Genomic DNA, 288,358 nt, shown 5'->3' with positions numbered 1-288,358 from the left:
TTGATTAATTAGTCAATTACTTTCAGAATGTCAAACTACTCTGAGTTTTTTTTCTGGTTTCCTACATTAAGCATCTTCTAGTTTTTTAACTTACACTGCCAGATACTTTGAATTTCGGGAATTATCATTGGCTTGTTTCACAATTTTCCGACATTTATAGACAAACAACAAATCAGTTAATAAAGAAAACAGTCTACCAATAATTGACACTGAAAATTAATTAGCTGTGGTATTCATTCAAGCATAGTCCAATGAGAAGTTCTGCCTTGCTGCTTGAATTCACAAAACCAGAACAAGTAAACCAACATGGTTTCACTACCTTTCTATAAGATTATGATCTGCTCCTGTAATGACACAAACTAGCAAATATTTAGACATGTGACAGTATGAAAATCACAAGATAATTCATAGTAAGGCTAAATCATTGGGGGGAAATATCTAATAGCAATTTCTCATTGTAAAGTTTATAGATGGGCAAGTGGAAGAAATAAATCAAAGTGAAACACAGTGTTCGACTCATTATTAAATAGATGCATGTTCTACATAGTAAATGACAACCTTTGGTGATTTGCTCACATGAGTTATTTTTTAGATTCAATTAATTGTTCAGCCCTAACTATTCGAATAAATTAATGATAGCTACTTTCCATATAATTTAGTTAGTTGTGTTATACTAGCCTTGTTATGTTATTATTAAAAAGTCTAAATACAGGTTATAATAAAGGTCTTTTCAGTGTTAGTTTTAGTTCAGCAGTTTTGGCCAGATATAGCTAGATTATCTTAATGCACAGGAGTTCTAAATCATATTCAGATTTACTATCAAGTTGCAAAGATTTTTGGATATCTGTCCATACTTCAGAAATAGTGCTGGCTATCTGAAACAGTTTCTGTCTGTTTTCTTAGCCTCACTAAACACCAGCCAAGATGCTTGAACTGAAAATCAAGCAGCAACAGGTGGCAGTGATGCCCCCTTTAACGGCCCTATTCCCTTAATAACAGCAGTGTCAGTAACTTCACTTTTCAGCTGCAGCTCTAATAACATTCTGTGAACAAGACCTTTAAAGACACACAGCTATTGTTAATTCAGCTTAACGTTATTTGTCAGATAAATGCCCATTTAACGCCGGTGTTTTGAACTGCTCATTAGCAAACGCAGCCGGCTAAATGCTAGCTTACGCCGCAGCTCCCTCTGTTTCGCCTCCAGCTGGTCCGAATCCTCTTCGTCCGAGTCCAACGGTTTCATTGATGTAAAAGCGTTGTTAAATCACACTTTATCACCAACTAAACGTGCTAAGCTACACACAATAACACAACAACAGCCATCATATCGAGCGCGTCGTAACGGTCACCGACTCGCTTAAGGATGTGGCGTTAGTTTTTATTAACAGCGTGTCCCGAAGGCCGTGCTCCAGTTTTCTATCATATAATTACATTAACCGCCTCTCCTTCGCAAACTGGTCGGCGTAGGATATAAAAAGAAGCGCATATGTGCCAACGGCTTACACTTCCGTAAACTCAGGCAAATGCAGGGAGTTGTAGTCCTTTTTGTAGTTTTCTGTATACCTGTATTGACAGCAATTTAAAGCACTAAATTTAATTACAGCATTTAAAATGATGGTAAAATATTATTTTTAAATTAAACTAAGAGTAGTTAAATATGCAGATGAGGGTATTTTACTGGAAATAGCCCAAAAGAGCCTAAAATCCATTATAATAAATCTTTTTGGCAATGTAGACATTCTAAGTATTAATGAATTAATATACAAATTTCCTACATGTCGTGTATTGCTACATCTGGGCTGTAATCCAACTTCATTTCCACTTATAAATAAATAAATAAATATTAATAGTTTATAACACATTATAATATAACTTTAACCAAGAAATAGATTTTTCTTTGCATCTTTTAATATATTTGTCTAATTTCTCATTACTTTTGTGAGGCATTTGCATTTATTTAAATAGATGATGTATGATTGCCAATATAGGCCTAATTTTTTGCAGTTGTAATTATAAAAAAGATGTTTAGAAGTTTAAATTCTATATTTATGCAGACAGCACACTAAGAATTGTTTATTGCTTATGTATATAAATAATACTGTTATTCATAAATATTTTTGCTATACTCATAATTTATTGTCCTTTATAAGCACTATATAAAACATTTAATATTTGGTATCTGAGGCTTAATGCTGTGATAGATAGATAGATAGATAGATAGATAGATAGATAGATAGATAGATAGATAGATAGATAGATAGATAGATAGATGAGTTTTTTATTTTTTAATTTATAGGAAAGCGTTCCTCAAATAAGTGTCACACACAAAGTATTGCTTCCATATTTACAGGACACAATTTTCTGCCCCCTAGTGGTCAAAAACCATTAAGTGCAGTTAAAACATTTCAGCATGAATGAACCTGTTCGTCCATCCATCCACTATCTATACACCGTTTAATTCTCTGTAGGGTTCCAGGGAGTTCCAGCTTACTCTGGGCAAAGGCTGAATAAATACATGTTAAAATTAATATTTCTGCAGAGTTTATGGGAAGTGGATAATTTAAGACATCTCCTTTGCTGTATAGATGTGATAATATTTTAAAAAGTTGGAAACTGTTACTGCAGAGGAGAGTAGGATGCAGATTAACGCGTTACACCTCAAGAAGCAAAGTGAGGAGTCCAGAGGCTGCAGGGTTAATGATAACCTGCTGTCCTATTCATGGTGGTTGGCACTGATGAGCTGTCCTAAGTCACTTTCACTTCTGTTATCATCTTATCATTGCAGTCCAGTGAGTCATCGTTGAGCTCTCCCACATGTACACACATTTTTTTGCACATAAGATCGGATTGCTGATAAAAGGGGAAAAAAAGCAAACGATTGCTGCTCGGATTTCTCAGAACTGTCATAATATCATTAACAGGCCAGTTGCTTCTGTAACTGTGGATATTTCATGTGATAAAATAGTTAACAGTCAATCTTAACACACCCTATTTAACATTTATAAACGGTACATAAAGAATAAATGGCTTATAAAGCACTATAATCTACCGATAAACTAATTAAAGGATATATAACTCCTTGAAATTGTTGATGTGTGATTTTTATTATTATATAATACAGCAAGTATGTTTATTGACATGAATTATTAAGTATTTTCCTATAATTTTATTAACTTAATACAAGGTATAAAATAATAAAAATAAAAACACTTACTAAACCTACTTCAGTAAGGAAACTCCAGCCACTATTGAAGGCCGTTGGACGTGCCTAGAAGAAACTGAAAATAGCAAACCTGATTTGAGACAAGAATTTCCCTGCAAACTGACGTTCATCAGGTCAAAAATCACCCTTTAAGCTACGCAGATCATCACGTGTGAGGACAATAAAATGCATTTATACCCAGTTATAAGCAAGTCCTCCCGACCTGTAAGGATTTATTGATGTAATAATGTGTTAATAACATAACTGCAGCTGTGTTACATCTGGTGGTCATTCATTCATATTTAGAGGCAACTTGTTAAAAAATACTCGAACTAACACTTATAATGTCATTATATCTGTGGTACAAGCTCAAACAATTGGAAGGAAAATATTGAAAACACACTTTTGCGTGTCTATTTTACTAAACTTTATCCCTTTGTATCCGTAGATTTCAGTTATAGTGCAGATTTTTAAATCATGTTTAGTCAAAATCAGTTTTTTCAGATAGTGTGAGCCAGAAATCCCCACTTCAGAAGCACCAAACTTTCCAGTTTTATTCTTATCTATAATCTGAAGGTTGTAACTGATAAGTTTGTTCATACACTCCTTCATAGCCTGATTTATAGAACATTTTATTCCTAAAAACATAGCAAACATGTTTTTTTTTCTGGCTGTTGACAGTGTTTTCTAATTTAGAGAGTGATTTATATTTTCTGTCACCAAAATGAAACACAAAGTCCAAACCTGAAACTATCCAATGTCTAGATTTTTTCTCTCATAGAAATCAATGAAAATTTAGGAACTTAAAGGTTTAAGTATCTAATTTGCATATCTAAACGTAACATTTCAGAAAATGTGAAATGCCAAAAATCATTGTTTCAATGTAAGTAAGTGAGTGGGATAGTTTCATAGTGATATTTATTGTGTTTCCTTTTAAAAAGTGCAAAAATGATGAATTAGAGCGCATTTAGTTTAGTGAATTTCAGCCCTGCACCCTCTATGTGGATGCTGCTTCATGTTTAAGGCAAAAATGACAGCGACTCGAGGGAGTTTCAAACAGCTAAAATGATGTTTAGCTGGCGTGTGTTTATGCGATAGTGTTCAGTGGAAGGGTGTATGTCGTATGTGCTGCATCTCACAAAAGGGTCAGACAAAGGTAACCATGGATACACCCTCTTCCTATTGCACAATAACAGATAACTTCCTGTCGAATCAGCCTCGGCTGTACTTTTGATTTTTGCGACATTTCAGTCTTCTGAAGAAGAGGCAGTGAGTCAGAGTTTGAAGAATTCATTCATGAGCAGGCGTTGTGCTGTGATCTAAGACCTGACATTTTCATTCATGGTTTACTGTCGAAAGCTGAAACACACAGTCCGGCTCATCTGGGTTTAAAGACAGCTGTCAGATTTCATGAAGATGAACACATTGATAAAGACAGTTTGATATCCTCTCAGTTATACCAAATGATCAAAGGTGGAAACTCTCAGGCTCCATTAACACTGAATGTCGGTGTGTTCATTTGATAAGTACAGAACCATTTTCAGGTGCCTTATTTTACTTTTATGTTACTTATTTTCATTTCATTTCAGAATGCAGAAGCTGCTGTTAGAAAATGGGAAAAAATGCCAGATGAAGTGCAAACACGACAGATCAAAGTCATAAACTGAGCCTTTCAGATTGAATCCAGGCCACATAGAGCCTGGAGTGTTTCGTTAGCATGCTTTGGATTTGGCCTAAAATTCTTGAAATTTGGCTTGCATAAATGCAGATAAATTTATTGGCCCAGATATGGTAAAGTTATGTAGCACTTTTTCTGTCATAGTAGCACTTTATAATGTTTACCATTCACCCATTCACATATCAATTATTCTTAATTTCAATTCAATTTTATTTAGATAGCGCCAATTACAGGTCAAATTGTCTCAAGGCTCTTCATAGAACCCATATGCCTGAACCCCCAGAGCAGCCTTAAGGAGACAGTGGCAAGAAAAAAAAACCTCCCTTTAAACAGGAAGAAACCTTGAGCAAAACCCAGCTCTTTATGTGGGGGGATCCATTTGCTGCTGGCCGGCAGGTTGAGAGGAACAGAAGAGGTAGAAGTGGGTGGGGACAAGAAACATATCACACACAATTGGATCCATGCATGATCAGATTAAAGCTCATGTCCGGAGTTTCCGTTTGTTTTCAATTTATGTATCATTGTTTAACAGAGCTTAAATGTGTTAGTCTAGTTCGATGCTATAATATAATGTTAGTATGACGCGATATGAAAATTTATTCCTGAGCTCCGCCTTCCTCTCATAGACCCCCGTGTTATTCCAAAAAGCGCCAGTCGCTGCCGACCAATCAAGTTCGAGCTTCAGCTTTGTCATGCTGTCAATCAACGGTTACGCGCACAGCAAGTAAGCCCATGCAGAGGTGGGCGAGCTACGCACTACGCAACCGCGCGCACATTTGTTTTGCTTGTGGAGGAGAGAGCATCAGGGCTCAGCAACTTCCAGAAAAGTTACCAATCCCACGGCTTGTCAGGCTAAGAGACTGCAGGACGTTTTTTGGCTCGGGGTGCTCGCCTCGCTCCCCGACCACGGCCTCCATAGCCCGCCTGACGGCTTCGTTTAGATGCCCGACCTCTGGAGGAAGATGTTGGGGCGTCTGGGACATACTCTTCGTCAGAGGAGTCATGCAATTCTGAACTCTAGATAGAAATAAATAAACAATGTAACACATATACACGCGTAAATACACTAAGTTTGATAAACAACGTCATCGAGAGGGATACACGAGTGTAATCACATATTGAAACTTTACTAGTTCGTCCTAACAGATTCATGTTATTTTGGTATTAGGACAAGTTAGACTCAATACAGCATTCTAACGTAATTCCTTTATTATTTACTAAATGTACTAAATGTAGAAGAGGGGAAAACAGCAAAACAGGCAAGATGCTGCAGCACTCCGGGCACTCCTCTCATGTACTGCGAGCGTGCACAAATAAAGGGGCGAAATCAGAGGGAGGGACGGTGGGACCAACAGTGTTTTGGGAGATGCTGCGATTCAAACTCGGGACATGAGCTTTAACATAACTGATACATATAAAGTACAAGCCAACATGCAAACTGAGTCATAACTTTACTGTTATGGTGTACAGCTCTGGCATTAAATACACTACAGCTGTTGATCCCCTCAGGGTCAGCCCTAACTATAAGATTAGTCAGAAAGGAAGGTTTTAAGCCTGGTCTTACAAATAGAGAGGATGTCCACCTCCCAATCCCAAACTGTGAGCTGGTTAATGAACGTATCATTATCACATTCATAAAGCACATATTGCTCATTGTCCCATACTTTTACTTAAGTAAAACTTTCCATGCAAGACTTTTGCCTTTTATAGAGTATTCCTACAGTCAGATTTTTATATTTACTTATTCTGCAACACCAACACACAATATCAACAAAAGCAAATCTATGTAATTTTCTAACAGCATTAAGACAATCTGTGTGAACTAAATGATTATTTGTCTACTAGCAGAAGTTATGTTTAACCTTCTAGGGATTTTTTTTTGTTCCTATCACATTATTACTCACTCAGTGGAAACAGAACAGTCATGACTAGAAGCAGAGAGAACTCAAAAATGTAATTTGTGCAGTTTGACTCAGTTCTAATTGCATCAATTATAAAACACAAAAGTTGAACTTATTTGATTATATATATTAAAATTTTCATTTGAACCCAGAATCAGCATGTGTACCGTTTTTGCTTCCAAAATGAGAGGAAAAGGTGACTACATAATAGCTGTTGATGGATTTTTTCATACTTGTCTCAGATCTCCTCAAAAGTCCCTGGATTTCGGGCATGTGACACACAGAATTTATTTATGTCTTTTAAATTGAATTTGATTTGTGTAAATGATAGATTTTGGGATTTTTTTAATATGAGATACGTAGGATAAAGTGATACAAATGCTACAATTAAAGCTTAGATTTGGCTAATTTGTGACAGAACCAATCATGACTACTTCATGGACTGTTGGAAATTTAAACAATCTTTCAGTTTTTGCAGTTTCTGGCTCTGATAAATGATGCAGTTCTGATAAATGTTGAAAGGACAATGTGTCCTTCACACCCACTGACAGCTTTTGAGGTTCAGAGTTTTATCATTTCCACAAACTCACTACGGAACAGAAACACGAGGGGCCAGCTATTGTTATTCACACAGACAGTGTGGGTAGTGACCGCTGTACAAAAAGTAATAGTTATCGTAGTGTCAAGTGGAGCCCTACTACAAATCTTTGCCGCCTTTACATGCTGATCAAGCTGTGGAGTGGAATTATACATAGCTAATATAGCTATGAGTGGGCAGCTATTTGTGCATCTGTTGTTTGTTGAATCTGTGATTATATCTACCTCTTCCTCAGTTGGGGTTTATATTTAGCTCATTTCAATCCAGTGTTATCACCTTTCAGCAGAACTCTAGCAAGATAGTGTCATCAAAAGTTCCATGTTGCATAGAGATGGTAACTGGTCAGAGGTCAGGACCTTTGTCACCATAAAGAACAAGAAAAGCTCAGAGGGTGCAGTAGCCCACAAGACTGCTCAGTCGTATCATTTCTGATGACTAAAATCTTGAAAAAGTTTGTAGCTGAAATCACAGCAGTATAGAATGTGTCCATTTAATATAGATGTACCCACAAACAAAATGACCTTGCTCTGAGCACAAGCGTGTGTTATACATGTGTGCGTTATGTATGGATACCGAATCACGTGACCTAAAATATGTAGCTGGTGGCTGAAATTGATGGGACTCAGAAACAATACACCACTTTATCCTCATTAGGGTCGCGGGGGTGCTGGAGTCTATCCCAGCTGACTCGGGCGAAGGCAGGGGACACTCTGGACAGGTCACCAGTCTGTCACAGGGCTACATATACAGACACACAATCACACTCACATTCACACCTACGGGCAATTTAGAGTGATCAATTAACCTCAGCATATTTTTGGACCGTGGGAGGAAGCCGGAGTACCCGGAGAAAGCCCACGCATGCACAGGGAGAACATGCAAACTCCATGCAGAAAGATCCCGGGCTCAGGCCGGGACTCGAATCAGGGATCTTCTTGCTGCAAGGCAAAAGTGCTAACCACTACTCCACTGTGCAGCCCCATACAAGGAACAATTCAATAAACTATTTTTTGTATGATTTCGGACGGATAAGTCCCAATAAGTCCTCAGCGGTCGATTTGTAGTAGGATCACAATCATGTGATCCTCAGCAGGAAGCTGACGTAGTGTTCACTTGTTGTCATGGTTACAGTGAGCTGTTATCTTGTAATGATACAGAAATCTTTAACAAATCCATGGATCCAGACTATAAGCTGCATCACTGTCAGAATCTAATCAGTTGGTCCTTTCGCCATTTCTGGCCTTCCCTGAAAATCAAATAGAAATTTGTTAGTTCGTTTTTGAGTGATGTTGGTAACAGACAGACATACAAACCAATTCTGATTGTCACATAACTCCGTCAAAGGTCCTCCTCCTTGGCTTTACTAAGAACAGTAAATGTCATAGGATCCCTGAAGTTGTTCTTTATGCTACAACACTGGTGGAATTTTGGCCTCTAATTCTAGGAAGTTTGCTTAATATTGAGGTATTTCATCAAAATCACTCTTTTCTACTGTCATATTTTTTTACATATACAGTGAACCCTCGTTTATCGCGGGGGTTACGTTCCAAAAAGAACCCGCGATAGGCGAAATCCGTGAAGTAGTCAGCTTTATTTTTTACAGTTATTATATAATACTGCACTTGGGGGAGCGCTGCAGCTGCAGCCAGGTGGGCCGCGGCGGTACTCTTGCCTCAGAGAGCGGGCCTGCTGAATCAATTGGAGGGGTCCGGGGTGGGGAAGGCTCGCGCCTGCACTCTTCTCCTGGGGAACGCGGCTGCGGTGGCCAGAGACGGCTGGGGACCACGTCCACTGTCTGGTTGATGGTGGGGGAAAAGAATAAGGCTGCTCCGTCGGCTCCGTCTTTCAGGGTGTCTCACTACATGGAGACCAAGGAGAGAAATGATGCAGCGTTCCACAGCAGGCAGCGCTGGCCTGTATGGCAGAGGAGAGGTGCGGAGACTGTTCATGTTGGTCAGTCCCTTAGCCAATCAGGATGCAGAACACAAAAAAAGCATAAAAAAAAAATGCACTAAAAAATCCGTGAAACAGCGAAGCCGTGAAAGGTGAACCGCGTTATAGCGAGGGTTCACTGTACAAAAAAAAAAATCTACATGTATGACTTCCTCAGTGCAACTGAAAAGCCATTAGTGAATCCACTGCCACCAAGTGAAGTCAAACGACCAAAATTCTGGGTCTGAGCTGCAGGTTGTGTTTACACAGAACAGAAAATCGTAAACAATAAAACAACTATAGTAGGCATGGCCAACATTTCTTCTTTGAACTGGCAAAATCTGTTGGAATTTGAAAAAAAAAAAGTATTACATGTTGATTCCAGGTTATTTCATGTTTTGGTGGGGGAAAAAAGAAATTCAACTTTTGTTTTTTGTCATGTATGTCCTGCTGCACAAAAGGCATTCGTGAGTTCTAGTTGTGCCGTTTCCGTAAAGGTGCAGTGCAGAACTTTACATTTAAGTCAAAATGAGGCCACAGTGAGTAAAAATGTGACTGGAACAAAAAATAAACTGCAAAAGGTTCAAAGGGTGAAACACAACGTCACCTATAAGACACACGATATTTCTTCCAGTTATGATTTTTGTAGTTTCATTTACAGACTTTCAAAAGATTTTTAGGAAAGATGTTTTGCATACATCTCTTCTGTTTTAAATGTCTTCGTTATTTCAATGACCTGACAGCACTTTTGACCCATAAAAATCTTTGTCTTGAAGCTAAAACTAGCATATGTACTTCTTAGAGTTATTTATATCTGCATAGACAGGTTTAGTAGCCCACAGCAGTGACGCTCTCACAGCTCAAGTGAAACAGTCTGCAGATGAACTGTTACACAAGCGTGTTTGCATGCTGGGGTATTTCCAGGAAACCACATCAGCCTACCTATCTAACTGTGGTGGAGGCTGTAGGTAGATGAGTGGGCCCACGCTCAACCCTGCAGCAGTCACGCACTTCTTAAATGTCACCCCTGCCATGTGATAGAAAACCTTTTTTAACCAATTCCCCATCTGCAACTGCCAAATCTGCCCCTCTGACTCCAAACTCCCCCCTCCCACCGCACGATCAACTCCTCCCGGGTGAGGGTGGGGGTTCCCTTTGTGTTGCTTTTTTTAAATTGCGAGACGCCCTAACGATAACCTGGAAACAACTGAATAGTCACAAAAAAGCACCTAAAAAAAAACTCATCAATTGAACTTTTCTTTTGTATGGAAACCTGTAGCAATGACAAAAGAAAAAAAAGAACAACAGAGGCGGAAAGAACAGGGGGGGAAAAAAAGAGCCAACCCAGTTAAGCATATGGGAAAATGGTGCACTCTGCCACATCTAAACCAGGCCTCCGTCATCGGTTATCTGACGGCTTCTTTTGCAGCAGCCGGTGCACTTCCTACACTGGAGATGGATTCGCTGAAAATAGTGAGAGAGCGCCTTTCAGTAGAAACAGCGTTAAGCAACACACAGCTCAGTAAATAGAGGCTATGCTGTAAGGAGAGTGCACTGTTGAGTCTCAGAGAACATGTGAGCGTGCTATATGTGCATGTGCTGATAGGGCTGCATGCATGTTGTGTTGCACAAATATATTCTTTGATAGTGCGACTACACATTTGTGTTGCTTTCAGTGAGAAAAACTGACATATTCATTCTCTTATGCTACCTTACATAACACAAATAAAAGCTTAAACTCAACTCTTATGTGACAATAACGCAAAATGTTACACACACACTCATGCACACACACAATAACTGCAGAGCCAAGAACCACATCAGTCAGGTTTCAGATTTCTTAATAAAAATAATTCATTTCAGGACGACATATAAATAATTATTGAATCACACAATACAGATATCTTGATATGAATAAATACTTAACAAATAAAACCAGGCTTTTTTCATACAATACCCTATTGTCGAAAAGGTCACACAAAGAAACTTCCACACCATTTGCATGTTTTGTTACACCTTCTGCTCCTAAGCCGACGCTCTTCCTACCGTTGGAATGTCCCTACGCAAGTCGGAGTACCATTCCTAAATGCCTCAGCAGCTTAGACAAGTCATGTGCAACTTATGTGATCTCCTCCCAGCCGAGCTCAGCCGGAGCTCCGAAAACCCCGACGAGCCGACCGCTAATTGGCCTTTAATTGATTAAGGTTTGTCTAGAGGTGATTAAAGCACACAGAGATCTACGTACAGGCCGTCAACATGTGGGCTGGCCCGACAGCTTTAGATACAGTTGAATGAAAAGGCAGACCGAGAGCCTGTTTGTCTATGCTTCTCTAACCAGAGCCACAGATGGACATCCGCCTACAGCAGAGGTGTTCAGCAGAAGTATGAGGGGAATCACTGTTCCACATGATGTCACGTTTCGGTTGGTCTGATGTTTCACACTTGAGGTTATCATTGCAGATATGCGTTTCTTTGCACTTGGATAAAACAGACGCTCACATATAGAGATGGCGTCCGTTTGGGGATTTTTCAAGATGAGAGATCTTGTTAAGCTTTGCACAAAATTGGAGATGTCCGTCTGTGGCCTCTGGTTAGGTTAGAATGGTCCAGGCTGGCCATTTTTAAGGAGGTAACAACAACTGTTTGGCAATTGATGGCACGTTTTTTTGTCGTTTTTTTTTTTTTTCTCTTTTTGGCAGAAAACAAAACCAAATATATCAAAATACATTAAAAAATTCCAAAACAAAAAACAAAACAAAAAAAAAACAGGAATGTCAGTTTTTTTTGTGTATTCCAGACGCACACATGCGTGCGTTGTGTGTGTGTGTGTTTGGAGATGAGGCATCGGGTTGGAAGGTCCTACAATATGGACTAAGATCCATATTCACAAAAGCATTTTATAGGTGGGAGCACTGATCCACAATCACTGATCAGGCCCCTCTGGTCCATAAAATTTCAATCACTACTTAAAGGCAAAACTTATCGAGGATCAGCCCCAATAAAACACATTCAGATAAACGAGATTAGCCAAAGCAGGCAATGGGATTGCTCTCTGACGTTTTGAAATTGTCGCCTTGGCACATCCAGTGGGGTGGAGCAGAGAGGAATGCATTTCTTTACGGGTTTGTCTACCTACACATCACCTCAGGCCGGGGTGGGGCGTTACAATCTCACAGAGCTGTGTTTGCATGTGCGTGTGTGCATGTGTGTGTGTGCCGCGGTAAGGTGGATAGTTATCCAGACTTCACCCGTCTTCATTTTCTCAGTTCTCTCTACGGTCGGCAATCCCCTTCTGACAGGACTGGCAAAACTACATTTGTGTTGTGTGCAGGTATGTGTGCGCATGTGTCGATGCGTTTCTAGGTGCTTAAGTGGTAAGTAAACAGGAAAACAACGTCCAAGGCAACAGATCTGTTTTGGAGAAAAGGGGAAATAAGAGGAAGGAAAGGAGGAATAGAAAGAGAATGAGTCCTGTCTCTGCTGTGTTCTCTGCCGTCTGCCCGGTGACACCAGCAGCATGTTGGCTACAATGGAGAGGCTTGTATTTCTGTACATGTAGCACCAAAACTAGCAGGGGCCTGCCCTGTCTGTCTTGCACTGTTTGGACACGCGGTTTGTTCTTGCTTTTTATACCAAGAAATTTACAACTTCATATAACAGATAAGTAACAATACTAATTTGCCTCAAAATATAAACTAGCACTCCTACTGACTGACTAATGGAAGAAAATCAACTTTTGATCATTTTACAATATTGATTGCAAGAGCCTCTTTTGGCAAATCTTTGTCTGTTCTGGGAGGACAAATGAGTAATTTTGGGGAACTAAGCTAAACAACTTCATTTCAAGCACTTCACTTGCTTGGCTTTGGCCTGGTTCGGCTCACTTCTGCTCACCGCCCAACTACTGCATCCCTCACTCGACAGCGCAAACGCCAGACAGACAGGCAGACAGGTACACAGACGGGTTAAGACAGACAGACGGACGGACGGGGGGTAGAAATCCTTGGCTGTGGTCTAGAAAGCAATGTCAGATGCTTCTTGTTATGTCAACATACAATCATTTTGTCCGGCACGATTCACTGCGTACCTCTAAATACATATTGTACACAAGAGTTAAGTCAGTTGCTCTGACATGTAGCCGAACCTCTCACCGTGTAAGTGCACAGGGCACGTCTGATGATAATAATTGCACAAAGAGGTATTCTGGAGGCCATGTCTACTGTGAACACACACACACTCACCGCCCCCCCACGTACACACACTCTCTCTTCACATTCTACATGGGGGGTTTGATTTTCAGGCCATAAGGTTACTAGTTAGTCACTAGCTAGTTAGTTAGTTGGTTAGTTAGTATCAGAGGTGCATTGACTGGCATGGGGAGCCCACAGCAGGGCGGCGGCTCTAGCGTGCTAGCGATGTGTTGTCATTGTGTGGAGCGCATGTGGTCAGCCGCGGTAAATCTGTTTGAAGTGGTCACACTCGTTGCAGTAGCCCTGTTTCTCTTGGTTGGCGTAGTGGTCGCAGCCCTGCGTCCGGCACCGCTGCTTCGACTTCTCCTTGGGCGCCTGCGCCCGCCTGCCCGCCTCCCTGCCCTGGCCACGCGTGTGGCACTCTGGGCAGAGATCTGTGCAACCCGGGGACACGTTGCTGCAGCCACTCCGCCGGCACTGAGTCTGGGTCTGGGTCTGGGTCTGGGATTGCTGTGAAGATCTGGGTTTGGCTGCTCGGTCACGCTTTTTACAGGAGAACAAGAAGGGGAGCAAAGAAAAAGAGGAGGACGGCTGATTAGCAACTGTGGAGGAGCAGGATGTTGCAATAGTGAAGATATGCGGCAAAAATGGTGGAAAAGCAAAGACATAAGAAGAAGAAGACACAAGTCCAGTAAGAGTGTCAAACACCCACCATGACCAGAGGAGGGGAGTGTGGTGTGCGATGTGCCACTTGGTTTAGCCGTGCGCTTTGCTCTTTGACGTAACACTTATCGCAGTAGCCCTCCAGCATCGCCTTGCCAACAGCACCACACCCAGGCCCACGACACCGTGAGGCATTCTGGAAGCCTGTCTCCAAACCATGCCGGCTCTGGACCGGTGCAGGAGGAGGAGTCAGGTCTGGAACAGACAGCAGCCAACATCAGCAACATGCCAGATAACCACAGATAAACTGACAAAAAATGTTTATTTAAATAACTTTACAGCTTTGAAAAGATATTTTTTATGTCTGAACATCATGTCATATGTTAAAATTATTCCAGCTTTGTTTCAGGACTTACGGTGGTTGGTTTGATAGTCTACATAGCAAATAGTGCAGAAACCCAATTTCTCTGGTGTCCCAAAGAACTGGCAGCCAGATCTTTTACAAGGCCTGGCCAGAGGGGCCTGCCAGGCTGAGGTGTGCCCGGGGGTTAGGGTGAGGCACGGCCGCTCAGTGTCCCTGGCCTGGCTCCAAGCCGAAGACGAGGCCTCAGTCCTTGGGTTGCTCTGCTGAGGCTCTCCCCTCTCTGGAGCCTGCTGTCTCTGCATGCAGGGTGGACACAGACCATTGAATATCCTGAACGCCTCCTGTCTGCACATGCTGCATCGCTCTGTCTCTGTCTCGCAGCCCCCCCACTGGGTCCAGCCGGAGCCCTGGGCCGGGTGGGGAACGACGGGCCCCCCATTGGGGCCCGGGAGTCCTGTGGCAGCCGTTCCAGCTCCAGGGGGTCCGTGGTTCTGCCTGGAGTTGAAGCAGCGCTCACAAAGTCCATCGTGCTCCACACTGAGGGTGAAGAGGCAGCCGGGTGTCTTGCACTTCATGGCATGAGTTTCACTGTATAGGCTGAGGCTGGGGGCGGTGGGTGGGGCTGAGCGGGGGCTGGATAACACCACCCCTCTCCCAGACGAGGAACATGGGGGGCTGCTGCTTCGGGCTCCTCTGGAGCTCACCTCAGTCTCTGATCCCCCGATCACTCCAACCCCACCTTGTACACCTCCTCCTTTGGTCTGAACCACCCCCTCTATTCTCGCTCCTCCGGTGGTGGCCTGACGCTTCTCAAAGCATTCATGACAATGAGGCTGCGTGTCCACAGAGACGTAGAAGGTGCATCGTGGCGTGGCACAGCGGATCTCAATGAGGGAGAGCTGGGAGACAGAGAAGGGAGGTGGGCGCTGTGGCTGGGCGGCCCATGCCTGCTCCTTGTCCTCCTGCCAGCGCTGGTACTCGTGGTTGACGAGCTGCAGGTAGTCCTCCATCAGGTTCATGTCTTCTGGAAGGTTCCCTTCATCCAATCTGAGCACAGAGACAAACAACATGGTTCTTAACTGCATTATTTTTTAAATTTTAAACCTTTTCAGTTAAATTTAGTTAGCACAGCTGTTGTCAATAGTGTCCTGAAAAGGTTTTAAATTAGTTAAACTATAAAATCTGTGTTCATCAACCAACACTGAGGCCATTCAGAGGATGGAACTTAAAGGTCATAAGTACCGTGCAGCTTTCATAATCCGTGTGGTGTCGTGGCCCAGCCCTATGACGGGGATCTCAATCAGGTGCAGGTAGTCTTTAAGAAGCCGCTCTTTCTGCTGCTGCTCCTTCTCCATCAGGAAGTGAACCTTCAGCTCCTCAAAGCCCACCCGTCTCGGGTTGATAAGCGGCACCGCTCGGATCTCTGACAAATTGAGATGAAGACGTTAAACAAACTTCTGAGCAGGCCTCTTTTTTTCTCCCACTGTCATGTCAGCTACATCACTCTGTGTTTCCTACCTGGACCGCTGTCTTTGATGGTGATGAGGGGTGCAAAGTGCTGGGAGTCGTAACCGAGCACTATCGGGTATTTGTAGCACTCTGTAGGCGGCCAGTGTAAAGGCAGATAAATCCCACCCACATTCAGAGGAGAGATGGAGGAGCCAGATTTCATACTCCTGACCACCTGGTCTGTTGAAAGAACAACAATGTACGAGTTACTACTGAGTTAAAGAAGGAATTGACCATGAGCAACTTAAATATAGTCACAGACTTATTGTTAGCATGTTTCTAAGTGAAATTTACACCAGAAATGTTTGATTAGACTCTTAAAAGTGTAATTCCAGACCTGCAAAATCTTTAAAATCATAATTTTTGTGCATATTCATCCTATGTGTAGTTTAGGATTCACAATATTCGCTGTAATTTCCCATATAAGACAAACAGGATGCCATACATTGAAATAAAACACTACTACAGCTTCAAAATAACCAACAACAAAATGTTGAGGCATGTTTTAAAGGAGATATCTTCACATTCTCCATCACAGAGAGACGTGTCGATACAAGACCGGTGACTCTTTGAAGGGAAACGAGGAGAATTAAACGTACTTTGAGATGATAAAAATGTACCTGCAATGACAATGATGGGTCGGCGAAGGATGTTGGACAGGATGAAGATGTGAATATCCTCCAATGAGTCAAACTGGAGGCCGTTGCTACTGGAGACCGGAGATGCCATCTTCACTATCTTTTCCCACTCTTCCTCCCAGTTCTGGGAAAGCACACACCACATTCAGGGACAAAACGTTAGTATAGAAACTTGTAAAATTGATTACATTTTTGTAGTAGCAATGCAAAGAAAGTAGTTTAACCCTCGTGTTGTCCTGTGGGTCAAAACTGACTCGATTTAAAGTTTGAAAATGTGGAATAAAATATATTTTCACAGTGAAACTTCTGATGTCCACATTTTAAACATTTTTGGGAAATCTTTGAATATTTTTTGGTAGAAAAAAGAAATGTTAAAAATGACTGATATATATGTAATCACTTTAGATATTTTTAGGATTTTTTGGAAGATTTTTATTCATTTTTTGAAAATACAAGAATTTCTTGCCAAATTTGGGGATTTTTTTTAAATAAAACTTTTAAGGAATTATTGGAATTTTCTTCCTGAAGTTTTGCAAATTTTCAGAAATTTGGGGATTTTTTTTTGCTGAATTTTTGGATCTTTTTTCAGACAAGCAAACAATATTTTTTGGTGCCTGTAAATGAAGACAGCAGGAGGGTTAAAGGCAGGAAAATGAGGGAAATGATTTAAAATAAAAAAAACACATCATATTTATTAGCAAAATTTAATTTGACTCTGTCACTAGCATGTGGCTAAAGTGATTTTAATGTAAAGCAACCAAACAGACTTTGAGGGCTTCATACCATGGTGGTGTATCGGAGGCCGGTCTGGGTGAACTCCTGGGACTGGAGCAGCTCTGCCTGGAAGCGAGCTTTAAACACACCGGTGTCCGTCTCCTTCAGAACGCCGTGAAGAGCTTTCCGAAGCACCAGGTCAGTGTCCTGAACACCGAGCATGTACTGAGAGGCCGCGTGAAGCAAACAGTTCCCGTCTCCTGTACGGACGCACACAGGGCAGGAAGAAGAAAAGATTATCAGCACAACGGTCGGTTAATGTTGCACACGAAGTTCCAAAATAGTGCATGGGTAAATGCAAATACTACGTTCACACAGCGCGCACAACACACAATTGCTGCTTGCGCACACAGAAGCGTAACAAAAGTCTGGGGATTTCCAGGCCGTCGGGCCAGTTGTCACACTATCTGGTTTGTGGACTATTATATGACCCTCATATGTCTAACAGGACACTCTCTCTACAGACTAAGCTCACACTATTCCCAGCTGGTTGGGGAAAAATGGCTCATAATTCACCTGAAATCCACTTTGGAAAAATTAAAAAGTTTACTACCTAAATCTACAGAGAACTGCAAACAATTGCCAACAATCTACTGTCTATAATCTGCTAATTGCTCAGACAGATTGCGGCTCAGAAGACGTGCTGGTTTAAGAGTAGCTTAAAAATCCTGGAATTTTACTTAGCCTCCTTCGGCAGTTCTGGGTCTTTTTCTCATTGTGAAACAGTAGAGCCCATATTTGTCAATGTGTGCAGCTCTGAAAAACCCTGTTGCCACACTAAACACAGGAATTTCCCTGCGCTAACTTCTGCCTTTTGTGCACGTGTGTGTGTGTGTGTGTGCGTTCCCCTCCTATGATCCCAGCTCATCAATGCTTCTCAGCTGGTCCTGTACTTTCCGTGAGGGCGTGACTTGGACAGGGTGGAATGTTATCGTTGTAACTACTGCTATCAACACCCGATGAAGGCTGTGATTAATGAGCACTCAGACAACATGTGCCCTCACACGCACAAACATACAAAAATGCACTGCGATACGTATGTTTCGTCTATCTCGGTTATCCACAAGCGTTCACCTGGAAGTAGCTCAAGCACCTAAAACACACACGCCCTTGCTTGTATAAATCCTCGGCATCAAAATGAAACTTTCAGATTTTCGGAGGAGCGGCTCGTGTTACAAGAACCTCAGCACAAGGAAAGAAATGTAAATTTTATTAAAAAAAAAAAAAACCAGCCGAGATAAGGTTAGTCTTCACAACAAAGATTCTAAAGCGTGTTTTGCCTTGAGGTACGTGTGCCACAGGCCAAGCTGTGATCGGCTTTCTTGGAATAACATTAACTGTGGTGCAAGATGAATGTAATGTGAGATACAGTTGTTTTCATTCAACTGAAAGAACATCCCAGCGTGTTCGGAGGGAAAAACATCCACTTCTATTTCAGACTGGCGAGCTGTTGTTGCATTTCGGTGCTCTTACATCACTCCACAAAAACATAAAATGCACGGCTCTCTAGCGAGAAAAGGCATCATCAACGGAGACGCGGGCGTACGCGAAGAGGCACAAACGTCCACACGCACCGCCGCTTCCTCTTGTGCACGAAAACACAGACTTTTGACCCTGAATTGAGGTGCCCGGCTGATGACTAAAGATGAAAGACAGCCGGCAGGTCCCACCAGTCTAAATATAGACACTTCCGGAAAACAACCAGGGCCAGACTGGAGCTTATCTGGTTGTAGTCCAGGTGACAGCTAAAGTTGGCAAAGCTGTGTCACCAGTGGGGCTCCAGCTCGGTTTGTATCATCCCACTCTCTGTCCCACACAAGAATATTTCTGCATCTGCACCGAAAGAAAACAGAAGCAGCTAATTGCAAGTAATGTGGATTACACAAGAGAAACTTGAAATGTGTTCTTCTAAAGCAGAACACTGCTGCAGTGTATGTGGAGTCACTGTGCTGCAGCTGAACAAATCCTGCCTGATGGGGACACATGACAGACATGGGATGCTGTTTGGGAAAAACCCTCGGATGCATCCCAGACACTTAAGACAGAAGGCGCACTGACTCCTAATAATGCCTTCCTCCGCTGGATGGAAAAGTTTTATGAAACAGGAAAAAGGATGTGACCCTGAAAATTTAACTGAATGTTTACAAGGCTGTTTTGTTTTTATGGTGGTCAGGACTATTTTTTTTTTCAATCTTGTGCTGTGATTAAATTTTGGGAATGAAGCTTTGGTAGATTCACAGAGATGACAAGCTGAGAAAAAAGATTTTGGGGCTAATGGGTGGATTTAAGTCCCAGATGACGGATCTCTGATATGGATGTTCACCGACCGACTTCTTCTTCCCTCACGTTTTCTGTGTGTGTGTGTGTGTGTGTGTGTCTGCTGAGCTCCAGTGACTCAGCAGCAGTCAGTCAGTCCTCCGTGTGTGTGTGTGTGTGTCTGTTGTCCGTCCTCTGCTCAAAGTCACTTCTGGGTCCTTCAGAGTTAGACGCTCCGACTCTAAATTCTCGTCTCATCTTTATGACATCATCTTCGCAAGTCAGGAAATTCCATGCAGATTTTACTGGCAGCAGGACTCAAAATAGTTTGTCATCAATTCTGGGGTCTTTCTGAAGAGGAACCGTGCATTGATGACAGTAACAGTAACCTCTTTAGTCATTACCGGCTTTAGAATTGGCAGGGACCCTCGGAAAGAGTTTCACTATTGACCTAAAACAAGCGCTGGGACACACACGAGTTCCTCGTACATCCAGTAACTGCTCAAAGTTCTGATATGAGCTGTAGGAATTTTCACACATGTGAAAAACAGAAATGATTTCCTTTGGAAACTCACACAATTAGAGACAAATCTGTAGCGCTGATTGATTTCCGCTTCCTCTTTCTGTTGTGAACGCTACAGCTGATGACCCTCTTCAAAGATTGCTTTTTCTTCCCTCACCTTAAAATAGGTCTAATGTACACACCAGATGTGTTTAAGTTACTGTAGTAAAGATGAAAAGGCCACCAGAGACAATGAGACACAGATGGAGACATAAACCTACCACAGGCAGCCAGGAAGGTGAGAAACTTAAGGTGTAATGTATGTGCTTTTTTTTTCACATCCACTGACATTCACGCTCCTTAGAAACACCTACACAGAAAAAGAGGGGGCAAACCCCGAATGTTGTGAATAAAAAACTGTGGAAACAGTCGGCTCTGAAACATCTTCAACAGTAAACAACAGTCCTGAGTGTGACGCCAGAGAATTTCCCAGTACAGCGCTCTGATCACAAGTAATCAGGCCCATTTCTAAACGTCTGCCTGCCCTGGGATGTTCCCGTCTTACAACATCCACGTAACAGAAAACATGACTTAGCAATGGGCTTTCTGAGCTCTGACGCTCAGTAAAACCCAGGGGGCTGCTGCCGCCGAATGCAAAAGCGGAACTCGTGTCCCTGGTTGTTGTCATTTACAGTAACCCTGCCTGTGAGTAATGACATCTCTGAATCTGCACATCAAACGGCACTGACTCATAAACACTGCACCTTCTCCATCACAGAAAATGAAACAAAAGCAAAACACATCCTCTGTGGGAACAATGAAGAACGTTACACTTCCTAAAATCAGGGGTGGAAGAAGTTGAACATCGGCTCAGTTGTTCTCCACAAAGCATCCCAACCTGATCAACCTTCATCCAAAGCATTCTCCAGAGCTCGGCCGCAGTCTTACCATTGGTGCGCAACGGCACCATCTTCTTCAGCTCCCGACACCAGTTGAGCTTCTTCTCCTGCTCCAGCGACGCCTGCATGGCTCGGTCCAGGATGGCGGCCTGCACCACCTCCCTGAAGGCCTGGGGGAAGTGGTTCATGGCGATCATCTCCAGCGTGTAGCGGTGCATCCCCCGCAGGTGGTGCATGAGGCCGCCGCTGGTCGCCGGCTTCACCACGTCGTTGGGCACTCGCTGACGGATCTTCACCGCCTTCAGCAGGTTGGACACAAACAGGAATTTGGGGAGGAAGTTCTGACCCTGCGACATGGCGGACGGACGGGTGGAAGGAGGGGAGGAAGAGGAGCGAGGAGGAGGAGGAGAGGAGAAGGAAGGAACCGCCGATGACCAAACAACGTGGAAACTGGATGGAGAGAGGAAAAGAAGGGAGAGCGTTAGATGTTATGTCTCAGGAGAGTACAGTAGCAGAAAGACTGGTGGGAAATTTTCAGCGGAGATTCCCCTTCCTTATTAATTCTCAAGTTAATTTACAGTTTTGTTCGGGAAACCACCCCGTCGCACACAGGATCGCTGGCTGTTTGGTGCTTTTCCACTGGAGAGTCTACTGAGGCCAAACTGAATAAAAGTACACAAAGACCCCCTTTGTGTTCTTGTTTGTTCTTTTAATTCTCTCTCTTTTTCTTGTTTGTCTTTTTATTCCCCTTGCAGGCCGTCCCAGAGCTCAAAGACTTCCAACAGTAAACTGGTATTTTCCCAACTTTTACATGAAGGCCACCCAGGGCTTCCCAGGCTGATGGGAAGGTCACAAGGCCTCGGTCTTAAATGGAAAATTTCACATCATCGCACCAAAACAATAAAGCACAACCTAAAGTTACTTTAACCCTCCTGTTGTCTTCATTTACAGGCACCAAAAAATATTGTTTGATTGTCTGAAAAAAATACAAAAATTCAGCAAAAAAAAAAATCAACAAATTTCTGAAAATTTGCAAAACCTTCAGGAAGAAAATTCCAATAATTCCTTAAAAGTTACCCTTAAGTTTCACTAAAAAGAATCCCCCAAATTTGGCAAGAAAGTTCTTGTAAATATTTTCAAAAAATGAGTAAAAAAACCTTCCCAAAAACTCCTAAAAATATCTAAAGTGATTACATATATATATATATATCAGTAAAACATCTAATATTTTCTTTAAGAACATTCACAAAAAAAATCAACCAAAATCCAGCGAAATTCGCTGGATTTTGGTTGATTTTTGTGTGAATGTTCTTAAAGAAACATTTTAACATTTCTTTTTTTCCACCAAAAAATGTTCAAAGATTTCCCAAAAATGTTGCAAATGCGGACATGAGAAGTTTCACTGTGAAAATATATTTATTTTCCCAGATTTTCAAACTTTAAAACAGGTTAATTTCGACTCACAGGACAAGAGGAGGGTGAAAACATCTAAGGTGTTGCAAAAAGATTAGCTTTAAAATGCTATTCCACCCAAACTGTGCACACACTTTTAGCAGTCAGGAAGTAGAAAGTGGTGGTCAGCATGAAGGCCTGGAGTTTTTGCTGACTTTTAAACTTCCACCAACATCCTCACATCAGCCTTCTGAGGGCTCCAGTCGCTCAGCTGATCCAGATCCCCCCCACCTCCAAAAGAAAAAAAAACAACAACAAACACCTGAATCCTGAGCTGGCTGTGGCCTCTGTGGCTCCACTACGCAAACCAGCAGCAGGTGCAACAACAGACTAGGCCATGCTAAAGGGCTAGTCAGTCAGTCACATGAGGCGGCAGACAACACACACCTGGATGTCAGTGTTGACACGGTGTGTTTCAGTGTGTTTCAGTGTGTGTGTGTGTGTCACAGCGGGGCAGACTTTACGCACCGTGGACGCACAGCTGCCGGACGCTGCGGTTCGAGGCTGTCCGGGGCTACACAAAAACACAACAGGAGACTTTGCTGACGTTAAAAGCTTACGTAATTCCAATGACAACTACCTTTGAAACAATGTGGCGTTCGACCGCGTCTCACCGCGCGGGGATCGACGCCGAGCGGCCGCGCGGATGCCACATTCGGCCCCTGAAATGCCCCGTTATCCGCTCGGAGGTGACGTCTTTGTAAACAATGGCTGTCAAAGCCACTGTCGTGAGCGAGGCTTCAAGCTTCCTCCGTGTCCCCAGAAACACGACCATACGTTCACTCAAGGCCCGAGCGTGATGTTGCCCGTCGCCCTGCTCCAGTCGGCGGCTAAAGAAAGCCGAGAAACGGGCTGTCCGCATGGGGAGCGGGGAGGACTGCTGTCTTACCTGTGTAATATGTCGGAGGAGGGGGTAATAACAAAGCCTCCCGGATGCTCAGGCTAGTCCTCTCTCAGCCACTTCACTCAGCCTCACCGCAGCGGTCCTCGGCGCCATTCAACCTTCTCCTTCCGTCAGTATCAGATCTATTTTGGAGCCCTCGCAGCTTCGGCGGAGCCTTTCAACAGAGCACAGGCGTCCGCTAACGATAGTTTTTCAAAAAAGGAAAAAGTCCAAGTCAAGGGGATTTCCACACGGGGACTTTCCGTCCACCCATTTTCCTCTCTCTCTCTCTCTCTCTCTCTCTCTCTCTCTCGCTCTCTCTCTCTGCAGTTCCCGCTGTGGCCGCCAGGGGGCCCCCTCCCTGCCTGCCTCCGTCTGTCTGACTCAATCCTGAACAGCACATCCCACCTACTGAGCACAAAGGAGCGTCACTGGAGGAGACAGACAGGTCGCGTCATACTCTATTTCATGAGACAGCCTCAGAAATAAATCATTATCCCGCCATGAGCCCGGCCCCGGCGCAAATGAGTCAGGAAAACGAAAGACTTTGGGCCGCAAGTGTGCATTTATCTCTGCGTTTAAACGCCTGGATGACTATTGCAATGATGATGATGCTGTAACTGTAAGGAAATCAGATGAAACAGACCTGGTGGTGCCTTGCTCAGGGACACTTCAGCAGTAGATATGTGTACTATGCGTACAATTTACTTGTCAGGGTATCAATTTTTTTTACTTTGTTTTTTTTTCACTGTTTCATACATATTTAACCCCTTCTGTTGTCTTCATTTACAGGCAGCAAAAAATATTGTTTCCTTGTCTGAAAAAAATCCAAAAATTCTCAAAAAAATTCCTCAAATTTCTGAAAATTTGCAGAAACCCTCAGGAAGAAAATTCCAATAACTTCTTAAAAATGTCCCTTCAAAGTAATATTTTAAAAAGTCCCCGAAATTTGACAGGAAAAATCTTGTAAATATTTTTTTTAAAAATTAGTAAAAAAATTCCCAAAAATATCTAAAGTGATTACATATATATCAGAAAAACCTCTAATATTTTCTTTAACAACATTCACATAAAAATCAACCAAAATCCTGTGAAATTTGCTAGATTTTGCTTGATTTTATGTGAATGTTTTTAAAGAAACATTTTTAACATTTCTTTTTTTCCACAAAAAATGTTCAAGGATTTCCCAGAAATTCTGAAAATGTGGACATCAGAAGTTTCACTGTGAAAATCCATTTTTTTCCACATCTTCAAACTTTAAAATTGGTCAATTTTGACCTGCAGGACGACACGAGGGTCAAGTACATTTTATCTATTTTGTCACACACTCACAAGACAACAACAAAATAAAGCTGCAAATACGAACACAATTCCTTTTGTTTAGGTTTATCTCATCCAACCAGCTAATATCACCAAAATTAAGGGAATTTTAAGCAAATTGTACCGGGTTTTGGTTGATTTTTTTGTGAATGTTCTTAAAAATATTAGAAGTTTTACTGATATATATGTAATCACTTTAGATATTTTAAGGATTTTTTTTTTGGAAGATTTTTTACTCATTTTAAAAATATTTACAAGAACTTTCTTGACAAATTTAGGGGATTTTTTTTAAATAAAACTTTTAGGAGAAACTTTTAAGGAATTATTGGAATTTTCTTCCTGAAGGTTTTGCAAATTTTCAGAAATTTGGGGAATTTTATTTCTGATTTTTTTTTTTCAGACAAGCAAACAATTATTTTTTGGTGCCTGTAAATGAGGACAGCTGGAGGGTTATGTTTTAACACTGTTCAACCAGGAGAATTAATCAGAAATTAGGGCAATTTTACTAAAAATCATAACCTTTAAATCATCATATAATGAACCTAAGGTCGTATTCAAACTCACATAAATCAGAAAAATAAAGATGCCTGGTCCACACACACTATTAGGACACCAAAAACAGAGCTGCAGTCAGCATAATATATTTTAAATTAGTTATATGACCATCGAATGAAGAGAATTTATCAATAATCAAGTATATTTTAGAAAAAAAAATAAAAATAGCAATTTTATTATCATATAATGACCTTTTCTGGTCATCAAGAGGATTTGACGTATCACTTAATGACACCAAAAGTGAATTTAATCTCTTTTAACATCTGTTTTTTCTTATGTTAGTTAGTACGTTACTATTTTTATTGTTTCATGTACATTTAATCTTATGTCATACACAGTGAAGCACTCTGTTCACACGTGCTCAAAAGAAACCAAAAAATAACTTACTTTAATTAAGTTCTATAACTATCCAACCAGGGGAATTTTTCAAAAAATTAAGGACATTTTTCAAAAATTATAGCCCTTTTATTATATTTATTTCATTCAAGTATCCAGTCTACATATACTCCTAAGACACCAAAAAGTAAAACTGCAGCGGTTAAAAGTTTGTAATACAGGAACTTCTTTTAAATAAGTTTTATAACCATCCAACGAGGAGAATTTAGTATTAATCAAAAACATTTTACCAAACATTATGGCCCTGTAATAATCATATACTGAGTATGGACAAAGGGTTATCTTGAAACTTACTTAAATCACACAAAAAAGAAAGATTTTCTCTCGTGGTCGGAGACATTTGTTACCTTCAGGAGCAGTTGTGGCATCTCTGCTTCCCACATAATCACAATTATTCAACTAATCTCTTTCTACATTTGTTTTTTTTTCTTGTATTTACAGTTTTTAACAGAATAAATGCAGTTTTACTTAAAAATATGGCCCTTCACTTGTCATATAGTGAACCAGGGGTTGTCTTCAAGCTTCCTTTTCTTGCATTAGTCAGTTATTTAGTTAATTTTTAACAGTTCCAGGAACATGTGGGTGCAGTTTTTGTAATTTGTTACATAAATATCAAAGTGCCAGCCCATGCTAATAAGACACCAAAAATAAAGCTGCAGTGGCGAAACACACGACAAACAGGAACAGAACGTCTGGCTTACACTGAACAAAAAGAAGGTTGTCCCCAGTACAAAACTCTACTAATAAAATCTGCCACAGAAAGAATCTCCTCCTAAATAAATCAAGTCTTAGAACCTTCCAACCAGGAGAATTCATCATTAATCAAGTACATTTAACCAAAAAATCTGTCCCTGTAAGCACCATATAATGAGCATGGACAAAGGGTTATCTTTAAACTTACTCAAATCACACAAAAAAGAAAAATTTTCTCTCATGGTCAGAGAGATTTTATATCTTGTTCAAGGACACTGCAGAAGCAGTGTTGGCTTCTTTCCCTCTCACTGGTGCAAAATTCCTTCAACTAATCTCTTTCTACGGCTCCTTTTTCTTGCATTAGCCAGTAATTTAGCTGATTTTTAACAGTTTCATGCACATGTGGGTACAGTTTTTTATTTCGTCATATACACACGTGGACAAAATTGTTGGTACCCCTCAGTTAAAGAAGGAAAAACCCACAATTCTCACTGAAATCACTTGAAACTCACAAAAGTAACAATAAATAAAAATTTATTGAAAATTAAATAATCAAAATCAGCCATCACTTTTGAATTGTTGATTAAGATAATTATTTTAAAAAAACAAACTAATGAAATAGGGCTGGACAAAAATGATGGTACCCATAACTTAATATTTTGTTGCACAACCTTTTGAGGGAATCACTGCAATTAAACGATTTCTGTATTTGTCAATGAGCGTTCTGCAGCTGTCAACAGGTATTTTGGAACACTCCTCATGAGCAAACGGCTCCAGTTGTCTCAGGTTTGATGGGTGTCTTCTCCGAATGGCATGTTTCAGCTCCTTCCACATATGCTCAATGGGATTCAGATCTGGGCTCATAGAAGGCCACTTTAGAATAGTCCAACGCTTTTCTCTCAACCATTCTTGGGTGTTTTTGGCTGTGTGTTTTGGATCGTTGTCCTGTTGGAAGACCCATGACCTGCGACTGAGACCATGCTTTCTGACACTAGGCAGCACATTTCTCTCCAGAATGCCTTGATAGTCTTCAGATTTCATCGTACCTTGCACACTTTCAAGACACCCTGTGCCAGATGCAGCAAAGCAGCCCCAAAACATTACTGAGCCTCCTCCATGTTTCACCGTAGGGACAGTGTTCTTTTCTTCGTATGCTTGGTTTTTGAGTCTATGAACATAGAGTTGATATGCCTTACCAAAAAGCTCCAGTTTGGTCTCATCTGTCCAAAGGACATTCTCCCAGAAGCTTTGTGGCTTGTCAACATGCATTTTTGCAAATTCCAGTCTGGCTTTTTTATGAGTTTTTTTCAGCAGTGGTGTCCTCCTTGGTCGTCTCCCATGAAGTCCACTTTGGCTCAAACAACGACGAATGGTGCGATCTGACACTGATGTACCTTGGCCTTGGAGTTCACCTTTAATTTCTTTGGAGGTTGCTCTGGGCTCTTTGGATACAATTCCAACGATCCGTCTCTTCAATTTGTCATCAATTTTCCTCTTGCGGCCACGTCCAGGGAGGTTGGCTACTGTCCCGTGGGTCTTGAACTTCTGAATAATATGAGCCACTGTTGTCACAGGAACTTCAAGCTGTTTAGAGATGGTCTTATAGCCTTTACCTTTAAGATGTTTGTCTATAATTTTTTTTTGGATGTCCTGGGACAATTCTCTCCTTCGCTTTCTGTTGTCCATGTTCAGTGTGGTACACACCTTTTCACCAAACAGCAGGGTGACTACTTGTCTCCCTTTAAATAGGCAGACTGACTGATTATGAGTTTGGAAACACCTGTGATGTCAATTAAATGACGCACCTGAGTTAATCATGTCACTCTGGTCAAATAGTTTTCAATCTTTTATAGAGGTACCATCATTTTTGTCCAGGCCTGTTTCATTCGTTTGTTTTTTTAAATAATTATGTTAATCAACAATTCAAAAGTAATGGCTGTTTTTGATTATTTAATTTTCAATAAATTTTTATTTATTGTTACTTTTGTGAGTTTCAAGTGATTTCAGTGAGAATTGTGGGTTTTTCCTTCTTTAACTGAGGGGTACCAACAATTTTGTCCACGTGTGTAGATATCAAAGTGCCCAGCCCACACACACTCATAAGACACCAAAACTAAAGCTGCAGTGGCGAAACGTGTGTCATACAGGAACATCATTTCTTGCTTGCACAAAAAGAAGTTTGTCTCCTGTACAAAGTTCTACAAATAAAATGTGCCACAAAAAGAATCTGATCTTAAATAAAGAAAAGTTTAAGAAACTTCTAACCAAGTGAATTCACCAGAAATCAAGGCAGTTTTAACCCCCAAATAATTGCCGTTTAATTACCTGTGAGCACAAACTGGAGCTTGTCTTGAAGCTTGCTTAAAGCACCAAATAAATAAACGTTTTCTCAAGAATGCTTGGGATGCAAACATGGGCTTTCTGTTACTGTGCAAGATTCATTCGACTAATCTGTCTCTGCCTCTCCTTTTCCATAAATAGTTAGTCATCATTTTTTACTTCATCTACAGTAACAGTCCAAAGTTTGGACACAGCTTCTCACTCAGTGGGTGTTTTTTTTATTTATTTAAGACTTCAAAACTATAGAAGAACACAAATGGAGTTATGTTGTGAACTCGAAAGTGTCAAACAAATCCAAATATGTTTTATATTTTAGATTCTTTAAAGTAGCTTTTTGCTTTGTGACAGCGCTGCACACTCTTCGCACTTTCTATGCACACTGAACTGCCCTCCCACGCCCGTGTGACACCAAAACATAAAGCTGCAGTGGTGAAACATTCGTAAAAACAGGAACTTCTTGCTTACATTGCACCCAAAGAGCTTCTCTCTTTGTCTTCTGTGTTATCAATCTTGCACAAAAAGAGGTTCTCCCCTCAAAAAGCAAAGATTTTCTAACCACATATGCAGGACAATTCATCAGAGATAAACTAGAAAAATTAAGTAATTTCAGTAAAATAAAAGTAAAATAAAAGATCGTCTCTTCCACCCACGCGTTCCTAATTGTGCACAAACATATGACTTTACAGAGAAGTTAGTTTTCACGCAAAAAAAAACTTCAACTAAAAGCGTACAGCATCCATCACCCAACATCCAACCCGTCTGTAGGCGTCAGAGAAGTTCAGATACTAAAAGTGTCAAATCACATGTACTTCTGTGCACCTGTGGGGGTTACGGCGGTTAACAAATTGTATTATCAGAGACTGAGCCTCAGTGTGTGGCGACTGTTGCACTGCGGTCTACAAATCTAGAAGCTGCAACTGAAAAACTCTTTTGTTCCAACTGTCACATTTGACTTACCGGTGCTGCATGTTTAGTCATGATGGATGAGATAAAGGCATGAGTGGACAAACATGGTTTCCAGAGTGATGTATCTTATTCATTAGCTCATGCAGTTGCAGGTAGGTGTGCACAAAAACAGTAAATCATCACCTTTTCAGCGCTTGATCTGTTGGCTAATTCTGAATAATTCTTAATTTTGCTGGATAAAGTTGAAAATGCAAAAGTTAAACACGTCTACAAGATGTTCCTAGTGTCCAATTGGATGTAAAAAAAAAAAAAGGTAGAAGTTAAATTTTGCATTCTTTTTTGACTATTAAATTCTATTTCAACTGAATGGTGGCTAATAAATCTGTTATTTTACCTTTCAGCAGCAGAAATGAACTGTCAGTCAGACTGCAAGTGTAATCCAGCAAAGATCTCAGTCACTAAAAGCAGATTTAACAAGACTCCCAGAAAGCAACGTGCTCCTTATATACGAAAAGGTGGGGTTACCACACTGTAAGCAGGTCACAGGTTCAGGTGTATTGTTATCAAGATAGAACATTTTGTCTTGTCTGATTCACTCCTTGTTTTCCCTTTTCTTTCCTCCACCCTGTGGAAGGACTTTCAGTTCTGTGTTTTGCTGGCCACACTTTGGAAATCACAGCTGAGTCTCCTACCTGCTCATGGAGGGAAATGAAACTCTGGCAGTGACCTGACGGCAGCAGGCATTCATGAGGGGTGAGCTCACTGAATCGACCTCACCTTTCAGACTAAACGCTTGCGTCACTGGGTTGACGTTTGGCATACATTGGATGTCAAAATGAACAAATACAGCGTCACCTTCACCGACTGAAAAAACGATCAAGACTAAATACAATCGTGGACTCTTAAAAAGATCCAACTTGACTTGTTTGGATGCTACTAATGTGGCTCTTATCACCGATGCAGATGACTTCATTTTCCAGATTTTTCCCTGCTTCCCTTCCTGGGTCACACGCCGGCTGAGTCACCGGCTGGAGTGATCAATACAAGCCGTCTGTGGAGGCAGAGAAAAGAAAGCGCCACAGTCATCAGCACATGGAAAACCCCAGAGGAGACAACCGGCCCAGTGTGCAGCTCCAAATCACCAGGTGGTTCAGAATGAGCTCCCTGCTGTCCAGATCTGTCTGATTACTGAAAATGACGCGGCCAGATATGCCGAGAAGAGTTCAGCGAAAACACAGTCACCTCTGGATTGTTTCGGGAAGCCCACGCCTGTCCCTTGTATCGATAAAGGGCCTCTCATTCGAGGCCCTACAGTATCTACTAAAGTTCTGTGACACTGCTGGAAGGATTTGTCACTTTTGACAAGTGCTTACATTTTTGCAAACTTTTTTCTCAAATTTAGGTAGTGACATTTTCACATTTGCACACTAAAACACCCTCTGACAAGCTAATGCAACTGGTTTGTTTTGGAAAAAAGGAGAGCAAATGAATATTTTTGGTGGTGAAATGTGAATAAGTACAATTAAGGGAATGAAATCAGTTCCGTTTTTTTGTAAACTATATTTTTGTCCCTGTGGAGCTGTTTGCAGGGTCACATAAAGCAGTAGAATTATCTGTACACATTATAATACTAAGATAATAGCGAAAAAATGGCTATGAGGTCTAATGTAACATTCACTAAACACACTAAAGGCACTTAAGGTTGCAGCCCAGGATAAGTAATGTGCTTGTATTTCACTTTTTACTTCATACTTCTACTCCACTACAGTTTAATTCTAGTTTTTTTTTTACTTGACAGCTACTTTTACTACACAAATTGCTCAAAAAAACATACAAAACATAATTTATTGTTATAAAAAGAAGAGAATAAAGTATTCATTCCAGCTAAAGTTAGCTCCACAGTGTTCAACTACAACAGTAAAATACTGCGTGTATATTAATGCATTAGCAATTACAATAATAACATTAAATAGATATTCACGATTGCCTTCATTTTGATAGTCAAGTGCATACTGCAGATGTAATCCTTACATCAGTATTTGACTGTGTTGTATTTCTACTGTAAATGAGGCAAAGGAATGTTTTCTCCATTGCTGCCATCTTAAAAGCACAGTACTACTTTGACATTTTGAACATTTTTTCCCACGTTTAACAGCACAATAGCCTTTAAAAACTCGAGTATTTTCACTCCTGTACTAACATTCGGCGATGACTGATGTTTACACGGTCCGATTGGGCTTCCTTTTGCACTTTTCAGTTTAAAAATCCACTGAATATATAATAAAACATTTGATCTTAGGGGGGTTTGCAGATGTCTACTCATTCTCCAAGAAGGGAAGAAGCAATTGTTGAAACTGTTCAGAAATATGCAAGAGGAGACATGTGACTCACTGAGACTTTGACTGAGAATAACCTTCACACTGTACAAAAAAGAAAAAAAAAACCTGACGTCAACTTTTGTTCCTGGCTGACATTAACGCTGCTGCGCTCATTGTGCATCACGTACTGCACATGTGCTGCGTTTAAAAGCCTGCAGTGACCTTGATGCTGTGATGAGGCCACATATGTACCACATCTGCTTGAACCCAGAGACCTCCTTCATGTCTTCTTCTACCCTCCTCAAGTCTTTCCTGTTCCTCCTTTTCACTCACTGATATCAAATCACAGCAAAACAACCCAGAAACAGACTGATCATGAGTTATTACCTCCGCCAGGAGGTTATGTAATCGCCGGAGTTTGTTTGTCTGTCCGTCTGTGTGTGTGTTTGTCTGTTAACAGCATAACTCAAAAAGTCATGGACGGATTTTCACCAAATTTTTACAGGATGTCCGGAAGAGCAAGAGTAAGAATCGACTAGATTTTGGAGGTGATCAGAATCACCGTCTGGATCCAGGAATTTTTTGAAGGTCGAAGGACAATTGGACAAAAATCGATTCTTACTCTTGCTCTTCCGGACATCCTGTAAAAATCTGGTGAAAATCCGTCCATGACTTTTTGAGTTATGCTGTTAACAGACAAACAGACAGACAGACAGACACACACACACACACAGACGGACAGACAAACGGCATGGCAGAGGTATGCGCTCTCCGAGTGCTTTTCTAGTTATAGTCTGTCTTGTGTGTATGTAATAGAGGGGATCTCATTCTGGCACAGTGAAGATACACTGCAGCAGAATTTGAGGTTTTCGGATGATCTTTAACATGTTTGGATTTACATGTCTATCTGCTGGTAATCCAGGTGCTTTACACTAATCTATAGGCCTCATAATGCGCACATGCATACGTCCTCCCGAGTCATACGTCTCTTGTGTTCTGACAGTGTGGCCAGTCCCTCACAGTGACTTCTGAACCCAGATTGTTCCATCAGAGCCCCAAAAGCCTCGGAGCCCCGTCCCGGTATGAGGTGTCAGAGCAGCGGGGAGAACCCTGGGGAGAACTGTGAAGGGGAACATCTCGATGTTCTTCTGGCTCTTCTTCTCAGTGGAAAGCACCTCGGAGGCGGATCGAAACCAACTCCCACTGAGAAAAATCACTTGACACGGCTTCATGTAGGTGAAGGCCGGCTTCAGATTCACATTGTTTGGTTGTCACACATGTGTTTTTAAGGGGGGGTTCCACTTAAAAGATACCTGTTGAGGTTCTGAGTAGACCTGGTTGGAGAGAAGACCTGTGGGTAGAACAGGTAGAAGGTGAAAGAATCATAGAGGAAATATATTGATCAAGTCTGACCTCTAGTGGTGTTTGTGTAGAAACACAGGCAAACACTCAGCTCGTAATCAAGTTCTGTATTTCCGAGCTATTTTAAGGCTGAATATTTTGCTCTACATTTCCTTCGCTACATATATACTTTGCAAATTCTTCAACAAATAACGAGGTATTGAAGGACACAATCAGGTGAGATAAGACAATTCAAAGCTTCAAGATAAGTGTAAAAGCAACAAAGTATAAAAGGGGCATTTCAAAAATAATCAAAAGTGTTAAACAGAGAAAAAAAAGCAAGACAAAACAAAACAATTTAAATTACAGTGAAGTTGATAAGCTTAAGAGGTGTCAGATTTGTGTGTTTTTATTCTTTATTCTTATTGTTTCGGTTTGGAATAGATGCACAATGCATTTCACTGCACATTATACTATGCATAATTGTGTTTGTGATAAATAAAGGTCGTGAATCTTGAATCTGGTTCAATGACGGGGACTTGAACAGATGTGCGGTTTTCTGGGAGTTTGTTCCAGATATCTGGTGTGTAAAAAGTGAAAGCTGATTCTCTGTGTTTTGTTCAGACAGAAAGTAAACCTGGGAGGTGTGGATGGTTCAGAATGAAGCAGCTCAGTGAGGTGTTTTGGCCCTAAATCATTCAGCGCTTTATGAACAGTAGTATTTTTTAAATCAATTCTTTAGCGGGGAGGAGAAAAGTCAGCGTAAAGGCTTGAGAATTGAAGCGAAGTGATCCACTTTTCTGGTTGTAGCGCAGACGAAGGACTGATTCCTGTTGAATTTTGAATTTAAATATATAAATGTGCAGAAAGCAGAAGTGATTCAAGTATTAATCCATCACTTTTTCAAGCAGTTGTATTGAGAAATCCGCTAGTTGTATTGAGACGATACTTAAGTGTTTCAGTTTGATCATCGGGGAGGACAAAGTGCTCAAAAGCTGAAATATTTTTGTTAAACTTTGCAAATAAAAGTATTGCATTAAATATTTTACTGATGTAAAAGTACAATTAAAGCAATGAGCGACTGCATGTGCCAGAATTATCTTCAGCTAAACAAAGAAAAAAACCGAAGTAACTGTTTCTGGAGGGAACAAATGAAAAGGCAGCTTCGGTTGATAAAGTTAAAAACCACAATCCAAGTCAGAAACCTTGATGTGGTCATGGAAGCATGAATCTCAACCGCCACATTAGCATAATTAATAAAAAACAAAGTCAGTGTACTACTAGCTGAAGATCTATCTTCCTACTACGACCTGAAGAATGTATTTTCAACATAAGAATTATGTCTCAGCATGACTTACAAAAACCTGTCAGTACACTTATCTTCAGTCGACTTTTTTTTCCTACTTTAACCAAAGAAAACAATCTGAACACTTCACTACTGATGATCAAACAGTGACACTCTACCAGGATGGACTTCTCAGTACAAATACATGAAAGGTCTGATGGCTGAATACTTGAATCAGTTCTGCTTTCTACATCTTCATATTTTAAATCTAAAATGTGTGGAAATCTTTCTGATAAACTCAGCCGACTGAATGAGGCTTGGTGGTAACACACGCTGCTCTGTTGACATAACCTTCAAACACGAATTTAACAGAAAGTCTTTAAAATCTGTATATATAAAAAAAAAGTACCGATATGCATCAAATACTCGTGTTAAATTGTCGGTGGCACCTACTTGTAGAGGAAGTCAACAACCCACATTTCTGCACCAAAGAAGATAGCCAATCTGCTTTAGAAAAGGTCAAACCCCTCTGAAATACAGCAAGTCTTTTTATGAATACATCTACATCCTGCCACACAGTGTGAATCACATATTGTGATTTTAATTTATCTTTACTATCAACAGTTAGGCGCTTCTTGAAACACACACTCAGCATACACTGCCCAGCCAAAAACAGGGCTGCACTCTAATATTTTGTTGGAATGCCTTTAGCTTTGATTACAGCACTCATTTGCTGTGGCATCGTTTCTATGAGCTTCTGCAATGTCACAGCGTTTATTTCTGTCCAGAGATGCATTCATTTTTCACCAAGAGCTTCTAGTGGTGACGGGAGAGTCGGACCGCTGTGCAAAATATTCTTCAGAACATCCCAAAGATTCTCAATGGGGTTGAGGTCTGGACTAGTCTAGCCGCGCTAGACAACCCACGGCAACGAATTAAATTCTCTGCCAGGGTGGGTCTAGTTACCCTCGGTAAGCCTCGAGGTTGGATGCTCCTTAAACTGGCCGATGAACCACCATGAAGTGTAGAGTCAGAAGGCGGGCGTAACTAAGTGACGACAGAGGCGCGACGATTCTGACAGAAACAACCGGAAACAACTAGCCTAACTGCGCTAGACAACTCACGGCAACGAATTTAATTCTCTGCCAGGGTCGACAACAAAAACGACAACAGTCGTTGAGCTCCATTAGCACAGACTCTGAATAATCTTTCTGTTAACATGTCTGTAATATACTTGAGCTTCACCCACTGACTGTATACACACGTGGACAAAATTGTTGGTACCCCTCAGTTAAAGAAGGAAAAACCCACAATTCTCACTGAAATCACTTGAAACTCACAAAAGTAACAGTAAATAAAAATTTATTGAAAATTAAATAATCAAAATCAGCCATCACTTTTGAATTGTTGATTAACATAATTATTTAAAAAAACAAACTAATGAAATAGTGCTGGACAAAAATGATGGTACCCATAACTTAATATTTTGTTGCACAACCTTTTGAGGCAATCACTGCAATTAAACGATTTCTGTATTTGTCAATGAGCGTTCTGCAGCTGTCAACAGGTATTTTGGCCCACTCCTCATGAGCAAACAGCTCCAGTTGTCTCAGGTTTGATGGGTGTCTTCTCCAAATGGCACGTTTCAGCTCCTTCCACATATGTTCAATGGGATTCAGATCTGGGCTCATAGAAGGCCACTTTAGAATAGTCCAACGCTTTTCTCTCAGCCATTCTTGGGTGTTTTTGGCTGTGTGTTTTGGATCGTTGTCCTGTTGGAAGACCCATGACCTGCGACTGAGACCAAGCTTTCTGACACTGGGCAGCACATTTCTCTCCAGAATGCCTTGATAGTCTTCAGATTTCATCGTACCTTGCACACTTTCAAGACACCCTGTGCCAGATGCAGCAAAGCAGCCCCAAAACATTACTGAGCCTCCTCCATGTTTCACCGTAGGGACAGTGTTCTTTTCTTCGTATGCTTGGTTTTTGAGTCTATGAACATAGAGTTGATGTGCCTTACCAAAAAGCTCCAGTTTGGTCTCATCTGTCCAAAGGACATTCTCCCAGAAGCTTTGTGGCTTGTCAACATGCATTTTTGCAAATTCCAGTCTGGCTTTTTTATGAGTTTTTTTCAGCAGTGGTGTCCTCCTTGGTCGTCTCCCATGAAGTCCACTTTGGCTCAAACAACGACGAATGGTGCGATCTGACACTGATGTACCTTGGCCTTGGAGTTCACCTTTAATTTCTTTGGAGGTTGCTCTGGGCTCTTTGGATACAATTCGAACGATCCGTCTCTTCAATTTGTCATCAATTTTCCTCTTGCGGCCACGTCCAGGGAGGTTGGCTACTGTCCCGTGGGTCTTGAACTTCTGAATAATATGAGCCACTGTTGTCACAGGAACTTCAAGCTGTTTAGAGATGGTCTTATAGCCTTTACCTTTAAGATGTTTGTCTATAATTTTTTTTCGGATGTCCTGGGACAATTCTCTCCTTCGCTTTCTGTTGTCCATGTTCAGTGTGGTACACACCTTTTCACCAAACAGCAGGGTGACTACTTGTCTCCCTTTAAATAGGCAGACTGACTGATTATGAGTTTGGAAACACCTGTGATGTCAATTAAATGACACACCTGAGTTAATCATGTCACTCTGGTCAAATAGTTTTCAATCTTTTATAGAGGTACCATCATTTTTGTCCAGGCCTGTTTCATTAGTTTGTTTTTTAAATAATTATGTTAATCAACAATTCAAAAGTAATGGCTGTTTTTGATTATTTAATTTTCAATAAATTTTTATTTATTGTTACTTTTGTGAGTTTCAAGTGATTTCAGTGAGAATTGTGGGTTTTTCCTTCTTTAACTGAGGGGTACCAACAATTTTGTCCACGTGTGTAAATAAGGCTTCACCGAACTCCCACATCCTCTGATTTCCGGCGCTCTAGGAACTACGTCAGCCTATTCGTTGTGCTGATTGGTTGTATACCTACCCAATTGCTGCAGAGTGATTTGAAAGACAACCTTTTAGCCCGCCTCCCTCCCTGTCGAGAGTTCCTAGACCCTTGTGTCTTCAGACCTGGGTCTAGCGCGGCTAGGCTAGGTCTGGACTCTGTGGAGGTCAATCCATCTCATGCTCCCTGATCCACTCATTCTCAATGTTACCCCATGAGTCCTGGCATCATCATCTTGGAACACGCCATCGGAGCAGATAAGCTTAATTGATGGAAAGACCTGGTCATTCAGTATATTCAGGTAGTCAGCTGACCTCATTCTTTGGGAACATAGCGCTGCTGAACCTGATCAACCCCAGATCATAACCCTAACCCCCACAGGCTGGTAGACACTAGTCATGACTCGTGCATCACTTCATCCACCTCTCTTCTTATCCTGATGCCCCCATCACTTTGGAACAGGGTAAATCTGGACTCATTAGACCTCATTAGTTCCTGGAAGATGACGGTTCTCCACTATCTTTCAGGTTTTGGTAGAGCGTTGGACGGTTCTTAATCTGATTTTAGTAGTTTCATCTCTTTAGTTGTTTTCTTTGCTTGATGCAGGCCAATACTTTGACCCTTCTGAGACAGATTAACATCCTTTCCATGACCGCAGGATGTGTCCTCCAACATGTTTAAGAAATGAGAAGCTCCTCACTGCATCAGCTAGGGTTAAGAAGTTGTTGCAGCTGAAACAGATTCATTGCTGCAGTAATTATCCAATGGAAGGCTTCTACCTATTTGCTTAGTTAAATCCAGGTAATGACTTTTTTTTTGGCGAGGCCGTGTATTTATTTACTGTTGGGTAGGTTTGGGAAGTTAAAAAAACCAGCATATACTTACTTAAATGCAAGTACTCTATTGTATTTTACTTGTGTATTTACATTTTATGTCATTTTTTTATTTCTATTCTAGTAGAATTTAACCAACAAGCACAGTGAGAGTTGCCCTTTGAAACCAGCTTGTTCAGTTAAGGTAAATGTAGAAGAATTTTAAGTTCCAAGTTAATTCACCTGAACAAAGAAAGTTAGAGATGTTGTAATTTCAGGTATTTTGGCTTTATGAAAGAATTACCTGTTGAGAGTTGACTCAAACATGTGGTGATGATGATGATGGAAACGGTTCATATGTCCTTTCTACATATTAAATAGTCTGACTCACTGGACGTAGGCTGCAGGTTTGCCCCTGGCACTCACCGCAAATTTGGTTTTCTTCTCCTCTTCCACTCTCTCTGCTACTGTATTCAAAATCCTCTTTACTAGAGTAAACAAAAAGCTTTTGGCAGCAGACTACCGCACTGAAAATGTCAAGTTTTACCGAGAGGTTTTGATGGTTTAATAGCACTGCAATGGCAGGATTTTTCGGCGAATTATCCATTTCAGTGGCACTGCTCATCTTCCTGTATGCAAATGTTGCACCAAAACAATTTCCCCATTTTGAGTCAACGCCATCGCTGCTTCCTGAGCCCAGGATGATTGTGATTGGTTAAAGAAAGACAAACAAGCCAGAAGAGTTTTTTCTTTCCCTACAGTGGAAAGATGATGTGCTGGTCAGACCATTCCACACACTGACGTACTGGAGATAGAAAATGTTGCGTTTAAACGACACTGCGCGTTAAATTAAGTCACGATTGCGACATAAAAACCTACAGTATGTGTAAAATTAAAATTAACAGTTACTGGCTTTGATTGAAAATGTTTTAAATAGCAGCAGCTTTAAGTTTTATGTCAAATGAAGAATCGAAAAAGAAAGGATGCATGTAATCACCAAACAGCTGATTCAGATTTAATATATAAACCCTCATGTCGTCCTGCGGGTCAAAATTGACCCGTTTAAAGTTTGAAAATGTGGGGAAAAATATATATATATTCACAATGAAGCTTCTGATGTCCACATTTTCAACATTTTTGGGAAATCTCTGAAGATTGTGGTGGAAAAAATAAATGTTAAAAATGTTTCTTCAAGAACATTCACAAAAAAAATCAATTTTCTGTGAATGTTCTTAAAGAAAATATTTGAAGCTTTACTGATCTATATGTAATCACTTTAGATATTTTTTAGGATTTTTTGGAAGATTTTTACTCATTCTTTGAAAATATTCACAAGAATTTTCCTGCCAAATTTGGGGGATTTTTTTTTAAATAAAACTTTTAGGGGAAACATTTAAGGAATTATTGGAGTTTTCTTCCTGAAGGTTTGCAAATTTTCAAAAATTTGGGGAATTTTGCTGACATTTTTGGATTTTTTTCAGACATGGAAACAATATTTTTTGGTGTCCATAAATAAGGACAACAGGACGGTTAAGATCATTTAGCTATTTTCAATTAAAAATTTAACAAGTTGTACATGTTCAGAACTCATAAAAAAAAAAAAACATTAAACCGAATATTTAAAATGAGTTCAGCGAACAGGATTACAGAGTGGAGGAGTGTGATCTCATCAAATGAAGAGTCTAAACATTTGTACTGCATTCAAAGTGTATTCAGCAGCACACTGAACACACTCTTTGCACTAACGCCTCAGCTTTCAGTGCTCTTTTTTCTCCTGTAAACACTCACCACTGCTGCCTGCTCTCCTCTCATCTCTGCAGTCACGATTCTAACACTGTGTGGCGGAAACACTCCTGAGTGCATCTGTGTTCCAATTTCCAGCAACCATGCCAGCATCACGCAGCCATTCTGCTCAACTGATTGGTTGTTGCGTCTGCTTCTGCTGCTCATTTGCAGAAGGAGTCAATCGGCTCTTGAGTGCCACCTGCAGGTTGATTTATTTCTCTCCTACAGAACCACTTGTGTTTGGCTGGCGGGTAGTGTTTGCTCCATTGGCCTCAAAGTTTGGTTTCAATCCAGTATCAGGAAAAGCCGACAGGAAGCATGAATATCAACACAGATGTCATACTTTTTTTTTTACTTTCTGAAGTGGAAAATGTGCTGCCATGCACAGGAGATAAACAGATCAGGATTGTTGAGGTGAATATTATTGACAGGATACTTTTCACAGAAATTATGCATCAATTTTCACTATGTACAAAGTAAAACCATCTTTATGTGTGAAAAATAAGTTGCATTATTCTTAAAATGAATTGTGCGTTGTGTGTATGAGCTATTTAATATCAAACAAAGCAAATATTACAGCCCTAAGAGGAGTGATAATGTGTCCATGATGTGTTTCAACATGTGATCTGTCCTTTTATTGTTCACTAGAACTTCTCTATAAATTTCCAATCACTGATAGTGGATGAGAGAATATCAATCAGTAACTTCTTTAAATCATTGCACATCTTTATCACATTTGTTTTTAATTCTTTTCCAAATCAGAAAAGTCAAACATTTGCTACTTCCAGCTTTTAAAATGTGAGATTTGATGCCTTTCTTATTCACCTATGAGGCTTTAATGACCATCTCTGGGTTTTGTGTCTTTTTTGTTCTGATTTCTGATTTTTTTTTTTTTTGTGGCCAAAAAGTTAAAAAAGCACTCTGCAATCTGATCAAGTTACAACTCTAATATTACCTGCAAAATATTTAGTTAATCATTGAAATTTTTCCTTTTGTGGTAGTTTGTGCGTGATAATACTGTCATGTTTTTGATTTACTTAGTGGTGAAATTTGGTGTAAAGAGCCGTGTTTGAGTGTTTTGAGTGGTCCGAGTTGAACTGGTTTTGTTGTGTGTTCGTTTTGAGTTGCTAAAAGAGAAATCTTGTGTTGAGGTGTGGCATGAGCAGTAGTTTTCCACTCTGTGATTTAATGCAAAGGAAAGTGACAGAAACAAAAACGTGGCTGAATACTGTAAGCGATCGATAACACTGTGAAACTGTCACTGGTACGTTGATGACCCCTGAAGTGTTTCATCTTTTTTTCTCTTCTTGCTTCATTCACTTTCCCTTACGTTCAACATATGTCTCACCCTCATGTCATTTTCTCTCTTTCCATCCCCCTTCTCTTCTCCTGTACACTCCTTTGTCTCTCCACCCATTTCGCAGAGAAACCAGAGCTGTCAGGACTTGCTGAGCGAAGTCTAATTCTCACTCTGTCTCTGGGTGTGGCTCTCTGGCTGTTTGCATGTCATAATTTATGACTCACATCTGCGGATCTTTGTGTTTTTTATTGACTGCGTTCCTCAGAATTTTTGCATTTGTGCATGCGGGTGTGTTGGCTAGCAACGTCTGTGAGCGTAAACACAACCGGGAACATTATTTGCATAAAGACTGTAACTGAACTTTAGGCCTGATTAATGATTTACACCAATGTGATTTGATTTGTGAATGATACTTTTATGTTTACTTCCTGTTAACCATAGCAAACTTGATCCTCTTTATCCCACATTTGGCATTTCCTCCAGCTTTATGCTCCCTCCCAGCCTGGACATAAACAGTTCTGCTGCATTTTTAATCAAACTGCCCCAAGAAAAAGCAACATCTTCAAATAAAACAAACTCTTTATTGCATAAAAATACACAGACTACAAAAAATAATTCATACTACAGCAGAAAACCAGCTGGAATTTCCAATGAGACATTCCCTATAGTAGAGTAAAGATTTAAAATGCTGGCGTTGAAAACAGAGACTCATCCCCACAAGTCAAAGCACGTTTCCATCTCGACCTCTGTGACATGCAGTGTAGCTTCTTCAAGTGTAAAACTGCCTGAATCTGAACAGATTATCGGTTAAAATGATAAAATCACAGGAGGTTATTTAGGCAGACATTTGCTGTGCCAACAACCTAAAATAATCCAGGTCACGTCATTAAAGCATAAGTTGGATTATGGAATGGAAAACAGCTGTCAAGTCTCTTTTATCATTCTAACTCTCTTTAGAACTCTTTCATTTAATTAAATAAAGTCATTTGATCTTGTTTGGGCATGAAAAGACTCCGTAAAACCAGAATGACCAGATGGATCGAACATTCGAGGTTTCAACAACACAACGCTGAAGAAAAAGAGGAAGAAGCTAAGGCACAGGTTTTAACCGCAGCAGGTCAGAAGATTTTACAACTTGGCCTCAGTATCTCAACAAACCAGCACACGGTCGGCCAAATTAGCATCATCAGACCCTCGAAAATATGTTTGGTTGTCTCTCTGCGACTGAAAAATGATGAAACCTTCCCTCTAAACACACAGAAGTACATTCTAAATTTAAATTGTTCCCTTTAAACCGAATTTTTGACATCATTTATTAAACAAGGCCATCTTGAAAATGTCACAATACTCATTTACAGGTTTTAAAATAACTGTTTTCTTTAGGGGAATAAAAAAAATCATTTGATCAAATTGGAAAATGGAAAAACCGAGTAGTCGAGAACATTTTTGAGTAAGAGTGCGTTTTAACTTTGAAGCTCAGTGGAAATTCATCTTAACTTTGCTTCCCTCTTCCACCTCATCTTCCTCCGTATCACATCGAGCGTCACGCCACACGTTTACTCATGTATTATTAATAGCGTTCACAACGCGTCCAAAGACAGCACGGCAAACTCCCACACTGACACCCCCTTTGGTAATAATAAGAATACAAAACTCTGGAGACAAACAGCAGATAAGAAAACGCATAAAAAAGGTGCAAACACGACTGTTCAAACTACATGTACATTTCTGTCTATGTATAGATTACATTCAGCTTCTGAGTCCAAACCTTTGCTTCCTTCTCCCTTTATGCACAACAACATACGAAAAAAAAAAAACTGATTATAAAACACAGGACAAAACCAAATGATGATGATTCATCTTCCAGCCTGTGCAAAAAAGATTTCAGATTGCTTATCTACAGAGATAAATCCCGGTGAAAGCTGTGTTTGTTTTCTTTAACACCTAATAACCTCCTTTGAGTTAAGCGCACTTGGGTGATTTTTGCATTGACGGTTTAAAAGTACAGATAAATTGAGGAATATGTGGGGAAAAAAATGGTAAAAAACATTTCTGAAGATGCCGACTTAATCTAAAATAGAGGTTTGTACATTTAAAGCAACCTCCAGTCACAGTCCACTCCAGCTAGAATCCCGCTCTGCTTCACTCCCAGGATGACGGATGAGAGGCTTCCCACCGCTGAACCCGAATTATCTGAGCTAAGCCATCGTGATCTTTGGTGAAATGGGACAGTGTGAGAATGTTCAACGGCCAGCGCAGATCCAGCTCCAGAGTGAAAAGTGGAAATGGCTGTAACTGGGTGGTGTGTGCAGGTTTTTTTTTTTTGCTTTTTTGGTCTTTAGGCGGAGGAATACAGATATTTGATCTTGGCGTTGCCGGTCAGCTCGTCCTCGTAACGCGGCAGGCAGCAGAAGAGGATGGCGCAGCCGAGGGAGAGGATGGTGGCGCCCCAGCCGAAGCCGTAGGCCCAGGTGTAGTAGTAGTTACCCTCGAAGATCAGGTCGTTGAACTTGACGGGGTAGACGATCAGAGCGATGACCTGGAGAATCACTGCAGAGGCAAAGAGGTGAACAAGGTTTGAGTGATCCGTTCGACAGCTCAACAAGTTGATACAAGGGAGGAACAGGTTTTTAATGACACTAAACTGTGATTTGTGTTAAAAAAAACACTCGACTTCACCTCTTCCCCTTCCAAAACACTTCACACCACACAAAAGAGCACAAATAAAGCAACAGAGACTGAAATGTTTGATGAAAAACCAAAACTGTTCCCAAAAATCAGTGTTTAACCCTCTGAACCCCAAAACCCATCAACAGGTTTGAAAGACATGTCATCTACCTAAAAAGTAAAATAAAATAAATACTAGTAATCACTAAAATGACAACATTAACCAGAGCCAGAAACTAGGAAAACAAAAAGACGTGATGGATTTTTAACTTTCCAGTCAGAGTTTCTCAAAATCCTGTCATACGACATGTTTCCTTCAAAAATTTGCCAAAATTCAACACTTCGCAGGAATCAATTTCTAATGTAATCAAAAAATTCTGCATTAGTGGATGCAGCTGTGAAGCCATTAGTGACTCTGCTGTGACTAACAGTCTAGTGAAAACAAATCATATTTCCCACGAACTGGGCTGAACTGCATGCAGTGTTTACACAGAGATTAGAGACAAGTATGGAAACAAATAAAAACTTTTTATTTTCCCAGGACTTGAAACACACATGGGCACTTGATTCTAGGTTTCTATATTTTTGTAAAATAAACCCAGCATTAATTATTTTTCTTTTTTCATGTGTTATTTAACTCTCCCTTTGTCCTACAGCACAGAGGACACTTTTCACTTCTCTCTACTTGTAAACATCGTTGTGCCGTTTCCATAGAGGTGGAAGACTTTAATGAGAAGCAAAAAACACTCTGGTAGAGGCTCAGAAAGTTAAAATAGAACACCATTAAGATGAATGGACTCTATATCACTGTGCAGAACAAGTTTTTTCCTCTCTCATTTTTATATGAAGATTTATAAGTACATAGGTAACGCTACATGCAAAACTACTTGAGGTTCGCTCCCTTCAGTTAAACAATGTGACTATTTATTCTAGATATCATGGAAAACTACACTGAAAGGTGATAACAACATTTTGCTTCCAGAGAACAAGACACAGTATCTATCAGATTAATCAGAGAACTAGTAAAATTACAACTTGTGCATAAATAAACACCCGAATGACAAGCCGTTTGCTATAAAACCATTACAGAAAACAAGCAAAAACGAAAGGCGACATGCTCAGTCAGTCGTGTATCCCACCGACACTGACAGCAGGGTGTGGAAAATACCTTCACAAGAGTGTGCAAGAGTTACATCAACACATCAGCCCTGGCACTGATCGCTGCCTGTCACAGTTTCCACACAATTATTCTCCAGAAACGCTCCACTCTCATTTGCTATTCTGTGTAGTTTCCTGTCACAGAATAATTGCCAAAAATATCAGAAAGATAAAAAGGAATTTCACAACTATTTTGCTTTAGCTGTTGCCCCCTCAAGCACAGTCAGAGCGACTCGATCTCTTCCCTACGTCTCAACACAAACTCAGAAACACACCAATAATTGCTAATTTTTATTTTATTTTTTTGCTTTATCCGCTTTATCTCTCAGGAGTTTGTAACTATTAAACGTTAGAGGAGTTAAAGGTTTGCATTTCCTTTGTTTTCGCCTATTTCTACAAATCATGGCTGGCTATTTTCCAGTGTAGGGTTTAGACTGTTAAGTGCATTTTCCAGCCTTCCAGGCAGCTGTGGTTTCATTTGGTGTCCGAATGTTACGAAAAGCATCTTGTGGAGGCCAAGTAAGAAACTGAGGAGCGTCACCTAAAATCTTGCAGTTTAATTTTGGCACCCTGAGTTTAAAGGGTTAGTGCCAAACTTTCTGGAAAACAAATCTAAGTCCGTTCCAACCACCATGTGTCAGTAAAATCTCCATGTGACTTTAAATAACTGAAAATATTGAGAAAACAACAAGTATTTTGCAGAAGTGGTTATTATATTGAAGTGAAGTTGGAAAAGTGCATGAAAAATAAACAAAGAACAACAATATTTCCATTTTGTGGCACTTTGCAGCCATAAACACAACTTGACTTGGTGAAAACATCATATAGCTTCATTTAAGAGCTAAAAACAAGCCCATAGAGATTATTCTACCTGTGATGCTGTCAGATCACCCCTCTTTAAGGACACTTAAGGGGGAAAAAATAGACGTAAAGGGCATAAGAAGGCTGCTGTGACACGTTTGGAACAATGATGTTGATTGTTCATATCCTCCAGAGATCACAGACAGAGAATTGTTGTGTTGATAAGATAAAAGCACTAAAGAGGGACTACTGGAAGTGTTCTTATGGTCTGTGTAGGAATTTTCTCTCCGCTTTTTTTTCCTACTGAGTCATTTGCGACACCTTCTCAGAACCTGCAACGGCGTGAAACAAGTTCTAACTACTTAAAACTCCCTCTGGCACATTTAAAATCGACACGGCAGTCGATGCGAATCACAACTGGCAGTTTCACCTGCTTGTCTGTTAGTGATAACCTGGATGATTGTGTGTCTGTTCCTGATCTCAGAGTCTCTTTTGGATGGGGTGAGTCAGATAAACTTGCATCAAATTCGCACATATCGTCATCATCTTGACTCATTTTTCTGTGGAAGCCATATGTCATGTTATCCTCCGTCCCTCCCATGTATGATCCACCCCTTCTCAAGAAAGACGCAGTTTATTATCATCTACTTTCATCCCTTTTTATTCATACTGTAAACTTTTGTTTCTCTGGCTCACCTTAATGTCTAATCCTTCCCAGTCTGCTGACACCCAGAACAATGACGCCTTATGCATTAAAGGGGTTTCGATAAGTTTTAAAGTCTTAATGAGTCAATTTTACAAGCAGATTTTTCAGCTGAGACATTACAAATAATAAAAAAGCTACATTAAAAGATTAAGAAAGCGAAAAGATTAAGAATGGGAGAACCAAATTGCAAATAAAGTACTGATTAATTTGTTTTTTTGTAGCAAAATGTGGCAAAAACTGAAGTAGTGAAATTTGATTTCAACTGTGGCCTTTTTGAATATTTTACTGAGGTAGAAGTTTTTGTTAATGCTGTTTGGAAAGTTGTTTTGCTCAGTAAAAAGGTAGATTTTAGTGTTTGCTGCTCTCAAAATCAGATTTTAAAAACTTAAAAAGTTCACAGTTGTTGCTTTTGAATAGAATGAAGCAGCTTATGTGCCAGAATTTTAACTGTTGTAGTTGTACTTTATTTGGAAATTAAATTAGAAATCCAGAAATAACGTCCCGGTTAGGCGGCTTCACGGGCTCAGATCAAAACACTCATGAGTGGAAAAGCTTACTTGATGCCACCAGGGTTTAGTAAAACATTCTGTTTTATTTTAATGTCAGTGTTGATCCTTTGAACCCACCGAATACTCTGTGTTTTAAAGACGGAACAAAATGCACTGTACAGATGATTATTTTCAGCTTATTTAGTCATTTATGCCGAGTGTTGCTGTCAGTGTAGTCGGAGCTAATTTTAAAAAATGTTCTGGTATTTTTCTACCGGCTCCATTTCAATCTGTTTAATTAAAGTCCAGATGTGTTGGTGATCACAGACACAGAAAGTGGGTGTTTGTGTGCGTCTACTTACCAACAATGATCAGCAGCACTCCTACGACTGGCAGCATGCCGATGCTGAGGTTGCACATGGCCAGAACGGAGAGGATGAAGGCGAGGATGAGGATGAGGAGGCCAATGATCATCAGAGCAGCCACTGCCTGGGCCCAAGCTGGAGGTCAACAGGAAAAATTATAATTAGCATCAAGCTTGTAAACTCAGATAAGGCTGTGTAAACTTTTCAGTACCAGTCGAAAAATGTCGATCCTGAAACTGCACACCAAAAAAGAGCACAACTTTTATATTTTCCAAGTTTATTTTCTCACTTTTCCCCCTAAATGTTAAATTCGAACTGTCCAAACACCACAGTCCAGATGGAAGACGATCTCAGCTGATAAAACTGTTTGCATCTCAGTCACCTTCAGTTTTTACTGTACGCTGAGTTTATGGACTTCCGGTGCCCTGAGTTTCGCCTGTCAGGCTGCTCTGCTTTATTAGGCAACGTTTTTACAATTCTACACAGGATTTATTGAAGCTGGATTTGTTTTTAATATCATTTATTTGTATTTACAAATTACAAATGAACATCTGACGCCATTCTAAAGATGTCAATGGCATATAATATTACAGATTAATGATTTTACAATCAGCAGATCACTACTTTAGATGGTTTCTTTCCTTCTTTTACTCTTATCTCCATTCTAACTTCAAAGCAAACCAACACCCTTGTACAGAATCCCATAATTAAAGAAGTAACTGCTTATTATATTGTACTTTATGTATCACTGAAGTAAAACATTCGTTGTGACTTATTTGTGACTGATCTGTGTACAGATTGCTGGCAAAAGAAATGTTTATTGTGCAACATGACAACACGGTGTTTAGTCACTACTGCAGCTCTAAAGAATATTTTCTCACCGCTGACGGCTTGAACTCATGACAGCAAAAGTAAAGTTAGTGAGAAGCCAACTTTAGGAACGAAGGCGACACGCCCGCCACACCCTCAGCAAAACTTCACTTCTTCTGTGACGTCTCAAGACACGACGTGTAATTATAACGAACGCGGAGCAGAAAACGTACACCGCCTGCGTGTGATTTTTGATTTTTGGCACGAAAACTGTCTTGACAGATGCTCAGAGCGGCTCATTCTTTGTACAAAATGTCATAAAAAGCTGCTGTTGTGTGCAGAGAAGCCTGTTCAGTGTTCTCAACAGGTTTCACATGCATCTAGGATTAAAATAAATGATAAGTATTAAGGTTCATGCAAGCATGCAGCATGATGATCAGTCACACAAAGATTTTTGAAACTAATCCAAAGATATTTATATATTCTGACACCAAACTGTGTGTCACTGTGTGGACTTTCAACACACTGTTACACCCACTTCACTGATACTGGATCAGCCAACACCTTAAATTATTCACAACCGTGTGTGTGTATGTGTGTGTGCCTTCAGGTAAAGCCCTACCTGCCTCAGCCAGAGGCAATTCTCTCAACATGCACACATCAGACTAGTTGGACAGGTTCAATCTTCTCCCACACTCACCGTAATGCTAACTGGCAGTCAGGCTCCCAAACCACACTCTGTTCCTCTTTAACTCCACAGCGGACTCTCAGACACGGTCACGTTGAATTTAGATGACTGAGTTCAGACTTATCCTGAGCTTCAACATCATAAACTGAACATTACTGCAGTTTTAAAGTATTCATGTGAAGGAGAGAGACTCGAATCCACAGTTCAAGAAGCAAAAATCTTAACATTTAACTGAAACTAAGAGAAAATGTTCAAAAAGTGATATGGTGCTACTACAAAACTTGTTTTTAAAAATACAACAAATATGTAGACTATAAACCAGCTGCACACTGACATGGCTTCACAGTTCTCTTAATTCTCTGCATGAGGAATTAGATGATTCCTCATCAACATACGAACGGGTATGATTAGCTAAACAGCACAGTAACATCGCACATGAACGATTGTTGATTAACTGTTAAAACTGTCTTACAATGACAGAAATCAGCTTTCTTCATATAATATTTTAGTCACACTATTTCTCTTGAGAGCAATAATTGTTTTCCTCACAATAAAAAAAGCACAAATCTGCACTTTTAATTTGCAAAGATCCAGTAAAGATCGAGTGTCCTTCACAAAATCGATGAAATTATGCGGTGATGTTTGGGCTCGTAAACTAGTAAACTAAACAGGAATTTATCTTCCAAAAACAGCATTTAGATTACTTCTATACACTTACACTGTGCTAATAACACCCAGGCTGGGCTCACTTTCAAGTCATAATGTGCAAAATTCACCGACAAATCAAAGAAAGGTCCCTCACTGGTTTTAAATTCAAAGTTCTTGAAGTCCTGGAGGCTGCTTTAGCTCCCAGAAATAACCCTCAACCCTCTGAGCCCCAAAACCCACCAACAGATTTGAAAGACATGTTATCTTTTTCAAGAATTGCCAAAATTACAGTCTTTATCAGAGGCAGAAACTGTAAAAACAAAGAAATATATATCTTTAAACTTTCTGACGGTCAGTGAACTAAACATGCAGATGGAAAATTGACCAAATCTCAGCATAAAATGGGGATTTTCATCAAAATCATTTCAATCTACATGTCCCATTTAAACATCTGCCAAAAATAAACACAACAAAGAATTCTGCATTATTCGGCACGACTGAGTACCGATGTTGAGCTGCAACCATCAGTCATGTGATAAAAAGTCTGGGACTTCTAGGCTGAACTGCAGGCTGTGTGCATAAATGTTATTTCTGGATTTGCTAAAGCTTGTGTCAAATTAATCATCTAAGAAATTCAACCTTACATTTAACTTTGAATGCAATTTATGGATTTGAAACGTTGCTTCGTTGTTGTTTTTTTTGTCTTTTGGACATTCTGAGGTCTCTCTAGTCATGGCTATGCTGTTTCCATAGAGTTTAGGACTTCATACTGCAGGAAAAATGAGCTTCCAGTGGGTAAAAACATGAACAGAAACTATGTGGAGTTCAGAGGGTTAACTAGTTTGTCTTGAACCTATTTCCCTCCAGTCTGATGAATCGATACATTGTCTAACCGGCTACATGCTAATGTCAGATATCTGCCCCTGGTGTTGTGTTGTTTTTTTTTATTCATCACTGCCAGATTCAGATGGCCTCAATGGAACCGTGGAGGAACATTATTCTGCCTGTTAAAACCTGCCTCTTTATCTGCTCTTACTTTTCCCAGAGAGAGTCTCCACACAACTCGGTTTAGGTATTAACCCATAAGAACCCACGGTGACACTAGTGTAACAAGCACTTTGAGTGCCCCAGTCTCTTCCTTGTAAAGCTTTATGTCTGATCTTAACTCATTAAGTCCTTTAAGGAAAAATGGGTCTGGGTTCTTATGGGTTAAAGGAACAAATATTTAGATTTTTTTCCTAAAAAGACCTGTGTTCTCTGCTTTCTATTTGGTGTATTTACAATTGGTGTTTGCTAGGAAAACTCATCCAAAGACTTACTAATAAATAATTGGATAAATGCAAAAAATAATGCTGTAGCTGCACCATTCTCTGCCAGGCCCCTGTCTTTTACAGTTTCATGTTTTTTCACCGTTTACTTGTGGGTTTGTTTGTGTGTTTTTAAAGAATGTTCTGTATCTAATACACAATGTGAAATTATTGGATGTGTCATCGGTGAGCTCTAGAACTGCCTGTCCCAGTCACTCCTACCTGACGCCAACCAGCTGCTCAACATCTGTTTCCCTCCTCTGATCAAACCTGAAGGCATCGGGCTGCTTTAATACAATTTTTAAACTGTTAAATTATCACTACATGCACCCAGGAATCTATTTCTAACTGCTGCGTTTCTAAACACATGCTGACTTTCCCTCTAACCTCTGACAAATGTGTTAGTTCTACAAACAGGCAGACTTTTTTGAACCTTCAGATCTGGTCTTACAGTCGTAGATAATTTTCGTCAAACCTCTTGGAAGTCTTTCACACAGGCAGCAGGGATCAGCTCGATTCCCTGCGCTCTCCTTGAAAGGGTTTTAATGGGACAACTGCCCAACCAGCGGAGCTGCAACTGGAAACACAGCACCAGTGTTTGAACTCATAGCACAGAAAATCTACCTGCTTGGTGAAGATTTCGCTGCACATGATGTTTCAGCATGTGCAGCCGTACACAACACTGTACTGGAGTAAAGGAGCTGCTGCTGCTGGAATCCTAAAATGATTTACACCATCTGAACTGTGATTCTTTGTGCTTTCAATCGATGCAGTTTGTCACTTTTCAGTCAGAATGTTTCTGCATTCATACCAGGAAAGAATTAAAGGTTTAATTCAAGGCATTTCACCAAAAGTGACGCAAAAAAACGCAGACGTCGCCTTAAAGCTGTGCTGCTAATCCTTTTGCAATCTTGCAAATGGATGATATAACGCACTCAACAGCATTAAAAGGCTTCACAAAGTTGCGCCACACTGCCCAACCCTTGGCAACCCGAGTCATGATTCACATTAAACCGCTGATTATCTGATTCCCATACGTTTCCCCGATGACGCACCAAAGCACAGAAACACGTTTACTCATGCTGTCCACGTGAAAGCAGCTGGGAATACAGTCGTCCTGTCTACACAAAGAAAAGGCCTGAACGCTCTGGAGGGAGTGTGCTTTCAACATCCTGCTTCTGTACGCACCGCTCACATTTGTTTCCTCGGTTTTCGGAACATTCCCTCCCAAAGTATTTTGGCCGGAGGAACAACAGGGCAAGAATGTATCCTCCAAGCACCCAGCAGTCCTTTGTTTAGCTAATTCCACCCTACTGAGACTAAAGGAGGCCAGCACTTCAGAGAAAATAGCGAACCTACTTCAAACAAGACGAGCAAAGACAGCAGCTTCTGTTTTCAGTCCTCAGATAATGAGAGTCAGACGTGAAAACAACAGCGAGTTTTTACTGTAATGAGCGTTTAGTTCACGCTGATGATTGCTTCTGTTGCAGACTCGAGCACATTCATAGCAAACCTTCATCTAAAGTAGCACTCCTGAATATTTTCACCATGTATTTAACAATTATTTTCTCACTTAGCTAATATTAGACAGAAAAATACAGTTAAAACGCTGATCAGAGCGTGTTAGATCACAAACTGTTGCCTTAAATTGGATGTTTGGTCTGATTAACAGGTCAAAACCCCAAAAAATATTCATGAAAATCCTCCTTTGCTTCACTTTTTTATCCCCAAAAATAGTTGCCAATTTATTTTCTCTAATCATTTCAGCTGCAATTCGAGCAGCATACAGGCACAAAATGCACGCAATGAAGCACAAAAATACACATTTTTAAGTGACTTCCCAAAAAAGATGAGCCATTTTACTATGAGGATGCTTTCATACAACTGACAACAATTTCTACAGCTAATATCACTTCTTACTTTTTAACTCTTGCCTTATTTTCACAAAATGATGTTCACTTGTAGTAATGTAACTCTCTCAAATCCTACTGCTTTTCCATGAGGCACTGCACTCATTCTCAAGTTATGTAACTTTATTTACTTATCTTATCTCACATGTTACAGTCAATCTACTTAACAGCAGATCTGGACTTGAGGTTGGGATTCAGGATGAGTTTATATGCTCTATCTGGTAGTCAATAAACAGAAATATTGAGCCTCTGCAGGAGAATTCACACCGCTAAGCAGTAATATGCAACAAGTGCAAGTTTTGTGCAGAGAACTACAACAGAATTTGAACCTAGGGGAGTTTTTTTAGCCCGTCTCAGTGAGCTTGAACAGGCTGCAGATCCCAACATGGAGCCGCATGCCATTAGCCAAACCAGACGACGACCTCCACGGAGTCTGATAAGAGCTACAGTGCTGCCTTTGTTAGCGACTGAGGGTGTGGAACAACAAAAATACAACCTGAGCAGGAGAACACAAGCCGGTTCTGTTCGTACTCATTGATCTCCGTGTGTTTGAGCGACTTGTGCGTCTTTTGCTGGACCTCTGCGCTCACGGAAAACCTCATAAATCAGCCCCTCTTTAAAAATCCACATCTGAGGGAACACGTCTGACTGACAGCCATCTTGAAATCTGCCCCTCATTTGCTTTTTTGGGAATGTGGGTCAAAAACAACTTCAAATATTCAGAATATGTGTTTTGCTTGTGCACGTTTGCCCTCGGCGCATAAAGTCGAGCAGCTTTAGAGGAATGAGGTTTATCTGAACCTTCCACGGAGGTGTAGATTTGCATTTGTCCCCATGAATAAAGCATGAAAGAAGCCGAGGATTTCTGTTTTCAAAAGCTGCTGTGACGTTTGCCCAATGTGCTTGAACTGTGTGTTTTCCTTTAGATAAATAAAGTGATTTGCACCACAAACTGGAACAGAAAATGCATAGAAATTCACCGAAAAGCAGGAAATTCAGTGTTAGAGCTTGAACCTAGACCCATAAATGTGTCTGTGCAATGTTTAAACAAACTAGACCTGAGCACAAAGGTCTGATCTCTGAGTTTTTTTTTATTAGAATTAGCTCAAATTAGTTGCTGCATGCTCTGCTTTTTCACAATGCAGCAGAAATGGAGACATGAATGGAGCTGCACTGAAAATGTTGATATATTTGAATCAGCCTAATATGAAACAGACTTCATAGTAAATCACTATTTACTATGAAATCAGGTTAAAGAAGATCATCTTCCAGCAGTAGTAGGTCTTTATATAGCAGCAATTCACAACTGAAGTCACCTCATGACAGTATGAGGTCAAGGCCTCATAATATTATATTATAGAGAGAAAACTGGCAATTCTGTTTGAGCGAGCGCTTAGTGACACAGTGATCAAGGTTTCAGAGCTGAAATGTTTACAGAAACACTTTATAACCTGATCTGTGGCATAATAGCAGTTTGAATTCATCACAATATTGCTCTCATGACCTTATCAGTTCTCGTTAAAGGATTATGTAAGGCTAAGACGATACAAACAGGTGCCAGATTAAAGGAATAAAGATGCTTGCTTGTTTTTCTGCTTTTAAACTTCATGTATTTGGAATTTTTTTCTTCTGTCTTTTTCGATCTGTGGCTCTTAATGCACTAGAGAAGGTCTTTTTGGGTTATTTTGTATTTGTGGTCTGCAAATGTGTCTGTTACAAAGAAAAAACATAAATAACTAAAGTATTTCTGTATTTATTAAGCAGGAAAAAATAAAACATGTTAAAAAAATGTGTTGTAGAGTTGTTGGTTTTTTTGCTGTTAAACTTCATGTATTTGGAATTTTTTTCTTCTGTCTTTTTCGATCTGTGGCTCTTAATGCACTAGAGAAGGTCTTTTTGGGTTATTTTGTATTTGTGGTCTGCAAATGTGTCTGTTACAAAGAAAAAACATAAATAACTAAAGTATTTCTGTATTTATTAAGCAGGAAAAAATAAAACATGTTAAAAAAATGTGTTGTAGAGTTGTTGGTTTTTTTGCTGTTAAACTTCTTCGTCTTCTTCCATCTGTGTCTTTAACTACACTACAGGTTGTGCTTTTAAGGTTGGTTTTTGTCTCTTGATGTTCACAAACAAACTAATGTAAGAATCTGTCAATATCTGAAGAACTATTTCTCCTGGCATTGAGAATTTAAAGATAACTTTTGGAGGACGTTGGAGGAGTTTTTGTGCGCCATTTGCATGAATCCTCCCTCCTTTCTTTCTGTGTTTCTTTCTGCTTCAGATGATAAAAGAGGAGTTAATCACAGTGGTGAGCAAAGTTCATTGTGCCTGACTGCCTGTGGCTGGATACCAGGCCTCCCTCCTCCTCCTCCTCCTCCTCCTCCTCCTCCCTCAGCCTGCTGCTGGACTTTCTCAGAGGTCGACTCCCTCAGGTTGCGCTATGCTGGATTTCTCAGACACTGACTCATGAGCCTCTACTCTGATCGATCCATTGTCTTTCTTATCTTTGGATAATGTTTCATGTGTGGTGTGAGGTGTATAATCGGACACTTACAGTGCTCCATGAGTGACTTGCAGTCCCAGTTGTCATTCCTGCCTCGGCACTGATCCCACATACTGGCGTAGTGACTCTTGGCGTCCTCGTCCTCGACCCATCCCGACTGCGCGGCGATGGCGATAATGTCAAATATGATGGCGAAGACCAGCAGCAGGGGCACGATCCACCTGCATCGAGGGTAGGCGATCCCACAGCGGAACATGACCGACGATCGGAGTGCTTGGAGCGGCGGAGAGAGAAGGACGAGCGGCGGGGAGAGTTCCTAGTCCGTCCCGGTGTGGCGTGCGTCTTTGCGCAGAGCTGAATGTGAGCGTCTGAGGTGTGGAGAGGAGATAAAAGCGTCAGCCCCACCCGAGAGTGAAATGCAAGCCGTCAACCAGGTTCAGGACCTGAAGGGCTGGGCTTGTTACAGAGGCTGGATCAGGCCCAGCCCAGCTGACTGTGTCATATTACACACCGAGGAAACACGCAGGAGAAACACGAAGGGGAGACACTTTCTCCTCCGTCCTGACGCCCAGGACAGATGTTTTAGTGGTAATGTTGAGTTTCCAGGTGAAGGATTACAACAGGTAGGTCTGGACCGGACTGGGCAGGTGGGTGGAGAGAGGTGAGCATAAATGGAGAGAAAAGGCAGAAAATGATAGAATGATGATGCACCACGTTAAGCTGCCACAAGATGGCAACCCAGATCACACAAGAAAAGATCCATATAAAGATCATACATATATATATATATATATAGTATGTATATATACACTACCAGTCTAACCAGCTCATTTAATGGTCTTTCTTTATTTTCACGACTATTTACATTGCAGATTCTCACTGAAAACAACAAACCATGAATGAACATGTAGTATCTGACCTGATGCTGTTCTTCCTTATAATAAAATTATTATTAAGCAAGTCAGTGTCACCGAACGTTTGCTTCAACATCTGCACTTCATGGACACCAGAGAAACCACGACAAGCACATTTGGAATTATGTAGTAAACAAAATATTAAACCATGGTAAAATCTGCACAACAATTCCTTGCACTGCTGGCATTTTCTGCACTTTCACAGTTACTTTTATTCCACAAACCACTTGAAGCTGATGCCACTTATAGTGTACTAATACTGTATTTATTAATTTTTCATTCTTGTATATATTGTATATATTATTGTTATTATAATTATCTTTACTGCACATATGGTTAGTGTTGCTCTGAAAGACTTTGCTGCTCTAACACTGGAAATTTCCCCTGATGTGGGAGGTAATAAAGGACTATCTTATCTTAAAGGTGAAATAAGTCAAAACATGTTTATTTCTTTCTTTATATAGAGACAGTGCACATTAATGAACGTTTATTTAGACAGCAATGGACAGAAATATAGCGGATTACAGCAACAATGCTGATTTACATCCTCAGTCCCTAAGCAGGTAAAAAAGAAAAACAGAAAGAAGACATAACAGTGAAACATAGGGCAATAGGTCACAATAAAAGCACATTACAAAAAGTACACAAGAAGTAAAAGGTCAGTGGTCACAACACTGGTTGACTTCAACCACTGTTTAAGGTGAGTTTTGAAGGTTAGTAACGTGGGACGCTCCCTTAAGGAGAGTAGAAGACTCTTCCAGATCTTACTGATCTTTACAGAAAGAGCGTTTTGTCTGAAGGCTGTTTTTCTGTGTGGGATCTCACAGTCTCCTCTAAAGAAGGCCCTGGTCCTGAGACCGCTGTGAACCCTTCTTTTAACCCTCCTGTTGTCTTCATTTACAGGCACCAAAAAAAACTTAGTTTCTTTGTCTGAAAAAATCGAAAAATTCGATCCAAAATTCGAGCCAAACAATTCCCCCAAATTTCTGAAAATTTGCAAAACCTTCAGGAAGAAAATTCCAATAATTCCTTAAAAGTTTTCCTTAAAAAATATTATTTTAAAAAATACCCAAATTTGGCAAGAAAATTCTTGTAAATATTTTCAAAAATGAGTAAAAATCTTACAAAAAAAATCCTAAAAATGTCTAAAGTGATTACATATATATCAGTAAAACTTCTAATATTCTCTTAAGAGCATTGTCGTAAAAAATTAACCAAAATCCAGTGAAATTCATGAAGTGGTTTTCCAACAGTCTTGAAGGAGTTTCCAGAGATGCTGAGCGCTTGTTGGAGTTTCTGCCTTCACTCTGTGCTCCATCTCATCCCAAACCATCTGGACTGGGTTCAGCTCACGTCCTCTGACTCCATCACTCTCCTTCTTGGTGGAATTATTTAAAGGACAATGCTGCAAAAGTGTGAGCGTCCACCTCATTTCTTCTTTTATTTAGGGATATAGTCACATATATAACAAATCAACAACATCAGCTCTGTTTGTTGGTCAGGATCTTAGTTTTTTTTTGACTTAGAGATATTTTGTGACGTTTTTAGTCATCTTTTAATCTGAGCTAAAGGAGATCTCAACACTGGGAGGAATATTTTCTAAAATATTTTCTTCAGTTTGTTTATGTCACACAAGAGCACATTTGATGGGGCTGTCAGTCAACATCACAAGATAAACAAGATACTAAAAATAACCTCATAAACACAACCTCAAGTGCAGGAAGAGCCACAGATGGACGAAGACGGTGAGAAATTTTCAAAACACGTGAAGTTTAAAAGAAAAGAAAAACCCAAACACACATATGAGTCTTTGCTTGCTTTGTTCCGTTAATCTGACACCTGTTTGGATCTTCAGATTCTATTATCTAGATAGATAAGAAGATAGACAGACAGATAGACAGACAGATAGATAGATAGATAACATTATTTGAAAACCTTTGACCTACCATTGACATGCCAATATCATCCCTACTAGATGGACAGATAAATATTGTGTTTTTATTTGTCTGTGCTTTTATTTGTCTTGTAAAATATGATGATTTTATGACTTATGATTTACTGGCTTTTGTTTTGCTGCCTCATAAAGCGCTCTGCAACTTTTATTTTGAAAAGTGCTCTGTAAATCTAGAATATTATATTATTGGACAAATCTTATGAAAGCCTTTATTGGCGGGAACAATGCCAAAATTTATACTGAGTGATTCTTAAAATACACAAATTGTTTTCCCCCAAATTGCAGAGAACAACTTTGATGTAAGATGTCCCTTTTTTATTTTTATGTCACATTTTTCAAACAAATCGTCACATTTTTGGCTGACAGGAGTGATCTGCTTGCCAATGTTCATTTTGGGCCAATGCAGATATTTTAATTTCAAAGCTGACTCTGGCTCCACTGAGGTATCAATAAAGTTTATCTTATCTTGTCGCCTCAAAATCACAGTCTTAACTAAATCTATCTCGATCTATCGTCATTATTTATGGACCACTCTTCAAAATTTAAGTTACAGAGTGCTTCAGCAGGCAGCAAAATAAAGTTTAAGTCATGAAATCAGAATATTTTCAATTAAAATTGACCCTCAAACAAATACAAACACAGCATTACCTGTCTGTCTAATAAGGATACACAGTCATATTGGTACTTTTATCTATTTATGAGGGTGAAATGAGGAAATGTCTCTTCAAATAAAGAATTTTCAGACACAGAGGGAGTCCCACCACCTTCCTGAGTCACTTTGAGGTGTTTCTTATTTACTCCCTTTATCAGTCATCTGCATATTATCGTATTTATCCTCACAACAGACACTGTCTCACCAGTGAATCAGTCAAAGTTACACCCTGCACTAAACCTTGCTCACTTTCTCTCAGTATAGTCATGATATGGATTTAATAAAGAGCCAGTGGTGTTAGTCAGGTGATTTAACAGATTTAGTGGTGCAACATGAGTAATGTGATAAACTACAAATCTTAACACGCACAATCTACACAATCAGAAAACATTAAAGACTGAGATGTTGTCTTGTGTTGCTGCTGCTATCAACACACACCTGTCAGACAGTCTGGGTGAGATGCACGTTAAAATTCTCTGTTTGGAGTCTTGGCATTGGCGAATCTTTCTTAACACACCCGGCAGAGAGGAGTCGATACTGACAACGTGTGGCTGATTCACAGGCGGTGAATAACAAAACAGCTCTCGTGACAGTTTGACAGCAGCCGAGGTGATTTTACTGGGAGCTGAAAACTCTTCCACTCTTGAATAAAACAGGTTCTGATGCAATATCTCAAACAAAAACCGTCTGACAAGTCTGCCAGGCGACATCAGCAAAGTGTTAGTGCGCTGATGTCCACAGAGGGGAGACAGCGGTCTGAGAGAGCAGCTGCTCCTTCTGCAGTGCAAAATAATCCAAATCACACCAAATAAGATAGTTTTAAGATGCATTTTGTGTTAAATATGATCCATGTAATTCATTCTTTGCCTCAGAAATACAAGACTAAGAAAATTTAAACAAACAAGGCTAGAAGACAAGCTTGAATTGGAGTTTATGTCCAAAATGTACAGTAAAATATTACAGTATCACCTCAGAACATTAATCATAATGTTATTAGTGTATTAAACCACTGCTTGTGTAATATTTTTGAAATATACGACTATAAATGAGGATGAGCCACATTAATGTATATACATGATTATTAGATTAGGTAAAATAACATGACATGATAGAAAGGGATTTAAAGGGCATTTGGGGTTGAAAATTTTTATATATTTATATATAAACATAGCAGAAATAATAATAAATTTTTAATATGCTGTTTCTTTTTTGTTTACAACTTAAACTACACAGTTTGAGTGGCAGTTGTATATGAAGTTGTGGTTTTAAAGGCTGTCTTAACTCAAACGGAGCTTGTTACCTAAGTGCAGTTTTATGTGTTCAGTCTCTTTATTCTTAAAGATATCACACAAGTTCAAGCTATTTTCTGTTATGTCTCAACCATCACAGTCTCAGTAAGGAAAGAATTACTTAGGCCAGAAATGTGATCAGATTAGAGTAAAAATGGGTTATTTACGACAAACAAACAAAATAATAATTATGAATCGGGCAGATAATCCAGTCTTTGTTCTGGTATGAATCAAACCTTTGCTGTGCAAACAAATCTGGGTTATTCTGATCCCAGCAGGAGGGTTCGAGGTGGATTTCAGGAACAAAATGTAATAAAACTTTAAAATTGTTGAGATAATACAATATTTATATCATGTAATATAAATTGCACTTGATCTGTTTAACCGTTAAATAGACAAGAGATAAAAGAGAAACTTCTGAGCTTTTCAATACAGTAAAATGAAGAAAAAAAAGGTTTGTACTCTAAAAATAATTCAAACTGCTTCCAATAATATTGCGTTTCATTTTGACTGCCATTTATCACTAATCATAATGACACAAACAGTTCTTCAAAGTTGAATTAGAAAAGCAGGTCTCTTCACAAATTAATAACTCTGAATGGTCTTAATTGTGTTTGATGTTGGATTTTATTGTTTTTATGACTTAAAACAATGTTCAGAATGTCCACAATTCATTGATGAATGGTTCAGATGCATTTGTATGTATTTATTGTGGGTCCTGACTGTTTTAAATGAAAGAAATGGAAAAACACTCAGAACTTACATTAGCTGTTTAAAATGTGTTTCTTTATATGTCCAGTAGATTTTGTCACTTTGGAGCTTTTTTTTTAAAAAAAAAAATATTGACATAAAATAACGATAGACTACAAAAATGTGTTGTTGTTTTTTTAGATGCTCTGGAAGTAATTTTTCTTTTTGAAATGTAGAAAATCACATCTCCTGTTTTTTTTTTTTTGCAAAGAGAAATAATGCAGGAGGTACAAAGTAACATCAATCAAAGATTATCCAGTGTTGTTTCTTCAAGCAGCCGACTGCCAGAGGACGGGACTTGTATTTTTGTTTTCAGTTTAAACTTCCTGCCTGGGTTCAGACAGGAAAATTGCTCTCCCTCGATCTCGGCTCCTGTCAACACTTCACAGCCTCTGTGTCATCCATTCTATCGCTCCGTCTTCCTCTCTTCCTGTTCCTGCTGCCCTCTCAGCCAGACGCCGGCCACAGAACTGTTAGAATCTGCCAAATTGTTATCTAATCAGCAGCCTGGCTTCAAGTACTGGAGGTTGACAAACACAGGTTGTGCTTTGCAGCTATTCTAACGCATTGTATTGTACTGGCAGGCTCTGTAATGTGCAATTTAACATGTAATCAGATCAGGACATTTTTCTCTCGGACCCCCACCCCTTTTTTCCTGCCCCGCTTCCTTCCCCTGTCTGCTGCTTGTCACATCAGTCAAACCGGCCACTTGTTTGTGTGCTCATAATCACATGTAAGTGTTAAATAAAAGGTGTTTTTTTCACGGTTTAGAGAAGCTTTAATGTCACTGAGGTGCACAAGTTGGCAGTCAAGTGTGTGAATCTGAACTTCAGTCTGTAAGAAAATGGTTGCTCACACTTTCTCTGCTTCCAACAGCATTATTTATTCACAACAGATTGATTCCACACAGCTGAGTAAATTGCGAGGAGAAAACAGAAACCAAGCGTTTCTTTCTTTCCCTGCTCCAAACTGCCGTTCTTTACGAGTCTGCAGTCGTAAAATGTTGGGTGGAACGAATCTCCGTGCTCCCAGAGTCGGATCACGGGGTGGTGCAGCTCGTCCCGCTGCTCCTCCTGGAAGATCTGAAGTCCTGACATATAACAACCAACCTGTAGAAGTTCAGAATCACCACCAGGAAGTTCTTAATGGCAAAGAAAACCAGCATCTGGTGGAAGACCTTGTAGTGGGCCATGACGGTGAGCCGGACCACCAGAAAAGGCCCGTCCTGGATGAACAGGGCCTCCACGACGCTCCATATGTCGGTGCCGTGTTTACTCAACAGGGACGTCTCCTCAACGCCTTCATCGCCCTCGCTGTCTTTCTTGGAGTTCACCACTGTTCAAAAAAAGGAGGAAAAAAAGATTAACAGCAGGTTGACACTAACATTAGGGAAGTTGGGCGCCAGCGTGGGGTTCGGTTTCACATCTAGTCGCTGTTCTGTGTATTTTAGTTCATTTACTTGAGCTGCATCAGCTGATTTCAAGGTCAAGAATCAGCTTCTCAGGAAATGTGGGCAAAGTTCCTGAAATGAACAGTTCCAGAAGAACAAACCAAACTCAGTCTGCTGCCGACAATCGTAAAATCTGATGAAAAGCTCCAGAACAGTTCCAGTTTTCTCAACTGCTCTGAACATGTTGCATCTGTACGTCAACACTTTGGGTGTTTACAAGGCAGTCAAACACACTGGACACATGAAGACACACCCACGTTAGCGGACACGAACACACACACTGACAGAAAGGAAGCTTCACTTGCAAACAGAAACGAGCGCTGTGCATTCCAGCTAAGTGCACTAAATGCATTATGATGGTAAAGATACACATAACATTACCATTATTAGCTTCCATTCATAAATAATAAGTTTGATGTATGAATAATTGAGATCATTCGTGTGCTTAGTTTTTCCGAGAATAGGGTTGTGCTGTCCTTTCTTTTGTTGTGATAAGTTTCTGCTCGTTGGCTTTTGCCTGATAAAGCCTTCCTCTTATCAGGCAAGCAGGACACTTTAACGGCTTTCACACAGAGATTTTGCTAGAAGACCCATCATTATGCGCTGTTTGGTGCATTTACAATGCTAGCATTTTAGCATTCTGCAACAAGAAAAGCACTTAGAGGGTGCAGTCCTCCTCCAAGGCTGCTCAGTCATTTCCTACGGCAGAAATCTTGAAAAATAATCACGGCAACATAGAATGTGTCTATTTATTATTGATGTACCCACAAACAAAATGATCTTGCGCTGAGTACAGGTGTGTGTTATGCATGTGTACGTTATGTACGGATACCGAATCGCATGACCTAAATGTGTAGTGGGTGGCGGGAATTTGTGGGACTCAGAAACACCTCCACAATTTAATCAGTTGTTCCTTGTATCATTTCCAACAGATAAGTCTTGATAAGTCCGCAGCAGTGGATTTGTAGTAGGATCACAATCACATGACTGTCAGCAGGCAGCTGACGTAGTGTTCACTTGTTGTCATGGTTACAGTGATGCCGTGCCGCTATCTGATACAGAAATCTTTAACAAATCCGTGGATCCAGACTATAAGCCACATCACTGTCAAAATCTAATCAGGTGATCCTTGTGTCATTTCATACTTTGATTACAAGTGCAATGTGTCACTTTCACGTACAACATTGTCGATGCAATGTTTCATTTTCATCCCATTTTCAGGTGCAATATTTCCTTTCTTTAATTCAGTACCATGCGTGGTATTTCTTACCACCTCAGTCTGTCTGCTGACATGACTTTATTCTGTTCTAATCTCGCCTTATTTTAGCTCACTTATTTCTATTTCAGTAATGTATCATACTTATATCTTAATGCTTTCTACTTTTCTGGTGTTATTTCATTTTTTTTTTCTGTGCAATATCTGACACTAGAATTTACTTCTGAGTTATTAAAGTTTTATGTTTTCCTATCTTGTTTCTTTCTGTTCTCCACAGATCAGTAAGTGTCTCTCGATAAACTATTCCTGCTCGCAGCCTGTTATGATGTCTTGCATTTCTAACCTTGCATCCATCGCATGCTTGGAGATTCAAGCACATCCTGTTATTTTGATGTGCCTTTAAACCATTTAGCATGCCTGTAGACTCAGAGAAGAAGCTCAGAGAGGGGATTGGATTTTTCACGAATAAAAGGAAGCAAACCGTCCAGTTAGTGGGGCCTTCTGAGACCTCTGATGAGTCACATTCAGAGCTTTTATCACAGCATCTTTCCCATCACAACATCCTGCATCCATGACTAGTTAAAAAAAACGCTCAAACAATCCCTGGATCTGCTTTAGTCCGAGTTCAGTTAACGTCCAGTATGACACGTCATTAGCTGTAGACTGAAGCTAAACATTTCTGAGTCCCTGTTTTCCAGCATCTGCTTAAACAATGCAGTTAAAAACGCAGATTTATTGAATTTAACTAAAAGAGTAAATGCAGAGAAAGGTAAGATTTGAAGCCACAGACACTGAAAAGGCCTTTTTGTAACTGCACTAAAACCGGAAGTATTATAGGAATGATACATGCAGTATTTTATGCCGTACTTTGAGCTGCATGCTACGTGTGAAACTTAAATAACTTGTTCAAAAGAGGTGTAATAAAGGAGCTTTAAAGACGCAACTGTCCAATCCAAAGACTATTTTACACAAACTTCTTCAGTTTCTCTGTTTGTCTGTGATAAAACCCTTTTGGTTTATTCATTCTTTGCAAAGAAAAAACACATTTCTGGGTTAATCATTTGACAGCGATGCAGATAAAAGAGCAGCTGATCTATTTTCTGTGTTTACTTACAGCACTGGCTTGGAGACTCGGACCTCACTCATGTTTTGCCAGTTTCCAAACACACTGTTTGGATTGTCCCACACTGGGAACAGGGTTTGAACCTCTCTGCACTTCTGTAGCTGCTCACTGAGCACCACAGTTGTTGTTGTAACACACAAACACACACTGACCGGCCAGATGGAGGGGAAACTGCAGCATGCTCCAAGTCCATACCCCCAAGATGATGTAGACCAGCTGAAGGCTCTCGTCTCTGCAAAACACACATGGACGGTACAGAAAGACGTCTTATTCAGTTCTTATTTCAATTATTGCATTGTGTATGTTAGATGAAAACAAACTTCAATGCATGTGCAACCTTAATCTAGACATTTTTAACCCTCATGTCGTCCTGCCGGTCAAAATTGAAAAAAATTGAAAAAAAAATGTATATTTTCACAGTGAAACTTCAGATGTCCACATTTTCAACATTTTTGGGAAACCTTTGAACTGTTTTGATGGATAGAAAGAAACATTAAAAATGTTTCTTAAGAACATTCACAAAAAAATCAACCAAAATCCAACAAATTTTGCTGGATTTTAGTTGATTTTTATGTGAATGTTCTTGAAGAAATATTAGAAGTTTTACTGTGGGTGTGTGTATGTTGGTATGTTTGTGTGTGTAGGTCTGTATGTCTGTTCGCATGTCCACGTATGTGTGTGAATGTATATGTGATTGTGTATCTGTGTGTATATTTGTGGGGGGTGGGAGGTTCCGGGTTTTTTACAGTGTTTTATATTGTGTTATTTTTGTTTTTATCCTCTGTGAGGCACTTTGTGTTGCTATACTGTATGAAAAGTGCCATATAAATAAAATTGACTTGATTTGATTTGATTAAAAAAATATATATATATTTTTTTGTCAGGGTCAAGACTGCGATTTGGTAGAACTGGAGTTTCTACCAGTAGAGATTGCAATTGTAATCTCTACCAGTAGCGATGGAACTTTAAATCTGACCCCTGCCCTGACCCCTGACCTTAACTGACCCTGACCTTTTAGTCTAACCCCTGCCCTGACCCCTGAACCTAACCTTAAAAGTCTAACCTTAGCCCTGACAAATCTCTACAGGTAGGATTGGAGTCTCTACCAGTAGAGATTGTGATCACAAGCTTTACTGGTAGAAACTCCAATTCTACCAAATCGCAGTCTCTACCATGATATATATATATATATGTGTGTGTGTGTGTATATGTATGTATATATATATGTGTATATATATATGTATGTATGTATGTATATATATATATATATATATATATATATATATATATATATATATATATATATATATATATATATATATATATAAACCACTTACATATTTTTAGGATTTTTTTTTTAGAAGATTTTTACTCATTTTCGAAAATATTTACAAGAATTTTTTTGGCAAATTTGGAGGATTTTTTTTTTAAACTTATAAGGGAAACTTTTGAGGAATTATTGGAATTTTCTTCCTGAAGATTTTGCAAATTTTCAGAATTTTGGGCATTTTTTTGGCTGAATTTTTGGATTTTTTTCCGACAAGAAAACAATATTTTTTGGTGCCTGTAAATGAAGACAACAGGAAGGTTAAGCCGAATCATAACCAACACGGTCAGACACCCACTGGAGATCTGACAGCGTCTCGCTAGTGAATTCGAGGATGTCCGCCGCCGTGCCAACGAAAATGAGAAGAAGCTGAGATAACTCGTCTCTGGAGATTCCGCCGCCCCGCGGGAGGAGCCACTTCCCCACGATGACGAGGATGAGCAGGATCTGATGGAGAGCCAGGATCCAGTCATTGGGGCAGAAGGACGACAACACACGCTCAAGTTCCTGGAAAACAAGAAGAAATTGGCAGATTCTACTTGGGGACAACCTTATATGGGATTGCTTTATCATGTTATCACTTAATGTACAGCTGATTCTGGCTTCATGCAGTGACTCCAGTCTCTTAAACATTTAATACTTATGCAAATAAAAAAATATACATAAATTACCTCCACCCTGCTGATACTAGCTTCCATAACACATAATTTTTCCTTTAATATTGCAGGATCTCACTTTATTTTTAAATTGGCTAAATAAAATTGCATTATTTATAACACTGTAGGATCCCAAAACTAATTCAATTAAATTTTATTTAATTCAAAACACGTTATTCTTCCTCTGGGAGCAATTTAAGGCACAAAGAACAGTTGGACACAGAACGGTAGTAGCAGCCATACAGGATAAATAAAATGAATTGTAAAAATTAAAATGGAGTATACCGAGATAAGAATAAAGTAGAAATAGTGTATTAACAACAAATAATGTATGTAAGGTGCTGAAATTATAATATTGACACTGAAATTGGTCAGGCAAATTTGTTTACTACATAATATTGTGGCATATTAACCTTAATATTTAAATGTAAGTTTGTGTTTTATATGATGCTCCCAAACTAAATATTTAAATTAGTTAGATAACTTCAAACAATATATGCATAATATTGTGAAATCTTCACCTTAATATTTAAGATTAAAAGGTAAATTTGCAATATTAATCTTGCGTTTTCTGTTGAATAGCACTTGGGGTCAACATTTGTTGTTTTAAAACTGACTCAACTTTACTGAACCTCACGTCTTTCTCTATTTATTAATATAAATGTTAAGTTCCTATCCAAAAAGTCATTATTTATAGGGAAATGCAGGTAATGTTCTATATTTTTCCTACTCAAATCCACCGGAAAGACCAAATCAACAACACATTACTTCCCAACTTCCAAACTCAATCATTCACTGAAGAAATACATTTCACAAACCTACACTCACCATGCATTTTATTAGTAACACCTGTGGAACCTAACGCAATCCAGCCTCTCTGCACATCATGTATGTTAAACAGAGTGGAGAAAACGACTCAACACCACTCACAATGACCGTCATAAAAAGCAGCATTATTCCTCCCGTCAACAAAGCTCAAAGCTCCATAAAAGGAGAATTTACGACAGAACTGCTTCAGATTTCACAGGTCTTAATAACACAGAGCTCAATGAGTCTATACTTTTAATTCCTAAATTAAAAAACACGTTATAATTTCCTTAAACAGCCTGGATAGATGTCGTTGTTTCTGGCAAACGACACTGAAGCTGGATAAATAGTATAACTGTTGGTTTTGTTTTGTTTTTTTTCAGTGGCAGATTTGTTGCTATTGCGAGTATTTATAGCAACAGGAAGGCCGGAGTGGGAGTGACTCTAAATAAACCACCGCGGCCATAGTCCTCTTAATGAAGGAACACGTCCCCCGGTGCACTGGTGTGAATAATTCATGTGTTTTTAATAGTTTCTGGACAACAATGGAGGTCTATGATGCACAGGAAGAAGCTATATTAGGCTTTGAGAGGTGAACTGTTCAGTTCAGTGATGGTTGTGATGCTTCTTATCTTTCAGTGACTTCATTCTGTTGCACAACTTGGACATTGTTTTAATAAGTCAAACACAGTAAAGGGCTGGGGCATGAAGCCAGGCTGCTGGAGGCGCGCCTACAGAGTTTTATCTTTTTAATTCCCTTGGGATAGATGGGTGTGGTGTTGTGGTCCAGATGCTGTTCATATAAGTCAATGTAAATGCTCTCTTTTTGTTGTTTTGGCCACTTTAGTTTCGTGTCTCTTGTGTTTGACATTAATGGCAGAAATTCTCTGTTGCACTGTAAGAATAATGAAGTGAACATTGTAGTTTATTCCAGTTCTTGTGAAGCTAATGATGTGTAATGTTTAGCTATTTGTAAAGCAACTTTCTGTCATTCTGTGTTTTTTTAATTGATTACTTTAACACTGCTGTTGTCCTCATTTACGGGCACCAAAAATATTGTTCCTTGTCCGAAAAAAATCCAAAAATTCAGCAAAAAAAAAAAAAAACAAAACCCCAAATTTCTGAAAATTTGCAAAACCTCCAGGAAGAAAGTTCCAATAATTCCTAAAAGTTTCCCTTAAAAGTTTCATTTTTTAAAAATCCCCCAAATTTGGCAAAAAATTATTGTAAATATTTTCAAAAAAATTTATAAAAATCTTCAAAAAAAATCCTAAAAATATCTAAAGTGATTATATATACACCAATAACACCTCTAATATTTTCTTTAAAAACATTCACAAAAAATCAACCAAAATCCAGCAAATTTTGCTGGATTTTGGTTGATTTTTAAATGAATGTTCTTAAGAAAAAATTTTAACATTTCTTTTTTCCACCAAAAGATTTCCCCAACATGTTGAAAATGTGGACATCAGAAGTTTCACTGTGAAAATATATTTTTTCCACATTTTCAAACTTTAAAATGGGTCAATTTTGACCCGCAGGACGGTACAAGGGTTAAGCTCATCCGAGGCAAAGCAAAAAGACATTTTCTTCTTGATCTGAGTGCTGCTTTAATAGTAACTATCACAATATTTTAATAACTTCTCTGAGAGAATTGGCTCAGCTGTCTGGTGGAATAAATGGGTTTATTCTTAATGAATAAAGTGCATGTTCAAGAGGTCAAGTGTTGGATCTTTTTATTCTCCCTTCAAACTGAACATGCAGACAATACTCAGCTGTGATATGTGTGAAGCCTGGTGACCTTTAAAGTCTTCTAATTCACTGCTTGGATGACTTCTAGCTTCCTGATATTACAATCGCAATAAAACAAAATTAATTGCCATTACCCCCTTAACAGATCTCTGAAAGTATTCACCAGCTTGTCAGGTATTCAGTCCTGTTTTTTCTCCTGCCTGTATTTAAAATTTAAAGCTGCAGAAGCACTGAAGCATAAGTAATTCAATGAATGGTGCAACAAATGTGTCCTAACATGCTCCTGTAACTGAAGGTGTCCGAACATCTTTTGTATGTAATGTAGACAACATCTCTAATCTGATGAAGGTAAAATGTTGTGTGGGCAAAAGACAAGCATGTTTGAACAAATCAACCAACTATCAACAAATTACCATCTTTACCTTCCTTGCTGCATGCATCAAAGTGTCTTTAAACTCCATCAATCCTGTTACCGGTGCAATTAACCGACTCTTTAAGTTCTGCTGATGCTGTCTTAAATGATGTTTTGAAACCCATCAGAGATAATGGAGCTCCTTCTCACAGATATTCAGTCTCTCCAATGAGTGAGTTACTCAGAAACTCTTTAATGCCTGGGGATGCATCTGGAATCTGACGCTGATGTTTCTGTGCAAAACTGGCTGCTGGCTTCTAATTCTTCTCTTCACTTACCGAGCAAGTCTTTTCAGGGAGCTCATATTACTGTACGTCCAGGAAGATGTAGGATTCTTATAACGACTTTGTTCAAATCACAGTCATGCAGTCTTTGTCAGTTAAGAGCTTATCAGTTCACATCTGTGTGCAGAAAAGCCGAGTTGTGTAGAAGTGTGTGAAATCTTGTAGAAAACCGGAATTAAGTGAATGCAATGGATGGATTTTTTTTTAAACTAGATTTTGCAAAGCGAAAGCTCATGCCAACACAGACACTGTGTCAGCGGATTACAGTCATGACATAAATAGAGTCACAGGTTTCACTACCCTACACACTTTGTGAAATCCATACTGCAGCGCAAGTATTTCCAAGAAATACATCATGAGATTCTCTCTAATCATTTTAAGGAAGTCTGGTGAGAGTCCCATGTAGAAGAATTTATCTGCAGCTTTGCGTTCTGGCTTTTCTTGGACAGCTTAGCAAAAAGACTGGAAGCAGGGAGACACAGCTAGCACGGCCTTCTGTGAAGTAAACGCAGCAAAATCAATACTTGCAGAACCTCAGGAAATAAAAACACCATGTTGGGTTTTTTATGACAGCCTTTGGGATTGAATGTTTCTTAGCTGTGTGCAATAATCTCCATTTTGCAGCCGTAAACCCACGACAAGACAGAGCAGAGATGACTGTAAGTCATGGTAAAAAGAGTGAAACAAGAATGAAATCTGTCAAAATGTGCATAAGAGATGCACCTGTGCAGTTTCCCTGAAAACTCTGTCCTGTTCAGACTGTGTTGAGTTCTTGGTAAGTTTCACTTTCCTTCATATGGTATTATTTCCCACCACAGTGTTTCCAACAAATACATCACAACAAAACAAAAGCCTTCAAGTCATGACAAGACACAGCTGTGATTACGATGAGTCCCGGTAAAAGACGGGAAACAACAGCAGAGAAAATCTGCCAAAATATGCATAAGAGATGCTCAGCTTTCTAAAGAGTTTCCAGATAACTCTGTCCTGTTGGCACAATGTTGAGTTCATGGTAAGTTTCACTATCCTCCAACAAATACATTATGATACATAAAATGATGCATTAAATACATCTTGTTACAGAAGAATAAGTGCAATAAAAATAGAATTTGAGCAACATCAGTGTTTCTACTCATGGAGGAATTGATGCTGAAATGATGATTTTCAATCGATAGCTCAGAAGAAATGAAATATCTGATTGTTCACATGGAAGTTTATGTTTATTTTTATTTTCTAGTGATGCTTTGATGATAAATAAACACTTGAAAACTACAGCCGGTTGTGTCATACTAACACACAAACAGCATTTCAACGTTCAAATTAATTATTTTCACTGTAAAAAAGAATGATTTTAACAGTTTGTAACTGTAAATTTTTTTTAAAAAGTTTATTTTATTTTATTTTTTGCAAAGTTTCCCTGTTAAGTTAATAACAGATAATATCTAGTAAAATCAGAGGAAAAAATGTTTTAATTTATATGTTAACCCCACCCCCCATAAAACAGACTAAAAATATTAATAATGTCCGTTAAAGCACACATGGTAATCTGTCCTTTTCCGTTTGAATATATAATTATGCTATTTTCAAAAATGCGTTTAAATCACCATAAATTAATAAATCATTTTATAAAATACTGATGTTTGCCATTCAAAAAAATACATCAATGACTCAAGAATGTGTTTTTTAACAGTTGTTTAGCAGATTTTCAGAGATTTTTTGAAACTACACATAATACCTGTTAAAATCACAGAAAGACAGTGTTAATTTACATGTTGACTGTAAAACAAAAACAAAAAACTGGTAAAAACCGTACATAACCTCCACATCAAAAATTTGGCATTATGGTTCCAGCAAATACTTTCTGATAAAGCAAAAGCCTTCAACTCATGACGCAGTTACTGTGAGTCACAGTAAAAGTGAAACAACCGTTGAAAAAATCTGCCAAAAGTGATGCATAAGAGATGCACATGTGCAGTTTTCTGAGAATTCTTCCCTGTTCACACAATGCTGAGTTCTTGGCAAGTTTCACTATCCTCCATCTGGTATTAATTCCCACTACAATGCTTCCAAAAAATACATCATGACAAAAAAAAAAAACAACAACCAGGAAATCATCTCTCTTGATCATATCTGATGTTTCACAGTAATTTCACATTAGAAGATGTTCTGCTACGACAAAAACTGTGCTTGTGAAGCCATTTTTAGCATGTTTAGCCACGGTGGCGAAGCTAATTTTGCCTAATAAATGTGAAAAAAGGGTTAACTTACAACTTTTTCGTAATTTGCCGAGCGATAATCAAAGAAAATAACAAACCGCGTCTCCTTTACTGAAGAGCGCTACCGAGTATAACCGGAACAACCCGAATGCTTCCGATCATTAATAGATGCACACTGTCACGTGTCGCGTGTCAGCCAATCAGAAAAAAGGATTCGGGCTAACCCCGGGAAGGCGTACAACAAGGAGGACAAGGAGAGGGCGATTGAAGAGTTGAAAAATCATTTTAAATAGAAAGATACTGAATTTTTTAAATAAAAATATCATATGTACAACAAATGGTGAATGCTGGGTTAGGGTTAGGGTTTGTAATACAAATTAGTAATTTCTAGTCTGAGGGATAATTTAATGACAGAGTACTTTCCAGTGATACTTTGTAGTTTTAGAAGAAAGCCATTCTATGGCTAAAATAATATTTTTGCTTAGATGAATCTCATTAGCTTTTTTCATGAATCTCGTCAGGAAAGTAAGATTCAGTACTTTCTAGTCTTAACAAATATTGAATGAGTATGTGTTTTATGTTACAGTGACATGATTGATATATTGATTTTTTTTTACAGGAATTGTTGTGCATATTTCTTATTACTTAGAAATAAAAATAGTCCAGATGCAAATTGTGTGAGCAACTTTTTTAATTAAAATGTTGAAATAAACTGAAGCAATATTAAACATAATTTTTGGCCTCAAAATGCATCAGAATGCAGGAAAAGGACTCCATTTTTTCAAAATTTTCCCAGGGGAGGTCGCGCGCCGCAGTACAGATACTGAAAAAGTGTGGCTAAACAAAATTCTAGCACTTTAGCCACAGTGGCTAGAGACAAATTTTCCCTAGTGCAAGCACAGAAATAAGTGAAGTAAAATGAACTTTTCAGACTGTCACTTGCCTGTAGGGAACTGGGGAAGCTGGAGTTTCTCGGGGTCTGGTTCCAAACATTTTTCAGAGTATCAGAGTCGAACTTGTTGCACTGAAAACAGTTAAAAGAAGAATTTACAGACTGAAATTTGTACTTTTTACTGTAGTCACACCTTTTAAAACCTTCACATTAATATGAAGGAAATTCAGCATTTGATAGGCATTTGATAGATGCTTAATGAACTGCAGAGAGCTGGATTTCTGCAACCTCCCCACCCACCAACATCTGTCGTTAGACTACATGTTTGGACAGCAGGAGGACTGTAGATTTAAGTGGCTACACAGTGAGAAAGTGTTCTCGTTTCTGGTTGATAGTACCTGAGGCTTGCTGACTTTGTGCTCCCGGTGATGAAGCTCCAGGATCCAGATGGAGGGAATGATACTGATGAGGAACAGAAAGATGGGAGGAGAGAACCTGCAAAACAACCAACGGCAGCAGCTTTCTCAGCACAGCTCCGGAGTGATGCAACTCAGTCTTCAAGTGAGGGAATACTGATGTAATTCTGAACATCAAATAACCGTCGCAACCATTGGCAGGCAAAAATGTTGAGCTTAAGCCTGTTAAATATGAAGATTTGCAGCTTTTATTTGTTTTTCTGGTACTAAAGAATCATTTGGGGTTGATATTGTGATTGCCACTGTTGGTATATGCACCTATATTTACCACCTAATTGCAGAGAAAATCAGCTCTCATGTAGTGGAATCAACATATGAACATACATCCATTCCTTTTCTTCCAGGTGTTTCCAGGCCAGATGAGATACGTAATCCCTCCAGCTAGCTCTAGATCTACCTTAAAGTCTCCTCAGATGATTAAAACACCTCATCTGGTTGCTTTCAATGATAAGGAGCGGCGACTCGACTCTGAACTCCACGAAATGCAAAAGAAGAATTGCTTTGTCTGCCATCATTTAAAAAATTACTCAATAAGCTTCCTTTAGAGTCCGGCATAGCACTGGTGCTACAATCGCATTTTTTAGTTTTGATTGGTTGTAGATTTGAAACCAGATAAGACAGATCGATCATTCATTTTGCACATAAAATCTGTGGCGTTAGACTAACATTTCACACATTCACCAGGACTCGGAGCGCTTTTTGGTAGCAGTGATGGGTTTGAAAAAATACACAGTAAAGCGCACATAATAAAAATCTTTATAAACAGCATGTATAAATGTAAGAACTTGCACAACAGCAGGTCTTAAAGGTTTATTTTTTACTTAAACTTAAACAGTTATTTTGGCTTCTTCAGCCTGTTTTCATGAACCATAGAGTCCTTCAGAATGATTAAACATCAAAGGCCAGCCATCCACAAGTACAGAGAAACAGTGACAGTTTAGTCAAAGAAAGCCAACTAATAACCAAATGAAAGCACTCATTTTATATACATTAAACTTAAAGCCATCCTTGGAGTACAACGGCTTATTTTGGCTCTGTAACCTGTTTTTATGAGACAAGCTGAACCACAAAAGTTCTTTGGAATAATTTAAGTATCAAAGGCCAGCTAAGCAGAGAAAGACAGCAGCTTTGCAGATTAGTCACAGCTATATTAAAGAAAGTCAACTTGAAACCAAGCAAAACTCTTTTTTTTTGTAGGGACACGACATATTTAAGGTATAAAAAAATAAGCTTTCTGTTATTGTTCCAGTTCCAGCTTTCTGAACATATTTAATCTCTAATTCTACCATGATGGCCCACTGGTAGGTATACAAAACTGAAAATTAGGTGTTTTCCAAATGCAACTCTGAAACATGAGAAAACTACTGCCACGACATGTAAATTTTGTCATTTGACATTTCGCCTGACTGGTGTTATCTGTCTGCCAGTGTTACTTTTGAGATGATACAGATAACGATGCCAGTATCATGAAGCTCATCTAGCTTTGACTGCTCGCGGCCACATCTCTTTTCCGTTTTCATAATTGAACAGGACATTATTTGCACGTCTCTGCGCGTTGAGAAGAAAATGAATGAATGGATGCTGTGCAGACTAACCTAATGCACTGCATTCATTAGACATCATGAAATGGAAAGTTCAACCAGTGCCTAGAAAGCAAAAACAGGGAAGACTGTTTGCAAATTAATTTCACGCATGCAGAAAGTCTGTTTGGAGAGTTCCTGGAATGAGTGCTCATAGGGGTACCAGAACATCAGTGTCCCAGGATAGTTTAACAATAGCAGCAGAGGGAGAAGCAGGATGCTGGGGGATGGGGGGGGGGGGGGGGGGGGGGGATGCAGGCAGAAAACTTGACGTGTCAGAAAAATACACACAATTCTGCATACAAATAAACAGCTCAAGCTTCGAGGAAAACCATGCATGCGCCGCTTCTTACCATTTGTAGTCTTGTCCTTTCCTCCTCTTCAGAGTAATGATCATCTCAACAACGAGCGGCAAGAAGAGGAAAGTCAGGAGCCAGAATGTGGGGTCCTTCTTCACCCCTGTCACCCTCCAGACCCCCGCCAGAGACACGAAGATGAACATCGCCCTGGTGATGACGGCGCACAGAAACTTGAAGAGAGCCATGAGGTTCTCTGTTGGCGGCTCCAACTGGAAGTCCTGAAGCCTCAGAGCCACCGCTGGCAGCAGAGGAGAAACTGTGCTGGGTCGAGTTTTTTCGAACAAGGTCCCGAAAGTTGAAGCTCCGCCCAGACAGAGAATTTTCCTCCAGGGCTTTCCTGACAGCAGATCAGACGGTGGAGAGGAACGAGGCTGTAGGAGGAATCAGCACAAAGAAAACTGGATGAAAGAGTTCATTCAGAGAGGTTTTTTTTGTGTGTGTGTGTTATGATTCATAGATGACACTTCATCTCTGACTCTGTACAGGAGAGGGCAGCATCACATCACCAGCGTCCTGCTTTTCATTCCTGGAAACTATAAATTACATCCTAGAACTGAAATAGAACAGTAGCTGATAAAAGTCACATATTTCATTCTGCAGCAGCAACAAAAACAACAACCTGTGCTTTATAAATACGTTATACATTATTAAATGTCAGTATCTTTCTAGTTACAGAAGAATACGTGCAATAAAAATAGAATTTGTGCAACATCAGTGTATCTACTCATGGAGGAATTGATGTTGAAATGAGGATTTTCAGTCTATAGCTCCAAAGATATGACATATCTGATTATCCACATATGGAAGTTTATGTTTATTTTCTATAGGTGTTTTCATGATTAATAAACACTTATCTTATATGTGATATCAGCGAAACTACAGTAAGTTGTGTCATATTACCACACAAGCAGCATTTCAATGTTCAAATTATTATTTTCACTGTAAAAACAAATGTGCAAATGGGTAAAATTAATCAATTATACATAGTTTGCTTTTAGTAGTGGGCCTTGTTGTGTTCTTGTTATAACCTGCTGTTCAAAAGTTTGGTGTCACCCAGACAATTTCCTGTTTTCCATGAAAACAACCACTTTTATTTATATGCTAACATAATTACACATGGGTTTTCTAATCATCAATGAGCCTTTCAACACCATTAGCTAACACAATGTAGCATTAGAACACAGGAGTGATGGTTGCTGGAAATGTTCCTCTGTACCCCTATGGAGATATCCCATTAAAAACCAGCCGTTTCCAGCTACAATAGTCATTTACCACATGAACATGTCTAGACTGGATTTCTAGACTGAAGAAAATGCTTTTCTTTCAAAAATAAGGACATTTCTAAGCGACCCCAATCTTTTGAACGGTAGTGTTTGTTAGACTAATATCGAGAAGGGAAAATTATGGGGTAATTGTTCTTCAATTTTCCAGGAATGTATTACACAAACTCACTGTGAAGACACCACTTGACTCCGCACCACTGTTTGCTCCGCTACATGTGCTGCACACAGTGCTGAAAGTGTTTTATTGAATGAAGTGTGAGCTGCTCTGCTGGAAAAACTCTGTGTTGATACCATTTCTAAATGACTCCAAGCATCTTTTCCTACATTATGTTAAATAATATTGACTGAATATCAGTCAGGCTGTAGTATATTTGAGCTGTAGTATTTCTACTTATTGCTTTATTAAACCTAGTATAGCATGAGTAGTGTAGAAATGTTCTAATGTTATGTTTGATGTGAAAAACGTTTTATTTTATAGTAAATAAAAATACTAATTCATAAGTTGCATTAATTTCTAATGTGCTGTTTTGTAGACTTTATATATCAAAAGATGATGTAAATTAATGCAAAATGCCAAAAATGGATACAACATTTGTGCACGTTTAGGAAATACAAGTAAAGTTAAGATGCTTTAGAAAATAGTGTTTTTATTTATCAGTTAGCTTCTTCAAAATGCATCAGAGAGGAAAATAACTAAACCAAATTAACATTGCATTCTTATCCTGCAGCTTTTTCCACAGTCTCTCTGTGGATTTCAGCTGTCTCAGTGTCTTCAGTCTCCTCACCACAGACTGACTGCACAGAGCTGAAACCAGGACTCAGTGGGGGCCAAACCATCTGTTGCAGGACTCCTCATGCTTCATGCTGCTGAAGACGGATCTTTATGGCTGTGGCTGCATGTTTGAGGTTGTTGTCATGCTGCAGATGAATATGGGAACGATCAGGCGCCTCCCTAATGGAGGATAAGAATCTAAACATCTAAAATGACGTTCTAAAACTCTGGAACACATTCAGTAAAAGCTAATCACACAAACACAGTAGAAGTATATCTTTTTAAGGAGCATATCTGGGTCAAAATTTAATTGCAGGACTTTTTGTAACATAGTTGGCAGATGTCATAGTTGACATTTTTTCTGTTTTCAGGCCTAAAGTCAACATAAATGACCACAGAAAAACACAAAATGACTCAATGAGACACAAAATGATAATAAAAAGAGACAAAACGACCACAACCAGACTGATAATGACCAAAAATGACCACAGAGAGACACAAACTGACAAAGAAACACAAAATGACCAAAAAGGGATCAAAAAGACATAGAATGACTCAATGAGAGACATAATTATATGAAGATACAAAATGACAAGAGGCACACAAAATGACCGCAAAGCACCTAAAATGACCACAAAAGGACAGAAAACAGCCACAAAGGGGTACAAAAAGACCTAGAATTCCCACAAAACAGTCTAAAAATAACCAAAATAAGAAACAAAATGAGCCCAAAGACACACAAAATGACAAAAAAATGACACAAAATGACCAAAGAAAACACAAAATGACTCAGTGAGACAGACAAATATCATATAAATGCACAAAATGCTTTGTTCTGATAAAATACAGAAATAAACTTAACACTTCTCACCAGTCATCAGGACTTATCCAACATAAAACCACGATTCTGTAGTCCAATCACACATCCTATTATCTGGCTATGCAGGAATTAACATGTCAAACTGAGTCTGTGCTGCTTCCTAAGTCTAAAACACACACACACTAGCGTCATTTTGCCCTACTTGGCTGCATGCGGAGTTGATTTCCATTCAAATCAATCTCTCCTGTCGGTGCAGCAGAGAGGAAGCAGTAGAAAGGCCGGTGACCTTGGAAAGGAGACAGACTTTTCCTGTCTTTGTTCCAAATTGCCTATCATCATAGCTCGGCATGCATCGCGCAAAATCACAATGAGAATATCAGAAAGTGAAAAAAAAAAACAAACTGGGAAGAGAGAATCCATTCAGGCAAAAGGAGCTCAGTGACATCCTGCGCTAAAAAACACAGCATTGAGTTTTTAAGAATGTGCTGGTGAATTTGTGAAACAGGCTCAGCTTACTGGAGCAATAGAAGTCCAAAAATAAAACCAGTTTTGATGAAGGGTTCCCTCTTATGCTGTCAGAAAAAAGGAAACAAACTGTCCTCTGTTGCATCAGACAGAAAGGCCATCCAGTGTCGCCCCTCAGGCCTGGTGTTACCCGGAGACTGTGTGTTGGTTCTGTTCAGGACTCAGCTCTGGGCTGTGTGCAGACATGGTAACAACAGAGATGGCCGAGGGGCTCTGGTCACTGATCACAGAACAGCGATTCCCTCTTTGCAGCTGCTTCAATCGCTGCTGCTACAAGGCTCGTGCAGAGCGGCGCTGTTTGCTGCCTCAGCACAAAGAGGAATCTTGTCTGTCATGTACAATAGATTAAAATGGAAAACACAGCGGATCAGTGTTCGGAATACTGTTGGTTACAATTGCTGACAACTAGATAGAAAAAGAGCAAATCAGTGAAACGCAACGCCAAAAAAACAATCTATTTCTGCCTTATGACCCAGTTTTTCTCTACTTGAGTGATAAAATTGCAACAGAAATGCATCAAAATGAAAAATTAAACGCCATCTCCACCGCTTTATGCTATGTTCACTAAACGTTCTTGAATATTTTGAATTCATTAGGTGAGGGTTTGAGGTTATTGTGGTTGATATTTAAGGAAAACAACCTCGGGTTAAACTCTAATGAAGTCGACATAATTCCACTTCGGTGATTAAAGCTTTTCCTAGTAATCTCACAATCTGTATTATCATAGATCAAGTGCAATATTTCTAGTGCAATGCATCTGTTTACTTTTACTTTCAGATGATTTTCTGTTAATATCTTTCTTGTTGTTAGTAATGTAATTATTAGTAGGGCATATTTCAATAACCTTTGTTTATTGTTAATGCATTCCACTCTTTTATCTCATCTTATCTTATTAAAACTGTAAATAACATACATACATACATACATACAAATAACAACAACATATAGATAATATCTAGTGAATTTATTACTTTTTACATGTTAACTGTAAAAACAGACAAAAAACAGACAAAAACCAGACAAAAACTGAAAACAATGTCCACATCCCAAACCTATTTCGATTCTATTACACCTGCCTGATACCTGATCCATGTAATGCCACATAAAACTACACTTTCTCCTGTATTTAATTCAGCCAAACTAACACAATTTTACAAATATGTTGTTTAAAAACATCTACATCATGATGTACATGTACAAGGACTGACTGTTTGACTATTTTACAGATTTTGTTAGTTATTTTTCAAAGTGTGGATCATAGCTAGGGAAATTAAGCAAAAAAGTCCATAAATTTACGTAATGATAAAAAAAAAAAACAACAACGGGGGGGGGGGGGGGGGGGGGGGTCCGACCCAGCCCATCAAAAAATATTCAAAAAATTATGACCTACATTACTGCTGCATTTGTTTGATTTTTCTTCTGGACCAAAATGAGTCTGACGCCCCTGGTCGAAGGTGTGTTTGATGGAAAATCTAACAGGTCACATGACCACAGGTTAATTAAGGGTCACGCCTGTGGGATTATAGGTCAGATGGGAAATGGCTGCAGAGGGAAAACGACCCTAAATAAATATTCTGCACCGTCTGAGAGGCACACACGGTAAAATGTGACTTTTCAGTTGTATTTTTTTTCCACATTTGTTTGTAATATTAGCAGAAGTGCCTTTATTTGGATGGCGTAATGCGTTGTCGTCATTAGCTAGCGTGTTTGGACCCGTCTAATGACTGACACTAGAATAACAGGCTAATCGTTTGGGTCCGTCTAATGTATGTTTTTTCTGTATTTTTTTTGTAGTTTTCACTCTTGTCTGCTGACTAGAGGGGAAATACATTATTAAAATATGTCTGTATGATACAAAAGCAATTAATCAAGGGAATTGTTTTTTAATATTATTCACCATAATGGCCAAGTCTCGTAGGGGATTTTGTGCCAAAAAATGATCGTCTGCTAAAAACTGATCAAGGTGAAGCTGTTTTGTGCAGCTTTTTGTAAGCAGACAGCTGCTTTAATCTAAGTCAAGCGGTCATAATGTAAGTTTATTTCTTTGGTCATAGCAAAAGTGTGTTTTTTGTGAAACTTGTTGTCACAGTTTATATGTAATCAGGCCTCATTTTTAAGATGTATCACAGGCAATGCTTTAGTCATTTTGCCAGTGTTTAGGCTATGGTATGCAATGTCATTTTTAGACTAATGAACATGATTTCTGGATGCATTTTATATCTCAAGTCAAGAAATGGGCCCTTTTTCAACAATCCTATAAGCTGTTAGCTCCTAAATATAACCTCAGGAGTGAAATCGGTCATTTCAGTCACAATATGGGGCATGTACTGACAAACTTTTCAAATGTAAAACTGTATTTTATGAGTCGAATAGGTTCTTTTAAGTTATTTCAGCAGGCAAAAACAACTTGATAAGTCAGAATTAAGACCACAGAATGACATTTCCTCAACAGATTGCAATCCCTTTTTGGCACATCCAGTGTTGAAATCTTGTTCTGAAAATACACGGATTAGACATGAGGATTATTTTGTTCTCACCTGGTATAACAAACTACACCTGACAGAGTCCCAGGGGTCGCCCCAGCTCACCGGCTCTGGTTGTTTCTGGGTCTCCAGTCTTTATATTTAGTCTGCTAAGGACACAGAATCAGCATATAGGATCAGCGCGTCACCATTTTATATGCTCCGGATATAGTGCGTTAATTTTAACTTCCATGACTTAATGTGTTTTTAATTGCCGCCTCCTTCTAGCATATAATTTTATATAATAGACCCACAAAGTACTGAGTTTCCCCCCCATGGTTCAGTCGATGTGTTGAGTCATCCGGCCTTACACATCCTCTGAAACCCCCAGAGATTTTCATTTGTTTAGGTTTCAGCTGACACTTTAAGTGTTACGTGCCCAGGCAGCTGTATAAAGGGCTTTTTCACCCCGCTGAGAAGAAAATTCAAGTGGAAACACTCAAGTTTTGCAAGTTGTTGGTATTTAAATAGCTTCGATTAAATGCACACGAGGAGCAGCGGAATACATCGGCAATCGGAGACATTTAAAAGCCTCATTTTGATATTAATTCACATTTTTTTGGGCTTATATTCAGACCTGCAATCTGAGCTCGAAGATATTTAAAAGTTACAACCACAGTGTGGATTTGGTGATCAACAGCTACATGTCTCAGCAGACATGGTTCATTAATAACGTGACTGTTATGTTGAAACTAAATTATGGTCTGTAATCCTGTGTATTACAGCTGTCAGCAGCTTAATGTCCTTACTGTTGTATCCCAACAGGTGGCACTCAACACCACCGCTTCCAGCAAGAGGAGCTCTGCAAGAGGAGCCTTTATTACAGTCAGTCTGACATTCATGCTAATAGACAAAAGGATGTTCACTCTGTAAAAAAACAAAAAAAGGAGGAGCACAGGCTGAAGAGTTGTAATTAAAACTATGTGTTAGTTTATTCCTGTGAAGGGATGAAAAATATTATGTCTCATCATCACATGGAAATAACTCATATTTTCCACTTCCTTCTAAGGAGAAATCACTGAATCTATTCCTCGTGTGTTTATTCACTTAATTTCACAGCAGCTGTGCCTGATTTAAAACCATGTCTGAAACAACACATTGTTTCCCAAATATAAACTTCCTTTAAACAGTGCAGGTCACGGGTGAAGCAGGTGGTTAAATGGTTCTGCAGCCTTGGCCTTGATTCCCTTCCCCGCGTTTCAAAAATAATGTTTCGACGGAGGGCCCTGCAGAGTCACACATGTCAGGCATTTGCATGGGAGAAATTGGACTTAAATGGGTAACACATGACTCATTCTGTCTCAGCCCCGACAGCTGCAACAGGCCAAGCAGTTATTGGACAAATATGATTCGCCTCAGAACAGAGCGAGTCTTCAAAGCTTTTCCGATGTGGAATCTTTGACGTAAGCCCCAAAATAAAGAGATATTGAGGCAGGATTTAGTGTGAAACGTATTGAGTTACACTCAGGGCATATCATGAGTATTCATTTTCATTTTTTTCGCTCGCTGGATTTGATTTTTTTTTTCCTTTTTCTGACCTTAACCTGACAACTGTTATGAATTCTGCATTAGCAATCAAAACAAAAGACTATTATGCAGTGCAGTGCCAGGCCCTGGTCGCTGCTTGGCTCATATTCCCCATACAGTAAACAGCCCACAGATGTTTTACATTGATATTAACAACCTTAATTTGTCCTGTGCAGAAAAGGCCAAGCATAGCGCGGGGATTAAGTTCTCAGCCATGTATCACACACAGCACAGACAGCAATCTCATTTAGCTTGAGTGAAGTTTACAGTGAGTGGGTTTTGCATAGGTCATTAGTTGTCTCAAAATACCCCCCTGTCACCATAGCAACTTCAAGTGACTGCTAAATTGCCTTATAAAATGAGATAAATTATTAATGGTGAGAGTTTTTTCTTTGCTTTAGTATGTGTGCTCTGAACACAATCCTGTGTTACCTTCCCTGCATCGCCGTAATGGAGCGATTTAGCAGTTGTCAGTCATATTTCCAAAACGAACCCTTTTGTCTCCGATCTTGAATAGGCCGATCGCTGTGTCCTGATTTGCAAATACATCGCAGGGATTACGCAGATTACAAGACTATTGCACACATGACAAGTGGAGCTGCTGTTCAAACGGAACACCTCAGGACAAATCTCCGCGTTGTAATTGCCGTAGTTGCTCGACGTACGCACGTTTCTCTCAGCCCAGATGGAAGTGTGACACGCACCAGTGAATAATCTGATCAGAGATGTCTGCTGACATTTATGCCCATTTTTCTAACTATTCGCCGTTTGACAGAAAAAGGCAGCGGTGATGCATTACACAGATGGTAAACGCTGAGGTCAGTGTCCTCAGTGATGGTTTGACCACTGGGTGTAATAACCAGACTGATGCTCGAAACACACAAAGCAAATCCTAAATGCACGGATCAGGTTCCGTATTAATGTATTCCTCAGATGTGGAGGTGACACTGTGACCTCTTTGCTTCAGAAATACAGCGTTTTCTTCTTCTTCTTCTTCTTTTTCTCTTTTAGATTCAGCCTCGTTCCCTGCAGTGAAAACATCCATAACTCTCAGGCAGCTGTAACTCAATCTAACAAAATGCCTTTTCAATCACTCTCATCTTTTATAGTTATACCCATCACACATTTACATAAATACATTATTCATGGTTCTAATCCTGGTTTCAGATGGGGAGATATAAAATGCGACTGTGTGTGTGTGTGTGTGTGCGTCAGTGTGTGTCCTGATGTGTATGCAGATGGCAGGGGAATGAAGCAGCCTATTTTGTTTGTGGTTTGCACATTTCTGATTCAGCTGAGCACCCTCCATCAATGAAGCAAATTTACATTTGCTGTGGCAGTAATAACCTAAAACCCATACTGATGTTAACACTTGTATACACTCGAATTCACGTTGCCCTGCCGCATGATTACATTTGTGTGGCGCTTAATAAAATGACTCACTTGACATTATCAAACAATTCGGCTGTAATAGTGGCCCATGAATGTGAAATTGTGTTTTGCAGGCAATTAGTTCATTGTCATGGCAGTCGTTCCGGCTCGGCCATCCAGTGTTTGCCTTGTGAATTGCTGTAACGCACATATAAATACATGGCATTAGGTAAGATCAGTGTTGCAGCCACGAATGGATCCAATAATTGGGATGTTGGAAATGAGAGCTCAGTGCTGAATACTGAAATTGAAAAGATGGATGGCAGAAACCATAAATTATGCATAAATCATCGTGATGTATGGTATCTCAGATAAACAAGTGTGATATTAAATAAGCAAAAAAAAAAGAGAAGTGAATCATTTTTTTTCTCAAGAGGCTATCTATTCTGCTGTGAACAGTAATAATCCACACAGTTCACTGCATGCAGTAGCTGCTTTGATGTTCTGAAGATATCCCTGCATCACAGATATTTATGAGCCCAGTCGGTTAATATTCAGCTTACACCTGCTAATATACACGCAGAAATCTTCTCAGATAGCCTCCAGATGAACACATCGAACTTGGGTCCTGATTAAAAGTGATCCTTTCAATAAGCTAATTGGGTTTCTTGTGCATGTGCCGCTCACTGTAGGTGGATTCACATGTGATCGAATGGAGAGAAACGCAACACCGCGTTATAATGAGTCTAAGAGGCTAAAATTAGCCCCGCAACATCTCTCACATCTCCTGTTACCTTTTCCTGAAGTCATGCTGCAGACGGAGGCCATTGTCATGTGATTACAGCAGCACAAAGACGCAGGTGTAAAGTTACTATTGAAACGTGTTCCCCTGGACAAATTTACTTGATGGATTTTTAATGTCCCAGGGCTTTCCACTGATGATAGATGGATATCCACCGGGTAATGCAATTGTGCATGTGGAATGAGTTGGAGACTGTGTGTGTGTGTGTGTGTGTGTGTGTGTGTGTGTGTGTGTGTGTGTGTGTGTGTGTGTGTGTGTGTGTGTGTGTGTGTGTGTGTGTGTGTGTGTGTGTGTGTGTGTGTGTGTGTGTTGCCCTAATTTCTCAGAAGCTTTCTTGCTTTAGTCATCTGTAGATTTTCATAATGCCTTGCAGCACAATTAGAAATGTGGATCCTAAAATCACACTGAGAGCTTTTACTGTCGCTGAAGATGATGTTTGCCCAACGTGTCCCCAGTTCTGCTTACTAGTTCCCCTTTTAGGAAATTTCCACACAGTTTATTAGGCAACTAATTTAAGTAAATGACACAGATTTAGGCTTAGTTTTACAATATAATCACGTGACATTTTGTAACATAGTTGGCATTTTTAGTGTTTTCAGGCTTAAAATCAACATGGCCGCCTATAACCAAACACCACATGGCATTTATAGAGAAAATTCTTATAAATATAAAAACATAATTGAGTAAAATTGAGATTGAAAGTTAATTATAAAGATATTGTAGTAAACCTGTTGACTACTTTATATTAAATAAGTCAAAAAGCCTTGGAGTCTTGCCAGTCTTTTGTTCAGGAGGAAATGACATCATGTGGAGCAGGTCATGTGATCTGGAACTGACACACTTCCTGGAGAGGTGTTTTTGTAACGGGGAACTTAGTTGGAAGTGATTTCTCAGACACAGATACAATCTGTTATTTTCCATTTAAATTTAGATTGCCAAAGAGGAAATATCTATATCTCAACTTAATAAAAAGAACACAATGAAAACAATTTTTGAATAAAGTGATTTTATTATAGTTTAGCTAATTAGAAGGTGGTTGTTATTAAGTTGATATGGTTGTTAAGTTTACATTTTAGTGATAGCCAGTCATTTTATATTAAAAAATGATTGTTTCTATAATAAATAATTCTGGAATTTGTGAGAACATGATCATAATGAATATAAAAAACATTATTTTTTTTACTTTTAATAAAAATGTAAGCAAGATATATCCCATGGACTTCTAAAGTCCCTTAGCTATATATCAACCCAACTAAAGGAAAGGTTTCTAAAGCTAGAGGTTTATATTTTTGACATTTTATATTTGTATTGTTGGTTTTAGGCCTGAAAACAGCAAAAATGTCAACTATCATACGCGTCAACTATGTTAAAAAAAAAGTCCCACAATTATATATGGACTCAGTAGAGTATATTTTTAAGAGTGTTGTACTTGTAAACCATCCGACTACTTCTTCCTCGAATTTTGGTAAAATCTGATTTGCATTTAGGTCATCCATCTATCGTTTGAAAGTTTTTGGGCCCAAAAGGTTACTGCAGATCTGAGGCTACGTTTAACCACAGCGTTGTTTACTTCCCTTCAGGATGTGAGCTGCAGATGAATCACTTTTCTCATGTGTTCTGTTTTACAGTTATCACATTTCTTTTTACGTACTTTTATAAAAAATGTAAATGAATACCTCCTCACTGCCAAATGTTGTAGGATTTATTTAAAAAAAAAACATCCATCAGTAGAACAAGTCTAGCTGTATGAAGACAAGAAAAGAAGAGGAAGTGTTGCACTGGATCAAGAACATTATAGTTGTTAGTTGAAAAGTAAACAAAATATGAAATCTGGTGCTCTTCAAGGACACCGTCAGCAGTCAGAAAAGATGAAAAAGTAATGTCTAATCAATAGAGTAGGTCCATAAATAAAAAATGTGTCATTATTTTTTCATCTTTACTCCACTAGTATTTTATTTTTAGTAAAAAGACGGAACATTACCACAGAAAGCAGAAGTTGTTTAAGTGACTGATAAATCTAGCATCAATCCATTGTGTATTTACTAAAGCAAACATGAATTAGATTATTAATAATGTGAATTTTCTGACATTTAAAATGCAATTGATTAATTACCACCTATAATTTCAACAGTCCCATAGTCAAACCTGCAATAACTTTTATGGCTACTTTGGGCTAACAGATGCAAAAATATGATGTATTAGTATGACATATTATGGGTTCCTTCTGTAAAACAGATACTGAGAGACATTTGGAGTCGTGTTTTTGTCCACCTGGTAAATTAAGACCAATGTTTTTTCTCCTTTTAGCTCTATCTTTGGTCTCCACCAGGGGAAATATTTGACCTTTAGCTGCTAAATGCTCCACTTTGCTCACCTAACTTGACTGCTAACTGACTTATTTTTGTGTCTACATGCTTGCACAGGTAGCGAACTGTGGGTTTATAATTTATGAGCTTCCTGGTGCAGACGAAAACAAAACAAAGCAGTGGCACACCTACCAACATAGGAGATCTGTTGGCAAAAAACCACAGCGTTTAGCTTATTAAACACATTCTAAAAAGATCTGTCACCAAATTTTTAAAACATTTTATATCAGATTTAATAAAAAAATGCAGTTTTACGTCCTGATAACCACTGAAACTGCAGCTTTGGTCTTCCTCATATATTTAGAATAGTCGGGTTTTGTAAGCCTAAAATAGCTGTCTGAGGGCGTTACCTAGAGGGTACTCAGGTGGTGAGACACGCATATTAAGTGTAACCAAAATATACTGAAACTATAGTTGTCTGTATCATCACTTCCCTTTTATCACTAGATGTGCACAACTTCTGCTCAAAGGCTGCTCTGAAATATAAGGAATCTGCAAAGCCTGCATTGCATATTAAATGACTTTTTGTTGTTTTTATATAACCATAGTTCCTCCAGTCCTTTTATTTATTCATGTTGAATGTTTCATTTTCTTGGATGTTAAATTTAAAGAAAGCAGGGCTTTAAAACCCACTGTATTTTGTTTTTATTCCACCCAAATGAACTTAGAAATGCAAATAAACAACTTTCCTGCTCTCTTCTGCTGGGCCACGCCATCAAAGTACTGATTTAATGTCTTTGCAGCAGAATATTATCTTTGAGCCGTTCTAACAAAAACTGATATTAATTATTTAGACATATGGTGCAAATTATATGTGCTATTTTAATGGCTTTTCTTTTTCTTGCTGCGGTTAAAAGTGTAATCCCAGCCCTCCGTTCTGAGGTGGCTTTCCAACCACAGTTGTGGCTCCCTGCTATGGCTGCCTCATTATGTTGGATGTGGAACACCTGTGCTGAGAAAAAAAGTAAGCGGTTGTATCTGTTACAGTTCTGCTATAGGCGGTGCATAGGCAGACAGCTCTGTTAGACATATTTATCCATCTTTTTTCCATAATAAGGCCTTTCAGGGAGCTCACTTATGAGGAGTTTTCAGGCTGTGTGCAGTCGAGACGCATCAAAAGAATGTTTCTGAGCTTTAAAAACAAAATAAAGAATGTTAAATGTTCCAAATGGCATACAGTTGTGATTACCAAGCTACTTATTTGTCTATGAATAATATCTGGGAGCCTCATTCTCTTCATTCATGTCAATTTTTTTTTCATTTTCATGAGGCGAATCATATCATATTTGTCCAATGCGTCTCCCTCTTTCAAAACTCACTTTTCATTTATTTTCAATAAAGATTTCTCAACGTGAGGCTCCATTCACACCAATCCGCATCAATATCTGCATCATAATGTTGCAGTCGCGCTGGGCTCTGGCTGTTGACAAGCAAACACTTGCAATTGCCAGATAAGAGCTCGAGTGGTGCCATTGATTAACCAGGGACTTCATTATGGTGGCTGCCATTAACAAAGCAACCCCATTGATTCAGCCACTGAAATGGCTGTGAGAGAAATCAGGGGAAGATAACTCAAAGAGCTGCGATTTATATTGGATTCACTGCAGGAATCCCAACACTGCTGCAGCAGCATGCAAGACAATGAGCCTCTGTGTGATCCACCTTTTTTTTTCTTTTTAACTCTGTGCCCTAAATTGCTACTTAAAATATCCGAGTGTCACAGAGCATTACCTCAGCTATTTTTGTTGTAATACTTAATGTCCTGCTGCTTCTTTGAACGGAGGAGGTTTATAATAGGTGGATGCCAGTAATTCTTCATCAGCCTCTTTAGGATAAATACCAGGCTGCTGCTAGATCAGTGAGAAAACATGTCAGCTTGGTAGACAGGAGGAGACACTTTACTGGATATGAATCAATGCGCCTGTATGCTCTGCCCGTCATTTCAGGGGAAAAAAAGGCGCATTGCGTAATACTGTACTTGAAATAGCTGGTGTCAGAAGTAGGCCTATGTCGCTGTTGCTCGCTCTGAGTGCTGGATAAATGCAGGGCAAAGGGTGGAGGAGAAAGGAGAAACAGCACAGCGCTGTGGACCGAGTCGGTACTTTTTCAGGACATGAATAATTCCAGACAGCCGATAAAATACAGCTGACACATTCAGCCAGCGGAGACTCAAAGGACAATGAGTCCACAGGAGGAAATAGAAATCGTTAAGTTTGTGTAACTGGGTGTAAATAACACATCCGTGATTAATAATTCACAGCTTTGATAGCGGTGTCCTGGAATAATCCGGCCGTTTGAAATAATAAATATTCATCAATGTAATTATATAAGAGGCTTTGATCGCGTAAAATGCGAAAAAAAACGTCAAATCTATGCATGCACAAGGTCAGTTTGGCGTTTTAACATGATTTATGTCTGGATAATGGACCGCCTCGTGAATTCTGTCTCGTGACGCCCCGCTTTCTAACTCGGCCAATTTTATCTTTTCATGCTCGCCTCTAAAAATATATAAAAGGGCGCATTATTTTTGCAGCATTAAAGCCTGAACGTTGCGCGCCACAGCCACAGCGAAGTTGTGCTCAAAGCGACGCACCTCACGGGTCCCACATCGCCTTTAGAGGAATCATTTGATAGCCCTATTAACTTTCATGTAACATTGTTTCTTGAAGGCATCCACAGCAAGCGCCTCAGTGTCATTACTGTGAGAAATGTGCTTTCATACTGAACGTCTTTTACAGAAGTCCTGGAAGCTGCATAGTCCTGGGAAAGCGTCTGAACGCGGAATAAATGCGCAAATTCAGCTTTTTCTACTAGATTATTTTTCAAAAATGGTGTTATGCGTTTTTATGCGTGACTATTTCTCAGTAAAGATTAAAAATTATCTTCGTGTTTATAGTTACGCGTCAATATTTTGCCTAAACGCGCAATTACGCGTCACATAAATGCGTCAAAAAGGTCCCCAGCTAAGATTTTCTCTATTAAATTAAATCTAAATGTTAGATAATGTTTTTAAAAGTACGTTTGACTAAAGCCACATTTTCCTGTCTTTCCTTTTGGACTAAAACGAGATGTTTTAAACTCCAGAGAATTACCTCCCTTGCAGGACCTTCGGCAATCCATTCAAGCCAGCAAGTTTGGAGAGCGTGTTGAGTTTAATCAATTCATAACGTCGAGATGGAGCCGAACTCACTGAAGGTAACGTTTGTTATCAACCGTCGATTTATTTCGTTTTTGCGCTAATCGCCACCTAACGCAAACGGCACCCGTGCGCCTGATCCTGAAAACTTTGACACGCCGCATTTAGTATGACCACATCTGTGTCATATGTTGAACATCTAAAAATAGTTACCTGATACTAAATGTGTGCAGAAAAACTGCGATGTGCTGTTGTGAGCTTAGCCAGCCGTGCGTAATGAAGCAGGAGCCTTTGAAATGTTTGTGTCGCCTTGATTTGTTTGACTTGATAAAAAACATTCATTAATTTCCTCTTATTTTGTCTTTTTTTTCCTCCTCTCTCTCTACAGTGGGTGGGCTCGTCTTGCGGTTTACATGGACCATATATATTCTATAAAGCCTTTAAATTTAACCGGGACGGCAAACCGAGAATTCTGTCTCTCGGAGACTTTTTCTTCGTCAGATGTAAACCGGAGGATCCTATTTGCATAGCAGAGCTTCAGCTGCTCTGGGAAGAAAGAACAAGCAAGCAACTTTTATCAAGCTCCAAACTTTATTTTCTACCAGAGGATACTCCCCAGGGACGGACGGTCACTCATGGAGAGGTAGGAAATACGAACCGCTTCGTGCGTAATTGTGGATCAGTGGTGTGCTGTTTTTGTGTGTGTCGTGTTTGTTCTCTTCGCTGGGCTTTTATTTAACAGCATCTTTACCGCATTAAGAGTTGGCAGCGCTTGTTTCTGCCTGACGGAGGCGTTCAGAAACACCTACAACGTTTTTTTTACTTCTCTAGTTTTACTTTAGCCTATTTGTCCATTGTGGTGTCAACTGCTGAATGTGCACTTGTCCAGCTGCGCTCAATAAGGCTGCCGCTGCGCTCTGTGAGGTTAATTGTGTTATAAAGGGGGAATATCCGCAAGAATCCTGCGCCTGGGCTCTGTCATTTCATTTCTCGGTAAAAGCGTGTCAAATGCTGACATATGGGCGGAAATTGCGAAACGGTAATGAATGCATGGGATCAAACCGGCTCAGATCGCTCGCTACGATAGTTATTAGATATTTTGTAATGCCGCCTGGTGTTGAAAGAGGCAGAGGCGAGTCATAAAAGCGTGGCGGAGCGAAGCCAGCGCTGACACGTTTTAACTACTCTCACCGCTTTGCATAATTTTTCCATGTGAACGTTTCCATCCGTCACAATACCAGATATTGTGTCGAGGCTGCGCGTAAAAATGAAAAAAACAAAACCCGCCTCGGTGTTGCTGTTTGTTGGCACAGAAATGCAATAGTTATGATTGACTGTGGCCATATGTGGCGCTTGTGATCCGGTTACACCGTGAATGGCATTACTCTGATTATTGAGTTTTTTTTCTCCTCGTCGGCTGTAAAACAAATGATGTGTTGTTTTCTCTCTGATATGGCAACAGCGCTTTAATTACCACTCTGTGCTTTTGATCACTTGCGGCTGCGTGGAAATAATTCTCTGCTGCTGTTATATTGTTTATAGGGAAGGACAAAGCCGTGTTTGTACTTGACTCTTCCGCTGATGGTTTACTTACATTCTTTCCTCTTGAGTAATAGAGTGGCTATCACATTTCCCTTTCATGAGAAAGGTGGCTATTTATGGGGCCGCCGCTTAGCCAAGCCATCATTTTTGGTAAATCTTCTGTATCATCTGCTTCGTTTTGCTCTTTAACACGCTGCAATTGTTTGGTAATTACTTTGAGTGCATGCATCGCGAGGCTACACTTGCGCAACGACATGTCAGCTCCGCCCCCTTTCCCAAAGACTTATTTGCATTGCAAAGTGCTTACATTCCAGTCCATTGGGCAAATCTGGAAAATATTATATTAACTACCAGAAGGTCTGCCAGTGCAAATGAAATCTCACATATTTGTCACATAGAAGTGGAAAATGGTCTGCTGCAGTGTGTTTATTAACAGAGCAGTATCATAAAAAGCTATTTCCCTGCATAACTTATGCACTGCAGCACCCAATCTCTTGCTTTTTTTTTTGAAGTTGCACAGATTACAGAATAGGCCTGACACTTGAATAATATGATTTGGTGATGATATGTTTAAGTGCATTGTAGGTGCCTGCAGGCTGACCTCAATTAAAGGACTTGTCAAACGTTCTGCTCTCAGCAAATCGGACTACTTACTGTATATTACACAGTGGAAATTGCCCTGACAACTTCGAGTCAGTTTATGACCTTCACTGAGCCCATTCAGATTCTCGCTGACTTTGCCCCATAACACTAATCTGCACTGCATGATTCAGCGAGGAGCGCTTACAGATGCAACCCATAATCCAAAAAACAAACAGGAAGGGTAAACCAGCCCCCCTGACACACACGTACACACACGTACACACACAGGCTACGACATTAAAAGCCATTTAAACTGCGCCCGAGTGATGTATGTGAGAACAAACGTTGGGGAAGAGTTCATTTTTAGCCACACTGAGAAGAAGTGGAATTTATAAACCTCACATTAGTCATTTTTCTTTGGGACCGGTAGTGTATAAAGACAGATTAATGGCTGTGGAGCTGCACTGAACTGTAAATCTGTAATTGACTGGCTGGAAATCAGGAGTTCAAATTAGCTTAGTGACTCATACAGATATGAACTTGATAACTTACAGCTCTCAGGAAGTGTGCTGTTTTCACAAGGTTTCAGTGCTAAATGAGCACAGCCAGCGTCAGGAGGTAAAGCCACAACTTGCCACCGCCACGGCTTGTGACATTTATTCTTAGATCTTATTAGATTTGCATATTTTTTTTGTACAAATAAATAAATCAGCGTGTGACTTGAGGCATGTAAACAGCTGCTCCTTTTTCTCTGAGAGATCACGCCTTGTATCTGGTAGATGGCTATTATCTTAAGCCTGCAGCCAATATCCTCCAAATACCAAAAGGCAGGACTTTTCTGGAGACATCAGAACGGCCTTATATTGAGCCAGCTCTCTAGAATTGGATTACTGATTCACTTGTGTTCTCAGCGCTGAGGTATGATGTAATTTCCTGGTTATTTCTCAGGTATTTGTTTGCTCGCAGCCTCTCCTGCACTCTGTTTGCTGTGTTTTTGCTGTGCTGTGCAGTGACAAGAGGAACCAACCCATGACCTACTGTGCTTGTTTTTCTTCTGTCACGGGGTTGGAGGTCAATTCCTTTTAAACGCAGCCAGCTTTAAATCCAGTCAGCTTTGGCTGGAAATAAAAATAATGATTCATTGAATAAACGCAACTCGAGGCGCCTGTGTTTGCCGAACGATTGATAAACAGATCCGGGGGAAAATTTATTAATCTATTTATACCGGGTTAATTATTAAGTCCATATGTGGAGGAAGCTCTATTTTTCATTCTGTCTCAGCCTGACAAGCGGTGTTTACCCCCACCAGTTGAGCTCGGCTTGCTCTTTAAACAGGCTTTGTGTCGGGTTGCTCACCCATTATGACAAACCCTCTATTGGGGCCTCTGCTCTATTTGTCTGCCTGCAAACTGCCACTGACTAAACAGTCACATGTGTTTTAAAACTCACTGAGTGACACATTATTTCTTGTCACTCCGAATGGCCCGCCTCTGCTCGCCGCCTGTAATACTTTCTGTTTTTGGACTCCCTATTTCAGGAGAGAGCTGTTGTAAGATAACAGCTCACCACACACACTACACCCACTTATTGTATCCTCCGCTTGAGGCGCTTAATTGCTTATGCTTATCTTATACTATATATCCCACTTTACTGCAAATACAGCACGGCGCTCTTAATGGGAATTCACAACCGCAGAGAATATTTCTGGATCATGTTATATTAATGTGCTATTATCATCACCTCTGATTTCATCTGACCTCTCTTCTCCTCTATTCTGTCCCTCTAGCTGACAAGGCTTTGGCACACACACACACACACACACACACATGCACAGACACACTGACAGGCTGGGGACTGCAGCAGTAGGCCAGTATTGATTGCTGTGGAAAACACTTTGGCATTCATCCAGAGCCATTTCTTCAGTGCATGGCAGTAGTCCATGCATGTGTTTCAGTGCTTGGAAAGCCAGCTTGTAGGGAAATTAGATTGTATTCATTTGCTGCTTCTTTGATTTTTCCTAAGGGAAAAACCCTGAATGGGTAATTCAGGCATCTGGGATGCTAGTTGAGTTAAGTGTAAGTGGCTCAGATATGCGACCAGCATTTTGATGGATAAGGTCGTTGCTGCTGAATGCCTCGAGTGTAAATGTGATGTGGCACATTTTTACAGTGATCTCTCGGTCCATACTGCTCTCTTGTCTTGGCCAGTCTGTGCATTATACCAAATCTCCCCATTCACACAACAATGGCAGGAATTTGGAGGTAGAGGTGGGGGGCAAAGGGGTGGAGGTGGAGGTGGTGTGTTTGAGCGTGCACGTGTGGCGTGCACGAATGTATGCCTCCTCCTGCCGCAGAACAAGTCATTAACTCTGAACACTGCCCTCCAGTGAATTCCTCACCACTGCTGAAATAGCATGTAAATTATTACCAGCTTTTTAGGATAGTGTAATTTAAAACCTTTAAAATGTAATACCCTGGACTTCAAAGGCCATAAAAAAGCCCCACAAACATCCTGATTCTGATTCTTCTCAGCCAAACTGTTTTGTGTCTTTGCAGCCTAAGTAATGATATGTTTCAGCAGTGCCTGTTTGTCAACACACAGAAGACTTTTGGTGCTCTTTAGCTCGGTTTTTTCCACTTTGTCATTGACTAACCACTTGAACAGGCAAACATTTGCCTTGATGCATGACTCCAGTGCCCCCAGCTACAGTGGATCGTTATTATAACCTTTGAAGAGAGAGAAGCCACAGATGAGAGGCTCTTGCTTAATGCTCCAGACAATGTTTTTTAATTTTTAACTGCAGTTTCTTAGAAGATGCTTGTGGAATCATCATGCATTAAATCTCTCCCTTTTCTTTTGTTTGCGTGTGCATTTGCTGAAATACAAGGATACAAAGCTGCAGTGATTCGAGGGAGCTGACGCAGCTTTTTTGTGGTGTCACCTTACATGATGGATGCCTCACCCACTTTGAGAAAGGCTTTGAAAACTCCTGTTATCTCACTATTTTTCTCTGTCATTATAGCTGCAAAAGAATGCTAAGTTCATATATCACCCCAGCTCATGTAAGAGCAATCTCTTAATGGAATCGGTGAATAAAAGATGAGTTCAGCACCCCGCCGGTATTACAGCAACTTTTATGCATACGAATAAACTGCATGAATTAAGTGGCAGAACATTATGTACAATAATTCTCACCTCCTTTAAACGCAGCGCCTTGAACTCTTTGTAGTCTTGAGGCAGCCTCAAAAACATATTCTAATTCAATTGTGCCTGGCTTTGCTCCTCAGAGCTCCTCTTTAATTCCCAGATAAGTTTGTTTTGGGACACTGAAGCCAAGGTCAGTCATGGGGAGGGGAGATAGATAATGAACTCATATTGTGTTTCATACCCTCGTTCTCTCTCTCTCTCTCCCTCCATCTTCCCCTCTGCTTCTCCTGCTCTCTGTCTCCTCATTGTCCATGTCACCATGTCCATTACTCAATTACTAATCTCCTTTGGCCTTAGGAATTCCAGCGCTGACCTCTCCGAGGCAGCAGGCTGAAACCTTCCCAGCATGACAGGGCCACTGTGTGTGCGTTTGAGTGTGTGTGCGCCCACATTATAGAAAGACACCCACCCGCTGGGAGCGTGCACCTCTTGACTCCCAAGCTGAAAGTCCTGTCTGAGCGATGAGACGCTCCGCCGCAGAACGCTGACAGTCAGGAATGTCTGCCTTAATGCTGGCGCACAGCGGCGTGGATTTCTCGCGGGGAATTGTTCGCGGCGATATGGAATATTTCAGGGTGCATTGTTTCTAATTGGATCACCAAATATAGAATTGGGAACATCCCTTATGTGCTGTTTCGCCACCAAGTACACAACTGCATCCATATAAATTGAATGATATGGATTTTAGCGAGTTTAATTTCAATGAGATTGCCGGAGTCATGGGTTGCTGGAACAGAGTTATCTACAGTTTCGCAGCAGACGCCTGTTTTTTATTTTTTTTCTCCCACTTTCAGTCCATTATGTGCAGTCATAGCAATAAATTCCCCTCAGTAATGTTTTTGGAGATATCACACTGCTGCAGTAATAACATGAATTATTGATAGAAGGATGGAGAACAGAATGTAACATTTAGCTGTTAATGTGTTACCTTACATTTTAACTCAGCCGTAAAAAGGAGCAGTTGGTGTGTGTGTGTGTGTGTGTGTGTGTTTATTGACGTACCTGAGGTGAAATTATGCCAACACATTAAGATATTTAGTGCAGGATCCGGCGTGTATAAATGCTTGGATGCATGTGTGTAGGAAGTGTCAGTGAAATGACACCCGGCTGTTTGGTATGTTGCTGATGTGTAGTGTCACCTCTTGGCTGTGGGCTTGCAGTCCTCTGACCTATATTATCAAGTGGCCTGCTGGCTGTGTCCGCCGCTTTGCTAAACTATCAACTGCCTAACTTGAAATGACAGCACAGTGTGGACGGGCGGCATTTACAGGGGAGCAGGGTCCCTGAGTTTCTAAAGCACGTCTTTGAAGCCCAAAAACCCAAGGGGTGAGTGGAGGACCCCTGCAATGCTGCTGAATGCAGCTGGAATGATAAATCTGAGTAAAGTTACAGTATGCCGAGTAATGAGGCAATAAATCCACTGAAACGTCTGACAGAACATTTGTCAGCAGCAATTTTTGGAGGTGACAAACGATTACTTTCATCATAATTTGCCTTATTATTCATTATTTTGTTAATTAGTCAATTAGTCCACACAGTTTCCAAGTTGAGGCAGTCCAAAATCTGTTATAATATACAAGAAAAAGCAGAAAATACTCACATTTCAGAATTCCTGACAGTTTTGTTTAAAACATTTGACATAAAGGTGTAGCAGACATCAATGATATGCAAAAAGAAAGATCAGACTGTGATTGTTTTGACAGGTGATGCAATATGAGATATGATTTTGGTGAAATTGTTCATTTTTGCAGGGTTTTTTTCCCGCTAAATCAAATCTAAAAATGATATTTGCAGTAGTCTGCGTGACAAGCATAGTCCCTTACATCTCTGTAGCACTAAAATGCTTCATTTGTTATGGTATGTTGGAATGCTTTTTACCTTTATCAAATAAACTGCTGCTCTTGTGATTTGCATAGAGGCCATAGTGCAATTTCGATAATATTTGACACATTTTTTAGTCTTTTATTTAAAGGTGCAGTATGCGATTCTGATCACGCTTTTGTCAAACTGATTAAAAATCCCCTCATGGTCTACTAGTTGTCCATTCTTTGCTACAACACAATTTGGTGTGTGTATATTACTATTTTGTAAGACTGATGCTAAATCTGACATCTGCTAAGTGTTTTAAGATGCTAAAAGGCTAAATATCATCAGTCTTCCTCCATTTTTAAGAGTTTAAGAACATTTTTGTTGTCGGCTAGATCCCAAACATTCAGTTTTAGGCTTCTCGCATTTCAATATTTCCCATTCTCTCCATTACTTTGGAGTTTTTGACTGTTTAAACTCGACATCTCTGACGGACTGTTTGGCCTCTTTCGACTCCAGATTAAAAGATTGTAAGATAATCATTGGCTGCAGCCCCAGTTCAGTGTTGTTTTCACTGTAGTGGAAAACCAGGTTGGTGCAATGCCGTCTGTGTTGTGGTTGTTTCTCAATAACTGACTCAGTTGGCTGGTTGTCAGAAAACCTTTGCATGTAAACACAGAGCGCTTCTTAAATGTGCCGTATTTGCCTAAACATGATTTCATGCGCACCACACGCCTGCACTCTTCTTCTGGCTGCAGACTTTAGTTGGTGAAAAGTTGGCTGGAAAAGCACACAACAAAAATAGAAAAAAAAACGGTATATGGGAAAGTTAATGGATGTAGCCGGTTTCCAGAGCCGCGGCTCCGTTCATAGACTGATTATATTCTGGACTGTGTTGACAGCTGCTGAATTGCGCTCACCTGTTGTGTTTTGCTCTCAAGCCGAACAAGTCCCCAAACAGGATCTGTTGACACTCGCACAAGGCGCCGTGTCATTCAGCTGATTAATATAGAGGCGAACGGCTGCGTGTTTTTAAGGTTTGATGCTGCTGTGCTCTGGTGTGCTATTGAAATGGTTGAAGGATTGTTGTTTGACTCATCGTGTACACCAGCAGCAGAACATTCACTGCATTATTCTAGCTTTTGAATAGATTCAACTAAAATACTTTCTGGTGCTTTTTTTTTTTCTTTTCTTTTCCGTGTGCTGTCAACAGATTGCTTCAAAGTACAGTTGATAATTCTGTGGAGATACAGTACAGTGTGATTTTTGGCTGCAGGCTGAATGCTATTTACTGTTGCTCTACATTATTCAAATGGCCTGCTTTCTGAAGGCAGAAACAGCAGTCAGTTTTTCATTGCATGGAAAGCCAGTTACAACCACCCGCCACCACTTGACAGCTGAAGACAGCTCATTATAAGAAGACCGAAAACCCATGTTTGATGTTTCTACTTACTGAGGGAGGCACAGCTATATCAAGCTATCCCTCGCAGGCTTTTCCTTTATAAGGAAATACTGTCTCCAACTGGTTGGGATTTGATATGCCTGTAGTTGCAGATGATGTGAGAACTGAATATGGGTAATTGTATAGACAGAACACTCGGAGGGAATCTGAAACGCTGAAAAGTCATGTGTTTGTTTTTAGAATGTGGTGACAAAATAACAGAAACAGTTGGAAATGCCGCTTAAAATGCCAAAAAGGGCTAATCCTAGCATTCTAAGCTTCACAGAAAGGAAGGATTTGCCACAGAGTTGTTCTTTTGGGTTTTATTAGATTGTCTAAGTGCAGCTTTATTGCATCCACGTCGTCTGCTCGCTCACATAAATATGTCAATATGACATAAATGAGTGTTATTTTAATGTCAGTAATATAAAAGCTGCGCGAAGGGAAACGCATACAAGCAGACAGATGCCGGGTAAATTGGAGATAACCAAGGTAAACATCAGAGACCTACTCGGTGTGTCTGCGTTTCTGCCTGTACACATCTGTCCTCCAGATTTTCCTGTTTCTGTAATAGCCATCTTACCGCTCCATTCTGTTGGTAACAAGCACTTCAGCCATTAGCCCTTCAAATGGAAACACATTTAAGTATCTCTGCTTCCTTCCCTCTCCACTGGACTTGTAGTTCTTCGAGTATGAGAGTTATAAAAAGAGGCTGAATCAACCTTTGGAAAGGAAAAAAAAAGGAGGTTGAAGCACATAGAGAAGGGAGAGCAAATAGGCCAACTGAGCAGACTTAAGTATACACAAAACCTCAGTGTCAACCGTCACTGCTGTAGATGTACATTTAGCGTTTCCTGACAGTGCCACATTAGTGTTATTGTGCGTCACAGAGACCCCTGGCTTGCAGCTTTTTCCTGTTCATTCATTACACTTTTCACTGCGACAAATTACATTCATCTGCCGCTCCACACTTTGAAGGTGTAATCATAGCCGCTGACTGTGACGTGTTATTTAAAAGCATAAAATCTTGACATTCATGGTGAATATAAGGAGCCCGACTTCCTAAACGCTAATCAAAAAGTCTAAAACACCTACGTCCTCGGTGACATTGATTTAACTGCTGGCATAAATTCAATTCAGCAATCATCCACATCATCCATATTCATGGTGCCGTAATTTACTTACATTAATGTGCATCCACAGCCGTAATGCTACTTGACGCACATACTAATTTAGCTGATAAATAAGGCTCTTCTCTTGTTTTTTTCCTGGTTCCTCGGGTAGTTCTGATTTGGATTCTGATCTTTATGCTGATTTTAATTGTATTTTTTATGCAACCTTTGACCCTGATTGTGTGAGTAACAGCGGTAGACTGTAACTGGAGATATGATGCGATGCACTGCTGCACTATTAATTCACCCACACTTTACAAGAAGTCTCACTGGCAAGCGTTCGAATGCTATTGTATGCCAAATGTGACAACATACTGTGATAATACAACCATTTATTTATGATAATATAGCCATTCTTCATTTAATTTTAAAGATGTATGCATGTTTTGCTGATATTACGTCTATTTACACTTGAGTAACCTGTTGAAATCAGGACTTTCACTTGTATCTTTGGAGCTGATATTGATTTTTTTTTTGGATGTAAGAAATTTCAATATTGATGTATTGGCTGATATTATTTATATATACTCGGATATACACTGCAGTTCACACTTTTATTGATGTGCTAACATAACTGTACAAGGGTTTTCTAATCATCAATGAGCCTTTCAACACCATTAGCTAACACAATGTAGCATTAGAACACAGGAGTGATGGTTGCTGGAAATGTTCCTCTGTACCCCTATGGAGATATTCCATTAAAAATCAGCTGTTTCCAGCTCAAATAGTCATTTACCACACGAAAAATGTTGAGACTGTATTCCTGATTCATTTCATGTAGTCTTCATTTGGAAAAAAACTGCTTTTCTTTCAACAATAAGGATATTTCTAAACGACCGAAAAACTTTGCACTGACACTGTATGTTAGCGTAATATCAAGAAGGGAAAATTATGGGGTAATTGTTTAATTTTCCTAGAATGTATTACACAAAGTAGTTCACAACTCACTGAAGACACCACGTGACTCCGCACCACTGTTTGTTCTGCTACATGTGCTGCACACAGTGCTGAAAGTGTCGTATTGAATGAAGTGTGAGCTGCTCTGCTGGACAAACTCTGTGTTGATTCCATTTCTAAGCATCTTTTTCTGCATTTTGTTAAATAGTATTAACTGAATATCAGTTCAGGCTCTAGTATATTTGAACTGTGGTACTTTTCTAACCCTATTATAGCATGATTAGTGTAGAGATGGTCTAATGTTACGTTTGATGTCAAAAATGTTTGTTTTATCGTTAAAAGACTTATTCATGAGTTACATTGATTTCTAGCGTGCTTTTTTTTTTTGGCAGTGATTGTTCCTTTTTTGTTGTGTGTGTTTGGTGTATTTGTTCTAATCTGTTAAACCCAAATTGGTTGTGTAATTATTTACAGACCACAGCTGTTTGCTGTCAATTTCACTTATTAAAAATAGCACATCTGCATACTCGGAGATGTGCTGTTTTGAAATGTTTACGTGTCTATTCAACAAAAACGGGTTCAAACAGAGTCATAAAATTGCGGTGGGAGTAAATGGTCCGTCACCTTGGCACAGCTGTAACTCCTCATGTTCTCCCGATTCTGCCCTGCCTCTTTTCAGCACGAAGTCATCGCCGTGTCTGAGAAGGTGATCGTGCGGCTGCAGGACCTGGTGAAGTGGACGGTACCAGACTTCTCAGGATGGGCCAACGGTCTGAAGGCCGAGCCTCTGAAACCCTCGGTGCTCCGGGAGCTGGGGACCAACGGGAGGCGGGAGGCCCTCCACCGCTACAGGGAGAGCACCCTGACCAGCGGACTCAACTTCAAGGATGTCCAGAGGGAGAGGGCACAGCTAGGTGAGCGCCTTTTATGAGCTCGTTTTAATTTATTTTTTTCTCAATTCCAAAAGGTTACTGCGGTGTTTCCATTTTCTCTGTGCTGCTGTGTTGAATGTTTATGTATTTGTGTCCTGCGTTCTCCATAAATCATCTCATGTTTATTGTCCTTTGGTTGGTTTAACAAGTGTTGTCTTGACTGGAGTAATTCATCAGTATGTAGTTGGAATATAATGAGCTGAGAATCACACTAATAGAGGCAGGCTAGAGGTAATGGCAGCCTGTTTGCCAGCATATTATCATCTTACAGCGCAACAGCTCTGTTTTCTGGGTGTGACAACAACAAAAGACAGCATTTCAAAAATCACATAATTCAGCCGGCAGTGTCACATCAAACTGCAGTCTAAAGCACCTCTGATACCGTCTTATCCATCAGTTCGGATGATAATTGGCTGTGTAGCTCGGCAGCTTTAAGGATCATTGCTGTGTGTGTCTCAGAGGTTGTCTGGTGTATTCATCATGTACACTGTGCCATTAAGCGTCAGTGATTCTTGAACGGGGCTCTTGGGTTCTCACTACAGCGTTACCCATGAATCAGGCCCAACATAAAGCTGGATGTCTGCGGATGACTCATCCGATGCAAATAGGAAACTCTGGCATTTGAGCCTAATAATCAGAAAGAACATTATGTTCCCTTTGAAGCTGTTTCCCACTTATTTGCCTCTCGCTCACATGGCTGTGATGTAATGCCCAATTCTGAATATAATGGTATAATACAGCAGAGCAAACATGCTAAAATTACCCATCACAGTACAGTACCTCTTGTCAGGTCTTAGATGTGCATCCTGCTGATTTAACTCAGAATTTTAGCTGCATGATCTTCTATTAATTCATTTTTAATTACCGCCTTCTTTCCAAAGCCAGTGTGGAAGTGAAACTGCTACGGGCTTAAGAAATACGTGACTTTTTTTCTTCAGAAACATGTTGATTTATTGATGACTCTTGTAGTGTTTTTTCGCTCGGGATCTTCTGGGAAGAGAAGCTGTTGTGTGTTTCTGTGTGATGCCGTAATGCCCTTGATTACTCGACATTGCTCGAATCTCATACGCGAAAAGGACAAGGGGATCAATAATGAATGCTTTGTTGTTATTCCACTAATCAATATGGTGTGAGCGTGCGTGAGGGCGCGCGTTTGATCGCTTGCTTTCATAAACGGACACGTCTGCCTGCTTCTTAAACGGTGTTATGTTCCATATCTCGACTTTCTGTAAATGTGCTGTATCGTGTAGATTTTATAGATTTAACTGTTGTCTGTGTAATAACCTGATGATAACGCTATTGTTATTGAGAGGCTGTGCGCGTATGTGTGTGTGTGTGTGCGTGTTGCTAATGAGCAGCGCTGCCGTTAATGACTCCATCAGGCTGTTTCTAAATGCACTTGTCACTCCGATGGGACACTCAGCCAGAGAATCTGCCCACTCAGCAGAACGGGCTCAGACTCTGGCAGGGCACCAGAGACGCACACACACACACACACACACACACACACGCACACACACACACACACACACACACACACGCATAGATGCACACATGCTACGCACCGACAAACAGTGGTGCGCACTCACTTATCCATTTGTTTGTTTGTTCGCTACAATCTTTGGCGTGTGTCTGTTGTTGACAGTCGGAACAATATGAGCGGGGCCGAGAGTTTGGGGAGAGAGATCACTTATTCATCGAGGCAAATGAACGTTACTCTGAGCAAGGGTTTGCATTGAAATATGAAATATGCCACTGCAATGCTGCTCACTGCCGAAATGAAATATTCATACTCACAGCAGCAGCAGATCAGATATAAAAGTAGCCTTAAAGCGTCCTGTAGCCGAATGCCTGTAATTCTCTGTAATACGTTGGCTCATTGACTAAACTGGCCTTTTTTATGACGCAGCTCTGTTTTTTTGGATTGTTTTAGCCCGAAGTGGCTGCTCGCTGTGTTACTTGAATGATGTATTTGCTGATTGTTATTCTCGGGCTGATGTGTAACTATGTCAGAAGAATTGGATTGTTCCCCATAACAGGATACTGCAGCAATACCACAAGCTGCACACAAAACCATTGTGAGCTAAAGAGCAATAAAGTGTGCCATTGTTATCGAGGGAAACTGTTCTTTTATTTTTTTCTCTCCCCCCCCCCAAGTGTGTATGCTAACTTTTCCTGGCACGCTGCCATTGTGAATGAAGTGCACAGTTATGTATTTGTGTCTCACAGGCAACATGTGAAAAATACAAGACAAATGTGGCTCAAACAGCAGGACCAAAATAGTGTTTTCTTGATCTGTGTTACATGGAGCCTTATGGTTTGGTAAGTGAACAAAGCTCTGCTGTATCGCGTCCTCGGAGATGTATAAAAAGCTGAAACCAAAGATGCCCGCGTAAAGGAAAGCAACTAATTAGAAACAAGTGACCCTCGCTGCAGTCATCCACCATCGACGGCTCTCTAAACCCTTTGAGGCACAGAGATGATTGGTATCATAATTCAAATTCCAGCTTCAGTCAGGCTTTGTGACAGAATAGTTTTTACAAGAACGGCCTACCTGGAATAAGAGGGTCTTTTCAGTCCGTTGGAAATATAGCACAGATTTATTTTGTAAAGTTTAAGAAACAGCTGCTGAGGGAACTATTAGAAGTTTGCTTGTTCACTCATAGATGTTGAGCTGCAATTAATCAATTAGTTGTCAACTGTTGAATTAGTTTAAGTAACTTTTTAAGGGGAAAAAGGTCTAATTTTAAAATATTTTCTGGTTTCTTTACTGTACTATAATAATAAACTGAATATCTTTGGGTTGCGGACACATTAAGACGTCAGGATGCCATTTTATTTAATTTTTTTTAGGTGATCACCATATTTTCCACCATTTTTGAGCAGCCTTAATAAGAAGATCCATTCTAATATTATATATCGTCATGCTAAATTTGACACTGCTGTGGCTAGCTAGCTCAGCATAAAGACTAACAATAGAGGGACGCATTAGCCGACATAAGAGAACTAAAACTGCAACATAGCAAAATAACATATTTGTTGCTGTTATTTTTACTGAGGAGTCGACTAATTACCAGTATGTTCCATTATTGGATCAGATATTGAGCATTTTCCTGATTAGTGGTATCCTTTTCCACCAGTGTCTGATAAGATAAATTAATTAATCAATGTGTTCTATTGACTATAGTGCAGCTACCTCTTTATCTGTAGTCACCAGTCTGTGATGTTGAGTGACGTCCCTCCCACAACACGATCAGATGGGTTAAATGTCATGAATACTTTCCTATCAGCACCAAAGGATAAACATTGAAAAGTTCTCTTTGGATAATAATAATAACTTTATTTGCATACCACCTTTCAAAAACAAAGTTGAAAAGTGCTTTCGAAAAAAAAAATCTGTGAATAAGTGTTTTACAACAAGGTAAAATATCTAAATCAAGACAATGTTTATATAAAGCACATCCAAGATAACAGCTGCTCTCCAAAGTGGCTTCCAGGAAAAAGGAAGACTAGACTAAACATTGCAGTTAAGACCCTGTAGTGTTATTAAAGTTCTGTTTATACGTACATGTAAAGGATTAAGCCCTCCCAAAATCATTTAACATACTACTTCAATTGACTGTAATATATCTTAAGACTGAGAGGCTTGAGACTAACTTAACCAATTTAATTTATTGTGAATTAAACATGTGCAAAACATAAATAAACAAATGTATTTAAACAATGCTGGAGGTTGTGTTGTTCAAAAATTTTACTGCAAATCAGTTCCAGCTATCCACCATCAAGCTCTGATTGCAAATAAATGGTATCGATGCTGACAAAAGCGTACCGGTCAGCCAGATGGCAAATAAGCACGCTACGTAAAAAGTCAGACTCTTCTTTAATGTACTTTTAATTGTTTTATTTTCTTCCCAGAGAATCCCTCAGTCGTTAAAAACTCAGTTATTAGGCATCTCGTGGTCCACAAATAGCACAAAGGACATTTAATTACAGTTTCCCACAGATTCCAGACCGAGGATCCAAACAAACACGCTTCTTCCAGTGCATGCGGGGCGACGTGTTATGTTTTGCATCTGTTACATAATCTGTAATGTAATTCACTTAATCAGGTAATGCAAACTGTCCACTCAGTTTATCTTGTGTCGGAGTGAGCATTAGAGCTTCTTTTTACAGTTCAATCCACCGGGGATGGCTTGCCAGGGAAGTTTACATTCTGCCCCTCTATATCTCCCCAGAGGACTGGCCTGATTCTTTTTTTTTTTTTTCATTGCTGCCTGCCGAAATTGGTTTCTGGTCGTATACTACAAGGCCGAGTGTTTGAGAGCTGTATCTGCTGATACAGTTTGTTGGCTTGTGCCGGGAGAAACAGAGAGCTGTAGAAGGAATATAATAATAATAAAAAAAAAACACACACACACACAAAGGATGGCTCTTGCTCACAAAATAGCTCAATAGTTATTTTTTTTGTCTTGTCTTCAGCCTTCAGTGTGGAGCAGATGTGAGTTGAGATGATGCGGAGGATTACACGAGGTCAGAACTTGTGACTCCTGCATTCAAAGAACATAGACGGTGTTCGTGACTCCTGCCCTCACATATAGCATGATCTGTGGCTGGTTCATCCTCCCGGCGCCGCCAGGATCAGGCCTCTCTGAGAAAACACCGAGACAGGAAAAACTTATCACGCCGGCAGAAAATATCGACGGCGAAAACAGTTCAACCATCTCCTTAACTTTATGGAATATTTCTGTGCTGCGCCGCGTTTTGGAAGCTAATATCTGAAAATATTATCGAATGCGGTTTTGTTCATTAGAATTCTGATGTTTGGCCCATCAGATTTATACGGCGGATCAATCCGAAGCCGCATGATGGATTAAACATCAGAAAACATGAACATTTTCATAGAATATTCAGTTAGCGATGGAAATGAAGGTCAGTTATTATTATTATTCAAGGAAATGTGTGTTTGTCATGAAGCTCTTCGCTGCTGTACGAAAAGCTGCAAATGGTTGATCGATGCTTTCGTCCAATATCTCCGTCAATGTCCAGACTCAGATTTCGCGGAACAGATTTGAGTCAGACTGCACTTAGTTATGAGTTCTGTGCTCAAAATGAATGAATATATAGATTTTTCTCCGTCAGTAATCCATTATAACTGACCTTCATGACAACGGATGCTGTATATTTCAGGTTTACATTTACATTAGGCTCATTTGGAGTATGTATTTAACTAAGCTTTTTTTTCATTCATACTGTAAACACTACATCAGGAGCAATTTAGAGTACAGCGTCTTCCTCAAGGGCATGTCGATAAGAGAAGCCAGGGTTCAAACCTCCAGCCATACGATAAATGGCTAACCTTCACTGCCAACTAATCTGCATTAGAAGCCCCAGTTCCAAACCACTTAATAATTGTATAAAGGATGGTAGTACTCTATATGTTTTCTATCACAGTAAAGTAGTTCTGATTTTATTATACTGAATGCGCAGATCAGTTTACACAAACGGATAATTACAGTTGTGGCTTGAGACGTCAATCAAACTGCAACCGTAGAACAAGGCAGCAAATTAAAGGCCAGGTTCACGTTGTTTTTCTTTCAGACTTCACCTGAAGCTAATATGAGACTCCTGAAGTATGCGTTAATTAAATTCAGTTGCTATCTTTCAATCTTTTCCCAGAAGTTGTGACTAAGAACTTTGGAAGACGCTCACTTCCTCTTTGCATTGCACGACGGGGCGATAGTTCACGTGAACAGCACATCTGAGCTTTCAAGTTTGAATATCGACTGTAACAATATTCAAACTTGTAACAAATAATTGATTAGTTGTCCACCGCCAAATGTTTCAATAATAGATTAAAGAAATAATGTCAAATTTTGTGATCACACCTTCTTAAATTTGAATATTTTCTGGTTTCTTGGCACCTCTGTGACAGTAAGCTGAATATAAAGACATCTAAGGCGTCATCTTGGATTTTGATGAATAATAATCTACATTTTTCACCATTTCTGGCATTTTATAGACCAAACAGTTACTTGACTAATCACTTGACACCTAAAATAATCGTAAGTTGCAGCTTTAATACTGACTGTTGTTTATTCGTCACTTATTTTGATTGAGCTCGGAGGCACAATAGAGCGCTGAGGCGCGTAGCTGCATTTCAGGATTCTTTACAGCCTCGCCCGCTCGGGGATACAACCACTGTATTTCCCTCTGATGCAACATCTGATCTGTATGCCAGGCTTGGCACATATACCCGAGCTGATATCCTGACGATATTTCAGTCGGAACATTTCAATTTGATGTAGAGGGTAGATTCTGTCCCTTTTCAGAGACTGTTCAGAGCGTCACTGAATGTTTATGCGGGTAGGAACTTGTGATAAGGAAACAGACAGATGCTGTCTGCGCACGGTTGATTTGTCTTGGTGACAATACAGAACAATATTTGGGACTTTGAGCCACTATCACACGTGAAGCTGTTTTTATGTTTCGACTGCGACGTGGGAAGGAGTAAGCGGTTCCTTGGAAGAGATAAAGACAACGGGGTTGTGGTGTTACGAGAGTAATGGTATGTTGTGACTCTGACAGAGAGAACGAACGCCACGCTTTTGTAAGACACACCGCCACTGTACTCCTCCGTTCAGTGGCAGATTGTATCGTTTGCACTTGTTTGCTTTCCGCCCCTCAAACATATTTGCTTCCCCTTCTGCTTTTTTCCGCAGAACTAATTCTAGAAACTGTCCAAAATCCCTTTTGAAGTAATTTAATGGAGTGTTTGTATTGATTATGTGCCTCTCTCACCCCCTCCTCTTTCCTCTCTTCCTCTGGTATGTTTTTTTTTTTCCTCCTCCTTTTGGGGGTTTATGGCAGTATCTTCTTCATTATGCTCAGACCTGTAGGAGAGAGAATCACAAGCTGTTTTTCCTCACTGATGTGCTCATATCATTAATTCCCTTCTGACTGTGGCCTGGCCGGAAGCCAGAGAATTCTAAATCTGTAAGCAGTAAATTGTGTGCCGGGGTGGAAAAATCTATTAGATGTTTGAGCATGCCTCGAATTTGAATGGGAGAAAGGGAGAGAAAGACGCACTGAGAGAGAATCAGAGAGAGAGAGAGCCCACCCAACACCCGAGCCATATCCTGTTATGGCTCGCACCGTAATCAAATTCAGCTTCTTTGGATAGCTATATTCATCAATAATTTGTGTTATTTTATTTCTGGAATGTCACATAATGTGGTTTTTTTTTTCGACATGCACGAGGGGAAGAGGAGGCGGAGTGGGGGGGGAGCTGGAAGGCTGGTGGATGGTTAAACAATGAAAATGGCCTCAGAGGAAATGAAGAGCTCCGTCTCTCCATTAAGGCGGTCTGAAACAACAGTTGTGTCTCTCTTCTCTCCATTAGTCAGGTCTGGAACAACAGAGATGCTATTGATGTGACCTCTGCCAGGCATCTTAAACAGACAGAAACGGAGTGAGGTGCTTTCATAATACACCAGCTCCTCTGCCTCGGAGAAAAATCTCCTGATAGATGTATTTTAAATGATTTCTTTAATGATTGTCTTATGAAAAGCCTTATAATCGCACTGATTTTTATCTGAGGCTGCGTGTTGACTGAGGAGCTTTTGCTTTCTTTTCTTAAACAAATTGCCTGCCTGTTCCAGTTGCTGTGACTCATACTTAAGTGTTACCCAACCAGCAGGGCTTTTTGGGAGACATTTCTGTATTAATCTTTGTCAGCAATGATGCTCATTTAAAGTATTGCAGCAACATTAATATTTCAAAGTGGATTTTTTTTTTGCACATTCTCCCTCTGATATGTTTCTTTCTGCATGACAGTTTCACATTCTGCCTTCAGATAGATAGATATGGATAATTTTGCGCAGCTCGGTAGGCATTCTAGACATCACAGATTGTACAATTAATAACTCTGCATATTTTATGAGAATGCCAGTCCATCTGCTTTATGATTGCATGTAAAACTGTCCTCCTCTGAGCGGCCTGTTGTGCCTATTAAAAGGACTTGAAAGTCAAATCAGCGACGAGAATTTTGCAGTACTTTCACTAGCAGTAAGTAATCTACTTCTGCACCGACCTTTTACTGGGGTAGTGTAACTTTATGCTAGCCAAAAGATGTGATCATTTTACAAATGATTACAAGCTACAAGGGTAAAATGCTGCTTTGATATTGATGCATCAACAATAATAATCTATAAAAATCAGAATATAGGCATATAAAGCTGTATAACAGTACAAAGAAAGCATCATACATCCTGCAAAGTGACATTTTCAGTGCAGAACTTTTACTTATAATGCAGCGTTTTGCATAGCGCTACTTATTTTTAATGTAATTTAAAGACTCCCTCAAAGAAAAAGTTTCCCACCTTGGTTACATGTCCATATGGTGTTTTTTTTCTCTCACTCTCTCTCTCTCTCTCTATATATATATATATAGTACAAGGTACATCATGAACCATAGCTGAGCGTTTCCACCTTGAAACTGCAAAGACGGTTTCAGAAGCACTGATTCAGACTCGCAGGTTTTCATACACAACAAACTGAAGGAACAATGGGACTTTCCGCATCTTAGTTTTTCTTCAGAATTAGTTTCCAGTTCCAGCATGTGTCACAGAGTTACTGCTCTCAACTTGTCATTGTGTAATGTAGAGTAGTTTTACAGTGTGTAAGCAGAACTGCAGTTGAACTGGTGTGCTTGAGCTGCAGCGAGTACAGAGAGACACACAGGCTTCATAGATCTGCAGGTATTAAAGCAAGAAGCTAAGAAGGTAAATCGAAACAGAGACAGCTATTCAAATTTCCAGCTGTTTTCAATCTTGCATTAATCGGTTTTAGTGTTTTCGAAAGAAAAAAAACGTTAAAACTCTCTGATTGTGACTTCCTAAGTTTAAATATTTTCTGGTTTTGTTTCTTCTATACGACGGTAAGCGAAATATCTTTTGATTGCAACCAAAACAAGACATTTAAAGCCGTCTTCCTGCTTTTTTCTGTCATTCATTAAACCAAACCACTCAACTGTTGATCGAGAAAATAATCAGAAGTGAAAATAGCCATTAATTGCAGGCCTACATTGAAGCTGTATGAAGGCATGAAAGGATTGCTGTCGTGGAAAAACCTTTGAAATATGTAACCTTGATACACAGAGAAGAGTTTTTAAGGGTTAAATCACCAAACAGTGAATAATTTATTGTTTTTTTTCCGCCTCTGACTGTTATCAGCTCAGCTATGTCAGATAAGGGCACATGAACATGATTCAGATTATTGCATTATCTTGGAAAACGGAGACACATTTAATTTGATGTCAACAGTAAACACAAGATTTTCTGAGCGGCTTGTCATGGGCCGCTCTGTTCTGTTGTTCTTACTTTCTGTACGCTTCACTCTGATGCACACACCCAAACCTCGGCTTTTTATCGGTTCCAAATTGAATGTGAGCGCAAAGGATCCTCTTCTTTCCCTTAATAAGACTTGAATCGAGCTTTGTTGTTACATGATTTAATAAGACTGAACTGGGCACGCTGTTAACAATAACTTGACTTCTTCACAATGTGCGGGCGTGCGAACATTAAATAACCATTTATTTCTACCTTCGCATTCCAGCGCTGGAAAAACACTTTCAGTCAGACCCGTGTCGAGGTAAAAATAGCTTTTGTCGCCGATTGCAGATCAACTCCTCAACCTCTACTTAATGTCTTTCATAATCTGTAAAGCAGAGTCGAGTCAGGCTGCATTATATGTGCTGCTGTAAACGGTGCAGAAGATAGGCTTCTGGCCTTGCTGGAGTAACGGTGCTCATTTTACAGCACAGAGGTAATGCATTTTTCCTGCATTGAAAGCTAATTGCAGTGGGGGCTTTGATAGATTCCAGACGTTTGTGTGTGTGTGTGTGTGTGTGTGTGTGTGCGCGCGCTGCTTGGTCACACATACTTGCTGTGGTACATAACTGTTCTTAATGCTTTTATTAAGCCAAAGAACTACAAATGACGTAATTTGTATTTGTAAAACATCTCGGTGCAGATGGTGTAATATATTTTGGTTTCTTTGATATATTGACTGCCAGAGGAGTTGGACGGAGCGCCCTGGCTGCAAACAATAGATCATTGATGCTTCTCTGTCCTCTTTCTCAACCTGTCAGTCTATTTCCTTGTTATGTGGTGGCCCGAGGAGCACTTGGCAAAATGAGAGGCATTCAGCCAGTCTTGTTTTTCCCCCGATTTTCCCGTCAGCCATAACTCAGGGAAAGCTGTTGTTTCATTCAGTGTGTCAGGGCGTAATATCTAAAGTTAACAATAGCCCAGCCACAGAATCGCCGTGTTCCTGTGTGGGCACAACTCTGATTTATCTTGCTTAAGATAATTATTGAATGCGAGGGCGAAAAGCTGTGTTTGACTTTCACGAGGAGAAAACTCTGTCTCAGGACACGCCCACGTCGGCCGTCGTCACAAAGACGAGACAAGTTCTAAGACAACAGAGGCCTCTTGCCAAATAATTTCTTGGACTCATGTTGTTTTCATTTCATGCCGTGTCACTGTGACATTCTACTTTCTTGCTACAGGTTGTGGTTTGCACAGCATAAAATAGAAAACTCTGAAAGGATAAATAATAAAATACCACATAGACAAGAATATCTCATTTTCAAAACGCATTGGACTGGATTTCACTGTGACTGATAAAAACAGAAATATTACAGAGAGAAATAAGAAGTATTTCTGGCATGAATGACCGGTGTATATAAACTTGTTATCGCAGCCAGTAGATATTCTCCACTGAAGTTCTTATCTTTGCTGTGCAATGTGAGACAAGCGGCTACAAACACTGTATGTGCTGCATTACAGTGATTACAGCTCTGCTGGTAAAGCGGAGGACGGAGGTTGGCCACATCAGAGGTCATGTTCTGTAATCTGGAATGAATGAGTTTAAAGCTGAGCTGGCTGCAGTTTATCAGAAATTACCTGCTTGTTTAGCCAGACACTGTGTATGTCGCTTCAATAAGACAGCAGCCTTGTGAAAACAGTTTGTGTAGGACCGAGCTTGGGAACTTCAAACAGAGATCATTAGGGCTTGTGGAGAGAAAACAATTGTTAGTGGTTGTTGTTTTCTTTTATGTGGCGCTGTTAGAATGAGTAATCACAGCTAATTGCACAGCAAAGTATGCACGAGAAAATCCTACAGATTGCATTTCTGGGATTTGCTTTGTATCTTCAATATGCTTCATATCCATGACAGCACATAAACAAGAAATGTGCACAGATGGAACTGGTTTTTAATGACATATTGCTATCTGTAAAGTCTCCCTCTAAGCCACAGACTAAAACGTCTCCCCTTGGGGAGCTCACCGCTCTAGTTGTTATCATCCGCCGCTAATGTCACTCTTTTCTTTGCCACATTGTCAAGTCCTCCAGCTAAATAAATGCAATGTAAATTGAGTATTGTGCTGGATGTAATTATTGAAAAGGGTTCCAGTTGGCTTAACTGTACGGGCTGTTTATTTAAAGCCTTCCTCCTCCGTACAGATCTGATGATATAGAGAGCGAGAGAGGGAGAAGTTCTTATATAATGACAGGAATCCACAATGGAGCCATGCTGGATGACAACAACACCCCCCCCCCCCCCCCCCCCCCCAACATCTCCAACAAACACCCCCCTTCTCTTTCTCATTACAGTTTTACCATTGGGAAACATGCCTGTCCCAAATAGCCTCCAGTGTTATTCTTTCATTCTTTTGTCCCCCCTCCTGCTCTTTCTTTGCTTCATTCTTTTACGGAAAACATATTAAATCATGTTTCATTTTACACAGCATACGCCCTGAGAAATAAGTCTGAGTTGATAATGAGGGGCCCTTCTTTGAGGAAATACACACGGCAACTTTGATCTAGAATGGCATGTAATTCCTCGCCTGACCCAATTCCCAATCTCCTGATAAGATGTTTTTTTTTCTCTCCGCTCTCCCTCCTTTGCTCTAACCTTCCAGCAGAACTCACTCAAATGGGAACTTGCTGTCCCATTAAAGATACATTTAAAGCCTAACATGTCATCCATTTCATTCTGCTGGAGAGGGGATATGTGAGGTTGGAATCGCTGTCTGCTACAGGCTGAGCTGCAGAAATTCTATGTATTCCTCTTTCTCTCTGTCGCTGACAACCTCTGAGATCTCTGATCACAGCTGCTCAATTGAGTTTGTGTCGGACGGAGCTGCGTGACAAATGAGAGTGGCCATCATAGCAGATAGAGTATCATCACCTGGGTGTAGCAGCTTTTAGGCTTGTTTGAGGAGAGGGGAAGAGACGCGGAGAGAGGTTTCACTTGTTTGTGTTAGAGGCAGCTGTATTTCTGCAACCAAAGATAGTTGATTAAATTTACTCCCTGTGGTATTTGCACATTTCGTGTTCTTGCAGAGCAGCTTTTTTTACTCTCAGAATTGACTGCGCCATAAGTGGATTGACCCCCAAAACCCAGCAGTTGTCTTTCATTAGCCGGGGACCAGACAGCGAATAGCGTTTAGGGCCAATCCATCACTCGACAAAAGAGGGATCAACGCAGCACAAACTTGTTTTCCTCATCTTAATGTGGCCTCGAACTTTGGTAATAATCACAGTTTCAAGTTTACTTCTCTGTGACGGTGATAATTCTGAGGGGCTGCGTATAATTTCAAACACAAAACAACAAGTTCTGTGTCGGTTTTTCTCACAGCTCGTTTATTGCTCGGCCCCTGTTGTTTTTTTGAAAGTCAAAAAGAACCGATTTGGGTTTTTGACAAGGAGCCCCTCTGAATAATTCCTTCATGTATTACAGGACCTATTAAATGCAAACTTTTCAATCTGGCAATCAATAAGGCAGGCAGCTTTCCCTGGCCTCGTGCCAGACACATTAGGGCTGCGAGCGATGGTTGCTAGGGAGCTGAGCCTGCTCAGGGGAAAGAATGTTTAATGTAATAGAATCACATAAATCAACTGGAGGAAAGTGCTTGTGTTGTTTTGTCTCTTCTCTTCTCTTCTCTTCTCTTCTCTTCTCTTCTCTTCTCTTCTCTTCTCTTCTCTTCTCTTCTCTTCTTCTTTTTCTCTGCTGAAAACATTTAATATGGGTGTGTGTTTTTTGAAAATATGGTGCGACCATCCCCCCCCCCCCCCGTCAACCGCAAGAACATCTGGGATGGAATTAAGCTGAGGGAAGTTGAATTTTCTCTGTTTATATGCGTGTGCGACTACCAGTGCGCATGTGTGCACGAGTGTGTGCTTGTTTTTGTATGCATAGCTGTGTGTCCTCAATCCTTGCGCCTCACACTTGAATAAATTGAGGCGAAAATTATATAAATGTTTCTCCTCTTCTCCCCCTCCCCACTTTGTCACAAGCCACTGCCCCACCCTGCTGAAATGAATGAGGCACTTTAGCGCTTTACTATAATTAAGAGCAGGAGCCAGCATGCATGGAGGGCTCTCCTTTCGCTCTGTTTCTGTGTATTAGACTCTGTTCTGTCTTATTGTCGCTGCCCTCTGTGCAGTTTCATTGGAACATTTCCTCTGGGTGCTGATGCCCTTTTGTGATTCTCTAAGAAGAATTAGGGATGTGAATGTAAAGCCCAGATATCTCCTTAAAGACACACTCGCTCCACCCATCTGATCTGCTCTGATATCGCAGAGCGGCAGATGTGGTCGGCTCATGTGTGCAGTCCATTCACCTTTTCGGATTCAGATTTCTCACTTGTTAGCAAAACAGCAAAGTAACAATATTCTATTACAAGCAAAAGTCCGTCATAGAAAAGTATAAACTAAAAATACTGCCTTGATCCCTCCGACTGATGTATTATTATATATGAGATCATGAGATTTTTAAGGCTGAAGCAGCGTGTTGCTGTTGTAGCAGTAACAGTTTTATATACAGATACAGCAAATAAATCTGAGGGGTTGTCGGATGATTAATGAGAGCGGGAAAGAGAAGGAAAAAAAAAGCTGCACAGATCTGTTTTCAGTTTGTGAACTTTTTTTTCCCTTCAATCTTTGATTTTTGGTGAGAAGTTGGATCATGTGAGCGTTTAATGAAATAAAACCATGTGAGGAGTTTAGAGGGGGGAAAAAACATCACAATTTGGTGAAGCTGTTAACAACCGACTACACACTGCTTTTTGGAAGACGTCAGATGAAATTAAGGCTTGGAAACTACCGGTTTAATCTTTAACAATGTGTTGTGTTTTTAAAAGCTTGCTATTTTATCCATTCTGGAAAATCTTCAGCTCAAAAGGAAAGCTGTCACATGAATGTAGCGGAGGAGAACGCACAATGTGTCACTCCAAAATACTGTGGAGTTGCTTAAAATGGAAATGCTCAAGTAAACTGCAAGTGCTTCAAATTGCACATTGCTTTCTGCAGAATGCACCACTTTGCAGCGATCATTTGCTGAGCTCAGTGTGTTCCAAACAGTCGTATGTATAGCAGAATACGACATTAAGTCCACTGACTTCTCCTCCAGTCCCCACCTCCTGACAAAACCGCCTCCAGCTTGTTGTTGGTTTGAATTTCTACTGGAGTTGACTTGCACCTTGTTAAACTTTCTCAATAAACAAAACACCACACTGCACGCTGGACAGCCTCTCTCAGCAGGGCGTGTTAAAATTTAAACACGCTGACAAAAATGCCACTATAACACACTGTGTTTACAAATGAACGACAAAGAAGCTGCATATGCTGCTATTCTAAGTTCCTCTGAGCACATTGGTGTCATTGAGGATTCATTGTAAGCATCAATGCCTTTAATAATGTTGTTATTGTCATGGAAAAAGTGTAACTGAAAAGGTTAGAGATGTGTGATGGTATCAGAATCAGCCCAGGATAAATATTAACAGGTGGATGATGCAAGACTTTATGTAACATTTTTATGCAAAACTTTATTTGCATGAAAATGTTACATAAATGGCCTGCGTAACATGGGGGTTGAAGTAGTTTGCCCAGTGGATATGTACATTTGATAAGCGTTATATTCTATGTTTGCATTTGCTGTGATAAAACAGGCTAAAATTAAATGGGAAAATATGTACATAAATCTGTGCTGAATTGGCAGTTGACCTGAATATCTGGATTGCACATGGAATATGTGCAAAATTCCAATATCGTACATCCCTAATAAAGAATTTTGACCCTTTGGTGGCCACTGAACAGTCTGTGAAAGCATGAGCTAGTGTGTTATTTCTTCATAAAGTCAGTATAGGACACATTTATCTGACTTTTCAGCTGCTAAATACTCTATTATATTCACTAACTAGCTGCTGACTGTGTTTAACTGCCTTTGCTGCAGATTTTAGGGTCTCTGCTGCAAAACTAGAAGGAAATATTCGAGTTATAAAATCAAACCATTGAGCTAAAACGAGCTAGAAGGGAACGCAGACACAACTGAGTCACTGCAAGTGGCCTCATATTACACATTGTAAAGTTAATATGATGAAAAAATACTGATTACTGCCACTGTGACATGTGGAGTTTTATCTGATGCAATTCATAGCTGTACAGTTCACCGTTTTTAGCTTATCAGTGACTTTGCATATATTCTAGTGGCCGTTTTTTTGTCTTTTAGTTTTATTTTCAGGGCCGATTCGGTTACGAGATTGATACCAGATATGATATACTGCAGTGAAAATGAAAATCACAAAGTCCAATGCCAAACTTCAGTGAAATGATTGTGTTTATTTATGTGTAATTATGAGAAACTTTGAGCATTTATCCTTCAGTATTGATTGGTTTATTCTCATGACATGTAACCAATCAGACGGTGCTGTGGGCGGGATATTCCTCCAGACCAGGAAGTGGTAACTGGCTTACATGCAAAGAAGTGCATTTTTTATTCGTTTATTAATTAATGATAATAATAATTTGGCTTTTAAAAGAAGGGATTGAACCAACAATTGGAAAAATGCTGTATATGGCATCCAGTGATCAGACAGGCCAATAATCTGTCGACTCCTATTTGTCATTATATACTGACAAAGGAAATAGACTCTTAATAATAATGTGCTATTGATCTGAGCCATATTAGCCCATTCAGATTGATAAGTCGAGTATCCATCTGTAAGACAGAGTATGTGTTGTGTACATTTTGTGTGTTTGTGTTGGAGAGCGCAGCTTGCAGCAGATATAATGAGCAGAGGGGAGAGTCGGCGTGTGTGACTGATGTGATGTTGATGACGGACGGCCGCTGAGTCATTTGCAAACACAGTATGTTATTCTATGCAGATTCATCAAATAAATGTGAAGCATTATTCCAATTTTACTCGCCTTTGCGCGGACTAAAGCCGAGCGTTGGTGTCTGCGTGATTCCTTTGCTTGGTTTTACACCAATATAGTGATTTATTGATGCTGCGTCCCCTGCGTGATTAATGCGATTTTGTTTACTGCACAGCCTCGGCTGCAATTAGCGAAATGTTCTAGCACATTTTGTTTTATCCAAGACAGTGTAGTCATTCACAGATTGGATAAACGATGACTCATGCAAACTCAATGAATTTATTTAATTGTTTTTATGTAATGTTCTCTTTATGGGAAACACAAGGTTGCCTCCAGTGAACATGTGACGCCCCCCCCCCCCCCCCCCCCCCCATGCATCATTTCCATTTGGTGTCATTGACAGATGCTGTTCCCTCTTTATTTGGTCAGGTTTCAATAACATGAAACCAATAGCCAGATCGGGCGCCTGCTGCTGCTTATGTGGCCCTCTCTCAGTGTCATGTCCCCTCATTGAAAAGTGAGAGAGAGACAGACAGAGAGAGGAGCTGCATGAATCAGAGATGTGTTATATATTATGAGAAGAGGCTAAATGGAAACAGGGCAACCTCGTAGATCAATACGGAGGCCGGTGAAGAGAGCCTGCAGCATGGAGCGAGAATACTAAACAAGGAACTACTCTGGTCTCCTCTCCCGCTCTCTTTCTCTTTCAGTGCATCGCTTATTTTTCTCGCCTTTTTAAGAAAATCTTCGACTTGTTTTAGTGTTACCATTGGAGTGTATAGAGAGAAAAAAAAGCATCAAATATGAAAGTGACATTATTGGCTCTGGGTTACATGCCTTGCCTTTTCTCGCCAACCCCACAAAAGCAGCAGGGGGATCCAGTAAATTCCTTGGCCGAGCAGATAATGTGGAAATGTTGACAACAGCAAATTTGAGCCGAGTGAGTGATTTAAGGACTACAGCGGGTGACAGAGAGCATGAGAGTAATGGTTTTCAGCTTTTCTCTGCTCATCTGTGACAAGAGAAATGAGCGCACTTGCACTGAAAGATCTTGTCAGAGCTTGTGGGCAGTTGGAGTATTTTTAAGCTTGGTTGAATGTAAATGACACAGTTTACATGAGTCACATTTGGTTTTTAATTAGCCAGCGTGGATCTGCTTTAAACTGTCAGCGGTCCTCTGATTACACACCAGTTTTATTCTCGACTCTCAAAGCCGCTGCAGAAATCCTCCAATAATAACAATAATAATAACTGAAAAAAGGCAGAGGGTCTCAGAGATGCAGCAGCAGATCGCCCTTTTTACTTTTCCAGTTTTGAAATTCAATGATATCTATGATGTTTCATCCAACATTGCAGTAGCTATTCATCCGGCAGAGCAGCTGCTTCAACCTCGGCTAATGAGTTTCATGTCGTATGCAGCATTTCTGAGATTTGATTATGATGAGTAATTTATCATGCTTGTTATGAAAAAGAAGCAGAAATTCTTCCTTTGGTGTAATTGCACAAAATATCCTTCAATTTTTTCTGCTATATAATGTAGTGTCAGAGCTTGTTCCCATCATACTTACTTCCACTGCTGTTTCTCTCGTACAGCACACGGCGCAGTCGGCTCTTTTTACTAAATGCGTTTCATCAAAAGAAGACTTGGCTCGCCGGAATATTTCCCCCACAAATATCGGCTCCATCCTGTGTTGTTAGGCGTAATTTTGTCATATTTATGAAGCAAAGTTGTGCACATGTCTTACAGCGCATTGCTTTTTACTATGCTGGAGTGAATTGACATCATTATTTTTAGTGTACAGCGCCTCATGACAGCTACTGCTGCTAATGACTTTACCAGTCTGCTGTGGACCGCTGCAGTGTTGCTTACAGTGTGATCCAGGAGTGTAATATTCCCCATTTAATGCGTCTTTATAGGGCTTTGCAGCTTGTGTTGCATGTTTTACCGCATTAAGTATGACTCCACTGCGTTCAACATGACAAAAATGTTCCTAAACATGCAGCACAAGCTAGTTTTAGCCACATTCTGCTATTTTAACTGCAAAAATACAAGGATTTTCAATTGACGGCGTCCAAGATACACAATTGTGAGAAAAGCTGAGAGCAGGTTTTTATAAATGGAAGTTTTGCTCCAACAGCTAACCGTCAGATTGTTGATCCTTCGCTCTCCGTCCGTGGACTAATTCATTAACAGGCTAATTGTTTCAGCACTGTTTTCATTCCGTGTCAGCACAGCAGGAAAATCTATTTGTACTGACGCAAAAACGGCTGTTATTGATATGCAGTTGCAAGTGATTTGTATATTTCAAAATGCAGTAATGTGTTCAAGGGAAATTCAATGTGCAAGATGTCTGAGAAAGAAGGAAAGCATGCCATTGATGAGTAATTCTGAGAGGAAATCAGATTTTTGGAAGACAGACAGGAGGCAGACGCAGATGTTGCAAAAAAGGACGAGATGATTTTCATCATGTTTCGCATGAAAAAGTCGCTGTTTGGCAGATGATTAAAATTTCCTCCTTTCCTTAAATGCACCATCAAAGCAGACATTTCGACTGTTCCTTGTGATAGATTTCCAAATGTATTATTAATGACTTTAAAGTCTCCGCAAGTTCATTTTCATATTGTTGTGAATAGAGAACAATGGCCGCCTGGAAGCCATTAAATCCGTACAATCAAATTTAGCGGTATAGTCCTTTAATGTAGAGACTCTGCATCTGCTGGACAGTTGTTTTATTCAAATCACAAGTGCAAAAACAAAAACTCTGCATGCTTTTTTGTGCTTTGCTCTCTATTGCTGTTCAGTTGTGTGTCATCTGTCTTAGTATTGCGGCTCGTTGCTCCAGTAACGCACCGTATGGACTAACTTTACAGTTTCCTTAAGGTACAATTTGCTGAGAATCCATTTTTCTTGTGTTTTGTGGTTGTGGAGGTGTAAAAGTTTGCCTCCCAGCTTTACAAGCCAGTTAGAATTCGATCCAGGTGCTATGTAACATTGAACTGGTTTTCAGAGCAAAACAACCCATTTGAAACGGCCCTACAACCAGAAATTATACGGTCATGGGGAAATTAACCGTCTCTGCAGTATTTTGAGCTGAAAAATTAGAAGTCACACTGTGGAAACACTTGAAATTTTGATTAATTTGCTGAAATGTTGCACAATGGGGATCCTTAATTGTCAGAACAATGTGAAACACTCGTATGTTTCCATGAAACAGAAGAAAAAGAGGAAGAAACATTCTCTAATGTCACACTGATCCTGACTGATGTCATTTCTAAGTTATTCCAGGCCACAAATGGCTTTTGCAGACTAACCGTTTTATATAATTATCCCCAAAAAAGTTTAATAATTTCTGGACTCTTGCTGCAGTCTGCCTAATGGCTGTGTCTGAACATGTAAAAATTTGATTCCGGTTTGCATTTTGATTTGCGTATAACAAAAGTGGTTCAGTCATGCGTCTTTAATCTCAGGAATGTTAGCAAGATCAGCCCCGTCTTGTCATCTCGAGACACAGTGAAACTCATCCAAGCCTTTGTCATATCCTGGCTACATTAGTGTAATGCACTTTTTACTTGACTAACTCAGTCATCCTTGAAGTGTCTAAAGCTTGAGCAAAGTTCTGCTGCCAGTCTGCTAATAAGACTGCAGATGTATGCTAATGTCACTGCTTGTTTTGCACCAGCGAATTTTAGAATTGTTTTAAAGATTACTTTAATCAATCAATTTGATCTTTAGGTCTTTGCATAGCGGAGCTCAGTTCTGTAGTGTTTTGTTGTAGGTGTGATACTATTCTAAGCAGAAGTAAGGACAGCAAGCCAAAGCAAAAGCGATCCAAGTCTGAGTAAGCTCAAGAACATTTCTGTTAATGGCTCCCACGCTAATGCCAGTTTACTGTACACTTACAATTGCCGAGTCCTTCAGTGCTATTAAATCCCAGCTGGAAACTGGTACTCATGCACAGATTGTTCATCTTCTTAACCTGTTACATAGTGAATTGCTCTGTTAATTTTCTGCACGTACAGCAGTGTGCAAACGTTTTAGCTCCTTTAGAGGTTTAAATTGCTGCCCCTAATGCAGCGCTATGATGGAGGAGACTGATGGATCCCAAATTCATTCTGCAGCATGACGGCAACCAAAAACATAATGTACAGCAGGAGTCCTAAAGAAATAACTTCAGAGACTCGGGGGGGGGGGGGCAATATATAATTGTGGGACTTTTTGTATCATAGTTGACATAGTTGTCTAAAATCAACATGGCCGCCTATAACCAAACACCACATGGCATTTTTACAGAAAGATTCTTCTAAATATTATACATATAATTGAGTAAAATTGAAACTGAAAGTTATTTATAAAGATATTGTAGTAAACCTGTCAATGTTTAGGGGTTGGTACTTGGATGTCAAAGTAACATCCGCATGAATAAACCCAAGGCTCCCAGTAGAACATTGCATTGTAATGAGATGATCAATATTGAGATGTGAGTGGTTTTAATGTTGTGGCTGATGGGTGATTATATATATTGGTTTGGGAATATCAGACAGTACATGTGTACATAACAAGTGAAGCGCCCAGCTGCTGTCATTTACCTGCATTCTGGTTTGTTTTATCAGATAAAATCCCATTTCTCCGGTGTTGTGTGCCTCTCTAATTGCACACGAAACACCAGTTCTTGTGGGTGCGCTTTGCGTTGAGTTAAATGCATAAATTATTAATAATTTCAGTAATTATCTATATTTGCTGCATATACATCCAGAAGCAGCAGCAGAGAGGCCTGGCATGTAAAGCAACCACAGAGCGAGGAAGCAGCTGGAATCAAACGCTAGCAGCAGGCCTGTGGAGAACCGAGGATGTCGGGTTTTGTGGGATTGCTCGGCGCGCTTGTGAGGATTGGCGGCTGGAAAAGAGAGAGCCCAGGCAGGTCGCTTTAAATTTAGGAGTAGAGTCACTTGTGCCGATTACTGGCAACCGCAGATTGAAAACAGTCAAAATTCAAGCGGGAGAAGCCGAAATATTCCGACTTTTAATCTAACTCGCTATGAGTCAAACTGCAGAAACGCTGGATCCTACAGTTCCTGTAATGCAACTCGAGAGTGTCTTTCATTAGAGCCCTCTTGGCTTGTAAACCGCCATGTCTTTTGTACTCCCGACAATCTAACATGCGTTTTCTGTTATAAATTTGAACAGTGTAAGCTGAGATGCCCCTGATGACATCATGATGATTTCATTCAGACTTTGCAAAGCTCCTCTAGAGCCTTTAAGGATATGTAGTTGTGTAAAATAAGTAGAGTTCCCCTTTAATTGAAGTACATTTGCACAGAGTATCACAGGCATAGAACTTAGTATAGTATTTTAGTATTCGTATTCTATAGGCTGTAAAGTATTAGAATTTACTGAGGGCTGCACTGGCTGAGTGGTTCTAACATCAGCTGTCCCGTGGAGCAGTTATGACCCTGACACTATTGTAGTTTATGAGGTCAGGAGCTTTACAGCGTGTTCTGAAAATAATCTGCCGCACCACAGCTGTTTGATCAACACGCTATACCGCCGTTGGATGCAGACAGACAGACAGACGGACAGAAAGAGAAAATAGAAAAGAGGTCCTGAGAGGGAGAAACAAATTGCATAATGTTCTCACAATGTCTTCCAGCTCTCCAGCGATGCAGCCCCAGCTAATTAGAAGGCTTACATTCAGATAAGGACGTCCTTTATTTTGAAAGGTCGGGCTGCGAGAACAAAAGGAATTTTTAAAAGTGTACATACACTCAATGTACATTACACGCGCCGACACACACGTGCACGCCAACATGCATACTTTGCAACGCCTTTGTACAGTTACTAATGCCCTGCGGCTCTCTCTCCAAATTGAATCTAATCAAGTGAAATGCTGTGAGGGTCCTCGGGAGAAAGAGCAGGTCTGACGGTGACCGCTTACAATAAAATCCCTGACATTTGGAAACAAAGCCCACTCTACCTCTGAGCTGTAATTGCACACGACAAATGCCGCAATACTGCATAAATGTGTGTGCGCCGCGTGATATGCATGCATGCAGGAATATGATGTGTTTGTGCATCTGTCGGCTCTGTGGCACACGCCGTCTGCATGTGTGTGCTCGTGTGCTAGTTTTAATAATTTCTTTTGAAGTGGTCGTCATATTGGAGTACAGTGGAACTAATTACGCTAATTGTCGGGAATGCAGCTGCTGTAAATATGTTATGAATAGAGGCCCTTCCTGTCCTGTTTCTGCTGCACATTTCAGCTATTTTATGAGCCTCCAGCTTCAGAAAATAACACCAAAAAAGGGAGGAAAAATGCATTTTTAAAATCTGTTTAAACTGGCCGTCTTTAGGAAGCCTCGCTAGTTAGCCACCCTTGAAATATTAACTTACCAGCAGAAATTCCCATGAATGTCATGTCCAAGGGCTTTGTAAAAGCAGACAGGAGGGTGAATAATTCATATGAAACTCGTGTTTCAAACTGCCTGACTCTGCTTCATCAACTGTTGAACTGTGTAGTTGGCTTTGTAAGCTAGAAAAATATTAGCACTTTCCTTCAGACTGCAGCGTTTCGGAGCGAGTGAGTCAACAAAATGTGACACCGAGTGGAACTTTAAGAAGCAATGCACATGCATAATGTGCCTGCATATTATTATTGGCCCCATTTTCAACCATTATGCAGTTTTGTCCTTTGTGTTACCTCTGCTGAGGTCATGTGTTGTTTTATTATCATATAATCACCATACTACAAGATAATGATCAGATTCGTAGCTAATACTCATGGGAGCTTTTGACCGGAGACATTACACTTTATCTTACTGAATTTTATCATATAAAATTACTCAATATTCATTTTTTTTCATGTGAGCATAGAGCTGAAACTATTCGTCATTGTTATTTTTACTGCAGCCATTTTTAATAATCACTTACCCATGTAAGTCATTTTTAAGTGAACATTCAGTGGTTTCAGTCTCTAATTTATTATATTTCATTATATTTGCAGGTGTTCTTAGTCTTCTGTGATAATAAACTCCTATATTTTGAGGATTTCCCAGGAAAAAAATCAAGACATTTGAAGATGTATACTTTGGCTTTTGGGAATTCTGATTGTAGCTTCATCTAAAACTTACTTTCACAGACCAAATATCAGTCTGTTAAGTGAAAAATTAAGTGATAGATTAGCAAAGAAATTCAATAAAGCTGATTTATGACATGTAGTTGTGCGTCACACAAAGTCATACTGTGTAATGTCCCTCCATCTCCATTTATTCACATGACTTCCATTCAGTATTTTGGTGGTTAAGATGTTTTCTAGCAGTATAATTTATTGGCAGATAAAAGGAAACAGATTTAGTCGAGCACAGAGGCTGGCCTGAGGGATCTGGGAAGATATCAAACGGATATTGCGATTTGATTTTTACAAATAATTTTTTAAAGTCAAGCTTCAGCTCAATTTTCACTGTGTAATGGATTTAAATCATGTGATGGAGCGTTACCACATGAGATATGATCAAAAGCGTGACTGTCATGCAATGAGGACGGCAGGAATTTGTAAAACCACTGGCACATTTTAAACCCCGGGTCAGTTGTACTGCATAAAATATATCCTAAATTACAGGCTTTGCGATCTCGCAGTTTGGATTTCAAATCGATTACTTGTTCAGCTCCTGCACAAGCTCCTGCACAGTAATCCAAGGGGAAACATTGAGTCCTATATTGCCTTTAAAATCAGGAAAATGTGTCTGTTTCTCCTCCAGATTGGCTCATTTCCAATAATACCTCCCTATAGTGTCTTATATATCTATTGCCTGCTGCTTAAATAATAATAACTGAGCATGTAATTAGTTATAGATTATTGTATTTCAGGTATGTGGGTGGCAGGAGATGCATTGTGTTATAATTAAGCTTAAAAGTGTCATTTTAATCACTGCCAGTAACACGAAGCCTCAACAGCTAGCTTCCTGTTTGGTTGCATAACATCAACATTTAGTGCTCGATTGAGGCCAGGTTTATTCAGGATAAAGGTCAGGAAGATATTGCTAATAAAAACCATCCCAGAGCACTTCATCTCAAGTCCTGTGCACAAGTCTGGCAGGTTTCAGTGGCTTTACGTTCCTGCAGTGACGCTCGGCTTTGGATTTGTGTGACTTTTTCTTGCCTTTAAAAAAATATACCCTGTGATAATATGCTTTATAACTGTTCAGCGGCAGTAACTTCATGGTATTTTTATTAGCCGGGGATGGCAGCCTGTCAGTCGCACCACCAGTTTGGCCCAGACTGAAATATCTAAACAACTGTCAGATGGACTGCCGTGAAATGTCACATTCACGTCCCCCTCAGAATGAACTGTGAACCCTTTGGGGATCCCTTAACGTTCATCAGACACCATCAGCAGCGGTTGTTCTTGGGCTTTTGACCAAATACCTGCAAAAATAATACCGCTCATAATAGCTTCAGCTGATCCTCGTATGTAGTCATGATTTGGAGGAAAACTAATTAGATGAAGATGGGAAATGAAACAACTAAATGTGAGCATGTTATTACTGAGAATAAATTAGCAGAGTTGATAGTCGTAATGGACACGGGTCTTATGTAAAATATATTTATATTTTCCCTGTGTATTTCCATCTGTTTTTGACCTGTAGACTTGAAGATATTCAGAAATGTTGGCATATAAAAGATGTTTGGTTTGTGGACTACTATTTTGAGTTTGGCATCCAAGCAAAAGCAAATAAGTTGCAGAACTTACCGAAAACCCGAGGACACTGCTCTCAACGACACACTAGCTCCACCCTTAAACATCCTCTGCTTTGTCATCAGTTTAATCTAAATCCGACCATTGTTCACGAATTTATAATGTTGAATTCAATAAATCTCAAAACCTGCAATTTACTCATTGGTATAATGTTTACGGAGGTAACAAATTAAAAGAGAAGTAAGGGTCGTTTTCTCATACACTTCTATACAATCTGACTTCTTTATACAGTCAACAGAGTCGCCCCCTGCTGACTGTTAGACAGAATGCAGGTTTAAAACACCTCCTTTGGTTTGGCTTCACTTTTCAAACCCAGAGGCTAATTCCAACCTTAATATGTAGTCACTGGTGGAGAAAGGGAAAACAGAATTCTTGGTTTGTGATGTCAGAAAGCTCATTATTATCTCCTTTGTTTGAATGAGGTGATACTGCGCAACGGTGGATATTGAGCAACAAAGGAGACAGAATGAGTCCACGCATGATTCACCAGTTCTTCCTCATCTTTGGCAGCCATCCAGAACCAGTAATCACTTTGTTTAGGCTTCTCATTGGCCGACACGGCTTTAATGTTACGGTTATGTTGTTTCAACATGATCTTTGACAGGACTTCGGTTATGTTTTTGCATTTTCAAGTGGCTGGAGAACAAAGGAGAAAAATCCCCAGTTCTGAACGCTACCTGCGTACGTGTGGACTAATCTTTGGTTTCGTTTTTTCCGCGGCGGCGCTGGTGTAATATTAACAGCTTGTCTGTCGGCATATCTTCCTGGTTTTTATGGCATTTTATTGTGTCAGCTCAGACTTTACATCCTTTCTCTGGAGCTCTGCAAATAGCGGAAGAGATTTCTTTGGCAGTTAGCTGTCAAGGGTGATAATGCAGTATTCAAACACTTACCCACATTAGAAACGACACACACAATGTGGTGGTAAAGTGACAGAGGGGAGATTAAAGCAAGATAGGAACTTCTAATGTGCAATCACAGGTCGCTTTTAACCCTCGTGTCGTCCTGTGGGTCAAATTGACCCGTTTTAAAGTTTGAAAATGTGGGGAAAAAAAACATTTTCACAGTGAAACTTCTGATGTCCACATTTTCAACATTTTTGGGAAATCTTTGAATGTTTTTTGGTGGGGAAAAAAAGAAATGTTAAAAATGTTTGTTTTAGAACATTTACATAAAACTCAACCAAAATCCAGCAAAATTCGCTGGATTTTGGTTGATTTTTATGTGAATGTTCTTAAAGAAAACATTAGAAGTTCTACTGATATATGTAGAATCACTTTAAATATTTTAAGGAATTTTTTTGGGAGATTTTACAGATTTTTTTTCAAAATGCCAAAAAATTTTAGGGATTTTTAAAAAAATTAAACTTTGAAGGGAAATTTTTAAGAAATTATTGGAATTTTCAGAAATTTGGGGTTAGGGTTATTTTTTTGCTGAATTTTTAGATTTTTTTCAGACAAGGAAACAATATTTTTTGGTGCCTGTAAATGAGGACGACAGGAGGGTTAAGTCTGATTTTAAGCATTGTCATATAAGTGATTTGTCTAACAGATTCATATATTTAGATGGATAACCGGTTTAGACTTCCCACTTATCCACTTAGCAAAGAACCGCACACACACACACACACACACACACACAGCTTCCTTGTCTAAATTGCTCTGAGGTTTCCCCACCTTGAACTTGCTTGTTAAAAAACGAGGGTCAATCAAAATAGCAAACATGGAGAGTTGTTTTGACATTCCTCCCGTCACCCCGAGAGACGTGAATGTCATGCGTTTCAAACACGCGCCCCGACTGCATCAGATATTTGTACAGTTGATGTGAAAATGCGTCCTGTCAGTTGGGTGAAATGCATTATTACTACAAGGAAAGGATGTGAAACTTTCACGAGCACTATTTAAAGTCACAATGAAACGGCAGCGCTTCTTGCTTCCTTAATGTGATGCATTTCCTCATGCACACGGTTGTAAAACGATAGCAGTTAGTGAGAAACAGGGATGTGTGTTATAAAGGAGAGACAGAAGTCTGTATGCTGCTTGTTACTGGTCAAAACAGCAAAGACGGAGCTTTTCAGGAATATTTTAAATAATGTTTTGTGCTCCTGCTACATTTTTCCTCACCGTGGGCTCATTTTTCATTAGAATATAAAATCCTGCGCTTCTATGGAAACGGCACAGCCATGGCTAGATGTGAAAAAACTCAGAAATGTCTTTAGAATTCCATGAATCTTCAAAAAAGAAAGAGCAAAAGTTGAATTTTCTTTTCACAAATATTTAAAACAACTGGAACCAATGCCCCCAGGTGTTTTAATACTATAGAAATTTTGCTACTTACATGTTTAACCCATACTTATCACCTATCTGCTCTATCTACACTACCTGCAGTTGAGTCGAAAAGTCGTAGAATTTTTTATTTGACGTTCACAGCTCACTCATACAGCTTCTCAGTTGGCAGATTTTTTTTGTTTGTTTTACAGAAAACACTTAATTATCTCAACCTGTTAAATGAGGCATGCAGATTAAATTGATCAAACATCACAATTTAAGCTGAACTGTGGTTTAATATTCACAATGAAACCGAACATTATGCATGATTAAGTCAAGGAGTGTGGGAAAGTTGAAAATCCAGCACTTCCTTCTATTGTTGTGTGATTTATTTCAGAATGTGGTTTTATGAAATGCTTTATTTTTGAAGGTTATTTAAACAAGACATGTAAACTGAAGGGATTTTGATGTGATATTGCTATTTTAGGCTTGAATTTGGAATGATTTGATGAATTTTCCCAAAAGTCAAACATCGGAAACTTAAAATTCGCAATGATTTTCTGGTTTTGTAGTGTCTGCTTCTAAAAAATGGTGCAATTTTGGCAGCTTTGAAAGAAAATAACATCTCGCTGGCAGGTTTTGGTGTTTAGAGGATAAAAAAACAATGCACATATGTGAAGTTTCTGTGTTGTTGGGTGTTTTTTTACTTATCTATTCGCCTCGTTGTATTCATCATGAATCTGCCTGTGCCTGTAAATTTCAGTGGGACAAACTAAGTCTAAGAACTCCAGTTTTATAGTCGGCCTTAGGCAGTAGGGAGAGAAAGGATCATATTCACAGAACACTGGCAGCACATGTGCCAGAATACAACAGTTGCCAAATAATGATCTGTGTGAGAGAATAAAGTAATAAAACCTAGAGAGAAGTGGAAGAGTGAATGTGTCCTGTAAAACTAAGTGCTGCCATTCTGTACAAACCTTACAGGAGCACTTGAAAAACAAAACATTTCCTTTCTCCTTACAAAGCTTCCGCTGTTCAATGTCAAATTAAACTGTGCCTTATCTCTGTGGACCTTCTAACTGTGCGTCTGCGTATCTTGTGTGTTTTTCAGGCCAGGAGGAGGACGGACGGAAGGTTTTAGTCCTCAGTTACCCCCAGTATTGCCGCTACCGCTCGGTGCTGGCCCGGCTCAGGGAGCAGCCGTCCTCCCTGCTCATAGACCACACGGTGCTGGCGCTGGGCGGCATCGCGGCGCTGGGCGGGGGCACCAGGATCCTGTACTGCCGCGACACCTTCGAACACCCCGCCCTGCTGCAGAACGAGAGCATCTGTGACGAGTTTGGTGAGTGTGGCGGCTGGAAATTTGATTGTAGCCTTCAGATAAGTTATCACGCCGCCTCATCTGAAATGCCAACTGCTATTACAGTAGCAGTTTGCGGCTTTCGGACTCCTGCACGTTACCCCGCGAAGCACAGAGCTGCTTCTCTGAACACATGCATGCTCTTAAAACTCATTCTTGCAGCACGGTTCATCTCAAACTTCCAATTATGTCATTTTGGTTACCCAGGCCATTTGTTAAAGTCCGCTTTTAGTGGAAAAATAGCATTTGGAGCCAAGAATTTGGTCCCATTGTGTGAAAATCTAGAAAATGAATGTGATTCCATTTAGAGTTTTAATTCATGTAAGCTCAGACTGTGAAAGGGCAACGAAAACAGAGCTTCTGCAGCATCTGGTTCACAAAATCAAATCCAGTCTCTGTCCTTTGAGAAAGTTAAAATAACATTTTATGAGCTGAGAAAAAGCGGCTTGTTTATGGCTTTCTGACGTTGCATTTTTCATACAATTCGGTGGGTTTTTGAAGGGAAGTGCGCTGAGTTCACACTTCAAAGTGATATCGCTGGAGTGTTCACTGGGGTTGAAGACTACAAGTTTGGAAATGTCAAAAGCACGTCTGGGGGTGCGGAGCTGGAAAGAAAGTGAGCTTAGCGGACCTCTGCAGTCGCCTCTCATCTCCCCATGAGACCAGCTGCTCCGGCCCACATTAGCTGCTGTTAGCATAACACACCCGCATTTACAAACTGTTAGTGGATGCATTGCATTGTGGGTAATGCAGGTATCAGATTCTGACAAGGAGAGAATGCCCTGAATTAAAGAAAAAAGGCAATAGCTCTGGTTATGCTGCATTGATTTTGTTTTTTTTTGTCTGACTGTGTTATATGCAAAATTAAATCAGTGTGTTCTTTTTATTGGTCAGTTAAATTAATAAAAAAGTACAAAAGGCTGCAATTTATGCTCAACTATTTGCTCAAAAATGTAAAATTGCTGAACTTGGATGTACTACCAACCAAAAATTTTGAATATTTTTATTATAATTAGTGTCTCAGCTTGGTTTTGAATGAAATAGATGTAAAAAAATAGACTGATATTTGTTGTTTATTGCTCGTTATGAACATTCCTGTGCTTCTTTTTGCAAAGCTGTAATTTGTATTTGAGTGGAGATCATTAGTTTGTGTGCGGAAATCTCAGGTCAGACATCGCTGGCTTGTTTATGTCTTACATTTGTCCTTGTGTCATGAATTAAAAGCATCTAAACTGAAGATGCTTTTCATTAAATTCCATTTTAGTTTAGTTAATTATGACTAACAGTGGCTTCCAGTCTGGTTCACCCTCTGCTTTCAGGATGTTTTGTGTTCTTTTTTAGTCTCGGCTTGTTTGTCTTTTCCTTTATGAACACGTGTGACTGCTGTTCAAACATCCTCATCAGTCACACCTATGAAAAGCATTTTGTGGTTCCGGTGTGGTGTGTTTTGAACTGCTAGAACTTGTCTATTCGCCGTTCAACTGTGCTTTCCCCGTCGCTCATGAATCCACACATTTTATTAACCCCGAGCCGGTCTAAAACAAAGGAATAACGTGATTCATCTCTCTTTATATTTCCTCTGCTCGGTAGCGCAGCAGGCTCTTGTGCAGCGTCAATTTGACATTCACAGTAACGGCTCCTCTGGTCAGAAGTCATTGTTTTTCCTTTCCTGTAAATTTGCCAGTAGGTAATTGCATTTTAAGAGAGCAGCAGAGGTGAGACCAGAAGGGAAAACGGTTTTAGGCATAGGAAAATAAGTTATGAATAGTAACGCTAACATCCTGTGGCTGCTGTTGCTCATTCACTTGGCTCAATAATGCCATTCCTCTGTGAGCCACATTTAAGCTAAAGGTTTATTTTCATAGCCTAAGAGAATTCTGCGTTTTTTTTTTCTTTTCTTTGACTAAGGCGACTGGATTTCTAATGTTATTCACATGAAGCTGTGCTCTGTTTGACGCAGACTTTTATTTCTGCTTGAATTGCTGCTCGGAGACTTGATTGTGATTTGTTTCAAAACAGCCAAGCTAAGTAATATCCATCAGTTCTGCAGGTGAACCAAAAGCCTCAAGGGCGTCTTATAGACACAGACACACACATGAATGTTCTCGCATATGCACTAAGAAACATACACAGCTGCTGAGCGAAGTTCTCCTGCTATTTACAGGCTCCATATGAAAGAGCGGCTATAAACGCCATATTAAATCCACCTTTATTAGAATAAATACCAGCACTGTGGACACGTAAGAAGCAAAACTGTGCAGCTGTGAAATATTAAAAAGTTAAAAGTTGATCTGGGGAACAATTTTAGGACTTTCTTCTATGCTTCCCGCAATGCTAATTCTGACCTTTTCGATTCAGCCAAAGCTGCTGTGGCGGCTGTAATAGCTGTCCGTCTTGTCTGGGCTAATTCATGAAAGTGTGTCAAGTTACCTCAGGGGGTAGAAAAGACTAGAGGGCTCAGGGAGAGAAAAAAAACACAAAAAAACACGGTATTGCAGTGTTTCAGCAGAGCTTGTTGGTACAGTTTTGGATGAAATGCAGCCATCAGATTAAAAACCTTGTTGGAAAATCCAGTTTTGTTCTCAGAAGTCTGGTATTGGATTCAACGCAGCGCTACAGTAGGTGGATGTACAACGTAATCATGGAGAGATTTACTATTTAACCCTCTGAACTCCAGCCGGTTTCTGGGCAGTTTTCTTTTAGTCCTGTCACATTTTTACTCACAGAGGGCTCATTTTTCACCGCAAATTAAAGTCCTGCGCCTCTGTGGAGACAGCACAACCACAACTAGAAGTAGAGAGACCAGGAAAATGTCTTTTATGCTGTATGATAATGCTATAAACTCAGAAAAAAAGAAACAAAAGCATAATTGTCTTCATTCACTTTATTAAAAAATGTAAAAACTGGAATCAACAGTTCCCATAGGTGTTACTAATACAACCAAAAATAAAATAAAAATGCAGCTTTACATACTAAAGATATTTTCCAATGTACACGTTTAATTTGTTTCTATATTTACCTGCTATCTGTCCAGACACAGCCTGCAGTTCAACCAAGAAGTCCCTGAGCTTTCCTCGTGTGATTCTCGATCACAGCTGAGTCACTAATGGCTTAATGTTTGCACCGAAGAGATTAAAATTTTATTTTATTTTTGCAGAATCTGGTTTGAGCAAATGGTTTATTTTTGTAAAATTTTTAAACTGAGATGTAAAATAAACAGATTTTAGTGAAATATCAAGATTTTAAGCTCAGATTTGGACCCCACAGTTGGCTCATCAGAAAGTTCCATCCATTCTCTATACACCGCTTTATCCTCACTAGGTTCGCTGGAGTCTATCCCAGCTGACTCGGGCAAAGGCAGGGGACACCCTGGACAGGTCACCAGTCTATCACAGGGCTATATATACAGACACACAATCACACTCACATTCACACCTACAGACAATTTAGAGTAACCAGTTAACCTCAGCATATTTTTGGACTGTGGGAGGAAGCCGGAGTACCCGGAGAAAACCCACACATGCACAGGGAGAACATGCAGACTCCATGCAGAAAGATCCCAGGCCCAGGCCGGGATTTGAACCAGGCATCTTCTTGCTGCAAGGCGAAAGTGCTAACCACTACATCACTGTGCAGCCCTCATCAGAAAGTTGAAAATCCTTTTTTCTTTTAGTTTGTAGAGTTTCCGGCTCTGATAAATGGAAAATGTGGCTTTATTTGTATATTTTATTTAAAGCTAACATGCCATTTAACCCTGTTGGCAGGTTTTGGGGTTCAGAGGGTTGATAAAGCAGCATGGGTTTTATCTGAGCATACTCTCATTTATCTGTACTTTACGAGATGACTAATGCAAAGCCGGAATCTGTCAGCTCTTGTCTATATACTGACTTTGATTACTTCAGTCTTTGCTCTGACTTTACTCGGCGGTATGTAAAGTCTTTCCTGGTATAATAATGACAGCGGCTTCTCTTCATCTGCCTCGATCTATATTCACGTCTTTCCATCCGCCGGTGTCCCTGCTTTGAAAGCAGCTTGAGCAAAAACTACGGTTGCATCAGCTCCTAGATCTTTAGCCCTGTGATCCATATTCATGCTGAGCATCGCCTGTCACCCCTGCAGCTGCTTTCCTCACGGGGAATGACACAGTTTTTGTTTATAATTATCATGCATTCTCTGCCAACGTGGATTGATTATACCCATGCTACTTTGTGTCCCCAATTTAATTTCTTGCCAGGAGGAATGTAATATCGCCGCTGCACCATCGTACGGCAGGAGATATAAGTTGTGCGGTAGAGCTCGCTGGTGTGCACGCTGACACACCGAAGGAAAAACAATCTGCTATATAAAGCTAAGAATAACGAAGGTGTGACATACTGTACTGTAATAATATTGGCATTACTGAGGCTCCACTGCTGTGAGAAAAGAGCCTGAAATAGTTTGAGTGGGCCAGACCTTTGCGGCGACAAATGACAAGGTTCAGCTTTTTGTTGTGAGCTGCCGTGGTTCTGTTTAGTATTACTTGCATTAATTTGGCAGGGACGCTGCATGTGCTGCGTGGCAATAGCATAAACATTCATAAGCTCGACCCTAGAGGTGCTGTACATGATATATTTAAACAAGATGGCCGTCTGTCAAGGCAAATATTATGGGCGACATTTTTCCCGTTTTCTCTGATGCGGAAGTTCTGCTCCCAAACTGCTGACCTTCCTCTCCCCTCCCTGCCTCCGCCCGTTCAGAAACCCAACACCCCCATGTGTGCGCATTGCTTAAATCAACAGTATTTTGAAAGTTAGTGAGGCAATCATGTTTGAGGCAAAGCAGTTGAGAAGAGCGACCCTCCTCTTCCTCCTCCTCTTCCTCCTCACCGCGCTCTTTTCTCATTTGTCCTATATTCCCCAGGTCTCTTTCCTTGGTGTAGAAACTGTGTATTTCATGCTTAGCTCAGTGTGTTTTGTTTGAAATATCTCTCACTCAGTGCCGGTTTGATTTTTATTAAAAAGAAACATTTTCAGCGCAATCCTTTGGAATCCTTCTTTGTAATCCTCCAGGGTGGGAGGAGTATAAAAAAAAAAACAATTTATTGCTTCAATATATTAACATTGTCCAGATGCACTGATCACAAACAGTCTATTTTTGTACTGCGGTGCGTGCTTGCTGGTTTTGTACATCTGTGGCTGAATTTGCTCGTGCTTTCTGTGTATTTATGAGGGTGTTTCTGCATACTGAGTTAGTGACATCTGTTTCGAAGGACGAGATTTCTTCAGATGGAAGCCGTTTCTGCAACGCACTGGACTGCAGAGGAAGGAGGAGGAAAAGCTTCAAAAATGCAAAATTCTTAAACCTGTACATCGAGATAATATCTTTAAACAACGTTCAGTCCTGGCTGACTGATCGGGTTGGGTCGCCAGATGAACGTACAGCATGATGTCATTGTTTCCACAACTTGAACCACTTTCTCGCTGCTCTTTAAACATGAAATGTGATTAGATGAAATATGCATATGCCAATGTCGTCCCACGACACCGCCGTCTGTTAATGTAATAGGCAAATTGCTTGCTAAGCTCATGTTTTCCCATCTCCTCTGCAGATTTGTGTTAACCACCGGCCCATGAATTTTTCATTGTCCATATGTCATGGTATACAGCGGCCGTAGAGCAGGATTTCAGAGGGGAACGGACTGCATGCTTTGACTCTACAGTGAAATTTCATAATCGGGACATGAACTGTATATAAAATGAACTGAACATCTGGTGAAAGGCCATTTACACATTGTCATATCCTTGTTTGAAATCATATTTTATTATTAAACCCTCTGAACCCTAAAACCTGCCAATATGACCCCATTTAATCAGAGCAAGGAAAAGTAGAAACAAAGAATTTTCCAATGAACCTTGAGTTAATCATTTGTGACTTTAGGTTTAGGATTTAAGCTCAAACTGTGATATTTCACCAATTTATTCGACTTGTCTGCTCCAACCAGATTCTGTGAAAAAAAAAAAACACACAAAATTATGCACTTCTTTTCGTAATTGGGAAGCCATGTCTGACTCAATCAGGGAATTTTCAGCTGAACTGCAGGCAGTGTTTAAACAAAGTAGATAGAACACAAGTAGTAAAATATCTGAGTGTTGATGGCACATGTGGCTACTAATATAATATGACATTAGTAATATTGGATGCTTCATTTCCAGGTTTTTATTTCTTTTTTGTAAAAGTATTAACCTTTACCGACTTTACCTTTTTCTTTTTGGCATTATAATGGCGCCTTACTGCTCAGGAGAAAATCTAGTACTAGCTATGGTTGTGCTGTTTCCGTAGAGGTACAGGACTTCATATTGCTTTAAAAAATGATTCCAATGTGAGTAAAAATGTGACTGGAGCAGAAAAAAAAAAGCGCCCAGAAACTGCTTCGGGTTCAAATGGTCAAGGAGTGGAAGATACGTATTTTGTTAGATGTTAGTAGCTCAACAAAAAATCAAATATAGTTCTAATACACTGAGGCTGTGCATCTTTGCCTAATGTACCTGCTATTTTCACCAGCAGAATCACTGCCACAGAGCTATTTTCAGCCAGAAGTGCTTTTCTTCCAGTGGCATCAGCAGCATTAGCATCACTTCTGGGCTGAATAAGGCACAATCTTTCTGATTATCCTTATTATGTCATCACCATCTCTGCACATATTGCTTTGCGTCGCTGCTCGTCTATTTATAGCAAACGGCAACGGACGAACAAATAAGCATCTGGCGATGGGCAAGAAGCTTTTCAGAGATCTAGACCCGTTATTCACAGTGCAAAGGTTTCCCAGAGAAGCAGCTGATCAAGGATAATTGACTGGTAGAGAAATAAAAGGACACACGGGTTGCTTCTTGCTTCAGTTCAAGGATTACACCGCTGGTATTTACTTGTTGTATTTAGCGAATATCATGAATTTCAGCAAATCGTATAGTTCCAAGGCCATTACTACCGCTGGGGATGAGGGTAGCACCTATTTTTGTACTTTGTTTGTTTTCTCAGGCTGAAAATATGCTGCTTCTGAGTCTCTGATAGGTGGTGGGTCAATATGTAATTGCTGGACTTTTTGTATCATAGTTGATATTTTTGCTGTTTTCAGACCTGAAATCAACATGATTATTCTTGCTATTTTTCATGCAGCCATTGTCACTATAAAAATTGGTTTACAGGAGCATAAAATCTTCTTTATACAGGTGATCCAGCGCAGTGAAACATTTACTCACCATTTCATTGTCACGCTGTCATCACATGTTATTGCAGCTGTTAGCAGCGACTGTTGGGAAATCGCTCCCTGCTGTTGCGTTTATGGAAGCTCCGACATCTAAGACTTCAGAGTTGTCTGTTAAACACAAACCATTTTAACTCAACACATATTCATATTATCCTTTTTATTCTGTGGTGTTTTGCTACTTGGATTATTTTGCCAGTACATTGTGGTTTATGGATGCAGTGTTTTTAAGAGGACAGCCTTTTAAACACGACCTGTTTGTGTTTATTTGAACGCACCACTGAAGAATGGCTTCAGACTGGCTCCTACTTGCAGTCAAAGCACCACAAGATGTTAACACTGACAAAACATACCAAAATGTGATGAAATATTCACTGGAAATGATCATTTAACAAGTATGTCGTAACTTGTGCGTTCAAGTCTCTACTTGTTTCCTGGAATTACAAAAGAAATCTAATAAATAACATATATTTAATAAACTTATTGCACATTCAAGTCTTCTTGTGAAGTCAGTGATTTGGTTGCTTTGACAGGTTGTTATCATTCTTGGAGATGGAAAAGATTCAAAAATAAAATGTGATTTTTTTTTTTTTTGTTTAATTTAAAACGCTGATAAACTGCAGAGCACGTTATTAATTACTTTACACTTCAGCTAAGGAGGCCGGCTTGACCTCATTCATAATGGCTTAGATGATTATTCCATTAATACACTTGTCAAATGTTGAAGAACCAGCAGTCGGTGAGCGTGGTTTCAATCAAGCGAGGTTGTATTTACATGATGAAGCGATACAGCAGGTTTGTAGCTGTAATGGAGTCCACAGTGAGACTCACAAAAACAACAAAGAGACCCAGATGTGAGTTGCGATTAAACCTCTGAACGTCTGTAATAAAATTTTAGGGAACAGCGTGTTGCAACCTGGAATGTGACTCATCTGTGTAACTGTAAACTCTGTTTACAAAGTCTGATGAGTCTGAATGCAGCCTTTCAGTCGGGTTAAGCGGTGCTCGTCTTTTCCTGCAGGTAGAGGCTTGTCGCCGGTTGTTGTTCCGTCCGCTGTTGTGTAACTTGAGTGACGTCAGAAATCATTGTTACGCCGCAGATACACGGCGGCAACAAAGTGAGGATTAAACCGTGTGTGATTGATGTTTTTTTTTTTTTCTCTCCCACCAAAATGACAAAAAATGCTTAAACTGTGACACGGCTGGCAGCTGCTTTAGAAATCTGTTTACAAATGTGTTACTTTTTAACATTTTTTTAATAGGCAGCTACTTTCATGCTCATGTAAACAGGAAATGCAAAGACAGACGGGAGCTTTTTGTGTCTTTTTTTTTTGTTTCTTCAAATTATTCGTGAATGTTGGAATAAACTTCATGAATCCTTGCAATACAAAAAATTTGCATATAAACAAGAAGAAAAAAAAGATAAAAGTATGCATTGGCCTATTTTGTTGTAATGATGATTATTTATAATCGCCGTGGCTTAATGCCGTGTAGCTTTTTCAAAATGATAAAGTCCCCATGATTGGGCTCATTGACCGACTCAATCCCATCAAGTGTAACTAGAGCGTGATCTATTAGAATACATATGTTTTATTGATGTATGGGCTCCGTGTTTATCCTGGCATTCATTTATTTATAGGTCGATGCTGTGATTTTTTTTTTCCTCCAGTAATGAATAGGATAAGCCTTGAAGCTTATCCACTGCTCCCTTTCATCTCTCCCTCCCTCTCCTCTTTTCCCTCCCTCTCTCTCTCTCTCTCTCTCTCTCTCCCTCCAAAAGCCAAATTGAAATACTGTATTTTTTAAAGCCCCGGTCTGAGTTGTCGCTGCAGTCTGTCAGTATCAATGATGTGGAAGCGTTTGAAGGTTATCCCGTTTTTAGTAAATCCCTCCACATTATGTAACTTTGACTCTGTTTTACATTTTGCACTCTTGGAAAACAACAGGGTGTGTGTTATTTGGGACAGTCCCTCTGCGTGCTCTTAACATTTCTTTGCAAAATGGGATTTATTTTTTAATTTCCTCTACCCGGAACAATGGCCATTAAGAGCTACTTGCCAACACTTGCAGAAAAAAAAGCTGAAGTGACACATTCACTTGTCGGATATTTACAGCTTTATTGTGTTTATTTTTGTTCTGACAGGGAAAAAAAACTGACTTATTGCAGCTTAAACAGAAAGACATTGTGGTCTTTTTGTTGTATAATTACACCAAGCCTGTGTGCCTGTGCCTTGAGATAAATACCGGCTGATATTATTCAGTTGGCCGGGGGTCGGAGGTCACTGCATTCCTCAGTGTGTGTGTCAATCAGTGGATCTGGGTTAAGATTAAACCCCAGCCGTGTCTCGAATGTGATGTGTGTTAATAAGCGCTTTAACGGGCGACGCTACCATCATGAGGCGATCACATGAGGTGGATAGAACGAAAGGAGGGAAAAGAGGAAGGAGTGAAAAGAAAAAGAAGAAGAAAACGGATAAATTTGAAGGCACGTCTCTTCCCCCCGCAGTGTAATTACGACTTATTTAGACGATAAATTAAGTTCGGGAAATTTCCCTTGTAAAACATGTAACATTGTAACATAATTTCCTATTTACTTTGCAAATGGAAAGCTTGAGTCGACAGCCTTTATGAGTTTGCGCGGTGCTAAAGTACACACATTCACACCCCTGTTGAAACACACACCCCAATGAATCCGATGAGAATGATTTCATAATCCATCGCAATAATAAACTTCTTTGAACTGTTTAATTGGCTCTTCCTGGAACGGCACGGCTTCGCTTCATTTGATCTGATGAAAGAGTAATGTTACTTCTCCCCAGGGGGCGCATGCACAACGGCGCACAAATAATGAATTAAGAACACTACCTTTTTTTTTTTTTCCAAATGACTGCCATAATAAAGCAGAAAAAATTCATATTGCGCTTACACCCGTTTCCACTAAATTGCTTTCATGTTTACTTGCTTATGTGTTTAATTTTCAGAGCGTGTTTTAAGTGAAAATAATCCTTATTCCTGGAAGGGGTAATGGATTGAGGTCACATGGAAATTGATTGTCATCACAAAAGCGCCTTTGTCGTAGGAAGCGTTTTGGAAACGTTCCAGAAAACATTCCTCATGTGTGATTGTGTGAAAAGTCACACTTTGCCGTACACCGTTCTGGAAATGAATAGCCAGTATGGCAAGTAGTGACATTTGATTTGAAGGCATGTGGTGATATGCAAAAAGGGAAACTGGAGTAGGCTATGCAAAAACAGGAGAAAGAAATATGTAAAATTGAAACTGACAAAGTCATGATGGCTCGGGAGAATGTCCTCTTTCCCCGGCTGAGGAATATTAGCAGTGACAGTCTGAATGGAGAGTCTGTGTACAGCAACAGTATGGTCGCAGAAATTAGCTCGTTACTGCCAAATGCATAATGTATGTGTGCACGTACACGTATCTCTTACTGTATTACGATGGTGAGAATATTCCATTTACATATCCATCTGCTAATTGTAACCCCTAACATGCCAGAACCTGAAGGCAGGGGAATCTGTGCAAAGCCAAAAAAAGTAACCTCAACTGAAATTATCCTCAGTTTTATCCCTGAAAAATCTCTTTTCCTAGTATGGCTTGGCAGGAAACACACACACACACACACACACACACACACACACACACACACACACACACACACACACACACACACACACACACACACACACACACACACACACACACACACACACACACACTTCTCATGGTTCAGAGAAGCTAAAAGAATGATTTACATGATTTTTATAAGTGCGAGATAAAAATATGGGCAAGTATTTTTAATGTCCTGGTAAACACATACTTGCCGGGATGTGGGCTTGTCTCCATGGCAACGCCAGTCAGAGTGTGCCCGGCCTAGCGTTTTGACAGTTTCTCCTGATGATGATTGATAATTACTACCTGACTTGTTGTCCCCGTCTCGGCAAACATATGGCGGGAGCTGCCCTCCGCCATATATCTGCCAAAATGTTCCCTTTTCTGATAATAGCTTTTTAATGTTGCGTTTTGTTGTGCATGCACAGCAATCATCGCCTCCCCCCATCCTCCTCCTCTCCGTACACACACCCCCTCCCAACCCCACCTCTTTGTAATTACATTTGCGCCGCTCACGTACTTATTACAGAAAAGAGAAACAGATAGGAGAAGCAGGAGAGTCGGAGAAAAAGTAAAGCAAAAAAGAAAAAAACAGGCAGAGGAGGGACAGGATTGATTCCACTTTGAATTGATGTGTTTCTTTGCAGCACTGCAGGATTTAAATTTGACAAATTGTCGGGATTAACACAAAGAAAGAGCGTTTTTACATTATAGTCACATATTAGAATATAAACAGCAGATAATAGCCAGTGTGGTGGGTTATAGTTTAAAATGGCAAGCGAGACTCTTTATTCCATATCTTGGCGCGCGGTATTTTATTATGCAGTGTGTTTGCATGCATAAAGCTCATATTTAGATGCAATTGGAAGCAATCTTTTTGTATTCGCAGAGGCCATAGAGGAGGACATCAATCTATAAACATGATTTATCTACTGTGCACTATCTAGCAAGGCATTAGCATAGACCCTCTATTGTGGATCTTATTACCTGACTGTATGCTGAAACCTCAGACTAAGACTTCAGACCTGACCAGCATTTTAAACATCCGCTAAAGTCGATGAATGAATCAATATTCCCGTTTAGCCGTTACTAAATTGCGCCCGCAACATAATTAGGACAGTTAAGAGGAGTTTTTATGACAAAAAATGGGATAATTAATCCTGTTTTTCTTCAGTGGGAGAGCTTAAGCCGCTTCCTGGTGTGTGTTGGACTCTTTAGAGCGCATTTACGTTCATTTTGTTTCAGTAATTTTTTTCATTTTCCTGTTTATTGGCCTCAGTGACCGCAGCTCGCCGGCAGGAACATTATCTCTCACTCATTACGCCTTGGCTAAATCAAATGAACTTCTTAGCCCCAAGTATCTGATTCTACATGTCTTTAGTTCCACACGAGCGGAGCAGCTACTTCACCTACATCCCGACGGTTCGGATAATGTGTGCCGCACCTGCAGCCTGCAAAAGAGCGGCGCTCGGCGGAAAGCAAAGTCATTTCTAATACTGTGTGATTGAGGTCTGCTACAGGCTATGGCAACAGACAGCCTCTGTGAAGGAGATAATGATGCATACACACACAGCTGTCAGTCAGCCGACAGAGGGGGAATCGTCTTTGAGGAAAATAAAAACAGACTGTAGCCGATATAATGCAGTATTTGTATAGGAAATGATAGGTTTGGGGAATAGACTGGAACTGTTAGTGGCGGTTGTTGCAGAATCTGCTCACACGGATTCACGTCTTTACATTCACACTGAAGACATGCATGAGGTGCCCATTAGAGAAAATAAGTGAGATCAAAAGGTGCCAAGAAATGATTGTTATGCTGACCAGTAGCAGCACCCAACCATGCAGACAGTTCTGCTTTCATTTGTCTCCACCCCATAATGATGGAGGTCGGTGGAATTTGGTTTGTGGTACTCACAGCATTAAAAAAAAAAAACGACACTGAATAATGACTCTCACTTTTCCAGAAACATTCTTGTTTCTCTGAATAATCCACAGACAAATGGGGAAAAAGTGGTTCCAATTATAAGAAGTTAAACTTTGCTAATTTGTCACAGTTCTACAGGTTGTTTTAGCGTCTTTCCAGCCAATAAAAACATCCTCTGTTGAGCTAACTTTTGCATCTCTACTTGTTCAAACAGCACATAGACAAAGTGGCAACAAGATGGGAAATGTAGTTGAGCGTTTAGGAGCTAAACAGTCAGTTATTTTCCTCGGAGAGTGAATATCTGACATAAACTACAATAAATAAACCTCCATGTGTCTGCTGGCGTGAACATACGCAGCTGTTTTTCAGTTTCCCTCCTTATAATAGTTTTATTTACATATCGGCGCCGTGTTTTCAGCTTGCTCATCAAGCGAACCTCAGTTCACCTCCGCTGCATCCGAGGTGCATCTAAAAAATTACACGATACCAAAACAAACAAAAACGGATACTAATGACGGGTTGTGCTTCGTGTGTGTACTTTGGGTGAACTTGCTCTTCGCTAAAGTGGTTGAAGTAGAGTGAGTCAAGGTGCAATGTGTTGTTTTTTTTGTGTGTTGAGGATGAGTCGGCTGCACCTCGAGGGACTGCTGTTAGACCTCTTCAGTAACAAGCCGGACTAATCCTCGCCTTTTGCTCTGGCTCGTGTTCTGATAGCCTTGTATTATGGTGCTTTTTCATGTGCAAGTAGACAGAAGACAGGGTTCTGATACAGGTACAAACACACTGCTGTTCGCCGAGCGGCAGTGGAAAATTTAAATTGTCGCTCAGTGTTGCTGCTCATACTGGAAGGTTGGGTTTGTTGTTGTCGAAGAGCTGGCAAAAAACTTGGATGTGTTTGTGTAATAACACTAACTAGTATCCGTTGTCATACCTCGGAAGCAGCCAAATGCATTCCTCCTCATTAAATTCAGAAACGCTCTCAGGCACAGCGGTGTAAAAATATCTTCTTATGTTGCATTCATGGGCGAAAAACAGGCAACACCAGTGATGAAAATATTTCAGCGTTATTGATGTGAAATCCCCCCGAGGTTGACCTCATATGAAAGGCTGCACTCTCGGAATTCGCTGCGAAAATGTTTCGCAATTTATCAATGATAATCTTCCTCTGTATATTTATGAGAAATTAATTAACACTTGTTTCATCTATCAACCTACGGAGGTTCTGATGATTAATAAAAACAGTGTACTGTGTCCACCCACACACTCTGTCTCACTCTGTGGGCGCATTGTGTAATTTTGGATGGTTGCAGTGATAGAGATGCTCGAAGTATTACAGTTCATTAAATGTTTTTTTTTTTCTTCTTTCGGTGCCGTCAGTGTGTCTCGAATGACTCTGAGCCGAAACGTGCCTTCAAGCGCAGGAACTGAGGAATAACTCTGCTGTCAGATGTGACAAAGTGGGAATTATGAGCATGTCAGAAAAAGCCTGATATTAGTATGTGAATGCGACGGTGGTTCCAGTCAACTACATAATGGTGGAGAGGAGGGAGGGCCTATCGCTGCTTTACAAACGGAAAACCGAGAGTGTAGTTTTAGTTTTGGTAATGTGGGTGATGTGGGGAAATCTGTGGTAAATAGAGAACAAAACAATCATTTTTAAAGGCGAAATATGCAGTTTCCTGGTAAACCAAGCGGAATTCATATCCTTGAGGTATGACAAGCATTTCTGGCTAAAATAAACACTTGCAAAGCAGATTTTAACCCTGCATTGTTTACATCCGCAGCCTGCAATGTCATCTTCTCTCCCCTCGCTGACACTTTGCTGCCTGACTTGACCCATTACTGCCACCTCTAGATTTCTGGAATGGTGTGAAACCGTTGGCAGGGTTTCATATCGTGTCACCAGCATGCAAACTGTGCCAACATAAATTGTTTTTCCAGAGTGTTTTCTGAATCAGTAAGTGCAAACTCATTGTGGCCCGTCGTCAAAACAGCCGCAATTACGAGAAGACTATCAAAATTTCCCTTGTATTATTTCTGGCGTGGTAATAATTATCCCTCTGAACCTCAAGCAGTTTCTGGTGTTGTTGTGTTTTGCTCCTGTCACATTTACACCCACTGCAGAGTCATTTTTCAGAGCAATATAAAGTCCTACGCAAACATGACCGGAATTACAGAGAAGTGAAAATGTCTTCTGTGCAGTATGACGCAGCTGTAACGCCACGAGTTATAAAAAAAAGATGAAAACTGAAGCTGGTTTCTTTTGGTTTTAGTTGAATAAAAACTAGAATCAACACACAAATGCTGAAGATATTTGACTCTTTCAGTTAGTTTCTGTACGTGTCTGCTCTCTGCTCTGTGTGAACCCATCTTGAAGTTCAATAAAAAAGTCCCTGAATTTTTCTCATGTGACACTTGATCACAGCTGACTCACTAACAGCTTCTCAGTTGCACAATGGAAGGGAGATTTTTTAATTTTTTTACAGGATCTAGTTTGAGCAACTGTTGCAATATTGGCCAATTTTTAAAGAGACACATTGAATGAAGTAATTTTGTTGAAATGTCCAGATTCTAAGCTTACAATTGTATCTCTGTGTCAAACACGAGTAGTTCAAGGACCATCAAAAAGTTGAAAATCCAGCGATTCCTGCTGTTTTTACAGTTTCTACCTCTGATAAATGGTGCCTCTTAAACCCACTGGTTGGTTTTGTGGTTTGGAGGGTTGAAGCCAACTTTAATGAATTGACGAATGAACATTTTAATGAACTCTTTTTTTTTTTTCCATGTGGATTTTATTAGCTGGACAGTAAGAGGACACGGCTGAGAGACATTTTAGTGAGTCCTTCCAACTGAAACGTAAATGTGGGCGGTAAATGTGTGTTTTTGAACACCCAGTGGGGATTACATCCAGTTAAAAATAGTGCATCGTGATTTATGGCCAGTTTAAAATGTGTCATTAAAAACTGTCGTGAGTAATTCTGCAGTAGAACACATGCTGTGTACAGTACACATGTGCTCAGGTGTTTTACATTCTGCAGCTTGTTTTGTTGTGGTGGGTTTGATGTAGACATGGTAGTTTGCACATTAGAACCTTTTGATCAGAATAACAAGTGTCAGGAATGTAGCCTACATCAGAAATGAGAAAAAAAACCCAACAACAATAGCTCAAGCAAGTTCCTTAAAAGCACTGCTTCCTGAAACTGTGGTCAGACACACACAGTCCTCGAGCAGAAAAATACTTGAAATCCCTCCAACCTCTGAGATCTTTGATGTATAGTGAAGACGCACTGTCGCCTGTCACTGCTGGCTCAGGAATCAGTCACTGCTTCCCCCCTTTTTTCTATTCTCTCTGGTACTGTTGCCTTGCTGCTTTGGAGCCTCCCTTGTCACTTCCTTGTGCCTCCAGTGGAGTTAAAATGTTCCACCAAAGTGTAATATCACTCCACCGATCACACGTTTAATGCTCCGCTGCTCTACGGATTAAAGTCTGTGTCTCAAGAGTTGTATCAGAGCGTGTTTTGTATCGTGACCTGTCATGTATTATTCAGTATTTGTTAGTTTAGTTGTTTTTTACTTTGCATATTTTGTTTGCATTCTGACAGGTGCTATTATTTCATTCAGTTTAATTTTAAATTCAGGGAGGGTTATTATTATTCATTTTTGTTGTGGAGATTGTTTTTTTTTTTTCCCCCTCATGGAAGATACAAATATGACCATCGAGTTTAAATCTAATCTATCCTGGTCCGTTTTGTTTTATGACTTGCTGTAAATTTCCAACGCACCGCTGTAACCCTGTATGTTGGACCTGAGTGACCTCCTTTGTGTGTGAGTGGGCGTTTCCACGAGTGCACTTTTAATTTACAAATCTCTCCCGAGGGAGGATTTCTTCTCACCTGTGCAGATGCATATATTATCTCCTCCAGGAGGTGCTGTTTGGGTAAAAATCCTATCTTTCCTGTGTTTTTTTTAATCCAGTTTAACTCATTAGGAAGTGACTTCAAGTTGACTTAGTGAATCAGATAAGTCACTTCATGTTACATTTGCTCCAAAGATCCGGTTTCAACATTTATTAACAGCGTGTTGCATCATTTTATTTTTGTGTGCTGCCCTTTTGGACACACAACTGTTGCATAAAAGGCTTGCAGGGAGCTGTTTTTTTTTCTTGTTTATATAGTAGGTTTAGTAAAATTTCTAAATAATTCTATATGCACTGTTTTCTCTTCTGTCCCGGGGGACACACTGTCCTGTACAGACACAGGACCATGTATTGCAACATGAATGCTACCTTTGGCTGTGAGCTATGCTGATAATTGCTGAGTGGGTGTCAGGCCTTAAGTGAATTTGCAACCAAGTGAGACAACAAAATATGTCAAAACATGTTTTTCACCTTCCACTTCTCGCTCTAGTCATGCCTCACTCATCCTCCCTCACCTTGCTGTTTGAACTTGGACCTCGTTACAGAGAGAGGAAGTTAAACTGTAGAATTAGGAGTTTCAGCGCCGACACGTGTGGGAGTTTAGCTGCATCAAAGTGCAGATGGTAAATTCTTCCTCAGTCAGTCAGTCACAGTTGGCAGGAAAGGATTAAAGAAAAGAACCTTTAGATGTTGCTGTTTCACATCTAACGAGTCAGAGCCGTTGCTACATCTGTAAAGTGATTAACATTTAATTTATACGTGATTGATTAAATGTTATTTATTGAGCTCAGCAGTTTTTGGTACCTGATGTTGGATCAGGGTTGTTTGTCATGAATAACTTTGACATTCTAGTGTTTCTCAACAACTTTTATTACTGATTTATGTCAGCCTGACCTTTATAAATACCCATAAAATGAATGATCAACATTCATAACAGCGTCATTGTGCATTTGCATAATATGATTACAAAGAGGATTGTAAATTAACAGGAGTTTGAGTTTGCAGCTATCCGAGGGACTCCAGTGCTTTTTCTTTGAGCTAAATGCTAATGTCAGAGACTTTGGTATGAAAAAATGTCACCTAATTTAGCTTTGCCATGTTGCATAGATGGGCTGCACAGTGCAATAGTGGTTAGCACTTTCGCCTTGCAGCAAGAAGATCCCTGGTTCAAATCCCGGCCTGGGATCTTTCTGCATGGAGTTTGCATGTTCTCCCTGTGCATGCGTGGGTTTTTCTCCGGGTACTCCGGCTTCCTCCCACAGTTCAAAAATATGCTGAGGTTAATTGGTTACTCTAAATTTCCCGTAGGTGTGAATGTGAGTGTGATTGTGTGTCTGTATATGTAGCCCTGTGACAGACTGGTGACCTGTCCAGGGTGTCCCCTGCCTTCGCCCGAGTCAGCTGGGATAGACTCCAGCACCCCCCGCGACCCTAGTGAGGATAAAGCGGTGTATAGAGAATGGATGTTGCATAGATGCAGTGCTGCACCAGAACAACACTGTGCAACTTTATTCTTCATGTGAGCAGTCTGCAAAATGTGGTAGAAAAACAATCATCTGCATTTTTGTAGCGTTTGGAGTTCCAGTCATCGCTGACATGCATGTCATACACGGTAGCTAATAAAAACAGGCGGTTGGACTTGTTTAGACTTTGATACTGAAGCAGTGTTGAATGATGCACATCAACTCATACATGGTGCAACTTGCAAAGAAACCCCAAAGATTCCACCTTTAAAGTTGATAGTAGCTGCTGCCTGGACTATATAACATTTAAATATGAAAAAGTAGCAAAATATATACTTTTTTTTTTTTAGAACAGCTAAAAAGGTAATAATATTGAAAAAGCAACAAAAATAATTGTAATAAAATGTACAAAATAACCGTTAATGCTGGAGTCCATCGGTGTTGGCGTCTAAGGTCGGGTTACAGCTAATTTATTTAGAAAAATGGCTGAATTAAGCTACTGGCTGTCATATAATACTCACTTGACTGATAACAAGATACAGAGACAATATGGACATAAGGGAGTGTTCACCTCCTTTCTCTTGCACATAAATGTGTTGAAACATGATGACTTAATGCACTATTCATAAAGCGTGATTGTGTAGTCAGTTATAGTTGACTTATGTATGTAAACTTGATACCATGGCTACAGCGGTTACATAACCTGAGAAACAAGCCACAACTTAACTGTGAATTTGCGTCAAAGGTGTGCTCAGGTAAACAAAAAGCGCTACACCCCTGTGTGTTGGCAAACTAACACTGACAATTAATATTGGACAGAGATTACAGCTTAGGGTGGCAGGAACTGGCACACTAGACCGATTATAGATGGAATTTTTGACATGAAAATGGTGGAAAATCAAGGAAATTACAGCTCAGTGTAAAAGAAGCATGACTGTTCGTGCAGACTTCACGGCAATCTCTCCAGTAGTTGTTGAGATTTTTCAGTCAAAACTGCAGATGTGGATGTTGTGGAGGTTCTAAACAATTCAAAGATATTTGAAGACATCTTATGACCAAAAATGTCTATGCAAAATGTTGTATTCAATATTTGAGTGAAAAACTAATCAACTGACCACCCAAAATTGCCATCCCTGGTTCAATTTATAATGGCGGGACTTTTTGTATCATAGTCGACATTTTTGTTGTCTTCAGGCCTAAAATCAACATTTTTACATAAAGATTATTCTAAATATTATATATACAATTCAGTAAAATTGAAAGTTATTTATAAAGATACTGTAGTAAAACTGTTGACATGTGATAAATCCACACTACTTCACATTAAATAAGTCAGAAAGCCTTGGAGTCTGTCCAGTCTTTTCTTCAGGAGGAAATGACATCATGTGGAGCAGGTCATGTGATCTGGAATTAACACACTTCCTGGAGAGGTGTTTTTGTAATGGGGAACTTAGTGGAAAGGGATTTAATTTGTTTTTTTCCATATAAAATTTGATATATTGCCAAAAAAGAAATATCTGTCATGATTATCTCAACTTTATAAAAAGAACACAATCAAAACTATTTTTGAATAAACTCATTTTGTTATTGTTAAGCTAACTAGAAGGTGGTTGTTATTAAATGTGGACGGTTATTTAGTTGATATTTTAGTCATATTCAGTCATTTTTTATCAATAAATGATTGTTTCCATAATAAGTAATTATAGAATTTGTAAAGACATGATCACAATGAACATAAAAACATTATTCTTTACTTTTAATAAAAATATATGCAATATGTATTGCATTGACTTCAAAAATCCCTCCATTTTATACTGACCCTCTCAACTCGTATCGCTAGTGTGGCTAAAAATAGGAAACTGCTGCACACATCTGTACTTGTGGCTGATTATTTCATCATAAGTGTTGTTCCAAAGTGCCAAATGAAAGGATGAGTTGGCTGCTAATCTGCTAAAGTACATCAAAGTATTTTTAGATCCCCCCCCTTAAGCCTTTAATTTCAGTTTGCCAAACAAATATAAAAACATGCGCGCCATCAGTGCGATCACTTGTCCGTCGACTTTAAAGAGGATTTTTGAAGTCGTCCTCCTGTTCATTAAGCGAACATGCAGATATCGAGCTTTTTTTTTTTTCTTTTCTTTTCCAGTCAGTTCTGTAAGCTTTATCAACTGAGACATCCATCAGTCGAATTCTCCAGTCGGCTTGATATGTCTCTGTATTCCCAGCAGCCTCTCAATCAATCAGTCCATTTTGTTGTGGTTCCCCGTGGCTCCCCTCTGTTGATGCATAGAACCGTCAGAACCCTTCCCGAGCTGTCTCTAATGAGTTTTTCATTATCGCTGGCATCAACTGAATGGCAATGAAACAGAGGTATTAGGGCTGTGTTTAATTGAATCTAACGGGGAGGAGGGAAAAATTATTAGACAAAGCTGTGTTTTAAAGCTGTTGAGAGCTTTTGGGTGCATCTGGAGATGGAGTTGTCATCGTGACTTCTCATGGAGTCGTGGTTTGTGACGAGACATGATGGATTGACCCCCGGGGGAACACCTGTATATATGTTTACATGTGTGCTAGACATCGGCTGATAAGGGTTTTTAAGGGCCGATGCCAAATATTGGTAGTCAAGAAAGTTTGATAACTGATGTTTGGAACTGATATACATTAAATATAATGTTTTAACAGCATGTCATAGCAGACAACCTGTCATTCATAACTAGACTTCTTCATTAATAAGGGTGCCTGTAACTTAACATGTTAAATAGATATAGGAGTGATTCCTCTGCTTATGTGGACTCAACTGAGATTAATTAGTTTTTCTCCTGTAGTTACATCTCCTGTTCTTGTCTATTTTCTTAATATTTCACTGTTGTGTCACTTATATTGCCCACAAACATCCAGATCTTAAAGCATTACTGATTATTGTTTTCTAGTTTCTGTCTCGGGGTCATTTGTGGCAGCTAGCTGTTAGCATAGCCTTAGCTGCTGTGAGAGTAGCTACTGGTTTGCGGCAACGACTTGTTTCTTGTTCAGTTTTTGCTGCTTAAGAGACATTTCTGAGACCACAGAGTGACGACAGACAGAGAGAGGAGGCTGCATCAGACCTACAATTTCTATAATTTCATTTAGCAGCCGTACATCTGAAAGTAGAGCAGTAAGTAGTGCATTTGGGTCAATATATAATTGAGAGGCTTTTGAAGTCCATGGGATATATCTTGCATATATTTTTATTAAAAGTAAAAACATTAATGCTTTTGTTCATTATCATCATGTCTTTGCAAATTCCATGAATATTTATTATGGAAATTGCTAAATATCACTAAAATGTCAACTAAATAACCATCCGAATTTAATAACAGCCACCTTCTAATTAGCTAAACAGTAATAAAATGAGCTTTTTCAAAAATAGCTTTGATTGTATTCAACATTACAAAAACACCTCTCCAGGAAGTGTGCTAATTTCAGATCGCATGACCTGCTCCACATGATGTCATTTCCTCCTGAAGAAAAGACTGGAAGACTCCAAGGCTTTCTGACTTATTTAATATAAAGTAGTCAACAGGTTTACTACAATATCTTTATAAATAACTTTCAATTTCAATTTCACTCAATTGTATATATAATATTTAGAATAATCTTTGTGTAAAAATGCCATGTGGTGTTTGGTTATAGGCGGCCATGTTGATTTTAGGCCCGGAAACAGCAAAAATGTTTACTGTGATACCTGTCAACTACAAAAGTCCCGCAATTATATATTGACCCAGGAAAACGCCAAATATCAGCCATGATAATCGGCCAGGCCAATAATCGGTCTGTCCCTTATGTGTGTGTGTGGCATCAGCTTCCTGCAACAATCCAGGATACTGCTTTTCAGCTCTGTAACAGCAGATTGTGTGTCTGTATTTTTATTTGTGTTGGTGTGCATGTGTGAGCAGCATGCCTGTCGGGGTTTGTGAAGGACCAGGCGAGAGTCCTCTAGCTACTTCAAGGCGTGTCTCCAAGTCATGTCCCAGATAAGCAGAAAGCCACAGACTGAGAAATAAGCAGCTCAATGGGAAGCAAAAAGGGAACTCGGTAGCTTGGTCAGCATCCATTTTTGGCGTATGACTGTAGTGGCCGTTTTTGGCTCGTACAGAGAAGTATCATGTATACTTAAATGATCTCTTTCTTTTTCTAGTGCATCGACAAAAAAGAAAAACACTTAATGCCCACAGAGTGTTAAAAATACCACGTCTCCCAGGGTGCTGTAAAAATCATCGTCTTGTGATGTTAGCGTTGCTTTTTACCGACTATAAACGTCTGTGTTTCCATTCTAGAAAATCAATCTGCGCACAGTCGGCCCCGTGTTTGATTTTTCTCTTTGTGTTATTCTAAAGCTGATGACTCCTCCCTTATGCAACTGTGCCATGAGGAGAGCAGATGAGCGCTTCTTCTGCAGCACACAAAGATTGCTTCCACTTGACCTTGTGTGCTTGTTTGTGTGCGTTTGCGAAAATCCATGAACGCGCCGTTTAACCCCCCCAGTTCACAGCAACATCCAGTCGGACTGTTTAAATGTGTTCAGGCCGTCCTCTGTCGATAAGTCAATGGATTTAAACTCACTCACTGTCCTGTCGCCGCCTGTTATGCAGCAGCGTTTTGCTGTAATTGCGGCATTTTCTTACGCAGCAGTATTTGACCTGATGAAAAATGTAAACAGACAGGCAGGTTATGTAACACAGTGTAGGGTGTCAGGGGGGTTAGTGATTGGACTAAAAACAGAACCGCACTGACAGTGTCACCTCACTCAGACCTGCAGTGTTTGTTTAAAGCGGCGTCACATGTTCCAAAACCTGAAAGCATTCATCATCACTCATTTAATGTTTGTGTTTTGCATGACTGCATGTGTTTCCAATATGTATATGTATATATTTAGCATATGTCTGGCGTGTAGCCATCTGTTTTAACATTTCATCTCATTTTTGCTCTGTATTTATGGTTTGTGTTTTGTTTAATTACATATGTATCTTTTACTGAAGCTTTATAGCTCAGGCTATAAATACTGTGATATGTGGCTTCTTGGTAAATATCCAGCGCTTATATATCTGTCCCGTGGAAAATAAACACACTCGGATAAATACACAAAAGGATTTATGCGACTTCTCAGCATTAATGAGTAATTGGCAGAATAAAGGAGGCAGAGTGAGCAGTGAAATGTGAAAACAGTGGAGGCAGGAACACACCCAGTGCTTTCTAAGTAAAGATTACAGTCTTGAAAACTTGTTTTTTTTTAGTGCCAGAGAGATGACAAATGCACAACAAATGTCCTTGGAATTTTCCCTGCACTGTTTCTCCACAGTGTAGCGGTTGTGAAAATAACAACATGAAGTGAGGGGCTGCTGAGTCGTGATCAGTTTACGCTTTTAATGACTGGCTCTTAGTTTTATTCGGCTGTGCTGTTATTGTAACATTTTCTTGATGGGAATTTGATCCGACAAAAATAATCACAGAGTCCTTTTGGCAGAGAACAACCTTGGATGTGATTTAATTGTCATTGCAGATGGAAAGAAAGAATGTTGACACTGAGAAATACGTGACTGAACTTAGATTATTTGAAGTTTTTTTTCTCTCCCTCTCTCTCTTTCCTTTGAGCTTATCTATGTTTGTGTTGCTGCGTAGAGGCAAGGCACTCTGCCAAGAAGTTACATTACAATCGCGGGTTGACATAAACGTGGGTGTACAAAGGACTTGGAGGGCTTAAATACTTTATTGTGTGTGTAATGTGAACTGAGCAATTATATCTGCCAGCCTTTCAAACAAAGAGCTCCTATCAGGCAGGTTCATGTGTTTTTAATTAACAGCGTTGAGCTTTAAGACATGAGCAGACTAACCAGTGGGAAACCAAAAATAGAGCCACGGATCATCAGTAAATCTGGGGTGCTATAACCTGCTGCGATTCTTTATGATGAGAAATAAAGAAATAACACAAGGCATTGTCATGTTCTATATATGCAGCGGTGAGAAACGCATACGAGCTCTGAGTTTTTCCCCCATCTGCAACAAATATTTCTCTTAGCAGAAACTGTTTGTTTAAAATTTCTTCCCTTCTGTGGGTTTGTCGGTTAACCAGCATCTGTCATTTGCATTATTATACTAACTGGCTGACTGTTACGACGCCCTCGTCTGTAATCTTAAAAATACATCTGTCTGAATTTAAATGCAGTTTCTCTTTTAGGCTGAGTGGGAACTTGAGGATCATGTTTACTAGCACATTGGAGCAATTTGGCAGCCTGCTACCCCATTCAGCACAATGTTGCACTAATCCAGTTTAAAAATAATTAGCTACAGGCTAGCAGGCCTGTGAAATTCCTTTCCCTGATTGTAAATGTTCCTGTCATAGCCTGCGTTCTCCTCAGCTAAAAGTCAGTGTTGCCTGACAGGAAATGCATTTCTGTCTGGGGAAAAAAAAACATTTTCATGTCTGTTTTGTTTAGTTTATTAAGATGTCGGAGACAAAGAGGTGGAAGTACACAGAGACTGTGCTGCATGAGAGCACAGATTTCCTCCTAAATGGATAAATCTCGTTGACACTGTTTCCCTTCCCTCAGCTCCCAACCTGAAGGGGCGACCTCGGAAGAAGAAGTTGTCCATCTCTCAGAAGAGGGAGTCTCAGGGTCAGGGGTCGGCCGGGTCGACCCAGGGTTCGGCAGCAGTGGCAGCACAAGATCCCTGCAGCCCAGAGAGTAAAACGACAAGCAAGGTAAGATGAGCTGGATAAAATGGCATAAAACAACATAAGGCAAGACTTAATTGATCCCCGAGGGGAGATTCACACATTGCATGAGCGACACAGGCAGGAAAACACACAAAAAGCGCTCTCAGTGAAGTCAAAATTGTCACACGTGAATGTATTTATACCTCAGAATATGGAGATGTGTCATGCAGATATTTGTAGCTTAGTTTGAAAGATAGCTCTAATGAATGTTTAGCAAAGACGGTGAGTTTAAGTCCCCATTCATGCACAGTCTTTCCATCAAAAGGAACAACTTTTGTCGTCAACCAACTGCTTTCCACATCGTCCTTGTACCTTCATTCACAAAACAAGGCTACTACGACTCTCAAACAATTCATTGTGAGTGACGAAGCGGCAGTGTAGTGCATTAGTCCGGAGTTTTCACTCAGCACATGTAGAAAAACACAGGACTGTGAAGGCCGCATGCTGCACAAAGGGATGAATCGGTGTGGTATGAACGACAAGCTGGAACTGGGGAAGCTTTCTCACTTTTAATTTGAAAATGATGAAGTATTATCAGTATTATTTGCTGATTGTTTTTCAGTGATTGACTTGTCTGTAAAACAGCTCTAAGACAAAGTAATTTATTTTCATCTGACTCATTTGTTCATTGATAGATTAGTCATGATAGCATCTGTTACCGAGCAGCCCGTTCTTTGTCTGCGTGTCTTTTCTCTGCTTCCAAACACATAGTAGTCTTTAAAACAAGTACAACAAGATCCCACAGTAGAACAAGATGTTCCGTTTCTTTTTTTTCCACAACACTTTCCAACAAGAGGCAACATTGAAAACATGAAAGAGTCACCCAATTATTTAAAAAATCATTTTAGTTAAGGGAAGGAAATGGATAACTAATTTGTACTGGAAACAAATTAAGTCTTCACTTCCTTTTGGTTGGTTTTTGTCATGTTTTATTTTAACCCTCTGAACCCCAAAACCCACCAGCATGTTTTAACAGCATGTTTTCTTTAAAAAATCTCCAACATTTCTCCATTTATGGGTGCCAATAATTATAAACATGAGGAATCTGCAGATTTTGGAACTTCCCAGTTGTTTTTCAAGTACCCTTTGTGACTCTGTGTTATGTCTGGAAAATTAAGCAAATTCATTCTTAAAATAGTGACATTTCATCAAAATCACTTTATTCACTGTCTCATGTATAAAGGTTGTATTCTCTTACCAGACTCTGGGGGAAAAAAACAAACAATTCTGCATTTCTCGACACAACCGTGAAGCCTTTATTGACTCAGCGATGACCAGCAGTCTAGTGGCAAAATTTCCGAGAGTTTTCAGCTGAACTGGGTTGACCTGTAGTCTGTGTTTACACTCATGTAGGAAATAGGAGATAAGTGTGGAAGCAAATTGAATATGTAGTAGTAGTAAATGATCTATCCTGCGTGAAGTCGCCTTTTTTTCTCCAGTATCGGTATCAGATGTGGACACTTGGACTCCAAAGAAATTCAGCTTTTGTTTTCTCTTTTTTAATGATTTGTTGTGTAGAACTTTGTCGTGCTGCAGAGTTTTCTCTACTTGTTGGCTGTGCTGCTTCCATAGAGGTGCAGGATTTTATATTGCAGTTAAAAATGAGCCCAAAGTGAATAAAAATGTGACAACAGCAGAAAACATCCAGAAACGGCTGCGGGTTCAGAGGGTTAAAGAAAATCAATGATTTTCCGTGATATTTTTACTGATATATATAGTAGGAATTGATTCTGTATTTTCTACTTTTCAGTGCTCCTTTTTATTAAGCTCTTGTCTGGCATTGGTCGTGATATTCAAAGTGAAGTAAATATCCGACCTAAGAGCCCGTCCGCAGCGGTTACTCCTATGACCTTGGACAGTTAAATCAATATTAGCAATTCCCTTTCAAAGCTAGAATCAAAGTTATCTGTGCTTAATCTGCGATGACGAGAGGAGCTGCTCCATTGCTAATCAATTATGGGCTTCCTCTGTGGCCACTAAGAATATTTGTTTGGCCTTAAACCCAAACACACCTCACATAAAGCATCTGACATCATTTGAATAACACTCTGTAAAGGCTTTAATTTTCCCTCTAAAAGCGTCCGCTGACTCCGTGTGCTTCTGTCTTCACAGGTCAAACCCAACTGTAAAACGGTACCCAACGGAAAAATATCCACAACAGCCAAACACAAGGCCATTGGCCTCGGCAAGAAACCCTCTGCCGAGGAGAAGGAGAGAGGAAAGGAGAAGGAGAGGGAGGAGAGGAGCGAGAAGGAGGAGAGCAAAGAGGAGGAAACATCAGAGGAGAGCCGAGCAGAGGAGCAGGCTTTCTTAGTAGCACTCTACAAGTACATGAAAGAAAGAGACACGCCCATAGAGAGGATCCCCTTCCTCGGCTTCAAACAGAGTGAGTAGGACAACTTACTCTCTTATTCCCTCACTAGAAATGTTAAACAATGGAGTACCCTACAGTAAACTTTGTGTAGATACATTTTACTGGGGTTATTTTAAAAATTTAGGTCATATCATCGCCAGTGGGGAAGGTTAGCAGGCTGAATGGGGATTAAAAACAATCGGAGTAAAAGACACCTGTAGGAGCAAGCATTAAAGCAGAAAATCCTATTCAGAAGTTCCCCGCAACAAAAAAAAGGAAAAACATATTATTTGAACCTAAAATATCTTGTGCTGAGAGAAGAGAAACACAAGTGTATGTTTCAAATTACAGTTTAGCTATCAGAGGGAAGCTGCGCTGTGTAAGTCATACACGGCGGTGAAATAGGCAGGGGAAAAACCCTGTGTGGATTTTAATAAGCATCTCTAACCACGTGTTATCTATACTTCCCCCCTGCTGTGATCAAAAGGAAAACAAGTAGCTGCCTTTCAGTCTCGTCAAGGGCGGACTTTGTCCTAACTATCCAGAGTATGAGAGCTTCAGGGGACTAAGTGGAGATGCTGCCAATTACTGCAGGCGCTATGCCTAAAATGTAGAAATGAGACTGCTGTTAAAGTGCAACAAAAAGCAAAACTCAATCAGTTGCAGTAATAATAAACTAATGGAATAATTGTCTGTGTTGAGAAAAATGGCATCTAGCAGTCAGTGTGAGACTCAGGAGGCGTCTGTCAGAGCACATTTTGACTGCCTTTTATATACACAGAGAATGTCTTCTCACACTTGTCAAAGGGGCTTCCTGTGAAGGCCAAGAACGTCCTCTAACAGTGCTAAAAGAACATCACATGTATGGGAAACACGTCTGCCCGAGATGAAAGATGTCTAATATAGGTCGGATGCTTAGCTTGCACTCGATGTGCACGGGACAGAGAGAAGAAACGCGCACAAACATCATAAAAGGGCGCGCTCTGGTCTCTTGAAACTGAAAAAGTGTTTGTTTTAGGCGTTTGATCTCGAGGCAAGGCACATGAGAACGTGGGCTCTCATCTCAAACTGCGGTTTTTCAAATTTCACTTCTTCCTCGGTCTTTATTCTGAGGAAAGGAAATCACATTTGCATTCACGTCGAAGGAACCAAGAAAGATTTAGCCATTCAGATCAGAACGTGTCGCGACAACTCTGGCAAATTAACGAGAGGCAGGAGAGGGAGAGAGATGTCTACAGAATGTACCGGTGACAGTTTATGGCATAGTAAAACTCGTTACTCCAAACTATTACATGAAGGTAAGCTGTGGTCGCCTCGACTCTGCTAACCTCACCGCGGTATTTTGACAGTCCTGTCATCTTGACTGCCGACATGTTGTTGCTTAAATAGGTCATTGTGGTTGCGGGAGATAGAGAGTCGGAGCGAGGAAGACGCAGACAGAGATGGAGGGAGAATTACATAGCCAGCACGCTTTACTTTTAGTTGGCATTTCTCGGTTGGAGCGCAGAATAAAGTTGAGGTCCGTGCGCCAACTGTTTTACATACAGTACATGCTTTGAATCTGAAAACCAGACACATCATAAGCAAGGCCCTCATTAAATGGTGAAATCATGCTGTTTAAACTTCGTCCTTGGCAGCGAGCACACATCAGCACATGTAAAGAGGAGGGAAAAAAAGAAAAAAACATCATAATTAATACAACAAACCCTTAGATGTAATCAGGCGCCGTTTTCATATTCTTCCCTTTAAACTCACTACAAATGCATTAAAAGATCAAAGCGCTCACTTTCCTGTAATGGAAATTGAAATTATGTTGTTTTAGTTGCATTTGAGTAATAATCTTTTTTATGAAGTTCTCTAGAGTTTAACAAAGCAACAGATGGTTGAATGATTTACCAGACTTACCCATGCTTTGTTGGCTCGGCCACTAAAATATCCATTTGATTCCCGTCCAAAAAAATTCCCTATCCGTGGCTGAACACGGACTGTTCCTTTATATTCCACCTCGTCTCCCTCGCTGTGGACTCTGACTGGATCTATTTTTTTCAAGGCTGCAATTGCGTGTCTTTACAGCCCAGCAGAGAGACATGAACCACTAAAATTCAGTCAGTTTGCCTATACCCCAAATGGCTCGTAACATATTTTAACCCCAGTAATAATAATAATATTTAAACTTTAACAGAGTGTTTTCCTGCTTTGCTCTCATGTCGAATTTCTATCTCACTCCAGGGTTTGAATGCATTGAATATCCTGGAGCAGAGGTGCTAATTTGAGACCAGTTGACCTGATATTTAGATTATTGTCATGAAAAACATAAACTTTACATTGTGAGAGGCTGAAAAATGTAACTTTGTGCTTGAAATTATTAATCTGATCTAAAAATTTTAGAGCTGCAGCTAATGAATGCAGGTTTTTTCATTAATGAAATGCCAAAAAATGTTCAAAAAGATGCTTCCAAGAGCCAAGGTGATATTCTTGTTTTGTTCACAAACAAAAGATATTCAGTAACAGAAAAGAACAGCAAACCAGGAGCTCGACCCAAAGAATACTTTTCAATATTTCTCCTTAAAAAACTACTTTAATTTAGCTAATTGTTTCAGCTGTAATGCTCTCTTTTTGTACATATATCTACTGCATTAGATGGCTCCATTTAACAGCCCTCCACTGTTTAAAAGGCTGAATGCACACTAGCACTTGAATCACAGAAAATTACTAATAACTGTCGCTGCGGTTTATTCACCCGAGCTGCCGTCCTTCCATGTTTTATCACTCGGTATTTATTGACTTTGCTCTACAGCTGCTGCCGTTTAAGTTGTACGGTTGCAGCAGGGGCTTTGAGAGAAATTACTGATTGTGGAATGAGGAGGAATGAAACAAGGGTAGCGGTGGTTTGCATTGTGTATTCTGAATGCCCTTGATCTGCGAGATTAACTGGTAAGTGTGTGCGTGTGTGTGCATCTGTGTGTGGCAATTTCAGATGCATGTGTGCTTCGGCGCATGGGCATCAGCATGTGATTGTGAACATCAGTTCCAATTTGTCTCCCTCTTTCAGCCTTGTTGTCTAATTGCCATGCCATCGGTGTGTCATTTAGGCTGCATTGTGTTCCTGTTTTGTCATCCTTATCTCAGTGATAATTGCCCCTGCCAAATAGAGGGAAATTAAGAAAAGAAATTGCTAATGACAAGACATCTAAGAAAAGGCATGTTCTCTCATTTCCTTTATGTGTTCTGTTCCCTCCCAGTCCCGTGTGCTATTGTGGTAATTACAGTCGATGCATAACAAGCTAGTTAAATAGACCGTCTTTCTGTTTCTACAGTCAGAAAGCACAATATGCCAGCGTGCTCAGTTCAAACAGAAAAACCTACCCAGCTCCCTTTGTTATTCCACCCGTGCATTGACAACGGTCGCAGAGAGGAGGGAAGGAAAAAATCAATGCTGTCAAATGCGGAGATAGGAAAATGTCATTTTGACAAATGCAAGGCTTTGTGTACGCACAGATTGAATTTTGATGGATTTCTCCCCAGGCGAGGCCTCCTCTTCTTATTTATAGGCCTTCATATAAAAATGTTAAACAATGATGTTACAGAAAGCAAATACAAATGTCATTGGCACAAAAGTCCTCCAATGAACTCGCAGTTCTTTGTTTGTGTGAAATATTTTTCTTTCAAAGATAGACAGCCATTTGAAGGCTTTCTGAAAGCGTACGTGGCTATTTTTAGGAAAATGTTACACAAGACTTGTATTTTGATACGGCCTGTCATGGGGCATTTGCATGGGGAAATCAATGCAAATGAATTTGCATTAGTTCAAACAGAAGTTTGAACATATTGCCAAGTGTTTGATGCTTGTAATGGTTTTCATTCATACCTGCAGGCTGCAGCTGAGGGTTAACAAATCTCTTTGTCAGGATGAAGCATATGCTGTATTTTGTCACATAGTGCTGTTTGTTCAAGTACTCAGTATTCATTTGCAGCCTTTCAGCTCAAGTGCAGCATTGTTTCGTGTGAAAACGATGAAAAGCTGTTTTCATTTTGCCATTTCAGGAATATGTGATTACTTCTATCGTCCGAATTTGTTTGTTGTTCATTTATTTGCGTGTGCTGGATTCGGTTTATTGATAATCTGTATTTAATTTTACTGATCCCTACTGTACTTGCATATAATATGGTTATCACACGAAGATTTTATCCACAAAGCTTTTCACGAGCTAATAAAATATGGTGCTTTGTTTTTAAAATAACAAACTAAATGTATTTTAACCCTAAAACCTGATGACGCGTTAGAAAGGCATGTTATCTTTTTAAAAAAAATCGCCAAAATTACACCATTTATCCAAGCCAGAAACTGTGAAAACAGAATCACTTTCACCTTCAACTTTCTGACAGTCCTTGAACTCGTCATCTGTGATGCGCTGCCCCATTGAGAAACTAAATCTAAGCTTAGAATGGTTATATTTCATCTTTTTGTTTTTAAATTCTACATGTCCAATGTGAAAATGTTTTAAAAATCAATCATTTGCTATAATCAGATTTTGTGAAAAGCTGAAAATTCTGAGTTTGTTGGTGCTTTTAGTGACTCAGCTGCAGCCAACAGTTCCGTGACAAAAATGAATGGACTTTTCAGCTGAACTGCAGGCAGCGCTTCCTCAGAGCAGACAGGAGATAAAAATTTAGCCGGTAAAATATCTGTTATATATAGATTCATCTTTTTTCCAAGCACAAAATAAAAATGCACAAATTGATACCATGTTTTTTTTTAGTTTTTTATAAGAATGTTTGTATTTTTTCCGTAGAGGTGCAGGTTGTTATGCTGCAGATATGCAAAGTTTGCTTCTGTGAAAATGGCAACAACACACAGGAAGTGCTTGAGTTTCATAGGGTTAAAAACAAAACAGACACACGTAGTAAAATTACTCCACCATGAGCTTCAAGTACAACATTTGAATCCTGTTTACTTGCATGAGTACTAATAGTCCATGTAACATGAGCATAGTAATTGATGGAACATACACTGTAGTAGTTTAGCACTCAGAAAGGGGCCATTCTGCTATTTATTACTTGAATGAATGACTTTAACTTGTATGGGACAGTTTTTTTTTTCTCTCACTGCTGCTTTTACTTAACTGAAGGCTGAAAATATTCGTCTCTCTGGTGTAATGACTGTATATGACGTCATGTGTTTCAGCCCGGGTCCCTTCCCAGAGTTTCTAACTGCCTTGTTTGTCTTCTGTCTCCCACAGTCAACCTTTGGACTATGTTTCAAGCTGCTCAGAAACTCGGAGGATATGAGTTGGTAAGTATTCACATATGTGGCAATATATTCCTTCTCTTTCGTCAAGGTCCCTCCCTTCTTTTTTTTCCTCCTATCTCCCCCTCCTCTTTTTTCTGTTTCCCTTCTTCTCACATCCTCCTGCTCTTTTCCTTCCCTCTAATTCCATCTTCCTACCTGTCTTTCCTCCCCGTCTTTTCTTTCTCTGCCCTCGTTCTGCCCCTTGAGGTCAGCCGCCGTTTTCCCAAGAAGAAAGTCTTGCTCAGAGCCACTTTTAGCAGAAATGATGCTGTTGTTTCAAAACCCCCTTGGAGTGGAAAACACATGTTCCTCTGTTCTGCACTGGTCAGAAGGAAATTGGATAAATCGCTCATTTTTTCCCATGTTGGAGGAAAGAAAAAAGAAATGAAAGGAAATGCACATACATAACCACAAGTGTGCACATGTACAATGCTGCACACACACACAGACAGACAGCTAAAGGGAGTCAGAAAAAAAGAAGTGTGTATGAGGCATTTAAGTTGGCAGCTTCACCTGCCGTTTATTCACTCCCTATTCATGTGCGACGTGTTTCCGAAGTGAAGTCAGTGTTTGATGTTAAGTCGTCAAGCTGATTGCTCATGCCTGCTTCTTCATTAGCTGGCTTTATAATTTCATCCAAACAGACAGCCAGACCGGGCCGTAAACAGGATACAGCTCATGTAACTGGGGCTCATATCCCTTAAAAACCCTCATATCTGTGGCTGATTATCTCACATTTCATGTCGAGGCTTTGTTAGCTCTGTGGCAGCGTGGATTTTTGTGCTGCAGCTCGTCCGTTATTCCCATCTGTTGTGGGATGAGGGGTTGTAGCAGGAACAACTGACTGCATGATGTTAACAGAGCTTATTATGTTAGAGAATTGAGTGTTGAGGATTCAATAACTGGAACATCATGACTCAGTAAATCCCCAAGACCTTGAAATGATGTCAACCACTTAGATATATATATATTTTTTCTCTCTCTCTCATATTTTTCAATTTTCCTTTACTCTTCATTCATCTTCTTGTCATCTTTTGTCTCTCTCTTTCTCCCTTTGCCTTATCGCTCCGTCTTCTCGTCCGTTCCTCCAGATCACGGTCCGCAGACAGTGGAAACATGTATATGATGAATTGGGCGGCAACCCCAGCAGCACAAGCGCGGCCACGTGTACACGGAGACACTACGAGAGGTGAGTTATTATGTCGGCTGCTTATGTGTGACACGGTGCTGTTATGCATGCACACATGGAACAGTTTGCATCGCCTGAAGAGAGTAAACTCCTTCACAGCTGCATCAAATATGATTTCACAATGCTTTATTCATAACATGAGGACACCGCAAGACAAATATTGATTTTATTCAAGGGAAACCAGTGTAGTTGCACATACATGAAGAAACAGCGCCTGCAACAGTGGGACGGTCTGCAAAGCACTCCTCACTGCTATGGCATGTAGATCTAATTGTTTTAAGTAATGCATTCTGTGTGGATCTAAAGCGGTTCATGATGAGATTCAGTCATTTCTCAGGATTAATTGATCAGTTGTGAGCCACTATGGAACCAATTACCTCTGTAATCTCCACCCATTCTGCTCCACAAGCCAACTGAAGGGGATTAAAAAGCTCAAAATAACAGCAAAGTTTGAATTATTAACAGGCCTACATGAGTACGCCGTATATACAGTAGCTACGCCTCACTACGCCCCGCTATATATGCATTACAAGCACACAAAGCTGCATGATAAACCGAAAACAGCACTTTAATGTATTCATCTAATCATTCAGTCAGATACTGCAGCATTTTGAACCTCCACATTATAATCACTCAGATGGTATTACCAAACCAAAGCAAGCATATGGATATGATCCTGAGGGAGCTGTGCAGGGTATTATGCAGGGCTGCTTGCAGACACACACACACACACACACACACACACAAACACACACACACTCCCACTTTCCCAAGGTTAAACAAATGCCAAATACGATCTTCCCAGCAAGCGATAACCAGTCGCTCATGAAGCAGGTCATTCCTCCGGGCCGGCGACCCTCTCCACATCCCTGCGGCTGCTGCAGGTTCATGCATCAGCACAGCTCAGGCGTACACACACACACACACACACACACACACCTGTCAGTAATACAGCAATATGCCAGCCGTGCCATATGAGGGAGCCAGGCTGCTTCATATTGTGTCAGGATTGCATGCTGTAAGCGAATTCGCATGCAGAGGCAGCGGCGGCCAGAGTGGCTTTTCCAGGAAATTTGCGAAACCATAGGTGTGAGAGCGTATTTGCAGACAAGCTGACAATGTGCTTCTAAATGTTGGGCTCAGGCTGCGTTTCCAGGACGGATGCTGCTGCACTGTGGACTTCCTTATTTGCACTAACAATAGACTATCAATACCTGGTTTCAGAGGGAGGGAAAAGAAGTTGTTTTATCGCCAAAGTCAGAATATATCCTTCTTTCTTGCAGAATTTGCTTTGATGCCAGATGTGAAAAGCTATATTGTTCATTAGTGTGTAAGGCATAAATAGGGTGGCGGGGAGGGACTCAGGCGGAGTAGGACGAATTCATGTGGGAAGCGCTGAGGTGTGACTGCTGCTGCGCTGGCCTTTCCCTGTCCAGCCACCGAGAAGCAGCTGAGAGAAAATAATGCTGAATCAATACAAAGCAATAATATCCACACACTGCAGTGAATATGAGGCTGACAGAGAGAAGATGTGGGAGGGAGGGGTGAGGGAGGGAGGGAGAGAGAGATCAGCTGAAGCTGAGCAAGTTTCCATTCAGGGGAATAATTTTAGCTGAGCCTTGATGTTTGGGCTGCTTGGAGGGCAATTAGCTTCATTGTATTAACTCAGCAAACACGGCCATTCTCTCTGCATGATGAATGAGGCTGTTTGTGGGCTCGCTGAAGTGTGTGTTTGTTCCCCAGAGGCGTCTTTGTTTCCACCTTTAATCATTAGTCAATGTGCTACAGAAATATAATTCACGGGGAAGAATCTGCAGTGTACAAACTGGAACAACACCTATGTTTTCCTCCTCTCTCAGAAGGATCACTTCCGATTTGTCTCAGCGGGCCAAAGTGGAGTAGAGCAGGAAATAAAAAGTCTCCAGCTAGTAGGAAAAAAGGAAACAATATTTCAGGATGTAATTGCTTTCAATTAAGTGGATATTCTTGGCCGTCTTGGTGTTATTTGGGTTAAAGACTGTGAATATCCACAAGCATTCAACTCTCATTTTAAATTATACACATTATCCCTTTACAGCCCTAATGGTAAAATCATATGAAATGGTTTCCTAGGAGATGTTATTGTGAAAGACGGAGCCAGGGGCATAATCACTATATTTATGCTGTCCAGGAGCAGGCGGTAATCACTGGCAGAAATGGAGTTACGTAGCTGGAATTGAACAGGAGATAACCTCAGCTAATTGTCATTTTCAAAGTTAGCGTTGTTTAGTCACAGAGCGCCGAAAAATCAAGGGAAAAATCAATGCAGAGATGTCCAAGGCAAGGTCCGCCGCCGCAGCTACGGGGAAGCTTTAATGATATTTATTTAAACCGTTTCCCGAGATTAGCTGTCAGGGCCCAGCGCTCTGAATTAAAAATGAGGTCATGAAAAAGATGGCATCAATAACCTTGAAATAGACTGCCTTTTGCTTCTGTGCTGTGCCATTTTCTCTGTGCTCTCCCCCCCTTCTCTCTCTCTCTCTCTCTCTCTCTCTCTCTCCCCACTCCCTGCCTTGCACTTCATGCTGTTTCTTTCATTATACAGGTCAGCGCCTTTTAACAGCTCCTACATATTTAATCTTCCTGGTTTCCTACGTGATCTCTTGTTACAGAAACATCACATTCCACTATCTCTGTTCATTTCTGCCTGTTACAGATTTTTAATACCTCACCATGCCTTGGCACTCTAATGTAATTGCACAACGGGGTTGGTATTGGGGTGGGTGAGTTTTGGAGGTGGTGGTGGTGGTGGTGGTGGGGGGGGTATCCATGGCAACAGAGAAGCAATTTAGAATAATTTGCTATTTAAAAACTCTGAGGTTTTTGGGAAACAGCGAGAGCGTGCAGATGAGGGGGTTTTCGGATTAAATCATTTCATCTTAAAAGTATTCGATGTTTGCCAGATGTAGTGTACACACAGAACGACGCGAGGCCTGTGAAATATTCTCCGGCTCAGATCATGCAGATATGTGTTTCTTTTAAGACAGATGCACGCCTGTTCCAATTTTAGTCGACTAGATGTTTTATTGATTCAGCCTTTATTCATTCCTCCTGGTATCGATGTTCCTCTGAATTCACTAAAGCTGCTCTCCAGATATAAAAATACATTATTAGAAAACCTTGAGTCCGTCCGTATGCTGAGAATTATAATAGCACAGATTTCTTTTGGAGGGGGGAGAAAAAAAAGGACACAAGCTTGTTTTGTAAATTTTATTCTGCGAGTACCGTGCAGCCGTCAGCATCTCTCTGCATTGTCCTTGCTGTTTTAAAGATACATCAAACGTGGCGCATTATGCTTTAGCCTGGCCTTTTTTTTCTAATGCTGTAGCCCAAACACAGTTTTCAATTATTCTGCTCTCTTGTTCCAAAGCACAGAGCATCATTGGGCTGCAGTGAGAGGTGGTGTGGAGGGAGTATCACCTTCATGTCCTGCCTGCTTTTTTAATTCCCAAATCTGAGAGAAGCAGAGGGAGACAGACAGACAGACAGCAGCAGTGACAGATTTTCAATAAACAGGGAAAAAATGATTCAGTATTAAGAAATAAAGGAGGGGGAGAAAGCAGAGAGAGAGAGAGGGGAAGTTGGAATATGAGAACACTGGTTGTGTATTGTCTGTCAGCATTCCTTAACACTATAAACAATGTCTCAACATGTTGTCCGTATCAAAAGCATGGCCAAATTCTTTGTATATCCATTACTCTTCCACTGGATCTGGACTCCAGCTACAGTGGGAATGCAGCCAAAGAGCTGCATGTTCTTTACACTAAAATAGCAGGCAGCTATTTTAACCTCTGAGAGCTCCATGGTTTCCCCAAGACAAATGCTTCATTGAGCATTCTGTGATAAAATCTTTTTTGTAGCAATCTAGCAAATCACAATATCGAGTGATTTCTTTATGTGTGGAATTTAATCAAAAGGTCCGAGGTTTTCTTCCCCTCGTGGCAGTGAGAAATCGCAAATTATGGCAGTGATGTGTGACAGGCAATCGACTGTATGAGAATCTATTCAAGTCTACTGAGATTAATAACTAGTTCAGTGTAGCAAATTAAATTAATGGTGTTCTTGCTGAGATTTCAGTCCACTTTAGGGCAGCAAAAGGGAACATATTCTGTATATTATGGGGTATTAATAGTTGAGTTGACTGAAAGACTGGAGTCTTCCTTATGCAGAATAGTACACATTTATTTTAAACAGTTAGCACTCTTGGCTCACACCTGCTATGGCGAACATTTACTGCAAGCTGCAGCAGCTAATGAGAGCAAACCCCGAGGGAACAGTAGAGGTCATTTTAAATCTGGGTATTTTCAGACTTGACAAAGGACTTAAGTTTTTCATACATTCCTGCGCTGCCCTCCTGTTTTAACTGCCATGAATGAGGGTCATCTGAAGTGGTTTGGCTTCGAGACAAAAGAGGGGCTTTGAGGCATGAATCCAAAGCGGAGGGACCAGCTACAATGTCTGTTTATCCCTCTGCTGGCATCTGGTTGCTCTCTTCTCCACTGCAGTTATTGTTTCTCATTGCTGTGATGATACTTAATCACTGCACTTAGATTTGATAAAGATTTGATTTTTATCTGCTTTATTTTATTCTCTTTCCTCGCAGACTTGTAAAAAGTAAGTCTTGTTCTTTCCTGCAAATCTTTCTACAGCCCCGGGGGCTTGTCCACCAGCTCTTTAAATAGTTTCTTTTCCTTTTTTTAACACGTGAAGCAGCTCTTGTGATCTTAACACAACACCAGCTAAATTAATTTCAGCCGGATGGGAGGGAAATTGTTGAAATGGAACAGCCCGCAGGCTTTTCCACTTATTTGGTGACCTTAGGCATTTCTTGGATTTGAGCACACTGCTTTTCCGTGTAACACAAAACTCAGTATGAGAGCAGCACATTGCTGGAAAGTCACCTTGTTTTGCCAAGTTGGTCTTTTTTTGGGAGGGGGAAGCGCTTTGTGTGTAATCCATTATTTCAAAGGCCACAGATCTGCTTAGTAGACACTCGTGCCTTTGATGAATTACACCTCATATGATCTTCCTGATTCCGAGATGACTCGGATACAATGCATAATACATATAAAGAAATATTTTTTCCTGACTTAATTACATGAGGCAGCTTCTATCTCATTGTTTAATCTCTTCCACTGCATATTTTAGTGACTGTTATCATACATGGAAAACGGCTGCTTAACAAAAGCCAAGTGATAAATTGGCATGAGAGGAAGTTAAGTATTTATTGACCTCATAAAAATGTTGCTCCTGCCTTTATGAAATTCTTTCCTGGAATCAGTCAGTGCAGCATTCGCCCCCAAGTGGCTCAGATTACAAACTGCACCTGGCTTTTTCTCAACTAATGCAGCGACTGCCAAACCCTTCCCCTGCCTTGGAGGAAATTGCTACTTACATTTGGTATTGTATTATGAGTGCTTATTAGATCATGTTACAAGATCATGACTAAGTTATACGTGCACCGCTTGACATTATTCCGGTCTTTTACATTCAGGGCTTAATTGTTATTTTAATTTGTCACTTTTTCCTGGCTTTCCACCTTTTTATTTATAGAATTCCAAATCAAAAATGGAGCGAGAGCTTGTTAAGTGTAACAAAGCAAATAATTCTGACAATGAAGGGAACTTCCGCGGGCTGATTTTTGGTTTCCTGGCCAACATAAGGTCTTAGACTTTCCATTTGAAACTATTTAAGGCTCCAGTAATTTCCCGGGCTCAGCTCTTACATTATCCCGGCCAGCGACACCCCAGCCCCCCACCCCTATTGACATTCCATAAAGTTGACCCAGGCCAAGGCAGCCATCGCTTTCCCACAGATTCATGCTGATAGTCAACAGTGCTCCCTGGTATACATACAGAGTAAATGCCACTTTTCCAGCCCTTTGATCTCTAATAGTGACTTTGACATTGGCACATGTTGAATATCCATTTTCAAACTTGAGAAAAATTAGAATTTTATGATACCTTCCCTCTAATTATAGAAGCCTGAGAAGCACTTCCCTATTTGTAATAAATACCACTGCAGCTATTTGGAAAGTTTAAAAGCTGCATGTTTGAATCTCTGTTTTTCTAGGATGCCTCATTGCTTTATTCACAATCTTTTTTGCTCTTCATTAACATGTCATTATTCCCCCCCCCCCCCCCCCCCCACCCCCCCCCCCCCCCCCCCCCCCCCCCCCCCCCCCCCCCCCCCCCCCCCCCCCCCCCCCCCCCCCCCCCCCCCCCCCCCCCCCCCCCCCTCTGTTTCTTTGTCCTTTTGCTCTCTTTCCCTCCTCTCTTCTCTTTCACAACCTCTTTGCTCTCCGTCTCTCCAATAAGTCACATTTAATAGTACATTTCCTTTCTTGGCCTGGGGCCTGGTGCCAGACCAGCTGTATGAAATGTAGTTTCACCGCTTTCCCTGCCAGCACTTTTGTTCAGAGGAAAAATAACAAAAAATCCCACAGAGCCTCTTGAACTCTCTGAGGCTTTTTCTTCCTTTTGAAGAGGAGGCGAAACAGCTCTTGATTCATTGTTTGTTTTACCGCCATGTCCCTTAAAAGGAATAGTGCAACCGTCTCTTGTCGTTACACGAGAAGACCTTATTCTTTCTCATGACTGAGAAAGTCATGTTTCTGTCTGGCTTTCATGGGTTGTTATTGTAAAAAAAAAAGCTGACAGAGGAGCTAGAGAGATTTTCAGAGCAACTTATTGAAGTTTGTAGTGTTGTAGTTTTTCAGTTGTCTTGGTTTCCTCTTCCACTGCGTCTCTTATTTCTGGTCTAGTGCCAATTTCCATTTTCTTTTCGGAGCAATAAAAGTCTAAAAGTTTCCCTCGCTGGTTTCTTCATGTCATTATTTTACACATGGGTATTGTTAAGTTATCCAGATCCTAATGTTCCCATTAGTTATGACATCAGATATGGAAAATTGACTTGGATATATTCAGGAGAGAAGTAACAGAAGTCGAAAATGGTTAAATGTTTATTCTACAGTATGTTCCTTGTCACTTAGTATGGACTTAATTAAGTTGCCGCATGTGCAGTTTTCCTGCATTCAGTCCCACGTGGTAAAAGCTACAGTTACCAGCTGAACTTTTTTATTATTGCATCCCGCTTTAAGGGCCTTGTTATTAATTATATTAGTATATTGAATTAGATATTATGTGCTGGGAGGTTCCTTGAAACAATTTGATTTCAGTTCTTCCACACATTTTCCCCCTTTTTTCATTCCCAGCCACATTAACTTTACACACCCACACACAAATTCTCTTCTGTCAAGGTTAAAGTAATACCAAATGTGATCTGTCTCAGCAGGAGATAACTGGTTATTCACATTCTCGCACACACATTCTCTGGCACCCATCTGAGCCTGGATTTCCCCTAACCTGGTTTAATTACAATAGGATTGTTAATGCTTGCCAGGTATTAAAACAGGGAGGTTTTAAAGCAAGCCATTTGATACGCTGCATGCTTGCGGCAAAGCTGCTGCTCATTCTGTTTTTGGTATTACTGAACAAAATACGAATGTGCTTTATTGTATTTTAAGCTGTTAAGGCAAGGTAGTGTGCTTTCCTCACCCCATATTAAGGTGTTTAAGTGTATAGTTTTGGTTTAAATACTAAACCAAAGCATCACTAATCAGTAGCTGTGCCTCACGGATGTAGAACATACATAGAACATGACATAACTTGATCATAACTGCATTGCCTGCATTCTTCCTCCTCAGGCTCCTCCTCCCCTATGAGAGGCACATTAAAGGCGAGCAGGACAAACCCCTCCCGCTGACCAAACCCAGGAAGCAGGAGGGCGTCCAGGAGAAGGCCTCAGGAGCCAAAGCCAAAGGAGTAGGAGCCAAGAAATTGAAAGGCCCCAACAGTCTCAAGCTGGGGAGCAAAAAGGACAGAGGGGAGACGGTGAAAGACCAAGAACAATCGCAGGTCAGTCGCAACTGCTGCCTCATCAGCATTCCTTCTCGCTCTAAGTTCAATTTCACTTTTATGCCCCTGTGCCTTCTCATCAATGCTCCAGCCTCCGTCCTGAATTCATGTTGCGTTTTAGATCGACCAAAAACTAAGAAAATAGAGGAGTGTCTTGTTTCTTTTATGCTGAGAACCAACTGTCATTTTTCTACGTGCAGGACTCCAATGGGAAGGAGGAGAATCATGAGCTGTCTGCGGCCATAAAACATGAGATATCTTTGCAAGATGAACCAATCGTGATAGAGGAGGAAGAACTGCACGTTACCCTGAAGAAAGAGGAGTCCCTGACGGTGGAGCCGCCGTCGTCGCTCTGCCCCAAAGAGCCCGACTGCAGAGCACCGCATGCTGGCCTGTCGCTCCACACGGGGCCCGGTCCTCAGCCTGAATGGAGGCAAATCAGCGAGGCCCTCCAAGCGAAACTCAGCTGCGAACAGCAAACTGAAGGGCATTTCATTCCTAAAAACCCTTATCTGCCTCATCGTTGGGATCAGAATAAAGCTGCTGGACATGTTGCTCTGCCTGAGCCCATCTCCAGGGTCAAAGACTCCATAGAAAGTCACGGTGGGAGAGTTGGGAAGGTGTTACCCATGTGTAAGCAGGCGGACAGACAATGCATAGATCTGAGCACAGATTCCTACCCAGAGAAAGACGACTATGGGCTCACTAAGAAGGAGTCTGGCCAGGGCCCCGGACAGACGGCTGCCTACTGCAAAGCCAGCCAGGGGGTCATGTCTCCTTTGGCCAAAAAGAAGCTCCTTTCCCAAGTGTGCGAGTCCAACCCGTACTCCTTTACGCCTCGTTCTCTTCAGCCTCCGCCTCCCACAGCTGCATCCTCTCTCCCTGTCATATCAGTAGCTGAAAGGGAGAAGGAGAAGAGAAAGGGTGAGGAGGAGGTGGTGGACAGAGGTGTGTGTCGGACAGCATCCCGGAGGTGGCGCCCATCTTCAGGCCGTCGGTCATCCAGCACGCCCAGAGCAGCAAGCCTCACCAACAAGCCACCAGCGGCCCGTCAGAGAGGAGCTCAGTCGGGGAACTTTCAGACCCTTACAGCCACCGGACGAGCCACCACCTTCAGCCTCAAGTCAGCGCGCCGTGGCAGCCCTATCTGCCCCGAATCCACGCACAGGACAGTGTGGATAAAACCACAGAGAAGCTAATGCAAGGCCCAGCTGCCCAGGCCCGGGGCTATGCAGGTGACTGCTACTCCTCCCCTCACCTCCACAGCCTGTACAGGCAAACTGAGAACTGCCTGAGCCAGGAGAGGATGGCAGGCTTTTCCAGTGGAGAGCGGAGAGAGCACTACTCGAGGGAGCGAGAAGGCAGCCAGGGCTTGTCTGTAGCGGCCTGGAGCAAGAAGGTTTGGCCTACAGGTCTCACTACAGCGACAGGACTCAAACACACGGGGAGAGCAGAGAGGCCGACGACGAGCCCAGAGACTTCACAATTTCTAGATCCTCCTACACATCATCGCAGATAAGGGTATTCTCCATATCACCAAGTCCCCCTTCTGCAGTCTCTCGTATCTCCCACTGAGTGCCACCTCAGAGTTTGGATATACCCACCAACTAAACGTGCAGGAGTATCAGCCTATGACCCAATCTCTCCTCCAAACGAGCCCAGCAGGTCCTCGCAGCCGTTTCCCCAGCCCCAAACTTCAGGTGAATCCAACCCTCACCAGCCCCATCCGACCCAGTAAGCGGACGCCTCGTGAGCCCGACGGCGACGACGTCCCGGAGAGGAAAGTGCGTGTGGTGACGCCGATCCAACCGCGCCGGGACGCATCCGCCGCAGCGACCCGGAAGAAGCTGAAAGCAGCGGAGCCGGCCCACGCCGTTCACCTCAACAACCACCTCCCCGAAGGCCACCCCACACTTCCCCGCCGCACCACACCGCACCCCTCTATGCCGGCATTTATCCGCCGGCAGCCTGGTCTCACACGGAGCCCAGGACGGACTCCAGCAGCATCCAGGTCTGCCAGTACCTGAAGAGCCAGTCGGCCGTGGTCTCCCCTCGTGCCCCCGCTAGCCTTCCACTCCATGATGCTCCAGAGGCAGCTGCTGGCCTCCAGCCCCAGCCCGCACCACTTCTACAGGCATCCAGGGGGGGCAGCACTGTACGGGGACCTGTTGCACCAACCTGTACCCCCTGTCGACGCTCCGCACCCCAGCTGTCCTCGGTACACCCCAGCACCAGACTGTGAGAGGGAGAGAAACCAGCTTTTTTCTCGCTCTCCTGCCTTCATCCTCAGAAACTGTTTGAGCTTCTCTTTTGTCTTTCTGTCTCTCTTTCTCGGGATTGTGGCTCAGTCGAAAACAAAACACTGATTATATAACTGTGGCTGATAACGGACTGATAAATGTCAGTCAGACGGACTGAAATTCCATTTTCTTTTTTTTGAATTTGTGTATGCCTTTGTTTATATACTTTGCACTGTTCTTTGTTTGTATCACCAACTTACTGTATCTTTTTTGTTGTGTATCCTTATTTGCACAGTGCTACATTATGTTTGTGCTCACAAATCAGTTTGCCGCTCTCAGTTACCATGAGTCAGGTTGTTGCTCTGGATGCGTGAAAAAGTGGAGGGCAACAGAGAAAAAGCCATTGTTTACTGCGTCTGAGGGCTAAACTTTGTTGCTTAAGAACACTACAAGTAACATGACAACGTAAATGAAAATTCTTTATATAACTAGAGGTGCGTTCACCGTTGCAAACAATGTTCAGAGCTGTTTAGCGCATTATTACTCTTTAAGCAGCCAGTGGTGTTGGTATCTGTTTACATGTCTCCACGCTGAACTCTGTCGCCTGTTTGTGCCACAGTTTAAAAACCACCTTGGAATAGACATTAACACTCACTGCGATGCTGACTACCACGAATAGCTTCATCACGACATGACATTCAGAGGTGCTGTGTATGACAGATGTACTGTAGACTCACTTTTACTCAGTTCAGGTTTTATTCATGATGTAATTTCAGTTCAAATGCAACACGAGCAGTTGTCATGTTCGATCTGTCGACGAACCGTGAATGTTTTCTTTCTGTTAAGAGTTAATGAAAAGCCGTTTTAATTTTCAGTTTCTAAATTGAAAGTAAATTTGACCCCGACAACCCTTTGTGATGAGTAGACTGTAGCGGCTTGTTTTTGTCTGTAGGACCAGCATAATGAAGCAGCCGTCTGCTGCGGAATGCTCACCACGGAAGAAAAAAAAAGAGGAAAAAAAATCAGCATTTCGTCTTTTTTGTTCTTGACTTGAAAAGATCTTTTTTTTTTTTTGGTGAACAGACTCTTTTATTCGACACGCTGAAAAGACTCACTGTATGATTGATAGGAATGTTGTCACTTAGGATATTACTGCTTTGCAAATATCTGTGCCTTTCGCAGTCTTGGATTAGAGTTAGCACTACAGTTGTTAAGGTTTATCTTCTGTAGCAGGGTAGGAATGTCCGTAATTACTGTCACTCTTTGTCTGAAACGCAGCGCAACACACTCACTACAAAACGACATGGCACACTTGGCTATCAGACACCAGACTTAATGAGTGAGGCACAAAATTTTGAACATTTAAACGGTTATAATGGTTAGTGTTTGTGGCTTAAACGATCCCATTCACCTGAGCTTAACTGTGTCAGGCAGTCATTATACAAGAGCCCGCAAGATTTACTGATACTGACACAAGTCTGGTGTCTGTCATCCGCAGGGCATGTGTGCTCCCTGTGTTTCTAGCAGTGATGAAAAGGTACCAGACTTCATAAGTATGCCTACATGCTCCGTAGGCCTGAGGTGGAAAGACAACACCTGCGCTGGCTTTTACAACACTATAATTGCAATCCAGGATAGTCGAAATACACAGTGAACATGTCTGGTTTTCAAAGAGAAGAAGAAGAAAAAAAGCTGTTTGTAAAGGTTTTACTGAATACTTAAGACATTCATTTCTGATTAAGTACTGTACATTGCTGTGTGTAGGTAAAACTGGCATTAGTGCTGGCTCCTGTACAGAACATACAAGCGGGATCAATTCATGGCAACCCCTCTCTCTTGTCTTATTTTCTGTGTAAATAGCACTGTAGATAGTACTGCGTGGTTGTTATCATATAAACTGTTATAATCTGTACATAGTATTAAAAAAAACAGTATAAAAGTTGGTTACACATCTAGGTGTGTCCTTGTTTGCTCTGTTTCAAGGTCACCGTGGATCACGTTAGATTTCAAACACTACAGTTTAAGAATTAGGATACTCTTTCTTGTTGTCGTCTCACTTTTGTTTCCCAACTGTTGTTTCCCATTAATGTGCATCCTGAAGTGTTTTGATAGCAGTAAGCGCATCTGTTTACCATCAACCCAGCTGGCAAGCCAAGACAAAAAAAATAAAGACATTTTGTTGATATGACCCTCACTGTAATATTTAATTAAAATATTTACTATCTATACACGCTTCTCTCTCACGTTGTGTTCTTTAACTGAACTGCAGATAAATAGTGAGGGTTGGGGGGGAAAAAAAACCCCCGACATTTAATGGCCAGTGTGCTAACGTCAATGCAATGTTCTTTTTTTTTCTCCAGAGTAAATGCAGTGTGAATGGGGTTTATTATTGTAATACCATTATCTGGCTATGAGATTCTATCCGCCTTAATCTTCACAACAGGCTACTTCTGGGCTCAAAGCCAGAGAAGCCTCTCCAGTATTTGCTGGCAGTAGAGAAATGTGCCAGTGTAGTATCACTATGGGATGTGTGTTGGGCTGCAATAAAAGTATGCTCTGACTTTATTGCCACCCCTGGTAATCCTTAACATGAAAAATTCAGTAATACTTCCAAGCTCAGCAAAAATAAAGCAGCCTCACCAGGGTAGAATGTAGGCCGTTTTATTGCAGATCAGCAATAATAAAAAATACAGTTAACTTCCAAGACAACAGAGGAGCGAGGAGAAAATTGCACCTTTTGAGAATCAAAAATAGCTACAACGTTTTCCGTTGCTTTACACACGGATTAACTGCGCTAGGACAGGATTCATGCAATGCTACTTGCTAGTACATAACCACAGTGATACTGGAAGTCTAAATACACAACGACAGAAACAACATTATGATACTATAAGAGTTACAGAACATTTTCATTATACACTGCTGCAACTATTAAATTAATTGCAAGTTAAGTTAAATCATCATATATCACTTTGAGTAATCTATTTCCTTTAAACTCAGCTTCTAGCATGTGAATATTTCCTGTTTCTTTCCTCCTCTATGACAGTGACACCGAACATCTTTGGGTATACAACCATTTCGACATAAAATAATCAGTCAGTTTGTCCCCCTTTTTAGCAAATCAAACATGAAAATAAGACATTTATTAAGCCCTTCTTAAAATGAATGTAAATGTCAGAAGTGATCATTTCAGCTCTTATTCATAAAGCAGCAGTACATTTTTATTTTTATTATATCATCTCCTCTCCCACACTCCACAGAGGCCATCTTTCCTGTGTGCTTGTTTGGAATAAATTCACCGTGGCTACACAGTTATTGTCCAAATAATGTCGAAATGCTGCTTTCACAGTTCCTTCCGTAATGCTGACATGCATTTCTCCAGCTCGCTTAGTCTGCCTGAAAATGACGCAGACTTAATAGAGAAGTGCAATGTAATTAACTGTGATAATCAAACGGATCGAGACGTGACCCGCATCATGGGGTAAAAACTAATGCTGCGAGGTTGAGCTCGAACCTTCCCATCGTTTTTGCAGGTAAAGCCTCTGCAGCTCAAAGTGACTAATGCATCAGCAACACACACCAAGCAGAAGAAACACTGCTAAATATGAGCTGCATCCCCCTTTTATACAGTCCATTCTCTCCTTTCTCTCTTCCAGGCTTAAACTAACATCCCCCTGTAATCCACCTTCCTCCCAAATCTACATCTCACCCTCCAAATTAAGCTGAATTTGGAGGGTGAGATGAAAATAAAAACACAGGTGACCGTTAGCCTTCACCGTACTTCTTCATGCTGGGCAGTCAATTTCAGAGAAAGTAGCTCAACCTGATGTTTTGCACGCTGGCTGTAATTATAAAGACCATTCTTCAACGGCGTATCGCTAAGTGGCTGAAATATGTCATGGCTGGCAGCGCTGGATATGTCAAAACACATACACAAGGGCATTCATTATTTTAGCCACTCAAAAGACTCATTCATTCAATTATGTTCATAGCATTTATCGGCTGCTCTGTTAAATTATGTTGGACGTACTGTGTTAGCCACTGAAAACGCAAGGTCACTCCATTATTAAGACCTCTGGGGGACGGAGAAGTCACATTAGTGCCTGCGATTGCTCCTAAAAATTGTGTTCCTTTAAAATCAGCCGTAGTGGTCATAAAGTCGTCACAGTAAGTAGAATAAGTCAATCGTTCCAAAAGGAATGACTCATCCACCCAGTGGCCGATGGATCAATTCCAATTTGAGTGCTTTTGCAAAGGCTCTTTTCTTCAGGTCCGTGTTCCAGTGGCAGAGCTGAGAAATAAGCCTTTCCATTTTAGTGGGATTGATGATGGGCGGTGCTCAAGCCAGCATTCAAGCTTTCAATTCCATCTACGGGTCAGCTGCACATGAAGGACGTTTAGAAACAGAAACGTGTATCGATACGGCAGGGATGTCGTGATAAGAGGTGTCCAGTGGAATTTGGGTTGTCCATGATTAACACTGAGAGGATCTTTTTAGAAGATCTTCACCTACCTATCCTTTAGGTTCAAACATGTTTGGAAATGCGCTGACGGTATAATGATGTGTTCCAACAGAAACAGCTTTGTTTGGCATAAAGACTGAAATAAGAGGAAACACCCGGTCTGCTTCTATCCAAAGGTAAGACAATCTGCTAGCACCTCCAAAACCCACCAATTAACACGTTATGTCTGAAAAACTGAAGTGTAAAGCAGCTACTTGTAGTTTTATAGAGCATTTTGTCTGAGGACAGACTTCTAAGAAAAGCATAATCCTCATTTAGCACTTCAGTTTTTGTATTTAAAAAGTTAAATATGTTAATTTATGAGATTTAAATGTGCATGTAGGTGGAATTTGTTACTGTTGGATTGAATTAGACTCTCCATTTTCCCTTTTTGAATACTTTATCCTAATCTATCTGTGTCCTAGCTCTCTTCATACGGGATAGAATTTTTCTATCAAGGTGATGTGCTCTTTTAATATTGTAGGGCCACACCAACAGCCCAAAGATCATCCTTCATGACGAGGAGTTGTCACTCCCACTGAGGTAAAGTCAAATCTATTGTGATATGTGATTTTTATGAGCGTTACTCAGCTCAGTTAAAAAGTTCAATCGTTATTGTATTAGTGGTAAGTACGGTTAACTAGGTAAACAGAGAGGTGCTTTAAGGTCGAGGTTACAACGCTTTAAGGTTCATCCTCTCCCTGAAAGACTTCCTCAGTTTGCTCCGTGGTGCAGGAACAGGACCAGGACCATTACTGGCTCTGACAAAGCGTGATCAGCTGTGGCCTCGGGGGTCTGGGCGTGGTGCTTCTGGTAGTCCAGCTGCTGGAGGGGGGCTGAGGATGACCCTGGGGCTGCACATCGGAGGACGGCCCAGCGGAGCGTTTTTTCTGCTGAGGGCTGCGGCTCCTCCGGTGTTGTTCCGCTGGAGCTGCTGGATGATGGCAGAAAACTTGGCGTCCAGAGACGGCCGGCCTGTTTTGGACCTTGTGGCTGGACGTGAAGCACCGGAGTTTCTCCTTCTCCTGGTGTGAGGGAAGAGGCTGATGAAGAAGAGAAGGAGGAAGGGGAGGTCTGGCTGGACGGGTGGGAGGAGCATAAGGCTCCCTGTCAGAAGGAGGGGGCGGAGCACGGCGCTTCTTGGAGCTTGTTGGGTGTAGAGCTGCTGTTGGGTTTGGGGCTTGAACAGGGAGTGGAGGTTTTGCTGTGGGACAGAATGCTCTTCTGGGACCACCACTGAATGGGAGCCATCAAACAGAGTGGACCAATTAGGTGCCCGCCTCCTCCTCGTCGTGGCCAATAAGGAAGCGGCCGTCTGTCTCCTCAATTTTATTGTGGAGATATCTGTGATGCTCTCAAACTTGCTTGGAGAATTTATACCTGCAAGAAAAACAAATGAGACGAGGCACCATTACTGTTAAATGTTTTCTGCCTGACACACTATTAAAACACAGAGAATATACAGTAACAGCATAAAAGGACACATAAACACGCATTCCATTATTCTAATTTACATGTAAAATAAACATTATTTTTCTGAATCACCACTGAAATAGAAACTGTTACGTGTGGTTGACAGAATTTGTCATATTTCACTGAAGCTTCTCATTAGTTGTGAACATTTGAATTCCATCTTCTTTAAATAAATACATGCAAAACACATCGCTGTAAAACATCAAAGAGCCAGCCAATTATCAGGCTTCGTCTAACTCACTCCAGCCACTCATTCCAATTACTCTACTCACTGAGGTCGTTGTAAACAGAGTCCGCCTGCTTGGTGAGGAAGAGTGATGGTTTCCGTGGCGACGCGACCTCGATCTTCATTAGCTGGTCGCAGCAGTGCAGCCACTGGCCTGGTCGTAAACAAGGACAGACATGAGAGACGCTGATAAAGGTTATGCTATCTGTTCTTGCTAAAAGCAGTTTAGTTAAATACATGCGCAGCCACTTCTCTTGTCCAGACTGATTTACGAACTCCACCAGTCACAAACACACACAAAAGCTTTTACGGAAACATTCAAGTAATCTTTACAACCGCTTGTGGTGCATGTTAAACACAAAAACACACTCACTCTGATCATAGAGGTGCTGGTGGAGGGCGTCCAGCCAGTCGTCCAGCTCTTCCCTGGTGTCTGCGGTGAAGACGGTGGTCTCAGATCCCTCTGGTGAAGGGTTGATGATGGACAGACTCCTGGATTTGCGAGCTGCTGACTCCTTCTCCATCACTCGGATCCGGGTGTCCTGCAAAAACAGGTAAAATAACTTGTGATGAAAATGTCAGAGCTCTATGTGCGACACTGCAATAAGAAGCGCATTATTGGTATTGAAGAAAAAATTTCATTCAGCAGCAAAATGTCAAAGACGGTGAGTAATGTGGCATTTACTAGTGTGGTTAGTCTGCAAGTTTTTTGGAAGTAGCTAAACTGAGATTTTAATCAATAATGTTCAGTGTGATGTTTACACAGTTTTACAGTCCCAGACAGCACAATTAAAGCAAACACTGACATGTTCATACTGATAACAGAATTGCTACTGAATTTATTTATCTAATCGACAAAAATCTAAATGCCAGAGTATTGTCTTCTACTGCCATGTTCTTAGTGATTATGTATTATTTTAAGGCTCAAACTCAACAGAATAGTCGAGCACTCTTCCACTGTCTGCTTTTACCTTATTGACGGGTACTTTGAGAGTCGGCTGCACTTTTGCGTCGACTTCTTCCGGGGCGAAGTAGCAGGATAAAAGGCCGCCGCTCAGCACGCAGTAAAGACTGCAGCAGCGGTTCATCCCCTCCATACCTTGCTGAAAATCACCAGAATAATAAAAAAAAAAAAAGTGAGAAAATGTGCAGTTTAAAGCAGGTCGCTTCACTTCAAATCAGCACATTTTTAATCACTTTCTGCTTCGATTTGTTTGGAAACTTTAGAGCATTAAATATGGATATTTATAAAGATATTTGTGAAATTTTAGCTTGATATATGAAAGACTTTCTGAGATCAAAGTTATTTTTTAATTTCTATTCACCTACTTTCAGCAGCATTTTTTTTTTTTTTTTTGGTGAGGGATACTTCAACTCACCCATATTTCAAAGACTATTTGATCTAATTGTAAAAAATGCATCATAATAAGGAGTAACTGTGAACATTTCAGGCTTTTATCTTTAATAGTCTCCGGGATATTGTCATTCAAACATAGCGAAACAAAACGGCTGAAAGTTGGTCCACAGGCACTTTTATTTTTAATTGATATCGAACTTAACTTGATTTTAAATATGCATAGTTTGTGACAAAGTTTTAAACAAACGAGAAAAAAAAGAGGTTGAGCAGAAGGCCCTGATGGTTAGAGATGGAATAAACAAACCAGGAAGCAGCCATGAAGCTCACTGTTAACACACCTTCTGGTTCAGGTAGCCAGTCATCATGGTCTGTGTCATGCAGGCCGGCTGGGCCACCAACCGGCAGCACAGGTTGCCGTAGAGAGGAAGCCAAGACGACCACTCAGCTGTAAAAAGCAGCAAAGAATCATTCAAACCATGAAAAAAACGACAACAAATTCAAATTTCATGACAAACAGTACAGTGCTGTCATTACCTGCTCCTGTAATACAGCTTTCTGTCACACTAGTAATTAAACAACATGTACTGTAGACCTGAATGTTAACGCACACGCTCAGTTTGTCCCTCAGATTAGAGCTGGATAACAAATACCTGCCTGAACACCAACTTTCTTATCCGTTTAATCACTCGTGCAACGGAAGAAAAAGTAATCCAAGCTTAACTCCAATTATAGGTTATTTTGTTTCATTTTGGGTTTTAGTTTAATGGTGTAAAAACATTGTATCATTACCACAGTACTGAATCATATCAGGAGCTAAAAAGCATAATCCCCTTCTATCCGCAGATATTACATTTCTGTGGCTTTGCTTCTTACCGTCTTGGAGGACAATGAGGGAGTGAGACTGGAAGCTGCCTTCAGCCTCGGGCAGACGCAGAGTGGTGTAGGCCAGCAGGCTGTATTTGGCTCCGCTGGTTCAGGTAAAGCAACAAACGCAGAATTTAGCATTATTCTGACTTATTTCTATTCCTTTGCTTAACTGTGTGAGATGTAAAAGAGCCCCTAACCCTAAAATATGAACAGAAGTGAATGACTCCCATGTTCCTCCTGACACTCAGCAGGTGGTACGCATCACTGACACGTTCAGCTGAGAGTCTGACTTGATGCTCTGTATGCCTTTCCTCGTTGATGCTAATAAATTGCAGCTGTGAGTATTAAAAGCATGCACCTTACAATAAAATAGCTCTATTTATTGGCACACAAAAAAAATCAATGAGTGTCCAAAGGCTGAGCATATCAGTATTCATAACCCCAAATATTAGTTTAATCCCTATTTCAATACACACTCACTGTGATTTGCTTAAAGAACCCTTTCAGAGCCTGCAGCTACACCCCTTTTTCCAGTAACAAGTCTAATTGAGTTAGTTTCCAACTGGAAAAAAAAAAACTTACAAAGAGAGCCAAGAGCCTATAAAGGGTTTTTATGAGATACCACAATACATACGAGGGGATTGGGTTGTACTGGAGGAAGGTGTCAGGGTCTGGAGTGTCCAGCAGGGAGCAGAGCTTCTTCCCACCGCTCTTTCCGAAGGAGTTGCGGAGCTTCTTGGCCAGTTTCTTTGGTGTGTTTACCAGCGTTAGCTCTTCCTCCAGGGCGCAGCTCCACAGCTCCACCCTCAGCTCAAACTGTGGAACTGCTTCTTTGCTGTGCAAGAATTTCAGTTTGATGAGAAATACTGAACTGAATTGAAGCATGTTAGATCAAGATTAACAATTAACTAAAAACAAAACTTAAAAGAATCATATATCATACCTGTTAATGTCTTACGACACAAGATAAGTCGGTGCATATACACTGTATTGTCAAAAGTATTCACTCACACAAGTAATCAGAATCAGGTGTTCCAATCACTTCCATGGCCACAGGTGGATCAAATCCAGCACCTGGGCTTGCAGACTGCTTTTACAAACATTAGTGAAAGAACGGCTCGCTCTCAGGAGCTCAGTGAAGTCCAGTGCATAAAGCAAGGTCCATAAAGACCTGGATGACAGAGTCTGGTGTGGATGAAATTGACTGGCCTGCACAGAGTCCTGACCTCAGCCCGATAGAACACCTTTGGGATGAATTAGAGCAAAGACTGAGAGCCAGGCCTTCTGGTCCAACATCAGTGTGTGACCTCACAAATGTGCTTCTGGACAAATGGTCAAAAATTCCCATAAACACACTCCTAAACCTTGTGGACAGCCTTCCCAGAAGAGTTGAAGCTGTTATAGCTGCAAAGAGTGGATTGACGTCATATTGAACCCTATGGATTAGGAATGGGATGTCACCTACATTCATATGCGAGTCAAGGCAGCTGAGCGAATACTTTTGGCAATATAGTGTATGAACAAAATTTAATACATGCTGTTGTGTGGATATATTAGAGTACAAGGCTTGTATAAAAGACACTTACAAGATGGTGACCCCCTCAAAGCAGATGTCAGTGACTGATCTGTCCACCACCACCATGTCGGTATCAAACACCTCTGAGCCGATCTGCATCACACAGAACACAGCCACCCGACGAGAGCCTGACAAAGGACACCCAGAATGTATTAGTACAGAAAGAATGCACAAGATTACACGAGTCGAAGCTAAAACTAAGGCAGACGTACTTCCTCTGTTGTTGAAGTGGTCTGAATCCCTCCACATCATGGGAATGCGTAGCCCTGCATCAGCAGAGGAGGAAAGTTAATCAGCAAAGCAACACTCAGAACTTTTAAGGGACTCTATTCCTTTACTTTTAAATGCAAAAACTTAAAAGCCAAAATAATTTGGTTTAATTTTGAGCTGTTGACAATATATTGTATTGTAAGTGTCGACCAGTGAATGAAACTAAACAAAGGGCTCACCTGACATTGCAACTGTCCCACTACAGGGAAAACGGCCATCTGAAACTGGATCTGGTATACTGTAAAATATTTTAAATCTACCGTTAAAATTGATCACGATATGTATAGAAACAAATTGAATTCAGTGCAAAAAAACTGTGCTTAAATTTCAAAACCATCTTTCAAATATCCACCTAACTGTCTTTTCACTTTCTCTCCAAAATGTATTTTCTTCATCAAAGTTCAGATTTCTAATATATTATTATATTTGATCTACGACATAAGGATTTCTTTTTATTTTACATTTCAGAACGCTGGCAGCAGGCCTCTTACCCTCTGACTGCTCCCATCATGTCCTGCTCCTCTTTCTTCCTCTGCAGCTGTGTGAGATAAGCCTTGATCCTGGCGTTGCAGGTCAGCAGGTTCTTGGAAGCGTTGAGAATCTGTTCTCTCTTACTGCAGGCGAGCAGCAGCTTGTAGGCGCCCTCTCGCATTCGGATCTCAAAGTCGAGCTTCTCCTGTAGGTTGGTGCTCTTCTCGGACAGAACACACACACAGATGAAATTTCCACAGTGACCAAATTAATCGGCGTCAAACACAGCCTGGCAGCTTGTGTTCTGAGATGGGTTAGTTTGTCAAACAGTGCGCTGCAGCAGAGGGACACAAACGAAGTGGTGTTACAGTGAAGTTGCCCTTGAATGTTGGTTTTGGCAGGAAAAATCCCTTGCAGTCTTTTTTGGCCAATTGTCAACACCAATGCCAAGATATGCACAGATTTTTCCACCTAATTGCAGGTCTGTCATGTAGCTGAATTATCATATTATTTTTATTGTCTGATATGTGCAGACATAATATAAAGCTTCTCAAACTTAACTTAAATGAAAACAAACAATATTTATTTATATGCAACAGTTTCAAACAAACCTTTAAAATTTAAAAGCTGGATGTTATCTGGCTGTCAATGCTCATTTTTATGCTGATATTTCATTTAAAGACCTTTATCAGTCCATATCAATGATGTGCCAATATTATCAGGCACCTGCAATTATTTTTTTAAGATAGCCGGCATCCTCTTCCAGTCTTTTAGTGCACTTTACCTGGATTGTATTATGGAAAAAAAAAGAAGCAAAGGCTGAGTTCTTCTGGCTTGAAGACAAATAATGACTGGAAATTTGTGCTAAAGATGAAAATGTGTCACAACATACCAGCATAAATGAAGCACTGTGATGTTACAGATACGCCCCAGCATACAAATCAGATTCTCCAGATGTATCTTATCATAATTTTTACATTTGTTTCAGTGGAAAAGAATTGGACTCACTCTGAAATATCTGCCAAAATCATTGCAATATGATTATTTTTTGTCCATATTGTTCATTTAGCCCTGTTATTAAACACCATAATATTACACGGCTGTCAGGAAATGTGATCCTCCAGCAGCACTGGCAGCGACCGTCACAAGATGGTACCATCGCAATTCATCTGGAAATGATACACTAATTAAAACCATTGGACTTGTAGCAGTGAAGCCACATTTTACAATCACTCAACAGCAACTTTTTTTGGTGTAATGATGCATGCAGAATGAGGTGAGGTGGTTTTATAACAGCCAACATGCAGCATAGAAGCCTAACTACATTAAGTGGACTATCTAATGTAGATTATAAGCAGCATGGACATGTATGGAGGATGTGTTAAAAACATGAGTAAAATTGCAGGCAGAAATCTATCACTGTATTTGTAGCTAACATGTTTCTGGCCTAAATGGAGTATGATGATGTCTGATATGACCAGTTCAAAAGTCACATTAATCAAAAGTTGCAATGCTTAAGCGTTTAATTGATTAATCTGCAGCTACTGTGATAACTGATAAGAGAATTTTTTTTCAGAAAGAGGAAAAAAAACTCTCTGATTTCATCTTCTTAAATGCCAATATTTTCTCATTTCTCTCTTCGTCTATAACAGCAAACTGAATATAATGAGTTGTGGACAAAACTAGACACTTTTAAGGATTTTTTTTTAAACATATTCACCATTTTTTGCCCAAATTGATAATCAATTAATTGATTGAGAAAATAATTGACAGAATAATAGGCAATTGAAATCATTTTTTGAGTCAGTTGACTGTTTTGTGCCAAAAAAGACTATTGTCTAGTTTATTCCCATCTATATCTGCTTTTGTCAGGGTCAAGCAGTCACATTGGGCAATTTCACATGACTATCTGCGGTGATAATCAGAGGTGTGTCTTTATGATATTTTATTGCTTCTTGTAACCGAATCCTTTTGACAAAAGGAATAAGATGGGACATTCAAGACTTTCGGCAATGCTATAGTATTGTTTCTGATGTTTAGGTTGCATGCTTGGTTTGTCTAACATCTTTGTTTACATTTCGAAACTGATGAGTTATGTGTATTTCCACTTATTCTATAGGCACCATTTTGATGCATTAGGAAAATTATATGAGTTGAATTGGTTCATTAAAAAGGTTTAGACCAGTCAAAAAAGGACTGAATTGATTATAAAGTGGGGCATAGAGCAGGTAAAAAATGCAGATACATGAGGAATCACTTTTTGGCACAACACTTGTTCACCAAATTCTATTTCAAAACATCTCCCTTTCAGTTTGGTGTGAAATTACAGTCTTTGTGGATAATAAATGGTGAATTTACGGTTGTTTCTGGGATGCAAACATCATCATTCTCCATATTACACACTAAAATGTGCACCTGTAGCTTCTTAGAAATCTGTCGTATGTACAACAAATTCATATCCTCTACTATCTGCAGAGTGTCATTCAGAAGGCTGGGGCATCGTTTCATGCTTTTGGCCTGAAAGGAGATTAGTTTGAGCTTTGTTAGAGCATCATTCAACAATGCAGAAGGAAACGGCTTTGGTTTCATGGAGCTGAATAGTAATTACAACGGCAACTCCCCTATTGGATGAACTACCTTTGTCCCAAAAACCTGAAAGCTGGCATGAGTATGAATTGTCTAGAAAGCAGTTAGAAGGTTTAAATCATCTAAGCACAAAATCCCGAGTAAGATCATGTTAGTATTATAGCTGTATAAACTGAAAATAACCGCGTATTAGCTTGTCACGTTATTGCACTTTGCCCCCCTCCAGCGTCAACCGAACTTTCATTACGATTCAGTAGACGGTAAAACACACAACGCCGCTCTTGATCGCTTTTCTCATACCTCTGTTTGCAAGAACAAGGCACTCTGTCGTATTTTCTTCCGTTTAATCTCCATAGCCACCGCGGAACCGGCCAATAACAGCGACCTGCAGCTCCCGTTTCGCTTGGAAGTTTGAACGTCCCGCTGATCGTCCATGTTGTTCGTCCATTCGCATTCCAGCTCTAACATCCCACGCCCCTCCAACGGACAGGGGTGGCTCGATTTGTGTTACCTTATCTACCGGAATAAATTAATATCGCCTAAATGGAAAGTAAAATCTTTTCAAAAAGGTCACAAAATGCATGAATCTAAATATTTAGGACACAATTATATCGAAGTCATTAATTTTCTCTACTTAGAAAAAAGTATTTAATTTATCAGTATATCAAGGAGAATCATGCTATCAAACTAAAATAAACGTAAAGTTCGACTTATAAGCCAACCTTCTAGAAAGGGACTTGAAAAAAATCTAAAAATTTCTAAGTGCACAGGATCAAACGTGGATTACTTTTAGAAAATAAATACGAAACGCGTACTCCGCCCTCCACGCCGGTACTTTCACACATTTAAAACCAAATGCTTTTACGTCCAGTGGGAGGGTACGTCATTACGTCAGTGTGCCAGACAAAACAGGAGTGTGCCGTTTTGGTTTTTGAATTTTTTTGGGGACGTTTAAATATATATTATGTTTTAGGTTATTAACTTAACAGGAATGCACAATTTGAAATTGTAATGAAAACATTTTTAAGCTTTCTATTAGTATTTAGCTGTATATAAGCTCACTTTTAAGTATATAATTGTCACGCCTTCAGCATGGTACTTCCCTGTGGGCTCACCTCATTAGCAACAAAACAAATAAATCAGTGATAGATGCTGTAATTATTTCCGATGTGCAAAGGTTTATAAAGCGCCTACATGATACGGTAGTATTGCCATTATCGTCTACAATCTAAAAAAAATAAAGGCGTGTTTTAGTGTAACATCCTTATTTAGTTTGATCCGTTACAGTTGTTTGGTTCCAGGGCATCCTCATTGGTTGGAACCGCAGCAGGGTCTTCCTTTACTTCCAGCGCACTGCCAGCTGCAGCCCAGGTAGTGGTTCAGAAACAAAAGACCCCGGAACGTGAAGCAGCGAGTCCAGGAAACCCGCCCACCCGGTTCTGGCTGACAGCGCTTCTGGTTGAGTTGGAAGCATCCACGGTTGCAAGTGTAGACGCAGGCGCTGCTGAGGATGGAAGGAGTCAAGCTGGACAGAGACAGACCACAAACACAGGAAACTACGATGCTCACTTTCAAAATTAAAAGCCAGGTTTTGGAAAAGTAGATGAGATCCATACTCGGTATAATCCTCTGAGTCAGTCTGCCCACTCTGATGTCATCTACTTTACCATCTGTTGGGCTTTTTCTGTGCAACATCACTGCCATAATCCATATATTTCTGCAGCTTGTACATCCAAAATTAGGAAGTTGGTTACCATGTACCTGCAACTGATTCACTAGATTCAGAAGTTGTTTTTTTTTCCACAGACTTGCAGTATGCTCAGTGAAATACAAACTCCATAAGACTATGCAATAATAACAAGATATTATTTTAAAAACAAATTCTTTAAAAATAGAAGAAAAAATTATCAAACACTAAGGAATGAAGAGGTTGTAAAACTAATGTTCAGTGTACATTGTGCAAGAGTTGGAGCCATGTGCACGTGTATGTCTGCATACAGCTGTATGTTATATGCACATTTAATACGTACCAGTAATTCATGATAGTTAACCATATTAGATTAAAAACCTTACAAATTTGGCTTCAATTTTGTTGTCATCTGCTTCTCAGAAAATCCACACCTTGACCTACATATTTTTCCAGATCCAGTTACTACAGATTTGCTTCTTGGTAAGTCAAACATTTTCATTATTCAAACAAGTCAAGAATTAATTGTAAATGTATTGGAATAAATGTGCTTTGCTTTTTTTCTGGTTGGTCCTGAGAGTTCCGTGCTAATCTTTAGCACCGAAATATTTTTTGTGTGTTATGGTTTGGATGAAGTAACATCTGGATAGTACTAACAAAACTTCTATGTATTTATTTTGTTGTTGCTTCATAAATAATTTTATATATATATATATATATATATATATACACACACACAAACCTTTTTTTTACTACCATACCGATTATGCCATTACTTTCAGCAAAGATACTTGATTTATTCATTTCATAATACGTGAACATAGAAATATAGGACTTTTGACTGTAAAATGATGCATAATTGCCAATTTTGTGTTACTCAATTGACTCATAAAGTAAGATTCCCTGTAGGTCATGAGGGAACATGGTTGTTTTTAAGATTTACACTTTATTCCAGCTTCATATTAACAAATAACTTGTCCATTATTGTTCAAATAACCTCTAAATTTGTTCACTTAAGCATAATTAGTGTGTATTGTATTATATTGACATTGAAATATTTATAGTATATGAGATTTGCTCTAAATAAGGGCATCTTACCCCATGTTATCCTACTTACTGTACTGATTTCTGTAACCCTGCAAACTACATGACAAAGAATAGCTTGTTTTGTTTTGACATTACTTCCACTTCAATGGTTCTTGAGTGGAAATAAATATTTAATTTAATGTCTGAAATTGGTGCGCATGTGCATATGGTTGCCTGGATACACAGCCTGCCACTTCCTCTCACAAATCTCAGCGTCCTGTTTTCGCTCTGCTTTTATTTTGGAAGGTGACAGAGGGATGCGCTGTGGGCGTCTGCGCAGCTTTGAGTTCCCCTCTCAGGATGTCGCTCCTCTCTCTCGCCGCTATTTTGCGGGGAGTAGCTTATTGCTGAGCAACGGAGGGAGAGCAGGCCACCGCACACAGAGCCAAACTGAGCTGCAGCAACGGCAGGGCTGGGCTGGGTTCCACGCACACACACCTTCTAACAGCGGAGAGGACCGGGTAAGTGAGGAGCAGACTTCACTTTTAATCCAGCGAACAGCGCGTTATGTAGCCGGTTCTGGTTTTAGCTAGGTGGTCGACCGTTACTCACGTGAAGTTTGAGGGGAAAAACAGAGAGTCGCTTTTCTGCTTTTCTGCTGCACGTTTACTGATGCCAATGTGGGGTTTTAGTGTTGATATAAAATACGCAGAGGTGACAGGGTTATATTTTGGAGCTACTTATTTTAAAACAGTAAAATAATGGGTTTAAATTCGAGCGTAAAAATTCGCAAACTAGCCCCGGCTGTAACGGTTAAACAGACTGGTCTGAATCCCTGTCGGCTAACTGGACAGCTACTATTGTGAGCAGCAGCAGCAGCAGCAGCATGACAAGCCTGCCCTGCTCCACCTTTGTAAAGCGACACAGCCTGGCCACTTTGCTGCCTCTGTGAAAAACATTTGTCCTCTTACTGCTTCCATTCAGGTCAATATTTCACTATTGACCTGTTTTTTTTCGGTTGCATCCTTCTGTAGCCGCACGGAGGCTATCGAGACAAGATGCACATCAATGAAGGTCGCTCACATTGGCCGCTTTGTTTATCTTGATGGAAACATGCTAGCACCGGGCTCTTATTTGAATCTGGAAATTATCTGAGAGGGGGATTTTCTGAGTATGTATTTCCCTGTGTAATGCATCTGCAGAGTGTTTCCCGATGTCGGACCCCCTCCTCTTCTGTGTGGAGGCTTTGTTTTCGTGGGGCAGATGTAGCTGGCCTGCATGCATCCGCTCTCTTTGTGTTGAGTTAGATTTTTGCCATCATCATCACATTAGATGTAAAACTTAATATAATAGCAAAAGATTTGCTTCAAATACACAACAATAAATCAAGATCTAATACTATCTTTTAAGCCTTTATTGAGAAATGAAGCTTGGGAAATTGTACATTTGTGTAATTATTGGTTAATTATAGAGAGTCACACTGTTCTGATTTTAGTGCAAATGCATAACAAAGTTACACCAACATTTGAAACAGAGACTTCTTGTCACGGCAGCAGCAGTAGTTTGATGTATTTATGCATCTTTACAATGCATCTGATAGGTTAAAAGGTGCCAGAACAACACTGTTAGCTGTTTTCATGCTGGACTAATGTGCTCCTGGACAGCCGGAGAGCTATGCGCTGCACATCAGTGAGCTGTCTTAGTCTCCTCCCTCAACTGTAAAAATTCAAATTTTTTTTGGGTATGAGCCACAGAATGTGCAGATAATACCATCCAGTCCGGCTTTGCTCCTTCCCTTTCCCTTTTCTCCTCCAGTCTGCCTTTTTTCCACCTCCTTCCTGTCCTCCCTGCAAATGTGGCTGCCGGCGAGCTGGTTTGGCTCCACAGGCAGTTGCATTTTTAAAATCTGTGTCAGTGTCACAGGACGGTTCCTGTGCTCTCAGAGAGGAAGCAGCAGTGTCTCAGCTAGACTACAGCTCAGCATGACTGCATACGTTGTCCATCATGCAGCGGTCTTGCAGATGAAAGCACAGGATGATGAAAAATGGTGCACTGTTTTTTTTTTTTTTTTTTTTACATTTGCTGAAGTTTTGTTTCTTTAGAAAAACTGGAAACCTCAGCATCACATTCCTGTTCACCCATTTGTCAGTGCTGTTTGGTCAGTTTTAATGAACGCTGTCATAACTTGACTAGTCACAGTGAACAGACAGGTGAAATCTTGCTTTTTATGTCCTCCACCACTGCATATCTCTTCTTTCCTGAGTGACTTTCTTGTTGAGTATCCCGATTCATATGAATGCCTGCTACCCGTAGAGAATCAGAATGAAAGTTAATTGCCAAGTACATGCACAGCATACAAGGAATTTGGTTTCAGTTGTTGGTGTTTGTCACCCTAAGAATATGGGAGAGAATAATACAAAATAAAGAAACTACATAAAACGGAACAGAGAGGAGAAAAAATAGTAGTAATTAAATTAAATCTAACTCATTTTTGCAGAAATTTACAGCAAGAAAGGAATATATAAAGACAGTAGTGCATAAATCATCACTACTAGAGCAGTGTGGACATGCATAGTAAGGGTTTCCTTTAATAACATTTTCTGCTCTGGTCTGTAGCTGGGATTGAAGACTTTTTTGGGACCGTTGTCCGGCCTGCCTACGACCATTGTGTACAATAGGAAGTTTAGGAAGTGAGTTCATTTTGCTCCAGTGCTCAGGGAGTGCTGTTTGTGACCAAAAACAACCTAGCCCGTAGCTTGATATCTGAATTGATTCCATTTTATGGTAGATGTTTTTAACAGTGTTGTTGTAGCAGGGAGCTGGCGGCTAAAAATAGCAGTGAATCTCAGTTCTGTAATCTGCCAGAGTAAAAACTTTAAAAGGGGTTATGGGAGTCGGATAGCTTTGCCTGGTGACGCTGCTGCTTGTGTGCAGAGTCAGAGACAGAAACATGGGAGGTGAATAGGAAAGTCTGCGGTAAGAACTTTGGAGAGACAGCAGAGCAGAACAGAAAACAAGAAAAGAAGCTTGGAACAATTTCTATACAAAATCATCAGCCTCTCCCTTGTTATGGAACATCAAGGGCGTGCCTGAGTTTTTTTCTGCATTTAACTCAAAATGAAAAATAAAACCTAGTGACGGTCACATCTGTTTTGGGGTGTAACGTACTCCCCTCTGAGTTTCCTTTATTTTGTGCTTCTTTCCACTGCAGATATTGATCTTGTATTTGAGCAGTTTCTGTTCCCATCTCTCCCTCTGCCAGCCCCTGATTGTCCTGTTATGCTAACATTTCTGTGTTTTTTTTTTTCCTCCTAAGTGCCAGTGTGGATTTCAGTGTGAGGGAGTTCACTATTTTTGTCTGCTGCTGAGGCTATTGCTGTGAGCCGCATAAATGTTGGTGCCATAATCAACGTGGCAGGGTTGGCCAAATACTAATGTTCCTGTTAAAGAGCCATGGGTCAGTCATTATGTGCTCAGCAGGGGCCATGCAGGGCCATCAGCAGATCAAATGTATACCTTATAAAACAGTGTTATTCCAGGAATAATGTGGGAGTGAATGTATTAACCCAGACAATTATTGTGTTAAAAAATGTCTAAAAAATTCTGTTGGTACCAATTCTGTGTTTATTTATTTGAGCATATTAAACCTTTTCGGGGTTGTTTATTCTTGTCCATTCATCAGTATTTGATTCAGTCATGCACACTGACCGACATAAGCCCTGTTTCATTATTTGATACCCACATGTTGTATGTTTTGCTGCTCATTTGATGCAGGGTTTGTTTAAATGTCAGTGGCTTTACGAATTCATACCATCCTCCTTGTGTGACAGTCATACTTTGAATGAATTCTTCTCGTGGGTAATGCTCCATGTGTTTTAAATCTTCCACACACTGAATTGCAAATCAAATCACATCACCATTAGGGACTATATTTTGCAAAAATGGTGTTCCACCCTTCCAGTAGAGTTCAGAGACTTGTAAAATCAGTGCCAAAGTGAAAAGAAATAAACACCCTAATGTTTATGACTGAACTGTGTTTATGTCTCGATTGTTTTTTGAGCATTTTTGCTTTTGTTGGACAATTATACTAGAGACGGAGGGAATGTGGGAAAGAAAAGAAAGTGAAGGACTTGTAGTCAGGATATTTGCACCTAACCACTCTGCTATGAGGTCACCACAAAAGTGAATTATATTCGTATGTAATGTTAATGATACAGTTTTTAACAGATCTAAATGCCTGATCAAATATTGACTAAAGCTGTAGTATAAAGTAATATCTAGTCTTCTCACAGTTTGATTAGTAATTGAAATTTGCACCTTAATTTAATGTATTCTTCTGCTCGTGCCCTATTAAGTAAGCTGCCTCCAGAAATTAGTCTTTCAGTATATTTTTCTGGAAAATATACCGTACGCATCCTTCAGAAAATGAATTGCTTGCACTGAAAAAGACGATGCTGCAGGGCATATGCTTCATTAATTCTCTTAGAATATTAGTAATCTATTTTTTATTATCTCTATCAGTGTAAGTCAGCCGAGTGCTGGTTTCCGCCTTAGACTCGACAAAAATGATAATTTTCCTCTAAGATATTGCTCAAGGGGAGGCTATATCTGACTGTAATGACTCTAGCGTTCTCAACATCCATGAAATGTAAATTTCCATATGTAGGCCTGTAGGTCATGTTGTACGCCGGGGTCACTGAGCATGTGACGGGTTTATGTCTCAAGGCCTGGGGTGTGCTCAATTGTGTCTAGTAACAACAATGAAGTGGGCAGAATGGATGCTGGCTAAATGGAGGTGTTTGCCTGTTTGTTCCTCTCGCCAACTGCTCATGTGACGCGTGTGGACGCTTTTATGCACCATATGGTCTTTTCTGCTGCATGGGACAGTTTTTTTTTTTTTTCATTCGCATGCTGCATGTACAAGCCACATTATACAGACGCATGCACACCCAACTTTCTGCAGACTTGAGGTCTACTAGCGACACCATAATGATTTATTATCTCCCTCCATGACGGAGATTAATGTTGGTGTGTGGTCTTTACTTAGCTGCATAAATTCTAGTTTAATAGCATCAATGATTTCCTTCTTTTGTTCCTTCTCTTGTTATATTTTTCCGATCAAAGTTTAAAAATAGAATCCAGTTTCTCAAAGTATATTGGTTGAGGCATTACCTTGCTTAGTCAAATGCTAAGACATACTATCATGTTGGAATTTTGAACATTTAGCATGTCTGTATGCATCAAAGTGGATCATTTGGCTCTCCCTGCTTGAGCAGTGTTTGGAAGCTGGCGGAGCATCCTTGGCTGGGACACACACACACACACACACACACACACACACACACACAAGCCAACTACATTCAGCCCTAGGAATAATGAGTCTTTATGATAACAACCCAAATGCACTGACAAACCTAGTATATAAAATGTACTATGTTGAATTCAGCTTTGACTGTCAGGACAAATAAAAGGTTTAAACAAGGTTCTTTCTAAATCCAAGTCACAGGAGGTCCCTTCAGTAAGTGTTTTGCTCTTTTCCTGCTTTTCATTTGTGAGGAGGTAAACTATGCCAGCTTAGTTCAAATGTCAAATAGAATCAAACTCGGACTGATATCCCTGGAGAAGCCATGGCCTGCTCTGGATTTTTTATACTGTATTATTTAACTGCTCTCAAACTAAACTTTGACTGTTTGCCTTGTAGAGCTATGCTGACTTGCCATGCAAAGTGCTGGAGTTCAGTGCTTTTACTTGACACAGATGTTTTCACTGTGGACTTATGTGGCACATACAGTAAATTACATGCGTGTGTGACATAGCATTACCACATATATATCCAGTCAGTTTCTAGACTGGTACACTATATATTTTCAGTATCATTTCAGAAGCGTGTCAAATTATGTTGGTGTAACACAACATAACCTATGAGCTCTGTGATACTGAAATGCCCACAACTGATGAAGTTAGATTTTATAAGGGCATAAAAATGTCATTTTAAAGACAGTAAAGTCTACTGCTCCAAGTGCAACAAAGGCAGCTCATATGAATCCTAAAAATGAGGATGTTAGATGTTGGTTATATTTCCTATCATAGCAAAAAGGTGGTTACTCTTTTAGTATTGTTTAAACAAGAACAATACATTGTCTACTTTCTCTACTGTATACTTTCATGTCTGTAGTAGACTCAGCCATTGGGGGCTAGAACAGCCTTTGTGTGTCTGTCCAGAAGTTACTGTCTCATCTTGAATGTGTTCCGTGGTTTGTTCTTTACACCCCTTAGGGTCTGTAGGCCTCATGGCACCCAAAGCATCTCAGCAAGACTGATTCCCTGTTCCCTATTATTTATTGACTTCAGTCTGAAGGCCCTAACAGACTTTCTATCGGTATTGCTGAGGGAATAGGCGGTTGCTTTGCTATTTATCTTGAGCGTCAATGTGCTTTCCTTTTATTGGTTTTACTTATACCCCCTAGGCCCAGCACCAGATACCATGTTTTTCTCTCTTTCTCCATTGTGGCAAAGCTGACAGTATAGATTATATTTACTTAAAAAAAAAAAAAATCACATTGCAGTAAGTGAGTGTCTGGGATCATAATATTTTCCTAACAATTGCTTGTTAATACAGTTTCATTTAACTCAGTTATTGCTTCTTTGTCTATTGAGCCAAAGCGGCTGTCTGAGCTGAAGCTACTCCTACTCCAGAGTGCTTTCTTTATCAGAGCCTTTGTAAACATTAAATGCATCGTCTCCTGTCTGCCCGAGGATTTCTCCTGGGAAAGACCGACTAGACATGGAAATTCAGTGCAGCAAACGCCTAAAAGCTTTTCAGTTTGATCACCATTTGATTTCTCAGGCGCAGAATATGACTTATGACTTTATCCACGACTGCTAATGGAGAATCTAAATATAGTTATTACTACAGATTTGTAAACCCAGCTTCTACTGTATAGCTGGTGGTGAGGTTTAATGTAGCTGCACAGGGTTTTTACAATGCAAGCAGACAACCACACCCTCACCGGGGCTAAGTTTGGCTCTCATCATAAGACCATGTGGAAATGAGTGTGACGAGAAAATGAGTCACTTCTCTGTGTCCGTCCATCGTTAACCTAGGTCTCTCTCTCTCTCTCTCTCTCTCCTGCTGTCTTTCTCATTTCAGTTTGCTTAGCATGTGTGTGTTAGCTGTCAAGTTGTGTGATGTGGTGTGAGTCAGCTGTCAGGGATGTGGCGCTGATGTGACGTCTGGGAGTTCAGAGAGAAAAAGCAGATGAGCACGTCTGATGGTTACCCGGCTGTTGCATCACCCGGGTATACAGACTCCCGCCAGATGCTACACGGAGAGCAGCAGCAGCAAGAAACATATTAGCTGGTGACAGTAAATAAACCGGCGCTCGCTGACTTCACTTCCTGTCCGCCTTTTGCCACAGTCTGCGATTGGCTGGTTCAAATTGAAGGGGAGATATTTGAATTGTTGAGATGACAGAAGGCTGCTTGTGTAAGTTTTTGTTGGCCAACGGAAATGAAGCTGTAAGAGCGATTAGTCACAGCTGATAAATCTGATTATCCCGCGCTGCTTCATAATCACCCTGCTTATTTTTAATTTCTGAGCATCTTATTATATAATGAGTAATAATAGCAGTGCTCGTACTCATTTGCTTTAAATCTGCCCCTTGGTTAGTTTTTAAGATGATTTTCCTCATGACAATCAGATTTTCTTTTTCCACTGTGAAGGAGCGATCTTAATGTAGACTATGCATTTTTTTTTTCCATTCATGTCAGACAGCCAAAAAATCTGCATAAGCTACACACTTGCTGTGGACTCAAAGATGAGTGGCCATTATAAGAAGGGCTGTGCGTGCTTCCTGTCTCTCCTCTGCCATCTCCTCCATACAAAGAATTCACAGTCATCTTGGAATAATCCTGCTCATTCACTCATGATTTCTACTAGAGCATGTGTGTTTTCTCTGTGTGTGTGTGTGTGTGTGTGTTGGAGTTTGTGTGAGATAGCATGAGCGCTGGTCTGGGGGTTGGGAAATTCCTCCCAAAACCATGAGGTCATTATTTCTCCTTATTAGCCTCAGCAAGAATGTTGCTGAAAGACTGGAATGGAAATGAGAATTATATTTCTCAACAGTGCGCTTTTGCAAATCTAACACTCAAAGAACACTCAAAATGTCTACTGTCATTATTTAGGCGTGGACATTTTTCATTTCTTCCTGCTTTGCATTTTCAGATGATCACATGTACCTCTTGTTGATGTAGTTCTGTAACTGTATGTTTTAAGAGATCGCACTAAACCTGGTCTTTCCTGTCTCTGAGGAAGAGCGTTGACCTGTGCTTATGACTCACCATCAGTTGCTTTCACTTTTAGACCATGATTGTCCCTGTGAATGCCAAGTTTCTTTTTAGATTTGGAGTCATCAAACGCTTTTCTCTCATGCTTCCTACAGTTTTCTGCCAAAGACTCAGCTATACTCCTGGTTGTTGTAGCATCTACGTCTCTATGGTTGTGTCCTTCTTTAGTTCAGACAAACCAATCAGTGCTGGTTGTTTTAAAAGCCATTGCTGCTGGTGTGCTCATGCAGGAATGTTGCCATCGGTTTGAATGTAGCAGACGTTGAATTACATGTACATTGAAGACCATTTTAGCTTCAATACTTGATGAATTTCAGTAAGACGGAGCAATAAAAGTTGTAATTTTTGACAAATTAATAAAACTATCTTTTTCTCATGTTTTCTTGAAATTACTTCTTTCTAATGTCAAACGTGTTGGGTAATGTTATCACATTGCAAGATAAAATATGGGTCAACTGTTTTTTTTTTTGTTTGTTTTGTTTTTTAAAGCAGATGCCAATAGCAATCATCAAGAAGAAGAAACCAGTAGGCAATATTTGGAACTGGTTTATATATTTGCAGGAAAAATAAAAGTTTTGGTGTCAGGTTTTTAGAGTAACACAAACTCCAACACAGAACTTTGCTGAAATGCTTTTGCTTTTTTTTTTTTTTTTAACTTTGCATAGATTTTTTTTTATAAAAAGAGAACTTTGCAATAGTTATCTCTCAATTTCAGTTGGCTGTGGCCATATCGGAGCCAAATCAGGGATGGCTTTAGAGCAAGTGGTGATAACAATCATCAGAAATATGCTGAATATTAATCTAATATTTAGCCAGGCTGAACAGTCAATTCCAAGTCCAAAACATGAAAATATGCAATTTAAATGTTCGCTGCTACGTTAAATAATGATGCTTATTGGTATCCTGTAATCTGAATGAAGTGACTCTTTAATATTAAGACTTTAAGGAGCACATGTAAAACAGACAGTATTTCCTCCTCAGCTGCGTCTCCTCCATCAGACCTACCACTGCATTCCTCCATATGTGCCACGTCTTTCATGTGTGGTAGTGAAGTTTTTTTTTTAATGGCACCATAAAGGCTGGCATCCAGGCTCCTCAACCACATTCTTGTTAACCTTGCATTCTGCAGTGAGTGTGCAGCGGTTATTGAGACAGCATGCTCTCTGATGGTTTGGTTAGTCAGGAGGGAAACCATACATAATTATAGTGTGATGGCAATGCTGTTGGTGCTTGGTATACAAAGTGTTTTATGCCCATGTTGCATCAAGACACGATATCTGTTTTATATCTGTAATCTCTGCTACACGTTGCTGTCATACAGAAGTGGTGTCACCTGTTCACCAAACAGAGGATGTACATCGTGTAAACATCCTGGGTTGGAATCTGGTCATTGTCAGTTTGATTGATTTAAAGAAAATCAAAGCTTCCATTGTTCTCCCATCTGTTGTGTGTCTCTCTAAATTTAGTTATATTATTATCACAGGTGTTTTAGTGATCGAATGAGAAATTGATTTTGAGTAATATAAGTTAAGCTGTCCACGATTTTAATGTTAACTTTTTATGTTTTTCTCCGTTTTTGTGCTTATTCTGTGGGTGCATCTTCTTAAGAAAATTATCTTCTTTTCTGCCACTCCTTGCTAACAACACAGAAGCAAAAATGACATAATATGTTGGAAAAATGTTTCACTATAGCAGCATGTTGTTGCAGACAATTGCTTATATTAAAGTACCTGACAAATTTCTAGAATTCCCTCATTAAATCTTTCATACAGCATACATAATTGTCAGATAGTCTGACTGGTTGCTGGGATGAAAAGCGTTTTACATCAGAGACAGCTGCTGAAACAGTCACGTTCTCAACAGCATCATGCAAGGAACCGAGGTGTGCAGTTGATTAAAATTTTACTCAAGGGATTATTGAGTTGGTATACTAAGTACTTATGAGGTCAAGTGAGCAACAGCTTAGCTCAATAATCTTTAATTCCCACTCTGATGGGCTTTTCTTGGCTCTTTCTACACCCGACAGAGAGTTTCTGTTATTTTAGTACAACTTTAATAACCATGACAAGTTTTGAATCCTGTTTAGTTTTCAAATAAATAATTATGAAAAATATTTCAACTGTCTAAACTTCATCTTTACGTAAACATTAAGGTGTAACCAAACACAGCGATCTTTTAAATTGAATTTCATACCAGAGACAACAGATTTTCCACTTCACACTCAGTATTTTGTTGACATCTTGTGACAGTTTGAAAAATTCAATTATAAAAAGTACTTTTAGCCGCTACATTTTGCGCCAGATATTAATCCAAAGTTCTGACCAGCTATGTTGGCAGTTAAATCCGCCACAAAGGTCTGCTGCTCATCAGTGAGATCTGCTTAATGTTGCTCTTCCAGGCCTGGGCAGTTAGAAAGTCAGAGTGGCTGGCTTTGACCTCCTTTCCAGCTCATCTGAAGGAGAGCGAGGGGCGGAGGGAGGCAAGAGGGAAAATAAATGTCCTGATGGGTAGGCCAGCCAACATTCCTACATCACTTCCTCCTCTAACATCTGGCAGTGATCAGGGCAGGCAGAGGGAAGGAGAGGATGCGTCTTACTGGCTGGCTTAGTGTTCGTTTCCAGGCGTAGACGGAGGCATCGCGTTGCAGGACCGCCCACTCAACCTCATTCCCCCTACCAGCAAAACAAAGTGAAGCAAGAGTGTTTTGATTTAGTGCATCTCTAGTAGTGTTTGCACTCTGACGTATTCTTTATATTTTTCTTTAAATATCTGTCCTAGTTATATAATTTTGCAAAGAAACAAATCTTGTTCTTGCCCGCCTATGTGAGAGTTAATAAAAGAGCTGTTTTTTTTCCTTAATCTTTTTCAGGATGGCCTAGCTGTGTCTTGCTGTCAGTGGTCTATCAGCAGTGAGCTACCTGGACCAGAGGTGTGTAGTATTATTAACCTAAATTAATCAGTCAACTTATTTTCAAATATTTAAAGAAGTTTACTTCATATCTTTTGCACGTTTTCAAATTTCCATCAAGTTCATAATGAGTCATGTTTTTCCTCTAAAAATATTGTTTAATCAACATTTGCACACTGTTAAATTAAATCCTTGATGTCTATAATAAAAACAATAAATGTCTGCATCTCAGTTTACTTCTGTTTGAGGCTGTAAAGAGTTGAACTTTATTAATGTTTACAGCATAGCATGAGGGGAAAAGCGTACAAACTGCAGCGTACAACATTTGAATTGTCATTCCATGTAAATATTTCCGCTATGGTGTGGTGGTTTTACAGTGTTTACGTCCTTGCAGCTAAATGACAGCTGTGTTTACTGAATCAAAGATTACCCGTGTTTATTTCTTTTGTCCAGGAGGTGTGCACGAGAGGCAGCAGCAGGGTGCAGAGATGAGTGTGACCTCCTGGTTCCTGGTGAGCAGCGGGGGGACTCGCCACCGTCTGCCCCGGGAAATGATCTTTGTCGGCCGGGACGACTGCGAGCTCATGCTACAGGTGAGGACGTTTTGCACTCATTTCTACACTGACAGCAGCTTCAATAGAACAGATAAGACAATCTACATATTTTGGATTTCACTTTTATCTAATTTGCAGACATACTTTTTCATTATTGGTCAAAGACAAAATGTCTGCTAATATTCTAACTATATAGTGCATCTCACATTTCCTTCCATAAGACAATAAATCTACTAAGGATGGTATAAAAATGACTCCTTACTCCTCATCCTGTTGCATGTTGCAGTAGCAGAACACACTCCTATGTCTGCATGTTGATGTGTATGTGTGTGCTGACATGGTGTCTGTGCAGCTGTGCATACATCCAGAGAAACCACGTGCAAGCTCATGTGTACCTCTGGTCACTGCACTATTAATAGAAAGTGGGGCAGATACCTCTTGAGTTAGATTTTATCTGACTGAGTTGGTTGTTGTGGGTAGAGAGCGCATCCACGGCTGCAGCGTTCTCAGTTATGACATTATAGTTTGAGAGAAATTTTCACAGGAACCAGCGTCAGTTGGAAAACATTGTCAAAAACTCTTTCAGGACTTGCTCTGATAATGAATTATTCCTCCTGTGCTGGGGAGGAATCGGCTGTTTTCTGTTCACAGTTCACACTCTATAACACCCATAAGTTTCTGTCTACTTTTATATTCCTATTTCTGTACACCTCCATGCAACACTGTTACTGCTATATATAATTATCATCAGCTACATTGAAAGGTTCATTCTGTCATAAAAGCTGTTTAATACCATTAGTGCTGTTAGTTATTTTTGCTTGAGAAGTTTGCCTGTATATCAGTGTGTTGATCCGAAGCTACTCTGATATGAATAAGAGTTTATCTGTCTTAAAGCATTGATTGTCCCATAACTACATAATTTCACTACTCCTGCTGATACGCTGATTTGAGAAAGACAAAGGAGTCTGTTACCGAACAGATGAATTTAATTGGTGACCTCTACTATACATCATGCTGGTAAAATTAGAGCAAATTTTTTTGGAGCATCATTTTCTGCTGTGTATTTTTAGGTCAAATATAATACAGAAAATATGCACTAGACTCTACAGCTGCTGTTGATTTTTGTTGTGTGACAAAGTTTATTAATGATGCTGCTCAGTCTAAATAAAGGCACAAATCTGACTTGAATTTTCAAAAACGTTTTTATACACAACATGTTTGTGTTCTAGTAATGTGTTTGCATGCACAAATCTTGAAAATCATATCAGTTTTCCGCAGCAGATGTTTACCTAGCTGTCATGAACCAAATGTTCCATTGTGCACATTTTATCTCCTTGTGATCTTGTTCACATAATTAAACTAACAATCTCAAGTTCGTTTCTGAAGACATGTCTCAGTCATAGCCAGCAGCACTGTTTCTGTAGTCAACAGCCTTGCCCTTTGAATCTGCCGATTGCTTAGTTTTTTAGTTCCCAGACTGAGCTAAACGCCCGTACAGTCCTGCTCTTTGAAGGCATCAGGAAAGAACTAATAAGAATCACATAAAACACATGTAGAGTTGCTGTTTCTTTTCTCAAACACTTTCTATAATATGTTTCTGATGACCTGAGGGTCTACTGCTCCAACATGTGTGTGTGTTCTTTAATTTCCATCCTTGCGATGTCTTTGCGACGATTGGAGGATAAGGGGGAAATCTTCCAAATTAAGGACATTTTTTGGCTCTGTGTATTTGTGTGCTTGTCCAACACTCGTGTGTTTGTGAAGCAGCTTACGGTTCTCCTCCATGTGACCGCTTCAACGAGCCAAGGACTCGTCACATGGCTAAACGTGAAAGGCTGCTTGTGTCATGCACCAAATACAACACAAACACTCACTCACAGAGTATCGAACTTCAAATGAGCACACGGCAGACGGAGAATTGTCACATTGTTACTTGAGTAGTCTGTGTAAGTGTTTTGTAAATGTTTGGAAGAATTTTCCAGCAGCTTGTTTTGTCCATCAGTCACACGCATATCAGTGGGTTTGACGGTTGTTGCTATTGTGGCGCTATGATCAGAGTAGATTCTCGCTTTGTTAATTTATTCAAAAGGAAATGAGTGGAGTAAACACAGGAACATTGTCTGAATCATACAATATATCTTTTCCTCTGAATAGAAATGGAAAAAAAATGCAAAGCTGCTGCTTTCTTTCTCTCAGAATTATATTCATTGTCTCATAGCTTAACCCTTTGACATCATCAACCCATTCAAAAAAGTGATTCAACAAGTACATGCACCCATGAATGACAAGGAAAGTTGACAGCTACTGTTTTTCTGTATACTTACTTGGCCTGTATTTGGGCTGGCAAGTTTTAAGGAGTCGGCTCATCTGCTTTGTGTGTGTTTGGGATTGTTTTCCCTTTTTTCTCTCATTTTAAAAAGTTTTTTCACACATCAGGTTTCCTTAGTTTGCTGACGCTTCCTTTTAGTTAATTGAGCCTCTTCACATCTGTATTCTAACTTGCCTTTGCAGACTTTTAGTTGTCAGCAGTGTATGTGAGTGTAACAGCATGAATCCTCTCTCCTGCACTGTTGGGTACAACAGGCAGCTCAGCTGGTTTCTATCCTGTTTGATCTAGCCTAATCTCACTAAAGTAATCTGTTCCACGGTATTCTCTCTGGAGCTGCTTCCCTTGGCATTACTGCAGCCTTATCTTGCATTTTTCCTTCAGCATGACTGTGCTTCTTGTTTAAACAGCGAGTGATTGGGTGATTGGAAAGTCATATGAGAACAGAATATGAGATTCATTTCCAAGAATCAACATTGGCTGACTTCAGCACAATAAACCAATTTATGCCTGGATCTCATTACACAAAGTTTGCTTTTGATTGTGATTGCTTGTATTTTCACTCGTGTTGTTTGGATTTCTGGAGTCTGGCACAGTGTTTCTGTTGCTGCACATCATTTAGGCACTGCTAATGGATTTGTTAAGTATGGATTTCAGTTCATGCTCACATTTTCGTCAGTTATAAGTACTGGGGAAGATGGAACCTTTAAACAGAAATTCGGTCACTCCCAAATAATGAGTGAATCCCTGATACAGAAGACTTTTCAGTAACAGAAACATCCATCCTCTATACACCGCTTTATCCTCACTAGGGTCGCGGGGGGTGCTGGAGTCTATCCCAGCTGACTCGGGCGAAGGCAGGGGACACCCTGGACAGGTCGCCAGTCTGTACATATACAGACAATCAATCACACTCACATTCACACCTACGGGCAATGTAATCAATTAACCTCAGCATATTTTTGGACTGTGGGAGGAAGCCAGAGTACCCGGAGAAAACCCACACATGCACAGGGAGAACATGCAAACTCCATGTAGAAAGATCCCAGGCCCAGGCCGGGATTTGAACCGAGGATCTTCTTGCTGCAAGGCAAAAGTGCTAACCACTAACCTCTGTGCAGCCCCAGTAACAGAAACAGAACCTGCTAATGGCAGTATAGAACCAAACATATTGAAGACAAAGGGCCACTTTGTTGTATTTTATTGATGTATTTGAAGGGCGTTCTCACAGACGTTTGGAGACCACGACAAATCTGCTCATCAGTCAGCGTCATTGCATTCCTCTAGATACGTTTTAAAATTCTGTGACACTGATACATGAGAGAGAGATTTGATAAATCCCACAATATGTTTCTGCTCACGCTATCTTTTCTTCATACACAAGGTTGCAGTGTTTGTCCTGGAGACTGTTTATCCTCAAAACAGCTGATGGGCTTGTATTTGGAACGCACAGAAAATCAATACTTCACCTCTAGTCTTTCATTGTTCAGCTCTTCTCCTTTGTGTGATTGTATGTGTTTGCGGTGTGCGAGTGTGTGTATTTTTAGCTGTGCATGAATGTGAGGTGTTAATAAGAAGAGAGCAGTGTCAGAGAGATTTAAAATATCTGCTGATATGCTTCAACTTGATATGATAGAAGATATTTTCATAGTAGCATTGAGACTCACCATCAGTGTTGCATTCTTTGCATTGGGTGTAAATACCTCCACAAAAGCTTAACATAGCACGAATTACTCCAGTAAAAAAACGGCCATCTAATCTTTTTTTAAGAAACAGTTGCTGGTTTGCAGAAAGGCTCAGTCTCTGTGTGTCTGAATTGAAGCATGCATCCATGTACGTAGCAGAGCAGTACAAATGAAGAGTAAAACCCTGTCTGCTTAGATGGGACCTATTATCTTCATGATAAGATGTCACTAACATGTGGTACGTTTCTGTTTGAAGTCCCGCAGTGTGGATAAGCAGCATGCAGTCATCAACTATGAGGCTGGGACTGATGAACACAAGGTCAAGGACCTGGGCAGCCTGAATGGGGTGAGTACACAGTCTGAGATATGCAAAACACAGAGAGGAGAGGACAAAGATAAAGGGACAAGAGAGAATATAGAGAGGACAGAAAGGAATAGAGCTGCAGAGAGAGGGAGGAGAAATGATGGCATGAATAGAGAATGAGTTCATCCGACTGAAGGTGAAATAAAGGGGTTGAGAGGAAGGTGGATAGAAAAAGCAAAGACGGAGAGAAACCCAACAGATACACAGAAAACATACAACGTAAAAGTAGATAAGATGACGTTCTGAAGGTTAGAGGTTAAGTTATTTTTTGAGAGTCGATAGGACCTTCTGTTATTCTGTTGTTAATCAATCTTTTTGTCAATTAAGATTTATATCAAGGCTCAGGTCGATTTAAATGCAAATCACTTCTTCAGGGCAAATGCTGTGATCCTAACATGAACCAAAAGGTCACTCACTGGGAGCTTTTATTTTCTAACTGATTGATTTTTTTGTCTTTCTAAAGAGTTTATGACAAAACAGCAAATTAATTTAGCCTGACAGTGTTTCCTGATTCTGCATGAGGTTTGTTTACATGAGTACAAACTGTAAACACAAGAGAGAGGCAAGAAGAAAGCTTTGCAGAAGAGGAAAAGAAGGGGAAGTGTGATAAATTAGACCTCTGATGTTTGGTAAAATGTAGTTGTTGTTATTCCAATAATGGAGCTTGAGCTGATAAAGAAGAAAGAATGTAAAGTTTTATAAAATAACTCACTATAAATAACATAACTGATGCTAAATTTAAATGTTTAATTTTAAAGGTAGTTTTGTACTATAACCTTCAGGGACACATTTAAACTCGGTATTTCTCTGTCCACTTCTCATTCTTTGGCATTGTAGCTCAGTAAAACCTGGCTACGGTTGCCAAACAGCGTTAGTCATGTGCAGTGATTAGTGCTCAGTCACAGCCCACCAGATTAAATGCAGATGCACAGCGTCCCTCACATCCTCTCCAGCGTTCAGACAGGACGCCGGAGTCAGAGCCGCTTCCTGCTGTGTCATTAACCATCCAGCTTCTTTAGTTGGATTCAGAGGAAGTTTTCTCGTGCTGAGTCAGTGCGGGGTTGACACAGAAATGAGTAAAAAGCCGCGTTTGGACAGGGTCACCATTTTGCTCTCTTGCTGAAGCCATCTCATTTCTGTTTTGTTAAACTGTTGTGATTTCATCCCACTAGAGAGAAGACAGGAATGTTTTATTACAACAGCAGTGCAAGTGTGGTAGAATTTCATTTGTAGTTCAATGAAACCTGATCTGAGCTGCATAGTAGACGGGTGAAAGGGTGGAACGGGAGAGGGAGAGGCGAGAAGTGGGAACTGAAACGCAGGGAAATGTGCTTTTGTGCTTTGGCCTTTAGTCCTGGCTGGATGAGTTTTCCTAACTTCAAAATCCTTGAAAACAGCCTACATACACACCTGATAAAAGTTTAATTTCAGTTACAGCTTCTTTCATTCTTAGTATGATTACCATGAAGCTATTCTGCAGTTATTTTAATTAACAGGCAAGTCATTTTACAGATGTATTTTCATGCGGAATTGCCAAACATTCTTGGTTTTCAGCTTCTCAAATGTGAGGATTTGCTGCTTTTCTTTGGCACATGCTGAATTTTGCAGATTATCTGTGTCGTTATTTCTAAAAAACAATTCCCAATCAAATAAATAAATGAAGAAAGCGCGCTACTTTGGCTCGAATGCAGTCACCTCTCTTTATCTGTGGTCAGAAATCTGGAATTTTGAGCAATGTCCTGCCAAAAGCACGATCTGATTGACTACATGCCATGAGAAACAGCATATCAACACTGAAGGATAAATGTTTAAAAAGTTCTTTTAATTACAAATATGTAAAACATATTTAAACAAAGACATTTTAGTAAAGTTTTGTGCTGGAGTTTGTGTTATTATTTTGACACTGCTATTTAAATATTTACTGCAAATGCATATTGGTCCACTTATCGGTTATCATTTCCTTCATAAATAATGATCCTGTGTTGGGTGACCCCTATTGCAAACTTAATATCTTCAGGTTTTGGACTGACAGTGTGTTATTGTTGTGACTGTGGAAAAGGATAATGGCATTTTTCTGACATTTGTATATATAAAAAATAATTTGTATGACTGACAGAATATCTGACAGATAAATCACTATTGGACATAATTGTTACTGCCATTTAAATACAGACACAGCTGCATATGTCACAGTTTAATCAGATGTTGTTTCGTGATGGCATCTTCTTTTCCTTTACAAAAATTGTCCATAGAAGCTTCTCAGGAAGAAACATTTCAACTGTTTTTATTCTCACATAAACTACAGTCGACTTTGTGTTGATTTAATGCAAATTAATTTTTTTATTCTCACATTTTATTCAAATGACCACGCTGGTTTTTGTCTAACTTTGACTTTCTCTCTGCAGACCTTTGTAAATGATGTCCGCATTCAGGAGCAGATGTACATCACGCTCAAGTTGGAGGACAAGCTGAGGTTTGGATATGATATCCTTTCACTTTTCAGGCCCTTAAACCTTTTCACCCCTCACTTATTCACTAGTGGGTTCATCGCTCCAACAACATGTCGAGTAGCTATTTTAGTTCTTAAGTTGCCAGATTTTTATTTACCTTATAGCTGAATTTACAGCTTGTTGCAGTAAAGTCTCCTGGCCATTATCTCCTTAACTTGTCTGCCTCACATACCAACCTGTTCACGGTGGTGAGAGGAGAGCTCACTGTGCCTGAAGAGGCTCTAAAGGTCAGAACTTTCATCCTGTACTTTATCAAATATCAGTGTTCATCATGTTTCACCACAGGTATATGATACTACTTAGATTTTCTTCATCCCTCTTCAGCATGAAAAGTTCACCAGCGGCCTCCAGCTTAGCAAGAAGCCGTCCAATGGGGAAACCACTACCGCCGCAACCACAAGCAAGTCTCCCACTAAGACCCCTACAAAGACTCTGAAATCCCCCAGTAGTGGCTCCACAAAGGCGTTGGAGAGCCGAACAACGGATGGGGTCGCTTCCTCCAAAGAGCTGTCAGCTAAACCTGTGGACTCTCACAAAGCTGAGGAGAGGATAGGAGGTGAGAGACGGAGCAGAAGGGGATGTGGCGATACTGTGAATATATGCAAGTATGTGTTGTGTGTTGATTTGGTTTGCTCTTTTCTTGGAATTTACTTTTAATGGCGGCTATCACAAGATGTCCTTTATTTATTTTACATAAAAATGTATGAATAATATCCTAAGTCATGTTTCCGTTTGTAGGAATGGGGACAGAAATACCAGAGGGGATTCTGGAATAGCAAAAAAAGTACTAAGATTTAATCATAGTTTTTCTGGATATGTATTGCCAATTATTCAACAAATATTCTCTTGATTGTTTTGGATGTAAACCACAGTTGGTCTCAAACCAAATTCACAAATTTTGAATGCTTTGTGACTTTCTCTAACCCCAAGAGAACTGGCTTCTTCATGAACTACAGATCCTGACATGTCGTGATCTACATTTGTACAACATCACACCACATGTGTTTTTACTTTTTAAACCGCTAAGGTGGATTTCTCCTTGAAGAGAATGTTTTATCAGACAGAATATTGTGCGAGGATTTCATCTCAGACCAGCAGGGGGTGGACACGGTTACTCAGGAAAGGACTTCAACCGCCACACTATCATGCAGTCACTGTTTTATCATAAAGGCAGTTTAGATCTTAGGGTACCCCTAATAACTCGCATCACTGGCCAGGCTGGGGTCCTAGCAGGGGTCCTGCATAATCTCCAGATGTGGAAACAAGGCCATGTGGGGCTTGTATTTTTGCACAGATTAAGCAATAACAAGGTCATAATGTGTACCCATATGTAAGCTCTACTTTTCTTAAAATACAGTAAGATTCACAAGCACATTTACACATTTGGACTTAAACAAGCAGCGGCACACATGCAGTGCTGCATGTCACCCCATCTGCCACTCATTTTTTTAATGACATTCTCACTTTGGTTGCGAGGATGTAATCCTGCAGTGTTACCGCTGTAATACCAGGCCTCACCCAGATATTATAGCTCATAGTAAACATACATTCAGTAGCTTTTATATAGAAGAACCCTACTTACTGCATGCAATTTGGCACAGAGCATCTATAATTATCTGGATATACTGTGATTAAACTTACACAGCTCAGGATATAGGGCTCTGAAAAGAAAAGAGGAGGAAAAAGTACAAAGAGGTGAACAAGGTTGATCTAAGATGAAACATTTCTGGTTCAAATCTGGCTGAGGACCTTTGATGCATCTCGTTTCCTTCTCTCAACTGTATTTCCTCTCACTTCATGGCTTAGTTTAGAAAACAAGTTGCCACAGGATGCTTGTTCCATGTCAGCATTCAGTCTGATGGGGACAGAGAAGGAAATGGAAAGTCCCTCTTTAATTTATGCCCCTTGTGTCTGAGAGAGAGAGAGCGCATGATAAAGAGACTGTTCACATGTGTGTCCACCCTGCTGACTGAAATTCTGAAAATAGGTCAGTGGTTCAAGACCCGACCAGAGGGGAATTAATGCACAAAAACACACAGATACACAAAGAGCAGCTGGGTTCACTTTGTGGCATCGTGATTCAATGAGCTGTTTATGGAGCCGGTGCCCGGGAATGCAAAGTCCATAACAAACATCTAACGTGACAGACCACAGATACAACAAAGTGTGCACCTTCCGCGAGGCTTTGTTGAATTGTGTCGGTGTGTGCGTCTGTCTCAGGGGACGTTACGGCGCTGCCTCGTGGGACCCCCCTGTACGGCCAGCCGTCTTGGTGGGGGGATGGAGATGCAGATGATGAGAATTCCTTCAAACAAGAAACCAAGTCATCCACGAAAAAACATGACAGCTCCACTTCAGGTAGGAGGCTGTGAAATTTTGAGTGATTTTACGCCACCATCTCACACACACTCTCTCCTTTCCATGAATAAAATACACGGTACAGAAAGTGGTAGACTTAGCTTTGTACAATGACAGTATCATATAACAGAAACACAAGTGCTAGAAGAAAGCCAGGGGATTTTCACATGATACAGTGAACTTTAGTAGTTTGACTTTAATTTGTATGAAAAAAAATTGTGTTTGTACTATTCTACACATGAATAGAAACTGCATATGCATACTTTGTATTTGAATATACTCTATAGGTTATGTGGAGTATAAATGTTATGCAAAACCCAATTTCAGTGTCACTAAAAGTAGTACGTTTAACATTTTTGCCCATATTTGCTGTAGTTTTAAAGCATCGGAAGTTTAAAAGTGCCCATTTGTATCTGTTTTTCCACACAAAGAAATTGATGAAAATGCTGTACTGTGTAGTGAGGTTAGAGTTTCACGCGTATACTCATGCTGTAACTGAACAGTATGCTATTTGATATCCTGCAGATTAAATATGCTATGCTACATTAAATCATGCAGGGCAGAGTATTTTATCTCGAAAGTGAAATGATAGCTTAATCGTCTTAATGCCCACCAGCTCTGTTTGTTTGCTTTGTCTGTGCTGAAGGGGTGATGTCCAGCTATACTGTGTTTGCATTTGCGACAATGTACAACCAAGTGCGCACAAAGGGCTTTTTTCAGAGCCCGCATGTATGTCTGTTTGCTTACAATATGCGTGTGTGTCGTGACCGTTGGATGGGGGGATTCTGTTTAACTGGTAGCTTGTAGTCGGAGTAACAGGATTAGAGGATACACCAATAGTGGAACAGCTGAGTGAGGACAAAATCAGTGTGTACCAGGCTGGTTTAGTGTGCACCAGTGTAGTCTGGAGGAGTGGGGGGAGGTTTACCACACACAAACAGTGGAGCAGACCGAAGCGTCCTCAAATCTCTGACCACATCTGGATGGATAATCTGGCAGCATCTTAAAAAGGAAGACTACGTTTTTAGCTCTTTTAACAATCACCTCTCTCTGTGTCGTACCTTGCATATTCCTCCGGGTTTTGGCAAAGTATTTTTTTTTCCAAGTCGAGAGTGACATTTGAAAAGACTGTCAGTTTGGAGTAAAGCTGTGCAAGCGTGGAAGGGTGATTTGAAACCCTAAAAGCTTTTCAAAAAAAAAATCCAGCAAATGGGATTGGCTACTTCAGTCATGGAAGCGGGTGAGTGGAAGGTATTTTACCCTCTTGCAGCATTGGCTTTAAAAATACTCACTGCTGAATGAGTTTAGTGATGTTTGATTTGTTTTGTGAAGCAGCACATGCTCCAGGGCTGTTGCTGTGTATTTACGTAGGCGATATTGACCTCAGCATCAAAATAAAGTACTCATCAGTGTACTTGTTTTTGAAATACTGTAATCTGCGTGTTCACATCAGATGTAGCCGTTGAAGGGAAGTGAAAGAGAAAAAGAGAGGTTTAGAGCAGGAAGCGATTCTGTTTGAGTGTGTATTTCTTTGCTTTGTCGCATGCATGTGTGTGTCAGTTAAGTTTAGTGTGTGTCCTTTTTCTTTTTCCCAGTGAATAGGCTGTGTTGTCAGATCCCCCCGCCCCCCTCCTTATGTATTGTCACTCAAGCCGATTGGGTTCCTCCATTGCACCAGCTCCCCCTTTTTCTCCCGGCACACACACTGATACACACAGCGTCCAAACAGAGCACTCTCTCCCTCTACGCTGCAGCAATCATTAGCTAATTCTCTCGTAAGTATTGCTCTCAAATCCATGTACTTCGGCTAATGGAGCTGGTAAAGGGCTTTTAATTTGAGTCAACTTTGTGTTAGTCTGGCATCCACTGGCACTTGCTTTATTACCTGCAGCTCCTTTAAGAACTATATGGTCAGTCAACTCTACTGAGCTCTCAAGTGTTTTAAAATTGAAATGAGAAGCCACTGCATGCTAGATTTTGATTTTCACTACTCTTTAAAGGCACACCTTAGAGCAGATGCTGTTTTTAAGTGTACTGAATGTCCATATATTCAGAGGTTTCACTGTAATGCTGCCTGTTGTCAGTTTTAATCTTTGCATGTAGTAGAGTCTAATAGGAAACATTACTATTGCTACCATGGACAATCCTGCAGCACACTCAGCATTAGTTTAACTAAACATAGATGCTCATAATGCTTTACACAAATGACTGCTGTAGGTGATTCTCAGATGAGCCATGTGACTTATGGTAACTCTTCTGTGAGATAGAGGAAGTTTAGTCAGTTATCACAATTTAAAGAAAGAGCTAATGGTTATACTGCAGTCTCTGTTTTTATTCAATTTAAGACTTATAAACCTCTCTGAGTTTACATAGAGCATGGATAGAAATGTGAGAATTACAGTAGCACTATTATCTCAAACTTAAATCCTTTGTTTTGTCATTTTTGTGTGGTATTTCTTTCCCAGTTAAGTCATTGCATCTGAAGGATCACTGAGCAAATTTGATGCCAAGTACCTCATATTTGCTCTGTGTTCAAATCCATGTTGCAAATCCTCCCAAAATTGCAGAGCAGCTTATGTTGGCAACCTCTGATCATTTTAAAGAGGCAGATGAAGGCAGTGAAGTGTAGCGGAAAATTAAGCTTTTAATTCAGAGATTCTGTTTTTCGGAAGATCCTGCTTTGTATCTTGAGTCCTTAAGCGGCGCAATCTTCTTTTAGAATTGTGTTATTCGTGACAAATCACTCAGGTTTTGTTCTACTAGTGATTGCATTCTGCAAAGACAGTTTCTGTTTCTTGTTTCCTGATGGCCATATGTTCCTACATTTGCTCCCCAACATGAAGCAGATGGCCCCTCTAATTTCTGAAAGTATCATTTATCATATTTAGTTCCCACAGAGACTCTGTTTGTTAATATGAACAGAGGAGAAAATAAGCGCTCCATATTGTCAATGGCCCAAAGCAGGTTTTGAAGAGCTACAGCAACACTTTTTGTCTTGAGTGACAGAGTGACAAAACAGACAGAATATATATGTGCGTCTTGAATGCACACTCACTGAAGAACAAACCCTGATTCAACTGGTCCATATGGGATCTAACTTGACCTTTTACTTTCATTGCTTTCACTTTCATTAGTCTTGATAGTGAGGAACAGTGTACATCTGTGATGCTGCAGAATTGAGATTTTATGTTATTAAACTAATAACTAATGTTTACTAGCCTAAAGATGCATCCAGTCCTGTTCTGTATCAATAAAGATGAACTGAACAAAGTATTCTTATGACTACTTGTTGGTACGGCTGCAACTAATGATTCATTTTATTGTTGATTTACCTCTTGATTATTTTCCTGAGCAATCATTTAGTTGTTTGATCTATAAAATGTCACAAAATGGTGAAAAATGTTCGTCAGTGGCGTCTTCAACTATCTTGATTTGTCCACAACCCAAAGATATCTAATTTTCTGTAATAGAGGAATTTAAAAAACTGTAAATATTCAAATTTAGACCGACAGTTGTCTAAATTTTTCTTCAGAAATTACCGAAAAGAATTAATCGATTATCAAAAGAGGTGACAATTGATTTTACAACTGATCGATTAATCATTCCAACTCTACTCAGTCGTACAGATAACACCTTGTGTTAGAGCCATTTATGCCACAGATTGTCCACATGAATAATTTGATTTTTATAACAATAATAGTTGAATGTTTGAAACAGTATGGAGAATTTTGATTTAGTGGGCTTAAATTAATACATATGTATTTTAATTTGATTTGTGGTTGTATACCTTGTTTTTATTGGTAACGTTTAGAAGGCTTCTGATTGGAGGATGCGCTGGGCTCGCTGCATGCGCTTATTATAATATTTAATTTGGGCAGAACTATGAAGCCTGAGAAGCACACTATTTTTTGACCGTAATTATCACAATTGTCATGTTTCTTGAGTTTGTCCTTTGCATATTTTGTGCCAATTTGAAAGAAAAGTAAAGACTGAAAATCGAAGACATGGACAACGGCGTTTTTATTCATGATACGCGTCAAATACACTCAGGCTCTTTAGACGAAGTGGGACAAAACCAAAGTTGACGGACTCACACTTATATCTTGCATTTACTTTTCAATCCAAATTATATTTTTATTATAATTGCCATGCAGATCTATTATGTGTGACCTAGTTCAACTTAAAACGCTTCAACGAGCCTCCTGTGAGCTTGTCAACATCACAATTTAAATATTTAACTTTTACAATGTCTTTTCACGTTTTACACACTCAGAGAGCAAAGAGGCACGTCGAGGGGAGAAAGCTAAAGAGGACGGCCTTCGTGCATCTGCTGGCCAGGATTCTAGTTACTTTGAGATCCCGACCAAGGAGGGTCACATGGCCACTAACGGCATCCATGAGATTCCCACCAAGGACACGGAGGGTTCAGCCGCTCACAGTCACATCGCTACAGGTGAAGTGAAATATACATGTAATTTATTCTGATTTGGTGTGCATAAATGGGCCTTTGTTCCTGTTTTGTGTATTTAATACCAATGTAAAGTAATGTGGTCTGTGTTATTTAAGATCCTTGCAGTTCGTAATATATGCAGGGGCAGTAAATCATTACAATGTTAATTTCTGACATTGCTAGTAGACTGTATTTACATTGCATCTTTGCAGTGTCGTCAAGTTTGCCTTTGTGAAAAATCTCCTGGACCGAAAAGAAACAAGGCCACTGTTTGTCTTGTGCAAACAGAGATTCACTCTTCAACAGCTGATTTGTTATTCATGTAGTTTATATTTTTGTAGTTTGATTCTAGCAAGTAATCGCATGTACACATCAATTTTTTAAAAGTGCCACCGTTAGCATCCCTATATTTAGCACTGACTGACACAGTGATGAAACTGCAATGTCTGCTCCACAGCTCAAGGTCACGCCTCCTTCACCATAGAGTTTGACAACACTTCTCCTGGGAAAGTCACCATTAAAGACCACGTGTCAAAGTTCACACCCGACCACCACAGGTCTCGCTCCAAGAAGAGTGGAGCAGGAAGTGGCGGTGCAGGAGGGAGGGACTTGAGCACGCTGCAGGCCGCCATGATGGCATCTGAGAGCAAGGTGGCTGATTGGCTGGCCCAAAATGACCCCACTCTGGTGCGAAGTGAGTCTGCAGAGGACGACAGCAAGAGCATCAAGAGCGACGTGCCGGTCCATCTCAAAAGACTGAAAGGTAAAGCCTGTTTTCTGTTTATATTTTTATGTCTGTGGACTGTTTTTTTTTGTTGTTGTTGTGCACGACTCTTTCCTGACTTCTTTCTTGATTATTTCTCCTTAAATGATGCTTCTTTACCTTCTGCAATAATATTCCTTTTTTTGAGTCATCGGTTGTTCAACTAGGACAATAATTGTGCTATTAGCTCTTAGTTTTGTATTACAATAGTGCGTTTTTATCCACATTTCAAGAATCACATTAAAACAACTAATGGAAGCTGCTAAATTTGGGGGGAACAAATCAAAAAAGTTTGGATGAAGTAATTCTGACAAAAAAAAATGAGTTATGCACATTAAATCATCTTATAAAAAGAGTGTATGTGTATAATGAGAGATTCTTCAATTACATTTTGATGTAGCGAACATTTAACTTTGACAACTGATCAACTGTTTGCACTTCTAATGTGTTTGCCTCTAGACAGCATGAAACATGGCTGAAATGAAAGAACAATCACAACTTTATTGGTTAAAAACAATTGCTAAAGCTTTCTGTCCATTTTTTGTCCTCTTGGTGGTCTGGTTATTAGAACCCTGTGTAACGTAGCATATACTGCCACTTTGTGTTGACACTACGCAGCCTCAGAAGCAAAAACAAGCCTAATTTGTTTCTTTTTTTAATTGTTTTTTTGACACATTTCAATAGTATGCTTGGCCATTATCCTGAAACATCTACTGTCTCAGTTTTCCATTTTGTTTCTTCTTATGCTGTACAAGGACTGGGCTGACTCTTTACTTGGACTGCAGGTTGTTGTTGACGGTAACAAAGTCATAGTACTAGCATCTGGAAGAAAGAAACATTTAAACCCCTGACAGCCAAAGACATCACTTAGCATGCGTAGCATAGTACAGCCCCCATTGATTTTCACTTTTCAGCCATTTACAGAAATGTTTTCCAGTGTGGAGAACATACTCTACACATCATGGCAGTTAAAACTTGCCTTCAAGGGCTTTAGAAGTGTTTTTTGGTTTGATTTCTTCTTTTGTGTCGCCAGTGTAGGCATCTACAGTAAATCTTCCCGCTTAACCTCGCAGGGCTAGTTGCTATGTATCCTTGGGGTACGGTTTGGGAATGCTATGACTGTAATTTTCATGCTTCTCTGCATTTCTTTGTCCCCTTTACCTGCAAGCAGCCAACTGCTGAGTAGGCTTCTGCTGCCAGGGGGTTTTGTGGGAATGGGTCTGACGAGGCGAGGCTATGCTAGGCTTTGTGATGCCAGTGAAGAGAGTTTAGGTCCAATGCTTTACAGCACAGGTGTAGACTGCATGCTGGTCATGAGTCAATTAAATGGAGGCCAATTTATGATGTTGTTGGCATGTTGGGGCGGGGACTAGGAGGATAGGAGCTGATGGAAATGGAAATCTGTGAAGGAGAAGTGAAAGGCAGGAAAGCTAATTCATTAGATGGAGTTAGTACAACATGCATGTCAGCTGGCTGACAGAATGGCTCACCTAATGGATGATTACACTGACTGATTGACTGACTGACTTTTAGACTGCTGGACACTGCGGTCTTTTTAACCAGAGATCTGACCTAAGAGCAGGTAATAGACGATGCTTGTGACATGAATTAAAGGAAGCCAAGAATAACTGAGGGGAAACGAAGGGGTCAAAGAGAGGGTGGAGTAAGGAGGGACAGGACACAGAGGGATGGACAGCTGGATGGCAAGACGTCTATTGAAGCTGGCTGTAGACGCATGAAGTGTGAAAGCGGGTATGTTGGGGAGGTAGGTGAGAGGGTGGAGAAGAGGGGAAAAACTTCACTGTAGCGCTGACAGCAGTGTTTGCAGCAGTAGCAGGAAAAGTGACAGGACAAAGAGGCAATAAGGAGAGAGAGTGAGAGAAGGGCTTGTTGTCTGGACTGCAGTAGAAGCAGAAAGGGAGGTGGCGAAGGAAGCAGTTTTTGGTAGGTAGTTGTTATAGTAACAGAGATGCAAGAATACCGACGTCCGTTTACAAAGAGCCAAAACTAGCCGTGAGCGTCTGCTTGTGTGTTTGAAGGCTGCAGGAGCATGTGTGAGAAATCCTTTTCAGGGCGTGTGTTAAGCGTGTGCCGCTCACATGCTGCTTTGCATGGCTGAAATTCGCCGTGTCTGTGTCTGCTGCATGTGCACGTTGGAAACATGCTGCAGACGAGCAGTGCAGCGTGTTTGAGAAGCGGCAAGTGAGATGTGCTAAGGGTGTGTCATAGAGGTGCTCGGCAGAGAGAGTGGCAGAGGTTTCAACGAGGAAATTGAGGAGGCAACTGAGCTAAACGTTTGATTTGCAAACATCAAGGTGAGTCTATCACTTTGTAATGTAAGGAATCATGTGCAGGATACATCTTTAGGCTGTCATTTATTTGGAATATGAACTGCAATGTGTGTATCACTGTAGCATCATAACATTATTGTTCTTAGAAGATGTGATTCTTAAATGATCTCTAATGCTATTTACATTGCAAGGATGATTTTGTGTTGTTTTTTTTTATGTAGTGCTTCATGTAAAATTGAAATAATTTGCAGCTGTAAAAGCTTAACAGATACACATGGAGGGAAATTCAGTTGTGTGTGTGTGTCTTGTGCTGTATAGTAAGCTCACAGTACAATACACTTCTGTTTGTTTGGGGTTGCATGTTTGCTTGTCTGTTTGTGCAACTGCACACGCATGTAAAGTCAGTGCATCCTTGTGCCGGGTGCTCAGTTGTGTTTTTGTGTGCGTAGCCAGCAGCAGAGGCAGAGGCCAGCTCCACTGTGAGTCATAGTGGGGCGAGTGGGACGGAGCACTGGACTCACAGACACCTCTGTTCTCCTCTGGCCCTGCCAAGGGCTTCTTTGTCTGGGGAACACAGCATGAAAGACCTGCCTCTCTCTGTCTGCTTATCTGCTGATCTCCTCAAGCTACTGCTACTGTAACGCACCGCTGCTTTCTTCTTTGGTTCCCTTCATGCTTTCTTTTTCTTCCTTTTTAATGATATGTATGCTTTATTAAATGTCTAACAGTGATGAAAGACAGGAAAGTTGGAGGAGGTGGGTGGTGGAATGTGACAAACGAGCCGTAGACTCAGAAATATGCCCTAGGCAACAGAGCCATTGTGATATCCCAGTGTAGAGACGGTACTTAAAGGAGTGCTTCAGCAGTTTAATCTTTTACTGCAATAAAGGTGGAGGACTTGTGAGACAATAGCATAGGCTGAGGTATATTAATGTATAGTCCCTAGATTGAATCAAGCTTATATTTGTAGGAAGACCCCTAATGTTTGGCAGGCTTTCTGTTATACATAGTTATAAACTGTGGCATCAGGGTTATTGTCTCAGACTTAACAAAGCGGCAGATTACAGAAAAAATAAGTGTAGAAGGCAAAAGGAAAGTTATATCAGAGCAACAGACTTATTCAAAGTCACAGAATGTGGATAGTTTCCCAGCCAAACCGCTATAGTCACTCAACCATAGGCCTCCTGCAGTCATGAAGTTTTATACACATAATTGCAAACAAATTCTGTTTTTTTCCCTCCTAGTAATTCTAGATTTTTGATATTAGCACACTTTTGATTGCAAATCTGACAAATTGCTTCTTCAAAGGTTTTAGACTCCAAAATGAGCAGAGCTATGACTGAATTCATGATGCTAATGTTGACAGATGCTTATAGAAATGCAGTTGGTTGAATATTCAGTTAAGCACGTCAAGATAAAAGGTTCTTTTACACTATAGTTGAAGAAGGAGATGCAACCAGTGGAAGACAACGCAGTAATTTGTATTGAAATGTGGCGTTTCTGTTCGTGTCATCCTGCTCTGTTTTCAGAGTTGTATGGAAACGATTATAGCGATTTAGCAAAAATGATCACAGTTCAAATAATTGCGATCAAGCAGTTGTGAAATAGTTGTGACAGTCCTACTCAGACATGGAGGCCCTTTGCCCTCCTTTCTCATGCAGGCCTGTCCACTAGTATTGCTTAAACACTGAGGATAAAGTGAAACTGTGTGAAACATCAACACTTGGCTACCAAGAAGATTACAACATACAGACATGAAATTGTGTAATTAACTCCCACTGTGTAGGATGCAAAGTGGTTGACGAATGTAAAATATAGATTAGTGCTGTAATGTAGACCCAGGACAATAAATATAGCCCAGTGCTCTGGTTTATACAAGTGATTGTGAAGTGGAAGTATTTCCTGATAGTCGTCTACCGCAACTGTCAAAGGCTGACGGTTAGCTCGTTAACTGCTCGGCTGTGCCTGGGTGCTTGATTGTGTGAGTGACTGTCAACTCTAATTGCAGTATACTCCACTCTCTGTTTTTTCTATTTCCTCCCATTTAATCCAGTTTCTTCCCTTTCCCATCCACCCTCCTCTTTCCCCCACATCCCCCAACCTCCTTCCTTCTAACCCTGTTCAGCCTCCCCTTTCTTTCCCTTTTCTCCGCTCACCTCCCCTTCCTCTCCTTCCCTAAAACCTCCCCCCTCCACACTCACACTCTCACATCCAGCCCTCGCTGCTCCCTCCATGTTCTCCTCCTACCCTCCCCCTCACCTCTCTCACTGCCAGTGAAGTAGGCAGGGTCAGTAGTCGTGTGGGTGGCATGTCTGGATTAGCGTGGCACACTGTCTGCCATCGTACAACACTGAGAGGACATGCGGATTCAACCCAGACTGATCAAAATGTAGGAACTGCTGTAATGTGGTAGGTAGAGCCAGCATTGTGACGTCAGGGGCTGTTTAGATGCTGGAACAATTAGATTCTGGCCACAGCTGAAAGTTCATAGTTGATTTTAGGTTATATTGGTTAGCGGCAGCATTTGTTTCTAGTTGTGGTGTCCATAATGGATGTGCTTTCAGGTGGATGTGGTTCTGTGCTGTGGGCTAGTGTAGGACCTTTGTTTTCTTCTTCCTTATGGTTTCTTAATTGATGTAGACTTCTTCACCCACATTGCTGTACTGCACATTGCTGCTTGATTGCGTCTCCACAGATATGCATTAGCCGTTGTCTGTAGCTATGAAACTGTTGTGTACATATGTTATAGCATGAATTTTTAAGCTAATCTAACATTCTGCAGGTTATTAGTAGATTGTAGGTGGATATCCAAATCTAGCCGTCGTAAATGTCTAAACTGTTTGATGCTGTTAGACCTGTTCCAGGTGAGCAAACATTTGATTGTAAATTGGGAATAATAGATGCATTTATCCAACGTCACATGGAATGAATTTGTTATTGTTGAAAACAAGCATTGTTATGACTCTATTATGTTTTTCTTTTTGTTTGTGTTCCAATAGGCAGCAAACATGAGGACGGCACTCAGAGTGACTCAGAGAACGGGCTGGGCTTGCGTTTCGCCAACCGCCGCCATGCCCTGGAGGAACGCCTAAAAGCAGCACACAGCCACGTGGGAGGAGGAGCAGGAGGCAGCCACGTAACGGTGAGCGGGTCCAAAACAACTGGCACCCGGACGGCCTTCATGATCGAATTCTACGACGAGGAAAACCCTCGCAAGCGCAGATCCTATTCATTTTCTCAGACTGCACCCCTGCTGGGTGGAGGAGCTGGTGGGGAGGCACTGTGTCCTCAGCCTCCCTCTCACCCCAAGGTGTTCAGCATTTCCACCTCTGCCTCTACGGCCTCAGACTCAGGTAATAAAACTGTGATTTGATGTCTTTATACACTCTTTCGAAGAGCAGCTTTGTGTGCGTTTCCTAAAGTAAATGTTAAGTTTGGAATTATGCCCTTAAAATATAATGAGATGTGCTGAGTTAGGTTATTTTAGTAAAAGAACTCCTTAAAGGCAGCATTCTGAAGAGAAGTGCAGTTCTTACAGTGACTTCCCTCTGCAGCATGAAGCTGTGAAAGCATTATATGTGTGTGTCCATGTTTTTTCATTAGCTGTACTTCTGCGCTGTGTATCCACCTACCAGGTAAAGTCCCAGCTCCAATTCCAGCTACAGTGACTGTAGGTGCCCCTACAGCTGCCCGCGTGCTCCTCAAGCAGAGATCAGAGGATCCGAGTATCGGTCGGAGCTCAGCCAGTACCGGGCTGGCGACAGGGAGCCCCACCAGCCCCAGTGAGGACACCTCGGTCCTGGGCAGAGGAGGAGGTGCAGCTGGAGCGGAGGGAGAGGACGACCACAGCGATAAGGGGACCTACACGATCGAACTGGAGAACAGGAACCCAGAGGAAGAGGAGGCCAGGCGCATGATAGACAAGGTAAGAATGTTCAGAGATTCATGCGTTATGTGGGAACGTTTCCGTCTTTCTGCTTTCACAGTACTTTACTTGATTAGAATGTTTTCATTTCACTGCTATGAGATGCTTTTGGGATCTTACCAAAAGATTTCTTTATGCATTACTTTTTTGCTGTTTAGAAATATAAATAACAGAGATCTGAGTTTTAATTTTATGATACTGAGGACACTTAATTATGAATTTATGCCATAAGCATCAATTTGTGATTTTAAAAAAGCAGTTTGTTGAATAATAAGTCGTTAAATTCCCAGTGGTAAAAAGCCAAACACACTTTACTGCCTGCATTTTACTGCTTCTGGTGTCTATATTATAGTTGTGCTTGTTATTACATTGGTCTAATGCTATTTTATAAATGATCATGTACTCCCACATTGTGATTTTTCTTTACAATACTTATTTTAGATATTGTTCTATTTGGTTATCATCTGAAGGCCACTATAGTTTGCTATAAACACAGAGAAATGTTTTCTGTCTATTTTGTAAATGTGCAGCATCACATCGTGTAATTCCTCTGGAATCTTTTGCCTAGAGAAGCGCTGTTAGGTATTAGATATTAGACCATTCATTCAAATAGTTTACATGTTTAACTGAGGATTGTTCTGATGACTCTAGTCACCCAAAAAGTCGTGTGAAAACAAAGAACATTTTCATCCGTGCTTTCTTTGCCAAACTGTGACCGTAAAAGCCGCCAGTACAATGAGAAGAGCATCATTTAAAGTTACACTGCAGTCACTCTAAAGAGAAAAACCGTCCCAAACACAAACAGACCAGAGCAAGGTTAATCGTCTCTTTATTACCTGCTTCGTCTGCAGTTTTAGAGTTAGTGAGTCTTTAGAGACCGCTCGGTGCTGTTGCCACTGAAACAAAGCTATGATCTCTCAGTTGCCTTGCTTGACCACTGCTCATACTGTGCATCCCGCTGGTAAACCTAATGCTGCTGTAATAGCCTGGAGAGACTTGCTCCATCAAGCACTGTCCTGTTTTATTAAACAATGCTCCAGGGATGCTGAAAAACCACCATCAATTTTCTACCACAGCCCCCGTCTTGTGGCGTAGTGCTCTTTCATGGTCACCGAAAACAAATCTGAAAGGAAGGAAAGTAATACACTTGGAGAGTTCAGTTTTAGATTCAGAGCGTAATGACAGGCTGAGGCAAAAAATACCAAAAATAACAATATTTCTTTTGACCAGTCTCTCAAGTAAAGTAATTATTCAAAGACCTTACTTTAAAGGGACTGTCAGAAGAGTTCATTGGGCTTTTTAATTGTCACCTATTCAGAAGTAAGGGCTTCCATCATTTAAAGTTATTTTTAGGAAGCTAAGTTGTTGGCATTGAGCTACCACAAATCACACAGACATAATTTAAACTTGGCTAAATGACATGTTTTAGTGTCCCTTTAAGTGTTATATGCAGGTGTTGTCTTTGAAGGAGCAGTGATATAATTAGTGGGATGTATTTCCAGTCAGTGTTAGTCTGAGTGCATTTCATTCAAAACTGGAAGTGTTGTTATGCTAATTCCTGTAATTAGCTGACACCCTAATTGGCACACTGCTCACAGTCTGTCAGCTCTCTTCCTTTTGTAAATAGTGTGTCTAAGTGTGTGTGTGAGTGTGTGAGTGTGTGTTCACTTTCTGGTTGTTGCCATGGTACTCAACTAACTAGTGCAGATCAGTGCTTTAATTCAACAGCATCCTCTTGTGTCTGTTCCGTTCACTTTTGTTCTTCAAGTGAACTGCAGAATAATGTACCTTTATACAGTACAGTATATCATGAGGGTGTTTCAGTTTAATTTCAACAAGTACAGTGGTACTTACATGTTTACATTGCATACAGAATGCAGACTTCATACATTATGACATAAGATTTGCATGGATTATGCTTGAATGTATGTCTTTTGCCATATTGTCAGGGTTTGTCTCCTGTTTTTCACATGCTTGTAGGTGTTTGGTGTGCAGCAGAACACAGACTCCTCTATTCTGTCAGACCTAAAAGGAGAAGGAAAAGGAAAGGCGCCAGGAGAAACTGGGAAAGAGGTAGAAAATTGTACCATTACAGCTTAATATCTGTGGCTGCACTTTGTGTTGTTCCCTTTATTTTCTTTTTTGAGTGTTTTCTGGTCATCCCTTCCTGTATCTGTGTCTTTCTCTGCTTCTCAAATATTACTGATGGTACCCAAGAACTGATTCCTTGCTAATTTCATTTTGATTTGGAAAATCCCGTTGTAAAAGACATAACTCCAGTGTTTCATCAATCATATCAGCCCAGTGTAGTAAACCAGAAGTGGATTCATGGCTGAGTTTCATAATGTGAGTCACAGTCACTCCCTTGGCTTGACCACTTCACTCCTCTTTCTGTTCATGGGAGTAGACTAGTCCTCCCAGAGAGTGACCTAGATCATGCTAAGATGAGGAGAGACGTGCTCGACCCTCGAGGCAACCAAGAGAGAGGGGCAGGGTGTATGAACACTGGCAGCCTTTCTGTCTGTTCTATCTGTATTTTCTGGGATTCAGATATGTCTTTTTCTAGTTGACATAAGAAGCACCTGTTCAGCTTTTTTTTTTTGTTTTTGAAGAGATCACAGATGACCTCAAAATCAACTTACATTTTTATTAAGTATGGTACAAATCAGGGAATTTTTAAATCATATAAATTTGCTCTGTATATCTTCATTTTGTGCTGCCTCTAACTGATTTCACTGCACTTTATTAGAGTTTTCTCTACCCTCTGTTGTTTCTTTTCACTCATGTGTCATCTCAGGCTCTTCCCGGTGACTCAAGCTGGGTCTCTCAGTGGGCCAGTTTAGCTGCCAATCACACCAGGACAGATCCAGAGGGGTCGGGAGCAGAGACAGCCGCCTTCCTGGTCAAAGAGACAGGTACATAGTTACTTGAATCTCAGAGAAGAATATGACTTAGGTATTTACAATGCATTTCCCCTTACAAAACCCCTAACAGGTTAAATAATGTGCAATATTAAGCAGCACTTGAAATGTCTTAAATGTCCTTTTAATTTGTGTGAAAACAAAAAAATACATCAGTGACATGTTAATTGAGTTTGTCCTTTGTTCTGTAGGTGCTGATGCCTTTGAGTCTGGTGCATCCCTCAGCAGAGGTGAATCCTCCTCCAGTCTGACCGACCGTAAGCGCAGGACCCTCCCCCAGCTTCCTGTGGATGACCCCCGGGCTAAATCCACTACCAAAGCTCTGAGGTCTGAGATAGGGGAGAAACAGGACACTGAACCCCAGGAGAAAGAGAACAAGGGAGACGGGGAGTCCCCAACTCCCATGGAAGACGGTGAGATGACCAGTAAGCGGAAACAAAGCGCCACATCCTCCCCGTCCAAGGCTCCTCTCCGGACCTCTGGCAGCTCTGAGAGGAGGAAGAGGTCAGAGGAGAGAAAAGGAGGAGGGGCAGGAGAAGGAGGAGAGAAGTCTGGGAAGCCTTTAGTCCGCCAGGGCAGCTTCACCATTGAGAAACCAAGCGCTAATGTTCCTGCAGAGCTCATCCCACGCATCAACAGAGGCAGCAGTGGGCGCGAACGCAGTGACTCTGTGGGCAGCATGGACACTGCTACACTGCTGAAGGACACTGAAGCTGTCATGGCATTCCTAGAGGCCAAACTGAGAGATGAAAACAAACTAGACCAGAAAGGTAGTAAAACTGGCATCACTACTCAGGGTTCCGGCTTTCCCCTTCGGACTGACTCCATCTCTCCTGAGTCAGATGTGGACACTGCCAGCACGGCTAGTCATGCTGCTGGAGAAGCAGAGAAGAAAGCGGCTGGTGGTGTACAAAAACGACGCTCTCTTAGCAGCATGCACCGGGAGAAAAGCAATATGAGCACAGCCTCCAAGACCAGCGTCACAAACGCCAGTGCCCGTGAACGTTTGGAGAGGAAGACTAAAAGCAGAACAACTGACACGACGACTCGGACTGATGCTCGTCGCTCTGTCCAGCCCACTTCTGCCTCCTCCAGAGCACGTCAGCCTTCTCTGGATCTCACCGATGACGACCAGACTTCCTCCTTCCCAATCTCTGACATCCTCTCCTCAGACCAGGAGACCTACTCTGGACCTCTGGGGCACGGGCGGGGTTTAGATGACGTCCTCCATTCCAAACTTGATAGCAAGTCTGTGAAGAATTCCAACAGCGGTTCCTCCAAAACCAGTCGCACTCTCCAGGCAGCCACAACCTCGTCCCTAAACAAGCAGGCCTCACTGCCTCAGCCACGGCCCACGAGAGCCTCCCTGCTCCGCCGTGCCCGACTTGGGGACACGTCTGATACTGATCTGGCTGATGCAGACAGGGTTTCTGTGGCTTCTGAGGTGTCCACAACCAGCTCCACCTCGAAGCCGCCAAGTGGTCGGAAGGGACTGTCACGGCTGGACATGCTGGCTCAGCCACGAAGGAACCGTCTGGGCTCCATCTCAGCCCGCAGTGACTCAGAGTGTACGGTTACTCGGAGCTCCACTTCTTCACCCCGCCTGTCCGCCGAGACCGCACTGCGTCTGGGTTTGCGCTCATCGACGCCCACAGAGAACAGGCTGACACCCAGGATGAGGGCCAACAGTGTGTCCAAACTGAATGAGGCCAAGACAAAGACCGCTACATCCGGATACTGCTCGCCCACAGGTGAGCACATCGACTGATCTCTAATTCATTCAGATTTTAACCCTCGTGTCGTCCTGCGGGTCAAAACTGACCAGTTTTAAAATTTGGAAATGTGGGGAAAAATATACTTTCACAGTGAAACTTCTGATGTCCACATTTTCAACATTTTGGGGAAATCTTTGAACATTTTTTGGTGGGAAAAAATGTTAAAATTGCTTCTTTAAGAATATTCACATAACAATTTCGTAAGTTTTACTGATACATACATAATCACTTTAGATATTTTTAGGATTTTTTGGAAGATTTTTACTCATTTTTTGAAAATATTTACAAAAATTTTCTTGCCAAATTTGGCAAGGGAAATTTTGAAGGAATTATTGGAATTTTGTTCTTGAAGGTTTTGCAAATTTTCAGAAATTTGGGGAATTTTTTTGCTGAATTTTTTGGATTTTTTCAGACGAGAAAACAGTGTTTTTTGGTGCCTGTAAAGGAGGACAACAGGAGGGTTAAAGAAGCTAAGAGAGGAGGAAAAGTAAAATGCTCAGTTGAGGTTTTTAACCTTAGTTAATTTTGATGTCATTATCAGTCAGGATAAAAACAGACACTTGGTCATACTTCATCATTTGTCAGTGTGTAAACATTTGTCCGTGAACATTTCCACTGTGTTGTGATGAACTTGTGCATTGGTTTTCATCGTCCAGAGAGCTCTCAGCCTGAACCTGCAGAGGGTGATGCAGAGGAAGAGCTGATGGGTACTGTACCAGAACCATAGAATCTAATTAGACCGTGTGTGTGTGTGTGTGTGTGTGTGTGTGTGTGTGTGTGTGTGTGTGTGTGTGTGTGTGTGTGTGTGTGTGTGTGTGTGTGTGTGTGTGTGTGTGTGTGTGTGTGTGTGTGTGTGTGTGTGTGTGTGTGTGTGTGTGTGTGTGTGTGTGTGTGTGTCAGACCTGGGTCGCAGCAATGGAAGCTAAGATCAAGCTCATCAAAGGAAAAGCAGGTTAATCAGATTAGCAATGCAAGAGTTGGTATTTAAAAAATGATTTCCACCATGGCTCAATAGAAAATGAACTAATATGCTGAATATTTCCTTTGTTACAGACACTTTAGTTACTCAAATTTTACAATGAAATCCCAAAAATCATGTTAAGAAATGTCCGTGTGTAAAGATGAGCAAAGATGACCCAGTTCTAGCATATTTGTGTCGTTAGCTCTGTGTCTCCTCCTTTAAATCAGTTCAGTAACACTGTGATGAGGATACAAATGCTCTACTGACACTCTTTCTACTATCAAAGCATTTTGGATCTCACACCCCATGATCCAATGATTTTGAAGCAGTGCTCCACCTTGTGGAGATTTTACCTCAAGACATTTCCACCCCATCCCATCCCATCTTATCCTGAAACGACTCATAGAGCAAAGTGTTGTCTCATCATGGTGCAGCTACACTAATGCAGCTGTGTGGGACCGTTTTAAAGCAGCCTAACATGCAGTATGATGACTCTGTCGAGATTTATGTTCCTTGTTGGATGCTTTTGTTGGCTACCAGGGCGACGAGCTAATAGACAAAGTCAAATGCAGTTTCTTTGTCTGCTGTTTATTTTTTTGTGTGTTTTTTTACTATCACCAAATGTTCCTGCATTCCCTACCCATATTCACCAACTAAAAACTGAAATCCATCTTCATAACCTTACATGCAAACAGAAAGAATCCTTTCTCATCTCTGATCTGTTGCCTGTAAATACAGACCAACTCTGTTTGCAGCATTCTGATTTTATCAGATTGAAACAGGATTGGCTCATGGCTGCCTCCATAACAAAGCCTCCCGTGTTCCCAAGCTCATATATTAATTCCATGAATAACAGCTGTTGTAATAGAATAAAATACAGTAATATTGACTAAAAGATCGTATTTTCCTTCCGCTGCCATCACAGTGTCCAGTAGCAGCCGGTGGAGACGTCTGCCGCCGGAGTACGGCTCCACTTCAGAGGAAGAGTTCGGCTCCAACCGGAATTCTCCGAAGCACGGAGGACGCTCTCACGTTCGCCCTCACCACCTCGTCCCGCACCGCAACTCCAGACTCGGCGGCGCCACCACGAGCCCAAGCCCCGGTGTGGTGACGGGTCCTGGGGGAGTGGGGATGAAACACCGCATGAAGGAGCAAGAGGAGTACATCAGGGACTGGACAGCACACAGCGAGGAGATAGCCAGGTATTGACCTACCTAGATCTGTACAAGATCTGTTAAATAATGCAATTTATTCTTACGTTATCCTTCCTGTGATGATCTCATTTTACACTGCAATATAAAATCCTGCAACTGTATGGAAACAGCTCAGCCATGACTAGGAGTAGAGAGAACTTAAATTAGAATGCCATAAATCAGAACACAGAATAGAAGTTGCATTTATTTGATGATTTATTTTACAAAAAAATGTAATTCAGTGCATGTACAAGATCCTAAGTGCCCACAGGTGTAACCAATACTGTGGAAAAAACAATGGATATTTTTCTGTTTTTATTTTTAATTTGTTTCCAGGACAGTTCAGTCAAAAAGTCCCAGAATTTTTGTCATGTGAACGTTAGTCGCAGCTGAGTCAGCCTTAGCTTTGTGTTTGTGCCGAGGAGTGGAGACTTTTTTGTTTCTTTACAGAATCCATTTAGTGCACACGGTAAATTTTGCGCAAATTATTAAACGACACATGAAATATCACGATTTTAATGTAGGATTTATGTAATTTTCTTGACAAAACCGAAAGTCATGCTTAGTTGACTTGAAAATACAAAAGTTCTTTGTGATTTTAAATATGATAATGTGCTGATGTGTTTTAGGATTCAGAGGATTAATCTTTGTAATGTTTTATTGTGATGCTGTAATTTATTCATGTCTATCCTGAGTCCTAAAGAACCCTGTCTGATGGTTAACAGGTTATTCCCCTGTGTGCGCAGGATCAGCCAGGACTTGGCTAAGGACTTGGCCATCTTGGCTCGCGAAATCCACGACGTGGCCGGTGAGATCGACTCAGTCAGCTCCTCCGGCACAGCACCCAGCACCACCGTCAGCACCGCGGCCACCACCCCGGGCTCGGCCATCGACACCCGGGAAGAGGTAGGCCCTGCACGTCCCTCGCAGCTGGACATACAGGAGAGCATGAAAAAGGTGCCCGATTTTTCTTCTTCTATTGTTGCCTTACTGTGCTTCCATCGCACCTTTGCCATTCCTCCTGCGTTGCTTCGATAAAAACCGTTGCCCCTCTGCTGCTTTGTAGCGTTCATCTGCTGTGAGAGGTATTCATTGACTACACGCCCATCTGCTGCACTTTTATTCCTTTATTTGCTCATTCCTACTTTGCCATGAGAGCCCTGTGTGACTAGAATCTTTGACAGAGCTGTTAATTCTTTCGTTTCTCGCAAATTCTTACATCTTAACTCTATTAAACAAAACTGAAATACAACTGAGGAGAAAGTTTTGGCTGTTATTTCTGTCTTTTTGCTGCCTCCATCCAGTTGGTGGATCGGGTGTTCGACGAGAGCCTGAACTTCAGGAAGATCCCTCCTGTGATTTCAACCAATAAGGCACCAGAGATCAACGGTAAACCAGTGGAGCTCCGCCCTCGTGCTCCCGACAGCCTGGAGCCCCGAGCTCTGAGGAGACGCACCTGGAACAGAGAAGACGTAAGGGACAAACCCAGAGCACAAGCATGAAACAGAAATGAACACGAAGGTTGCCGTTTGCCTCATTTAATGTATTTTCCTGTGTGCGTTCAGGCGGTGTTGGACAGTCTGCTGCTCAATTCAGTGTCTCAGCTCTCCACCAAGATCAGACACTCTGTTGACAAGACAGCAGGGAAAATCAGGTGTTTATTCTTTGTAATATTATAATATTACAGCAGTATGTAACAGTATGCTTGTCTTAAATCAAGCTTGAAAACACCTTTTTTGTTTGTCGTTTTTCTCCAGGATTTTATTTAAGGACAAAGACAGGAACTGGGATGAAATTGAGAACAAACTGAGATCAGAGAGTGACATACCGCTCCTTAAAACCTCCAACAAGGTACAGAATGCCTCTACCTTCATAGTGCCTGATTGAAAGAACATTTCAGTATTATTGGGAGCTGACAGTTTTCTTGTTTTCCTTCCTTCTGCAGGAAATCTCTTCAATTCTGCTCGAGCTGAAAAGAGTCGAGAAGCAGCTGCAAGGTAAACAGTCGCTGGCGTTTTGATGCAGAATGGATTTATTTGTCTGTTTGCGTTTAATAAAGGTAGAGAGTGAATGAATATTTAGGAGACACCTGCAAAAGTAGGACAAATCCAGAGTGCAGCTGAGTGTTTAAAAAAACTCTCAAAATATTCAAGATGAAATAAGCAACAGTCAAAGGTATGATTTAGCTCCTCAGGTTAAAATGTCAAGTTTTTTTTAACCTTGTTAACATCTCGATATGGTGGGGCTTTTTTAATGCTAGAAGACATCTTATGAGTGAATTAAGCTGAGCATTCCCACCTTAAAACTGCAGTGATTATCTCATAAACATAGATGTGTACTTCTGGGGTTTCATATCCAACAAACCTAACCCAAACTTTTGGGATTTGTCTTTCTGTATCTTTATCGCTCTTCAAAATCAGTTTTCAGTTTGATGATATATGACTGAATTATTCCAATATTACAATTTGCTGTGGTTGAGCAGAGGTGTAGTTGATCACTGTGCAGGAAGCAAAAGATGGAGATACGTTTAATAATTTTCAAAGTATTAAGAGGTTATTTTGTGCATTGTGTTATGTAGTAGTGTGGCCGAACAGTTTAAGGAGCTGGATTAAGGCTCCAGTCACTTCGGGGGCGTGGGTTTGAATCCCAGCATTGATAAAAAGCTTTACAGAATTTCCCTCTTGGGATTAATAAAGTCAATCTAACTTTCACTGAAAGAACTTTTACACACAGAGATGCGTTTTTAGGGATGTCAGTCAACTTCAACAGTCCTTCATCAGCCTGGCCTGCATGTGCCCTTCAGAACTCCAAAGATTAAAACAAACATTTCTTCTTCAGTGATTAACGTGATGGTAGACCCAGATGGGACTCTGGACGCTTTGGCCAGCCTCGGCCTGACCAGCCCTACAACCCCTAACAAGCCTGAAGCTGCCAAAACGACCTCCACCACCAGCCCCGGGTCGGCGCCTTCAGCCAAAGAATCGCTGCCGGAGATCCTTCCCGGGCCTGGAGGCTCAGCAGCCCCCGCCAGGGTTCAGACGTCCTCCACCAGCACGGAGGCGAACGCACGAGACGCCAGCGTGGGTTTGGGGTTACCAGGAGTCGGAGGACGGCCTTTCAACCGCATGCGGCCGAGTGGAGAGGAAGCTATTGCTCAGAAGTGAGCAGGAAGCTTCCCTGAAGTGAAGTCTGTGTGAATAAACATGAGTGTGGATGGAAGCGGCCGGTGATCAGTGTTGGCAGGTGTTGAAACATTTAGTTTTTTTTTATGTTTTTGGACAGAACAGCGGCCCTTCTGCTGATTAAACCACTCTAGGATCCTATTTTAGCAAAAGGCCGGAAATGGCGTGCTTCAGACTCCACTCTCTGACTGACGCATCACAGACACATCCTCCAACACAAACTGACCCATGAATGAATTAAACAGACGATAACATTTTGATTTTAAACTGTTCACACTAGCTGACGTCCTGGTGGGCTGAAGGCCACCGGGCTGCTCTCAGCAGACAGAACTTTGTGGTTGTACCGTCTCCTCCTCTTCCTCTTGCCTTCTCCACGTGTCTGGACCCATCCTACAATAAGAACATGCCTTAAAACACACCCTGGATAGTAGCAGCGCAAACCTCCCCCCATCCTCCTCCACTTTTAAGACTTTAACACAAACAGAATGCATTGTAAAATAAGTTCTATTTACACTCTAATGAAATACACACTGCAATAATTTATTAGCTCTGATCCAGTGTAAAGAATACATCAGCAGCCTTAAGTAACCACCCTGACAAACCACACACGTTCCAAGAAGTGTCCACAAATCAAGCAGAAGTGCAGATGTTTTATATATTTCAGAATTGTAACCGTCCATTGAACCATGTCAGACTGATTTGTAGTGCCTCCTACTACTTCTCCTTCACCTTTTTTCTGTTTTCAGTCATTCCTTCCCTCCTTTTCTGTCCCAGTAGCTGGAAACACACCGCAGTAGCACGTACGGGTGTCCGTGTCGATCTAATACCGAATGGTGGTTTTAACTCAACAGTAACAGCCTTCTGGGAAACCAATGATTATATTAACTCACCAAAGTTAACATGTTTCTTGACAAAAGTCATTTTCAAACAGTTTAGAGCCATCTTGAAATTGTGCTAAAGCTGATATTGCAGTTCATCTCAGCGTCACTTTCCTCTGCAGTTCATCTCTTTCTCTGAATGTCAACAACTCAAAGATTCAAGAAGCTTATTTGAGTTTAAAGGAACTCTTTTAGATCGTTTCTGATCGATGCTCTTTGGCCCAGCCGGTGAGAATCAGTGCCCTTAGCTTTCTGCTCCAGTACGTCCACTCAAGTGTCCTATGATTTCCAATTGGCTTTTTTCTACCTTTTCCAGTCACCGGTGATGTGACTTCTTTTTCAACGTGTCAAAAGTGTTTGAATATTTTTAGAATTTGTAGATACCGCTATTGTACTTTTTTCAATGCTTTGACTTTTCGATTTTATTTGTTGCCAACAAATGTGAGAAACCTGAAGAGGAAAAAGCTGTTAGAATTGGTTTTAATTCATGTGCTGTCAAAAAGAAAAAAAGGGCAACTCACAAGAAGGCCTTTGGTGGTTTGAAATAAGTGGGTGAACTATGAAATCTGCTTGCATTGCGGCTTCTTATCGGTGTAAATGGAGAGGACGCGTCGTTTTATTTCTACACCAAGAGGAGGAAGTTCCAGCACACGGATACTGTGGAACTGCAAACAGAATAATTAACCTCTTTCTCAGTGACACTGCTGCTTTTGTAGTTACTTAATGGGGAATAAGCATTTTCTGAATCTCTCTTCAGCTTCTAGTCTGTGTTCTAGAGTAAGATGATTTAAAGGCAGTGTATTAGTATTTAGATACTCCTACCATAGTGACTGTAGGTACCAGAATACATGTTCATTTCCTTCTCTCTATCCTGTACTGTACAATGTCTTTCAATGCCTCCAAGTGCCCATTCTGACAATAGCAGGGCATTGATTAAAAGAGGAAAAAAAGGTGTAGTAGTCTAAAGAAGGTTTCTCTTATTTTGCACATCGGATTGTGGTGTTTTTTTTTCATGCAGAAGTAGTGAAAGGCTGCATCAGACGAGTGATATCAAAAGTGACTGCCTTGCCTCTCTGGAACTATTCTGTCTGTACAAAAAAAGCCTCTAATTGTGTTTTTATTTTGTTTTTCTCCCCCATTTTATCAGAAAAGAAAAGAAGAAGTTAGGGGACTGTGAATGCTAGGTACATGTTTATTTTTTAAATTCTACATGCGTCATCTGATCAGTGTTCTTTGTATTTTTTTCCTTATTTTTGTAAAGAAAACCACCATTTTATTTATTGTTTTGTTTTAATATTATGTGAATGTTTCATGCATTTTATATTTGTTCAACTATCTTCATTGGTTCTTACTGTTAATAAAACAGAGCCATTTACTCGCCTCTATTTTCATTTGATTGTGCTCTAAAAAAAATCACCTGTACAACAAAATAAAGCAGCAGGACTCTACACAATAATATGCACAGAGCAAAAATACCTGGTGAGGTTCTTCTGAAACGTAAAACTGATTCTTAAATTATTTCTGTAGGATTGTTTTTAAAACACAGGTAGTTATTTCTTTAAAAACTGGATAACAAGTTTATTTTTTTTTAATTAAAAACCCACTGTTGCAGAAATAGTTTTATTTTGACATTTTTTTCCCCATTTTGTTGTATATACATATTTTTGCCAGTCATTTTTTTATATTTGGGTTTATTATTTTTTTAATATAATTTCATATATATGTAATTTTTTTTTGCTCATTTTTCTATTTTTTTTTTGCTCTTCTAGTTTTAGGGTCATATTATGTATATTTCTTTTCTATATTTTTGGGTTTATATTTATTTTGGGTTTTTTTCTCAATTATTTTCTATATTTGGATCTTACAGGGTTAAAGAAAAGAGCACTTTGGCTTCATTCTCTGTTTAGATTTGGATTTCTATCCTTATCACTGAATAGAAGTAGAGCTTTTTACTCCTGAGACCATCAATCATGTCTCAACTGAAAATGCAAATGAGTCAGCTCCTCTTTTGTGACGTTTGAACTCTTGTTATACATTTGCCTGCTCAACTGTTTTCTAAGGAAAAATGCCAACAGCTTGCTGCACAATAAGTTACATTTTGAGCATATTCTAACTACAGCATCAAGTCAATTCTGTGCCTGGAGGGCCTAAATTATATCCGAGTGCATGAAGACGCCTTATTGATGAAAATCCAACAGCAGTGAGTCTCTTGCTTCAGATTTAGCGACAGATTGGATTTCTCCTCTCAGCAGGAGCGGTGGGCCAGTTCAGTCTTGCAATTACATGCTTGCTAAAGGCTCCGAGGAGAAAAGAGCAGCAGAGCCTAAAATTCCTAAACAACAACCAGCTGCGTTCCTATTTAAAAACTAACTGCATTCACCAGCCTGCTTTAAGGAATAAAGACAAACAAGAGTCTCTGTTGTTTTGAAGTGCGTTTTATTACCACTGATGGATCTCGAGTTTTGTTTGACTCTTTTCACAGGATGAACCGATTTAGTTCAAATTTAACACTACTGGTTTCCAGACAACAGCACTGAACATGTATGGCGGGGTGGTCTGTGCCGAGGGAAGCTTAGCCAGGAGGCCACCCCATAGTGCGTCCACCCAGGACGTGGATGTGGATGTGGTAGACCGACTGGCCTCCATCCGGTCCGTCATTGACAACGATCCTGAAGCCTTTAGACAGACCTGCATCCTGAGCACACTTCTTTGCAACGATCATCATGTGGCCCAACAACTAGAGAGACACAGAGACGATTGATAAAAAGCTGGAAACACACTCCTGCATTAAAACAGTCTTCAGATAAAGTGGCTGTAAATGGCTCCCTCTGCTGGTGACAGACAGGAAGTGGTCAAACACATCAGGACTTACTGCAGCGTCACTCTCTTCGGCTTTTGACAGCTGAACAATTGGCTTTTTTGGGACGACTAGGATGTGAGTGGGAGCTTGAGGAGAAACATCAGGGAAGGCTACACACTGAAATAGGAAGAAATATGCAGAAGAATCAGTGTGCAGAAGTTATTCATTGGCTGTACGCCTCATTTGCTTCACATATATGGAGACAACAGTTACAGAATGGTGACCTGAAGCAAACATTTCACATGTCAGTAGAGCTGCAATTTGATTAGTTAGTTTGAAACTCTTGGACATGACGCACAACTAATAATGTTGTCACAACCTTAAACTGTATTTAAATTATTATTTTTGTGCAAATTGAAAAACTAAAAAGGCTGTGTGACCTAAGTTAAACATTATGCGATTAGTTGTCAACTATTTTAGTTACTGAATGATCAATTTGAGTCATTTTAAAAGAACAAAACAAGGTAAAAGTCTCTGATTCTTGCTTTTAAAATGTGATTATTATCTGAATTCTTTACTTGTTTATTTCAGAAAGCTGAATATTGTTACTGTTGTGGACAGAACAAGACATTTTGTGGACCAAACAACTAATTGATAAAATTGTAAGCAGATTACTGACCAGAAATGTAATTCTTATTTGCAGCCTTAGTAATCAGTACAAAACGTTTTTATTTGAACACAGCTGTTGGTCATTACTGGCACCATACTGACAACAGTTCTGCATCTTTGTGGTGCATTTGAGGTCAGATGCCACACTGCATAATGAATATTTTACTCTTTTAATCATGATAATCAGCCATAGTTAATTATTAGGAATGCAAAGTAGATTCCAAATTTAGAAAAGCACATATAACTTGTCTTTATAAGTGCATAAACACAATGCAGTAAAGCCTGTTTGACTGCTAGCTGCAGGGTGTTGCCTGTTTGTGGTTCCTGTTTACTTTCTATATGACTGTAACAACCTCACATTTATAATTCACAAGGAATCATTGTAATAACACATGAATTCACACAATCTGTGCAGGTGGCATCTTAAAAGGATCTGTTAGCCGCAGGAACACTTGGCCATGTGGACCTTGTTCCATCCTCACCATGGAAAGCCAACTGTCCAAACGCCAAGTGGCAGTAAATGTGACAGGAGCTAAACATGCAGAACAAAAACGAAACCATGCACAGGAGCCTGTCAAACTCTCTCAGAAGTCATTTTACTGCTTATTCTGCCCTGGTGCATTATTTCTGCAGTATGCATGTAAGTTGTGTTGTTATAGAAAACCTCCACATAACTTACTTGTCAAAATAAAGTGCAACTGCTTCTGCAGAGCTAGCTCAAAGTTAGCATTAGCCAAAGGGAGCCGCCTGTCTCGCTGCTGTAGCTTATTGCCCCTAAATGCGAACCTGAGTGTAAATATTGAATATTTACCAGATCGTCCTCATACAGAAAGTTGGCAGGGATCTCTTTGCGAACGATTTTGCCAAATATCGTGTCTCCGCCCGGCTGGGCTGCCTGCGCTTTTGCCGTTTCATCAGCCATGTTGGCGCAGACGAGCAGCGGATCCGACAGCGCCGCTTTTAGCTCAGAGAACCAGCGCTGGACGCTCATTGGCTACAAAAGCGTCTGCGCTGATTGGTCACCGCTCCTGGTTACGTCTACACATAGCGGAAGTGAGCACAAGAAGTCAAGATCAGACAAATTAGCCAAAGCATCACTTAAGGGAGAAATAGCACTGCATATTCAATTAGGCAGAGGAGAAGGGAAAACAATAATTAAAAGGAAAGGACTGGAAAAATGGCAGAAAAAGTGGGATGAAGATAAGAAGGGTAGGGGATTTCATAAAATTCAAAAATCAGTGAAAGTTAATAAGTACGAAGAAAGGAGCAGGAGGGAAGAAATTGTCATCTCACGTTTACGAGTAGGACACACTGGGCTTAACAATATCATGTATCTGTTAGGGAAACGAGGAGATGATCTATGTGAAACATGCAGAGTTAAAGAAACCGTGGAACATGTGGTGATGCAGTGTAGGAAATTTTCAGTGGAAAGGGAAATGTTGGAGAGGAAAGTTAAGGAGTCGGGTAGGAAGTGGAGTATAGTTGGAATGTTGGGAACAGAAGGAGAGGGGGAAGAGATAAGGAAAGGGAGGAGGGCGCTACTTGTGTTCCTGAGGGACACAGGGTTATTAAATAAGATATAAATAGGTAAATAGAAACGACTGAATGATGATACACACTCTTGTGCAGTAGGTGGCGGTATGCACCTTAAGTTGTTTGCGACCCGCCATTTAAAAAGAGAGAAGAAGAAGAAGTCAAGATGGGGACTCGTTTGAAGGTGAGGATCTGATCCTAATTTATGATATTAATGTTATTAAAGTACTGTTTCTTTTACGCTCGTTTAACTGATTTTACCGTGTTTAGAAGATTTGTGTGTTGTATGAATCACACAGGTAAACACTAATGTCGTAAGCAGCTGCTTCAGTTAGCAGCTGCTAAGTTGCTGAAGTTCAAACTGTCTGTGGAAATGCAGGTTCTAGGTGTGTTTAAATCGCTGCACAGAACAAGGATGGCTGTGTTCAAAGAAGATGACAGAGCGCTGACAGGTGAGTCCTGTAGCTGGTTTGATGCTAAACACATGATCTGGGACTATATGTTGCTCTAAAGGATGATATTTACCAACCATGCTGTGCACTCATCACATGCAACTTTTCTCCCACTCAGCTGCGAGATTAAAGATCAACGAGGAGTTCAAGAAAAACAAAAACGAAACGTCAGAAGAGAACATCCAGAAGGTACACTGTCTATTTCTTCTCTGCACGGTTACCAAATGAATGCAAATGTCATGAATTAGATTATATATTCGATCTGGATTGACAATTCGAATTTAAATATGAGTGCCGTATTAAAAAATAAATCTGTTAAAAAGATAAGGAAATGAATGTTTAAATATAAAGAGGAATACATTAAAGAATGAATACAAAATAAGGAAATAAATGTGTAAATATAAAGAGGAATAAATGAAAGGAAAAAGCAATGACAAAATGTACCTTCATATTTCCTTTCTTTTCCATTTATTCTTCTTTATATTTGCACATTTTTTCTTTTTTTTAACAGATGCCAGGCAACCTGATAGCGAAGTGGTTAGATTACACGGGCTAAAATACCCCCAGCAACTTGAGCTCTCAGCTAACTGAACCTTTGCTGCATTTTGTTTCCTTGTTCTTATCTAAATAAAACCAAAATGGCAAAAAAAATAAAAAATACACTTGGGCTAGTGTTACCTTTGAATAGGGCATTTAATATGTTTGTGCCCAGATCCTAATTGTCTCATAACCTGTCTGTATCTCCAGTACATCATAAAGAGTTCGTTGTCATTCTGCTTTTACAGATGATCAAAATGGGTACAGATGTGGAAATTGTTCTTCGAGAAACAGTCCTGCAAATGGAACACGTAGGAGAAAGCAGGCTCTGTACGTAGAACATTTTCCTCTCACGTCTTCTTTTCAAAATGCTAGAAAGTTACATGCAGCAAATACCTCAAAATCATCATTTTTCTCTGACGCATTCTAATGGTTTTTGAAAACTACATTTACCAGAACTACATTTTGTCTCCATCACTCTCTCTGTCTCGCAGTGCTTCGGCCCAGAGAAAGCCATATGCTAGAAAACGTCCCTTATTGTGATGAACCCAGGAAAAAGTCATGACGCATCTGATTACATCTTGTACATCAGTAAAGAGACTCACTATCATCCATTCACAGTCATGTGCAAGGATTTATCAAAACAGCATTTCAAATTGTTCAGCATCTTCCTGTAAACGGTGATCTTCATGTCCAGCGCTAACTTGACATCCAGCAGTTTCTCATAGTCCTCCTGCTGACTGTACATCTGGCTTCTCATGTTCAGCTGCTCCTTCTGACTGAGTTTCTGCAGCTAAACCTCCCACTCCATGTCCAGAATTCTCTTCAGCTCCTCGAAGGAAAAATGTCAGCTTTGTTTAAGTGAAGATCTCCTTTTATTCTGCTGTAAACCGGATGCAACAATTTCATGCACTGTGTTTCATCAAATGTAATTTAATGTTTTTGTGCAGCTTGTGATTCAACCAAATTGGAGTGAAACATTATTTTTGCCAATTCTGGAAAAGGAATAGGTGTTCTCTGATTAATGAGGAGTGTTCTCAGAACATTCACATTTCATTTGTTGTTGAAAAACATCTACTATATTGTCACCTAATGCTCGGTCTCCTCCTAAAAGGTGTAACAACATGGATGCAGTCAAGAATATTTATCACATTTTAATGGACTGATTGTTTGTATTTGCCTCTGAATGTGAAATGTGTCAGTAATAAAATTGTGACTCCTTACAGAATGTTTAAAGGGGAATGTTGTTGTTAAAAGAAAACAAAACAAAAAACAAGACATATTTTAGGACGTATTTATCATACAAAAAATAATGCATATGAGATAATTATATGGACATTTATGTATACATATAATTTTTTTCCCCATCTGCAAATATTACATCTCATGTATTATAGTTAAAGGAATAAAACAAGGAACAGAATAGGGTTGGTATAGCTACTTAATGCCTATTTTATTAGCTTTGAAGACAAATGTGACGTGTTATTTTAATACGAAAATGCAAAACTAATTCCAAATTGTCGTAAACATTGTCTTAAAATGTACAATACTAGTTTAGCGCTCCGTGATGCATTAAGTCTCTCTATTTTGAGAGTTGATAGTGTAAGATTGAAGAACTACATTTCCCACAATGCACATGCAGAGTTTTAGAAATGATTACATCATCAATGTGCGCCGTTACTCTGGCAACGTTTGTAGCGGGTTACTCTACTTGTACTCTTAGTTCGCTTGTCAAATTTGTAAACTGTCAAATTTGATGCCAAAATTAAGGTAGGAATCCTTTCTTGTTCCATTTTCATGTATATTTGACACGACAACATATATTATTATGTTTTATTCGAACGACTCGTCGCTTTTGTGTTGTATTTGCCAGTTCAGACACATTATGGGAGCTGGCCGCGGCGGAGGTCCAGAGTCGGGAAGGTGGAGGTGGCGAGGAGGACAGAGTGGAGACAATCAGCGAGAGGAGCGTGTTTCTGATGGGTAGCAAGGCTGGGGTGTGTACAGTTATGGTTTTCTTGCTCTCCAATCACTCTACGCTTGTAAATTGCTACAGATGCTACAGTGAGTGAGCTAACGTCTGCTCCTTTTTCAGGGAAAAACGTCCATTCTGCTCCGATGCCTTGACAGGTGTGTGTTTTGTAGTTTTAGGTTATCAACTCAAAACTAACCTCAAGCTAAAACCGGATATGCTGTTAATCTGCTTCATATTTTGTATGCAGACAAATGCACAACAGAATACCCACATCATAATTAAACCTGCCATTGATTAACAATCACAACTTTGAGCATGCAAGTCCAGTAATGACCTTAAGGAACTACTAAGTACCTCACCAAGCTTCTAGCCACATCTCACCGTGATGGCATGACACAGAAATGATGACATGACACTAAAGAAGCCGGTTTTGGCCCACGGGCCTTATGTTTGACAACCTTGATTAACAAGAAAAGATTAGTCTGATAACACAGAAAGCTAATAAGTAAATAGTTTACTCAGGCCATGTTGTTACAGGACAATAATACTGTTTTTTAACCCATCAGGGATGAACCATCCAAGCCAACTCTAGCACTAGAGTACACTTTTGGTCGACGAGCCCGAGGACACAACACAGTAAGCACTCCTAGTTAGTCTCACACACTATGGAACTTATAGACACATCTCTTTAAAATGGCATAAAGACACACAGCTAATGGTATTTTGTTGCAACCTTTTTTTAAAAAATTTAATTTGAAAAAAGAAGGAGCTGTGTAAACGGTTAACCCTTGTGATAAGAAGAGCTACAACATTTACTTATCCAGATAGCTGTGAACTGTTAAATATATCCTCAACTGTTTTGATATTCATTTAATCAGTTTGAATAACTTCTTGAAGAACAAAAGTCAAATTCTGCCAATTTCAGCTTTTTGAAACTCAGTATTTTCTAGCTTCTTTCCTCCTTTATGACACTAAGCTGAATATCTTTGAGTTGGGAACAAAGCAGCACATTTTAATACTTAATTTAACTGATTGGCTTTTTAACGTTTTCTAACATTTTATAGACCAAACAACTAATCAGTTAGTCAAGGAAATACTTAACAAATTAAGCAGCAACGAAGACAACTGTTAGTTGCAGTAATTGTTAATAAAGAGCTTTAAAAAGATGGAAATTCATAGAAACAAAACATCAGGCTAACTGTTAGAGTTACTGTATTAATGTGACATTATATTCTATCTAACCAAATCCACTGGTTTTCTTCTCCAGTAAAGATCCCGGTTATTTATAGTGAATGCTGTTTAAATGTAGGACATGTGTGCAATTATAGATATAAAACCTGGTCGTTCTCTCCTTCAGCCCAAAGACATTGCCCACATATGGGAGCTGGGAGGAGGATCGTCTCTGTCAGACCTGGTGCAGTTTCCCATCACTCCTGCCAGCATCAGGTACCTCACTTTAGTCTTGCTCACAGTTGTGTTTTAGAGTAAACGGGAAGAATTTGACATGTTTACTGTGTGAATATTGTTTTGCTCAGACTGTCAGTGGGATTTTACCAACAGTGCCATGCCAGCCAAAGATACTTTTGGGGATTTTTTTTAGCCTTTAGTTTTAGTAGACAGTGGTGAGAGAGACAGGAAACGTGGGCAGAAGAGTCGGGGAAGGACATGCCTTCAATTCGATATCCTGCCACAGCATCATTCCTGTCATCTCCCAGGTCTCTCTCTGTCATCCTCATCCTGGACCTGTCCAAACCCAATCTTCTGTGGGGAACCATGGAGAAACTGCTGCAGACAGCACAAGCTCAGCTGGAAAAAGTGTTTTCTCAGACCCAGCAAGCAGAAAAGTCCAAACCTGGAGCCAAACACCAGGCGCCTGTCCACTCAGCAGCACGTGTTTTACCTAAAGACCATCCTGTAAGACCTCGCATTTTACACTCTATATTTTATGAGCAAGATCTTTAAATAGTAGTGGAGGTGAAGTGTTTTTCAACTGTGTGAATTACTTACTCCTCAGGGTAATAGAAAATGTGCATGCCACAAATTGAAATAAAATGAGCAAAAAATAAATCAAAACCAGATTTTTTGATGGAAGGAAAGAAAAACTAGTTCCCAGCTGATTTATCAGCTCTTTTCAAAATAATCATCATGAAAAGAATCTTGTTCTTGTTCTTCTTCTTTTTATTTTTTTTATTTCAAATCAGTACTGGGGTGCAATAACATAGTTCATACTTTTTACGACAAATAATAATAATAGTAATATATAGATATAAGTACAAATTTACATTCCTGTGGTTTTAAAAGGGGATGGAAGGGGATCTTATTTTACTATTGAGAATATGTTGATTTCCTCACACATATTACTTCATGTTTACAATTTTAAAAAAATAAATAAATTTCTACCTGCACTAAAACTTACTTCTGATTAATGAGAATTGAAATGAATTTTGTAGATGAAGAGCCATCTTTTTTTTCTGTCAATATAAGCTGGTGTATGTATTCTGAGTTATCTGTGAGTCTGTCTACAGGACAGAGAGCTGATCAGCCCATTTCCTGTTCCTCTGCTCATCGTTGGCAGCAAATATGACGTCTTCCAGGTAAAACACACGCTTCAGAGTTCCACATCCAGCTGGTCTCGTGATTGACATTTGTTTTATGATATTTTAACTGTTTATTATTTGTTTTTCTCTTTTTTCAGACATATAAATTGTTAAAATGGATCTTGGTATAACTTGTCTCTCAGAGTTTTTCCATCTGTGTTGCAGGAACTTGACTCTGACAAGAAGAAGGTGGTCAGTAAAACTCTGCGTTTTATCGCCCACTACTACGCAGCCTCTCTTATTGTGAGTACAGTTTTACTGTACATGCAGCATATTTACATTTATTATGACTTTTCATTAAAAAAATAATATAGTATACACCTTTTTATCATTTTTGTTCTGCAGGCTCACCAGTTAATAATTTTAGACATTTAATCTTTCTCTTTTTGTCTCTGATCTTTTCTTTAGTTCACCAGCATCAAATCAGAGACTCTTATGTCAAAAACTAAGAGCTTCTTCTCACACCTGGCTTTCGGTTTGGACAAAGGGTGAGCAGTTTAACACAACTTTGTACACCAAGTATGAGTGGATGTGGATAATTATTTTACAGTTTAGTTGTTTTAGTTATAGTACAGCCATTTTTCGATTAAAAACAACCTTGATGGATATTATAATGTCCAGTTTTTGTTAAAACTATTTTAGAAGTGTGTTAATTAAATGTATAAATGTATGTATGAAAAAAACTAAAAATTCTGCAAAAAAAATCCCCAAATTTCTGAAAATTTGCAAAACCTTCAGGAAGAACATTCCAATAATTTCTTAAAAACTTCCCTTATAACTTTTATTTAAAAAACAAATTTGACAAGAAAATATTTTCAAAAAATGAATAAAAATCTTCCAGAAAATACTAAAAATATCTAAAGTGATTGCATATATATCAGTAAAACTTCTAATATATTTTTAAAGAATATTCACAATCATTTTTTGTGAATATTCTTAAGAAACATTTTTAACATTTCTTTTTTCCACCCAAAAATGTTCAAAGCTTTCTAAAAAAAAAAAATGTTGAAAATGTGGACATCAGAAGTTTCGCTGTGAAAACATATATATTTTTCCACATTTTCAAACTTTAAACTGGGTCAGTTTTGACCCGCAGGATGACATGAGGGTTCAGCGGTGTTGCTGTATACAGAGACATGTTGCATATATTTAGCTTACCCTCTTTGATATGAACGGATGAGGATGATGAAATCATACCAAAAAAATACATTTTTGTTCATGCTCCCTTGTTGTTTGTTTCATGCTTTAGTTTCAGTTGTGTTTTTCTTCTTATTTTACTATATTTTAATGCAGGAAAACTGTGTCCATTGATTCCAACAAGCCTCTCATCATTCCCGCAGGCTCAGACACCTTCAGTCAAATAGGTAAGAACAGCGCCACACAGTGGTCAAAGACAGAAAGGTATGGTATTATATCAACACTGTGCTGTGTTGTAAGACATAAACCAGATTTAGAGCCACCTATTGTTTTGGCATTTACTGACAGGAAAACAATTGAGTGATATTGTTTTTTTTCCCCCATTCTTTTTTTAAATATTATTTTATTTTAATCGGGGAGATCATACATAGTACAAAGTTCAAACCATTGAAATATTACACATATCTGTATACACATGTATGCCATGTATGGTATCACCTGGTAGTCTCCTTTTATTTTCAATTCCAGTTTAAGCAAGTGTATACTTTCCTGAATCGAAAAACAAATGAAAAGGAGCTGTCATTCTCACTCATCTATTCATAAAGATACAGTCACAACACAATCTATTTGGTAATCCTGTAGAATCAACATTTTATAGAAGGGTAATTAAAGCAAGTCTGAACTCCGTGGACCCATTTTGTCTACCATCTCAGAAATTTTTGTGTTTGCGTCTTTATGGAAAACGTCAGTCTGTCCATAATATAAATGTCATGTGTAATTTTCTGCCAATCATCTGGTTCTAACCACGTCATAGTCAAGGCCTTCTTCCCTCCCATAAGTAATATTCCCATGAAGTATTTGTCTGCTGCAGATTGAATATGCGATACTGCAGCTCCTAAATACAGTGTGAAAACATCAAATGGAATAATTACTCGAATTGCAATTTCCAAACATTTCTGAACTTCTCGCCAAAAAGATGTGAGTTTCGAGCAACCCCAGAATACGTGGTAACGACTGGCTGCAGTAGAACCACACCACCTCCAACAACTTGTGCCTTGATGTCTCTTGTGCAGGAGTAATAAAGAATCTCATGATACTTTTCCACCCGAATTCCCTCCATTTGTGTGACTGAGTAATTTTCCGTTGTTGTTTATAAATATTCTCCTATTCTTCTTCAGATATTTGCACTCCTCCTCCTCTTTCTCATTTACTTTGAACATGTTGAGTGTTTGGGTTAAGAAGGCATGAAAATTTTTGTATAATCTGAATATTATTCCACATTCACTCGTGGACAAAAACATTTAGTATGTCACTGCTCAGTTTTCCTGATCCCTCAGCCATGCTCCCAGTGATAATGCTCCTGTTAACTTAGGCTCGCCTCCCTCTACTGATGTGGACATAACATCTCTGCATGCAAAAACCCCAAAGGACCTCTGGAAGAAAGTGTATGAGCGTGTCTTCCCCCAGGAGGTACTTTTGTCGTTGTCAGTTTTTGCTAAATTAAACAGTTTTTGTCTCTGACGTTCAAGATAAATGCGTTATTCCTTCTTATTGTACGGATTCACATGAATAAGGGCCGTCAGTTTTTAATGCCGTTCTGTTTGTCTGACTTTGCCGTATCAGAGTACCAGTGAGCAGAGGGAACTGAAGGATCCAGCCAAAGACCCTCAGTACAGTGAACCTCAGATTGATGCCATGAGAGCCCAGAAGGACCAGGTAACACATCTGCACCAATTACGCACTGTCAAAGTTCATAATCCACTGATGATTTGGACAGACTGCACTACTGCTCCCAGTGTCGTGACTTATGGGTGTTGCTCTTCCAAATTCCTGTCTTCTTATCTGCGCTTCGTGACCCTCACCTTTGTATGAAGATAATAAATCCTTGAGCATTTATAGTGAGTGAAGAAGAAATATCTGTGTTGAAAAGCTTTTTTTTTTTTCCAGTTGATAAAGATTTTAGGTTGAATGACAGCTGCTGCTCTATCTTAAGATATCATCAGGCCCTTAACTGTATGCTCCCGAGAGCCTAAGGTTTTTAAAAGTTACTTTTTTACATTTTTCTGCCTTTATATGATAGTGGAGAAAGACATGAAATGTAGGGAAACAGAGTAAGGGGATAACATGCACAAAATGATCCAGCAAAAAGGAGTCAAACCGGCAGCTCAGGACATTTGCAGCCAACGGGATCATCAAAGATTTTTAATAGTGGTTTAATTTATTTCCGGAGTGATTTAATTTCAGTTTATTGAATAACATTATAACAAAAACGTGGACAGTGTGCACATAAAATCATTGTAGGATACAGGTGCAGGACAAAGACAACTGCTGCATTCCAAATTCCAAATCACATCCAGTACAATGCAACTAGATGTAGTCTGACATGTGGGTATTACGTACTGGGTATTGGGACACAGTAAATCTTTTTTGGCTTACTATAGAGTATGGTAGTATGGATATTGGAACACGTTCAATCTAAAACATATTTGGAGCATTTCAAACTGAAGTGTTCATCAAACAAACATCCAGGCCTCTGTGAAATATGCAACTAGAAATGAGAAATGCTGTCAAATACAACTCCTCTGCCATGAACTGTACTTTTTAGAAACTTTTTTTACTTTTCATTAATGGTAAATGGTCTGTATTTATACAGCGCTTTACTATACCTGCAAGGTACCCAAAGCGCTTTACAAGATATGTCACATTCACCCATTCACACACACATTCACACACTGATGACGGAAGCTGCCATGCAAGGCGCTAACCACGACCCACCAGGAGCAATTAGGGTTAGGTGTCTTGCTCAGGGACACCTCGACACGAGCTCAAAGGGCCGAGGATCGAACTGGCAACCGGAGGGCTCTCGACAACTTAATGTTGTCAAAAATGTGGTAATTCTACATATTGCTTGTTATTGAGGCCAAAGTGGGTGGATTTATGGCAAAGTTGCTGTGCTGGATTGTATGAGGTTTAACACATAAAGTGGTCAGTGTTTGAGCGTATCTGTACAGGTTAAGATTGACTCTTTTTATACATTATTAAACAATAAAGAGAAGCTTTCAGTACACTGTGCAGAACACACATTTTGAGAAACCTCTCTGCTTATATCTAGCAGCTGGCACCAGGGGGAGACATATACAGTGAAGGAGTTTCCTTCTTTGTCTTACATAAGTTCATATAGATGATCGCCTGATGAAGACCCCTTACAGATATAAATGTCATAATACATATTTAGATATCCTCTCTTTTTCTCATGTAAAAATACAGTAAACCAGGTGCACGCTCCACAGGGAGAACAGGCAAACTCCACACCGTTTCTGTGAGGCAACAGTGCTATCCGCCCACACACTGTGCAGCCCCTGCCTACACATGCCATTGCTATTTTCTTAATTTAAATTCCATGATGTTTTTCCAATAAATTAGGGCTCACTTTGTTGTGTGCATCTTCCTTATTTGTCACAGCTGACAGCTGTCTTCTACACTTGTGTGAACAAGGGCAATGTTCCAGAGTAACCCTCTGTCCTTCAGTAGCCTGTATGATATCATGTCACTATCAGGATCTCCTTTACGGGCTGTAAAATATCTTGAGACCATAAACTCGGAGATTAGTGGTCCTTCTACCGGCCTGCCTTAGTGCCACTCTGGCACTTGAACTGCAGTAGCCTGTTGGTCACAAACACAAATCACACGTTGTGACGAATGCTTGTGATCTTGCTCTGCCATTGGATGCAGAACAATATCACAAGCTGCAGTGTAGTCTAAGCAACCAATAAGAAAAGCAGGTGAAAGGTTTATACCACCTGTGGCAGACATCCATTCACGTCAGGGCAGACTGTGAACTGATAACCATGCTACGTTGCTGATATTCTTCTAATCCACCTGTTCCAGTACTCTTGGTCTTCCATTTATTATTGCATTCTTGTCACAGAGCTAAAGATCTGTTTTTTCCAGAGGTTAAATTTAGAAAAAAAAACTGTCATTTTCCAAAATAAGCTAAAGGCATTTCTAGGATCTGGATCTAAAAAAGAAAATCTGTCCACTGCAACGTATTTTCATTGCTTCCATATAAACGACTGTAGTCAATGGTAACATCTGTCCTGATTTTAGAGTCACAGTCTAAGACCAGTTTGCCCTCTGAGTTTTGAGTCAGACAGTTTGACAGAGTAAGTAAAAATGTCTAAATGAATTGTATCATACATCCTTTAATTTCAAGTTACTGTTCAATGCTTGGAGTCCTTATTGACAATAATAATAATAATGTATCTTATTTAGTTTTTCAAACACCAAAGGACACACATTAGAGTCATTAACAATATAAAACTTAGATTTAAAACATTTAAAAGGAAATTGCACAATTTTAAAAACAATTTTAAAAACAAAAGAGAAATTTTGCAATGAGACCAAAGTCAGACTGAGTAGGTTTGTTTGAACAGGTGAGTTTTGATATGGGAGCTGAAAATGTCCAGCGTGTCGAATGTGAGGTGGGAAGGAGTTCCAGAGGTAGAGGACAGAGCAGCTGAAGACTCTGGACCCCATGGTGCTCATACGGGCAGGAGGGATGGTGAAGCTGAGGGAGGAAAATGATCTGAGAGTTTGACTGGGTGTGTTTGTGTGGAGAAGTTCAGTGAGGTATGGAGGGCCTTGAAGGTGAGGTGCATGGTTTTTGCATCTGCACTGTCTGATTGAGAGCCAGTGAAGATGTTGGAGGACAGGGGTGATGTGGTGGAGAGAAGCTGTACTGGTGATGATCCAGGCTGCAGCATTCTGAACAAGTTGGAGTTTATGGAGGGACATGAGGGGGAGACCAGAGAGAAGGGATTTGCAGTAATCCAGGCAGGTGACTAGAGAGTGGACCAGGATGGCGGTGCTGACAGGGGTGAGGAAGGGAGGTGTGGGAGGGAGAGCGGCTCAAGGTCAAGGGAGAAGTTTGCCTTGAACAAAGGTAAAAGCAAGCTGCACTGCACCACATAAAACAGAACACCTTCTACTAAAAACACATAAAATGCACAATAGATAATAAATAAGTTTAAATACTAGAAAGAAAATCCTACAATACATACATACCCCCATACATACCTGTCACACATTTCCACGCACACAACACCCAGTTACCTCCCTTTGGTAGCTGCACCTAACTGCTCATTAGTGAGCTTGATTGAGAGAGGGATAAAAGAGTTTGTCAAACTGTTAAATCTGCACAGCGGGACTTTGTACCTCCTGCCTGAATTCAGCAGCTTGTGCTATGTGAAGAGGACATGTGATGAATCAGAACAATACTATTTGCCAGTCTGATGGTGGCCTGTATAAACAAATCTTGTGGCATGAGTGGAGCAGATACCCATGATTTTGCTCGCCATCTTCACCAGGTGGTGAATTTGAGTTTCTGACTTGACTGTGAGAGCCCCAAACCAGCAGGTGGTCCCATGCATACGTATGGACTCGATGGTTGCACAGTTAAAAATCAGCATAATTTCTCTGCAGACACCAAAAAGCCCAAGTTGTCTGAGAAAATGGAGGCGCTGAAGTATTCTGGCAGAAGCACTTGCCACATGTGTGTACCAGCTGAGGTCGCTATCACTTTGTACAACTAGGTACTTAGAAGAGGTGACCTGTTTAATGTAGTTACCATGAAGTTACGAAGATGGAAGTATGAAGACCGAGCGAAATTATTCTCGAGTGCCATCGAGTACGACACCCGGACTCTTGACCTGAGAGGAGGGAGAGACGGAGGAGTTGTTGATGGTGATGGTGAAACTGTTAGCTTTTGTGAGAATGGATTTAGAACCGATGAGGAGAACCGCAGTTTTGTCGCTGTTGAGTTTGAAAACGTTGGAAGAGAACCAGGATTTGATTTTCTGCAGGCAGTCACAGAGAGAGGGAGGGTGGAGGTGGGTTTGGTTGAAAGGTAGAGCAGAGTGTCGTCAGCAGAGCAGTGAAACAGTGAAGCTGAGTCGTTGACCTGTTGGGACACGCTGCAGTATTCACCCAAGTGCATGACATGTCGGTGGTGTTATAAACATAACATTGTCATTTCTTCATGTCTGCATTTGTGTCGGTGGAGGATAACAAAACTTTTAATTATGATGAGTTTATAAACATTTCTGCAGTATAGAGTGTGATTGTGTTACTATATTACTTCATTACTGGAGAAAAATATGTTTTTTAATGTCATTTTTTCTTTGTTTTTCAGGAGTTGGAACAATACAAGAGGGATGCAGCAAAGTCATGGAAAGGACTGAAGTTGGAGACATGAAACATCAACTTTATTGTACACATACAACACAAAATAATGTACATACAGTATACAATTTGCATTATTTATTTACATTTGTTTTACATTGTTTTTTCTTTTACAACTTTGTAATCAATACAACTTATAGTTAGCAGAACAAAACTGTATTTTTTTTTCTTTTACCAATAATACAATGTGTTGTAGAAAAATATAGGAATATACACTGTTGGATCATCAGTCAGTATTTTAGCACACACACACAAACGAAAACGCTGCAGGGAATACACAACACATACTTATAGTAATTTAAGTTTCATGCAATTTACAGAATGTCTGTATCCACTGGAACATCTTAAAAAGCATTTAATAAAGCTTCCTTTAAAAAGGCCTTTAATATCCAAAGCTGCAGCAGGCTTAAATGTTGAATGACAAAATGAATGCGTGTGAAAGATGGAAGAATTTTATGCATTTTTAATTAATTAAAAATAAAACCTCATCTAGTTAAATTGGCTGAACGTTTTGAAGTTTGAAGGAACTTTTGAGAAACAGGATGGAGAAGAACTAAAAAAAGGGACAGCAAAAACAGTTTTAAAAATATATTTCAATCACATCCTTTGACCACCAGCGGCAGCACCGAGTCTGCGCAGCACTGTAGACCGGAAGTGAAGAAGACGTCCGGCGCCATCTTCGAACATTTATGTTTTCCTGATTTTGTCTATCCTGTCATTTGATATTTGCTACTATTTCACTGACTGGAAATGACTGCAGGGCAAACGGTGAGTTTGTATTTTCTACATCCCGCCCACTATCAATGTGTCAATCTAATTTTTCGAATTAACCTGATGTTTTTTTAGTCATACTAAGGCTAATCACAGATGCTGTAAGGACTGGGCTAATGAACTTAATTTGGCAGCCTTTCTCCTGCAAAATGATACTTAAACCTTTCATTTACGACAAGCTGAACGAGTTTACGTGTCCTTGGTTTTGAGATAAAAAGGGAAACTTTGGTTTTCAGGGAGAGAAACAAATAATGAACCTAAAATAAGCATTCTTTAAGAAGTTTTAGCAAGTTGCTAGTTTAGCACAACTGAAAATCATAAGGCAAGTGCACGAGAAAGCTGACTGGCTGTGACCTGATACACAATTGAAACTGGCTTAAAAACTGATAAAGAAGCCATGCCTAGATGCACAAGTGATTAAACAGATTGTATATATATATATGTGTATATATATGTATATATATATACACACACACACAAGAAAAACACAAATAGAACCCAATTCATCAGAGACAATATTCAGTGAGAAAAGCTGATCTACAGCAGGATTAATGTTTCAAAAGCAATGCTTAATATCTGAGCATTGCCCCATTATAATCCTCTGTAGTTATATTTCCAATTGTCACCATGTGCCAGAATTTTGTGTTTTTCTTTGCATAAGTAAACATTTGGCCATCATTAACTAAAGAAGAAAAGGCACAGATTAGTGCATACAAACTTGCCACAATGCATAATAATTTGCTGGGGGAGGACACCCTGACCCCTCATTTAATGCGTCCCAACACCAATATATATTCCTGCAGGGTCTCAACCTGAATAGTTAAAATGGTCAGGTAAATTTTGAATGTTAATCTTATTTCTTTATTAGAAACAACTTTGGTCGGTGCCTGTTTTCATTGTGCTACACAAATAACAGTGACTTGACTTGATATAATTACAAGATAACAGATTTGTTTTTCTATTGTGAGTCCAGCACACTTCTGTAGATTTCCTCCAGCATTACCCTTTAAGTCATCTTGAACTCCTATGCATCATTTACAAAGGCTTCAGCTATTATTTTTGGGGCTGGAATTGGCAGCAACGTTACTTAAGATGTTTTTATTTGTGATTTTGGCAAAAAGTGGGAGGGACCCCAGCAAATGAGCTGCTTTGCTGTACACCTTGTATCCAGGTATAACTTTAAAGTAGGGCCATAGCACTTCACTGTATTCCATTGCACTGTTAATGTGTATGAGATCATCAGAACTACAGTTCATGTTTCTGTCCAAACAGTCTCTCACAAATTTGTGTCTGCGCTTTTAGTGACGTACAAGCTTGTCCCTGATCTTGAAGCAGATTATGCCCAGCAGCAGTAAGGCAGGGAGGAAGGCGTAGAGGAGCAAGAAGTCTAGTGTGTATCGGGACAGAGCTCCAGGGTAGCCCTCTTCGATGATCTGACTTCCCTGAGTTACCGTACAGGCTCCAGGCAAAGGTCTGGAATTATCTGCAACGGCACAAAACACAAGAGAAAGTAAGAGTTGAAAGCAAACAGCCAATGAGTGCATTTTAATCTATACGACAGTCTGACCTGCAAAACGTCCTTGAACACTGAACCCTCACCTTATAAATCTCAATCTTAGTCTTAGTAAGAGCATCAGCAAAATGATAAAATGTAGAATCGATAAACGGAAATCAGTAATTGCTATAAATCTTCATCTTTTATTACATCCAGTGCTGATATACACATTGATAGAAGAAAGGATTAAACATGAATTACATTTTCTGAATTTTTCCGACATTCTATAAAAAAAACAACAAAAGAATGTTTTGTTCAGCGGTTTTTAACTGTATTTTTTTGAGCAATTTACTGTTGTTTGACAATTAATTATACATTACATTTATTTTAATTATTTTTACCGTACTTGCTGCCAGATTGTAAGTTTATATGCATTCTTATTTAGTGCAGGGACAAAAATAAGCTAAATTTCTTCAGCAGGTAGGGATGTCAGGGGTGTTACTTTTACATCGTTTTAGTCATTAACATTGCAAACATGCATTGCCACCATTTTGTCCAACAACTTTTCAATTTGTAGAGAGTTAAATCACTACTTTCTTTTTATTCTCAGGCCATCTGGACGCAGAGGATGGTGCAATGGTTAAAACAACTTACTGCATTTGAACTCGAGGCCGTGGAACTCTGTGACGATGAGCAGCTCACAGCTGTACTTCTGGAAGGTGAGATAACTGAGCCACTGGAAGACCATTGGCATCTGCTGGGTGCTTCTGTTGTGGGGAAGAGCAAAGAAAAAAATTCAGCATTATACTCTATAATGCATGCATTTATAATGAAGACCTGAAAAAGCTGCATATCAAAGGTTTAAATCACAGTGAGCTTTGAATTTAGTTACTTAAACCTGTTAGTTTTGTTAAAAGTTTGGTGTCTTACCGTAGGAAGCCAGATCCCACCAGGATCCCTGCAATATTGAGCAGAGCCACTCCAGTGTTGACCATGTTCGGGTCTTGGACCACTCCTAGGAGCACCACAGTCAGCAACTCACCTGGGATGAAAAAAAAACTACAATTACAACTTCCAGATCACAGAGTGTCTACGAAGGCATAAAACATTTAGTCACAGGTATCTGGAACTGAATGATGTAGTATTTTACTTTGTGATCAAAATGACTAAAGTCAGACCAAAAAAACAGACAAGAACAAGACAATATATTAGAAAAATGAGAAAGTAAACGACAAAAGCATGAGACAAGCAACAAAAGTCAGAGAAAAAATGACAAAAAACAAAGACAAGACAAAATATTACAAAAACAAGAAACAAAACTGCAAAAACGAGGCAAAAAGCAAAAACATGAGTCAAGGAGAAAGTCAGATAAAAAAAGACAAAAAACTAAATATTATAAAAATTAGACACAAAATGACAAAAATGAGAAAGAAAACAACAAAAATATGAGACAAGCAACAAATGTCAGACAAAAAAAGACAAATAGCAACAAAATCAAGACAAAATATTACGAAACACAAAAGAACAATGAGCAATCTAGTATTTTACTTTATGATCAAAGCGACAAAAGTCAGACAAAGACAAAAAACAACAAATTCAAGACAAAATATTTAAAAAAATGAGACTGGACAACAAAAACATGATGCAAGCAACAAAAAAGGACAAAAATGAAACCCAAAACGACAAAAGAACAATGAACAATCTAGTATTTTACTTTATGATCAAAGCGACAAAAGTCAGACAAAAAACAACAAATTCAAGACAAAATATTAAAAAAATGAGAGACTAGATGACAAAAACATGATGCAAGCAACAAAAAGAACAATGAACAATCTACTATTTTACTTTATGATCAAAACAACTTTCCATGGTCTAGAAATTATTTTAAATTTACAGTTTTACTAATTTACATTATGGATATGGATAACTGTGCCTTAAAAACATTGGATGATGGCTAATATGCGCTTGAGCTCTTGTCCACGTGACAAAACACCACATGGAAAAGTGTAGGAAGATTATTTTACCGCTTATCAGCTCACCTATAATATGTGGCACCAGAACTACGGCAGTGAAACACAGGAAACGGAAAACGTCAGGGTGCATCCCCACCGTCCTGAGGAGAGAAGATAAGTTAGTGCTGAATGAGACCCGTTAAGTCTTCAAGGGAGACAAAATATTACCAACCAGTAAAGGAAGGAGGTGAAGATGATGACGCTGAGGATGCTGAAGGGCAGAATGTGGGAGATGTAGGCCAAAAACATTTGCCATTTGCTGTACAGGCCGTCCTGACTCTCCTGATCACTGATGGCTCGCAGTGATGGGACTGGTGACATAAAAACAGAGAACAATACAGATATGTGAAGCATATGAGACAGGAAATTGAATATACAAGCCTCAATGATAGTTCTAAATGCTTTAAGTGAATAGTTTCTATCAAGTATGACTGGAGAATAAGTTTCTATAGACTAAAGAAGCTGTTTGTCAGACTAGCACCTATTCATTTCCCAATTCAAGGTCAGTACAATGATTGCTGTTCCAACATTCGGTCATTTACAACCCCTACAATGAAGACCAAAAGCATCCAAGAAGCCACCTTATTGATTTTTCATGATATCTTTTCTGAAAAATACTCAAACTTGGACTTCTGCCAGCAGTCGAAAGTGTCCTTGGTTTAATTTAGTGACAACCCATTTCTTCTTTTCTTTTTTTTAAAATGAGTTTCGTCTCCTATCAGTTGTTATCCGTAAGATTCAAGGTCATAACGATATCGCTACCTCTGTTTGGGTGCTTACGGGCATTTTATCTTCATCTCTTATCGATAGTATCTGTGACGGGCTTAAAGCTTTAGACTCAGCTAATAACTGAGAAAGATGCTGAAGAGGTAATCGGATACAATATTATTCACACGCCATGTCCGTACACTGTGAACTTTGACTTGAAGATAGATTCTGTTATTACAGAATGCCTACATTGTGATTATTTAAAACCATTTTAACCTTGATTTAATCCAAAAAGAAGTCACTTTTAGCCAGAATAGCCAACAAAAGCAGTCCAATGCTACAGAGAGAGTGAGACAGAATTAGATTGGTGTGCATAAAGTAGAGACATTAAGTTTGTATTACATTAATGGACATTTCCTTGTTTTTTCTGACCATTTGATGATGAAAAATCTCAATTATGCTTCAGTAAATGAAAAACTAAATAACAAAACGAGTATAAAATATCTTTTGGTTTAGGTAATTGGGATTTTACTTTACTTCAGGGGTTCATTCAGAGCTGGAGTACAGGACATCTGCCCAACAACCTTATACAGTAGCGATTAAGCCTCTCTGTGCATGTAAATCTCTGTATTTCACAGTATTACAGTGTTTTCAATTCATACAGAAGAAACATAGAAGAACTTAGCCTAGCCACGCTACACCCATGTTTCTGAAGGCACAAGGGTCTAGGGCCGCTCGACAGGGAGGGAGGCGGGCTAAAAGGTTGTCTATCAAATCCCTCTGCAGCAATTGGGTAGGTATACAACCAATCAGCGCAACAAATAGGCTGACGGAGTTCCTAGAGCGCCAGCGGATTGTGGCTAAGTCCCATTAGCTTCCCAACCAGCGGAGCCAACTGGTATATTAAGGATTTGTCATATCCCGTCGGCATAAGTCCAAATACGTCTTTCTTCTCAATGAAACACTTCAGTGCCGTCCTTTTATCTTTCAAGTTGAATTTTAGCTTCAAATCTTTAAGGGCTGTGGCCAAAGCCGAGTCGAAAGATAACTGTTTATTGTGCGCCGGTTGTTTCTGTCAGAATCGTCGCGCCTCTGTCGTCACTTCGTTACGCCCGCCTTCTGACTCTACACTTCATGGTGATTGGTCCGGCCAGTTTTAGGAGAATCCAGCCTCGAGCCTTATGGAGGGTAACTAGACCCACCCTGGCAGAGAATTAAATTCGTTGCCGTGGGTTGTCTAGCACGGCTAGGCTAAGAAGAACTAAGACTATGCTGGAAAACAGTTGGAAGGATCCAAGAAAGGTTTCTGGTTTCTTTGTATCTTGGGTGTCATAAGAAGCGCATCAACAGTGTTGTGTAATTATGTATTTATCAGGTGCCGCCCCAAAATTATTTATAGAACCGTAAATAACAACGAACCACCAATAACTGACTGTAATCTATGCATTTCCTTGTTATTTCTGACCATTTGAGGAACAAAAATGTCCATTATGCTTTACCTTTCATTCCTAAAACTGACAGTAAATGAAATCACAAAGAACAGAACTGGTTAAATGTTTTTGGTTCTTCTTAGTTTTTATCATTTAGGAGAGGGGATTTTCCTGTGCTGCCTTTTAAAACCAAAAGAAATCCTTTATGCAAGAAAAATCCTGCTCTTTAATGACAGTATGTGTAAAAGTTGTTTGTATTTGACATTGGTTTGAGTGACAGCAGCTATGAGTATTAACCTTGAAGTTGCTGAACACAGAGTACTCATACATGTGTACACAAGTAATGCTGACGGTATACATACTGTAGGTTTGTAGGTAAAACGCCACTCAGAAGTTCACGAGGTTCATGGAGCTCTAAATAGAATAAAGGTCATAGAACAGAGGCTAAAAATACCAGCTGTAGGACCTCTGTATCAACTGTGGAAGGCCGAATAATTGAAGGTCACACCGATGGAATCTTTACAGTGTTTTTCCCACAGAGAGGTTTGAGCCAGCATCAAAATGCTAAGAATTTTTAACCAGTTTTGTGTATTGGTGTTTTATTTACTCCACCATGACTTTCATTTTAGTTTATCAAATAGCCAGAAATAAAACTAAACTGCATAGATTTTATACCTTTACTGCCTGTGAACCGATCATGCTCAGTGTCATATCTCTACTCACATCACAGGACCATTCTAAACAACAAAAACGTGCTTTTCTGAAATACTTCTTCAATTTAAGGTCATAGAAACATTTTCTTACTAGTTCTATCTGTAATATTAGTTCTACCTCATCACCTCGTCTTCTACTCTGACTTAAGAGACGCACTGAAAGTACAAGAAGTCTCTTTCAGCACAAAAATATCCAAGCTAGACTTCACTCGTTTTTTGCTGAAGGGAACAAAAATACTGCAGACCGCAGACACCTTTCACCCACTGAACAGGAGATAAGCGAGCTTACACAGCGGAGATAAAGATGTTTCAAGCACGCTGTTCAACAAAGATAGTACATCGCTTTTACTCAGGTGATAGCTCGTGTGCACTCCAGAATTTCCCTGCAGTCATCGTATCCGCCTCGTGTAGATATTTATTGGATGATGCTATCAGACACATGCAGAGGGATGTACTGTAATGTCACCCAGATGTTATATAAATACTGAAATATGGTAACTTTCTGCCTGTTGAAATTTTATAAAACATTAGCACTTTAATCAGAAAACTGAAAACTAAGACAAGACTAGTTACATTTTTGATTAAGCAAGAACTCAGATGTTCTCTCCAATTTTAGTCCCCACGTTTTCAAATCAAACGCTTCAAAGAACCTTTTTATTTTCACAGGAATATGTCTGGTATTTGAATGTTGCCTTAAATTTAGAAGCGCCCAGAAAACCTTGTTTAACTGTATTTTCCCTCCCTGTGGACAGGTGTTTGTTGTTTGGTGTAACTCACAGAGCGCGACGGCGTTCAGCATGCCGGTGTAGGGCGAAGCAGCAACGCTCTGATAGATGATGCCAATGCGATCCTGCACTGCACCCTTGGTGACGTCGTTGTCCAAACGCATGACGAAGAAGGCCACGAACAGACCGTAGATCAGGTTCTGGGACAGACGCATCAGGACGCCCATCCTGTCTCTGGACAGGTTTCTTGCTGTTCGCCTGCACACAAAACACATGTAAACACAGAGAGAAGCGGAATGAATGATTGCTCTTATTGTAAGGCAAACCTTAGCTGCATACTATTCTGCAAAAATCACCACTATGTGTGAAAGACATCAGCTAAGATATTAATAAATCAATGCATTGAATATCTTTTTCTGGTATTTTAGTGTACATACTGTATTTTCACAGGACACGTTTTTCTAAACAATACACTGTTAAAAAAATACTGAGCTTTTATCAACCTTCAAAGAGACTTTATTAAGTTCTGAATCTAATCATTTCTGTGGTGTGTTCAAATACATACAAGGACCAAAGACTGTCTGCACTGACCTGATCAGAACTTCCAGTTTAGCAGCACCACTGGGTGACTCTTTGCTCTTGAAGGGGATGACCGGCTTGTCTGATCGCTGCAGGCTCTGCTCCGTTTTTCCCAGCATGCTCTGGTAGATGCCCGAACTCTGGTAGGATAAAGTAATCTCGTGCATGCGGTTGAACGTTGCCGCCTCCCTCTCGCTGTTGCGCGTGTCCACCGAGGTGAAGTCAACTGTCAACATCATAGTACGTTAAATGTTTTCATGTTCACGCTACACAGACAAGCTTGTAGATCCTCTCCCATTAATAATATACAGAGCGTAACTAGTGTATGTGGCTATAATGTCGACACAGTACCATAGATATCAAAGGGGTTGCAGTACTCTGGACACTCATATCCACACTGACTGAAGAAGTTCACCATCTCCTCTGGCTGTCCACAGAATACGAGCTCCCCACGACTCATGATGGCGATCCTGCTGAACACCTTAGAGGCAGACACACACATCAACTTTTCAGTGTCAAAGGACTGGTTAATAACACCTCTCACTGACCAGTCTGTACTCTGTAATTGTTTCTGCTGTCCATAATGACTACGAAGATGTTGTTAGCCAGTATGATTCTATGTATAAAAGATGGAACTAACATGCACAGTGCTTGTGCACAGAGCAAAATGACCTCTAAGGTTCAGCTGAAGTTGATGTGAAGCTTCAGCAGCTGGAGACTTTGAATTGCTCTTTGAGTTTACACATGCTGCAACTCATTATTTTCACTGTCATTCATCACTTCATTTGTTCTATAAAACGTCAAAAAATTGTGATAAATGTAGATCAGTGCTTCCTAAAGCCCAAGATGATGCCTTCAGATGCCTTATTTTCTACACAAACCAAAGAAATTCAGTTAATTGTTGTAGATTAGCAAAGAAAAAGAAAATTTCCCCCCAAAAATCACTCAGATGTATTCATCTGTTCGTCAAAATAGTTGGCAGTGAATGTAATGGTCGATTAGCTTTCACATCTGGGACTCGATAAAAGTGAATCTGTACTTAAAAGTAGGTTTCAGTCTTTTCTCTTTTCTGCAGTTCGTCTTGAAACTCACCCTGAAGAGCTCGGACCGCGGTTGGTGGATGGTTACTATGACGATGCGGTTCCTCCTCGCCAGCTCTGCCAGCAGCACCACGATCTGATTGGCCGTCATGCTGTCCAGGCCGGTGGTCGGCTCGTCCAATAGGATCACCCCTGCAACAACACCAGCCCGATGGCGTCATTGCAGGTTTGTCACACAGTGAAACATTGAGAACAAGTGAAAGGCAGGACAATAACTTTTTTCCTCCAAGTTGGAAACTTTTAAATGTACTTTTTATTAAGTGGCACATGCAGGACTCTCTGCGGGGCCAACTTAACTTGTGAAGATAAGTGTGTTCTCTTTTTTTTTTTTAGTTAATTACTCTAATTAGGACAATTAAAAGATTGCCTCTTTGCATTATGAAAGCAGAGTGGAATTAGCAGATGCTTTAATTGTGAGATTAATTCATTTCCTGGTTGATTGGAGAGGCAGCGAATGGGAACTCCTCATTACTCCGTGTGTGACTCTGTGTGAGTGTGTGTTCGTGGCCATTTTAATCCTGAATGAGGACTGAGACCCTCCATCCTCCCTGGAGGACTGCAGGCCTGATAAACTACACCTACACACTGAGGTGGGTCTCTGCTCATTCCCTCCGTGCTGTGATAACCCAGTCCTTTATTACTCTTCTCCATCTCTCCCTCCGTCCCTCTCTCTGTCCTCTCCCTATTCCCCTCTTACTTAGATCCTTTTGTTTTCTTCCAGTGTGGACTTTAAAACCCTTTCGGGGAAGAGATAGGTCATTTGGTGAACTTTATTCTGTTCCCAGGATGGCAAAGTCATCTTTTTGGTCCTGTTTCTTTTACAGTTCATGTTGGAAATATCATGTGTTCATGTGCAGTTTCTAGGTCGGCTGAACAAAAAATTAAAGGACAGTTTCAGAATTCTCAAAGTCTGTCTTAAAATGAATATCATGTCGCCTGTTTTTCCTGCTGTACTCAGTTTAAACTGTCCATGTTGGTAATTGCCAGATCCCTTTTTTAATGTGCTTCCACTGTCATTAAGTATACGTGTCCCAAAGTTTATCTGACTTTGTGTTACACAAAGTATAAAGTTCCGTTTTTGTATTTCTGTATTTCATCTAGCACAAGTCAACAGTGAGACAGCCGCTGTGTTTTCATAACAAAAATCCACTCTAGTTTTTAAGTATCCAATAAGATATAAAAGTGAAGGGAAAAAACAAAGTTCAAAGAAATTTAACAAAAGAGTTTTTGCTTTCACTTGAGGTGGTTTTTGACTTTTAAGACAGAGTGTTAATGCACTTGATGGGAAATGGAAACTCCTTTTCTTAATGAGCTCTGACATAGCAAACATCTAACTCAATGACTGGTTTCCACTTCTTTCATTTTCTTTGCATACATACATCCATCCGTCCATCCATTTATGTCATTTAGGACAAATACACTCCTGGAACAAACAGAGAATGTAGTACTAAAAGGAGTAACCATAGGGGAGACCAACTTGATTTGATTAAGGTAAACTGCTGTAGCATTCTGTGAGCCTCAGCTAAACTTCCATCCATTCTCTATACACCGCTTTATCCTCACGAGGGTTGCGGGGGGTGCTGGAGTCTATCCCAGCTGACTCGGGTGAAGGCAGGGGACACCCTGGACAGGTCACCAGTCTGTCACAGGGCTACATATACAGACACACAATCACACTCACATTCACACCTACAGACAATTTAGAGTAACCAATTAACCTCAGCACGTTTTTGGACTGTGGGAGGAAGCCGGAGTGCCCGGAGAAAACCCACGCACGCACAGGGAGAACATGCAAACTCCATGCAGAAAGATCCCAGGCCCAGGCCGGGATTTGAACCGGGAGTCTTCTTGCTACAAGGCGAAAGTGCCAACCACTATGGCACTGTGCAGCCCTCAGCTAAACTTTGGTGTGCATTTTTACAAAGGAGAACTTCAGGTTTTGCCCCACATCACTTTATTTAGAAACACATTAGGAGAGAATCTCTTAAAGATGTCAGTGTCAACAGGAGGAATGATTTCAAGCAAAAACTGTTTCAGTGCTCTTACAGGTCCCTCACTGTTGTTTAAAGACAGAGTTAATAAGTTGTGAACCTGTCGTTTAAGGACGCTTTCCTGAAACTGTCACAGTCCATTTTGCATAATCCTTGTCCCCTATGTCTCAAAGCTTAAAAAAAATCCCCTCTAATGCCTATTTTTATCTCTCATACATCTAGTCTGACTTAAGAATTCATGAGATAATGACTTTTACCTTGATTCACCTCATCATCATGATTTAAATTTGCAGAAGTAGCATAGATTGGAAGTCTGATGTTCTTAATACACAGACAAACTGTTGTACTTCTCCCCAGTTACTCACTCGGGTCCTGAAGTAACTGACTGGCGATGGAGACCCTCCTCCTCTCACCCCCGGAGATCCCTGGGAAAACTCGACCTCCAATTACACTGTGAGCCACGTGACTCAGACTCAGTTCGGCCATCACCGCCGACACCTAAACAGGAGTCAGAGGTCAGGTGATCTGCCAGTTAGCCCATTGATTTGCAATATATTTTGTAATTCTAAGGTAGTGAACTTGATAGGTAGAAAAAGCATTTTCTGCTTGTTACTGCTTTCTGACTGTCTCTGACTGAAGGACAGGGCCAGGAGGTTTACTCTTGCTTTAGATCACAGCTAAAAGGAAATAGGCTAAGATTTTTCAGTTTAAAAATCACAGACAAAGGCTAAAAATGACTATTTTGACTGCTTTTATGAAAGCTGTCTTGACATTTGGACATTATAGGAGAATTTTTACAAAATATGTGAGGTTAGACCATTAAAAGGGAGATTTTAAGTTTTTTTGTTTGTTTGTTTCTAGACCATGAGTGAGTTTAGCTGCTGTAAGAAAGCACCAAATGCTGATGTCCAGCTTAACTTTCAACTAATGTTTAAATCTCTTTTGCGTATTTTCACTTATCTTTACACGATTCTCTTTGAAGCAAATGTGACTCAATCATATTTGACTTGTTAACCAAATAGCAGAATTGCTTTTAAAGTGTCTTAATGAAGAAAAATCTTAAACGGCATCTTATAAATTGACATTATTGATTCACAGAATGATAGAAACTGCTGAAAATCTTCAAGTGAATCTGTGTTTTTGACATGGAAATGATGTTTTTCACTCCTGATATGTGTTTCTATCATATAATAAGCCTTATGGACATGTTAACAAGGTAGAAAACAAACTAGATGCTTAGCCCAGGGGGACTGAAATGGACTGACATTCTAGTAGTTACAAGTTCTGTTTTGTTCTCTTTTCTTGTGCATTCTTTTGTTCTGGGAAAAATGCCAAGTTTAAACAAAAGAAAACTAAGAGCGAAACGACCAGAAGAAACCGTCAAAGTCACCTTTTTCTTGATGGCTTCGACCGAGTGTTTCCGCAGGGCCAGCTGGGCTATGTAGGTCAGAGTCTCCTCCACTGTCAGATAGCTCAGCAAGTTATCACTCTGGAAAGGAAGGAGAGAAAGAGAAAACTTGGCTTTAAAAAAAGAGAAGAAACTGCACGAAACAAGAGCTGAGGTGACTGTAACAGACATCTACTGTTTGAAAATACAAAATATTATAAAACTGGTTTTGTGCTCCATCCCAGTTTACTTAGCTGCCTCTGGATTTAAACAGAGGAGTGTTAATGCAATGCTAAGCACACTTTTTCTGGTAAAATGACTGTTATTTCTGCCATGAAGCATGCATGAACACCTCTGTTTTCGTCTTGTTTATTCATCAGTTTTTAAACTGCTGTATGTCTTGAGACCTGCAGGAAATTTGCTCACAGGAGACAAAAAGCTATAGATTTTTAGGGTATTTTTTCTACATAGGAGCAAAACACACACAAAAACAGACAAATGGACTTCTCTTTTAGTTTTTTTATGAGGCTTCTTCAGTTCAGAACTGAAGCGGAAGTCCAGTAGTCCAATAGGTTTTGTTAGAACAATTTTTGGTGTTGACTGCAAATTACATTTTTCACAATTTAATTGATGTCTAATAATGTTTTGAGTAATTAGTTTTGGATGTTTTGTAATTAATCACATGATGGACAGAGGCGGCACAGTGTTACACCTCATGTTTGGTATCGGTCACGAATGTTTTATTTGCTGATTGAAAGGCGTTAGAACCAACAAGGGAAGAAGCAGAGCCGTGTTCGCATCTCACAGTGGAAAAGAAATCTAAACTACAGGCCATGACGGTCATCTTCAGTTCAGAGCTGACTGTATAGCCTAAAAGAGAAGCTTTTTAACTGAAGCTCCTATGATCACCATGACCTGGATCACTGAGAATCTGCTCGGATAGATTTTTCTACACCATGTTAGGAGCTGCACATTGAGTGCACATCTGCATAGGACACTTTTATGTTCATGTATTCGTGTGCAAACCATCTGTAATACTGTATACCTTTACCCAAGACATGAGCGCACACACACAAACACACACACTTTACTTGAACCAGCTGAACCTGCTGCCTGCCTCAATTAACACGTGGCGCCTCCCAATCCCACTTCTCCTTATTCTCTCATCTGAATGACTTTAATATCAGGAGCTCATATCACCTCCTCATCTGCAGCTTAGCAGGGGAAGTTAATGACGAGGCTTAGAGAGCAGAAGGGGGTGCTATCAGCGAGAAGAGAGAGATGATTTGAAAGGAAACAAGGCCGGTTTTAAACCAGTGTTTTTAATTCAGGCTTTGGATACACTTGAGCACCTCTCATTGAGAGATTAAGTGTATGAGGAGGCTATCAGGGGTCTTAAGTTAATTTCATACGGAGGCCAGGGCAGCCTTTCTGGAGTTTTTGCAAAATGGTGTGTTCATCGAGTTTGTGGTGGTTAGTATGAGTACAGACGTCTTCAATATCTATAAACTGTCTGACTGTGGAGGCCAGAGTTTAACCTGTGGTTGGTTTGTGATGAGAAATCAAAGAGAAATATGCACATAATTAGATGCTAACTACTTTTAAAACTACTCTTCAATCTCTTTATTCATTTGTTTAACACAGCAGCTTTAATCATCGTTGTAGATGATGATGAAGCCTGAGAGCAGGTGAGCAATTACATGCAGCAAATTGGTGTCTTACAAACAAATTATTCAGTGACAAAAAAAATTTAAAAAAAATGTGGTTTTTTTGTTTTGGGGTGTGCTGAAGGCCCAGTTGGAAACATTTACAAAACATATGATCCCAAATAATGATGATGTCTGTTTATGTTGCATTTTACTGTTTTGTTTCTGTGTAGGGCTGCAAAATAAATCAATTTTCAGTCAAAATCTCCATTTGAAACAAGCAATAAGCAATCTCAAAGGCTACAGTTTAGAATATATGAGGTGTGGCTGTTAAATAAGGACACTAAATTTAATTGTGTATAATTAAAGCCAATTGACACATTCAGGCTTGCTAATTGATCAGTGGATGCTACGTGGTTCAAGTCTTCTTATTCAGTAGCCACACCTCGTACATTTTGCAATGCTTCTCACCCAGTTTAAACTGTTAGATATAAATTTACTCCTTGTGTGACTGTGACTCTTTTCATGGTGTCCCATCAGGAATTTTAAATCTATTCCAGAGCCAAGATTAAATTGAGGTTTGACTTTAAAACACTATGTCACAAATCAAATTGCAATTTCTGTCAGAAAAGTCATAATTTGACATTTCTCTGTGTTACCTGCAGTACGTAGGAGAAGCAGTCCTGATACTCCTCTCTCTTCAGCTTCCTGCCATTAACGTAGACATCACCCAGCAGTGTGCCGCCGTTTCCAATCCTCCCTGAGATGGCGTCCAACAGTGTGGTCTTCCCAGAGCCTTTACAACACAAAGTGTACACAAACACACACACCTTTGCTGCAGCCACCTTTTGCGTTCTTGATTTAGCAGTTTCAAAGACATTCTAAAGCTATTTCCATTTTAATAAACTCTTGCACTTTAACAGCTTTTTAATGCATCCTCATAAGACTGTCATTGGTTTTTGTGCTTTGCTCTTTGGACTAAGCTGAACACACCTGAGTTGCCCAGGATGCCCATAATCTGTCCGCTGTCTACGTGGAAGGAGACATCGTTGAGGATCTGACGGGTCCATCGCTTCTTGTAGCAGGGTAAATCCCACCATGGACCAACGCGCTCACTGCAACACACCACCAAGAGCAACATTTTTAATATTCCCAGAACAGAATCAATCCCGACTGTGAAACTGATTATCCTTTTGTATGTATTAGCAGTCAACTACATGTAGCATGTTCTGTTCATACTGTAGATAAAGAGTTAGTTTTCTGCAGCACACATTCATTTCTGCCATGTCTTTAAACCACATGAAATTAATTAGATTTAAACCTGCATGTATGAGTGCATAATTATGTAACATTGTGTCTAAGCTCGTCTAGTTCAGATGTTTGTTCAGTTCCTCTTGAACGATGTCCAGCTCCAGCATTTACCTGACTGTGTAGGAGATCTTACTGACACTGAGACAACAGGACGGCTCTGATCGCTCGTCTGCTCCGTCCTTGTATACGTCCCTCTTCACCTCCGACACGTTCCTGTAGGACTCCTTAAATTTGGTCCCGTTCTCCTGCTCCACCGCCTGCATTGAATATATTCTGTTCATGGCTGCAGCCAGGCTTCTGCTCCAAACGGCGACTCTACCAAGTCCGTTTCACATCAGTTTGTTAATTTTCTTTAATCCCAGACTGTGTTTCTCTGCGCCTGTTCCCTGTATAGAGCAGCAGTGTGAGATCAGTGGGTTCTCAGCTACCATAAACACACGGGGAGTACTGCGTTATCTCAGAGAACTTTGATCTGTTCTTGTATAATGACAAAAAACACCCACACCCTGTAGATGGACAGGCTGCCAGTCCCACTTTAGTCCTCATTTTGTGCACTGGATCCAGAAAAGCTGTGACTGACAGATCAATGAACACGAAGAACTGACATGACATGAACTTGGGTGCTTTGAGAGAGACGACTTGTGAACTCGACAGGAGGAGATCTTCAGCTGGACTGGAGTTAAACTACGCACCGGGAGGGGAAAAACGGTGAACGGGAATAACAGCGAGGCAAAAACAGCAATAACCTGTTTAGAGAAAAAGTGAGGATCCTGACAGAAGAGACAAAAAGGGGGAGCTGACCTCTGAACCCTTCAAGCATCAACCAGAGACTTGCATCATCATGGACACAGAGACAAGCTTTAGCCATACAAACGGCTATGCACAGGTCAGTCAGGACAAAAACTTTATATTTAAATCACTTCCCCTGCTAGTATACAGATGTATTTTGATTAAAACATAAATAACTACTGATTTTATGTATTGAACTTGGTGTGTCTGAACTCTGCTACCTACAAGAGATTGTCAAAAGACTTACATATGCAAAGTCAGTTACTATTGCTGGAAATCTTTATTTTGTTGTTTAAAATGTCAATTTGAAGGAAAAACATATTTCATTTTACGTTCAGTTTGTAAGACAAACACATACACTGCCATTCAAAAGTTTGGGGTCACAGAAATGTCCTTATTTTTTGGAAGAGAAGCAGTTTTTTTCAATGCAGATAACATTAAATGAATGATAAATCCAGTGTAGACATTGTTAATGTGGTAAATGACTATTCTAGCTGCAAATGTTTAATGGAATATCTCCATAGGGGTACAGAGGAACATTTCCAGCAACCATCACTCCTGTGTTCTAATGCTACATTGTGTTAGCTAATGCTGTTGAAAGGCTCATTGATGATCAGAAAACCCTTCTGCAATTATGTTAGCACATGGATAAAAGTAAGAGTTTTCATGGAATTCTAGAATAAATTCTAGAATCTGATTAATATTGCTCTGGTAAGTAACAAATGTTTCATATTTGGCATATTTAAGAATGTTTAAATTGAATATTCACATTTTTATCAGACCACATATTGTAGAGTGTATGTCTATTTGTGTTTTGCAGACTAAATATACAGGCTTGGGATCACAGTTTTCTAGTTTATATTCATGTTTTCTCACTTTCTCCATTAATGCAGTTACTGTATGTCCAATACAAGTATGTGTTATTTATTTGTCTAAATTGTTTGACCCCTGAAACTGACTTTAGCAAAACAGCAAAACAAGAAAAAAAATTCTCCACAGGTCCACTGGTTTATCTAAAAAAAAAAAAAAGGATCAGCCTCTGTGATTATTTTGCATCAAGTTTAATGGCGATGGAGACATATTATTTCCACAGCCTGTATTCTCCTATTTCAAAACAAATGAAAACAAATCTCAAAGTTTTTGTGGAGATTTTCTAGAAAGCAGTGCACTCCAAACAAAATGAGCAGAAGCAGCTGAAAGCTGGTTCATATATCTACAGTGTAAAATATAATCAAATGTCCAACAGAGGGCTGATCCCAGTAGCAGTTTCTGGGCTCCAGATGTTGCCCCGATTAATGACGAATATGCGAATATTCGGTTCGGTTCCTACGGGGGTGGAGTGAGGGAGTGGAGGTGGGGACGGACGGACGACGAGCCTAATATGAGGATCGGTTCATATCGTAACATCCAATGGGGGGTACGTCGGACGAATTGGCGAAATGAATACCGATACCGCGACATCGTCCGACGGGAAAAGGAGGGAAATCAAAATATTCGGATCTCAAAATAAATATTCAGATACCACAGTCACGTTTTTCATTTCTATTTGTTCCAGAGTTACATAATGGTGAGGTGTTGTTTTTAAACGGACTACGCACCAATACAAGGTCTTTGGTCCCTTTGCACATGCAGACACATAAGCAGAAGCCTGCCAGTACAAAGTCAGGCAAAGATACACGTGCTTTCACATTTAGCAAATTTGTCATGAACATTGCAAAGCTTTTTTTTCCATAAGCTTATATAATGCAGGTAAATGCAGCACATGTTTACCAGCTTTTGGTGCTTCTGTTGTTGTTTATTGACATTTAAACAATTTTTTCCTTGCTTATTGCCATCCAATATAGAGTCTTCAGTTCTTAAAATAATGACTTTTTGCACTAACTTGTCCCTCAGCAGATTCCATGTGATAGGATTTATTAAATTTTAATGCACTGCTAGCCTAACATTGAAATTGATATCATATATGTATTACAATATTAATATTAATTACTATTTCTTATGTAATTAATGCAGGAGTGGTGATTGACCTTTAAAGGGAGAGACTAACCACAGGTTTGAATATACAGCGCCCTCCATAATTATTGGCACCCCTGGTTAAGATGTGTTGAAAGCCCTAAAATAAATTCGATTTGTATTACAGAAGCATACTGTCGCACTGAAAATTGTAGAAAAATGTATTCTAGAAGAAGATTAGGCGCTGTTTTTTTGGCAAAAGGGGGTTGTACGAAGTCTTAACATCAGGGTTGCCAATAATTGTGGCACACATGATTTGATTTAAAAGAATGTGTGATTTTTTTCCCCACTGACTAAATGCACTTGAATTAAAGGTTGGATTTTCCTCTTTTTTCATTGTGGTCCTATATTATTTAGAAAAAAAAACTGAATTTATTAGAAGCTAAAGAGCACATCTTAACCAGGGGTGCCAATAATTATGGATCCTAAATAAGGTAATAGCAAGATGCACTGAAATTGCTGTTTAAGGTGGTAAACCATAACAGTTCTCCCTATGGGATACCATCAGTGCCTGCATCCCATCACTGCTAACAAAGGTGAAGAAATGACAAGTAGAGCACGGGAAGTCTTAGGAGGGTTCTTTCCACAGAGTGCGACTCTTGGAGAATGGATGGATCGTGTGCTAAGAGATATGAACATATCTGTGCACCAACCATAGAGAGAACTGTCTAAACCATGGTTCACCCTCACCTCCTAGCCATTCACATTTCATCATTTGAATTAAATGTGTATGTCCTATAGCCAATCACATTGCACCATGTAGAATAAAATGTTATGTTCACGTTCAGAATTCATCCGTTTCTGGGAGGTTGTTCTAAACAGAAGAGGTCCTTGTACAAGATTTTTTGAGACACTGATGTTAGAAAATAAACAGCTAAATTTGAGAGAAGTAGTTTGTCTTCTGTCTCAAATAACAACCTGGTCTCACGAGGATTCGTGAAACTGTCACGTAAATTTTTGTTTCGGTTTCGTGCGCACCAACACGATTTCGTCATGTTTTTCGTGCCGCTCACAACGAAATGTTTTTCGTGTTGCTCACAACGAAACCCGCTGTGGTAATCACATCTGAAAGTGGTTTATACCGGCGGATTCATGACAATCTAAGCTGTCCATCGGCGTTTGTGTAATCGCGTTTGCACCCTTTGGACATTCTTTAAATTCCTATGCAAATTGGTAAGTGTACCACCGGGTTATGGTTAGGGATGATGTAATGCCAAATATAGCGTTGAATTCGCAACGGTTTCACATTAAAAATATACCCATTCGTTTGAAATACGTTCTGAGTGGCACGAAAAGTCCGCCGTTTAAAATACATTGGTGTGCATTTCGTTGTGAGCGGCACGAAAAACATGGCGAAATCGTGTTGGTGCGCACGAAACCGAAACAAAAATTTATGTGACAGTTTCACGAATCCTCGTGAGATCGGGCTGCAAATAACGAACACATGGTCTCACATGTAAATCTGGATTCTGTTTCATGATGTGAGTTTTGTCTGGATTGTCACAGGTCTTCACCTTCATAGCAGTTTATTGCAACTATTGCAGTTTGTCCTTTAATTCTGAAACGAATACAAAGATGAAAATCAAATGTGTGTACATATATATAACCTACTGACCCATATAGTTCTCTTTAACAGCATCCGGACACAGAGTTGTTCTCAAATGAAGAAGACAGCAGTCTCTACTTCACCTACAGCGGAGGCTACGTTGAGCTGGAGGTCAACAACCTGCACTATGAGGTAACTATCGGACAGTGGAACGGATCGCCCTTATCTTTAGCTTGTAATTGTTTTAGTGTCTCCAGAAATCTGTGCGCTCAATGTGTAAATATGTGTTGCCAGGTGGACACGGCAGCTCAGATACCCTGGTATGAGAGGTTATCAGAGTTCAAGTTGCCTTGGGAGGTAAAAGGAAACAAGCAGACGGCCATCAGCAACCTTAGCCTCCGAGTGCACAGTGGACAGATGTTGGCAGTCATCGGCAGCTCAGGTGACATTTAAGCACTGTTATTTCTAATTAAGTTGATAAATGTAATGCCTCCTTGAATGGTGTCATTTCCTCCATCTGCCTGTAGTAACGGATCTTAACTTGAACCTTAGTAACTGCAACAGACATTTTTCACAGCTCGAAAAGCAGATGTGTAACTGATAGTGGTAAAAACAACTGCATTTCATTTAGATTGACCAGTGTCAGGAAACTGTGTAGTTTGACTCACGGAACTGGGCTTTATCAACAACATTTGCCTCAAATGAGTTTTTCCTGCTACATTTGCATGCACACTGATATTCTACTTTTATTCCAAATATGACAATATTCTCAATTTATTAGGGTTGATGTAAACATGTTCCAAATGTAGCATATTTGGACGAGCACAAATTATTTTATTTTGATTATGGAAACTTTCTTTTTAACAGGTATAAACACATTCAGAATATGCATCTCAGTTGTTGTTTTTGCTGCAGTTTTGTAACAGTTACGTCTGTGCGTTGTACACAAGCCAACTAGTCAACAATTTGCAAGGTTAGAGCAGAGGTGAATGACCAGAAGTAAAGCCCACATTATTGGTTATAAGCAGAAACTCACCTACTTTTAAACATTTTGAAAGACTCGCATCAAGGAGTTTTAGATGTGCCGAAATATGCCAATGTCTACCTTTTCCAAGAAGATTGTTAAAAGAAGGAATAAAGGGAGGCTTAGTCTGCTACTGGTTGACAGTTTTGGAAAAATCAAGGTATATACGACTGCATGCAAATAAGAATATTAATGAGATTTTCATTTTTATTAGCCATAGACAAATCTCAGTTGGAACAGCAGCTTTTTAGAATAAGCAAAAAAGGAAAAAAATTATGCGTGTCAACATTGTAAACATATGCAATAAAAACAGTCTACGGATTACATAAAACAGATTACAGACCAGTAACAATGAAGTGAGAAGCTTATTTCCTCCATTTAGACCTAAATATGCAGTCTTCTTCTCCCAGGTTGTGGTAAAACGTCTTTGCTGGACATCATAACTTGTCGAGATGAAGGCGGCACGATGAAGTCTGGTCAGATTCTGATTAACGGGAAGCCCAACACGCCACAGCTGGTGAAGAAAAGCATCGCTCACGTCCGCCAAGACGACCGTCTTCTTCCTCATCTCACCGTCCGTGAGACTCTCAGCTTTGTAGCCAAACTGAGGCTTCCCACTCACTTCACACAGGCTCAGAGGGACCAGAGGGTAAGATTAAGATTGATCAATTATTAGGACTCAAATTCTTTCCAGAAGCATGTCAGTATTATAACCCGAAGTTCAAACAAAACAAATGCTCTCCTTCTTTTTTGGAAAGGAAAATTGTTGTTTTTTCTATTTTGAAATGCGGACACTGACCACATACTTAAAATATATGTGTGCAAAAGGTGTCCCACAAGGCTCAATTCTGGGGCTTGCTGTGTTCACTCTATTGATATTTTCTCCATATCACATTGTAATATACATCTCTATGCTGAAGACACCATATTGTTGTGCAGTTCAGATCATATACAATCTGCTGTAAGAGTCTTTTAGATCAACTTTGCTCAGTTGTAAGTGGCACCAATAAGTTTCTTTTCTTGTCATCTCTACTCTGAATGATGCAAATTTTGAAACAGTTTAAGAGTACAAATATCTGGGAATTCGCCTCATGAGTCCAAACTGGTGAATAATTTGTGTCAAAAACTGCTTTTTTTGACAAGAATAAACCATGTTTCTCAGTGATTTGTAGAAAGACACTTGTTGAGGCGACCTTTCTGTCAGTACTGTGTCATGATGACATTTTATACTTTTTTTTTTTGCACTTTAAAATCTAGTTTTGCCCACTGTGCTCTTGCAAGAAGAACTAGTCTCACTTTTAGGACTTTTCCTGATTTAAATGTAATCTTTCTTTACTTTCAGCTGTTCTTGTTTGAGTCGTTTTTTTTATTTAAATGCTCCAGTTAATGTCTTAATGTTTTATTATTTTTCTAACTTTGATTTTTCATATTTTCATTGTCATTATCAAAGCGCCTATTTCATGCATTTTCTTACTCATTTGCATTTTAAAGAAGACCTCCTTACCTCAGTGTACTCTGAGTTTAAACAAGGGATAAATAAAAGTGCATGAATGTATGTATCATATTCTTCTTACAGTGGAACATAAAATACTGTACATTAAATGATGACCAGCTGTCAGTGATATCACACATGACAAACCGTCTGTGTTGCAGGTGGATGATGTTATTGCCGAGCTGCGGCTGCGACAGTGTGCTCACACCAGGGTGGGAAACGACTATGTGAGGGGAGTTTCTGGAGGCGAGAGGAGGAGAGTCAGTATAGCGGTCCAGCTTCTCTGGAACCCTGGTGAGAGGAATGAACAGAACACGCATCCTTTTAGAAGACCCGCCTTTTGAGTTTTTCGTCTTCATTGTGTTATAGATTTAGTGAATGTAAAAGGCCTGGAAACGACTTTTACAGCAAAGGGAGCTTTTCTCTCCCACAGAAAACAGTGCTTCGTGCCTGCCTGAAATACCTTATTGGAAGTTCAGCTTTTCTTCTGTTACTGTTACTTTGATGTGTAATGGTTTGCTAGCTTGTCATGCCTTCAAACATTAGATAGGCAGGAGCTAGATGTAAGTGTTTCAGACAGAGGGTGAGGAAAAGCAGAGCAGATTTTTAATGTCCAATTTGTCTGTTTTTACATGTAAACATCTCATGAACTGACTTAAGTGTATTTTAGCATCTTAGTCGTGTTTATCAGGCAGATTCTCCTTCGGGAAAAGATGTTCAGCTGCATGATTTTTTCCCAGCTTCATTTCGTACAGAGCTTTTTACCTGCTGTTTTCTGTGTGTTTAGGTTTTACATGATGACAGCCTGTCATTTAACCCCTTAGTCCCTACAGCCCCCGCCGGCGGGGGCTGTAGGGACTAAGAGTAGGTGCCTCACAAACAGGGCTCAGGGACTAAGGGGTTAAACACCAGATCTTCGTTTTAGATATGAAATTTTACATGATTTATAATTTTTTTGTCCCTAGAAGCATCTGTAAACTATAGTAAAGCATTAGCATACAGCATGCTAAACTATATTAAGTGTTTTTTGTCTATGAATATGATATGAACAAAAAAAACCACACACAAACACAATACAATTGATTTTGAACTGATTTCTAGCTCCTCAATATTCACAATCACACAGCTTCTACATTCTGTTTTTCAGCCTGCCATATTTTTGTGATACATTATAGTGGTGTAGCATACAGTACAGTTAGATATAAAAGGGTTTATCAGGGTATTATCCACCATTAATCTCACTTTCTATTGAGTGCTCCAGTAAAACTTTTGAAATTCAGAAGCATCAGATTTCACAGCTCTGACTGAATCTGTTCCGATTCAAACCTGTCTGTCTGGATCGTTTCTGCATCACCACAGACTCCTATGCATCCTCAAAAAAATATAAACACGCTGGTGTATTTTTGAAATCTGATGTTGAAGTGGTCTCTTCACCTTTCAGGTATTTTGATCCTGGATGAGCCCACTTCAGGTTTGGACAGCTTCACTGCCCACAACCTGGTCATCACTCTGTCCCGCCTCGCCCGGGGAAACCGCCTGGTCCTGCTGTCGGTCCACCAGCCTCGATCGGACATCTTCCAGCTCTTCGACCTCGTCGTCCTGCTCTCTTCCGGTTCACCTGTTTACTGTGGTGCGGCTCGTGAAATGGTGCCTTACTTCACCGCCCTGGGATACCCCTGCCCGCGATACTGCAACCCCTCTGACTTCTATGGTTAGTCTAGATATCAAAACCTTAATCTAAGATAAAGAAAGGTACTCTAGTGCTCTAATGCTTTAAAATAGAATGCTTTTTGCACTTTCTAGAACCATGCGGTGTGTCAGACGTCTTCATTGTTCTGAACCTGTCCATTTTCTTCTCTTGTTGCTGTGTGTGTCCAGTCGATCTGATCAGTATAGATCGCCGCAGTCCAGAACGAGAGGCTGAGTGTTTGGAGAAGGCCCGAGTTCTGTCTGAGCGTTTCATGGAGAAAGTCCGTGATACTGACGACCACATGTGGAACCCAGCCGGAACCAGCGCAGCGCTAACACAGGCTGACAGGTAGCCGTGTGCTTGTGTATTCGTCTGTTACCCTCTGCATTTCTAAAGCTGAAACCATCAGTTGAAGGAAAATGAATCCAGCATTCTGATATTTTGATGCACAATCTGTGGCTACAGCTTCTCAAATGTGAGGATTTGTTGCTTTTCTTTGTCCTGTATGTCAGCAAGCTCCACATATTTTGGACTGTTGCTTGCACAGAATTAACAAGCTGAATATGTTTGCTACACCTCTGGATAATTACATAAAAAGAACGTTTTTCCTCCTAAAAAAAATAGTTGGCAGATAAAAGAATAATGAAAATGAATTCTTCTCTCATTACATTAATTTTGTCTCTCTTTCATGATTTTGTTTCATACTTATCATGAAGGACGTTTCACTATGAAAATATTTCCAAAACATTGTTCTTCAGTATCCAGAATGGCTGTTTATGGAAAATTGTAGGTCTGTTGGTGAGAAAGAGCTAATGCTGTATGAGCATGGTTGTATGGTTTGACATGTAATTATTCCTTCTAATAAATCAACTTCTTAGCATTTAAGTTTTGGATGTAGACTAAAGCATGCGTTACTTTCTTTGCATCATCTACTGCAGCCCTCAGCCACCAAGCCCAGTAAAAGGAGAGAAGGTTATCACTATTTCCAAGGAAAAAAACAGACTGCCTGGTGGATTACACCAGTTTACCATCCTCATCAAGTAAGAACACACACCTAAATGGTATTATGGAACTCAGAAGGCTGCACATGAACTCTAAACGTCTCTTTTCTTCTGCCTCAGGCGTCACATGTATAATGACTTCAGGGACCTGGTCACCTTATTGGTCCACGGCTTCGAGGCCCTCCTCATGTCACTGTTGGTCGGTTTTCTCTACTACGGGGCAGGAGAGAAGCGTCTGACCGTTCAGGACACGGTGGCGCTCCTCTACATGATCGGAGCTCTCACCCCGTTCGCTGTGGTGCTGGACGTCATAGCTAAATGTGAGTAAAGACGTTCAGGAGGACGAGAGTCAAAGTCAAACTGAAAGCCGGCCAGCTAAGTTAGTAATTAGGCTAATGCATATTTACATTGTGACCTCAGTGACTTCACCTGCAGCTGGAGCCAGTAATCAGTTACAGCATCTACGTGTAAAGGAATAAACTGTCGCTTTGTTCACAATGATTTATTCATTTCAGTGATGTTAGAAAGTTGCCACTGAAAATCTTTATTTCCAAGAGAAAAATATCAGTATTGAGAAAAACCATGAAACACATTTCATCACAATGTTTATCATATCAGATGCCAACATTTTTAGTACATTTTAGTATTGACAATATTTACACAAAGCACATAAAGCAACGATAGCAGCAGCTGTCTTACTCCCTGTAACATCACATTGCTCTTTATTTGAAATGAAGAACACACAAATGAAACAGTAATTTGTAATATTTAAAAGTTACATATGTTATAAATACTAACAATCTGGGTTGAAACTAAGAAAACACTTTCAAAACCTCTTCTGGATCGTCACAGTTCCTGAGCAGGTCCATTTGTTGGGTTAGAGTTCAAAGAAAAACATCAACACGAAGTTAGATTGTGAAAAACAGAAGCGACGTGAACAGTAGATCAGGCTGTACAGCATTAAACATCAGGAAAGAACAATATTTAAAACAAGTTTTAGGCTGAAATGTTGGCCTAAAATTCTTGATCCAATTCACCGCAAACGTTTTCATATTGATCTGTGGTGTTCTGAAGTGACACTGTAAATGTTTGCCATGATCTTTCCTCTGCCTTAAAAGATCAACTATATTCTTCTTTCTGGTTTGAATATGGATGGCTGAATTAGTCACAAGGGAGCTGGTGTGCTCGAGATAAAGAGAGCGGCAGGGACTTCACAGATTTAGGCAGGAGAGGATTGTTTTCATGTAAAAAAGGTAACTCCTAAATGTGTAACTTGGACACAGAGATGAATTTTAGGAGTTCAGTCAATGAGAGGGACTTTGAAATTCTCATTTTGTGAATGGGTGACATAAGCGCAGCTCTTAATGGAGACTATCAAATTCTAACCATCAAATAAACTTAGGTCAGGCCAGCCTTTTTGTATTTTTTATCAGTACATTTATTGCTCCATATCTTACCTTTTAAAGATTTTATCCGCATCCCAATTACTGTAATCATCTCTCTATCCAAACACTGATGATAAAACTGCAATAAATCCAGCCTTATAAAAATGCCACACTAAGTCAACAGAAAGCTGTTAGTACTGCTGGATGAGCTTTTTTTCAATCATCATCAACACTTTGTATATCTGCCTGTTCTTACACAGTCAATGAAGTAACTGAGACCAAAACTGCACCTCAGTGTCTGCACTCGTGTTCAGTTTTTCCAAACCAGAGTTTTTAGTTTCACTGTTTTTACTGTTAGAATTACGAAGCATGTCAACACATACGGGATATCTGTTTTGCACAAGGTATTATATTACAAATTTCACTTCATACTGTGACCAGACAAACCAAAACCACAGACGACAACAAGCAAAAGCAAAATCTTCTGTTTAACAGTGCCGTTTAAAAAAAAAAGAGAGAGAGAGCTTCAGAAAATCACTCCAAGTTTTGGCCGATGCATCTTAGAAGTGCCTTGAATGAATGAATGAAGAAAAGGGTAACCAGAGGATCCAGTCAGAGGATGGATGGTTCAGAACGGTGTGGCAAAGTTATCAGGTTTGTAGGAGACAGTCACAGAGTTCTTGGACCTTGAGTTTTACAATGTTTGGTCGCAACATTTGCAGAGATAGCAAAATGGAGTCTGGCCAGCAGCCAATAAAAAAGTCAGGATCAAGTTAGGTCACGATCAGAAGATAGCAAAAGTTCTGAAATTGAGTCCAAGTTAGTTTATGATTCAGAATTAAATACTGTAACACTGGCTGGTCAAAGATAATAGAAAACTCTGAAACTTTATTTCACAATCAGCCAGAAAGCAAAGTCTATTAAATTATCTGATGGAAATCTTTCCCTGTTATTTCTGACTATTTATTAACCAAAAATATTTATTGTGCTAGTAAAACCTCAATCAGCACAGCCGGTTAAAACATTAGAATTCAATTTTATTCTCAGTTTTTATCATTTTGGTGCTCTGGTTTTCCTTTCAGGGTGTCAAAATTCCTCTATGTAGGAAAACCCCTGAATAAGAAGCTTTAGATATAAATGGAAACAGGAAAAGATAGAGTTTTAGGCAGAGATACAGAGGTTCTACTGAGTGTTATCAGACTGGTTTCATGTTCTCTGCAGGTCACACTGAGAGAGCCATGCTTTACCACGAACTAGAGGACGGCATGTACTCCGTCACCTCCTACTTCTTCGCTAAGGTAAGCCTCAGTGATTCACCTGCACGTCCAGTAGGGGTCAGTCTTGCTCCATGTTGGAGTCACTGTAATGTACCTCTCTGATGTTTTACAGTACTGTACTTTGAAATATATTTTACTACATGTGCCTGCATACAAACATTCGACACAATGTCTGTATTTCTGTCAGTTGTGTGTATTTATTTCTTGGTTTCTCCACCCTCAGGTCTTGGGGGAGCTACCAGAACACTGTGTGTTCACTTTGGTCTATGGTCTGCCCATCTATTGGCTGGCGGGGCTCAACGAGGCTCCGGACCGCTTTCTCCTGAACTTCTTGCTGGTGTGGCTGATGGTTTACTGCAGCCGAGCCATGGCCCTGTTTGTAGCTGCTTCCCTGCCCACCCTGCAGACCTCCGCCTTCATGGGCAACGCTGTGTTCACCGTCTTCTATCTGACCGGAGGTTTTGTCATCAACCTGGAGAACATGTGGCTTGGTAAGGAGGCAGATTTAGTTCAAATCTGTGTTTGAAGCCTGAGGACTATGTGTGATCATGACAGGTAAAAGATGCCCGTCGGTGTGTGATGTTTGTGTTTGTTTTTGACTCCTCAGTGGCCTCGTGGCTTTCTCACGTCTCCTTCATGCGTTGGGGTTTCGAGGGGATGCTGCAGGTGCAGTTCAGAGGCAACAAGTACGCTGTCTCCATCGGAAACTTGACATTCAACATCGACGGCATTTTTGTGAGTTAAAAAAACAACAAAAAGTACGATTTAGCTGGAGTACAAATACATAAACAATAAAAGAGATGTTTGGTAGTAATTTTGACAACTTTTGGGTGTTAAACTTTGATTTACTTACAATTAAGGGCCTTTTTAAACTTTTAACTGTTAATTCTGCCTTTTTATCTACAGATATAACATGTTGTCGGTAAAATATTTAAGATCTGAAGTCAGCTAACTAGCACTGTGATGGACAAAGCAACACATTGAGCATCTGTGCCATTCTGTGACCCTTGCAGGTGGTTGAGTCCATGAACATGAACCAGTACCCTCTGTACTCGTGCTACCTGGTCCTGCTGGCAGTCTGTCTGAGCTTCATGGTGCTTTACTTTCTGTCCCTGAAATTCATCAAGCAGAAGTCGAGTCAGGACTGGTGAAGAAAACCGGACCGGCTTTGACAGTCAGAACCACACACGTCGTGTGAGACGGGCATCACTGTCCAAAGTGTTTCTGCAGAAGTGGAAGGAAGTAATTTTGTTTTTAGTTCGACTGGTTCGAGCTTCAGATTGTCGATTTTAATGTTCTTATTTTGATGTTTTACTGTGGAAAAGGTGCTTAATTCAGAGAAATGCATTTTAGAATATTTACGTTTTGTTTTAATTTCAACATGAGAAACTTTTGCACTCTTTTAAATTGCAGAAATGTGTTAAATAACCACGTTCTCAGTAGGGTGCCAGAATTATTGAGAAGATTCCTGTCACTGACTTGTCCAAGCAATCTCAGCATAAACCAGCCTTCAGACTTTGAACTATAGGAATAATTAGAATTCAGGTGAGAAAATCAGCTTTTTTCACCTCATGTTACAGTGCTGCTGTCTGCTGCTGGATGGCAGCAGAGCACTGCCCCTACGTCCACATGAAAACCATGCAGGGTTTTCTCTCCCTCTCCTCTGTCATGGCAAATGATTAGAGCGCTACTTTGGCAGATATCCATCTGCAGCTCTTGCTTGTTCCATTTTCAATCTACTTTTTTCTCCCAGAGCTTTATCTTTTTTGTATATGTAAGGTTATTAAGCTTACTGTAACAATTGTGTGTGCCAGTATAGAGAGCAGTGAGAAAAAAAAAGCCTAGTAGACATTTAGTAAGTCACACTCAGGGAAAAAGACCTTGTGCTGCTTGTGTCCTCATAGATTGATACTTATGTAAGCTGCATGTTTTTGCACTGGTGTAAAAGCCTGTTAATTGTTTTACTAACATCTTTTACCGACAATAAAGTATTAAATCGAATTGCCGAACTTGTTTATTTTTATCTTCATGTTCATCCTTCGGCCTCGTTATTCAGCCACAAACACACTGCGGCTATTTTAGCGACACATTAACATCTTTTAAAGGTTGTTAATGTGGAATTATAATTAAAAGGAAGTACATGATGAGTTAAAAAAGTTTATCTTGGAATAAAAAACCTAAATAACAAAGATGATGTTAGAAAAGGCAACAAAAAAAAGAGCAAGTTTTATGCAACTTGGCAGGGAAAAAAACAAGCCCTGCCTCATAATAGCAGATCCTGTTGACCAAGTTACTTTTTCTGTCTTAATTTGTATTTAAAATGAGCTCTACTGCCCGGGTTGACCCTCTGACGTCAGCTAGCCCACAATCTTCTTGGGAAATGACCAGTTTGTGTTATCTAAGGCCTGCCTTTGTCGGAGCCAGCGGCCTGCATTACATGGAACGAGTATCTGAGGCCAGTACTGGAGAGTGAAAGGAGTGAGATGCCAAGCAGAAGAAAGCTGCAGAGGGTTAGACAGCAGAAGATGGTCTGTGATGCAACATTAGAGCTAAATCAGACGGATCCCAGTAATGTTTTATTTTGAATGAAAAGTAAACATGTAGATTCTTTGTCAGCACAGCAAGTTGAACTGGAGTCAAAAATGGAAGGTGAAGAGGAACATGTCTGACAAATCTCCGTCATCCAAGTCACTGTAATCTGATGAGCTTCCTCAGAAGACATCTTGTTTGGTTCTTGAAACCTAAGGAGAAAGTCCGGTTACTTTCTACAGAAGCCCTTAGGCATTTGAGGAGTTATTTTTTTCCTTTTTCTAATAGTTGTTTTTTTAAAAAGACATTTGAATTTAAGGCAACTTTTTTCACACTTGAGATTGAACTGTATTGTCAGAGAACACATTCTAAGACAACAAAATGAAGTTTTAAATCTACCCAAAAGTGCAGAAGATGTAATAAAGTGCACTGTATACAGTCTATAAAAGGAATGTCACAGTATCAACAGTTTGCTGATACCATTTTGTCCACACTGTTCATTCTAAGATAGTAAACGCAGATAAATGTACAGTTTGGGATGAATGGCAGTACGAACAGTATGAAATATATGAAGTTAAAGACTGTTGTTTAATACTTTGCTCTGTATGACCACAAAATACCAGTGTATTGTATTTTAAAAGTATTAAAATAGATTAGACATCAGGACTAAACTCACAGAAACTCTGCTTTAGGGTCAATATATAATTGAGGGATTTTTGAAGTTCATGGGATGTACCTTGCATACATTTTTATTAAAAGTTTAAAAAACAGTTTTTATGTGCATTATGATCTTTTTTTCTTTTTACAAATTCCAAAATATTTATTATGGAAACAATTACATATGTGTAAAAAATGACTGGATATCACTAAAATGTCTACTAAATAACCATTGCAGCAGGAAACATCAACTACTACTACTGGATAAAACAGACCATTACCATTTACCTCCATGGCATATGAGTTGATTAAGGTCAGAGCAGAAAGGGAGCTGCCAGTCAGACGCTGTTCTTCCACCCAGAGAGGACCTCTTTCTGCTGTCGCTGCTACACATACTGCCCTAGTGGAGGTTTTAGGTGGAATATTCCTTTTAACCAGCCCTCAGGTCTCTTTGAGGATTTTGGATGGAATACTCGGTTAAACCAACATTTTAGGTGCATGTCCAGGGATTTAAGGTGGACTGTTCCTTTAAGGTGGATGTGTGAGGACCTTGTAGGTGGAATACTTCCTGAAACCAACCTTTTAAGTCAACATTCAAAAGATTTAAGGTGGAATATTCCTTTAAACCAACCTAAATTTCATGTTTTGATCATTATCAAGTGAGAAACCTCAATCCAGAATCCTCATAAAGACGTTTCAGATTTATGCTGCTGTTATTTGTTTAGTCCAGACTAAATGACAGAAATCCACAACTGTAATTTTATTTCAGGACTCGATTATTAAATGTCAAAACAATCCATGTGACTCTAAAAACTCAACAGCTTTACAAACTCTGAGATTAAACTCTCCACAAGGATCCAAAATAAGTTGGATTTCTACATGAGAGCTTTAATTATTCTTCATCTACTTCCTGAAAAGTTTGGTCAATAAAAAGACAAAAACTAATATTTTCAGCTGAACTAAAGACAGACTTTGTGATTTTTCTGCTCACATGCTGTTGTTGTAAACTTACTCTTTCAAATAAATACCCTCCTAACCCCCTGGAAACCAGCGTTTGTTTGTTTTTGCTCCTCAGTGACCCCAGACAGCCGATTGTAATGTTTTTTGAGCAACACACCATACTATGACGTTTTTACAGTCAAGGTTCTACTATGGAACCAGTTTGACATGTTCAGACGTTCTATGTGTGAAAACTCAGAGATTTCAGGGATCAGAAGGTGGTTTTCAACTTTCTTTGTTAACTTTCTGCTTTAACTTTAAACTAAATTTCCTTCACTAAGCCAGCCCTCTGGACTTCCAGTAAGCTGTGTTCCTATTGGCTGTCCAGGTGGCTGCTTGGTGTCATCAGGAACACCTGAGCAGCTCAGTGTCTTCCTGCTTTATGTCTGCAGTCAAACATTTCCTCTCCTTCTCTTCACTAAACCGGGTTTGGCTCCGTTTCTTTAGTTTGTTCTTTAGGCGTTGGCTTGCAGCTTCCAGTAGTAAAATCCTCTTTAATGTGTTTCTTGGTGTGTTTTAGGGCTTTGTACTGATAGTAGTCTTGGTAAATGTGGTTCTTTAGCCACAGTTAGCACATGGTGCTAATGTGTGCAGTGATTAGTGGGTTTGGTGCAGCTGAGTTGTGTCTTTATCTTGGCTGTAGTGAGTCTTTAGAGGTTTTTGGTCAGACACATTCTGTATTCTTGTTTGTGAACCAACGTTGGTTCTCCAGAAGGTAAGAGTTCCTGTCCTGATTCTCTGTTTAAAGAGCTTCTCTGGTAGGCTGCAGGAGACTTTAGCGTTTGGGTTGTGCTAGTTTGGTTTTTGTAGGGTTTCATTTGGACGACTATCTTGAGGCTTCTCCATGTGGTTTAGTGAGGTTTTCTGGAACAGTTCTACAAAGGAACCTGCAGCAGAAGAGACTTTGAGAGTTTTTAGGAAGTTCTGGAGACCAGACTTTAGAGCAGCACAAACATTTGTCAGCAGTTTGAGCAGAAGAAGGTGAGCTTCAGAGTAGAAATGAGAAGGAAACCTTGTTGATGTGTGGTGAGGTCCTGTACCAAGAGTTTGAACAGGTTGTGAAGAGTCTGTAGTTCTTTGGTCTGAAAGCACCAGAAGAGTCGACTCATTAAAGGAGAAAACGGGAGATATTGTTGGTTCTTCTGTTGCTCTGCAGTTTCCTTAGACTGAATATCAAGTTTCTGTTTTAAATGATTTACCGTGTGAACCCAAGAAGACTTCAATAAACTCCTCCATCCCCTGAACACAACACATTTTATTACCATGTTAAATCTTTTTTTAATAAGTTTGAGTTTTAATCATAGTTTTAGCATAAGTTTTTCTCTTTGCTTGTGTAGTTTTGTCATCTGTATGAAAGGTGCTAAACAAATAAAGTTGAATTGATAAACTGAGTAACTGATGAACTCATGATTGTGACATCAGAAGTATTTTCATTGTGGTTTAAGGGTTTGTTTTGTTTTCAAGGTTGGGGTTAAAATCTTAACAGAAAAAGATTAAAGAAACAAACTACATTAAAAAAGCAATTAAATCAAAAGAAAAATAATTTAATATTCTTAAAAAGAAAAACATTACATTATATTAAACAGACAAAATATTTAGACAATTAAACAGAAGATACAAAACATGTAATTATTAAATTAAATAACATTTTTAAACAAACATTAAAGATGAAATATTTTTAGATGAACATTTAAGAAATGCAATTAAACAAGAAGAATGTTAAACATTTAAAAAATACAAAACAATTAAATTATTAAACCTTTAAAAAGATAAAACATTTAATTTAAAATTAAATGTTTAGAAAATTAAATCTTGAAGACAATAAAACTTTAAATAGGAATTAAACAGAAAATACAGTGAAGCATTTAAAAAGAAAATTAAACATTAAAAGGTGATAAAACATTTAAAAAGAAAAACCTTAAAGATTTAATTTGATCTTCTAAAGTCTAACTGGTGTCTTTTCAAATGTTTTGTCTTTAGTTTGATTCTTCTTAAATTTTTAGTTTTGCTCTTTTCTCACCTTTTATTCTTTTCTAATGTCTGATTTGATTTTGAAATGTTTTCTGTTTAACGTTTAATTGTTGTTTTTTCAAATGTTTTATTGGCTTGTTTGAAAAATGTCCTTTTCTTTTCCAATGTTTAAACAGAAGAGACGATAAAACCATCAAAAAGAGCAAAAACAGATAAAGGTCTTAAAGCGTTTTCTAGTCTGAAATGAAAACATCAAGTTGTTTCTTCAAACATTTCCTCTTTCTATGTTCTTGGTTTGATTGTGGACAGATTTACTAAGAGCTCATTTCAGAAAGCTGCTTTCCAGATAAAGTCTACTAGTAGTTGAAGGCATCGATCAAACTAATGTTACCTTCTGATCTCCACAAACTTTACTGTTCAGTGAAGAGAACAAAGTTTGTTCAGGATTTCTAAAGAACCTACAGGTGAAGGTCTGAGAAGAACTCATGGATGGTCTAAATGTGAAGTCAAGACTCATGGTCACAAGTTTTAAGGCTTCTGTTAACCACAAAGTTCAAACTAACAGAGAAAGACGGAGAAACTTTTAAAACTTCAGTCCTCAGACTGTCTGAAGGTTCAAACTAACAGTGAACTGCTCAGGAACTTAGAAGATATCAGTCCTTGGGCTGTCTGAAAGTTCAATCTAACAGAGATCTACTGTGGGACTTAGAAAATTTCAGCCCTCAGACTGTGAAAGCTCAGGTCCTGAGGACTCGGGAGGTGTGGAGGCTTTGGAAAGTCTTGGAACTGAGGGTTCAACCCTCCAGCACAAAGGCTGAAGTCCAACCTCCTGAGAAAAACGGTTGAGACGAGACTCGAGTTTAAAAAAAAAACTCGAAAATGACAAAAAATCAATGATAAATGCGCAAAAAAAAGAAGAGTTAGTATCTGAGTGAGTAGCTCAGGAGGATAAGAAGAGAGACTACCAAGTGGAAGGTAGTAGGATCAAGTCCAACCACTAGTGTTTTTCTTTGTCTAAGTTTTTCAGAAAATTTAAGAAGGGTCTGGTCTTGAACCAGCAACCTGCAGCTCCACAGGTAAACCCTTAACTCACTGAGCTACAGACCAGATAAAAGGAAATGAACTCGTCGTCCCTTTGACATCGTAGTTTCCAAGTGACCACATGGGTGGAGCCAAGGCGGAGTCAGGGTGGAGTCAGGGCAGAGAGTAGGAGGGGAGGTGGGTGGCGGCCTCCCCCCTCTACTCCCCCACCTCCCCCCACTGCCCACCACACCTTCCCCCACCTGACGAGTTTTTCGAAAATCCGAGTCTTGACGGGTTTTTCCGAGTTTCTGGAGTTTCCACCAGGTCAGAGGCAGAACAAGTTGTCATGAAGAGGTGTTGAAGGCGAGGATGGAGTGACTTTTTACAGCAACTAGAAGGAAGACGACTAGAAGAGCAGGTCTTTAACCAGCATCCATAAAACCCATGGAGTCGCTCCACAGAAATGAAGGAAGGTCAACTTTTATCAGCCTCCATCCAGATGTTCAACTTGATATCTTTACTTTGAGATTTTTAGCACCACAAACCTTTAGTATCACACTTTATTATCATTTATTAGGACTTTAATGGAATCCACCAGCAGATTTAGTTTTTGTTGAGGGACTGCAGGATTTAAAACTGTTCCTTCTATTTGACCTCATGTTTATTAGTTTCAGTGGAGAAAGTTATTTTAATTGTTGATTAGTCTCTAATAAACCAAATAATAAATTGGATTAGTAAAGAGGTTTAAATTTTCTGACTTTGTCATATTTTAAATATGACAAAAAAATATAAAAAATAAAGCATCTTGAGACAATTTGACCTGTAATTGGCATTCTATAAATAAAATTGAATTTAAATTGTATGTATCTTGTAA

The 288,358-nt window shown here is 40.1% G+C and overlaps 13 protein-coding genes and 2 long non-coding RNA genes across 26 annotated transcripts in view; 7 read left to right on the top strand and 8 right to left on the bottom strand.

Annotated features, from left to right (window-relative positions):
- Positions 1-1,396, bottom strand: part of sdccag8 (SHH signaling and ciliogenesis regulator sdccag8) — a 93,241-nt gene extending 91,845 nt beyond the window's left edge. Inside the window, exon 1 of one of the 2 annotated variants that reach the window (XM_022205045.2) lies at positions 1,177-1,396. In XM_022205045.2, the coding sequence (XP_022060737.1) occupies positions 1,177-1,243 (67 nt within the window). In that variant the 5' untranslated portion in view covers positions 1,244-1,396. The remainder of the gene's footprint in view (positions 1-1,176) is intronic. The other variant, XM_022205046.2, reaches the window with a different exon arrangement.
- Positions 1-9,746, top strand: part of adss2 (adenylosuccinate synthase 2) — a 238,197-nt gene extending 228,451 nt beyond the window's left edge. Inside the window, exon 12 of the mRNA XM_051959495.1 lies at positions 9,346-9,746. Coding sequence (XP_051815455.1) covers positions 9,346-9,428 — 83 coding nt within the window. The 3' untranslated portion in view covers positions 9,429-9,746. The remainder of the gene's footprint in view (positions 1-9,345) is intronic.
- A 1,394-nt stretch (positions 9,747-11,140) lies between these two features.
- Positions 11,141-30,150, bottom strand: tnfaip3 (tumor necrosis factor, alpha-induced protein 3). Of its 4 annotated transcripts, none has more exons than XM_022205052.2 (9): positions 30,046-30,150; positions 21,156-21,556; positions 17,459-17,649; positions 16,658-16,799; positions 16,047-16,217; positions 15,771-15,951; positions 14,581-15,575; positions 14,214-14,419; positions 11,141-14,044 (listed from the first exon to the last, which is right to left on the bottom strand). In XM_022205052.2, exons 2-9 carry the CDS (start codon positions 21,460-21,462, stop codon positions 13,757-13,759), a joined length of 2,481 nt encoding a protein of 826 aa, XP_022060744.1. In that variant the 5' UTR covers positions 21,463-21,556; positions 30,046-30,150; the 3' UTR covers positions 11,141-13,756. The 4 variants fall into 4 exon arrangements, with proteins under 4 accessions (XP_022060744.1, XP_051815444.1, XP_022060743.1 ...); XM_051959484.1 differs by lacking the exon at positions 30,046-30,150 and adding an exon at positions 29,703-29,887; XM_022205051.2 differs by lacking the exon at positions 30,046-30,150 and adding an exon at positions 23,448-23,762.
- An 11,852-nt stretch (positions 30,151-42,002) lies between these two features.
- perp (p53 apoptosis effector related to pmp22) lies at positions 42,003-56,149 on the bottom strand. The gene is made up of 3 exons (XM_022205053.2): positions 55,544-56,149; positions 47,624-47,761; positions 42,003-43,991 (listed from the first exon to the last, which is right to left on the bottom strand). Exons 1-3 carry the CDS (start codon positions 55,746-55,748, stop codon positions 43,780-43,782), a joined length of 555 nt encoding a protein of 184 aa, XP_022060745.1. The 5' UTR covers positions 55,749-56,149; the 3' UTR covers positions 42,003-43,779.
- Positions 56,150-61,909: 5,760 nt separating this feature from the next.
- LOC110958487 (transmembrane protein 26) lies at positions 61,910-76,060 on the bottom strand. Its single transcript, XM_022205054.2, has 6 exons — positions 75,596-76,060; positions 73,585-73,681; positions 73,238-73,318; positions 66,466-66,674; positions 64,993-65,072; positions 61,910-62,386 (listed from the first exon to the last, which is right to left on the bottom strand). The coding sequence occupies exons 1-6, from the start codon at positions 75,784-75,786 to the stop codon at positions 62,091-62,093; spliced, it is 954 nt and encodes a 317-aa protein (XP_022060746.2). The 5' UTR covers positions 75,787-76,060; the 3' UTR covers positions 61,910-62,090.
- A 14,420-nt stretch (positions 76,061-90,480) lies between these two features.
- arid5b (AT-rich interaction domain 5B) lies at positions 90,481-176,800 on the top strand. Its single transcript, XM_051959945.1, is given in 19 exon segments — positions 90,481-90,784; positions 91,114-91,368; positions 102,052-102,286; positions 130,653-130,883; positions 155,656-155,807; positions 157,935-158,208; positions 163,416-163,468; positions 164,557-164,654; positions 172,399-172,609; positions 172,810-173,545; positions 173,548-173,976; positions 173,979-174,114; positions 174,147-174,517; positions 174,520-174,567; positions 174,570-174,625; positions 174,627-174,653; positions 174,655-174,783; positions 174,785-174,807; positions 174,809-176,800. Coding segments are annotated over 19 exon segments (3,528 nt in total). The 5' UTR covers positions 90,481-90,763; the 3' UTR covers positions 174,852-176,800.
- On the bottom strand, positions 155,528-160,684 carry LOC127537520 (uncharacterized). The gene is made up of 2 exons (XR_007947234.1): positions 160,081-160,684; positions 155,528-155,776 (listed from the first exon to the last, which is right to left on the bottom strand). It is a non-coding gene; the product is annotated as an uncharacterized LOC127537520 (long non-coding RNA).
- Positions 176,801-178,889: 2,089 nt separating the features above from the next.
- rtkn2 (rhotekin 2) lies at positions 178,890-189,591 on the bottom strand. The gene is given in 16 exon segments (XM_022205056.2): positions 178,890-180,361; positions 180,363-180,541; positions 180,544-180,633; positions 180,635-180,690; positions 180,693-180,731; positions 181,097-181,204; positions 181,424-181,592; positions 182,022-182,153; positions 182,746-182,852; positions 183,281-183,375; positions 183,909-184,109; positions 184,861-184,978; positions 185,063-185,116; positions 185,300-185,358; positions 185,612-185,811; positions 188,478-189,591. Coding segments are annotated over 16 exon segments (2,112 nt in total). The 5' UTR covers positions 188,646-189,591; the 3' UTR covers positions 178,890-180,024.
- Positions 181,484-185,683, top strand: LOC127537383 (uncharacterized). Its single transcript, XR_007946997.1, has 3 exons — positions 181,484-181,604; positions 183,251-183,384; positions 185,589-185,683. It is a non-coding gene; the product is annotated as an uncharacterized LOC127537383 (long non-coding RNA).
- A 1,605-nt stretch (positions 189,592-191,196) lies between the features above and the next one.
- Positions 191,197-235,655, top strand: cep170aa (centrosomal protein 170Aa). 7 transcript variants are annotated; one of them, XM_051959506.1, is made up of 23 exons: positions 191,197-191,411; positions 202,106-202,165; positions 202,598-202,737; positions 206,966-207,055; positions 209,479-209,560; positions 209,755-209,810; positions 209,908-210,139; positions 211,804-211,941; positions 216,215-216,394; positions 216,849-217,154; positions 222,445-222,798; positions 223,081-223,370; positions 225,351-225,443; positions 226,168-226,285; positions 226,483-228,042; positions 228,723-228,773; positions 229,953-230,229; positions 230,946-231,126; positions 231,525-231,692; positions 231,786-231,874; positions 231,978-232,071; positions 232,166-232,217; positions 233,059-235,655. In XM_051959506.1, exons 3-23 carry the CDS (start codon positions 202,633-202,635, stop codon positions 233,382-233,384), a joined length of 4,842 nt encoding a protein of 1,613 aa, XP_051815466.1. In that variant the 5' UTR covers positions 191,197-191,411; positions 202,106-202,165; positions 202,598-202,632; the 3' UTR covers positions 233,385-235,655. The 7 variants fall into 7 exon arrangements, with proteins under 7 accessions (XP_051815466.1, XP_051815463.1, XP_051815464.1 ...); XM_051959503.1 differs by having other exon boundaries at positions 230,946-231,177; XM_051959504.1 differs by having other exon boundaries at positions 191,199-191,411; positions 230,967-231,177.
- A 1,044-nt stretch (positions 235,656-236,699) lies between these two features.
- On the bottom strand, positions 236,700-238,729 carry hint1 (histidine triad nucleotide binding protein 1). The gene is made up of 3 exons (XM_022198820.2): positions 238,561-238,729; positions 237,153-237,257; positions 236,700-237,017 (listed from the first exon to the last, which is right to left on the bottom strand). The coding sequence occupies exons 1-3, from the start codon at positions 238,669-238,671 to the stop codon at positions 236,853-236,855; spliced, it is 381 nt and encodes a 126-aa protein (XP_022054512.1). The 5' UTR covers positions 238,672-238,729; the 3' UTR covers positions 236,700-236,852.
- A 602-nt stretch (positions 238,730-239,331) lies between these two features.
- On the top strand, positions 239,332-241,499 carry lyrm7 (LYR motif containing 7). The gene is made up of 5 exons (XM_022198821.2): positions 239,332-239,466; positions 239,662-239,734; positions 239,853-239,923; positions 240,520-240,601; positions 240,766-241,499. The coding sequence occupies exons 1-5, from the start codon at positions 239,449-239,451 to the stop codon at positions 240,834-240,836; spliced, it is 315 nt and encodes a 104-aa protein (XP_022054513.2). The 5' UTR covers positions 239,332-239,448; the 3' UTR covers positions 240,837-241,499.
- Positions 241,500-241,904: 405 nt separating this feature from the next.
- On the top strand, positions 241,905-252,600 carry dync2li1 (dynein, cytoplasmic 2, light intermediate chain 1). Its single transcript, XM_022198833.2, has 13 exons — positions 241,905-242,041; positions 242,145-242,268; positions 242,367-242,401; positions 242,813-242,882; positions 243,604-243,692; positions 243,962-244,160; positions 244,772-244,840; positions 245,009-245,086; positions 245,252-245,331; positions 246,137-246,207; positions 247,353-247,450; positions 247,604-247,696; positions 252,171-252,600. Exons 1-13 carry the CDS (start codon positions 242,028-242,030, stop codon positions 252,231-252,233), a joined length of 1,083 nt encoding a protein of 360 aa, XP_022054525.2. The 5' UTR covers positions 241,905-242,027; the 3' UTR covers positions 252,234-252,600.
- Positions 252,601-254,115: 1,515 nt separating this feature from the next.
- On the bottom strand, positions 254,116-268,376 carry abcg5 (ATP-binding cassette, sub-family G (WHITE), member 5). Its single transcript, XM_022198832.2, has 14 exons — positions 268,200-268,376; positions 267,771-267,892; positions 267,437-267,573; positions 265,135-265,233; positions 264,110-264,242; positions 261,746-261,885; positions 261,005-261,134; positions 260,666-260,879; positions 260,127-260,332; positions 256,671-256,809; positions 256,526-256,599; positions 255,417-255,528; positions 255,141-255,253; positions 254,116-254,474 (listed from the first exon to the last, which is right to left on the bottom strand). Exons 1-14 carry the CDS (start codon positions 268,367-268,369, stop codon positions 254,290-254,292), a joined length of 1,974 nt encoding a protein of 657 aa, XP_022054524.1. The 5' UTR covers positions 268,370-268,376; the 3' UTR covers positions 254,116-254,289.
- abcg8 (ATP-binding cassette, sub-family G (WHITE), member 8) lies at positions 267,467-282,306 on the top strand. Of its 2 annotated transcripts, XM_051959510.1 has the most exons (15): positions 267,467-267,589; positions 267,761-267,863; positions 268,212-268,974; positions 272,527-272,628; positions 272,731-272,878; positions 273,871-274,109; positions 275,114-275,246; positions 276,394-276,663; positions 276,831-276,990; positions 277,581-277,682; positions 277,764-277,963; positions 280,250-280,326; positions 280,529-280,796; positions 280,913-281,040; positions 281,319-282,306. In XM_051959510.1, exons 3-15 carry the CDS (start codon positions 268,930-268,932, stop codon positions 281,454-281,456), a joined length of 2,010 nt encoding a protein of 669 aa, XP_051815470.1. In that variant the 5' UTR covers positions 267,467-267,589; positions 267,761-267,863; positions 268,212-268,929; the 3' UTR covers positions 281,457-282,306. The 2 variants fall into 2 exon arrangements, with proteins under 2 accessions (XP_051815470.1, XP_022054522.2); XM_022198830.2 differs by having other exon boundaries at positions 267,565-267,863; positions 268,187-268,974.
- The last annotated feature ends 6,052 nt before the right edge of the window (positions 282,307-288,358 follow it).

Source organism: Acanthochromis polyacanthus, chromosome 15 (assembly GCF_021347895.1).
Source record: "Acanthochromis polyacanthus isolate Apoly-LR-REF ecotype Palm Island chromosome 15, KAUST_Apoly_ChrSc, whole genome shotgun sequence".
Taxonomy (NCBI): Eukaryota; Metazoa; Chordata; class Actinopteri; family Pomacentridae; genus Acanthochromis; species Acanthochromis polyacanthus.
The sequence above is the reverse complement of the archived record's forward strand: the minus strand, read 5'-3'. Positions and strand labels throughout refer to the sequence as shown.

Coding starts and splice junctions, on each gene's coding strand:
- tnfaip3 (XM_051959484.1), bottom strand. Junction 15,952..16,046: donor CATCAAAGACAGCGGTCCAG/GTAGGAAACACA, acceptor TCAATTTGTCAG/AGATCCGAGCGGTGCCGCTT. Junction 15,576..15,770: donor CGGATTATGAAAGCTGCACG/GTACTTATGACC, acceptor CTCTGTGCTCAG/ATTGGATGAAGGGAACCTTC.
- perp (XM_022205053.2), bottom strand. CDS start 55,748: ATGTTCCGCTGTGGGATCGCCTACCCTCGATGCAGGTGGATCGTGCCC. Junction 47,762..55,543: donor CAAGTCACTCATGGAGCACT/GTAAGTGTCCGA, acceptor GTTGACCTCCAG/CTTGGGCCCAGGCAGTGGCT. Junction 43,992..47,623: donor AGTGCTGCTGATCATTGTTG/GTAAGTAGACGC, acceptor TTGCCTCTGCAG/TGATTCTCCAGGTCATCGCT.
- LOC110958487 (XM_022205054.2), bottom strand. CDS start 75,786: ATGGCTCTCTTCAAGTTTCTGTGCGCCGTCATCACCAGGGCGATGTTC. Junction 66,675..73,237: donor GCTTCCCCAGTTCCCTACAG/GCAAGTGACAGT, acceptor CTTGTTTTCCAG/GAACTTGAGCGTGTGTTGTC. Junction 62,387..64,992: donor GTTTCCCCTCCATCTGGCCG/GTCAGTGTGTGT, acceptor TTTTTTGAACAG/TGGTGAACTCCAAGAAAGAC.
- cep170aa (XM_051959503.1), top strand. CDS start 202,633: ATGAGTGTGACCTCCTGGTTCCTGGTGAGCAGCGGGGGGACTCGCCAC. Junction 209,811..209,907: donor TGCCTGAAGAGGCTCTAAAG/GTCAGAACTTTC, acceptor ATCCCTCTTCAG/CATGAAAAGTTCACCAGCGG. Junction 228,043..228,722: donor CGGATACTGCTCGCCCACAG/GTGAGCACATCG, acceptor TTCATCGTCCAG/AGAGCTCTCAGCCTGAACCT.
- hint1 (XM_022198820.2), bottom strand. CDS start 238,671: ATGGCTGATGAAACGGCAAAAGCGCAGGCAGCCCAGCCGGGCGGAGAC. Junction 237,258..238,560: donor TTCTGTATGAGGACGATCTG/GTAAATATTCAA, acceptor TTCCTATTTCAG/TGTGTAGCCTTCCCTGATGT. Junction 237,018..237,152: donor CCGAAGAGAGTGACGCTGCA/GTAAGTCCTGAT, acceptor GTGTCTCTCTAG/TTGTTGGGCCACATGATGAT.
- lyrm7 (XM_022198821.2), top strand. Junction 239,924..240,519: donor CAGAAGAGAACATCCAGAAG/GTACACTGTCTA, acceptor CTGCTTTTACAG/ATGATCAAAATGGGTACAGA. Junction 240,602..240,765: donor CGTAGGAGAAAGCAGGCTCT/GTACGTAGAACA, acceptor TCTGTCTCGCAG/TGCTTCGGCCCAGAGAAAGC.
- dync2li1 (XM_022198833.2), top strand. Junction 244,161..244,771: donor TTTTACCTAAAGACCATCCT/GTAAGACCTCGC, acceptor GTCTGTCTACAG/GACAGAGAGCTGATCAGCCC. Junction 244,841..245,008: donor GCAAATATGACGTCTTCCAG/GTAAAACACACG, acceptor TCTGTGTTGCAG/GAACTTGACTCTGACAAGAA.
- abcg5 (XM_022198832.2), bottom strand. CDS start 268,369: ATGAACAGAATATATTCAATGCAGGCGGTGGAGCAGGAGAACGGGACC. Junction 261,886..264,109: donor TCAGTTACTTCAGGACCCGA/GTGAGTAACTGG, acceptor GTGTTGTTGCAG/GGGTGATCCTATTGGACGAG. Junction 255,254..255,416: donor GTGGGATCTGGCTTCCTACG/GTAAGACACCAA, acceptor TCCCCACAACAG/AAGCACCCAGCAGATGCCAA.
- abcg8 (XM_051959510.1), top strand. CDS start 268,930: ATGGACACAGAGACAAGCTTTAGCCATACAAACGGCTATGCACAG. Junction 277,683..277,763: donor CAGTTTACCATCCTCATCAA/GTAAGAACACAC, acceptor CTTCTGCCTCAG/GCGTCACATGTATAATGACT. Junction 277,964..280,249: donor GCTGGACGTCATAGCTAAAT/GTGAGTAAAGAC, acceptor TGTTCTCTGCAG/GTCACACTGAGAGAGCCATG.